Below are 230,136 nucleotides of genomic sequence, written 5' to 3'. Positions count from 1 at the left end.
ACTATTGGGACCCTAAATACTATTTAATTACAAATCTTTTTCTCTCCTCCTTCATTATTTAAACAGTTGAACAGTGTCAGGAACAGATATTTCTGTAATATCACAGTTGCTAGGGTGGGAAAATCAGAATCTGACATGAGTGGGAAGAAGCACTCCTTCCAGATAATTGAACTGTTTTCCTCTGGGATTCATTGTGAAGGCTTTTCTGCTCAAGTGTGTAGTTTATTTTTCAATTAATTCCTAGGGTTGGGGTTGTGGGGATGGTAAGAATGAAATTCATTTACAGTTAGTCCCAGGAAGGAAAAAGTTTGAGACAGTTTTTAAAGGCGTATATGTGCCTAGCATTAGAGTTTGGTAAACTCGAAAAAGGGAAATACTGTAGATCCTCACAGTTCTTTATACAGTTAAGTGAACTTTAGGAAGATGATGCTTTGTTACTAGGGATGGAGAATCTTTCTTGATTGCAAAGACTAGGCATGGCTAGTTAGAGAACTGGGCACCAGTTCTGCAAACTGCTAAAATGAACTTTACTTACAGAGGTGGAAAAAATATATTCCCCTCCACTTGAGTAAACAGCAGTATTGTTAACTAGAATTCTAAATTCCTTTATGATCTGTCAGAAGCATCACCTGTGGATGGAGGAGTCCTGCACACTCCTCAGTTACTGCTTTGGTAAGAACAATACTATTTGAGGCCAGGTGCTGTGGCTCATGCCTGTAATCCCAACAACTACTTGGGAGGGTGAGGCACGAGAATCACTTGAACCTGGGAGGCGAAGGTGCAGTGAGCCAAGGCCACTGCACTCCAGCCTGGGTGACAGACCCTGTCTGTTTAAAAAAAATAGTATTTGAAAACTAAGCAATAAAAATGACAAGTCAATTTTTTTTTTTTTGAGACGCAGCCTTGCTTTCTTGCCCTGCCTAGAGTGCAGTGGCGTGACCTTTGCTCACTGCAACCTCCATCTCCCATGTTCAAGCAATTCTCCTGCCTCAGCCTCCTGAATAGCTGGGATTACAGGTACCTGCCACCACACCTGGCTGATTTTTGTATTTTTAGTAGAAATGGGGTTTCACCATCTTGGCCAGGCTGGTCTTAAACTCCTGACCTCATGGCCTTGGCCTCCCAAAGTGCTGGGATTACAGACGTGAGCCACCACACCCAGCCTGACAAGTCAATTTTTTTAAAGTCCTCTCTTCTTTCCAATAATGTATAATGTACTCAAGCTATCATAATTTGAAAAAATGTTTTTAATTTATAGCTCCCTAATTATCAGAGCCACAAAGAGCCAAAGCACCAAGTTAACTTTCTGAGTGAAAAGGATACATCACTAAAGCAATTTTTTTTTTTTGAGATGAAGTCTCGCTCTGTCACCAGGCTGGAGTGCAGTGGCACGATCTCAGCTCACTGCAACCTCCGCTTCCCGGCTTCAAGCAATTCTCCTGCCTCAGCCTCCCAAGTAGCTGGGACTACAGGCACACGCCACCATGTCCAGCTAATTTTTGTATTTTTAGTAGAGATGGGGTTTCACTGTGTTGGCCAGGATAGTCTCAATCTCTTGACCTCATGATCCACCTACCTCGACCTCCCGAAGTGCTAGGATTATAGGCATGAGCCACTGCGCCCGGCAAGCAATTTCTTTTGGTTCTTTATCCCTATATAAAGTAATCTAATGTCTCTCCTCTACCTCCCCAGGAGTCCAAACCACCATCCCGTTACCCAGATGACGGCATTGGCCTCCCCATGTTTCTCTGAATCTGCTCTTCCTAGTTCTCCATTCTTCACATTAGCAGTGACTGCTAAATCACAAATTGGAGTTCATCAATTCCCTGTTTAAAAACCTTCTGGTAGTTTCCTATTGCTCTTGGATAAAAATCTTGAACGTGGTTTACCCAAGACTGACCCCAGCCTTTACAAACTCTTTGCCTCCTCTCAAGAATTGAGCTCATTCATACCAGCACTGGCTAACAACTAGGCTTGTGGTTGGTAGTCACCCTTCTTGGGTTAGCAGAACACTGGAATTCAAGAATATTTGGCAGTATAGATGGAGGAACTGAATTGCACTCAGTTGCCTGGTGCTGTGGTGCATGCCTATATCCTAGATACTAGGGAGGCTGAAGCAGGAGGATTGCTTGAGGCCAAGAGTTCAGGGCCAGCCTGAGCACATAGCAAGCTCCCATCTCTAAATAATAACAAAATTTTAAAAATGAATTACAGCTCGGCATGGTGGCTCACACCTGTAATCCCTTGGGAGGCCGAGGCAGGCAGATCACCTGCGGTCAGGAGTTCAAGATCAGCCTGGCCAACAGGGAGAGACCCCGTCTATTAAAAATATAAACATTAGCTGGGCATGGTGGTACATTTGTAATCTCAACTACTCAGAAGGCTGAGGCAGGAGAATTGTATGAATCCGGGAGGCAGAGGTTGCAGTGAGCCGAGACTGCAGCTGCACTCTAGTCTGGGCAATGAAGCAAGACTCCATCTCAAAAAAAAAAAAAAAAAGTATTACAAGCTGGGCATGGTGGCTCATGCCTGTAATCTCAGCACTTACTTTGGGAGGCCGTGATAGGCAGATCACTTGAGGTCAGGAGTTTTTGACACCAGCTTGCCCGACATGGTGAAACCCCCATCACTACTAAAAAATATAAAAATTAGCTGGGTGTGGTGGCATGGACCTGTAGTCCCAGGTACTCGGTGGGTGAGGTTGCAGTGAGCCAGGGTTGTGCCACTGAACTCCAGCCTGGACGACAGAGCGAGACCTTGTCTTAAAAAAAAAAAAAAAGAATTACACCTGAAATTATTCTCTTGGTTACCGTACAGTGCCATCCTTTTTTAAGGATGAGCACTCACACATGCACTCATACATACCAAGTTCTTGCCAGTTCTAATAGACTTGTGCTCTTTCTTGCTAAAGCACTACTCGAAGTTCTTAACTTTCACATTCAATGACCAAACCCCACACTCAACACTGAGTTCCTCAGCCCTTTATCTCAGCATTTTTCCTGACATGTAAGTAAATCCTTAATTGTAGAATATATTAAAACGTGTTTTAATTCAAATTTGGAAGGGTATCTGCATAGGGCTTACAGTCACCAGCATGCCAGGGCACCCTCGTTGAGAACCACTAACTGCTGTTTCACCACAAATTATACTGGTAAATCTGTGTCAACTTCTCAGTCAAAATTCCCTATCTGCCCTTGTATTAGACTCCTTAAAACCCCACATCTTGTGTCACAGAAATAGGTGGAAACAAAGTCTTGAGCCGACTGTAGGACAGCTGAAGTTCAGGTTGTTTAAAAGAATCCCACTAATTAACAAGCTGATCCACTACATATAATGGAGTGACCCCAGGAAATACTGGTTTAATTCTGTAATACTAAGAAGACCCAACAATCTTGAGTATGAAGAGGCAATTCCATTTACACAGGTGCTCATGAAAAGCTTCCTACCAAGTGGTATTTTGAATGTAAGCCAACTTGGGGACAATGAAGACAAGATGCTCTTATGTCACTGATGGCAAATGACCATCTTCCAGAGTTAGCAATCCATAGCTACGAATGACCAAACCTTAATGCCAGTGGTTAAAAAGAAATCTTTATTTTACAAAATTAAAAACATAAATAATATTTACAGTCATCTTAAATACCAGCTTATAATACTAGACGTTTTTGAATCATTTCAAATTGAGTTTTCCATAAGCTTTTAAAATGCAAAACCATTCATTCACTTCAGCGAGTTACCAGTTTTTATTTATTTCTACCAATCCAAAAGGGGTTTTGGTTTTTTGAAATTGTCCATACTGTAGTCATTCAAAAAAATACAGTATGCTTTTTAAATGACTAGCTTTAAAAAAAAAAAAAAGTCCTGAGCTTCCTACCCCAGTTGTGGGCTATTATTCCAAAACAACTCAAGAACCCAAATTATCTTACTGCCTGTTTACATGTAACTACTCCAGCATTTTAAAGACATATTCCTGGTACTCACATTAATCCATCTCCCTAACGTTTCAGGTTTGCTGGAAGGAAAAGCAGGGAAAATGGAGAAGTGGGAGAATCCAGATGACCAGCTGAAATCACATTATTGAAAGTACAACAGATATGACCCAAAAATCTGATCTTACTGGTTTCCTTCAGGATCAAATCCAGGAAATTATACAAAAATTTCAAATGATTTCAGATGACACATATGTGACAGCAAACCTCAGTGGCACAAAGGAACACACAGACTTAAAGACGCTTCAGTGGTCAACATTCATTCTGAAGTTCTCATGAATGAAGGGTAGACAGATTCAATAAATTGTTTGCTTTTATGTTTCATTATCTGGTCTTCAAATTTCAGCACTGAGCAATTCATTTCCATATAGTAATAAGTAAAAAAAGACTATGAAAGTGTGAAGAAAGCAAGTATCTTCGAGAAGGGTCAGAAAAGGAAAGGAAGACTCAGTATCTGTAACTCATTACACAAGAACACCATTTTGTTCCATTCTCCCTGGAAGCCCTCAGCTCAGCTGAGAATCAGAGCAACAATCTTCATTATCAGAGTAGCAACAAATTTTTTAAAAAAAGAATGACAACAGGTAAGAGTTATATACATTTTACTAGTTTGTTTCAGACTTGTCCTGGATATTTAAAAAGGTGTCAAATGAGCCATGGATGCTGGTGACAAGAGGCAACCGGAGAGGAGAGACTTGGGGATGAGGAACAGGGAAGACTTGTTTACAAATTCAGAGCAAACTCCTCTCTTCTGGATCTAAAATAAAGACATCTTTTGTCTTCAGTAAAACAAGTCTTTCTGCTCAATGCAGATGGTAGGTACAGTTTGCTCAAAAGAAGCATTTTCTCTTGGGGAAGGTAAGTACACAGTCAGCACAGTAAGCACCAATCTGGGATGAGGCCCGCCCTGCAGAGCCTGGTGCCGTCACTGCTGCATGTTGTTGATGATCGCCAGGATGCTCATCTTCTCCTGAGCAGAGTCCACGTCCTCATTCTGCTTCTGGGCCACTCCTGTGCCTAAGCCATAGAGCCGTCCACAATATTTGGCATCATCAATGCTGTCCTCAAAAAACAACTGCAGAATGGGACAGAGAACCATGGTGAGAATTACGCCAGGAGTCTTGACAAGTATAAACACTATCACATCTGGCCAGGTGCAGTGGCTCACACCTTTAATCCCAGTCCTTTGTGAGGCTAAGTTGGGCAGATCACTTGGGGTTAGGAGGTCAAGACCAGCCTGGAGCGAAACCCCATCTGTACTGAAAATACAAAAATTAACCGGGCATGGTAGGTAGCACACGCCTGTAATCTCAGCTACTTGGGAGGCTGAGGCGGAAGAATCACTTGCACCCGAGAAGCAGAGGTTGCAGTGAGCCAAAATCATGCCACTGCACTCCAGCCTGGGCAACACCACGAGACTCATCTTAAAAAAGAAAAAAAAAACCACTACCACATCAGCACCTCCCAGACTTCCTAAAGCCCTGAAAATATTGCAAACTAAAAAAAAAAAACTAATAGTAAAGAAAGGCTCAGCTGGGCACAGTGTCTCACGCCTGTAATCCAGCACTTTGGGAGGCTGATGCGGATGGATCACGAGATCAGGAGTTCGAGATCAGCCTGGCCAAGATTGTGAAACCCCGTCTCTACTAAAAATATAAAAAATTAGCCAGGTGTGGTGGCGGGCACCTGTAATCCCAGCTACTTGGGAGGCTGAAGCATGAGAATCACTTAAACCCAGGAGGCAGAGGTTGCAATGAGCTGAGATTGCACCACTGCACTCCAGCCTGGGCGACAGAGTGAGACTTCATCTCAAAAAAAAAAAAAAAAAAAAAAAAATCAATGTTCAACAAACCTCAGCCCACACAGACCATCCACCACTAACTAATTTGCCTTCAGCAAATTACTACCAAGAGGTCCGTGATCACATTCAAGGAAGCTTACCTCTTTCATCCTAAAGAAAGCCATTCCTGTCAGCAGTGAGTCTGAGCCTGCCTGGTGCTGCCTTCCAATCCTCTGCAAATCCAACTGATCAGCAACTTCCTGAAGACCTCCCTGGAGATGTAAGGAAAACAAAGATAATATTACAGACCCAACATGCCTCTACTGGAGTCAACTAAGTCCAGTTATGAGTTCACTAAATTCTGGCAAGAAGTGGGGACAGGCCATTTACTTAGCAGGACTTAGTTTCCTCTTTTTAGCTCTTTTCTTCCCTCTTTCCAAATGATATATTGTGCTACATTCTACGTTTTCCTCCTTTCCTTTCTATGTTGTTAATTTTGCCAGATCTCCGCCTTCAAAATCAGAACTGCAAGGTTGAAGAAACAGTAAATCCTACTCTAATTCTAGACAGTAAAGCTCTGTGTCAACAATTTATTAGGGTACCAAGTTCTAAAACTTTCTAGGGTTAAAAACTCCTCTGAGAAGGCCGGGCGCGGTGGCTCAAGCCTGTAATCCCAGCACTTTGGGAGGCCGAGGCGGGTGGATCACGAGGTCAAGAAATCGAGACCATCCTGGTCAACATGGTGAAACCCCGTCTCTACTAATACAAAAAATTAGCTGGGCGTGGTGGCGCATGCCTGTAATCCCAGCTACTCAGGAGGCTGAGGCAGGAGAATTGCCTGAACCCAGGAGGCGGAGGTTGTGGTGAGCCAAGATTGCGCCATTGCACTCCAGCCTGGGTAACGAGCGAAACTCCATCTCAAAAAAAAAAAAAAAGAAAAAACTCCTCTGAGAATCTGTTACACCACAGACCCCATCCCTAACAAACTGCATTTATACCTTTTCACTAGGTTCATGGGGCTCAAGTGAAGAATGCCTGCCTTAGGATGACAGAAGCAGAGGGTTCTTCCCTTCATGGCCAGGTTAAAGATTGTTACCACACAAATATCTGTGAGATTGGCCTTCTATTATACCCTGTCCACTACCACACTGGCATCTAGTACTCAATAATGCATGCTGAACACACAATAAAGCAAAGTCAGTCAGCTTTTTTTCTGTCCTTATTTTTATTTCTGGTATTAAAAAAAATAACATATACCTTAAGATTTTTGCAACTCTTCATTAGGTATTTCACATCATAAATGGATGGGAAGAAAAGATTCAGAATATGAAAGAATTCATGTTCCTCTTCTGGCAAACGAGAATCTGTAAGCAACTTTACCATATAGCCAAAATCATAGCCACTACAAGGAGAGAATAAGCCACAGAGGTTAAAAAAGCAGCAGTTATCAGGCCCCAGCGTTCAAGCATTTTATTTCTCAAAGCTACTTTGTGTAAGAAACTTTCACTTTTCCTGAGTAGTTTATCATACTATAATCTGAACTTTTTTTTTTTTAAACATGGTCTCGCTCTGTTACCCAGGCTGAAGTGCAGTGGCACAATCTCGGCTCATTGCAACCTCTGCCTCCTGGGTTCAAGCAATTCTCCCTGCCTCAGCCTCCCAAGTAGCTGGGACTACAGGCACCCGCCACCATGCCTGGCTAATTTTTTATTTTTAGTAGTGACAGGGTTTCACCATGTTGGTCAGGCTGGTCTTGAACTCCTGACCTCAGGTGATCCACCCACCTCAGCCTCCCAAGGTGCTGAGATTACAGGTATGAGCCACTGTGCCCAGCCTATAATTTGAATTTTCTAATAACAACCTAACAGACTAATATGGGAGATATAAAAAAGTACCCAAGGGTTTGTAGTTGTGGATTCAATCCACCAAAAATCCAAAAGTACTCAGAAGGTAAAATAAGGAGAATCTGGCTTTCAGGTACCTAAGAAACTCCAGGATAGCCACTTAAAAGATAACCAAGTGCTGTGACCCTCTCCACCCTCCATATTCCCACTTGGAATTAAACCCACTGATAGCCGCATGACAGAGCCAAATACTGTGTGAAGTAAACCAGTATGAGCCCCAGTGTTTTCTGAAAAACTGAAACATGGGCAACAAGTATCACTTCAACTTCTGACTGCTGCTGATCAACAGAACAGTCACTAGGACTTCAAAAATAACTTCAAGACTTCAAAAAATAATTCAATTCCCTGCTCCAGTGTAGCCCAAAGTGAGAGAGAAATACACATTCCCTAAGACTGACCTATGAAATGAAAGCCATTTGACATTGTCACAGAGAACCACTCCTGATGTCATAAGCAGCTCTGCAAAGTGCAGTGTGTCAATCCCTTCCTCTTCATGCTTCTGAAACTGCAGTCCTGAGTTAGCAAGAAGATCTATGGAATCCTGGGAGTACATGTCCTCTCTAAAAAACAAGGTGTTTATTTATTAACTGGTAAATAATGAAACAGAAGTAGTGGCCACAATATTACCACCACCTTACAATTATAGTACAAGTATTTTTAAAATGATTTTCCTAAAAATAGATCAATTCACTCTTTCAAGCATTCAAACAAGCATACAAAGTAGACCATCGTATTTCTGTGACAGACAGAAAAATGAGATTTTCCTACATAAACTAAATTTCCTAATTATAAATTTCCCAATTATAAAATGTATATATTTGGTAATTATTAAAAAAAAATTGACCAGGTACAGAGGTGCATTCCTGTAATCCCAGCACTTTGGGGGGCCAAGGCAAAAGGCAGGAAGATCGCTTGAGGCGGAAGATTGCTTGAGGCCAGACCAGCGTGGGCAACATTGCAAGAGCCTGGGCAACATTGCAAGACTCTGTCTTTTACACACACACACACCCCTCTTTTTTTTTTTTTTTTCCCCAAAGACGGGGTTTCACCATATTGGTCAGGCTGGTCTTGAACTCCTGACCTCAGGTGATCCGCCCGCCTTGGCCTCCAAAGTGCCTGGCCTGACACACACCTCTTAAACACACACACATACACACCACCAAGCATGGTGGTATACACCTGTAGTCCCAACTACTCCAGAGACTGAGCTGGGAGGATTGCTTGAGGTCAAGAACTGGAGGATTGCTTGAGGCCAAGAACTGGAGGGTGCTCACACCACTGCACTCTAGTCTGGGTGACATAGCAAGATCGTATCTCAAAAATAAATAGGTCGGGCATGGTGGCTCACACCTGTAATACCAACACTTTGGGAGGCTGAGACAGGCAGATCACTTAGGCCAGGAGTTTGAGTTTGAGACCAGCCTGGCCAACATGGTGAAACTCCATCTCTACTAAAAATACAAAAATTAACTAGACGTGGTGGCATGTATCTGTAATCCCAGCTACTCGAGAGGCATGAGAATTACTTGAACCCAGGAGGTAAAGGTTGCACTGAGCCAAAATCATACCACTGTACTCCAGCCTGGTCAATAAAACGAGACTCTGTCTCAAAAAATAAATAAATTTTTTAAAAAAATCAACCAACAAAAAAATACTGAGGCACAAATTGTGGGCAGCCAGCTAAGCTGACCCAATGTGCCTTTCAGCTGATTCAGGCTGCTTGCCTCAGTCTCAGGGGATCCAGCAGCTGCTACAGGCTGAGAAATGTGCCACTGAGAAGGTATCCAAGAGCCATGAGCAAAAGACCCAGAGGCTGAAGCAGATCAAAGCAGCAGCTGAGGGTGAAACTGAACAGTACCACTTGCAGAGGGAGAAAGAGGTCCAGTCAAGGAAACTATAGCCCTGGAATCTCAAAGTAGCTGCAGCACTCAAGTGGCATAGGAAGCCCAGGAGAAGAGGACCAGCCTGCAGACCTACTTCTGGCAGAACAGGGGTGAAGCTTGGATAGCCTCTTGGCCTATCTGTGACATCGGCCAGAAATCCATGAAAACTATGACATGAATGGAGAGGAGTAGGAGAAAGAAGTGCCTGTTCCATAGACTGGCATTTTAGATGCCTTCGGGGAATATGAAGCTTTAGCAAGGCTCAAGTTATATTCTTATAACTTTTCAGGCAGTAAATGTAATTTCTGTATATTATATAGCAGGTCCCTTCACATCTTGGAGAGTAGCAAATCTAGCTTCTTCATACAGACTTAAAACTTACCTAAAGCTTTTAACTTTTCAAAAGGACATTAAAAAAAGAAAGATTTTCTCTTTTTACTTCGTATATCATAGAAATATAATGGGTATGTGTTGTCTGTTTTCCTATGCCTTTTAGCTCAAGCAACACATGTATCATTGCTGACTTTTTCTTTCTTAACTCTAATGGAAGGAAAAAAGTTCTTTGAAGAAAGGAATAAAATTTTTTTTCCCCTGATGCTTCCATGAAGGTCAGGGGCTTTATCTATTAAAAAGTAGTAAATAGTTATCTAAAGTAACCTATGTGAAGCAGCAGCCAGCCTTAAAGTAGTCTATTCCTGCTAATGGTTCAAACAATGAATACTAGTGTAATTGTTTGAGCTACTTTTAGTTTCTCTTAATCAAAATTACTAGATGACAGAATTAAATAACTTATTACATATTATTACTTGGTATACAGTTAATTATCTAAAAGACTCTTTGTCTTGAAAAAATTAATGTTCTTATAATACTACCCCACAGATATAACTAACACCTCCATTTACATCTTTCCAGACTATTTTCTCTATCTACACATACATATCCCTTACATCTCTGTATCACAGACCAACTTTACAGATCAATACTCCTCCATTGTAACACTGTAAAGATATGTCCATTAGTTCAACCACAGGAATTATTTATAATACCACGTAACACAAAAGGAAATAAGCTAAACAACTCCTGTTCCACTAGACTTTCACTTGCTTTTCATATAAACTTGGGTTAGACAATAAGAAAACTGCTACAATCTCGATTTTTTTTCCCACTAAAACCAGTATTGAATCACAAGTTTCTTTTCCATGTAAATAAACATTATTGTTTTGTTTTATTATAACTAGGCTTCAATCTCAAGTAAACATTTCTTTTTTATAACTAGGCTTCGATCTCAAGTAAACATTATTATTATTTTGAGGCAGAGTCTCACTCTGTCACCTAGGCTGCAGTGCAATGGCACAATCTCAACTCACTGCAGCCTCCACCTCCCAGGTTAAAATGACCCTCCCACCTCAGCCTCTGAGTAGCAGGGATTACAGGCACCCACCAACACGTCAAACTAATTTTTATATTTTAGTAGAGATGGGGTTTCACCATGTTGCCCAGGCTAGTCTTGAACTCCTGGCCTCAAGTGATCCACCCACCTTGGCGTCCCAAGAGTGCTGGAATTACAGGCGTGGGCCACCGCACCCGGCCATAAGTAAACATTATTTTAAACACATACATACTCAAACCCCTCAGTGAAACCATTCATTTTTCTTCCTTGTATTATTTTATTTTTATGTTACAAACTATAGGCTTTGACAATAAACTAAAAAATGCAGTTAAAGGAAAGATCCAGATCATCTCCCCAAATTACTTGAACCTCAAGGAAATTTCCAAAACACATGAACAACAATCAAAAAAATTACTCCTGCCAGGCAGAGTAGCTCACACCTGTAATCTCAGCACTTTGGGAGGCCAAAGTGGGCTGATCACTTTCTACAAAAAATTAGCCAAGTGTGGTGGCATGAACCTGTAGTCCCAGCTACTTGGGGGGCTGATGCTGATGTGGGAGGATTGCTTGAGCCTGGGAGATTGAGGCTGCAGTGAGCCATGTTCACACCACTGCACTCCAGCATGGGTAACAAAGCAAGACCCTGTCTTGACAGAAAAAAAAAATTACCCCTAAGTTATGAAACACTCCTGATTCCCAGTTAAACAAAGCAGGATCTGATAGAAAATACAGTAACACCACTTTATGCAATCAGCAAAATGGAAGTCTCCCCCAAATTTTCTTTTAAAATTCCTGGGTATACATCCCAAAGAACTGAAGGCGAGACCTTGAAGACATATTTGCACACCCATGTTCATAGCAGCAATATCCACAGCGGCCAAGAGGTAGAAGAAACCCAAGTGTCCATCAACAGATGAATAAACAAAATGTGGTATATACATACCATGGAATATTCCACTGCCTAGGAGTGGAACTGCTAGGTCATATGGCAACTCTATGTTTAACCTTTTCGGGAACTGTAAAACTATTTTCCAAAATTTCCCACAAAATTCTATATTCCCAGCAGCAATGTATGAGGGTTCCAATTTTCTCTACACCCTCAACAACACTTATTATGTCTTTTTGACTGTAGCCCTTCTAGTGGGTGTGAAGTGGTATCCCATTGTGGGTTTAATTTGCATTTTCCTCATGACTACTGATGTTGAGCAACTTTTCATGTGCTTATTGGCCAGCTGTACATTATCTTTCAAGAAAAATCTATTCAGATCTTTTGCCCATTTTTAGTTGGGTTGTTTATCTTTTCATTGTTGAGCTGCTGCAGTTCTTTAAGCAGGGCTTCACTTGTTGACATTCCCTATTCCATCCTCTGCTTGACCGTTCTATCCAACACCTACCTGGATTCAGTGAAAACAAAACTTAAAATTTTATTTAGAAGTCACTTACGTAAGGTTAAATTTGAAGTTGAACTGCCAAGTATTGATTCCAGAAGGATATTCTCCCTTCTCATTTGTGAATGTAAGTCCCAGCTGGATAATTTTTAAAAGGTCAACATTACACCGCAGAAGCTGATACTGGTAATCTATGGAACTACGAAATTCACCAATTGGCCGCACCACAACTCCTGGAAATTCTGTGTCCTGGAAAAGGAAAAGTCTGTCATCACAAGGTTTCACAAAACAGTGGATGCTGAATTGGTAATTCATAAATACAATTTTACCTCCATTTATAAAAGTTAAGTGACAAGCCCCAAACTTGGGCACAAAATTCCTTTTTTTTTTTTTAGATAGGGTTGTTCTGTCTCTGTCACCCAAGCTGGCATGCAGTGGCACAATCACAGCTCACTACAGCCTCTACCTCACAGGTACAATCAATCTTCCCACCTCAGCCTCCCTAGTAGCTGGAACTACAAGTGCACACCACCACGCCCAGCTAATTATTGTATTTTTTGTAGAGATGGAGTTTCACCATGTTGCCCAGGCTGGTCTCAAGTAATCCACCTGCCTTGACCTCCCATACTGCACAGATTACAGGCATCAGCCACCATGCCTGGCAAAAATTCTACCTTAAAATACTGATCTTGTTGATATCTAGAAGCATTAGAATCATGAAGCTTTGCACAACAAGTTGATCCTAAATAAGCAGAATGTCAATAGAAATAGTTGAGTAACTACAGGTAGATATGCAGTCAATTAAGAACATTCTAGGTCAAGAACAATATATGAATAAAAATATAAATAGAGGGAAGTGAAACAGCCATTCAGAAAAAAATATAAAGAGACAGGCTTAGCTTGAGTGAAAAGATAAAGGAGCTCTGAATACCAAGCTAAAGACTTAACTCTATAATCTCTAAAGCAGGAGTCACAAACTCCAAGCAGCTAATGTAAAGGAGGAAAGTCAGCTAGGTATGAAAATGGTACAAGTAATAGGGACTGGAATAAAACAGAGAGCACATGCCCCTCTACAAAAGGCCCTTAATATTACCACAATACTCATCTCTCCCTCTCCAGCCAGTGTCAGGCAGGGGTGATACCATATATTGCCAGAACAATCTGGAATTTAAGTAAGATCTATTGACTTTTAAATGCTGGCAACAAATTTTTTTAATTTTGAATAAACACTGACAGCCAAATTCATCATATCTGTGGAACAGATGTGCCCTAGGGGTTGACATAACTTCTGCTTTAAAGACTTTCAAACAGAGTAATGTTACAAAAAATCTAAGACACTAGAAGTTACATCCTTCTCAGAGACTTCTAAGATACTAGAAGTTACATCCTACTCAGAGACTACTACTGACTACCTTGATATTTCACAAAGCAAGATAACCTTCCATCAGGTTTAATTTACAATGGCTTTAGTGGAATATACTCATTCTTTTCAAAATCTCAAATTAAACATTCTCTAAACCCATATAAGAAGGTGAGTGAAGCTGGGGCATGGTGGTATGAGCCTGTAGTCCCAGCAACCTGGGAGGATGAGGTGGGAGAACTGCTTGAGCCCAGGAGTTGAAGGCTGCAGTGAGGTATGACTGCATCTGTGAATAGCCACTGCACTCCAGCCTGGGCCAAAGAGCAAGACTCCATCTTTGAAAGTAAAAAAAGAAGGTGAGTCAAACAGAGTAGAGTGCCTTACCATGGCAATATAACTGTAACTGAGTACGATTTCTCGGATCTTCCTCATCTCTTCTTCTAGATTACTGGCCCACACTTCACAGATAACCTGGCTATTCTCCACAAGTGCTGCAGGCATCCTGAAGAAACCTGAGAAGTCGTCTTCAGCTAACTAGTTTTAGAGTGCAAGTCAGACAATGTTTGATCTGATCTGGATTTTAAAACATTTTAAAATCATGTAAGTTTATATACACATAAGATGTCAACAAAACAAATACATCAAAATATTTTATAATCACTTCATTAGTTTAAAACATTAAAATCATATTTTTTGTATGATGGGGAAACTTTGACACACACAGGCACACACAGTTCTTTCTTGAAGAAATTGGTTACTGAAACTTCTGCCCAAGCAGTCCTCTGCCACAGAAGTGAAACCACTACCCTAAACTGGTTGTTCAGCCCTCTGTAGACTACCCAAAGACTAAAAGAATCCCCAGTTACCAGAAATACGCCCTGATCTGGACTTTCACTTCACTTTATACAGAGACCAAATCACGAAAACAGTCCTAAAGGAATCATCTTAGCTATTTTCAATGTACCTGGGATCTCTGAAAGCCTGAAAGAATATGGATCTAAATTCCCATACTCTAGCCTTTGTATCCATATGATGAATACAGGCAAGGGATTCTTCCCTCATCCCACAAAAGGAAATTCTTCTTCTCCACAATCCAAAAGTCAAATACAACTAGAGGCAATTAACAATAGCAGTGCCTCTTCAGATTTGTGCAAACAGAGCATGAAGTGAGGGATTTAAGTAGTAATAAACAATCCCACTTGCTAATTTGAACCCTAAAAACCACAACGAAAATCAGAATTTGAGTATTTACTTTTTTTTTTTTTTTTTTTTGAGATGGAGTCTAGCTCAGTTGCCCAGGCTGGAGTGCAAAGGTATACTCTCGGCTCACTGCAACCTCTGCCTCCTGGTTTCAAGTGCTTCTCCTGCCTCAGCCTCCCAAGTAGCTGGGACTACAGGTGCACATCACCACACCCAGCTAACTTTTGTATTTTTAGTAGAGACGGGGTTTCACCATATTGGCCAGGCTGGTCTTGTACTCGCGACCTCTTGATCTACCCGCCTCCTCCCAAAGTGCTGAGATTACAGGTGTTAGCGAGCTATCGCGCCCAGCCAGTACTTACTTTTAAACACATAAATTAAAAAGAAACTATGCAGTAATTCAACAGTAGGACTAAAGATGGCAGGTATAAATCATTGAACCAGAAACAGAATGTTTATTTTTGGTGTATTTTCTAGGATAAAAATTAGGGAGGGGAAAGTATTCTGTGAGAAAAAATTCAACATAATTGGGTCTCTGAATAATGCTGTTATTATTAAAGCAAAAAAACATAAGAGGCTTGGTTACAAAAATACAAAAAATAAAAAATAAAAAAGGAGCTTATCATAAAGGCATTTACTTCTAAGGCAAGCCCACCACATGGATCTGCAACATAATAGTGGGATCTAATGTGTACATTTAAAGAAAATGTCCTAGAAACAGTAAAACAAATGTGAGTGGTTCCCAAAGGACAGAGCAAGGAAAATCTATGCTTCCTACTTTCAAGATTGGCAGATGCAACAATGAGAATCTGGAGCAAAACAAAACTGGTATAAAGTGTCATCATTTCTCTAAGAAAATTCTGAGAAATCAAACTGCTGGTTTGCCTTCCCTTTGAAGATTCCATTTATTCAAAGTATCCTATACTTTACAGATTTTTCTCTGTAATTATAGTAATTAAACTTAGGTAGACTATGTGGTATCCAAAAACAGTGGAAACTTCTTAAAGCCAGAATACATTTCTTCTCTTGTTTTTGTTCTATTAAAGGCTTCCAAAAGAACAACAAAGATCAGGAAAAGAGAGAAGTTCAGAATGAATGTGCTGTAAATTCCACTATCTGACCATAATTCAGAAAATGTTGGGACTCAGAATTTTAGATTCCTAATCTTAAGATTTCTCCCCTGCAAAAGGCTGTAAAACCATTTCCTATACCCATATAATGTTAACTCGGTGACACTTCCTTATTTCCCTAACTGAAATAATATCCTTCCTTTTTGGTGTCATTTCAAACACAACCATAAACTACTTTGGAGGAAGTGGGTGTATCACTCCTGGGGTTTTGAGAGATGTTTCCATAAAAGCAAAAGCAACAACAAAAAAACCCCACACAACCAAAAGGCTTCTATTTTATTCTCTCATAAATAGAACTGGATTTTAAAAAGCTAACCACTGTTATACATATGTGGCATATATATAAGGACTGCAAAAGCCAGACAACTAGCAAAAATATGTAACCCATTTTTGCTCCAAAGTTAGCTAGGATCTGTGGGGAAGTACACAATAGCTTGCAAGCCCCTGAATGTGGTGTCACTCAAAAATTAAAGAGGAATCACACTATGTACATTTAATTTAACAAGTCAAATTACTGCATATGGTGGCCAAAGGAAAAGAAAAAAAAAAGGCCAGCGCAGTGGCTCACACCTGTAATCCCAGCACTTTGGGAGGCCAAGGCAGGTGAATCACGAGGTCAGGAGTTCAAGACCAGCCTGGCCAACATGGTGAAGCCCCGTCTCTACTAAAAATACAAAAAATTAGCTGGGCGTAGTGGCGGGCACCTGTAATCCCAGTTACTCAGGAGGCTGAGGCAGGAGAATCGCTTGAACCCGGGAGGCAGAGGTTGCAGTGAGCTTAGATGGCACCACTGCACTCCAGCCGGGGCAACAAAGTGAGACCCCATCTCTACAGAAAGTACAAAAACTTAGCCAGCCATGGTGGTGTGTGCCTGTAGTCCCAGCTACTCAGGAGACTGAGCTGGGAGGATCACTTGAGCTCCAGGAAGTCAAGGCTGCAGCAGTGAGCTGTGATTAGGCCACTGCATTCCAGCATCAGCAACTGAGGAACACCATGTCTCAAAAAAAAATCATCATCATCATACCAGCAATTCTGCCTGCCACTTTCCACTTTGTAAGCACATGCTCCAAAAGGAGCCTAAGATAAGAAATCACAAACACACCGTTCCCTTGGTTTGTCTTCCTCCTTTTTTTTTTTTTTTATTGCATTTTACGTTTTGGCATACATGTGAAGAACATGCAAGATTGTTGCATAGGTGCATACGTGGCAGTGTGATTTGCTTGTCTTCCTCCTTTTAAGCCACCTCAGTGCAAGTATCTCACAGAGCATCACAACTGTATGCCTTTCAAATATGCTTATTTGCACAACACAGCTTCTAAAGGTAACCTAACTACTTTATCTGGGGTACAACCAAAGCAACAGTATTAAGTTTCAAAACTAAGGAAAAACCGTCCAAGATGCAGTCAGAAACACGATGCTAATCTCAAACTTGCACTTTCCTAAGGAATGTTTAAGGATTTTTACCACATATAATGTTTGCCTCACAGGCTGACTTAAAAACCTGACTCCCACATGAGCTACACAGGAAACTGTGCAAGAGGGAAAGGTTTTCACAAATACACACACACCCCTATGAATTACTGAAGTCCCTGCCCTGTGCTGACCTGCAGTGCAATATGTTCAGATCGCTCCCGTTGACCTACAGTGTAAACTTTCTCCAAAACATATAGCTCCTTATTTACACAGGAAAGCTTTGAAGGACAACTAATGATAAAGCCACCGGAAAGTTTTCTCTGCAAGCAATCGAGGCCTTGCTCGGGAAAAGAAATGTTGAGTCTGATTTCGTTTGTTTAAGCCCAAGTGTACAAAGAAACAATAAACATCACTTCCCTATTCTAGAGGTCTGAACAAAGATTTTGCCGTGTGTAGATGAGATAGAAAAGGAAGTGGCACGTTTGAAGAAACAGCAGCGTTTAAGAGGGAGGGTCCTCTCCAAACTAGGCTGCCACCATCCTCTGACTCTCCCCTACCCCAAACACTGTCTCAAGGCACTGCCCTGGACTGAACCGCAGTTCAAACTTCTTAAAACTACCCTAATGGCCCAGCTCTGTGAGTTGGCTCCTCCACTCATAAAGCAATAGAACAGCAAGAAAAAGTTGCGGGGACGCAAGAACTAAGGAGGAGGAGGCGAGTTAGAAGGGGGAGGCCCGCAGGGTTCCAAATTCAGGTCCTCTCCGGGACTCAGTCTCCCATCATCATTCTCTTCCCGTTTATCACCATCCTTCCACTTCAAACCACACTCAGTCCTCCTCCTTCTGACACTCCATTTTTCTTTGTTTTGCTTGGTAAAGCAAAGTTAAAATTACGGGCCTTAGGACTAAAAGAACTAAATTCGAAGCCAGGCCAGGCTACGTAGTAGTTGTGTGTTCTTGCATAAGCCACTTAACCTATTTCGTGCCTCAGTTTTCCTATCTCGTAAAGTGGGTTTGATAATAGTATGCACCTCGGAGGATTGGAATACAAGTTAAAATGAAGCATATGAGGTGCTTTGTAAAGTCCGCGTACATATCACTCGAATATTATCGTGCGGCGGTAGCCATTATTATTACTACTATCTGCTGGGCTTCCTCTCCTCCTCACACACCCTGTCCCTTACACATGCCCCCCACTCCCCTTCCCCCTACAGACCCCGATGGTCTCTCACACTCTTTCATCTCACGCTCCACTTTCCGGTAAGCGTAGGCTCGCTTACCGTGACTGGCAGGGCACGCGAAGCGCTGGCTGGCTGGCTGGCTGGCTGGCGAGCTGGCGGGCCGACTCCCCGGCGGCTGCGACGGCGGCGGTCCCTGACCCAGAGCTCTCCACCCTCTACCCCGGATCCGCTCCTAGAACCGAACGAACTAGTGAGAGGGGCGCCCCGGTGCCCAGAGCGGCCATACGTACCTCCCACCAAACAACGGGACGGCACCACTCTACCCACCCGATCCGCCCGACTCGCCTGCTCTCTAGAGTCACTGCAGACGCGCGCGCGCCTGGTCATGCCCGCTCCTCCCCCTTTGCGCGCCCCTGCGACTCTGTGCGTGTTCGCTCTGCCGGTGAGTTCGCGGGAAGCAGCGCGCAGCCGCAGAACCAACAGGGCGCCGCCGAATAGGTGGGGCGCGGAGGCCTCGAAGCACGCTTGCGGAAGACCGCCCTCCCGCGGCTCTCTTCGCGAGATTCGTTGCGCCCGCTCAATTTAATCAAGATCCCTACTCCTCCATTTTGGTCCTCTCTGCACGAACAGGGAAGGGGCGTGGTCTAGAACTAGGCCCCCGCCGTGGGCGCGGCCTGGAAAAATCCTAAGGCTGAGGAAATGGCAATGCCCTTCCTAACAAACCCCTCGAATTACTACGCCCCCTCCTCCTGGCTTTGAAGGACCGTTAAAATCGTTGGCAGGAAGGGATTTGAGGCGAGGTTGACCGGGAAAGAGGCTGTCCTGGCTTTCGGTTCTAATGGGGCCCCCTAAATTCCTCACTTAAACAAAGCATCTATGTATCTTACGATTCCTTTCTGGCAAACAGTTAGGGGTGGGGCGGCTCCCCAAAGCGGAGCCTGGGTGACGTCTGCCAAGGCCCGCCTCCCTCCCGGCCTCACTGAGCCGGGCTAGGAGCGTTGCCATAGCAACGGGCTAGCCAGGGCCTGCTGAAGTTACAAAGAGGACGGCGCCTCCCATGGACACAGCGCCTAGCCAGCGCAGGCGTATCCCGGCTCCAAAACCTTTGCGGACGTGCCAGGGTTTTGCCGGGTTTTAGTGTGGAGACCCACGGGCGCAGGCCTCGCCCAGGAGCTCCTGAGGCCCCTCTGCCAGCCACTTGGTTCCCCTTTAATCCTGCTTGAAGAGAGGGCTCTTGGCTGGCGCCCGCCCTGTGCAGTGTGTGACCAGCTGGGGCGCGCCGCTGCCTCGTGTTCTCTGCGGTGGAACGGAAGACAAAGCGCCAGCTTCCCGCACACAGCCTCCGCGGCTGGCCGCCCTCAGCCACTCTCGCCAGCGCTCCGCCCTTGTTCCCGAGACGACGTGGGGGCGGCCCTAAGCACGGTTCTAGTCCTTTTCCCAGATGCTTGTGCTTGAGGGGCTGTTGGGAAGCGAACAGCGAACGTACCCCTAGTGACCGAGAGAGAGGCTCCTACTCTTACTCACTTTGCACTTTTTAAACATTTCCCCCTAAAGGGATTCTCCAAAATCCTCCTTCCAATTCCTAGGCTGAAAGCCAACTGGCCGTGAGCGGCAATTTCAAACAGGATTCCCAAAAGCTATTCTCCAAGGAGGTAAACTCCTAGCCACAGCCTCCAGGGTTAAGAGCATCAAATGAGCTTTCTGAACTCTGGTCCTCCTCTTCTCCCCTCCAAATGAGTGTCTAGCTCCTTATCTACTAAATAAGAATACGAATGGGCTTGTGAATATTAAATAGTTAATTGGAAAAACACCCTGCACCAAGGAAGATATAGAAGAGCGTTCAATAAATAGCATGTCTCAGTTTGCTTTCTCTAAAACAGTCGATGTTTATTAGCGCCGCTGCAAGACTAACCAGTAATTAGGTTGAGGAATACACTGATGGAGAACACAAGCTTCCCCCTTCCACCAGTCAGTTCTGTGGGTTTCTAACGTGCTTTCACCCAATTGTAATTAGTCAGGAGAGGCTGGCGCTGACAAGCAGGCGGTAGTCACATGAAAAGCGGCCTCCCCAATCCTTTCTTGGAATTTTGTTTTTTCCTGTGGCACTGGGCCTGGGGTGTGCGCTGAAACAAAGAGGAAACACTGTCCCCAGCCTCACCACCACCCCTCACCCAGAACTGGGTGTTCGTTTCTCAAATTATTGAAGATAAATATAAAGCAAACACAGATGGATTGTATTTTAGGAGGAGTTGGAGTGTTCCGTTTTGAACAATGGTTATGATGCTGTACTCATGGATATTGCAAAATTAGAATAATTTTCCAGAAGTCACTGCTTCCCAGTCAGAAGCAAGCCCCAAATGAATGAGAGGGTAGTTGGAAAAGAATACATTCAGTGATATCATTTCATATTTGAGAAGAAAACTCTATTGCAATTTGAGATGAGGGTCTTGACACGTTGTCCAGGCTGGTCTTGAATCCCTGGGCACCCAGGCTCAAGTAATCCTCCCCATTCAGCCTCCTGAGTACCTGGGATTACAGGTGCATGCCCCTGCTCCTGGCCCCTATTGTTTTTGAGCTGCAAACTATAGAAAGGTGCGAACAAATCTCAGTTAGGAGAGTATAAGTTTAAGAAAATTAAGAAACACTAGTTATAAAATGGGACCCCTTAAGAACCACACAGCTGATGTCTGATAACAGGAAGGCCAGTCAAATCTTCCCATTATTCCTAATTCTAAATAAATGTAATAGGATGCATTTTTTTTAAAAGCATAAAAATACCACCTTTTATTGTCCTGTCTTATTTCTGGGGAAGGAGGGTTCTATTTCACACACTTCATAAGCCAGCAGTGGGCTTGAGTTATAATGTGTAGGTTTCTTTTGGTTATAGCTGCAGAAGAAGCCATCAAATTCTTGAAGATTTGACATCTCTTGAAAAGAAGCAAACTAGTAGACCAATGAGCTGGATTACTTAGATTGATAACATTTACAAGTAGGAGTCCAGTTGACATGCTATTAATGTTGAAATAACTATGCCTGTACTGGTCAATGAGTTCAGTCAGTTGGTCGGAATACCAGTTCTAGTCCTTTAGGTGACACATTTGAATTGAATTCTCATTGTAAAGTCATGGCCTTGGGACATAGACATAGAGTCTTGGCTCAGCTATGGTTATCTTCTTTGGTCTGAATGCCTATCAGTCCTTACTAGCTGTAGCAGCCACTCCTTGGTAAAATTTTGCCACAAAGTCTGGCTCACTGAACTCCAGCTGTCTGACAAATTCATTGCGCTCCTGCTCAGCCCAGCCTCGAAACCACTGATCCCAAAGATGTAGCTGGCACTCAAAGATAGAAGGTGGTCGGTTTGCCCCAGACACACTAAGCTGCTCCAGACTATTCAGCAGTGGCTGTAATTTTCCTGGCACTACCTTATATACCAGGTCCTCTAGGAAATGTTCACGCTGGGGACCAGACCAGTTGGCAAACCAGTGAAGAATACACTTCATCTCCTGGGAGGTGAAGTAAGACATTGGAGGAGGGGAAGGGTTAGTGTTATGTGGTATTGAGGGTAAGAGAGACGGGCAGGATAGTGGCATTGAAGAGGAAGATGACTCCAGTGGCATCCTCCCGTTTTCTCTCGGAAGGCACCCGAAGATTGCCACAAGAGTCCTTACAATCCAACTACCGCCACAACTTCCAAATTTCCTGAAAACCCTAAGCTGGGCCAGCCCGGCAGCCCACGCATTTCTGGCCTCCCTAGGATGCATTTCTTAAAAGTATAATATGTTGGCCGGGCGTGGTGGCTCACGCCTGTAATCCTAGCACTTTGGGAGGCCGAGGCAGGCAGTTAGAGATCAAGACCATCCTGGCTAACACAATGAAATCCCGTCTCTACCAAAAATACAAAAAATTAGCAGGGCATGGTGGCCCAGGCCTATAGTCCCAGCTACTCAAGAGGCTGAGACAGAAGAATCACTTGAACCTGGGAGGTGTATGTTGCAGTGACCCGAGATTGCACCACTGCACTGCTGCCTGGGTGACAAAGTAAGATCTTGATCTCAAAAAAAGGGAAAAAAAATGTATAATATGTCTGTCTAGGAAGATGAAGTCTAAAATATACATTTGGGTTGAAATATTTTTTAATGGGGAGGAAGGTAAATGCCTTCAAGTTAGTTCCACAATAAGTCACCCTCTGTGCCCACATTTCATAAACCTGAAACACCTAGATGCCTGTCAATTGATTCCATTTTTAAAGTTTTTTCTCCCCTGAGGCATAGGCAATGTCTGTCACTTTGTATAATGTGTCTTTTACAGTATTTAAGTTCAACTGAACAATGCAGCCAATTGGCTTTATTTCTTTTTTCTTTTATGAGACAGGGTTTCACCCTGTCACCTGGGCTGGAGTACAGTGATTCGATCTTGGCTCACTGCAAACTCTGCCTCCCAGGTTCAAGCAATTCTTGTGCCTTGGCCTACCACATAGCAGGGACTATAGGCGTAGGCCACCACACCGGCTAATTTTTGTATTTTTTGGTAGAGATAAGATTTCACCATGTTGGCTAGGCTGGTCTCAAACTCCTGACCTCAAGTGATCTGCCCACCTAGGCCTCCCGAAGTGTTGGGATTACAGGCATGAACCACTGCACCTGGCCTATTTCTTTTCTTTTTTTTTCAGTTGAGATTAACTTCTTGCTTTTGAAATTGTGTTGTCCCTGCTTTTCCTATATAATAGAAAAATCTTCTGGCTCTTAGAGATTATCAACTGATCATCAAATTCCCCTAAATATAGATCAAGGCTCATGTTTCATGACTAAGCATTTGAGTATGATTTTGATTACAACCAAAAAATATTTCTGATCTCTGATGATTTCAGGCTTCTGACGTCATCTGCAGAGGTTGCAGTGGCCTGAGATTGTGTCATTGTGGTGGTTCACACCTGTAATCCTAGCACTTTGGGAGTCCAAGGCAGTCAGGAAAAAAAAAAAAAAAAGATTACTTTGACTTCAATGAACATAGAATAAAGGCAGAGACTTTATTTTTTTTTTTTTTGAGTCAGCGTCTAGCTCTGTCACCCAGGCTGGAGTGCATTGGCACTGTCTCGGCTCACTATAAACTCTGCCTCCCAGGTTCAAGCAATTCTCCTGCCTCAGCCTCCCAAGTGGCTCGGATTACAAGTGCCTGCCACCACACCCAGCTAATTTTTGTAGTTTTAGTAGAGACAGGGTTTCACCATGTTGACCAGGCTGGTCTTGAACTCCTGACCTTGTGATCCGTCCATCTCAACTTCCCAAAGTGCTGGGATTACAGGTGTAAGTCACTGCACCTGCCCCTTTAAAAAAAAAAAAATCACACTAAATTTGATAAGATAGCTAGTGTCTCCTAGGCATAGTAAATATGTGGCCTATGGAAATATTAGGTGACAATTTAGATAATTTTCCTAGGTGATTCTGACTGAGAATGAGTTACCACTACATCCTTGGATTACTTTTATTGTGAAAATGTTCAAGGCTCCTAACTGAACACTTAGTACTTTACAAAGAAGAAAGCTGATCTTTGCCTATACATAGCTAAGCAGATGTAAATTTAGGCCAATGGAAAGAGAGCAGGTAAGGACATTAATATAGATAAAAGTAAAACTTATCCTTTGGGGTTCTCTAGGTAGTTCTAAAACACCCTCTTCCGTGCTCTGTGTGCGTGCAACAGACCCATAGTCTCTGATGTTATAGCCAAATCTCAAAAACCTAATTTTTTTTATATGACCAACATAGAGAATCTTCTTATGAACTTCTGTAACATTCCATAATGTCCTAGGAGCAGTGGGACCCCAGAGGCTTCAGAATTTCTCTGAAGTTTCCATCCAGATGTGTGTTTGGGGTGGGGGATAAGAAATTCCAAAGAAATTGATAAATAAGATTCTAAATCTCATTCCCAGATCATCAGATGTTAGAACTTGGAGGAGCCTAAGAGATCTACTAATCCACTTCACTCATTTTACAGATGAGGAAACTGAGGCTCAGAGAGGCAGAGGTCACACAGCTGGTGGGTGGCAGTACTGTTTGAACTTAGACCTGCATTCTCCCAGGCTCTTAAGGTCTCCCCTCTCTCCTTAAGGTATCTCCAGGCTCTTAAGTTCTCTCCTGAAGATCAACCAGGAGGGTGCTGTCTTACATAGCCTTGAAATAAGAAAGTTGAGAATTCCTAAAGGTAGGATGGAGAGGCTGGGCTAGGTGGCTCACACCTATAATCCCAGCACTTTGGGAGGCTGAGAAGGGCAGATCACCTGAAGTCAGGAGTTCAAAACCAGCCTAGCCAACATGGCGGGTGCCTGTAATCCCAGCTACTCAGGAGGCTGACGCGGGAGTATCTCTTGAACCCAGGAGGTGGAGGTTGCAGTGGGCTGAGATTGTGCCATTGCACTCCAGCCTAAGCTACACAGCCAGACTCTGTAGGATGGAGAAAAAAACTCAGGAAGACTGGAGAGCTTCTCTCTAGAGAGAATCGCTTCTCTATAAGGCTTGCCCAGCAATCAAATATTTACTGAAGACCAGTGTTATTAGTGCCAGAGTTATTACTGCCATGGAAATACACAAAGACCCTATATGAAATGATTATAGGAAAAAAATACCTGCTACTCCAGGGAGTGTTGACCACATAAGCTAAAAAAGACTGGGCAAATGGCTCACACCTGTAATCTTAGCATTCTGGTAGGCTAATGCACTTTGGGAGGCTGTGGCAGGAGGATCACTTGAGGCCAGGATTTTGGGACCAAGCTGGACAACATAGCAATGCCCCAACTCTTAAAGAGAGAGAAGGAGAGAGGGAGAAAAGAGAGAGAGAGAGAGAGAGAGAGAGAATAACTGGAGGCAGAGTACTGGACAGGAAATTTCCTTCCTAGGAAATTCTGGGTGAAAGGATTAGCATAAGCAAAGATATGAACATAGAGAAAACAGGAAATAGGAAAAAAAGTCTCTCCACATCATAGTAAGTGAACAATAAATGTTTGCACATGACAGTGATGCTCGGCATTAGAAAGTAGGAAGGAGGCCAGACAGAGTGCATCATACCTGTAATCCAGCACTTTGGGAAACTAAGGTGGGAGGATTGCTTGAGTAAAAAGTTCGAGACCAGCCTGGGCAACATAGCCAGACTCTGTCTCTAAAAAAATATTTTTTTAAAATTAGTGGGGCATGGTGGTGTGTGCCTGTAGTCCAACTGCTTGGGAGGCTGAGGCACGAGGATCACTTGAGCCCAGAAGTTTGAGACTGCAATGAGCCATGACTGAGCTACTCCACTCCAGCCTGGGTAACAGAGTGAGACCCTCTGGCTCAAGTAATTTTTAATTCACTCCTGTAATCCTAGGTCTTTGGGAGGCCGAGGCGGGCAGATCATGAGAGAGATTGAGACCATCCTGGCCAACATAGTGAAACCATGTCTCTACTAAAACACAAAAATTAGCTGGGCGTAGTGGCGTGCGCCTGTAGTCCCAGCTACTCGGGAGGCTGTCAGGAGAATTGCTTAAAGCTGGGAGGCGGAGGTTGCAGTGAGCCAAGATCGCACCACTGCACTCCAGCTTGGCACCTGGCGAAAGAGTGAGACTCTGTCTCAACAAAAAGAAAAAGGAAATTTTAAAAATAGGCCGGGTACAGTGGCTCACACCTGTAATCCGAACACTTTGGGAGGCCAAGGCAGGCAGATCACCTGAGGTCAGGCACTCGAGACCAGCCTGGCCAACATGGTGAAACCCTGTCTCTTCTAAAAATACAAAAAATTAGCTGGGCATGGTGGCGCACGCCTGTAGCCCCAGCTACTCAGGAAGCCGAGGCAGGAGAATTGCCTGAACCCAGGAGGCGGAGATTGCGGTGAGCCGAGATTGCGCCATTGCACTCCAGCCTGGGTAACAAGAGCGAAACTCCGTCTCAAAAAAAAAATAATAAAATAATACAAAAAAAATTTTAGCCAGGTGAGGTAGCGGGCACCTGTAGTCCCAGCCACTCAGAAGGCTGAGGCAGGAGAATAACTTAAACACAGGAGGCAAAGATTGCAGTGAGCCAAGGTTACGCTGCTGTACTCCAACCTGGGAGACAGAATGAGACTCCATCTCAAAAAAATAAAAATAAAAAGTAGGAGGGAATAGGAAATAATATAATCTGAGAAGAGCCAAACTAAAGTGAGTCTTGGAAGTCTGATAACACAGGTTTGATCAGTGCACAAGATAGGCCGGGCCAGCTGGAAAATACAGACATTATATAATACCTGGAATACTGAAAAAAAAAATTAGTAGCCCTGAAAGGAAAGATGAGGAAAACCATGAACAAGTTGTACAAAATGTAATTAATTTGTGAGCAAGCATTGAATGTTTACTGAGCCCTGAATTGTGCAATGAATTAGGCAAGGAAAATGAGGAAGACATGGTCTTTTATTGGCCAAATAAAGTATGACACATCTATACAATGGGACAGGAAGCAGCCATTAAACAGAACATCGCAGCTCTTAAAGGTACTATATGGAGCAGTTGCCATGGTTTATTGTTGATGGTTTTATTTTATTTATTTTAGAGACAGAGCCTCATTATGTTGCCCAGGCTGGTCTCTAACTCTTGGCTTAAGAAATCCTCCTGCCTCAGCCTTCCAAAGATTTCTGGGATTATGGTTGTGAGCCACTGCATCCAGCATTTTTTGTTTTTTTAGAGACAGGGTCCCACTCTGTCACTCAGGTTGGAGTGCAGTGGTACAGTCATAGCTCACTGCAGCCTCCAACCCCTGGGCTTAAAACATCCTCCCACCTCAGCCTCCTGAGAAGCCGGAATAACAGACATGTGCCAGTAGGCTCTGCTATTTTTTTGTGTTTTTAGTAGGATGGGGTTTCGCTATGTTGCTCAGGCTGATCTCGAACTCCTGGCTTCAAGTGATCCTCCCGCCTTGGTTTTCCAAAGTGCTGAGATTTTAAGGTGTGAGCCACCATGCCCAGCCAAGTTTTTGAGTTTTGTTTTGTTTGTTTCATTTTAGAGAGGAGTCTTCCTGTGTTGCCCAGGCTGATCTTAAATGATCCTCCAACCTTGGCCTCCCAAATAGCTGGGACTACAAGTAAGCACCACCACACCCAGCCGATCTCCATGTTTGAGTGTTAAGTAAAAAAAGCAAGGTGCAGAACAAACATACTATGGTGCTGTTGCTAAAGGAGAAGCACAAGACTTACACATGTTTCTATTTACATATGTAAGCTCTGGAAGGATATACAAAAATCTGGTCACAGGGTTTGTCTCTTGGGAGGAAAAAAAGGGGACTGAGGAGGAATAAAAAGACTTTTCATTGTACATTCTTTTGACCCTTTTGTATTTTATATCATTTGCACATTTGCCTATAAAAACAATTTTGAGAAATTTAAAAGCAGCTTTTTCCAAAGTAGTCTCACTTCATGTCATGGGTCCTGTATCCTAAGTTCCCCTATTTCAATCACAGTGCAAATTCACCCTCCACAGGCATGCCTTTCCTGCATCTAAACTCACTAGTAATAGCTGATGCATCTCTCCTCCCTTGTCTGCCCTTCACAGGAAGAGAAGCAATGAAAAAAAAGAAAATGAGGTCTTCTGGTCTCTGTCACCTTTTTATCAACTTGTACTACCTGCCATTATTTGACACCCACATCTTTTCTTGAATCTGCCTCCTATGGGTCAGCAACATTTTTGTAAGTTACACATGATGGAGAAAAAAAAATTTTTTTTTGAATGGGAGTCTCACTGTCACCAAGGCTATAGTGCAGTGGCATGATCTCCCCTCACTGCAACCTCAGCCTCCCAGGTTCAAGCGATTCTCCTGCCTCAGCCTCCTGAGTAGCTGGGATTACAGGCGTGCACCACCATACCCGGCTAATTTTTGTATTTTTTAATAGAAATGGGGTTTCACTGGCCGGGCACAGTGGCTCAGGCTTATAATCTCAGCACTTTGGGAGGCCAAGGTGGGTGGATCACGAGGTCAAGAGATCGAGACCATCCTGGTCAACAAGGTGAAACCCCGTCTCTACTAAAAATACAAAAATTAGCTGGGCATGGTGGCGCGTGCCTGTAGTCCCAGCTACTTGGGAGGCTGAGGCAGGAGAATTGCTTGAACCCAGGAGGTGGAGGTTGCGGTGAGCCGAGATCGCGCCATTGCACTCCATCCTGGGTAACAAGAGCGAATCTCCGTCTCAAAAATAAAAAAAAGAAAAAAAGAAGTGAGGTTTCACCATATTGGACAGGCTGATCTTGAACTGCTGACCTCGTGATCCACCCGCCTGGGGCTCCCAAAGTGCTGGGATTATAAGCGTGACCTACTGTGCCCAGCATAAGGGAAGTTGTGTGTTTTTTTTTTTTTTTTTGAGATGGAGTCTCACTCGAGAAAATATTTTTTTTAAAAAAAAGGGTGGGCAGGGGGAGGGAAGCCCAGAGTTTGGCCAAATGTATTTTTTTCAAGCTCCTGCTTGAGCTTAGATTTCCTTTCCGCTTTAAGGACATGCCCTCTGCAAAGAAGGCTGTTTTGTTTCCAGCCCACACAGACCCAAACATTTTTCATCACGTGCCTGGCCCAAGCCAGTAGGCAGCTCTGTAATGTGATCACCACGGCCAGCCTCCTACTTGAGCAAAAACAAGGTTAGCTGGCAGCACAGCACAGCAGCAGCAGCCACCAAAGCAGCGGCTGAAAGGGAGGAGAACTTAGATTTGACCTGCGGCCAGGACCTCAGAGGAGCCTGGACACAGCCCACTGCAGAGGTGAGTGGGAACTACGGGGGAGGGGTGGTGTTTGCAAAGGTCAGGATATATCCAAGTTCACTTAAAGTAAGGGCTAAACACACTCTTCCCCTCTGCCACCACCCTGTCCTCTCTACTTATGGCACGGGTTAGATTTGTCTCCAAACAGTGTCCTAGGACATTTCTGTAGTTACCTCTTGCTAATGTCTGCATCCTCTGCTTATGTTTGTACCATCTACCTCCTCAGTAGTCTCATTTTTCTAGTAATTGACTGGTGATTGTAATGGACAAGTAACTGTTTGGTTTTAAAACGATGTAAAGGAGGAACTCTTAAGTCAGAACTCAAAGGAGAGACAGATCAAAGTGGAAGAGACTGTTGGGAAGCAGCTGCTGCCTAATTGCTTCTCATCTCTAATCTGCCATCACTTGGAAGGTATGGGGCAAATTACAACCGTTTTAAAGTCTCTGTATAGATATGTGGGCTATGAGTTAGACAAGCAGGTCGAAACTGTTTTGATGCAACATACTTGGATTTACCAAAAGCGGCTCCAGTTTTGAAATTGTTAGTGGCTTCATTGTACCTATGGAAACACTCCACAAAGGTTATTGGGTAAAGGGCATACAATAAGGTGTGTAGATGGAGATGAACAATAGAACAGTGGCTTTTAGGGTGCTCCTTATGGGCCCTTTGGGGCTTAAGGCAAGCAAGACAAGATGCTGATTTGTGGGTCGCATCAGTTTCATTTACAATTCCAATTAAATTTCTTTTGAGTGGGATATACAGATTCAATTCAATTTGCTAAAACACAAGTGCACTGAGCATCAGCTTCTGACTTTAGGAAAGTAATTAGCATAACAGAAAGGCACTAAAATGTTCAATAGCAAATGTTAAGACAATTTTTGAGGGCAAAAAGCAACGCTTCTGATTCCTGTATCTCTTATTTATTCAGCAGATCCCTCTTGAATATCTGCTACATGGCAGGCTTGGGCTTGTGTGGATCTCATGGTAAACAAGATAGGACATGCAGTCAAGCAGAACAGTAAACTCAAAGTCCCACGCAGCAAAAGGAGTGAAGAGAGTATTACTAAAACTAGCCCACGACAATCATTTTTAACCTTTCCTTTCATGTATTTCATCTTCCTTTTTTGTTTTGTTTTGTTTTTTGAGACAGTGTCTCGCTCTGTCACCCAAGCTGGAGTGCAGTGGTGTGATTTCACTGCAACCTCCACCTCCTGGGTTCAAGAGATTCTCCTGCCTCAGCCCCCTGAGTAGCTGGGATTACAGGTGCCCCCACCACATCCAGCTAATTTATATATTTTTAGTAGAGATGGGGTTTCACCATGTTGGCCAGGCTAGCTTCAAACTCCTGACCACAGTTGATCCACCCGTCTTGGCCTCCCAAAGTGATGGGATTATTGGCTTGAGCCAACGTGCCCAGCAGCATTTCATCATCGCTTTCTTTTTTTTGGAGACAGAGCCTCGCTCTGGCACCCAGGCTGGAGTACAGTGGTATGATCTCGGCTTACTGTACCCTCTACCTCCCAGATTCAAGCGATTGTCTTGTCTCAGCCTCCAGAGTAGCTGGGATTACAGGCATGCACCACCACACCCAGCTAATGTTTGTAATTTTAGTAGAGACGGTTTCACCATGTTGGCCAGGCTGGTCTCGAACTTCTGACCTCAGGTGATTGGCCCACCTTGGCCTCCCCAAGTGCTGGGATTACAGACCTGAGCCACTGCACTCAGCTGCATTTCATCTTCTTAAATGCATATTGGCCACTGTATCTTCTATATAAGCCTCAGGTAAGTACAGATGTTGGGTCATAGCAGTTCTGCAAAACCCTCTTCACCAGAGGCTGTAAGCTGTATAATTACATTACAGGTCAGTCTCCCCAGCCCTGGAGGCAGACTGCTCAGCTTTTTCCTAGCATACAGTCTGAGAGCAGAGGCTGAAGTGAGTTCTAATCTTTGGGTCAGTTGCCCTTTCCCTGTGTCATTTCTTATGAAATAGAATTTATGCTATTCCCAAAATACATACAGCACCAGGCAGTGTTAAGAACCCTAGATTTTGCCAGAAACCATGTGGAGTTTGGAGCAAGTCACTTCTGCTATATAGGGCTTTCTCCTTAGCTATAAAATGAAAGGGGTAGACCAGATGAATATGAGGTCTTCCCCCCACCAACAGTAAATTGTCTCAATAATTTTACAAGTTATTTACAAAACAATACACATTCACATAAAGGTGATGTATTTATATCTACAAAATAGGAACATTCATCAACCATGCAGAATATCCAGGAAACAAGAATATGAAAGAAAATCTGGGTCAGGCACGGTGGTTCACACTGTAATCCCAGCACTTTGGGAGGCCAAGGTGGATAGTTCACCTGAGGCCAGGAGTTCAAGACCAGCCTGGCCAACATGGTGAAACCCTGTCTCTACTAAAAATACAAAAAATTAGCCAGGCATGGTGGGGGCAGGCACCTGTAATCCCAGCCACTTGGGAGGCTGAGACAGAAGAACAGCTTGAACCTGGGAGGTGGAGGTTGCAGTGAGCCAAGGTGATGCATTGTACTCCGGCCTGGGCCACAAGAGCAAGACTCAAAAAAGAAAGAAAGAAAAGAGAGAGAGAGAGAGAGAAAGAAAGAGAAAGGAAGGAAAGGAAAGGAAGGAAGGAAGGAGAGAAGAGAGGAAAGAAAGAGAAAGAAAAGAAAGAAACAGGAAGGAAGGAAGAAAGGAGGGAAGGGAGGGAGGGAGGGAAAAGAAAAGAAAGGAAAAGAGGAAAAGAAAGGAAAGAAAAGAAAGAAAATCTGAAAGAATTGGGCTGTAGACAAACAAAACTCAAGATTAAACTGTCTGTATTCCTTCCAGCCTCACCTTATGCTTTCAACAAAACCACATAGGCAGGGCAGAGTGGCTCACGCCTGGAATCCCAGCACTTTGGGAGACCAAGATTGCTTGAGCCCAGGGGTCCAAGACCAGCCTGGGAAAGATAGGGAGATCCCATCTCTACAAAAATTTTTTAAAAAATTGCCGGCATGGTGGTACAGAGCTATAGTCCCAGCTGGTCAGGGGACTGAAGTGGGAGGATCACTGGAATGTAGAAGATTGAGGCTGCAGTGAGCTATGATTGACCCATTGTACAGGTGACAAAGCAAGACCCTGTCTCTAAAAAATAAATAAATAAAATCCTTGGTTCACACTAAAACAAACAAAACAGAACCATACTACTAAAAAGTATCTAATTTGCTACTAGGGAGGCTGAGGCAAGAGGAACAACTGACCCCAGGGAGTCGAGGCTGCAGTGAATCGTCAATTTATGTATTTTTTTTTTTTTTTTTTTGAGACGGAGTTTCGCTCTTGTTACCCAGGCTGGAGTGCAATGGCGCGATCTCGGCTCACCGCAACCTCCGCCTCCTGGGTTCAGGCAATTCTCCTGCCTCAGCCTCCTGAGTAGCTGGGATTACAGGCACGCGCCACCATGCCCAGCTAATTTTTTGTATTAGTAGAGACGGGGTTTCAGCATGTTGACCAGGATGGTCTCGATCTCCTGACCTCGTGATCCACCCGCCTCGGCCTCCCAAAGTGCTGGGATTACAGGCTTGAGCCACCGCGCCTGGCCAATTTATGTATTTTAATAGAGATGGGATTTTACCATGTTGGCCAGGCTGGCCTCCAACTCCTGACCGCAGTTGATCCACCCGTCTTGGCCTCCCAAAGTGATGGGATTATTGGCGTGAGCCAACGTGCTACACTCCAGCCTGGGTGACAGAGTAAAACCCTGTCTCAAAAAATAAAAATGAAAATAAAAATAAAATATATATATATATGTAATTTGGATAAACTCACAATATATGTCAAATTCACTTTAAGGGAGAATCCATTCATTGTTGTAAAATATTACAGTCTTTGGCCAGGCATGGTGGCTCATGCCTGTAATTCCAACACTGGGAGGCTGGGGTGGGCGAATCACTTGAGCCCAGGAGTTCAAGACCAGCCTGGGCAAAACAGCGAGACTCCGTCTCTAAAAATAAATTTTAAAAAAATGTTTTAAAAAATCTTTGCTTTTAGTGTACTTCATTTCTTTCTGTCCTCCAAATGCATTCCATTCTCAAATAAGTATGTCATTCTCTTCCCACTTTCTTTTTTTTTTTTTTTGAAAGAAAGAAAGAGGAAAAGAAAGGGGGAGAGAGAACAGGAGTCTTGCTCTACTGTCCAGGCTGGAATGCAATCTAAAAATAGGTATTAAAAACCTCTTTTATGCTGATAATTGTGCTTAACAGTGGAGACAGGAAGGAATAAAGGAAGAAAATAACAAACAAACAGCCAACCGATATTTCATTTAAGTCTGTGAAATGCTATACAAATGCTGAAGCGTGATTTACTTCCAATTATGTGGTCACTTTCAAAATAGGTATAATGTGATACTGAGAAAAATGTATGTTCTATGGACCTGGGGTGAAGAATTCTATAAATATTCACTGAGTTTACTTGTTCCAGGTCTGAGTTCTAATCATAGATGTCCCTGTTAATTTTCTATCTCATTGATCTGTCGAATATTAACAATGTGGTGTCAAAGTCTCCTCTTATTATTGTGCGGGAGTCCAAGTCTCTTTATAAATCATTAAGAACTTGTCTTATGTATCTGGGTGCTCCTGTATTGGGTGCATATATATTTATGATCATTGACTCCTGTTATTGCATTGATCCTTTTACCATTATGTAATGTCCTTCTTTGTTTCTTTTAGTCTTTGTTACTATTTTTTTTTTTTTTTTTTTTTTTTTTGAGGCGGAGTTTCGCTCTTTGTTACCCAGGCTGGAGTGCAATGGCGCGATCTCGGCTCACCGCAACCTCCGCCTCCTGGGTTCAGGCAATTCTCCTGCCTCAGCCTCCTGAGTAGCTGGGATTACAGGCACGCGCCACCATGCCCAGCTAATTTTTTGTATTAGTAGAGACGGGGTTTCACCATGTTGACCAGGATGGTCTCGATCTCTTGACCTTGTGATCCACCCGCCTCGGCCTCCCAAAGTGCTGGGATTACAGGCTTGAGCCACCGTGCCCGGCCCAGTCTTTGTTACTATTAAAGTCTATTTTGTCAGAGACGAAAGTTACAACTCCTGTTTTTTTTTTTTTTTGCTCTCCATTTGATTGGTGAGTCTTCCTCCAATCCTTTGAGTCTTTGTGTGTCCTTGCTTATGAGATGGATCTGGATACAGCGTACCGATGGGTTTTGACTTTTTATTCAATTTGCCTGTCTGTGTCTTTGATTGGGGCATTTAATCCATTTAAATTTAGGATTAATATTGATATTTGTGAGTTTAATATTGTCATTTAATGCTATCTGGCTATTTTGCCCATTAGTTGATATAGATTCTTCATTATGGAGATACTCTTTACCTTTTGGTAAGTTTTTGGGATGACTGATACTGGTTGTTCCTTTCTCTGTGTAATGCTTCTTTCAGAAGCTCTTGTAAAGCAGGCCTGGTGGTGATGAAATCTCTAAGTGCTTGCTTGTTCGCGAAAAATTTTATTTTTCCTTCATTTATGAAGCTTAGTTTGGCTGGATATGAGATTCTGGGTTGAAAATTCTTTTCTTTGAGGATATTGAATATTGACCCCCACTCTCTTCTAGTTTGTAGGATTTCTGCTGAGAGGTCTGCTGTGAGTCTGATAGGCTTCCCTTTATGGGTAACCTGACCTTTCTCTCTAGCTGCCCTTAGAATTTTCTTATTTCAACCCTAGTGAATCTAGCGATTATGTGTCTTGGAGTTGCTCTACTTGAGGAATATCTTTGTGGTGTTCTCTGGATTAGCTGGAGTTGAGAGTTGAGTATTGTCCTGCCTTACTAGGTTAGGAAAGTTTTCCTGAATAATATCCTGAAGAATATTTTCCAGCTTGGATTCATTCTCTTCATGACATTCAGGTACATCAATCAAACGTAAATTAGGTCTTTTCACATAGTCCCATATTTCTTGGAGACTTTGCTCATTCCTTTTTACTCTTTCTTCTCTAATCTTGTCTTCTCATTTCATTTAATTAAGTTGGTCTTCGACCTCTGATATCCCTTCTTCTGCTTGATGAATTCGACTGTTAAAACCTGTGCATACTTTGCAGAGTTCTCATATTGTGTTCTTCAGTTCTATTAATTCACTTATATTCCTCTCTAAATTGTCTATTCTCGTTAGGATTTCATCAAACCTTTTTTCAAGGTTCTTAGTTTCTTTAAGTTGGGCTAGAACATGTTCTTTTAACTCACAGAAGTTTCTTATTATCCACCTTCTGAAGCCTAATTCTGTTAATGGAATGCACTCGTTCTCCATCAGCCCTTGTTCCCCTGTTGATGAGGAACTGTGATCCCCTGTAGAGGGAGAGGGATTCTGATTTTGGGTATTCTCAGCCTTTTTACGCTGGTTTCTTCCCATCATTGTAAATTTATCCACCTGTCATCTTTGTAATTACTGACTTTCGAATTAGGTCTCTGAGTGGACGTCAAACTTGTTGATTCCCAGCATGGGAATCTGAGCAACCCGCTGCGCCGGCTAAAACAGCAGCATTAAGATTCATGGTGCTTTCTGCCTGGGAATGTCCGGTTTGGCTTCCCTCTTGAGTCCCTTTTTCAATCAGCTGAATGGGCAACTCTGCCTTCCCGGAGCTCCAAACATCAACCAGAAGGGGACCCATTCTGGTTAATCTGCACCGAGACCACCGCACCGGCCACAAGAGTCACGCTGGTGACCCGTGGGGCTCCTCCGCTGGGAATCTCCTGGTCCGTGAGCAACAAAAATTCATCTGAAAGTGTGGCGTCCTCTTGTTCTCTGCGCTTTCACTGGGAGCTACAATCCTGAGCTGCTAGTAATTGGCCACCTTGGATCTCTCTCCTCTACTTTCTCTAGAAAGTATTCTATGCTTTTGCAGTTTCAGTTGGTATAATGAGCACTGAATTCAAGTTCTGCCACTAAATAGGTGTCCAATTTGAAGCCAAATAATAAATATCTCTACATCCCTGTTTCTTCAGATGGAAAATGGGGGCATCTGAACAGATGAGCTCTAATACAACTTCCAGTTCATTTTTTGTTTTGTTTCGTTTTTTGAGACTCTTTGCTCTATGGCCCAGGCTGGATCATGAGCCACCACACCTGGCTAATTTTTTTAATATTAATATTTTGTGGAGATAGGGCCTCATTATGTTTCTCAGGCGGACTCAAGCAATCCTCCCGCTTCAGCCTCTCAAAGTGCTGGGATGACAGTGTGAGCCACCATGCCCAGTCCAACTTCCAGTTCTTAAGATGGCATAATTCAAAAGGTAGAAAGAAAGATGGCCAGGCGTGGTGCTTCACACCTGTAATCCCAGCACTTTGGGAGGCCGAGGCGGGTGGATCACGAGGTCAAGAGATCGAGACCATCCTGGTCAACATGGTGAAACCCCGTCTCTACTAAAAATACAAAAAATTAGCTGGGCACAGTGGTGCATGACTGTAATCCCAGCTACTCAGGAGGCTGAGGCAGGAGAATTGCCTGAACCCAGGAGGCAGAGGTTGTGGTGAGCCAAGATCGCACCATTGCACTCCAGCCTGGATAACAAGAGCGAAACTCCGTCTCAAAAAAAAAAAAGAAAGAAAGAATTAGTCAAGTCAGAGAAAGTAATGACTATGGTACTTTAATGTAATAGTAAATGTTGTTGTTAGCTTTACTTGCCAAAATTTCTAACTTGAACACTATCATTAGCAAACAATGTTAAGGAGCTGCTTTGGGTGAAGACCCATTTGCCTACCATGTTTGAGGTCTCCCCTAGAATCTTTCTGACTGACCATGTTCATGTAAAACTGAAAACCTGTCTACAGGCAGGCAGAGAGGCACAGAAAGCAAGCTGCTTTGGTATAAAATATTCCGCAGAACAATACAGTTGGAGAACTCTGCACCTAGATAAATATCTCTGAAGATGGCATATGGCCATATTGGCGTGGCTAAAAAATAAATGACATGTTAGGAACTGCTTCGTTGGTGCTAATGAAATGAGATATCAACAGATAAATGCTGCTGCTCTTACAGCTAAGAAGCCTTCCTACCACCAGAAAGTAAGCAATCATTTTCCCTTTGGCCAGAAGGCGTACATGGAGCAGAGGAGTCCAATGTCAAACATACTTAGTGCCTAAGTCTTATCAGCCCACTTAGTCTCAGCAATATCCAGTTTCCATAATGTGGACACAGTAGTCATGATCAGCACTCTGCCCTGTAGAGTGAACCAGAGCTGCCTTTTTCCAGAGCCAAGATCTTACTGTACTGACAGTCATCCTAGTTCCTCTTGGGTTTTTTTTGCTTTTTTGTTTTTGAGATGGAGTTTCACTTTTGTTGCCCAGGCTGGAGTGCAGTGGCCCGATCTCAGCTCACTGCAACCTCTGCCTCACAGGTTCAAGTGATTCTCCAGCCTCAGCCTCCCAAGTAGCTGAGATTACAGGCGCCGTCTATCAAGCCCAGCTAATTTTTTGTATTTTTTTAGTAGAGACAGGATTTTATCCATGTTGGCCAGGCTGGTCTTGAACTCCTGACCTCAGGTGATATGCCCACCTCAGCCTCCCAAAGTGCTGGGATTCTAGGTGTAAGCCACCACACCTGGCCTTGATTTTTGTTTTTAATTTCAATATCTGGTTCTCTTTATTTATACTTTATACCCAGCCTACATCTCAAAAGAGTTTGAGAAAGTTTCTAATAAAAGTATATATAGAACGGCTACACATAAATAAATAAAAACTGGTAAGAAACCATCAGACAATAATCTTCTATACCATTTTGGTGGGGAAGGTATGATTTGTAGAGAAAATAAACAGGTGCTTTAAAAAGAGGGGGGGAAATGGATTGTCCAATTTTCTTTGCATTCCATGAGAAAGCATACCACTTCTTCCAGAGAGGAGAGAGGAAGAACTTCTGTGCACTTATTTCCTTTTATTTATTTATTTTTTTGATCTGTATCTGACTCAGTCTCTATATGTACTTGTTTATTTTCTTTTTGTTTTTTTTGGAGGCAGGGTCTTGCGCTGTCATCCAGGCAGGAGCACAGTGGTGCAATCTCAGTTCATTGCAACCTCTACCTCCCCAGCTCAAGCGATCTTCCCACCTAATCTTTTCAATTTTTTGTAGAGACAGTCTCACTATGTTGTTTGACTCACTGCAACCTCCACTTCCCAGGTTCAAGAGATTCTCCTGTCTCAGTCTCCCGAGTAGCTGGGATTACAGGCAGCCACTACCATGCCTGGCTAATTTTTGTATTTTTAGTAGAGGCAGGATTTCGCCATGTTGGCCAGGCTGGTCTCAAACTCCTGACCTCAAAAAATAAACCCACCTCGGCCTTCCAAAGTGCTAGGATTACAGGTATGAGCCACCATGCCCAGCCATACTTATTTCTTTATTGGAATCATCATCTATATCCTCATAAAAAATATACTGGCTTTTCTTAACAACTAAATAATGGAGTAAGGAATATCTTCAATGGCTATTTTGGTATTCATGTGTCAGACTCTGAAATCTTTTTTTTTCCTTATATCTATATTGTTTGTTTGTTTAAGTATGGTCTAACTAAAAACAGCATTCCTTGGATAAGCTAAAATGCAGTCTGGGAAGAAAAAGTTCAGTTTTGAAGTTGGACACCATGTATCCAAGAACATGAAGGAAGTCTGGACACTTGTCTTCCTATAGAGATTTCTTGGTGGACCAGATCTCCTGCCTGTCTAGTAGTTTCTTAGCTCTGGCCCAGACCTCTAGCCCAGTACTATGGATATAAATTTTGGAATAATGAATATGTATCCAGACTGAGAGTTACTCATTTTTGCATCTCCAGCACTTTCCACAGCTCCTTGCACATAGTAAGTTCATAAATGTTTCTGGAAGAAATGGATGAGCTCCTAAAGATCAAAGGCCAGGTCTCATTTGCTTCGTAAGCTCTTAGCAAAGATAATGGAGTTGCTAAGACAGGGAAAAGGCTAGGAGACTTGGACATGTAAGTAAAGTTCCCTGTGGGATGGCATAGCAAAAAGAGTTCTAGAAGCTTGAAAAGCAAACAAACTCCAAATCTTTTCAACTCCCTTTCCAGACAGGATGCTTATCTCAACAGGGTCAACAGAACCTTTTCTACTTCCTAACAAACACTGGAGAGGGAAATCCACACTGATATGAAGGCTCTGCCTGCTTTGCAAATGGTTTGCAGACATTTATATCTCCCAAGTATTTCCCAAGTTGAGGTGTTTCTTTTTTTTTTGAGATGGAGTTTCGCTCGTTACCCAGGCTGGAGTGCAATGGCGCAATCTCGGCTCACCGCAACCTCCGCCTCCTGAGTTCAAGCAATTTTCCTACCTCAGCCTCCTGAGTAGCTGGGACTACAGGCGCGCGCCACCGTGCCCAGCTAATTTTTGTATTTTTAGTAGAGGCGGGGTTTCACCTTGTTGACCAGGATGGTCTCGATCTCTTGACCTCGTGATCCACCCGCCTCGGCCTCCCAAAGTGCTGGGATTATAGCGTGAGCCACCGCGCCCAGCCCTAAGTTGAGGTGTTTCTTTTGATACTTGGTTCCTTGTCATTAAAATATTTGAGCTGGGCCTGGTGGTTCATGCCTGTAATTTCAGCACTTGGGAGGCTGAGGCAGGAGTATCTCTTAAGCCCAGGAATTAGAGACCAGCCTCAGCAACATAGCAAGACCCCATCTCTATTTTTTTTTTAAAGGTGGGGGAAAGGAAACATTTGATAGATTTAGCCCTAAAGGCACCTAACACCACTACCTCCCTTGTGCTTAATGATCCATGCTTTTGGGGACTCCAGATAGCAAAGTAAAGTGCCAGACTGAAAATGACCTAAGTCAGATGTGGTGGCTCACACCTGTAATCCCAGCACTTTGAGAGGCCAAGGTGGGTGGATCACCTGAGGTCAGGAGTTCAAGACGAGCCTGGCCAACATGGTGAAATCCTATCTCTGCTAAAAATACAAAAAATTAGCTGGGCATGGTGGCGCGTGCCTGTAATCCCAGCTACTCAGGAGGCTGAGGCAGGAGAATTGCCTGAACCCAGGAGGCGGAGGTTGCGGTGAGCCGAGATCACGCCATTGCGTGGGTGGGTAACAAGAGCGAAACTCCGTCTCAAAAAAAAAAAAGAAAAAAGAAAATGACCTTGCCTCATCCCAGAATCCTAGCACTGTGTGAAGGGCAGCTTCTCTGAAGGTACCCTTATCCACCTTGGAGATGTGGACCAAACTCAGAATTGAGCCACAGGAAGTGCTTAGGACAATGAGAGTGGAGAAAAATTGTTATTTAAAGAATAATTCTTTGGAATCTTCATAAGCCCAGTTTATTAAATAATGTCTGTTATCCTAGTTGTGGGGCAGGGGTATTCACAATAGGTTTAGGCTGAGACTTACCACCCTGAAATGCTTGCTCAGCTGTCCTCTGGAAGCTCAGGCAGTGCAGAGTATGACAACAGAGCACCTTCTAACCCACTAGTCCACAAAGGAATCCCAGCTGCCATTCAGTATCAGAACCTGGAGTGAATGAATGCCTGCAGCTGCACTCTACTAACTTCTCTTTTTCTGCTTTTCCTGAGAACTTGCATTGAGGCAGAAACTGCACACTTTAAAGCCACAGTAGCTTCCCTTGCTGTTAGTCAAGCAATGTTGGGGAAGGGAGCATGGGTAAAGCAGGCCTAGGAGTGTGGACAGGGCCCTGTATTATCTAGAGTGTCTGAAAGCCATTCCCCTGCCTCCAGGTGGGGCTTACGCCTATGCCACACTAAACATCCTGGTGCCTTCTCTTAAGTCAGACGCTGTCTCTCTAACAGGGTATCAGATGCCTCCGTATTTTTCCCTGAGAGGCTCTTCCTGAGCTGACTGCACCCCTTCTCCTGTAATGGGAGTCGTAGTGGTAATGATAAGCAGCTTGATTATCACCTCCTTTTGGTGTCCTAACTCCTCAAACGCTGAAAGACACTTTATAGGTCACCATTCTCTCTTTCTTCAGCCTAAGTAATCTGTAAGAAATGTGGGCTGGATGTAGTGGCTCATGCCTGTAATCCCAACACTTTGGGAGGCCGAGGCAGGAGGATCACTTGAGCTCATGAATTTGAGATCAGCCTGGGCAATGTGGTGAGACCCTGTCTCTACAAAAAGTATAAAAATTCGCCAGGTATGGTGGTGTGTGCCTGTAGTCTGTATTCCCAGCTACTCAGGAGGCTCAAGTGGGAGAACTGCTTGAGTCTGGGAGGCTTGAGCCTGGGAGGCAGAGGTTGCAGTGAGCCATGATCATGCTACTGCACTCCAGTCTGGGCAACAGAGCAAGACCCTGGCTCAACAAAAAAAAAGAAATGTGAATGAGGCTGGGCATGGTGGTATATACCTGTAGTTCCAGCTACTCAGAAGGCTGAGGCAGGAGGATCCTTTCAGACTAGGAGTTTGAGTCCAGCTTGGGCACCATAAGTGAGACCCCCATCTCTTTAAAAAAAATCAATTAAAAAAAAAGCGTTCATGCCTGTAATTTCAACACTTTGGAAGGCTGAGACAAGAGGATTGCTTGAAGCCAGGAGTTCAAGACCAGCCTGGGCAACAAAGCAAGACCCCCGTCTCCTAATTGTTAAAATAAAAATTTTTTAAAAAGTGGGTCAAAGGGGAGCAGTTATTTCCTAAGGTCATAGCTGGTAAACACGCATTTAGAATAATAAAACCAAGTACAGTCACATACAAAAGAATAAAACATCTGTAGAGATGGAAGTAAGTGGCACAAAGTCCAGTTTGGAACCTGGGTACTAAGCCTGGCTCTGCCACTTATCATCTATAGACTCTGGGAGGTCACCTGCCTCCTCTTGTCTAGGTTCTTTCATCCTTGTAACATGGCAGGACCAGATGATCTGTAATGCTCCTCTCCAGCCAGGTTATGACACTATGCAATAGGGATGGCCAATGGGATAACATGTGCTAGCTTCTCTGGACTAGTGTGCCTGCCTTGAATGCTGCAGTTGGGTCTGTGAGTTTAGTCAGGCTCAGGTGAAAGACGCTGGGAATGACAGGTGATGTCTACCAGGGATGAGAGAGTGATGGAGGAGAATTTGTCATCTAAGTTTCAGTTACTATTAAATTAAAAATTTTTGAACAGCTAGTACATCCATATCATCCAAAATTTTAACCATATAAAAACAGAAAATATTTATTACCAGTATTTTTTTTTTTTGAGATAGAGTCTCACTCTGTCGAACAGGCTGGATCAGTGGCATGATCATGGCTCATTGAAGCCTCTGTCTCCCAAGCTCAACTGATCCTCCCAGTTCAGCCTCTCAGGTAGCTGAAACCACAGGCATGTGCCACCACACACAGCTAAATTTTTATTTTTTGTAGAGACAGGGTGTCTTTATGTTTGCCTAGGCTTGTCTTAAATTCCTGGACTCAAATGATCCTCTTGCCTTGGCCTCCTCAAGTGTTGGGACTACAGGTGTGAACTACTGTACCCAACCTCAGACATATTTCTTTCTTTCTTTTTTTGCTCTGTTGTTGCCCAGGCTGGAGTGCAGAGCACAATCTTGGCTCACTGCGACCTCCGGCTCCAGGGTTCAAGCAATTCTTCTGCCTCAGCCTCCTGAGTAGCTAGGACAACAGGTGTGCACCACCATGCCTGGCTAATTTTCGTGTTTTTGGTAGAGGTGGGGTTTCGCCATGTTGGCAAGGCTGGTCTTGAACTCTGCACCTCAGGTGATCTGCCCAGCTCGGCCTCGCAAAGTGTTGGGATTACAGGCATGAGCCACCTGCACCTGGCCCTCAGATATATTTCTAATGATTGTCCTTCTACCCAATTCTTGTTAGGCTGTATTTTTAAAGAAGGTTAATGCCTGATGTACATATCCTTTTTCTGTTCCATAGAACTGTTGATTGGTTTCAGAAAAGTCTTGGTCCATGTTTTTAAACCAACCAACAAATAATACTAAACGAAAAACCAAACCAACTTGATAGAACTATTCTTTGAGTTCTGGGTAAGTTTGTTTTTTTCTCTTACAGCAACAGCTCTCTAATAAAAGGGAGAAATAAAGAGAGAATAAATAAGTTTTTCAAAAAGCATTATAATACATTTCTGGCGGGGTGTAGTGGCTCATGCCTGTAATCCCAGCACTTGGGGAGGCCAAGGCTCGGATAGTTTGAGTCTAGGAGTTCAAGACCAGCCAGGGCAACATAGTGGGTCCCTGTCTCTTAAAATAAAAAGCATTATCATACATTTTTGTAGTTGGTAGACCTAGTAGTCCCCCTCCCTTCCACCACTTTTTCCTTTCTGGCATTTGTCTAGCTATTCTTGTACATTTATCTCTCCATATAAGTTTTAGAATCAATTTGTCTGGTTTCAGGAAAAACAACAAGCCTAATGGTTTTTTCAAAAATCACTGCCAGCCATTCACCTTGACTTTCTCCACTCCCTACTTCGTTAGATGCTTATGAAAATAACTCCCCGAATCGCCTGTGCTTTCTCATTCCAGATGAAGGGAGAAGCTGAACATATGATACGCAATGAAAAGTCAAAGCAGGTAAATGCCAGCACCTCGTCCCCAAACTGGTAAGAATGTAGTCAGTGCCTCTTGCCATAGCTGCACTTGCTATGCATCCAACATCTCCCCCAAGGTTTAGGGGTGGCTGACACATGGTAAGGTCTTCATTTCAGTAACTGAACAGAGTATACTTGACTCCAAACTGCCTTTTAACCACAACCGCTTTGCCTGAATGCAGAGTGTGAATGTGCATCTGGAATTGAAAAGCCTGATAACTGTCCTCCCTTCGCCTCTTGGCTCTCCTGGCTGTAGCCCTTTGCCCTATGCCTCAGACCTTTGGAAAATCCATTTCTATAACTTTCCTGGGGACAACAGAGACCTTCTGGGGGTAGCTGAGAACTGGCTGCTGATCCCAGCTAACTCCTGCACTGCGTTTTCCTGCACTTCACAGAGGACCTTTGTCCTGTTTATATTTCCTTCATCTGGGCTGCTAGGGAGATTAAAAAAAAAAAAAAAAAAAAAAAAACCAACATCCCTGAACAAATATCTAATCCAGTATGTGAAACTGAGGTTTTAATTTGGTTTAATTTTGTTTGCTCAAACTCAGAAGATTAAAACTTCCAGTGAGTCTAGAAAAGTTCCTGAAAAGAGCCCTCAGAATCCAAACAAAGGAATAATTGGAAAAGCCCAAAGTCACTGGCCTAGCAAACACAGGGTGACCTTTGAATAGCCCATGTAAAAGAACAAGTTCTGGTGGGGTACAGTGGCTCACACCTGTAATCCCAGCGTTTTGGGAGGCTGAGGTGGGTGGATTGCTTAAGGTTGAGAGTTCAAGGCCAGCCTGGCCAACACGGCGAAACCCCAGCTAACTTCTCTACTAAAAATACAAAACTTAGCCAGGTGTGGTGGCAGATGCCTGTAATCTCAGCTACTCAGGAAGCTGAGGTGGGAGAATCATTTGAACTCTGGAGGCAGAGGTTGCAGTGAGCTGAGATGGTGCCACTGCACTCCAGCCTGGATGACAGAGTGAGACTCTGCCTCAAAAAAAAAAAAAGAAAAGTCAGGAAAGGTATACAATTCACTCTATTATGCCAAAGCAAGAGGAGGGTAGGGATGGAAAAAATAGGCCTGACCTATGGTTACAGTGAAGCTCCTATAACTGGGAAAGGATTTTCTCACCATGGTTTTGGCAGATGCTGCTGTGATAACTCTCAATCTTGCCTGCCCATTGGAATTACCTGGGGAGTCAAGGTCCCACCCCCCAGGGACTTTTATGTAATTGGGCTGGAGGGGACCCTATCGGAACTTTAAGCTCCCAGGTGATTCCAATGTACAGATCATGTGTATCTCCGTTTGCCAAGAAGACTGGCAATGAAATCCTATGATTAATAGAGGCTTGCCCGTCCTCTGACTCAGACAGAATTGCCTGCTGGTTTCTCTGGAGTCAGGCTAATTCCCTTCCCTCCCCCAGCGTGAGCTCTAATTTTCGTAAACACACCCATGTACAGCCCGAGAGCTCCTGATAAGGAAGAGGCTCCCACAGACGCTGGGAAGAGGTCAGAAGATGGGCCTTCCTGGCTGGTTGACCTTGATCCTACAGCACTCCTGCTGTGCCTTAGCAGTGAGCTGGGTGTAAACGCAGGGGGCTTGTTGGGGTCTGACAATTCCTTGACCACCTCTAGGAGGGACACATCTGGGGCTCTATGAGGAGGACAGCTTTCATCCTGGGCTCTGGACTTCTCTTGTTTGTGGCCTTCTGGAACTCAATGACATGGTAAGTCAGCTCCACCCAGCTGTAATCCAGGAGCTAGGGGCAGTGTGGTGGTGGTGGTCAGTGGCAGAGCATAGAGGAAGGAGGGGTCCACCCACTAGTCTTCACCCAGAAAGCTGAATGGTTTTTCTTTCAAGGCATCTTCAGAGATTTTGGGGTGCTTCTGGCTACTTTTGGCAAGCCCAGTGGGAGAGGCTGCTGACTACATTTGAAGGGAAGGAGTGGATCCTCTTCTTTATAGGTGAGGTTCCCAGACCACCAGCACCTAGCATGTGTGTGCATTATTATAACTTAGTTATTTTTCTATTATTTTGTTCTCTACTTGGGAACTTTCAGTTTATTATTCCACGGGATGAGGACTTGAAATTCAAAAAAGTGGTAGTCCCCAAGAATACCAAACTTGTGGGCAGTCTGGAAACAGGATGCCTAAAAAAAGCAGCTGAGAAATTGAGACTCTTCCCAACATATAGAAGACTAAGAAATGTTTCATGTAAAAATGAATGCACATTTAGAGCAATAACCCTGTTTCTAAATGTAATTTCACAAGCACAAAGAGCTGCCCTGTCTTGTCAGAGACTATGTACCCTGTACCTGGTACAGTCAGTGCTTGACAGCAAGTGGCCAGTCAATAAATATTTACTGACAGCTTCAATGGCTCCAAACAAACCTGCGTAAATAAATGGAAGGAAAAGCCATTTAAACATAGAATATTTATACCAGCATTATCTATAATAGTGAATCTCCTCAATCGTACATTTATTCACTCAAATACTTATATATATTATAACAAATTTATTTATATTATTACTATGATATATATAATGTTACTATGTGCTAAGCTTATATGGAGGATATAGAAATATTTAAGATGGGGCCGGGCATGGTGGCTCACGCCTGTAATCCCAGCACTTTGGGAGGCTGAGGCAGGCAGATCACTTAGGCCAGGAGTTAGAGACCAGCCTGGCCAACATAGCGAAACCCATCTCTACTAAAAATACAAAAAACTAGCCAGTTGTGGAGGCGCTTACCTATAATCCAGCTACTCAGGAGGCTGAGGCAGGCGAATCACTTGAACTTGGGAGTGGAGGTTGCAGTGAGCTGAGAATGCACCACTGCACTCCAGCCTGGGTGACAGAGCAAGACTCTGTCTCAAAAATATATATATATTTAAATGAAATGTTTCCCTACCCCATTAAAAAATGATGTCACAGTCTAGAAGGGAAGATAACAAGTGTCAGTTGCCAAAAAGCAAAATGCCCCTAAAGATTGTTTTCAGCTAGGAGAACTCTGAAAATGGGCTGAACAAGAAATATGACAGATTTAATGGGATCTTAAGCAGTCACTGAACAATGCAGATTATGTCTTTATATGGGCAAAGTGGTAGAAAAACCTTATTAGCCTGAACCTGCAATCTAAAAAAATCCCCAAACATTTTATGTACTTTAGGCACAATCCTGTGAAAAGTACCTATTACCTTGGTGATAAGCCAATATAAGAGAGAGAAAGTATTTCCAGTTTTAAGTGTTAGAGCTAGAAGAAGCTCAAGATCATCTTACGGTGTACTTTTCATCTGTATTCCTCAGACAACCTTTTGAGTTCCAAGTAGGTAGGCACCTTGGATGGCCCACTGGGTAAACACCAACCTTTTTTTTTCCAAAGTAAAAAATACTTTATTTTTTCTGGGTATAAAAGTAAATATGTGCTCATTGTTAAAAATAAATATCAGGCAATTCAAATAAGCATAGAAAGGATGAAAATCACCCACTCTTTTACCTTCAAGAAATAACCACTGTTTATATGTTAGTGTATATCTTTTATTTATTGGATATATAGTACTTATAAGATACCAACTATTTTTAAACCTTTTTTTAATTGAATAGATTGTAGATATCTTTCCATGCCTATTAATATAGGCTTACTTAATACTCTTAAGTTTCCCATTCTGTTCCACTGTATGTATGGAAATACTCTAATCTATTAAGTCCATTCTCTACTAATGGATATTTAGGCTGCTTTAAAAAAATTTTTTTAATGCTGTGATGGACATTTATGCATAGATGTGTGTCCTTTTCTTCCTTCTCCCTTTCTGTCTTGGCTCTCTGACTCTCTCACTTTATTACTTCAGATATTGCCAAATTGCCCTCCAGAATGTTCTTACCAATTGTACTCCCCCACAGTGCTGGCAAGTATTTTCCAAATCCCAGCTACCACAGATACTGTGGTTGATGGAGCATGAAGGGTGCTGGCGGAGGGGCACAGACATGGAGTTAAGCAAAGCCTAGTCCTAGCTGGGCATTGTGGCAGGTGCCGGTAGTCCCAGCTACTTAGGAGGGTGAAGCAAGAGGATTGCTTGAGTTTCGCAGGTAGAGGCTGCAGTGAGGCATGATCACGCAACTGCACTCCCAGGCTGGGTGACAGAGCGAGGCTTTGTCTCAAAAAAAAAAAAAAGAAAGAAAGAAAGATGAGTTTTCCACTTTGAGAGATACTGACTAGATGACAGCTTCTGCTGTTCAGTTAGTAGGATGACGGGGACTAAGTTTCCTGACTGACTCCTAGCCCAGGGCTCATTGACCCATACCATATCGAGTACCTCCTTTGCAATCCATAAAGGGTTCAGTGGGCACAGACTCCACACCTTGAAGGTTGTTGTCCTATTTTGTGGCTAAGAAAACAGAGACACTTCTTAAGTACCCTGTCCACATTCCCACCCAAAAATAAAGGTAAGCCCTTGTTCCCAAGCCCTAAGACCTCCCTGGCAAGGAAATGTCTAGGATGAAGCCTCAGTCACCTTAAAAAGTGTGTTCTGTGGCCGGGCACGGTGGCTCAAGCCTGTAATCCCAGCACTTTGGGAGACTGAGGTGGGTGGATCACGAGGTCAAGAGATCGAGACCATCCTGGCCAATATGGTGAAACCCCGTCTCTACTAAAAATACAAAAAAATTAGCTGGGCGTGGTGGCGTGTGCCTGTAGTCCTAGCTACTTGGGAGGCTGAGGCAGGAGAATTGCTTGAACCTGGGAGGCAGAGGTTGCAGTGAGCCGAGATTGTGCCACTGCACTCCAGCTTGGCGCCTGGAGACAGAGTGAGACTCTGTCTCAAAAAAAAAAAAAAAAAAAAAAAGTGTGTTCTGTTAGTCTAAGTCGCCCTGATTGTTTCTGCTTCCCAATCTCAGGTGCCATCCAACTGCCTACTCTGTTCTTCTGGAGCTTCAATGGGCTTCTACTGGTGGTTGATACAACAGGAAAACCGAACTTCATCTCTCGCTACCGAATTCAGGTCGGCAAGAATGAACCTGTAAGTATTGTTGTAACTTCTCCTGGCCAAAGCACAGAAAGCAAGAGCTAAAGCCACACTCTCAGAATTCTCACCACTGGCCCAGAAGAGACCTGGTCAGTGTGAGCCAAGTTATTAGTAACAAGGCTCCCCCAGTTTAGAAGGTTAAAGAGAGGAAATAATTTGCCCACAATCTCAGAGTCACTCAGCTAGTGGCCAGTCAAGACCAATGTTCTGGTCTCTTGATTCCTGGCCCAGGGTCTGGACCTTCCTGTGCCACACGACGGCACTGTGGTCAGCCTGGTACTGAGAAGGCAGGCAGCTCCCCTTTATCTAGAGGAATGGAGAAAGCAATGGCTGGATGCTAAAATATGGGTAACAGCTGTTATTGTGAGAGAGGGAGACAGTTTTGAAAACAATGGATAACCCCCCCATAATAGACAGATAGGATGGATTCTAAATGTGTGGGTGGTGGCTGTCTTTTAAACAAGTCCTCCTTCCTAAATACTCAATTCCACCGGTAGTGCAAGGCACTAGGGCCAATCCATAAGTGAGGCCCAGACCCTGCTTATGAGGAACTCCGACCTGCACAGTGCCAGCAAGTGGGTCCCACTGTTCCCTGAGTCTGGATTGCCTTTTCTTACACAACAAAGAAGAAGTTGATCCTGAAACCCAGGTTCTTTCCCCAGCTCCACCCAAACCACATCCTGGCTTCTTTCCCAGACAAAACAATCATCTTTTAGTCATCTGCCCAGGTGTCTGGGTGAACCACCTCAGCTCTCAGGTCCTTCTGCCCCAGCCCAGCACTCCAGAAAGACAAACAGTGCTCTTGACCCACTCCTTTGAAATGGGCCACTTCCTAAACTAGAGCTACTGGGCTGGCTTACAATGCCCCTGACTTGGGACAATAGCTGCCAGCCAGGCTGGGGGGCTTCCTCCAGGCCCAGCTTGGCAGGACATGAATCAGAGCCTACAGTGTTAAACCCTGTGCTTGGTCCTTAAGAACCCTTCATATGTCAACCTTGGCTGTTGCAGCACCATTGACTAAATGTTTACATCTCCAACTGAGGCCAAGAACCTTCACTGTTCAGATGAGGAAACAGAGGTGTTACATGGGTAAACTGTGATTCAAACTCAGGCTTTTTGACTCCAAGGCTCACCCTCCTAATCAGCTTTCCAGAATATTACCTGCTGCCTGTCCAACCTTATAGTCTACACAATGACTAGAGAGCTACGTTGGAAGATCTCATTGCATTCTGCAGAAGCTAAGGTTCAGAAATATATAGTGATTAGCTCAAGATCAGATTGTTACTAGGAAACAGAGACAGGGCTCATCCCATCTGACACCAAGTTCAGTGCTCCTGTACCCCACATGCACCCTCGGGTGGGCAAGCAAGTAGGAAAGAACCTGGTGAGGCCATTTAATCTTGGGATGTTTCCAGGAAGGACTGGCCCCTGAACTGAGACATCAGAAACAGATCCTCAGGTGGGAGTTGAATGTTACCCAGTGTTCCTATGATCTATCCCTGCTCTTTTTACTCTTCCATTGCCTGGATGGCTAGTTCACATCTCTGACACCTCCTCCCCTAACCACTAGCAGAGGGAAGGCCTTGCTTCCCATTTCACCAAGAAAATTTAAGGCTGGCTGTGGCAGTTCATGCCTGTAATTCCAGTACTTTGGGAGGCTGAGGTGGGCAAATCACTTGAGCTCTGGAGTTCAAGAACAGCCTGGGGGACATGGCAAAACCCTGCCTCTACTAAAAATACAAAAATTAGCTGGGTGTGCTGACGCATGCCTGTAATCCCAGCTACTTGGGAGGCTAAGGCAGAAGAATTGCTTGAACCTGGGAGGCAGAGGTTGCAGTGAGCCGAGATTGAACCACTGCACTCCAGTCTGGGCAACAGAGTGAGACTCTGTCTCAAAAAAACAACAAAAAAAGAAAATTTAAGCAGGCTGGGGCACGGTGGCTCATGCTCAAAATTTCAGCACTTTGTGAGGCAGAGACAGGAGGATCGCTTGATGGCAGGAGTTCAAGGCCAGCCTGAGCAACATAGTGAGATCCCTGTCTCTACAAAAAAAATTATTTTAATTAGCTGGGTACAGTGGTGTGTGTCTGTAGTCCTGGCTAGTCAGGAGGCTGAGGCAGGAGGATCACATAAACCCAGGAGTTCAAAGCTGAAGTGAGCTATGATCATGCCACTGCATTCCAGCCTGGGAGACAGAGACACTGTCTCCAGGAAAAAAAAAAGAGAAAGAAAAGAAAAGAGGTTGGGCATGGGTATGGTGGCTCATGCTTGTAATCCCAGCACTTTGGGAGGCCAAGACAGGTGGATCACTTGAGGTCAGGAGTTCAAGACAAGCCTGGCCAACATGGTGAAACCCCATCTCTACTAAAAATACAAAAAAAAAAAAAGAAAGAAAGAAAAGAAAAGAAAAGAACAAAGAAAACTGAAGCAAGCCGAAGAGAGTTTTTTTTTTTTTTTTTTTTTTTTGAGACGGAGTTTCGCTCTTGATACCCAGGCTGGAGTGCAATGGCGCGATCTCGGCTCACCGCAACCTCCGCCTCCTGGGTCCAGGCAATTCTCCTGCCTCAGCCTCCTGAGTAGCTGGGATTACAGGCACGCGCCACCATGCCCAGCTAGTTTTTTGTATTAGTAGAGACGGGGTTTCACCATGTTGACCAGGATGGTCTCGATCTCTTGACCTCGTGATCCACCCGCCTCGGCCTCCCAAAGTGCTGGGATTACAGGCTTGAGCCACCGCGCCCGGCCAAGCCGAAGAGAGTTTTACAGATGCACACCACATTGGCCAATAATCAGCACCTGCACCCACATGCTTTGCCTGCACACCTGACACCACAGGTGAACTCTCCTTGCTCCTGTCTGTGGGTGATTCCTCTCCTATCCATGTACTACATTCAGGAAATGGCTGCAGTAACTCTCTTTGCTTTCTAGTATCTTCTTTTCCCTCTCTTTTGCTCATTATTACTCTCTAGATTATTACAAGCATGCTGTAATTTTTTTCCATCTTAAAAAAAAAAAAAAACAAAAACACCAAGTGTGGTGGCTCACTACTGTAATCCCAGACTTTGGGAGGCTGAGCCAGAAGAATCACTCGAGCCCAGGAGTTTGAGATCAGCCTGGGTTAGACAGTGAGATCCTGACTCAAAAAGTAAAAAAAACAGACCAGTTGTGGTGGCTCACGCCTGTAATCCCAGACTTCAGGAGGCTGAGGCAGGGGGATCACTTGAGCCCAGGAGTTCAAGACCAGCCTGGGTGACAGAACGAGATCCCATCTCTACAAAAAAAATTTTTAACTAGGCAAGCGAGGTGGCATGTGCCTGCAGTCCCAGCTACTTGGGAAGCTGAAGTGGGAGGATTGCTGGAGCCCAGGAGGTCGAGGTTACAGTGAGCTAGGATCATACCACTGCACTCTAGCCTGGATGACAGCGAGAAGTTGACTCAAAAAGAAGAAAAAAAAAAAACAGGCCAGGTGCTGTGGTTCACACTTGTAATCCTACCACTTTGTAAGGCTGAGGCAGGCAGATTGCCTAAGCTCAGGAGTTTGAGACCAGTCTGGGCAACATGACAAAACACCCTACCCCAACACTGTTCCTACAAAAAATACAAAAACTAGCTGGGTGTGATGGTGCACACCTGTAGTCCTAGCTACTTGGGAGGCTGAGGTGGGAGGATTGCTTGAGCCCAGGAGGTTGAAGCTGCAGTGAGCTGTGGTCCCACCACTGCACTCCAGCTTGGGCAACAGTGAGACCCTGTCTCACAAAAAACCAAACACAGACACACACACACCAGCAACAGAAAGAACAACCCCTGACTAGCAGAGTTCTTTGAAAGAATTATCTATATAGTTTACAATTCCTCTCTGTCCACTCTTATTTGGGATATATATATTTTTTGAGACAGAGTCTCCCTCTGTCATCTGGGCTGGAGTGCAGTGACACTGTGATTTCGACTCACTGTAACCTCCACTTACCGGGTTCAAGTGATTCTCCTGCCTCAGCCTCCCAAGTAGAAGGGAATACAGGCCCGTGCCACCACACCCAGCTAATTTTTATATTTTTAGTAGAGATAGGGTTTCACAATGTTGGCCAGGCTGGTCTCAAACTCCTGACCTTAGATGATTCACCCGCCTCAGCCTCCCAAAGTGCTAGGATTACAGGTGTGAGCCACCATGCCCGGCCACCTGTCTGCTCTTTTCCCCAACATTTTTAAATTATGAAAAACATTAAAAATACATACAGAAAAGTTGAAAAATACTGTAATGATTATGCATTTACATATCACTTAGATTCACCAATTTTAAACATTTTATTTCTGCTTTACATATAAATATACAAATATATATGCATCTATACGTTTTTCCTATTTAAAAGTAAGTTTGAGACATCATAAAACTCGACCCCTAAATCTTTCAGCCAGCATCTCTCCTAATCACAAAAGCATTGTCTTACCTTCTCTATAAACCTCCTCCAAATCAGGTGTCACCCTTAAAAAAGGCTCTACCAACATTTCTTTTGCCAAGTTCACCAATGATCTGGTCTCATTAGAGCACCAGAGACATTTCAACAGCCGCTGATCCCCTCAGCCTTGAAATATTTTCTTCACTTGGCTTCCAGGACACCCTACTCTCTAGGTATGCCCCTCACATCTTTTTTTTTTTTTTAAGAGACAGAGTTGACTGGGCATGGTGGCTTACGCCTGTAATCCCAGCACTTTGGGAGGCCGAGGCAGGTGGATTACAAGATCAAGAGATGGAGACCATCCTGGCCAACATGATGAAACTCCATCTCTACTAAAAGTGCAGAAATTAGCTAGGCATGGTGGCACATGCCTATAGTCCTAGCTACTCAGGAGGCTGAGGCAGAATTGCTTGAACCTGGGAGGTGGATGTTGCATTGAGCTGAGATCTTGTCACTGCACTCCAGCCTGGAGACAAGAGAGACTCTGTCTCAAAAAAAAAGAGTCTTGCTCTGTCACCCAGTCTGGAATGCAATGGCACCGTCTTGGCTCACTGCAGCCTCTGTCTCCCAGGTTCAAGTGATTCCCCTGCCTCATCCTCTTGAGTAGTTGGGATTGCAGGTGCCCACCATCATGCCTGGCACATTTTTTTTTTTTTTTTTTTTTTTTGAGACGGAGTTTCGCTCTCGTTACCCAGGCTGGAGTGCAATGGCGCGATCTCGGCTCACCGCAACCTCCGCCTCCTGGGTTCAGGCAATTCTCCTGCCTCAGCTTCCTGAGTAGCTGGGATTACAGGCACGCGCCACCATGCCCAGCTAATTTTTTTGTATTAGTAGAGACGGGGTTTCACAATGTTGACCAGGATGGTCTCGATCTCCTGACCTCGTGATCCACCCGCCTCGGCCTCCCAAAGTGCTGGGATTACAGGCTTGAGCCACCGCGCCCGGCCTTATGCCTGGCACATTTTTTGTATTTTTAGTAGAGATGAGGTTTTACCATGTTGCCCAGGCTGGTCTCAAACTCCTGAACTCAGGTGATCCACCCACCTTGACCTCACAAAGTGCTGGGACTACAGGTGTGAGTCACCATGCCCAGCTCCCCCTCACATCTGATTGTTCACTTCTTCACTGTCTCTTTCCTAGTTCCTTCTCGTCTCCCCAACTTCTTGATGTTGAATATCCCATGGGCTTTGGCCTTGGTCTTTTTCTCTGTACAGTTATCTCTTCAGTGCCATGACTTAAAATACCATCTATGGGCCTACAGCTCACACACTGACCTCTCTAGCCCAGAAGTCTCTCCTGAATTCCAAGCTAAAATATCCAACTCCCTCCTTGACATCTCCACATGGATACTAGTAGACACTGCCAATTCATCAGGTCCAAAAGAGCATTTCTGATCGTCCTGCCAAAGCCATTACTTACTACCCACAGCCTCCCCAGTATGGATGGCAATTCTAATCTTCCAGTTGCTCAGGCCAAAAACCTTGGAGTCATTCTTGACTACTCTCTTTCCTTCGTACCCACATCCAATCTATCGGGGAACCCTATTAACTCTATTTCCAAAACATTCAGAATCCAATCACTTCTTACCACTTCTCACTACCTCCATCACTATTACCCTGGTCCAATTCACCATCCTCTCTTGTCTATATTATTGCCTTTTTTTTTTTTAAGAGATTGGGTGTCACCCACTCATGCAGGCTGGAGTGCCTTAAACTCCTGGACTCACATGAACCTTCCACTCCAGCCTCCTGAATAGCTGGGACTACAGGTGCACACCACTACACCCGGTTAATTTTTTTTTTTTAATTTGATGGGGTCTCATTTATGTTGCCCAGGCTGGTCTCCAATTCCTGGCCTCAAGCAATCCTCTCACCCCCACCTTCCAAAGTGCTGGGATTTACAGGTGTGAGCCACTGTCCCCAGCCTGATTGATATATATATTTATATTTGTTGTATCGAGTCTACCTTTCCCACTGGAATATAAATTCCATAGGGGCAGGAATCTTGGTTTTGCTCATTGCTTTATTTTCAATACCCAGAACACTGAGTGCGACATAGTGGGTGCTCTATAAATATCAGTTAAATAAATAAATGGATAGATGTGATACCACCCCCCACCCCATCTTGGTCAAGGTTTCCAGAAGGTGTAATGGCCTCACCTAATATGTCCTCTCACAACCGGCTGGAAAGACCTGGCCTCACAATGGGATGGAAGTAAACAAAGAGTGAATTCTGAAGTCAGTCAATGCATGTAGTGCCTGCAAAGGCTGGAGGAAGAGGCAGGCCTCAAGTTGGGGACCATTCTGAACCTCTGTCTTGCTTTGGGGCAGAAATCCCTCCAGCTCACAGAGGGAACTTGGAGAAATCCCTTCTAACCAAACAAGCTCATCAGGACCCAGCAAGTAATCTATGGTCACAGGACTGTTCCCTAGAGGCCCAGTGCTCTGACAAAGGGAAGGGTCAAGGGGTTGCTGATTCTGGAGGAAATACTGGCTGTAGTATTGAGGCCAAATGGAGTTTGGACACTTGGGGCCAGCTCTGTACAGTGGACCCTGGTGGAAATGCTTGGGCAGGCCCCCATCTTAACAGTGTCACTGTGAAAACCAGGAAATTGGTAAAGAAACTAGATAAGGAGCTCCCTGGCCGACCTGCTTCTTTGCGCTGGGCCTACTGCAGTAAGGCTGGATCACAGGAGGCAGATGACCTCGTTCTCTACATCCAATCATGAATAAGGTTCGCTGATGAGGAGGGGCTAAAAGGCTGAAATGGGGTGTCAACCAGAGAGTCACAACCTTCTCTAAGCACCCTGGAGGCTTCCCAAGTTACCTTCAAGTACATGGAGCCTGGCCAGAGAAATGAGGAGGGCAGTGGTGATAATGTACAGAACCAGGAAGGTGAAGGCAGGTTCCAGCACAGATTGAAGGCTGTTGAAGTTTCCAGGGACAGTGGCATTACTCACCTGCCTAGCAGCCAGGGCCGTATTCTGCTACGTTTCCAGGCCCAGGGCTAGGTGGCAGTCAGGAGCTACTGGCTGTGCCTCAACATCTCTCCCAGAATCCAACTAGACTGAGGGCCTCCTGTGAGCAGGTCACAGTGGAACCTACTTCTCACACTCTTGTCCGTTTCCCTCCTCCCTTCCCTCGGGCAGGTGGACCCTGTGAAACTGCGCCAGTCTATCCGCACAGTTCTTTTCAACCAGTGTATGATCTCTTTCCCCATGGTGGTCTTCCTCTATCCCTTCCTCAAATGGTGGGGAGACCCCTGCCGCCGTGAGCTACCCACCTTCCACTGGTTCCTCCTGGAGCTGGCCATCTTCACGCTGATCGAGGAAGTCTTGTTCTACTATTCACACCGGTGAGCAGTCTCTGCCTGAGGCACAGCTGGCTCCTCACCCTGTATAGGACTCACTGATCAAGGAAACTGAGGCCAGGTGCAGTGACTCACGCTTGTAATCCCAGCACTTTGGGAGGCCAAGGTGGGCGGATCACTTGAGCCCAAGAGTTTGAGACTAGCCTGGGGAACGTCAGGAGACCCCGTCTCTACAAAAAAATTTTGTTAATTAGCCAGGTGTGGTGGTGTGCACTTGTAGGCCCAGCTACTCAGGAAGATCACATGAGCCTGGGAGGTCAAAGCTGCAGTGAGCTGTGATCACACCACTGCACTCCACCCTGGGCGACAGAGCAGAGCAAGACCTTGTCACAAAGAAAAAAAATAAAACAGGCTTCTGAATTGAGTTTAGGCCAATAAAATACTCCCTAGTCTCAAGTCTCCCATTGAATGGTTAACAGGGAGACCACTAGTTGTCTCATAACTGACAACTTGGGACAACTGAGGAATGAATGTCCAGAAAAGAAAAGGCCTCTCTGATTGTGTGGGAGCCAGGGCACTTTCTTATCCATTTCCTTATTCAATCCTTTCTGGCCAGCATCCCATTTTACAGCAATACAACTGGGATAGAGAGGAAAAGCAACCCACTCTGAAACTATGCAACATAAGGGCTGGGGTTGAAACTTGAAGGCAGGTCTGGGTATTTTTAACTTTGCTCTGTGGCTGTAACCCCTAGTTCCCATTTTTGGATTTTCATGGTCTGGTTGGGGAGGGAGAAAGAGGAATCAGCAGGTTATCGACTATTAACTATTTCCCCAGGCTCCTTCACTACCCAACATTCTACAAGAAAATCCACAAGAAACACCATGAGTGGACGGCTCCCATTGGCGTGATCTCACTCTATGCCCACCCTATCGAGCATGTGGTGAGTAAAGCAAAGGAGAGACAGCCCCAACAACTTTCCTGAAGGTCTCCTGCAGAAACGTAGACCACACTGGCCCTTTTTCTTCTCATTTAAAAATAGCTACCATTTATTGCCAACCTTCCATATGCCAGGCTATGTTAAGTACCTAACACAGTTATCTCATTTAATCATGCCAACAACTTTTTTTTTCTTTTTGAGACAGGGTCTTGCTCTGTCATCCAGGTTGGAGTGCAATGGTGTGATCACAGTTCACTGCAGCCTCCAACTCCTGGACTCATGTGATCCTCTATCTTCAGCCTCCCAAATAGCTGAGACCACAGGTGTTCACCACCATATCTGGCTAATTTTTTATTTTTTTGTAGAGTTGGGGTCCTGCTATTTTGCCCAGGCTGGCTGGAACTCCTGGCTTCAAGCAATCCTCCAGCCTCTGCCTCCCAAATTGCTTGGATTACAGGCATTAACCACCACACCTGGATCCTCCAACAACTTTTTTTTTTTTTTTGGACACCAAGTTTCACTCTTGTTGCCCAGGCTGGAGTGCAATGGCATGATGTCGGCTCACCACAACCTCCACCTCCCAGGTTTAAGCAATTCTCCTGCCTCAGCCTCCTAAGTAGCTGGGATTACAGGCATATGCCACCACACCTGGCTAATTTTGTATTTTTAGTAGAGACGGGTTTTCTCCATGTTGGTCAGGCTAGTCTTGAACTCCCAACCTCAGGTGATCCACCCGCCTCGGCCTCCCAAAGTGCTAAGATTACAGGTGTGAGCCACCATGCCTGTCCCTCCAACAACCTTTTTAATCTTAATTTTGCTAACAAGAAAGATGAGGCTCAAACTCATTAATTTGTCCCAAGTTACAAGGGTGAATGCTTCAACAGATCAAGATCCTGAAACTCAGCTTCTCCAGTTCTGGGTCAAGGAAGTTTGCCTCTAGCCTTGGGGCTAAGTGTACACTCAGCTAGGTCCCTTCATCTCCCTGGGCCCGCCTTCAATGATCCTTCCCCTTGCAGGTCTCCAACATGCTACCAGCGATAGTGGGCCCATTAGTAATGGGCTCCCACTTGTCCTCCATCACCATGTGGTTTTCCTTGGCCCTCATCATCACCACCATCTCCCACTGTGGCTACCACCTACCTTTCCTGCCTTCACCTGAATTTCACGACTACCACCATCACAAGTAAGGATGCTCTTCTCACAGTGGGTCCCTGGGCAATAACCATCACCCTCCCTCCTTCAGTTTCTGATAGCACACTGGTGTCTCAGTTTACATGTGAGTGCTAGTTGGAGAAGGGGTCTGATGGTTGGGAAAATAAGGATCACACTGGGATGACCTTACTTTACTCTCTTCCCTCTGCAATTGGGTCCTCCTCCAACTGGGGGTTTTTAACCTTTATTTGGGTTCTGGGCCCTTTGAATAAGCTCTGGACATTCTCTTTAGAAAAGTACATATATACATAAAACTCCTGCATGCAGTTACAGGGAAGTCATGTACTCTCTGAAAGCCCCAGACTTTTTCAAGTATAGTTTACAAACCTCCTATACCTGAATCACCTGAGATGCTTGTTTAAAATACAGGCTCTTGGATTCCCCTCCAGATATGCTGAACTAAAGTATCCTGGGGAGCAGGGCCTGGAAACCTGCATTTTAGTAAGTGTTCCAGGGGATTCTGCTGCTGGTGATTTCATATCTGAAGAAGCCTAGTTCTGCTAGAAATCCTTAAACTGTGGGCATCAGAATCACACAGCAAGCTTTTCAAAGGAAGATTCCAGATACTGCATATTGCAGGTTTGGAGTGGCCCCCGGAAGGTGCATTGGTAGCAACTACCCAGCTTTTTCTGATGCAGATGATCAGGATAGTGGTGACAGGTGTGGGGTAGGAGGGCTGAGAAATGTGTGAGGCTGGCACAAATGAAATGGGCTATGCACAGGGGCCTCCAGTGCTGGCACTGCAGTGCCCTCCTCTCTCTTTTAGGTTCAACCAGTGTTATGGAGTGCTGGGTGTGCTGGACCACCTCCATGGGACTGACACCATGTTCAAGCAGACCAAGGCCTATGAGAGACATGTCCTCCTGCTGGGCTTCACTCCACTCTCTGAGAGCATCCCAGAGTACCCAAAGAAGATGGAGTGAGAGTGGGCCCAAGCATCATCCTGGCTGTCCCTCAGCCATGGATGCAGACGCAGCTTCCTGATTGCACCTAACAATTTGCCTCTTTCAGCCACACTTCCTGATGGCACCACGAGGGTAGAGGGAAGGTCAGCTTCCCAGAAAAGCAGGGCCAAGGATGAGGCTTCCTCCATACTACTGCCCTTTATGTCCCTCAGTGGGATCAGGACGTAGCTTAAGAAAAAGGAAAGCACAGCTTCCCACACTGTAGGCTGGTCAGAGGGAGGAGACCCCCTGTTCCTCTGCTGTCGAAGAAGAGAGGGGTTCAGCCCCAGATAACTCCTTTGTACCCTGGACAGGATGCAGGGAATGACAAAGCTGAAAGGAGGGGGACTGGAAGCTGCCTGGCTCCAGGGAGAGCTCCTTTTGGCACCAGGGGGTGGGAGGGCCAGGTATCCCTTTGCCCCTTCCTGCCTCAAAAGGCTTTCGCATACAGGCCAGAGCCAAGACACCCTGGCAAATCATTATAGGTCTCAATTCATGACACACCAGACACCAGTCCCCCACATCACCCAACACACAGACAAACATACACACACCAAACACTCTGAGTGAGTGCTAAAGGCCCCATTTTAACTTGGCCCACCACAAACAAAAGGTTTCCTTTTATGGAAAAAAAAAAAAAAAAATCCAGGAGCTCCTCCCTGGATTAAAACTGAGATACCAAAGAGGTGCAGACCAAACCTTAACACCTTTAGCCTTATGTGGAAACCAAAACACAAAGTGCTGAGAAACTGCGAAAAGCCCTTTTCCCCACAAGGGGAAGGGTCAGAGTTGCTACCCTTTGGGGACACCAACTGAAGACCCCAAATTAGCCTATCTGAATGAGGACCAGAGGTTAGAACCCTCTTTTTCCCTGAAGAAAGCATGGAAAAACATGACTGAGCAAAGGGCAAAATCCTTTCTCCCCCAAATGTTTAATCAGTTTCTCAGCAACATTTATTCAAGATGATTTTTACCAGGAACCTTATCAAAAGCAAAACCACAGTTGCTTGGGTTGAAGTCTCCATCCTGACCTCCCCTCAGCAGCCAGACATGGCCAGGAACTCGGTGGTTCCCAAGAACAATTTAAAGATGACTCGTTGATTTGAAAGAACACCACAATCATCTTACTAAATTCTTATATATATCTGCGCCTTTCCTTTTAATTCTCTTAAGAAAAGCATCCACTGTGGCTTTATAAAATACCTTAATATCAGATAAGTCCAAGTCTCCAGGCAGGACTATAAAAATGGACTCCTTCCTATCAGCTCTAAAACCCCAGAGACTTGCCCAATAGGCCAGCTGAGCACTTACCAGGCAGCATCTCCCTGGCCTTCCACAGCCTCCCCTGCCTGCCTCTGGCCTTGGTGGACCTGGCTCCCTCCCTAGGAGGCTTGTGCCCTCAGCTTGACTACAGCTCCAGGTGCATCAAAGCTGTAAGTTCTCAGCTGCTGGCCTGCACTCATCACCTCTTCCTACAAATAAAAAGTCCATCTTCAGTATGCTTAAAAAGAAGGGTAGGAGATAAGGAGAAAGAACAGATACACTTTTCTCTTTAAGGCCTTTAGATTTTGAGGTACTTAAGGGGCCCAGAAGGACAAAAGGCTGTCATTCCCTCTTACTTTTGGCAGGCAGGTGGTCAGTCCTTGGCAGAAGGACCCAGCCCTATCCTTTTCTGTATCAAACAAAATGGTCTTGAGGTTGGTATACAAGGCTGAAAAAAAGACTTGAATTTCCAGTAGAGAACGTGAAAGAAAGCATGTAAAATAAACTGGTCTCATGGTCTCCATGAATCCCAGTGGATAGTTTTTTTTTTTTTGGAGGCGGGTGGAGGGATCTACTACAAGATTTCTAATACTTCAGACATAAAATTTGGAAGCTCAGGCTATGCAATTAAGCTTCTGTGAACATTCCTAACGATGTGTGGATGATGTTCAATTAATTCATCTTTCTCTTCTCAAAGTACCAATCAATTGGCATCAGCCCTGGACACTATCTCCTAATTCTCCTTTGACCTGTGGAGGCCACTACTGGTACTAAAGTACCTGCCCACCTCAAGAACAGTGAAAAAAAGCTCTCTAGAAAAACCATTTTCCCAAGCCAGGTATGGGAGACAGTCGTCAGACAAACAAGTAAATAAGGCCACGCCCCAATTTTCACTTTGTAATTTATACAGGGAATGGGGGCCTCATTGTTCCATCCCTCCCCAGCATCTGGTCTCAGGATTCAGGGACTGATGAGGATTTCTTAAGGCCACACAGTGCTGGATCATTCCTCCTCCACCCCTCTGTGGGAAAGTCTGTTCACAGAGGGCCTGTGGCAACCCTCCCTAAGGAGCTGCTTCAAACTTTCTCTTCTTGGCTGTCTTGTAACACAATGCCAGGCCACAGCCGGGGAATGGAAAACTTGGAAGCTGACAAGTGGGCTGAAACCCTGGCATTCTGATGGACTGCACTCTTTTTGTGACACTGACTATGGATGTCATGTCTCACAGGGTGGACATGAATTCAAGGGTTGTAGAAGTCTGCCTTAGGCAGACTTCCCAAAACCCAGTGGCAGAGTTTCATGTGCACACTGAGTGCAGGGTTCTTCTACATCTGGGGAAACCCTAGAGAAACCCATCCTTCACACCCAATAGCAATACCCTAGATGGAAGACCAGCCAGTATTTTGCCTTTTCAAGTGTTTATTTTTATACATTTTTTTGTATTAAAAAGAAAAGCATAATTACCACAAATTACAAAGGACTAAAGCAGGACTAGAATAATGAATGAATCACTTCAGCCTGGAAAGCAGATACTCTCAATAATATTAATGTTATAATACAAGCTCATTCAAGTATTTTACATTTTTTTTTGTCCTTTTAAATATGATATCCTAGCACATAGTAAAGATAATGTACTACGAGCGTTAAGGTGGAACCTTCTCCGCAAAGCCAGATGACAAGTTTTCCTCTCCAGTGAGAAATGGGCTCCAAGTTCTTATCTTCTCTGCCATCAACATGGCTGAAGGGGGAGACGGTGGGTGTCAGGGAAAATACAGGGACCCTTCCACACGGGAGGTACTCTGGGGTTCCATTCAGGAGGGTGCCAGATAATTCAGATCACTCTACCCAGGCTTTTTTTTTTTTTTTTTTGGCAAAAAACAACCTTCGCCCTCCCTAACTAGTCATCTTCCTTGTCCCTCCTCCTCACTTCCAGGACCTTCTAAGCAGCTTACTTTCTTTTATAAAATCAATCACCAGGAAAGGGAAAAAAAAAGCTAACAATGGAACAAAACAAAAACGTTTAACAACTTTGACATAGGGGCTCAGCACCTCTATCTGAGCCCCAGGGGTCCAGGCTGGGGCAGGGCCAGATGGTCCTTCTCTAATGGTAGTGCCTTTGCTCCCAGGTGCAGGAGAGGACGGAAGAGAAACCTGCCCCTTAACAGGGCTGAGGCACACAGACCTGCTCATGTCTGATGCCCAAAGGTTATGTTGGCAGGGACCAACCTTGGAAGGGACAGGATGAACAGAGGGATCTGGGCAGGCTGTTGCTTTGTGTCTCAGGTCTTGGATCCCCATGGGAGGATGGTGGGTGTGAAGTGGCTAGCCCTGATGGCCCCTGCCACTTCTGGCATGCTTGTCACAGATACATCGGTCCTAAATTCAAGTGTCTTCAGAAAGTGAAGATGTAAACTACTCTTTGCAACATTAACTCCTAACATGTCACAAAAAAAAGGAAAGAAGAGAGAAAAAAAAAAAGCTCCCCACTCCAACCCCAAGCCTATGTTGAGACGGAGTCCTCACCTCCCTGCCCCAAAGGGGCTTCCTTTCAGGGATGTCTGTGAAGAATATGGCAGCCCCCTGGCCTAGGAGTAAACTCTAGGTAAGAACAGCCTTTCCCCACACCCTAGGGCTTCCTTGTACCCCCAAACCAGCAGAGGAAAAACACTGAGGTTTCTGTGGTGCTGGATACAGTACAGGGCTGCGTGACCTGAAGGAAAGAAAAGAAAGGAGAAGGGAGTCCAGGAATCCAGTGTCTGGTACAACATGAGGCAGGCACCAGATGGCAGGGAAAGGCCTCAGATACCACCATCATAGCAGAGACCAGACGCTCATCCTTGGTTTGAGACATGAAGTCACAGGAACTGAGATGGGCTTCCCACATACCAACCACTAGGATGGCAAAGGTGGGGAAGGGCACAAGCTAAAATTTAACAAGGTACCCAAGGTAAAGTGGAAGCCCTTGTCAGCCTGGGATACTGTCTCCTACTCCCAACCTTTGGGCCCAACAGAGGAACCAGCTGAAAAGGAGAGCCAAACACATTGCAGTAAGTGAGCAACAGGACCGTGAACTCCTCCATGTTACCCAGATCCCACTGAGAGTGAATATGCAGTCATGCCCATACCCAACACACATCCCAATCCGTGTGGGTCAGTCCATCATCCTCTCCCTGCCTTCTGACAACAGCAGACTCCAGCCATTCCATTGTCATTTACAGCCCAACCCAAGCAGTCAGTGGCTGAAGAAGAGAATCAGGTATACTCTATGTCCACATATACCTTCCTGCCACAGGGCTTCACCAACTGGCAGGATTCCCCCCAGCCCCCAACTCCTCCTCATCCCTTGTTCCCAGGCGGATCAATTGGAGAGTGAGCATAGATAGATGGCTTGCAGAAGGGTATGCAAGATGGGGAGACTCCACCAGACCTTAGGAAGAGAATGGCATCTTTCTCCACCTTTTAAGAGAGACAGAGCCTCCTTGAGGTCTCAGAGATCTTTCAGAGCAACACAAACGTTTCCAAGCCTCAGCTGCAGGTGTTCACCTTTCCACTCTGGGTGGAGGAAGACGTTCAAGCTGAGGACAAGTGTGTTCCAGATGCAGGCCAACTCTGTTCTCCAACAGTTTGAAGGAAACTTGGCCTTGGGGTTCCCAGGATAGGATGAAGGGTGTCACGGCAGGACAGGGCCTGGCATGAGGCAACAGCAAGCAGAGCAAGGACACAACAGTGGCAGCAGTGTACAGACACAGGACGTCAGCTTCAAATGATGCAATAGCAGGGATATCTTGGGTACAGCTCTGATTCGAGCCACCCCCAACTCTCTTGCCTCCAGGATGGAGACACTGTACATGCAACAGTCCAGAGAAAAATTCTAGCCAGTCCAAGCCCAGGCACATCCAGAGAAGGTGGGAGCTCTTCGGGTTGACTCCACCGAGGAAAACAGGCATTTGGGTATTTCAGATTCCCGCTCCACAATAAGGCAACTTTTAAAAAAATATTATTTCCAAAAACAAAACAAAAATTCCAAGGGAAGGGGAAAGACATCACTTTCTGTGGATTAGGTGGGGGGGTTTCTGATTTTTTTTTTTTTGGTCTTTTATGGTCGGTTTTGTCTTTTTTTTTTTTTTTTTTCCATTTTCTCAAGGATGGAAAGGTCAGAGAAAAATAAAATAAATCATCTTTCAATAGTCTTTCCTGGTATAAGCAGCGTCTCTCTGGGCTGGGGAGTAAAGGGTGTGGGGCAAGGGGAGTGGGGAGAGGCTAAAACCTTCCCGCAAACCCCAGTTTTAGATCCTTTGGTTTCCTTCTCCCAGAAGATGGCAGAAGGGCATGATGGGGATAGCAGGGAGAGTACATGGTGATGACAAACCCCAGATGATTAAGGGGCCGATGCTCCTGGGGCCCAAGGGTACCACCAGAGCCTTCTATGGGACAGTGCTGGGCAATGGGGCTCGCAGGGCCTTCTTGTGGGCTGCATAGTTGGCTCAAGGGGGAGCAGGAGGAGATTAGGGGTGAGGACCAGGGTTTCGGCCTACTAGCCGCGGGCAGGGCTGCAGAGTGATTTTGGTAATCCAGATGAACTATCAATAATTTAAAACTTGATATATATATATTTATATATATATATATATAAAAATCTCCCCCCTTCCCCCCACCCTTAGAAGAAGCTAGGATGTTAAGAGTCATGGAGAGAGGAGGGGGAAGGGGATGTAGAGGCTCCTGCCCAGGGGTACCTGATAGCCCAAATGGTGTACACATTGCTACTCAGCATGGAGGCCTGTCCTAGTAGCTTCAGGCCTGTCCCTTCATTGTCCCCTCTCCTGGGACTGGGCACCCCCGTGGACTCTTACCCACCCCACCCCTTTCCCCTCTTCTCAAGCCCCAGGGCTAAGGAGTTTTTCACTTTCCCAAAGTCTGTGTGTTCGAGTGCTGGCTTGTCCATTTGGCATCTTCCCGGACTGGCTGGCCGGTGGGTGGTGTAGGGGGTTGGCTGATCATGGCGGCAGGCCTGCTGGAAGACTGAGAAGGGCACCGCTTCCTGCCCTCACCACTGCCACCTCCTGCTACCACTGAGTGTCGCTTGTGGTTGCCCTCCTCACCCATGGGGGGCTGCAACAGAGGAAGGAGTCACAGGTGATCGGAGGCACTATCTACACCCTTTTCCTTGCCACGTCTGTCTAGACACTTCCTATTTTCTATCTCCAAACATAGATAATGAATGGGTTTAACCTTAAAAATAAATGATCAGTTATTAAGCATTTCTCCATGCCAAGCCTTGTGCTGTTTTATGCACATTCTCTCATCGGGTCATGGCATCACCCTTTGATGTGGACCCATGGACATCCGATTTTATAGATGAGGAAACTAAAGCAAAAAAAAAACTTCCCCTGCGTCTCATATAATTGGTAAAGACAAAATTTAGGTCTATTGGCCCCAAAAGGCCAGGCTTTTATCCAACCACATTTCTGCTTCCCTTCCAAGAAGGGATCTCTTGCTCAGATGATCCTTCTGGGCATCATCTCATTCTCTTCAAGGCCCAAAGAGGATCCTGAACTAAAATTCAGACCATGCTCCAGCCTGGCCTTACCCTAACAAAGGTCCTATAACCCCAAGGACAGATGTTTCCTTCCCATTTTGGGAACCAAAACTGAGTCCTTGTTCCACCCTAATACGTCTACTCATCACAAGGGTTCTCTGTAATTTGTACCCACCTTCTTTCCCTTCTCCTCCCCAAGGGTGAAAATGCTTCAAAATGAAAGAAAACAGATTTGTCTTTATAGTGAAAGACCTGAGTGGCTCTGCCATATGTCACTGGATGGCCACAAACCTCAGTTTACCTGTCTGTCTAATAAGTCCTGTCTGCACATCCACATAAGGGTTAAATAAGGTCAATGTAAAGTACCTGGCCCATAATAAATACTCAATAAATGGTAGTTTTAAAATAATAAATGTGATATGGTTTGGCTGTGTCCCCACCCAAATTTTTTTTGCCCCCCCCAACCCCTCCTCCAATGTCAATCTTGAATTGCAGTTCCCATAATCCCACATCATAGGAGGGACCAGGTAGAGATAATTGAATCATGGGGGCAGTTTCTCGTATCCCGTTCTTGTGATAGTGAGTGAGCTCTCATGAGATCTGATGGTTTTATAAGGGGCTTTTACTCTCCTTTGCTCTGCACTTCACCTTGCTGCCACCATGTGAAGGAGGACATGTTTGCTTCTGCTTCTGCCAAGGATTTAAGATTCCTGAGGCCTCCCCAGCCATGCAGAACTGTGAGTCAACTAAACCGCTTTCCTTTATAAATTACCCAGTGTCAGGTATGTCTTTATTAGCAGAGTGAGAACAGACTAATACAAAATGTAAGGGCTATTATTGTCATTTACTTGTATTTGTCTTTTTGCTAAAAGGTTTGAAGGGACTAAGATGACTAACAGACATCTCCACTACAATATAAACTCTCAGAAGGAATAATTGAGTCTCTTTCCCTTATCTCTAAAGCACCCAGCACAGAGACATCCAATCAGTATCTGCTGAATCAATTAAATTACTCCAACTTCCCTTGATATATCCGGCAGTAATAACACAGCCCTGCCACTGGATGTCACCATTGAGGCACTGCTCCAAAAACATAGGGACCTGGGCACTAATTTATAAACTGGGGTTGGAATTGGCCTTTTCCAGAAAGAACAAATGTGTGTATCTTGGATACCACCCATCATGACCAACTAGTAGTGGCTAACTTGGGCACAGTAGCAAGGAGCGTGGTGAGATAGGAGAGAAAGAGCACTATGATGGTACCACAGAAGCGGGAAGCAGAGGCAACCATGAAACTATCTCCAATTAGACTTCATTGGCCACTCACTCTCCATTTTAAAGATTAAAAAAAACTAAAGCCCAAATTGTGGGGATCAGGGAGAAGGGTTCCTGGGCTAGGGGCACAACTGGACCAGAATCCAAGCATCCTGACTCCTGGTCCAGTTTTCTTTCCAAGACAAATAGGGTTAGATAAAGACTTTCACTTACATCTACTCGGAAGTCTTCAAGACGTCGGAATTTGCCGAGGTATTCTTGCAGTTTGGGGTCAATGTCCAAGTTTTTGGCTTTGGAATATTTCAAGAAGGCCCAGAACTTCTCCAGCCCATACAGTTGGCCTGTAGGGAAAGAGAGGTACAGAAAAACCGAGCTAGTGAGGATAAACTCAAAGGAGAGAGAGGTGTTGCATAATACACAGAAAGACCCAAGTCAAACTGGGGAAGAGGAGCCCTAGATGACCACGCCCCTCTGAGATCCAACTCTGGCTCTTACCAGCTTCATAGTCCTTCACTGTTTCCTCCTGAAAATCTTTGAATATGTCCAGCCGGAACTTCTTTTCCAGGCCATAACTGTAGTATCGAAAAAGGCACTCCAAACCATATCTGCAGAACACAAGTCAGTGAAATCAGGGCACAGTTTCTTCATCTGTAAAATGAAAAAATGTGCCTGCATAACGCAGGAACTACGAAACAGTTTAAACACGTGTATTTCTGTACTGAAAAAGCAGCATATAAACTTTAAGAATGCTAGTCTAAGTGGGTCCAGCATGAAATGTTCAGCGCTTTCCTGGGGTCAATAACTCTGCCCCCCCTGCCCACACACATTTATTTACTCCTATTCATTTACGAAGTGTCTATGGTTGCTTTCTGCTACAAGAACAGAGTGAATGGAGTTCAGTAGTTACAAATAAGACCTTATGGCCAACAAAGCCTATTTATGGACTGTTTCCAGAAAAAGTTGGCCAATCCCTGGTATAAGAACTCTGCAAAGCCACCTGACCATACCAATTAGTAGATTTGTTCATTTATCTGAGTCAGAAATTTCACTTAAAGGAACACACGCAGCCAGGTGCGGTGGCTCATGCCTGTAATCCCAGCACTTTGGGAGGCCAGGGCACGTGGATCACTTGAAGTCTGGAGTTCGAAACCAGCCTGGTCAATATGTTGAAACCCCATCTTTAGTACAATACAAAAGTTAGCCGGGCGTGGTGGCAGGTGCCTGTAATCTCAGCTACTCAGGAGGCTGAGGCAGAAGAATTGCTTGAACCCGGGAGGCGGAGGTTGCTGAGAGCCAAGATTGTGACACTACATTCCAGGCTGGGTGACAGAGCGAGACTCCCTCTCAAAAAAAGAAAAAAAAGCCAAAGAAATGGCCAAAACTGCAAATTTAGATTTTTTTTTCTTTTTCTTTTTTCTTTTTTTTTTGAGACAGAGTCTCACTAAGTCACCCAGGCTGGAATGCAGTGGCACAATCTCAGATCACTGCAACTTCTGCCTCCCGGGTTCAAGCCATTCTCCAGGCTCAGTCTCCCATGTAGCTGGTATTATAGGCACATATCACCACACTCAGCTAATTTTTGTCATTCTAGTAGAGACAGGGCTTCACCATGTTGGCCAGGCTGGTCTCAAACTCCGACCTCAAGTGATCTACCCACCTCGGCCTCCCAAAGTGCTGGGATTACAAGTGTGAGGCATCGCACCCAGTCCAGATTTTAGATCTTAACAGATGTACAAAACTGTTTATAGCAGCATTATTAAGCAAAATACAAAAGTCTATGAATAGAGATGCAATTAAGAATAATCATGGTGAATTTACACAATAGAGTAATACAAGCTATTAGAAATTAATAGTGGCCAGGTGCGGTGGCTCACGCCTCTAATCCCAGCACTTTGGGAGACCAAGGCGGGTGGATCACAAGGTCAGGAGATTGAGACCATCCTGGCCAACAAGGTGAAACCCCATCTCTACTAAAAATACAAAAATTAGCTGGGCATAGTGGCGAGTGCCTGTAATTCCAGCTACTGAGGAGGCCAAGGCAGGAGAATTGCTTGAATCAGGGAGTTGGAGGTTGCAGTGAGCTGAGATTATGCCACTGCACTCCAGCCTGGCGACAGAGCAAGACTCTGTCTCCAAAAAAACAAAGAAATAGTATAAATGTGTATTTATGGATACTGAAGAATGCTTACAATATATTATCAAATGGAAGACATGTTTAAACACGTTGGACACAGAATGATCCCATGAGCCCATTTTTGTAAACAAATATGTAAATTTTACAACTATACAAGCATACCAAATCCGGAAGAGCACAAACCTCATGGGATGCACTAAATACATTAAATATGCCATGAAGAAAGTAGGAAGCTTGATGGCAGAATAGCACTTGCTGTCTCTAGAATGATGAATGTTTTCATCAGCTTTTCCAAAGTTGTCTTTTTTCATATAATTTACAGAGAGCACATTTTACATTTAAAATCGTGGCAGGGGTGTGGAAGTGTTTTTTTATTTTTTAAATACAAACAGGGTCTTGCTATGGCAAAAGGATCACTTGAGCCCAGGCTGGTCTCAAACTCCAGAACCCAAGTATCTTTCTGCCTTGGCCTCACCAAGTCCTGGGATTATAAACATGAGCCACCATTGCCCAACAAGGATAAAAGGATTCTTAAGGTTTTTTTAAATAGCAAAATACTGGAAACAAGCTAAGTATCTACCAATAGATTAGCTAAATAAATCATGGTACATCCATATAAGACCATATTATAGTCTATACAAAAAAGAACAAGAAAGTTAATTATGTACAGATATAGAATTATCTCCAAAACATAGTATGAAGCAAAAACAAAACAAATGCAAGGCATAAAAAATATTTTAACATAAGCCAGCTTTAGTGTAATCAAAAGGAGTGGTAGTGGCATGGGAGACTACACAGATACCTACTTGCTTACTTAGAGTCCTTTATAAAGGACTCACAAGATTCTAATACTGGTTGCCTGATGGGTGGGGGACAGGGATGAGACAACTCTTCATTATATAATCTTTTTTTTAAACTCAAAAGTCACCCAGGCTGGAGTGCAGTGGTGTGATCTTGGCTCACTGCAACCTCCGCCTCCTGGGTCCAAGCAGTTCTCCTGCCTCAGCCTCCCGAGTAGCTGGGACCACAGGCATGTGCCACCACGCCCGGCTAATTTTTTTGTATTTTTAGTAGAGGCAGGGTTTCACAGTGTTAGCCAGGATGGTCTCAATCTCCTGACTTTGTGATCCACCCGCCTCAGCCTCCTGAAGTGCTGGGATTACAGGAATGAGCCACCATGCCCGGCTATATAACCTTTTAAACAAACTGTTTGAAATTTGAACCATGTGAATATATTGCTCATTTGAAACAAATTTTTCATGAAGTATATGAATAAAAATACACATGCAAGAAATTTCCAACTAGGGACCCCACACCACACCTAAGCAGCGGCCAAAGTCCCCCACCCCAAACCTGCTCACCTGTAGCCTTCTTTGGCATCCTCCAGAGCCAGCTGCTTGAACTCCTCATACATCTTTTTGTTGAAGTGATCTCGGAGGAAGAAGGACCAGAAGCGGAAGAGTGTGTTCATCTCCTGAGACTGGCCAATGCCCAAGCGTTTCCGCTCTGATGGGAAAGAAAGGAGGAAAGACATGTCTCAGGTTCATTCAGGATGCTCTTGCTTCAGGGACAAAAGATCCTGGAACTTAAGACTTGGTTCTTTCTCCCGTACCTTCAAATCCCCTCGCACATCATCTGCCACTTCAGTCATTCAGCAGATATTTATTGAGCACTAACCATTCTGCACCAAGCCCTGAGGCTGGGAGCTGGGCCTGTACTTTCCCAGAAGCAGGTGGCAGCAGCTTCTGAACCAGGCTGGCAATCTAGCTCTTCACCTCAACTGGCACTGCTGTCAAGTGCCACTGAGAAAAGACAAGGCATGAACAAACTGTAAATTCTAACAAACTATATTCTGCTCATTACCAATATTTATCTCAAGAGTCCTGCTGGGTGGATCACAAGGTCAAGAGATCAAGACCAGCCTGGCTAACATGGTGAAATCTCATCTCTACTTAAAATACAAAATTAGCTGGGCATGGTGACAGGTGCCTGTAGTCCCAGCTACTCGGTAGGCTGAGGCAGGAGATTGAACCCGGGAGGCGAAGTTGCAGTGAGCCGAAATTGTGCCATAGCACTCCAGCCTGCCTGGCAACAGAACGAGACACTGTCTCCAAAAAAAAAAAAAAGGTCCTACAATATTCACAAGTACAAAATGGTAATATAAAATACACATCACCAAAAGCACAAGCAACAAAATAGATACAGAGAAAATAAGTATCATTAAAATGTGAATCTGATAAAGGAATTCCTACAACTTAATAATTAGAATAAATAATTCAGTTAAAAAGGGATCTTGGCTGGGCAAGGTTGCTCACGTCTGTAATTCCAGCATTTTTTGAGGCTGAAGAGGGAGGACTGCTTAAGGTCAGGAGTTTGAGACCAGCGGGGTCAACACAGTGAGACCCCTGTCTCTACAAAAACACTTTTAATAATTAGATAGGTAATGGTAGAGCATGCCTGTAGTCCCAGCTACTCAGGAGGCTGAGGCAGGAGGATTGTTTGAGCCCAGGAGTTCAAGACTGTAGTGGGCTCTAATTATGCCACTGCATTCCAACCTGGGTGACAATACAAAACTACGTCTCAAAAATAAACGTTAATTAAATAAAAATAAATAGAAATAGACAAACAGTAACAAGTGTTGGAAGGATGTGAAAAAACAGAAGCCTCGAATATTGCTTTTAGAGATATAAAATGGTACCTCCACTTTGGAAAACAGTCTTGAATTTTGTCAGAGGGTTAAACACTGTTACCACATGTCCCAACAATGCTACTCTTCCACCCAAAATAAAGGAAAAGCTACATCTACAGGAAACCTATTATGTGAATATGCTCAGTAGCATTATTCATAATAGACAAAAAGTAGAAACAAACTCAAACGGCAATGAACTGATGAATGGATACACAAAATGTGATACATCCACACAATGGAATTTGATTTGGCAATAAAAAGAATAAAGTACTGATGCATGCTACAACATAAACCTTGTTGTATATTTGTTAGTATACAAAATATACTAAGGGAAAGAGGCCAGTAACAAAGGACTACATACAATATAATTTCATTTATATGAAACTTCCAAAATAGGCAAATCCTTAGAGGGAGAAAGTAGGTTAGTAGTTTCACAGGGCTGGGAGGATTTGCGGGGTAGGGAGTAGTTTGCATGTATAATGAGTATGACTGGTAAGGGGCTTAGCATTTCTTTTTAGGGTAATGAAAATGTTTTAAAATTGATTCTGGTGATGGGCACACAACTATAAGAATATACTTAGAGCTATTACACTGTATACTTTAAACAGGCATATTGCATCATACATAAATTATATCCCAATAAAGCTGTTATTACACACAGACAGAGTAAGAAAGAGAGAAGTGAAGTGGATGAACCAAGAATTTAGCAGCCATGTTTTGTTGAATGAAAAGGGATGGACGAGTTAATAACTATAGGTGACTAGTTAGATTGGTTTTGTGCATCTTTACAGCCAACCTATCAGAATACTAAAAGAGGGGAAGACAGACGCGAGCATCTAGACAGGCTCTTTCCATACACTATCTTCTATGGGGGGGATTAGCAAACTACTTCTGTAAAGGCCCAGAGAACAAATATTTCATATAGTCTCTGTCACTAATCTTTTTTTTCTTACAACTTCTTAAAAATGTGAAAACTGTCCTTAGCTCCAAAGCCATACAAAAACAGACTACTGGCTGGATTTGACTCACAAGCCACTGTTTGGTAACCTTTGTTCTGGAGAGCATACCTCTTACATACCCTTTTGTGGTTGACAGTGGACTAGACCTGACGATAGCTGGGTCAGTAATCGTGCCAGAGATACAGAAATACTTAATTGACAACTTAAATATCAATAGAGGAAGATCAAGGAACAGGAATGTTGTCGAGTGCCACATTCCCCTAGCTTCCTACATTTTAAAACTACCTGGCCCGAGTCTAACTTCAATCCTTCTCGCTATAATATACATCTTATTTTGCTCTGAAGTCAGATAACAGAGTCACCTATCCTCCCCACCCCCAACTCTTACACTCGGGTCTAAATAAGGGCCCCAGAGGATCATCCTCTGCCCCCGCACTTCTTACCATTAAGGCAGCGCCTACGATACTTATGGTAGACGTGTTGTGTGAAGCCATTTTCCTTGAGCAGTTCATGGGAAGGATGCTGGAACTTGGGCAATGACTGGGGAGTACATCCATAGCTGCCAACTGTAGGTGTCCCTTCTGAGGGGCTGGAGCTACAGAAACCACAAAAGATACTGTCACCAGGTTCCCCACAGCAGCCCCACCATAAGGTTAGGAGGGGTCCCTCTGATCCTTTCTGTAAGCCAAGATCCACCCTCTCACAGGGCATCAAACAAGGAGGCTCAGTTACTGCACTGGGCCTTAACTTATATCCATGGGTCTGATTAACTGCATCAACTCTCAAGAGAGCTTTACAAAGAGGTACTGAGGCTTACAGAGAAACTCATCCAGGGTCATAAGACTATTTAACGGCAGAAACTTATCCAATGATAAAACTCGAGTTTTAATCATTTACTAACTTGAAGCATTTAACCTTCCTTAATGAGCCATCATGGGTCAATCCAACTACAGTGAACCCTTGAACAACATGGGTTTGAAATGCATGGATCCATGCATGGCTCGCCCACCCAACCCACAGGCATGGGTCCACTTATACGCAGATTAATTCCACCTTTGCCACTCTTGAGACAGCAACACCAATCCCTCCTTCTCAGCCTGCTCAATGTGAAGACCACGAGGACGAACACCTTGATGATGATTCCACTTCCACTTATTGAACAGTAAATATTTTCTCTTACAATTTTAACTTTTATTTTACGTTTAGAGGTATTTATGCAGGTCTGGTAGGTAGGTAAATTATACCTCACTCTCCTCCCTCCCCCCACCCTCAAGTAGACCCTAGTGTCTGTTGTTCCCTTCTCTGTGATCAACGTAAGAAGACAGTATGTGACACATATAATATGCAAAATATGTGCTGACTGTATGTTATTGGTAAAGCTTCTGCTCAACAATAGGCTTTTGGAGAGTCAAAAGCTATACATGGATTTTTGACTGCGTGTGGGATGGGCACTCCAGCCCCTTTGTTGTTCAAAGACCAACTGTATATTTTTTTCCAAAAGCATGCCTATTTGCAGTCTGTGCCATCTCTGCAGGAAGCAGAGGGCATAAGTTGGTGGCTCTCAAACATTGCTCTGGGGAACAGGAACACATATTGGGGCCATCTTACTGAAATAAATCAAAAAGAGTGTGAGCCCTACCCCAAGAAGCAGAGTCAATAGTTACAGGTGGAGCCAATAAATACGTAATTTTTAAAATTTTTAAAATTTTCAGGTAGTCTCCCAAGACACAGTAGGCTTAGAGACTCCCAGAAATCTGTATATTCAACTACCTGGCTATCTTTCCTCAGGTAGGAAGTAGATATCCAGGCTTGGAAACCAATTTAGAGAGATTTTCTCTCTGCATATATGAAAATCTGATCTCATGTGACTGCCATACCATTTCTTTAGGAAAAAAGCCTCCCCGTTCCCAGGTCCTGGGCTGAGCTTTTCACACTGGTTTTTAGAAACCCTCTTAGATGAGGGTCTCTTTAACTTTCAGACCAATCTTCTTGGTCCAGTCAACTTCATGGCTTGCCTACCCAACCCACAGGCAGCCTGATCACTCTTCCCCTAGTGTCCCAGGTACCTGATGGAAGCAGTACGGGGCCTGTGCTCACGGGAATCCATCACCCAGCCCACATGGCTCTCCAAGGGTGGGTTTGAACTGTGTCTTGTCTTTCTTTTTCGAGGCATCTGCAAAGGTTAGCCCAGGGTTTGTTACTATTTGTACTCCTACAACTCTGAGAAGCATCAAGCACTTGTAGGACTAAGATACTCTCATGGGTGTGATCTCTCACGTTCTACAACAGCATTCTCATATCTATAATGTTCATGGTAAGCTAGGAACTGGTAGGCCTATTTTACAGGTGAAGAAATCAAGGTTTGGTAATGGAGTGATTTGCCCAAGGACTCAAACCTGGGTCAATCCTCCTTAGGCCTTTCTACATGGGGCCACCACTCCCACACCCAATATATTTTGCAGATGTTTCCATCTAATCCTAGGTGAGCCCACCAGCTTCAGAACATAGAGCAGGTGAAGGATTTGGCACTTCCTTGTCTTAGACAAACAAGGCAAGGGAGAGAAGCAAAGCAATGGAATGCAGTGAAGTTGGCCCAAGACTTTGAGTAGCCCGGCAGGAACACCCCACCTTGGCATCCAGTGTCCGTCCTTCTTTCACCACTGGGTAAAACCGTGATGTCTGGCTTGAGTCTTTGAGCTGTGGTGTCCGGGGAGTGCGGGGGGTCCTGGTATTGCGGTAGTTTGGTGACTCTGGGACAGTGGTTGGTAGAGAGCGGGCGATGGTAGAGGGTTCAGGAGCACCAAACAACTTGTTGGCCAGGGCATCTGTGGGAACTGCAGAGACAGAGAGAGGAGTCAGGAAGCAGGGGAAGGCCCGTGGCATCCACCCTTGGACAGCCCCCAGTCCAAGGGCTCCAGACCCTCTCACCCATGTCAAGATCTCAGATGTATGCCTCTCACCTTGCTGGAACCGAGGTGGCCCAGGAGGAACTTCCTGGTTGGGATCCACAGGGGGCTCAGGGGTCAGTGTGTCAAACTGCTCCCGGCTGATCATATTGACTTTTTTGAAGTTCTCAACCTCTTGCTGCAGAGGATATGATTTGGGTGGGGAAAGATGTAAGTAAGCAGGCTGCTCTAGCCTGTTTAAGGAATCCAGACTGGCAGGAAGTTGAAGAGGGCAGCTCCCACATACGTGGAATTCTGGTCCCTAGGCTCTCAGCTGCCCAGTCACCATTCCTCACCCCAGTTACCTTGGCACAAGTGTGCTAGCCCAGAATAAGACAGTACTTGCCTCACCCTCCCTGTAGTAAGACTGAGATCAAGCTGACAGCAGCTCCTCAGGAACTCACTACAGACTCCCCTGAAAGCTCCAGTGTTTACCCAACTCTCTTTCTGTGCCTGGACAACTCTCCTTCCCCCTTATTTCTGGTAAGTGCACTGTTACTTGTTACACAGGCTCATCCAAGGACAACCTACCATCAAACATATTCTGTAAAATCCTACAACAGAGATGTTTTGACTGTTTCCAGGCAGCAGCAATTTTTTAAAAGACCTATCTTTTCTCCATTTTCCATATAAAGCAAGCTTCTTAAAAGGCTTCTAAATTTGTAGAGGCCTAAATATTTAAGACCAGAAATAGGCCAGGTGCGGTGGCTCATGCCTGTAATCCTAGCACTTTGGGAGGCTGAGGCGGGTGGATCACAGGGTCAAGAGATCGAGACCATCCTGGCCAACATGGTGAAACCCCGTCCTCTACTAAAATACAAAAAATTAGCTGGGCACAGTGGCACACGTCTGTAGTCCCAGCTACTTGGGTGGCTGAGGCAGGAGAATTGCTGGAACCTGGGAGGTGGAGGTTGCAGTGAGCCAAGATCGCACCACTGCACTCCAACCTGGCGCCTGGTGACAGAGTGAGACTCTGTCTCAAAAAAAAAAGACTAGAAATAACAATCTACCCTTATTCTATTCCCCACAAAAGTGTCTAGCCAACTGTTATAATATTAACTATGGATGCACAGGTAGAACAATAATCACCCCCACCTCACCTGAAGAGTTTGCAGTGTTTATACATCACTCCTCACTCCTAGTGTCCAAGCTAGATGTTAATCACCATCCCCTTCCCACATAGAAAAACTGAGACTCTGAATTATAAGGACCTGCCTAAAGCTAATCAATCTTCCTCTTCTCTGTATACTTCAGGCACCCCAGGCACCACAATCACTGCTATGTCCAAACCTCACCTTGATCTGGGAATACTCAGGTTCGAACTTCTCAGCCCACAGGTCCTGCTCATAGTAGAAGAGGCCATCATTAATGACCTTGGCCAACTCAGCGCTCATCTTGGCACGGGAGGTGTGGTTGCCTGTGCGGTCCCCTCCTGGGTGCCGGCGCATGTAATGTGGTGTCTGGGTGACAATGAGGATCTTGTTGACATCCCTGTCATCAATTTCATAGTCAGATTCCTCATCAGACCAGGCAGTAAAGGTGTTCTTCCGCCCATCCATCTGCTCCATCTCCTCATCAAACAGGAAATCCAGTTCCTCTTGCTCATCCTGATCCTTGGACATCAGCTGCTGGGAGGGCAGCTGCTGAGGCAGAGAGGTCGGGTGGGTAAATCTGGGCTCCTCTGACTTCTAAATCAGGACAAACGAAGGAGAAAAGGAATCACCGGGGGTCCTTGGCCCAGATTTCTAGGCTCCAGCCCCTCAGCGTAAGACTGTACAACTATGACCCTGGTAACACCAACAGGTCACAAGTGTTGTCCTGGGAGTCAGCATTATGACTATGAGAAAGGATGTCTCATAGGAGTCCAGGTTCCTCCACTCACAGCTCACATCAGTCACTCACAAACAATTAGATGATCAGTTCTCTATAGGCAGAAACTGTGCTCTCATTTACCTTTATATCCTATATGGCACCTAGCCTAGGAGTGGGCAAACAGAAGTACAGCAGGTTGATTCATCCATTTATCCATCTACTCAACATCTCCCAATAAACTGGAAGCTCCATAAGGAGCAAGGACCATAGTGGCCTTGCTTTCCATTATATACTCAGTATCTAGATGGGGATCTGGTAATAGCAGATGTTCAATTATATGATAAATAAGGAAGTACCATTAGTACCAGGCTCTGTATGAAAAACATAAAAGCAGAATAATGAATAAGACAAGGTCCCTGTTACTTAGGGTGCTCAGTTTAGTGGGAGAAAGTCAACCAAACAGCCAACTGCATTTTGGTATGGTAACGGCTATAAGCAGGTTTGTGGAAGCACAAAGTGAAGGGAGCTTAGCCAACTGGGACTGAGAATGGTTTGGGAAGGCCTCCTTGAAGAAGTGACTATCACAGGATGAACGTAACTAAGCCAGATGAAGATAGGAACAGAGTATCCTAGGCAGAAAGAACAGCATTGTTGCAAAGGCAAGAGAAAACAGGGTGCCTTCAGCAAAGAGAAACTATTTCAGTTTTGACAGAATGATTATATGAGACACTGAGAGAGAAGCATTTGTCTAAACTCACAATATTTATTCAAAAGTAGATCCCCTGCTGTGCCAGGTTGAAGCAGGGGCTCTAATTCTGGAATGGGAGCTAAGTCTGGCTCCTGTTTCAAACAAAACTCTGTAGGCCTGCACTTTGTAAGACCCTTATCCACTTACTACCTTTTCCCTCATGTCTCTGACTGGATTTCCAACACTTTTTAAGGGCTGAAGCCAGAACTGTGGGGAATTCCGGGTATGAACAGGCAGGCAAGAGAAAGGAGATGAGAGGTAGTCGCTGCAGTAATGATAAGGAAGTATAGAATTCCACAGACCCTAAAGTCCAAGTTCAATTCTGAAGCCTCCTCACAAGTTCCAGGCCAGAGTCTCCAAAGAGGGGGTAAGCGTGAGCAGGTATGTGGAGAAAAATCAGCATTTAAAAAGGAAGTAGCAATTTTAGTTAGAGATTGTAATACCTCTCTAACAGTGAGCTTCATCTGTTTATATATATAAACTATTTCTAAAATATTCTAACCTCTCCTTCCTTTCATCTTAAGATGGGGAAACTGAAGCCTTGAGGTATTAAACAGGCTTCCCGAGGTCACCTCGCCATTAGTGCAGCAGACCTGTGTGTTCTAGTGTAGACTAACTCCATATCTCACCCATGCATCTGCTTCCTATCCCTTCCTTCTTCTGAGGGCCTAAGGGGCTTACATACGTGACAGTGGAAACACACTCAGGGAAAAGACACTGAAAATGCAGCCCCAGAAATTTAGATGGAGCAAAAAGAAGAGCCAAGAATCAAGAAAACTGAAACACTGCTGCCAGATGCTGCATAATCTTTTCATATGAAAAATTTCACCAAGGAACTTACACAGTAGGACGCCCTAACGGGTGGTCCCCAGGAAATGGAAACAGGCCAAATCAACCTTTCTGTAGCCACTACTGATAACTTCAACTCACACTATGACCCTGAACTACCCAGATTTCCTGCTGGCCCCTCAGAGCTAGAGTGCTGTGCCCATGTGATATCCCCTTCAAGCACCCTAGGTCAGAGTGCTAGAACCAAGGCAACAGACAGGCCTCACCCACCTTGGGCCGTGCTGGAGATGGCCGAGGCCTCTTCTTCACTTCAATCCAGTTCTCGGAATCCAGGTCAGGCAGGCTGGCAGACAGGCCCTTGGGTAGTGTCTTTAGGTTGCTGACCTCCTCTGTTTTGGTTGGCACTGGGGTGACTGCACGAGGAGAGCCAGGTGCCGACTCTAAAGGGTGGAAAGATGAAGTCCTCATCCCTCCAGTCTTCCTCCTGATGCCAGCCCTGAAGAGGACTGTTGCCTGGATGACAAGGGCAACCCACATGCCAGCAGGTACCTACCTGTCTCCTTTTGGTAGTGCTGACGGGGGACAAACTCAGGGCAGTTGAGAAGCTGGGAGAAATCAGTCTGTGAATAATCCACTATTGGGGGACCAGGAAGAGGCCACTTTTCTGGTTCCTCCCTCCTACGAACTTTCTCATCAACAATCTCCACAACCTTGCTGTCTTTTAGGGCCTGCAAGGGAGGAGGAAGAAGAGGGGATGAAGAAGAAAATCTAGGACAGAAAGACCTTGGAAATGGTGGTCAACTGGGTTCCCTGAGTACAATGCTAGCTTGGGCAACAGAGCGAGATTCTATCTGTATTTAAAAAAAGAAAGTCAGTCACAGTAATACTATAAAATATCTAACTTGCCATCACAAACTAGAAAATATCTAACTTGCCATCACAAAGGTAATTTAAATATTTACAGAATATCCTTTTGATGGAACACTACTCAGACATTAAAAAACAATTTTACATGTGCTGAGATGGAAAAATTCACAAAATAGCAGTCAAAAAAGCAGGCTGGGTACAGTGGCTCACACCTGTAATCCCAACACTTTGGGAGGTCAAGGTGGGTAGATCGCTTGAGTCCTGGAGTTCAAGACCAGCCTGGGCAAAACAGCGAGACTCCATCACTACAAATAATATTTTTTAAAAATCAGCTGAGCATGGTGGCTCACACCTGTGGTCCAAGCTACTTGGGAGCCTGGGTGGTTGAGGCTGCAGTGAGCTTTGACCACACCATTGTACTAACTCCAGCCTGGGCAAAAGAGCAAGACCCAGTCTCAAAAAAACAACCAAAACATCCATCTATAGAATCAGCAGTTAAAAAAACTATGGGGCATTCCACACAGTGGTGAACTATGCAACTGTAAACAGGAATGAGGAATATCTTTCTATTATATACTGCTACTTTGCAGTTAGCTCCCAGATATATTATGTGAAAACAAAAAAGAATTGAAGAAATAGATGTGTTGTATATTTTCATTTACCTAAGAAAGAAGGATACAAATACATATAGAGGCATACGCTTTTCTCTTAAACGGAAACGTTCTAAAAAGTTTGCCTATAAGAGAAGAAAGGGGGTAAGTGACAGAATGTAAGTCAGACTTTTAGGAATACACCATGCTGAGACTCTGGAACCATGTAATGTTTTAGGCAAATGTTAAACAACTTAGAAAATTATAGGGAGAAGAAGAAAGCAATCTCTAAAACTTGGGAGCAAAATAAAACTAATAAAGTTAAATGTGGTGTAACCACAGAAAGATTCTTTCAAATGACTTGAAGATACAGTTATTTGACTGTGTAAGTTGAAAAACTGTTTTCAGTGGTAGTGGAGGTATTTGTTAAGAATAATGTGGAGCTTGGCACAATGGCTCACGCCTATAATCCCAATACTTTGGAAGCCGAGGTGAGACTATGGCTTAAGCCAAGGAATTTGAGACCAGCCTGGGCGACACAGCAAGACCCCATCTCTACAAAAAATTTAAAAATCAGCCACGCATGGTGGTGTGCACCTGTAATCCCAGCTACTCAGGAGGCTGAGGCAAGAGGACTGCCTGAGTTCAGGCAGTTGAGGCTGCAGTAAGCCATAATCACACCACTGCACTCCAGCCTATGAGACAGAGCAAGACTCTGTCTCTTTAAAAAAGAAAAAAAAGACTGTAGACATACTGTGAAATAAAACAAATTAGTAAGTATGTTGATATTATCAGGAATTAAGATTTAGGCATGAGAGAAATGAGTAGGTAAAAGACCCACAAGTTTAAGTAAAGACCCTGTAACTCTGAATTTTAATAGAAAATACCAGAATAGGCCAGGCATGGTGGCTCATGCCTATAATCCCAGCACTTTGGGAGGCCGAGGTGGGTCACCTGAACTCACCTGAGGTCAGAAGTTTAAGACCAGCCTGGCCAACATGGTAAAACTCCATCTCTACTAAAAATACAAAATTAGCTGGGTGTGGTGCCACATGCTGTAATCCAGCTACTTGGAAGGCTGAGGCAAAAGAATCACTTGAACCCAGGAAGTGAAGGTTGCAGTGAGCTGAGATTGTGCCACTGCACTCCAGTCTGGGCACGCTAAGAGCAAAACTCTGTCTCAAAAAAAAAAAAAAAAAAAAAAAAAAAAACAATAAAAAAGAAAAGAAAATACCACAATAAGCCCAAGATGTATTTTATCTCACCAAAAAAATCATCTAGAAAAAATGACCAACCAAGTAGCAATAAGAACCTCTATAACTCAGACTGGTATCTAAATGCAATTTCCCAAAAGAAAGGAACTAGAGTTCCTTTTAAAAGTGGCCAATTCCAGATTTGGAGCAGGAAATGTGTAAGAGAAACTAGGGTCCCACTGACCAAAGATGGGACAATTTAATTCAATGCATTAACTGCAATGGACAGAAATAAATTTGTTTGAACCCATAAGCTTACAACAACAAATAAAACAAACCACCAAATCTCACTGGTCACCTATGAAAGCGATTAGAGATAACTCATAATTCTGCAAACTGGTTAACAAAGGGAGGAAGATCAAACATTAATCTGCCCTTCCTGCACAAGCTATACCTCTTGGTAACTGAATAGTTGATTAGGCAAAGTTACTCCTTGAAGAGGTATTCCACCTAATGAATGAAGATTGATTGATAGAATTAGTATATTGTCATTTTACAATCCTAATGAATATTGCTGGCAGCTTACATCACAAGAGAGTCAATCAAATTAAATGTTATATGCCACCTGAGAAAAAATATATTATGATAAAGTATTCTTGACAAGGAGGGGAAAAAAACTCCAAAACCTGAATCTGATCAGGCCTCTAGATCACCAATTTACAAAAAACTTGGAATACAGATGAAAATGTTAAAATGACACCCCTGTGCCCTATGGAAAATTCTACAGAATATACCACTTAGTCTATCAAATAATAATATGCAAGGAAAAAGAAAACTAGAGGCCAAAATTAGCTGGGTGTGGTGCCACATGCCTGTAACTGCAATGGACAGAAATAAATTTGTTTTATTTCTAACAAGATACTGGTCTTGTTAGTTTTTTGTAGAGATGGGGTCCTGCTGTGTTACCCAGGCTGATCTTGAACTCCTGGGCTCAAGTGACCCACCCCTTAGCTTCTCAAAGTGCTGGGATTATAGGTATGAGCCACTGCACCCAGCCTATAGGTCTTCTTTGGATTCTGATTCTCACTAACTATTTAAAATAAATATATATATATGACAAAATTGGGGTTAATTTGAACTGACTGAATATTTGATATTAAAGAACTTAATATTTTTAGGTATGATAATGATATTGTGGCTATTTTCTTTTAACAAGTCTATCTTTTAGAAATCTATAGTAAAATATTTGTGAACAAAATGTCAGGCTTTCTAGAATTTTCTTCAAAAGCAGTATGTGAAAATAAACAGATGAGGGTACAGATGGAATAAGATTAGCCATAAACTTGCTGAAGCTGGTGATGGGCTCATTATACTACTCTACTTTTGTCAGTGTATGACATTTTCTACAATGAAATAGATATAGAGAGATGGGGGAGAGGGGAGGCAGGGAGGGAAGGGAGGAGGGTAGTCAAGCCTTGAGAATTCAGCAGAAATCATCAGATGATGATTCTTTCAGGGCTTTCTGCCTTGGTCCAAACTCCAGCTCTCTAAGGACCTTTCTGTCCCCTGCATCCCAGCTCCAGGGAGGAAGACATACCGCAAAGATGAGTGAAATGTCAGTGGTAAGGGCTTGCACTCGGTGGAAGGAAGCAATAAGGGTGATGGGTAGGAAACCATCAGCATCCATTTTCCTTCGGAGGAAGAAGTCTCGCTCTAAATTGTCCACGCTGAAGTAGTATTCACTAAGTGGAGGGAAAAAGTAGTTATCACCGAGGGATTGCTGCATCAGTTTTATGAGTATGACTTCCTTGTTCTGCTACACATCCCAGCGATCTTACACAGCCTCTGACCTAGCCCATCCCTATCCTACATACCAACAATGTTGAGGGCTGAAAAGAATTGATGTGATCCCTTCATGGCACCCTACCTTGCTTGGGTCAAATCACTCCCTCTGCTCTAAGCCCCTTGGCATGCCTGACAAACTGCTCATCCTCCTTTAAATTCCAGTCCAAATATTGCTGGTCACTTTCTCTTCTGCTCCTAAAAGACTTATAAACACTCTATTGCAACCATTTATTTTCTTGTATGACTTCCTTACTGGACTGAGAGACAATATATCAGAGTGGTTAAGAGCAAAGGTTTTATAATCGGACAGAAAAGGATTTAAATCTGTGCTTTGTTACTTATTAGCTGTGAGATTCTGTGCAAATTACTGGGCCCATTTGCTTGTCTATAAATTGGGGCTAAAAGACTCAGCTCACAGGAATTCAAACAGATAAGAATTGTAGAACTAAGATAATGTGTCTAAAACACTTAACATTGAGCCTGGCCAATAGTGAGGATTCAATAAATGTTTAGTATTCTGTCGATGTTGTCATTACAAATAGAGGCACAGAAGGGGGTAGATTCTTAACATTTTCCCTCCTGTTATAGTGGTATAGTTTCTACTTTTCTTAAAGTAAATGTTGTACCACTTCTGTAATAAACAATGAGAAAAGCTAAACTGTTAAGCACCAGAAGGGCCCGTCCAGCCCTGCTCTGTCCAGCTATGACACTCTAGCAACCCCTAACCTCTCACTCATTCCTCCGGGGTAAGAAGGTTTCTGTGCACTCACATCTGGCGCTTGATGTAGTCTTTGAGCAGTTCCTGATCCACGCTGTAAAGCTCGGTGCTGCTGACATTGTCAAAGTAGTAGGTGATGTTGTTCATGTACTTGGGGGTACGAGGCCCCTCCACACCATCAAACTTTCGGTAGCCAAACTGGTAGTCAAAATGGGCTATAGGGGAAATGGGTGCCATGAGGGAGAGGAGATTTCTGCCCGCCACCCCCGCTGCACTCCCTTGGACATCCCGGAGCCCAAAGGGGCCTCACGTACTTCGAGTGCCACCCCGGCCTCGTCCCCGGCCGCGACCACGCCCCCGTCCACGGCCACGGAAGGAAGCCCGCGCCCCACCAGCCCCATCACTCTTCACACTCGATGTCTCATCCTGGTCGTGCCAGGCAGGCTCCGGTTTGATCTCTGGTTGCCAGGCTGGGGTGGGGGGGGCCACGGGCACGTAGGTGGCAGGCTCAGACCCTATGGGGAGAGGGGTACTGGGTCAGGCCTGAGGGTGTCTCCCAAGTCCAGGCCCTCCATAGTGGGTAATGCATACCTTTGATCTCTCCGCGGTTGGCAGTTATGTGTCTCGGCTCCGGCGGGCGAGTGGGGCGTGAAGCCAGTTTCTCCCTGGGCACTTCAGGCTTCATGTCTATTTGTAATGGAACCCACTTGTGTTTGTTTCCTGGGAGACAGCATGGGCACATGGGAAAGGCTTAAGGGAGAGGCGACTCCTAGCCAGCTCTACCCAACTCTTCTTCCTCTGCCCTGGACTTGGACCCAAATCACAATCTGGTTACCTTGGGCAGATCCCTTTCCCACACACTAACTCTCTTTTTCAATCTCTAAAATAAGATGGTCAGTGGCCCTCAGTGTGTTGGAGATGCCTCATTAACTCCCAAGATCAATGTCTCCATGGCCACAGAATCCCCTTCTGGACTCAGACACATGGCTGCCCAGAATGAAGACCATGCTTTCCAGACTCCTATAGACAGGTGCCAAAATGCTGCCTACAAGAGCTGAGCTGAAGTAACCAACTCCATGTTAAATCCCTAAAAAGAAGGGGGCCACCCTTCCCACTTCCTTTCCTGCTAGGTAGGGGGAGAAGGAAATAGGAAGTCATCAGGATGATGAAAAGCCAGTGTACCACAGCAAGCTAAAGGGATTCAGGAGTTGCCATACCACGCCTGGCCTATTTACACCAAGCTGTTATGTCAAAGAAAGTAAGTTTTATCTTGTTTAAACTGTGGTTACTTTGGATCAGTATTACGGAAGCCAAAATTTCAGCAGTCTTCCTGAAAGTTCTTGTCTTTGAGAGGAGGGACTGATGAATGACAGATGGTTGAAGACTGCTGTCTCACCAGCCTAATTCCATCAGTTTCCTACTGACTTTTCAGAGGGGGCACCTAAAACTCCTCCAGCAGCCCTGTGGACTCCTGACATTTCAGTTTTACCCTGCCACCTTCTCCCAAGTCCTGCTCCCAGTCACTCACCTTTCTTCTTCTGCCCGCCTCGCTGGCAATCCTCATCTCCATTCTTTTCCTCCCCTGATTCGTCCGATTTGGTTTTCGGACTCTCCTTACTATCACTCCCTTCTCCTTTCTCCTGTTCCTTCATGTCCTTCTTGGGTGGCAGTTTACGGGCAGGCTGAGGCTTGTGGGACTGTGGCTATAGCAGGAAGTAAAGTAACAGGGAGGTAAGTGTGAGTGCTTCATGGTATGGGAGGGAAGGCACTCCCTGTTACTAGAAAGGCAGGCAGGAGCAACAACATGCAATGGCGGGATGGATTCTAAGGTCATTTTCACACCTGAGATGGTTTCACTGGGAAGCATGGTCAAATAGGCCAGAAGGTGGGAGAGGCAACTTCTCTCTCCAGCTTCCAAGTCTAAGTGACAGAGACAACCCTCAGGACAGCGATGCTGAGGCTCACAGGGGCAAAATTACTCCCTGCAACAGGGCCATGTTATCTAGGTAGTCTGTGGGATGGAAGAGATGCCCTCTGGCCTATCAACAACAACACTGTCTGTGAAGTAAAAGCGGCCATAGCCAGTGAGTAGACTCTAAGCCACTGGCCCAGAACAAAAGTGCTGGGAAGAAGACAACTGACTCGGAGTCCTCTCTTTGCCAGGACCCAGGAGAATTTTATAAGCTTCCCCAAGACATGTGGTCGGTACTTGGCCTAATGACCACTCTACTTCACTCAGAAAACCAGTGATTGAGAACACAGGCTGGGGAATAACACAACACACCTGACTTCCAATCCCCACTTGGCCATCAAGGGCTAGTAATTAACCTCTGCAAGTCTCAGCAGCTTCATCTGTAAAATGGGAATTACAAAAGGACCTATCTCAGAGTCACTGTGAGGCTTAGATGAAATGACGAACAGAAGATTCAGTTGACCCTGGAATAAATGGCTTTGAACTTTGTGGGTCCACTTATAGGCATGACTTTTAAAAACCAAATGCAGATCAAAAATACAGTATTAGCAGGATGTGAAACCTGTATACACGGAAGGCCAACTTTTCATATATGTCAGTCCTGCAGGGCCAACTGCAGGACTTGAGTATATGAAGATTTTGGTATACGCAGGGGTCCTAGAACCAACCCCTGCCGCCAGCCCCACCATGTATAATAAAGGATAACTGTACTTGGCAGTCCCTGACACAAAGCAAAGGCTCAAATGATGACAATTCTTAGCTATTTCAATGTTGCTCAGATTGTATTAACGACTCCATTTAGAAAACTGAGAAGCCGGGGGGCCAGGTGCAGTGGCTTACGCCTGTAATCCCAGCACTTTCGGAGGCTGAGGTGGGCGGATCACCTGAGTTCAGAAGTTCAAGACCAGTTTGGCCAACATAGTGAAACTCCATCTCTACAAAAATACAAAAAAATTAGCCGCACATGGTGGCAGGTGCCTGTAATCCCAGCTACTCGGGAAAGGCTGAGGCGGAGGTTGCAGAAAGCCGAAATCACACCATTGCACTTCCAGAGTAAGAATCGCTTGAAACTCGGAGGTAGAGGTTGCAGTGAGCCAAGATCACACCATTGACTCCAGCCTGAGAAAAAGAGGGAGACTCCGTCTCAAAAAAAAAAAAAAAAATCACAAAACACTGAGGCTGGGCGTGATGGCTCACACCTGTTATCCCAGCACTTTGGGAGGCTGAGGCGGGCAGATAACTTGAGGTCAGGAGTTAGAGGACAGTCTGGCCAACATGGCAAAACCCTGTCTCTACTAAAAATACAAAATTAGCCGGTCGTGGTAGCGAGCGCCTGTAATTCCAGCTACTCTGGCAGCTGAGGCAGAAGAATCACTTGAACCCGGGAGGCGTAGGTTGCAGTGAGACGAGATGGCACCACTGCACTCTAGCCTGGGCAAAAAGAACGAAACTCCATCTCAGGAGAAAAAAAAAAGAAAACTGAAAAAGGTTAAGAGCTAAGGTTCTCTGGAAGCTTGAGGAGCTAAATGTGTATATGTAAACAGAGTTCAAACCTGCCTATCCTTCCCTACAGACTCACCTGCACACTCTTGTGGGCTATCTCTCCAGGTGTGGGCCAATTGATTGCATCTCCAAAGTCACCAACCTGCAGGGAACATACACTATGAGGGCCTGAGCGGTGACCCTGCCTTTGCTATTCAGTCCCCCACCCAAGCTTCACCAAGATATCAGAGTCCAAAACAGTCTGTTCACCAGGACCATTCACACTGGATACCCAGAAGGGGCTCCCCTGCAATTCATAGACAATCCAGAACTAGTTGGCAGTCCAGGAGCATTCATTCACTAGAACAAGAGGCCACCAACTCCAGAAAGTCTCCTACTCTTATTCCTTACCTTGCTGCCTTTGCGCTGTTTAGGAACAGCTGCTCTCACCACCTTGGCTGGGGCAGAGTGTTCTGTGGGAACAAGAAGGGAGAGTTAATAACACAGAGCCCATATGAGGGGGCTACTGACAGAGCTTCTCACCCTCATCACCATCCCCACTCCACCAAGCAATCTGCAAGTTCCCAAAGTAGGAAGACACAGTAGAGAGAGGAAAGACATGTGCTCAAACACCAGTAACAATTTTACCAGCCCATTCCTGAAGAAGTCATAGAAAGCAAGATTATATAAAGAGCTGGACGCCGGCAGCTAAAACCCTAGGAGTCCAGACTCAGGTGGGATGCCCTTAGCGAGTATAGTTCTATAATAGAGACAGGCCTGGAGAAAGAAGTCCATGCCACCAGTCAGCCCTATTAACTCAAGGTTCCTGAATCATAGCAGATTTCTAAAGGAAAGATGTGAAAGATCATTTCTGGCCCAATATTCTAGAAGTTTGACGTGAGCACACCAGGACTAGTGATCACTGAGAAGGCAAGGTAAAAACCCTAAGTGAACCATCAAGAAATCTAGGGACCATACCAAGGCCGGCTGCTTAGGAAAGAGTTTTGTCTGCCTTCTGAGTTTCCAAAGAAAAAGTGGACTCCCACTTGACTCAGCAGTCCCACCTCTAAGAACTGATCCTAATGATACAAATTAGACAAGAGTTATGTATAGAGATGTCCAACCAAAGTGTTATTTTTAATTTCAAAAAATGGACAACAACCTATATATCCCAAAGTAGGGGTCTGACTAAAGTTCATCCATTTTTAGAAAAGTAATTAAAAAGATAATGATCTTGGCCGGGTGTGGTGGCTCATGCCTGTAATCCCAGCACTTTGGGAGGCCAAGGTGGGTGGCTCACGAGGTCAACAGATTGAGACCATCCTGGCCAACACAGTGAAACCCCATCTCTACTAAAAATACAAAAATTAGCTGGGTGTGGCAGTGTGCGCCTGTAATCCCAGCTACTGGGGATGCTGAGGCAGGAGAATTGCTGGAACCCGCGAGGTGGAGGTTGCAGTGAGCTGAGATCACACCACTGCACTCCAGCCTGGTGAGAGTGAGACACCGTCTCAAAAAAATAAATAAAAAATAATAATTTCTACAAATATAAAGAAACAAACACAATAAATGAAAAGACTGTGGCCGAATGCAGTGGTTCATGCCTGTAATCCAAGCACTTTGGGAGGCTGAGGCTGGTGGATCCCCTGAGATCAGGAGTTCAAGACCAGCCTGGCCAACATGGCGAAAACCCATCTCTAATAAAAATACAAAAAATTAGCTGGGTATGGTAGTGGGCACCTGAAATCCCAGCTACTTGGGAGTCTGAGAAACAAGACTCACTTGAACCTGGGAGGCAGGGGCTGCAGTGAGCCGAGATCACACCACTGCACTCCAGCCTGGGTGACAGAGTGAGACTCTGTCTTTAAAAAAAAAAAAAAGAAAAGAAAAGTTTGTTCTGAGATATAGTCTTGCTCTGTCACCCATGCTGGAGTACACTGACACCATCTCGGCTTACTTCAACCTCAGCCTCCCAGGTTAGAGAGATACTCCTGCCTCAGTCTCCCAAGTAGCTTGGACTACAAATGTGTGCCACCATGCCCAACTAATTTTTGTATTTTTAGTAGAGATGGGGTTTACCATGTTGGCCAGGCTGGTCTCGAACTCCTGACCTCAAGTCATCTGCCCACCTTGGCCTCCCAAAGTGCTAGGATTACCAGGCATGAGCCACCGTGCCCAGCTGAAGTTTTTTTTTTTTTTTTTTGGAGACAGAGTCTTGCTCTGTCGTCAGGCGCCAGGCTGGAGTGCAGTGGCTCAATCTCGGCTCCCTGCAACCTCTGCCTCCCAGGTTTAAGCAATTCTCCTGCCTCAGCCTCCTGAGTAACTGTGACTACAGGCGCTCGCCACCACGCCCAGCTAATTTTTGTATTTTTTTTAGTAGAGACAGGGTTTCACTATGTTGGCCAGGATGGTCTCAATCTCCTAACCTCGTGATCTGCCCACCTTGGCCTCCCAAAGTGCTGGGATTACAGGCTGAGACAACTCACCCGGCCGCTTAAGTTTCTTAAAATTCTTTTTGTAAAACGAAAGTGTACATGCATACATATACAGTACAAACTCTAGAAGGACATGTAAGATCAGGAATTAAATATAACATTTACAGGGACTTCAGTTTTTCAACAAAGACAAACATAGGCTTTTATCAAAAACAAATGCCTCATTTTTTTTTTTTAAGGAAGTGGCTCTAGAAGGTCCAGTCCCTTCTATACCCACACTTGTTTTCCCAACACTATTCTGAAGACCAAGAATTTCTGTGCCCCTTTTCCCCCTAGAAACCCACAGGAAAAGATACATCCTCTGGCTCTGCTCACCCACTGCTCTATCATCTTGCCTGTATTGTTAGCCACTCATGCCAGGGCAAGAGCTGCCCCAGTCTCCAAGCAGAGAAATTTGTCCAGCTGGCTTGGAAAGGAATGTTCTACTCCTTGATCAGACCCATGTTCCCTTAGTAAGTAGAGTGTCCCTCACTGTGGAATTGGTAGCAGCGAGGTGGCACATTCATCACTGTGAGGCCACTGCATTCCTGGTTTCCACTCCCTACTGGAGCCACTACCCCTTCAAGATATCCCACAGGCCTTTGAGAGCTGGAGCTGTGTAATCCAACCAACAGCATCCCACATCCCAAGTGCAGGGCAATGATGAACCAGAAAATCTCAATCCCAAGAGGATAGAGTCCTTAGGCCCAAGGGTCCACTCTGCACTCACTCCCCTGGGACTCCTGGGTTAGCCTGGACGAGCCTGATACCATCTAGTACCCTAATAAAATCTTCAGTCTGTTTCAAACCAGGACCAGATTCATGTATACCTGCACTATGGCTGGTCATCACTTCTCCCAGTACCCAACAACACTGCGTGCATGCTACCAGGACAGCAGGCCAAAAGGCCCATACCACCAATGCCAACTTCACTAACCGGATGTTAGAAAGAAGAATCAGGTGCAGAGGGGCCAGTATTCCTGAAGACTTTTCCTTAAAAAGATGAGGCAAAGTCAGATCATTGTTTGATTACAAAAGGTAAAGTATCGAAAGCTCAGTCTCCAGTGAGAGCCCTCCTGCCATGAAGACTCCCTACTCTGCCACCAATCCCAAGCTGATGAGAATACAATAATCTGACCATACACATGAATATTCTTAAATTAGTCCCGTGTGAGTTTGGTGAAAAAGGTCCATCCCAAGGTTCCTGTTCTGAAAACCCATGGTGCCCTGCTTCTTTCTCTGTTCCCAGGTAGGGCTTCAGGTTGCTCCTGACAAGGAGAAAAAGGCCCCAGAGAGGCAGAAAAATTCTCTGGGGAGCAAAAGCCACTTCTGCCTTTAAAATCTAAAATTCACAGATTTGTTAAATCCTATTGGGCTTCAAGGAAACCCAGAAGGGCTCAGATGAGCTGCTGTCGGGCCCTACAAGAGGCCAGAAAGACTAGATTATCCGTGTCAGCCACCAACCCTCACCAGATAACCACTAGCACCCATGTGCACACAGGTACACACAGAAGATACAGGTTCAGCTGGGCTGGCATCTGAAATGGTTTCCAACACAAACCAATCCTTTGCACAGGCACCTGTCCCCATGTCCGGTGACATGCCAACCAAATCAAGGGACAATTCTTCTATCCTTGCATTCAGAAACCTGCGTGACTGTCGCCACCGACCCAACACCCAGTCTGGAAACATCATTCACCTGCTGAAGAAAACAGTTATAGAATGTTAGAGTGACAAAGAAGACAAGAGTTCTAATCCACTCAATTTGCAGATAGGGAAGCGAGGACAGAAAAAGGGAACAGGCTTCCTCAAGACTAGCTGCAGAGCCAAAATGAGAGCTAAAAGTCTTGACTCCCTTGCCAAAGCTCCTCAACAGCTCATCAGAAATTCCATGGAGCCCAATGATTTCCATGAGTCTACTGGTGAAGAATGGGTCAAAAACATTCTTAGCGTAATCTTAGAGTACTTCCATGGTTTTTCTGAGAAAACAGTAATGGATGGCTGGGCCCAGCAGCTTATCCATCCATGGGTCTCCGAGGCAGACAGGGTCCTTAGGAGAGTCTTCTTCCTCAACTAAGGCAAACCAGAGCCTAAAGGATATCTGGAAGAGAAGGAAAAGCACCTTCTGTCCCAGAGGACCATAGCCAGGAGCCAGTACTAATTCTAGTAACTCTACTTCCAGGGGGTCCAGAGGCATAATATTCCAGAGCTGAATATCATGAGTGGAACTAGTGGCTCACGCCTGTAATCCCAGCACTTTGGAGGACAAGGCAAGTAAATCACGGGGTCAGGAGTTTGAGACCAGCCTAGTCAACATGGTGAAACCATGTCTCTAATAAAAATCCAAAAAAAAAGACACATGCCTTTGTTAAAACTGAAACATACCAAAATTACTACATGCAAGAAGCAATCAATGTCTGGTGGTGAGAACACCAGAGGACTTTTCTAGCAACTATCTGCATGGCAAACCCACTATTTTTACTTGGATTACTTAAGGTTATTTTGAGTGTTGAGGAGCAGGGAGCTAAGCCACTACTGCTAATGAAGGACGAAGAGAAATGAGGGGTAGAAGGTGGGTGCTGAGAAATGGCAGGGCAGAGAGGAATTACTAACTGGGATGGTTGGAGTAGGGATGAGAGCTCCTCTGTAAAGTCTCAGAGTGGTTAATGACCACACAACCTTGACTGTCCAACCCTGAGATTCTCTCTTTCAGCCTCTATTTTCAAGTGTGTAACACTCCGTCATTCAAATACCACCTGGGAAAGTCAGATAGCCCCACTAAGCACATGGACTTTGCTACGGGATGGACTTAGGGGGTGGAGTCCCTACCTACTCTGCTCCTCACAGGGTCCCTCTGAACTTTACCTTCTTCTGTAAAACTGAAGTCATAGTTACAGGGCTGCTGGAACAGTTAAATGAATTGAGCATAGTAAGAGTACCTGGCACACAATATAATGTTATAATACACAAAGGAAGATAGTACTATTTCCAAACAATCACCACCCTCACTCTGAGATAGAGATGGCGATAGGGGGAGATAAACCAAATCATCTCTCAACATCAAAGAACCAGAATGTATGGAAAAAACTCCTGGGAATCAACTGGTTTGATTCGTCCAATCCAGACTGCAAATGAGCCAATCCCCTTCACCTGGGTCTTCTAAGTGATGACCTGTACCCACTGAGTGGGGACACCACACCTCTATATTGCCCTCCAGAGACTGGAGGCCCCACGGCAAGTTTCCCCAGGAAAAAGGAAGGCTTCAGAACTTTGTAGTTTAAAATGGGGAAAGAAAGGTGGAGGGATTTACCACAGTACCCCCAGGAGTGCTTTGGCATAAAGCCCTGCTTTGTTAGGGAGAAAGGAAGAACATGGGGAAGGCTGAGAGAGTTCCCTTTCAGTTGAAATTTAGTCATTCCTCTTTTCACTCAGCACAGACAAGAAAGACAGTTAGGCAGTCTCTCTCAGCCTACTAAACCCATAACCCTGGCCAGTACATGGAAAGGTAAAAAGATTTATAAGTATTTTCACTATTGTCTTGTTCTGAAAAGATCCTAAGGCTGCTGACCTTTTGAAACAAAAGCTACCCAGAGGTGCCACATGTGAAGGTCTGAGAGGGAAGAACTTGGTTCAACCAACAGGTAGAAAGCACATGGGTGATTCAAACTCATCAGGTCACAGTAAAAAGATCTGGTAAGAGGCCGGGGAAGCTACAATTAGAACTGAGGGACCAGTGCGAGAAAGGTGAGAAAAGGCTGAACAATTCAAAGAAAGCCTTCAGGACCCAGAGTGGGTGGCTAGAAGGACTACCAGATTTCAGGCCTGAGCACTGCCAGGAAAATTAGGAAGACTAAATGCTTATTTGAGGACTGTTATCTCGTGGAGATTGGCATCTGAAAAGGCTGAGTTTACCAGAGAGCTAAATACTACTACCCTGAGGAACAAGATAATCTGTTGGGTTTAGGGGCTGTATTATATTCACTCTCACCCATCTGCTACCATACACCTGGCCATTAGGTCAACCTCCTTGGGGGAAGACCACCCAGACCTCAAGTATGGTGAAATACCCCTCCTATGTGCACCCACGGTATTGTAAATGTTAACTGGCTGGTTACTTATCTGCCCCTCCCCCGAGGGCAGGGAGGACAGGGCTGCTTTCACAGCAATAACCCCAGTATCTAGCTCAGGGCCTGGCAACACAGCAGACACTTGTTTAATAATGGTGACTTCACACCAGAAGAGGCTTTGCTTGTCAATTGCTAATTCCTGAGGCTATAGCCTCAACCCTTAGCCTTCAGCTGGGGCCCTCCCAAGTACAGAGAAACTGCTAGTGTCCCAGAAACTGCTGGCTCCCAGAGGAACACAGACCCTAGCCCCACTTTGACTCACAGGCAACCCAACTGCCTGATATCAATGCTGAGCCCCAATCCATAATGCAACACTCACCAGTTGTATAACCCTTGGGAGCATTACCTACCATTCGACCCCAGCCTCACCCGCCTAATATTGGGGTCTACAGGTGTGGGGACAGAAAGAAAGATTTCAACCACTGAGATTTCTCATCAAAACATAAGAAATGCTAGCAGCAAATTGCAGATGCACGACTAATGACAAGTGTAAATAGTATGTAGTGAGCATTTACTAGACGCCACACAGTTTTAAAACTCTCAGCATGGAATCTCTTAATCTTGATGATCACGTTGAATTAGTTTTTTTTTTTTTTGAGACAGAGTTTCGCTCTTGTTACCCAGGCTGGAGTGCAATGGCACGATCTCGGCTCACCGCAACCTCTGCCTCCTGGGTTCAGGCAATTCCCCTGCCTCAGCCTCCTGAGTAGCTGGGACTACAGGCACGTGCCACCGTGCCCAGCTAATTTTTTGTATTTTTAGTAGAGACGGGGTTTCACCATGTTGACCAGGATGGTCTCGATCTCTTGACCTCGTGATCCACCTGCCTCGGCCTCCCAAAGTGCTGGGATTACAGGCGTGAGCCACTGCGCCTGGCCAGAATTAGTTTCTTTCATTTGTCCCATTTTAAAATGAGGAACCCAAGACACATGGTGGAAAGGTTATTTGCCAAGATCACAGCCAGTAAACAGTGGAACAGGATTTGGAGACAAGCAGTCTAACTCTAAAACCTGTGCTCTTAACCACTAAAAGGAAGTGGAAGAGAAGCTAAGTGGTGTAAGTTATCACTTTATTGTAGCCAACAGGACAGTTTCTCAAGAGCAGGGATGCCCGGAAATCATTCTACATACTGGGGAAAACGAAAGCCTCTTGCAGTAAGCCTAAGCTAACAGCTGGGCAGGAGGCACTTCGGTGACATTTCCCCTCTCCCCTACCCAGAAAGGCAAGGGAAACTACCACCAAGCACACCCACCTTGAGTTTAACTTCAGCACTCTAGCACTGGCAGCCCTATGAGGAAAGAGACATTCCTTCCAGACCCACCTCCCACCTCCCAGTTCCTCCCAGTTATCCCAGAGGTTGCTCAGGGGGATCCAGCTAACATGGATTCTGCCCCACCCTCAGCCCCAGAGATGACAAAGGTCACCACTATCTTCCTGAGCCTGCGTCCAGGGACACTGACTGTGGAAGGTGCAACACCATCTGAAAGGAGGGTGAAGCAGGCAGGAAAGAGTGCCTGGGTTATACTACCCATCTGTGCCTGTCCCTCCCAGGCCAGCCTGGGGGCAGATTATGTGAAAAGCCTGGCTACTTTCAGCTGTCACTCATCCTGGGAATGGGGTGTAGGCATACAGGGAAGCCTGGGGACCCAATGGCTTTTCCTCGCATACTCACTGACCCCACCACTCCCTAAGCAGAAACATTCTTCTATGGAGTAAAAAGAATGCCATATTAGCCCTCGTCACCTTGCTCACCAGCTGCTGCTGTCGGTGCCACCTCTCAGAGGCCTCTCTGCCCAGTCCTCCCACCCAAATTCACCCTAGACCTACAGATGAAATGCAGAAGGGGCCTGAAGGGCATTCTTAGGGAGAGTAGAGGGTAGAGAGAGGGGAAAGAGAAATGTTCAGAAGGTTAGACCCTCTTGAGCTCCCGCTGAAAGGAAGCTGCAGGCCGCCAGCAGCTTAGGAGTGCAGAGTTTGTGTACCCTTGGCCAGGGAGGAGGGGCAATGGTGGGCCAGGCTCCAGTCATGATGCTGGCCAGCCTGGCCCAGCCCAGGCCCAGCCCCAGCTGACTCTCTTTAGCCTGTGGTAACCCAGGTGGCCCAGTACTCCCACTCTCCCTGCCCAGACATGGACCCAGCCGCCCTCGGGCAGCTGTGGCCACTCCCACTGCTGGTACCAGTCCCTGAAATCCTGCTCCAAAGCTAATCAATAATCAACACAGCTGAAATACATCAGTGGCCACTAAAGCCCCTGGCCTTCAAGTGCCAGCTCCCTAACCCAGCCTTTTCTAAAGAGCACATTTAGTTCTAATTAGAATAGTAATAATAATCACCTTTTAATGCATATTGATGAGGTACCAAAAACTGATTAAGTTGCTGTCTATGTATGATTTCACTTAATCATCTCAAAAAGACAACTATTCCAGTTGTCCAGAAAATGAAACTGAAGGAAGGGACTTACCCAAAGTCACACAATGTAATGCTGAAGAGCAAGATGACTGATTCCTCAGATCTAGTCAGAGATCTCAATATAAATTCTCCTCAGGAGGCTTCTTGACTGACCAATGTAAAGTGCTACCCAACCAGCAACTCTGGATCAAGTTCTAATTCAGTCTACAATTTAAGGTCTTCAAGGCACTCAGTACCACCTGACATGGTTGCATCTGTATGTATCTCAGCTCCACTAGACTGTAATCAATTACGAGTGCTTACTATAGAGGTGTCCAATCTTTTGGCTTCCCTGGGCCACATTAGAATTATTGTCTTGGGCCACATGTAAAACACACTAACACTAATGATAGCTGATGAGCCTTTAAAAAAAAAAAAAAAAAGCCAGGCACGGTAGCTGACACCTGTAATCCCAGCACTTTGGGAGGCCGAGGTGGGTAGGGTCAGGAGTTCGAGACCAGGCTGGCCAACATAGTGAAACCCCATCTCTACTAAAAATACAAAAAATTAGCTGGGTGTCATGGTGGGTGCCTGTAATCCCAGGTACTCAGGAGGCTGAGGCAGGAGAATCGCTTGAACCTAGGAGGCAGAAGTTGCCGTGAGCTGAGATCATGTCATTTGCACTCCAGCCTGGGAAACAAAAGCAAGACTCCATCTCAAAAAAAAAAAAGAAAAAGAAAATTGCAAGAAAATCTCATAATGTTTTAAGAAAGTTCAAATTTGTGTCAGGATACATACAACGCCATCCTTTGGACAAGCTTGCCTTACTATGTCTTTACATGGTGCCAAAGTTTTTTTACATGTAGTAGCTCATTTATTTTTCACAACCACTCTAGAAGGTAAGTATGATGATGATTCCCAGTTAAATGAATGAGCTATGCGTAATCAGCTTGTGGGCACCCATGGGCTTTCCTAGGTCCTGGACTTCAGAAGCCGATCCTCTCAGGTAGGTTGCTAGGCATACACGACTCCATGTACACCTGACTCCATTACCCTGAAGTTAGAGGCTACTAACCTCAAGAGGTTTTCTTTCTGTCCTTGGTGGTGAGCCAAAGTCATTTTTTGATTTTTTGAGACAGAGTCTCACTCTGTTGCCCAGACTGGAGTGCGGTGGTGCAATGTAGGCTCACTGCAACCTCCACCTCCCAGGTTCAAGCAACTCTCCTGCCTCAGCCTCCTGAGTAGCTGGGACTATAGGCGCGAGCCACCACACCTGTCTGATTTTTTTTGTATTTTTAGTACAGACAGGGTTTCACCATGTTGGCCAGACTGGTCTCAAACTCCTGACCTCAAGTGATCCACCCACCTCAGCCTTTGGCATCCTTTATTGGAAGAGGCTTCTGAATTCCCCAAGAAATTTCTTTGGATTATTCCCATTATTGGAGTGGAGAGGCTGATCCCTGACCCAGTCAGGTTTGGAAAGACTTGAGAATCTCATTATACATACAGAAAAACTGAGGACCAGGAGAGGCCGAAGTCACCAGTGATTTGCTGTAGAGTTGGCACTGGAACATCAAGTTCTTATCTCCCAATTTAGAGCTCTTTGGCAAACCAGGAAGCCAGTATCTCCTTCTCAACAAAATATACTCTACACAACTATACTAACTCACAGGGTGGAGGCAGGGCTTTAGGGACCCAAAGTGTCACAGGAATTGTTCCCCAAAACTACCGATGTTACTGTCAAGAAAATCTAGTCACGTGGAACTAAAATACATGACCACAGGGGAGGGTGCTTTGGTTGAAGTGGCTCTGGGAGGGGTCCCATTTCCAATCCCCTTTTTCCTCTTCAAGCCCTGCCAGAAATTCATTCAGGAATGAATTTCTCAGCTCCCTCTGGAAGACTTGGTGGGCCCTGGAGATCTTTTTCTCACTGTCCGTCTGTCCTGGGCACATTTGGTAGCCTGAAACTTCCACAGCAAGGGGAGGGACTTTCCAGGAAGGGTGATCCCAAAAGCAGATAGGAAGCTGGAGTTCTCAAGTAGTGACTAGTTCCCTGAATCCAGGCCAGCCTGGCCAGGCAGCCTTGCTTTCCAGGAGCTGCTAATTTGCCTCTTGCTGAGTTCAGGCCAGCCTACAGGCTCCTTCAGTGTTACATGCTACACCCCAACTGGGAAAGAGTTGAGCCCTGGGATGCCATGAATATGGAGACAAGACAGGCTCAGCAGCCAGGGTACTGGCCCATCTGCAGACTCCCCATCCCTGCACACAGATGCTCTCAAGGCACCAGCACACACACCCCTTTAGAGAATGTAGAGGAGGCATGCTCGCTTTGGCAGCACATATACTAGAGAATGTAGAGGGGGTCTGACCCCTATCCCAAAGCCACCCTACCAACAATTTACTATGTTGCTGGGTTAAGAGTTAGGTTAGCACAGCAGTTAACAGCATGGACTTTGGAGTCCATTCTTGGATGTACTAACCAACAGCTGCCATCAATTAAGAAACTCATAAGGCCAAGGGCAGATGAGTCAAAACTGAGCATCTCTCACGCAGCTTATAACTTGATAGGCATTAACTGGGCCACACATCAATGAGAGCCAAGCAACTAGGTTCATGAGGAGGCAAAAAGACAGCTTACAGAGATGATCCCAGGAGTCAGACTTAACCTCTCATTTTCCTGAACCATGAAGGGAGTCCATGGCAGCTAGCTCACAGGATTGTTTAACAGATTAAATCAAATAATAGTACCATAAATACATAATTATTTTTCATTTCTTTGGGGCAATTCTTGAACCTGCCAGGTGCCAAAAAAAGGGGGGTAAGGTGGGGAGAGAATATGGTTGCCAGATTTAGCGAACAGCAATTCAGGACACTCCGCTAAATCTAAATTTTGGATAAACCATAATATTATGGACTAAGTATGTCCCCTGCAATATTTGGGGCATATTTATGCTAAATAATTATTTGATTTCTCTAAAATTCAAATTTAACTAGGTGTACCCTATATTTTTACTTTCTAAGATCTGGACACCATAGTTAGGAAGGACTGTTGCCCCATGTTCCAAACTGAAAGTGCAAGAGTGACCAGAGCCCTGGCCTATACAAGTCAAGAGACTGGATGAGTCCTGGCTCAGACACCAGAGCTCTTACCATGGATGCTTGACAAGAATTGCCCTCCAGTGTCTTCAGTCTCTTCGATCAGAAGCCTGTGGTAGGGGTGGGCAGAATCTTATCATGTGCAGTCCTTGCAGTTCTAACATCTTGTGATTTTGTCCTTACACCCATTGATTTCCATAAATGCAGCCAGCTTTCCAAGACAAACTATTAAATTTTGGCATATATTTGAATTACCATGTGAGGGAGCTTGTCAAAATGTAGATTCCTGGTCCCATCCTTCAGAGATTTTTGCTCAGCAATGGTGGAGTCAGGAATCTGCTAGGTAATTCTAAGGTAGGTTTTCTCTGTATATACTTAACAGTTATTTTGATTTAACCTAGTGAATTTCACTGTTAAACTGACAAGGGTTACCCAAAACCACACCACCATATTTAATATTTTTAAATCGGAGCTTCGCTTCTTAAACCAGCAGTAAGTATAGTCATGAGCCAAATAATGACATCTCCAACCACAAATGACAGCTGCTCCCATAAGATTTTAATGGAGCCGCCCCATACCAGTGTGCCATTTCATCATATATGTATTTTTTTAATTTTTAATTTGTGTAGGTACATAGGTTTACATATTTATGGGGTAGATACCTTGATACAGGTGTAACAATCACATCAGGGTAAATGAGTTGTCCATCACCTCCAGCATTTATCCTTTGAGTTACAAACAATGCAGTTAGACTTTGTTATTTTTAAATGTACAATAAATTTTGGTGACTGTAGTCAGTGTGCCATTTTAAAAAATCTTTAAAAATGTTTTAAGGATGGCTGGGTACAGTAGCTCCCACCTATAATCCCAGCACTTTGGGAGGCCAAGGCAGGCGGATCACGAGGTCAGGAGTTTGAGACTAGCCTGGCCAACATAGTGAAACCCCGTCTCTACTAAAAATACAAAAAATTATCTGGACATGGTGCCTGTAATCCTAGCTACTTGGGAGGTTGAGGCAAGAATTGCTTGAACCCAGGAGACAGAGGTTACAGTAAGCCAAGATCATGCCACTGCACTCCAGAAACTGGGCGACAGTACAAGACTCTGTCTCAAAAAAGAAAAAAAGAAAAAAAATTTAAGGCTGGTCAAGTGAAGCAGTGGATATGAAGAAGGAACACTTTTTATTCTATATTTCATACCACTTTTCGGGGGACGGAGTCCTTACTCTGTCACCCAAGCTGGAGCGCAGTGGCATGATCTTGGTTCACTACAACCTCAGCCTCCTGGATTTAAGTGATTCTCCTGTCGCAGCCTCCCAAGTAGCTGGGATTACAGGCATGCACCACCACGATCAGCTAATTTTTGTATTTTTAGTAGAGACGGGATTTCTCCAAGTTGGTCAGGCTGGTCTCCAACTCTTGACCTCAGGTGATCCGCCTGCCTTGGCCTCCCAAAGTGTTGGGATTACAGGCGTGAGCCACCATGCCCGGCCATTTTATACCATATTTTTACAGCACTTTCTCTTTTTTTTTTTGAAATGAGGTCTCGCTCTGTCACCCAGGCTGGAGTCCAGTTGCATGATCTCAGCTCACTACAACCTCCGCTTCCTGGATTTAAGTGATTCTCCCACCTCAGCCTTACCAGTAGCTAGGATTTCAGTAGCCCACCACCATGCCCAGCTAACTTTTGCATTTTTTTTTAGTAGAGATGGGAGTTTCACCACATTGGCCAGGCTGGTCTTGAACTCCTCTGACCTCAGGCAATCTGCCCACCTCAGCCTCCCAAAGTCCTGGGATTACAGGCATGAGCCATCGTGCCCAGCCTACAGTAAGTTTTCTATGTTTAGATACACAAATACTTACCATTATATTATAACTCCTACAGTATTCAGTACAGGAACATGCTGCACAGGTTTGTAGCCCAGGAACAACAGGTTGTACCACACACCCTAAGTCCATAGTAGGCTGTACCATTTGTTTAAGTACACTCTAGGTTGACAGGATGACAAAATCAACTAATGACGCATTTCTCAATGTATCCCTGGTTAAGGGACGCATAACTGTATTTGGGTTCTTGTTTTGATACTTACATTTATATGTATGTATTTATTTATTTATTTATTGAGACAGAATCTCGCTCTGTTGCCCAAGTAGAGTGCAATAGCGCAGTCCCGGCTCACTGCAACCTCCACCTCCTGGATTCAAGTAATTCTCCTGCCTCAGCCTCCCAAGTAGCTCTAACTACTGGCATGTGCCACCACGCCCAGCTAAGTTTTGTATTTTTGGTGGAGTCAGGGTTTCACCATGTTGGCCAGGCTGATCTCAAACTCCTGACCTCGTGATCTGCCCTCCTCGGCCTTCCAAAGTGCTGGGATTACAGACACGAGCCACCATACCTGCCTCATTTATATTCTTTAGTATTAGACACTTAAATTTCTTGAAAAGAAAAATAAAATAGCAGAGCTGTTCCGAAAGAAATGTTACTAAACTGAGCGACTCCCATTCAGCAGGAGTTCCTGAGCAGAAGGCAGTCTGAGAAATACTCACTTCAGTTGTAGAAACTATATACCAGTGAGCTAGCAGACTTGCAATACCACTTCTGTGGTCTACAGATCACCTGGGAAGAGGGGCTGGCTTGGCTGAAATGCAGATTCTTGACTCCCTCTATAAACTCTAGAAATCAATTTTGGAAGGTGGGCAGGAATTGAACACCTGCAGTTGTATGCTTCCTGTGCAATGCTCATGGCCAATTAATGTTTGAGAACTGAGCTGCCAATGAGAGAAACTGGCAGGAAGGAATCCTGGTCTTCAAACCCCAGTGCAGGGTCTCACTTGTACAGACAGGACTTAATTGATTCACAAAAGCAGGTAGTTTCAACTATACATACAAACAGCTGCCAGAAAAGAGGTGCTCCTTGAGCTCATACTCTTTTACCCACCAGTCCAATCTCCAGCACCAAGAACCAACAATGATCCAAGAAGCCATATGATGAGTGTCCTGACAGACATGAGGTCACAACAGATCAGTCTGGGCTGGGGTTTACATTTTATAACAAGCTCCAAAACCTGGCTGTGCCAGATGAATGAAGGTTCAGAAAGGAATTGTCCACCTACTTTTGCCTCATAGCCAAATAGCTTCTCTTACCCTAAAAACCTTACTGTTTGCTCACCCAATGCCCTGTCTCTATACAAAATAAAATAAAAAGATACTAGGTCTTGCTATGCTGCCCAGGCTGGTGCTGAACTCCTGGGCTCAAGGAATACTCTCACCTTGGCCTCCCAAAATGCTGGGATTAAAGGTGTAAGCCACCAAGCCCTGCCATATTTATTTTAAATACTGATAATAGTAATAATGGCCACCACTTACTAGGCATTTACCTCAGGAAGCCAGGCCTCCTGCCATGAGCCTTTTGTGTATTAAGTTTTTTAGTCCTCACAATGGCGGGACTATTATTCCAGTTTTAAAAGATTCAAAGCAGCTAAGTGGTTAGCCAAAGGTCACCCAGTGAAAAGGTATCTGACCCCAAGGATCTGAAATCCCACCTACTCCTCTCTCTCAACACTGCAGGAGACAGTCCTGCAGTCCTACTGCTGGCCTCCTCTACCCCTTTGGAGGAGGGCTGAGGATAAGTAACTGACTTGGGTTAGCCCTCAGATGAAAGGAACCACAGTACTGATGACTGGGGGTTTAAAGACTGGACGGATCCAGGGAAGCCAACCCTCCTCCGCATCAGTGCATCCCTGCCCCACCTGCCCCATGCTCGTTTGCACTGCAGGGAATGGCAGCTACCCACAAGTTCTCGTCCCCACAGGGCTCCAGATCAAGCCTGTAGGCCCTATAGAAGACTGAGGCCACCAGAATCCACTTCTCTTGAGCCTGTTAGTTCACCTGCCAGGTGGGGATAATGCAACTAAGCAAAGGGAATCAAGAGAATGAAGGGAACTAAGCAAAGGGAATGAAGTGAGTAAAAACACAGTCAAGAATCAAAAGCACTGTTTATTGCAAAGGCAATGCTCTAGAGCCACCGAAGGCCTGGGCTCGGGCAAGCACCAAAGCCCCAGGGGAGTCACTTTTTTTTTTTTGAGGGAGGGTCTCACTTTGTTACCCAGGCTGCAGTGCAGTGGCATGATCACAGTCACTGTAGCCTCAACCTCAGATCAGGTGATTCTCCCACCTTAGAACCCTGAGTAGCTGGGACTGCAGGGGCTTGCCACCACACCCAACTAACTTTTGTACTTCAAGTTCTGGTTTTTATTCATTAATGTTTTTTAGATATGAGGTCTCACTCTGTCATCCAGGCTGGAGTGCAGTGGCACAATCTGAACTCACTGTAGCCTCAAGCTCCTGAACTCATGATCTTCCTTGCCTCAGCCACCTAAGTAGCTGTGACTAAATGAGCTGTGACACCCAGCTAATTTTAATTTTTGCAGAGATAAAGTCTCATCATCTTGTCCAAGATAGACTCAAATTCCTGGGCTCAAGTGATTCTCTCGCCCTGGCCTCCCAAAGTGCTGGGATTATAGGTGTGAGCCACCATATTGAGCCCTAGTCCTCTTATCTCCACTCCTGCAGCACCGACCATTCAAAGGGCCTCCTGATTTTCTTTTTTCCCTGAAATTACTGAGTTTAAACTGTTTCTCTTTCCTCAAAGCAACAAAGCCAAACAAAGAGAGTGCCTACAAATCCTAATGCAATCACTATAATGCCCCTGGTGCCACCTGGGAGACTTTGGCCAAGATACAGACTTGGTTTTCTATAAAATGAAAAATGACCAATGCCCTTTTAGATTCCAACCTTCTTCAAGTCTAGGATCTCCAAAGAGCTGCCATCTCAGAGAGATAGTGATGATATGTGGGCAGAGAAGGCCTGGGGTAGGGATGGCAGAGAACATCCCAGAGCAACTACAAGGTGCAACAGCCACTGGGGATCTTTATTGCCTGTCCAATCCCGGCCAGCAGTCAGGTATTCCCAGTCTGTCACTGCCCTCACAACCCGTTCAACTTGGCAAGAGGGCCTCCCTCTTCTGTGGACAGACTGCTGTCCCATAGCTCCTGTATAGAAATGTCAAATACTTTTTAAAAAAATGTTGATATATCTATTGCTGAGCCCTTAGTATAACTGTGCTAAATGCCTCCCTTGCTGTATCTTAATACAAACACCGATGCTTATCTTTTCTATTCTCCTGATTCCCCCTCTCCTTTATAGTTGTGCTTTAAAGAGGGAAAAACCAAAAAACAGGCTCTACCTGTTTTTAACGCAGACCTTGAGCAGTCCCTTAATCTCAGTAAGCCTAAAATTCCTTCTAATAAAAGAGGGCCAACTACCACCCACCTCAGAGGAACTGCAAGAGATTAAGTCTTCCCAAAGGTAGTAACTAAACCCTTTCAATCCAAGGGTTTCAGCAGTAAGACTAGACCCCAAGAGAAATCAAAAGATGGAGCTTAGACTCCTCAGCTCTGGCAAATGCCATCTTGAGCAATATCCCACCTTGAGGTAATTTGGCTCCCAGAGGAGGGGTGCAAACCAAAGCACCCCCTCACTCCTTGGAGGAGGCCACCCCCAGCCTGGAGATTTGGCACAGCGGGGCTGGGTTCTATAGCTGCCATTCCCTACACTGCAAACAAGCATGGGGTAGGGGGGGCAGGGATGCAGTGATGCAGAGGTGGGCTGGCTTCCCTGGATCCATCCAGTTTTTAAACCTCCAATCATCAGTACTATGGTCCCTTTCATCTGAGGGTTAACCCAAGTCAGCTGCTCATCCTCAGCCCTCCTCCAAAGGGGTAGAGGAGGCCAGCAGGGAGTCAGTGGTACACCTAAGAGGCAGCCCAATTTTACAGGCTGAAAAACAGGCACAGGTTTGGGTGTGGACAAACAACAAACAAAAATGAAACCAGGGTCCTACAAATCTCAAACCTGCATGACGTTCTTGTCACAAAGTGGCCTAGTGTGAGGCATCTGTGCCTCACACTAGGGGTGCAGGATTGTTGGACAAACCAATTAGTTAGAGATTTCTAAGTCCCAACCTGGCTCAGGCCAACCAATGTCCCTTTCTGCAACCACTCCAGCCCAGCTGGTCTCTTTCCCACTGCCTATCCACATTCGTTCTCCCCACGAGGCAGGCCAGGAGCAGTCCCAGACAAACCAAGTAGGAGGCCTTTGCCTACTCTCCACTGGTTTCCTCTTTGTACTTCAGGTAGTTCCAAAACCAGGCAAGAAGCTCTTAGAATGTGGCAAATGAGTGGAAGAACACTGGACTGAAAGTTCAGGGTGCTTGTATTTTAAACATCTTATCCCTGTGTGGCAGCTCGGTAAGTATCTTCCGCTATCTGTGCCTGCTTCCCCCAGCACAGTGCTGTGTGGGAACATACACTTGTGCATGTGAATTGTGGCCCAGGCTCAGAAGTCTCGACCCCGCCCCCCATGCCTGCAGACGGCAGGGAAAGAGTCCAGGGTACACAGGCAGCAGCTGCGTATGTGCCTTCAGAGCCACAGTTCCTTAACCTTTTTCTCAACAGGAAACTGCTACCTTCCTTACCAAGGTGGCTTTGAAGGTTACAAAAAGATTAAGTGCCCTTGAAAGCCTATGTTTCTAAATGGAAAAAATATGTAGCTTACAATACAGAGGTTCCCCCAGCCATAGTTTGTAACCCATGGTCAACTGACGCCCAAAAATAGGTGAGTACAGTACAGTAAGATATTTTGAGGTGACAGAAGCCCCCATCGCCATGTTTTCTTCATGAAATCAGTGATAAGTCCTTCCAGTACAAAACCTAAGCAGACTAAACTTCCAGTCATGGAGCCTTCTTCATTCTTCATCCCACACCAACTCTTCCCTCTTCCCAGTTGTCCCAATAGTAACTCAAAAAATAGCAAGGTCTTAAAAAAAAAGGTATCTTGAGAAAGAGACCACATTCACATAACTTTTATTACAATATGTTGTTATAATTGTTCTATTTTGTTAATTTCTTACTGCACATAATTTACAAATTAACCTTTATCATAGCTATGTATGTACAGGAAAAAATAAAGAGGGTTTAGTACTAGCTGAAATTTCAAGCATCACTGGAGGGTCTTGAAATGTTTCCCCCATGGATAAGGGGAAGGCTATTGTATTATGATCCCATTTTGTCTCTTATTAAAAAGGTGTATATATGTGTATACTCATACACACTGGAAATATGCTATCCAATACCATAGTGGCTAGCCACAATATGTGGATGCTGAGCACTTGAAATATGCTAGTCCAAATCGAGAAGCTGAAGTGTGAAAGACATCAAATTTCAAAAACTTAATAAGAATGTACATTATTTTTACATGTTAAAACAGTATTTTGAAAATATTAGATTATTAAAACTGATTTCCCCTGTTTTTACTTTAAAAAAAATTACTAGAAAATTTTAAATTATTTATGAGGCTAGCACTGACCTAGAAAGATATACAACTTATATTTGTGTGTCTCTATGCTTATATTTATGTTCATGTGGGTTGTATATTTGGTGGTTAATGGGATAGATTACCAAGGAGGTTTTTTTTTTGCTAAAATATATTTGGACATTTTTCTACAATGAATTGGTGTTGCTTGAGCAACCTGAAGATTCCCATTCAAAAGAAGTTAAAAGTTAAATACCCAACACATAGGGTATTTTCCATCCTCTTTGGTAACACAGAGCCAGAGAGCCTCCCAAAGCCTGTAGAGAGCCTCACCCCCAACCTTTCCTACTGACCCTAAGGCCATGCCTGAAAAACCACAAGGTCAGCACAGCTCTTTCCAGCAGGCCTGCACGTGGCCTGGCAGAGCAGAAGAGGAATATCTCTAGGGGAAGAAGGGCCAGGGCTCCCCAGCAGGATCACTGCCTGGCTTATACCCACTTGGCTTATGCCCCCAGAGCCCACCGTGCCAGCAGGGGCAGAGCTAAAACGTTTAGGCTGGGCCGTAAAAGCCCTATACAGATATGAGCATCTCGAGATCTGTGTGAGTCCTCTCTCTCCCCAATAGTTTTCCTGGCAGGATATGTATAATTCTGTAGTCTGAGAGAATGCAAAGCCCATGATGTGTACGGAATGAACTCTGGAGTCAGTCTGCCATGGGCTTGAATCCCAGTCACTTACTACCATGGAGCCTTGAGCAAATTAGTGAACCTCTGTGAGTACTTGTCTTCTCAAGTATAAAATGAGGATTGTTGCTATAGCTAGATCCCATAGGGTTACTGTGAAAATGAATGGTGACAAGTAAATAGGAGTGTGTGATAGCTTGGAAGTTAGATAATCATGAGATTAGCAGAGGGTCTCCAGGAACTCTGGCCTGGCTTTCTGGGACATCTGTCCTCACAAGGCAAGCTACCCATGAGGCAGATTCTAGGACACCTGGCTAAGTAAGCCCAGGGACATGACAAAGGCTATTTCTCACTGAGGAGCACTGCACTTGACAGCACAGGATCCAATCCTTCCACCTTTTTTTTTTGAGATGGAGTCTCGCTCTGTCACCCAGGCTGGAGGGCAGTGGCACAATCTTGGCTCACAGCAACCCCCGCCTCCTGCATTCAAGCAATTCTCCCGCCTCAGCCTCCCAAGTAGCTGGATTACCAAGCCAGGCTAATTTTTGTATTGACGGAGTTTCACCATGGTGCCCAGGCTGGTCTCGAACTCCTGACCTCAGGTGATCTGCCCACCTCGGCCTCCCAAAGTGCTGGGATTACAGCTGTGAGCCACTGTGCCCAGCCAGTATCCAATCCCTTTACAAAAGCTGTGAGAAATGAAGTTCTAGCCAGGAGAAACCAGAGAGCAGTGGGACTGAAATCAGAACTCAAGTCTGGATTTCCAGACTGTGCTCCAACAGCTTGCTCTGACTCTGCACTAAGGATCTTACCTGAAATCAAAAACTCACAGCAGTTTCTGACAAGTCAGGAAGAAAAAACCATGATACAGAGACTCAGGATCAAGATCAGTCCCTACCTCCAGGACTGCCCTCCCAACCACGTCCTTGCCAGTGTCCCAGGCTATTCTCTTATACCCTCATTCCGCCTCTACCCTGGGGCAGGGAGGGAGCCAGGGACAGGCCAGGAGAGGTAGCCTAGGGAGGGAAGTACCTGTCTTTAGCCTGGCTTTGGGGCCAAGAGATTCAGAACCAGGGAGAAAATGCCTGCCTAATTTACTCTTCTAATCAGGGGACAGTGCAACTAATTGAGCTTCTAGATAGTCTGAGAAGTGAGGAGGAAATAAGAAATAGCAATCAGAAAGCTTCCTCTTTAAGTGGTATAGTCTCAGGAGAAAACAGCAAGTTAGTAAAGAAAAAAGTCAGGCCCAAGTCACTATACCATCATCCCTTCCCTCTCCATCTTTTTCCTGGATGACTACAGAAGTCTCCTAAGGAGTCTCCCTGCTTCCACCTTCCCTCCTCCCCCTACCTCCTCAGTCCATTTTCCACAGAACTGACTAATCCTGAAGTAGAAATCAGGAGATATCACCTCTTCTGATGCTTTCAGAACAGGATCCAGACTCCCTAAGCTGGGCTCCAAAGGCCTCCTGTTTCTCATTCTTTATGTCTCTCTCCCCACATCCATATAGGCCTTGGAGAGCTCCTTGAAGAAGTCTAAACACATTATCACCTGGAACTTGCTATTCCTCCAGGTTAGAAGGTTCACCACCAGTCTCCTTATCAATCCCATCTTGGCTCACCCTTAGAGGCACTTCCCAACACTTTGACTGAAGCTGCCCCCAGCTATTGCCCCAAGGCCTCTAGCCACATTTCTCCTTTATACTCTGAAACTGATCACATTTACTGGGTGTTTGTGCTTAACAGAGCCTTAGAGACTGAAATCAAAGATGCTATACCCATTCCACAGATGGAGGGAGGGAAGTGAAGTCTCACTGGGGCCTAATATAACTCAGTTCCCTGGCAAGCCCATCCCTTAACAAAATATGGCCAAGGGGGCAATGGCTCACATCTTTAACTCCTGCACTTTGAGAGGCCGAGGTGAGTCACCTGAGGTCAGGAGTTCAAGACCAGCCTGGTCAATATGGCAAAACCCAGTCTCCATTAAAAATACAAAAAATTAGCTAGGTGTGGTGGGTACCTGTAATCCCGCTACTTTGGAGGCTGAGGCAGGAGAATCATTTGAACTTGGGAGACAGAGATTGCAGTGAGCTGAGATCATGCAAAAAAATAAATAAATAAAGGGCCAGGCGCTGTGGCTTACACCTGTAATCTCAGCACTTTGGGAGGCCAAGGTTGCGGGGCGGGGAGGCGGGGGGAGGTGGTCTTAAGGTCAGGAGTTCGAAACCAGCCTGGCCAGCATGGTGAAATCCCATCTCCACTAAAAACAAAACTTAGCTGGGTATAGTGGCAGGCACCTGTAATCCCAGCTACTCTGGAGGCTGAGGCAGGAGAATCGCTTGAACCTGAGAGGCGGGAGAGGTTCCAGTGAGCTGACATCATGCCACTGTACTCTAGCCTGGGCGACAAAGGTAGACTCCATCTCAAAAACAACAACAAAAAAAATAAATAAAATAAAATAAAATATGCCTGAGCAAGGTGGCTCACACCTGTAATCATAGCACTTTGGCAGACCAAGGCGGGTGGATCACGAGGTCAGACAAGCCTGGCCAAGATGGTGAAAGCCCATCTCTACTAAAAATACAAAAAATTAGCCGGATATGGTGGCTCGTACCTATAATCCCAGCTACTCAGGAGGCTGAGGCAGGAGAATCACTTGAACCTAGAAGGCAGAGGTTGCAGTGAACCGAGATCACGCCACTGCACTCCAGCCTGGGCAGCAGAGTGAGACTCTATCTCAAATAAATAAATAAATAAAAATTTAAAAATAAAAAATAAAGTACACAATTCAGTGGGGTTTTTTGTTTTTTTTTTAAGCTACAATTCCCAGCCAGGCGCAGTGGCTCACACCTATAATCCCAGCACTTTGGTAAGCTGAGGTAAGCAGATCACCTGAGGTCGGGAGTTTGAGACCAGCCTGACCAACGTGGAGAAACCCCTTCTCTACTAAAATTACAAAATTAGCCAGATGTGGTGGTGTATACCTGTAATTCCAGCTACTCAGGAGGCTGAGGCAGGAGAATTGCTTGAACCTGGGAGGCAGACGTTGCAGTGAGCTGAGATTGTGCCACTGCACTCCAGCCTGCACAACAAGAGTGAAACTCTGTCTCAAAAAAAAAAAGGAGCTAGAATTCCCTAGGTCTAGGTTTCCAGATAATGTTCCTGATTTTTAAATACCGATGAGTAAAGTGTTTTTAAGTGCAAGTCAATCAAAACTTGTCAGTAGTCTGGACTGACAGGTGACTTCTGCCTTTCAGAATATAAGCCCCACCATGGCTGCAATGTGTCTTGTTTATAACTCTGAATCCTAGGGCCTGACACCTAACAGATATCTCAGTATTCACAACTTTCTGAATTAACAAATCTGAAAAGTATTTTGTCAACTTGTGGCTCCAGAACCCTACAACAAATCATGCTCTAAACTGTCCCAAATCGTACCATGTCAAGGAACTCAGTATCTCCTGTGACAGCGGAATCCATTTAGGGGCACTGTTGAAAGTTACTACTTGACTATAGGCAAAACCTACTAATCCTTCATCCCTCACCTACCATCAGAGCTTTAGGCCAAATGGAACAGGTCTATCAAAATTCTGTATTTCAAGACAAGCAGCATTTCGCACCCCACACCGCAAGCTTTGATTCCCTGGGCAAAATAACCCTACTTCTTCAACCATTCCTTCTTCATAGAAGGATGCATGCAGCCCAGTGAGCCAACTCCTCTAGGTGTTCCTGATTTCCTTTATCCCACATTTCCTAGAAGCAGCATCCAGCCTCCCATACCCAAACTTGCACTCTGTTTCCAAACCCCACCCCTACACTGGGCTCCAAAACCAGGATATTCCATTCATATAATTGGTGTCTCTTCCTCCTAACACTGTTAATATACACAAAGAATGGAAATAATATACAGAACAGAAAAAGCAGAGACAGCTCTACTTCTTCAAACAAACTCAAAGCTGCAGAAAGCCACGAATGAGAGAAGAGAGTTTTACTGCAAAACACCTGAGCTCATCTCTGACATTCTAACACTAGGGCATTCTCAAGCACCACAATTTGAGCTTCTCACTGCCAAGATTATGGTCCCCAGTGAGTCCTTAAATTCCACTTCTATGCAGAGTTGCATGAGCCAGCCAGGACAAGGTCAGAAAAACTGGCTCTGAGAGTTCATGTGGGCTACCTTCCTGTGTATACTTAGGACCAAACTGCAGTGATCAAGGGGCAGAGGACAAAGAACAACAGAGGAACGCCAGCTATAGAACCTGAGAACTCTGCTTAACAGAACTGTTAAGCAAATTGAAGACCAATATAGAAAAATATAGGAGCTCTCCAAGGCCTATATGGATGTGGGGAGAGAGTTTTGGGCCAAACTCAGGGCCTCAAAAGAAGAATATTCAACACTCTTACCATTACCACTTATTACTATGTGCCAGACTCCAGCTGAGTATTTATATTCACCTAGCTCACATTCAACAATGATCCTAGTATGTGGGCACTCCAGCTATAGCCCATTTACTGAGGCCCAGAAGTTACCAACCTATCCAAGGGCACTCAATTGGTAAATGGCTGGGCTAACTGTGACTGACTGTCCCAAGTTCATGCTCAACTACCCCATTTTACTTCTTCCTCCAGAGGTAGAATAAAAACAGAGCTGCAGTGGGAGAATGTTCAAGTCTCAGCCTTGCTTTGAATTGACTGGAATCCTGAACAACTCCTATTTCCTTTCTGGACTTAAAGTACCTAACTTGTGAATGAGGGGTTTAGATTCAATGACCTCTGAGGCCCTTCCAGTTCCAAATATTCCCTCTTCTCTGAAAGGAGGAAGGGAAAACCAAGTCCTTGAGAGCAGAGCAATGGAGACAGAGCTGACAACTAGGAAACTGGGCTGGGTAAGTCTAACTACAGCCCAATGTTCTTAAAAACCCAGGGTAGCAGCCGATCTGGGGGCAAATGCAAACCCACTGTTCTCAGCATAGGTGTAAAACCAGCTAATGGTGGCCGGGCGCAGTAGCTCACGCCTGTAATCCTAGCACTTTGGGAGACCAAGGTGGGTGGATCACCTGAGGTCAGGAGTTCAAGACCAGCCTGGCCTTCATGGTGAAACCCCATCTTAAAAAACAACAACAACAACAAAACCAGCTAATGGTGAAAGCCTATCCATGTAGATATCCCCAGAAGGGGGCGATAGTCACCTGGAAGCCTGTTTCACTGCCCTTTCTACAACTTTCAGGCCTCTTCCCCCCGGCCAGTTGCAGCAGGGGCAAGCAGGCAAGCATGAGCTCAATCAGTTCATCAGTAATTGTGCTTCTTCCAGCAACTGAAATGCATTCCGGATAATGCAGCCTTCTGAAAGGTCTGAGATATCCCATAAACCCCGGCCACTCTCTACCCCTAAATGATAAGTTATTAATTGCCCAAGATCCACATTTCAGGAATGACTTGGAAATTTGCTCCATTTTGTAATCTGCGAACCTTGCCCTAAAGGATCAGATGGGAAATCCCAAATCATCTACTCTTAACCTAAGAGGTTCTGCCACGTGGCCAGAGTCATCTTTCAAAAGGAAAATCTGACTATGGTACTCCCTCACATAAAATCTTCAATAGCTCTCCACTCCTTCCAGCTAAAATCAGAATTCAGCACTCATTACAAGGCAGGACTGCTTACCTTACTTTCTAGTCATCCACACTACAACCACAAGGAATTCAAGTTCCCTGAACACCAGGGCCTTCCCTCAACCAAAAATGAGTTCTCTTTCCAGGCCTTTTCTCAGGTGAATGCTACTCATCCTTCCCATTTCAGCTTAGCCATCCCTTCCTCTAGGAAGACTTCTCTACCTATACTGAATTGGGTGCCCCTGCTACACTGCCAAAGAATTCCATGCTTTGGGATTTCCTACACAGCATATTCCATACTGAATTTTGAGAGCATGTGTTTCTTGCAGAGACTTATTATGTACTGCAGTATCCCCTATGCCTGACACATGGTAAGCACTCAAAATGTAATGAATGAATGCGATTAAAAATAGGCAATTCACTCATTCTTTCACTAAATGTTCACCAAGCTGCCTACTACAGTGTGCCAGGCACTGCTGCAGGTGCTGGGAATACAAAAGTAATCAAGTATCAAAGTCCCTGACCCAGTGGTGATAAGAGCTAAGAAGAAAAATGGCCAGGTGCTGTGGCTCATGTTTGTAATCCTGGCACTTCGGGAAACCGAGATGGAAGAACTCCTTGATCCTAGGAGTTTAAGATCAGCTTTGGCAACAGAGACCCTATTTCTATAAAAAATTTAAAACTTGACCAGGTGTGCTGGTATATATGCCTGTAGTCTTAGCTACTAATCTGGAGGCTGAGGTAGGAGGATTGCTTGAGCCTGGAGGCTCAGTCTGCAGTGAGCTGTGATTGCACCACTGCACTCTAGGCTGGGTAACAGACTCAGACCCTGCCACGGCGGGAGTGGGGGAAGCTAGAAAGAAAAATGAAGCATGGTAAGAGGGATGGAGATAGGGAATCTGAGGGCAGGGCTTGCTGGTCTATATAGGGTGGTCTGAGAAGGCATTTCCACCACAGTGATCTGCAGTAAGAGCATTACAGAACAAAAAAACCAGAAGCAGAGTACATGACATGTTTCAGGAAAAGTGAGGACTGATGTTGGAAGGAAATGAGTGAAGAAGGGGCAAGTGGTGAAAGATGAGGTCAGAGGTTAGATGAAGGGGGATCAGATCAAGTACAGTCTCAGAGAACACTCTAAGAACTCTGGATTTTACTCTGCTGAGAAGCTACCAGAGGACTTTAAGCAGGAGTGATAGGAGACCAGTTAAGTGGCTGCTGCAAAAATTTACATGAGAAATGATGATGTGTGGTCCAGGCCAGCAAGAGATGAGGTGGTAAAAGCATTTAGTTTTGGACACAGCTTTCTTTTTTTTTCCCTTTGTTTTGGGATAGAGTCTTGCTCTGTTGCCCAGGCTGGAGGGCAGTGGTGTGATCTCAGCTCACTGCAACCTCTGCCTCCCAGGTTCAAGCAATTCTTTGTAGTAGAGACTGGGTTTCACCATGTTGGCCAGGCTGGTCTCAAACTCCCGACTTCAAGTGATCCACCAGCCCCAGCCTCCCAAAGTGCTGGGATTATAGGTGTGAGGCACCACACCTGGCCAGTTTTTTTTTTTTTTGAGACAGGGTCTCACTGTGGTGCCTAGGCTGGAGTGCAGTGGTACAATCAAGCTCAATATAGCCTTGACCTCCTGGACGCAAGCAATCCTCCCACCTCAGCCTCTGGAGTAGCTGAGACTATATAAGAGTGCAGCACCACACCCAGCTTATTTTATTTTTGTAGAGGATCATGTGAGCTACCACACCCAACCTGGACACAGCTTTTCCTTTTTGAGCCAGTCTTGCTCTGTTCCCCAGGCTGGAATGCAGTGACACACTCATCTTTCACTGCAGCCTTGACCTCCCAAGGCTCAAGTGATCCTCCCACCTCGGCCTCCCCAGTACCTGGGATTACAGGCATGCACCATGACACCCGGCTAATTTTTGTATTTTTTTTAAGAGATGGGGTTTCCTTATGTTACCCAGGCTGGTCTCAAACTTTTGGCTCAAGCGATCCGCCTGCCTCGTGCTCCCACCCAAAGTGCTGAGGTTACGGGGCATGAGGCACTGTGTCCTGCCAGAACATAGTTTTTAAGAGTCAAAGGATGTACTAGTACATTATATGTAGGGTCACCAAAAGATATTTGTTTTTTAGAGACAGGGTCTCACCGTCACCCAGGCTGAAGTGCGGTGGCACAATCACAGCTCACTGAAGCCTTGAACTCCTGGGCTCCCATGACCCTACCATCTCGGCCTCCCAGTGCTAGGATTACAGGTGTGAGCTACTGCCACCAGCCAGAAAAAAATAGAGGTGGCAAGGATGATCTTAAGGTCTTTAGTCTGAGCAATTAGAAAGAAAGAGTTGCTTAATGTCTCCTGAGTCTCACTTTCCTCATCTGTGAAGTGGGGATAAAAAGAGCATCTGCTGGGCCAGGCATGGTGGGTCATGCCTATAATCCCAGCACTTGGGAGGTAGGTGGATTGCCTGACGTCGGGAGTTTGAGACCAGCTTGACCAACATGGAGAAACCTTGTCTCTACTAAAAATGTTATAATTAGCCAGTTTGTGATGGCGCATACCTATCAATCCCAGCTATTTGGGAGGCTGAGGCAGAAGAACTGCTTGAACCCAGGAGGTGGAGGCCGCAGTGAGCTGAGATCACACCACTGCACTCCAGCCTGGGCAACAAGAGCGAAACTCCATCTCAAAAAAAAAAAGTATCTGCTCAGCAGATCACTTGGTGAGAAGAGGTGAGACACTCAGTAAATGGTGACTTACACCACTATTAGTTACTCTGAATTATCAGGAGTCTAAATAAATTAGTGTAAGTGAAAAGCAGAGCAAAAACCATACAGAGCCCTCTCTCTATCAGACCATTTAATCTAGATGGTTTCTGGCTATTGTGGCACTTAAACGAGAAGCTTGCAACTCCATTCTAAGACCAAGAGAAAGGGCTACTTTGAGTGGCTGGAATGTATGTCTTGAGAGTAAGGTGGTTACCACTAGTTTGGAGGGTAATTATAAAGTGGCTTGTAAACAAGGCCTCTCATGGAAGAATCATCTAGGTTTACTAACAGTACATCAAACTGAAATGGAGAAGTCCTGTGCCGTATATGACAGATTTACCTGGCTGGCTTTAGAAAATTCCTCAGTGAAGACCCACACTCCTCCCCTGCCCACACCTAGGGCTTTGCCAGTCTAATAAAGGTTCAGCCAAGGAAAAAAGATGCCACACTAGGACTGCCCTTGATTCTGGGGAAAATCCTTCAGGGAGACATCCCAGGCTATTAGCCATGGGAAGTTGGCCACTTGCCTCTAGTAACTATCACAAACAGCCCTTCTTGAAAATTCAGCCAACTTCTGATTATCCACTCAGTTGAGGAAAGGCACAGATAAACCCACAGAGTAATTACCAGACTGTATATATTTGGCTTTAGAATGCAATCTTCTGAAATAAAAAACTTACATCTGTGTAGGACTTTTTTTTTTCTTTTTGAGACCGAGTCTCACTCTGTCACCTAGGCTGGAGTGCAGTGTCACAATCTCGGCTCACTGCAACCTCCGCCTCCGGGGTTCAAGCAATTCTCCTGCCTCAGCCTCCTGAGTAGCTGGGATTACAGGCATGCATCACCATGTCCAGCTAATTTTGTATTTTTAGTAGAGACAGGTTTCACCATGCTGGCCAGACTGGTCTTGAACTCCTGACCTCATGATCCTCCTGCCTCAGGCTCCCAAAGTGCTAAGATTACAGACTTGAGCCATGGCGCCCAGCAGGACTTTTTAAATTCATGAACTGGGCTACCCCATATTCAACAGCAATTTGATCCTCTAATCAACCTCAGTACCAAGATTAGCCCCATTCTGTGAATAAGGAAAACAGAGGTTAGACAAGCTCTCTAAGGTCACAAAGTGACAGCAGAGAGAAGTATCCTGCCCATGTTCTAATTTAAATTCCATCACCTTCCCCCTTCACACTGATGTACTGTTTCCTATGTTTTCACTAGCGAGGTATCAAAACTTACTTCATTCTTGAACTTCAGGCAAGGTAAGGCCATCCTCTCTCCTGGTCATTCCCTTAGATCACTCTGAACCAGTTAGGGAGGCTTATAAGTCTGGACTGAGGCACTTGTGAACCTCCAGTGGCCCCAACACCCTAATTACTCCCTTTGAGCTGTCTGGGGTTTTGCAAACAGGGGCACTCCCATCTGCCAAGCTCTCCATTTTAAAATTAAAGCTCTTGTGGTTTCAGGCTGGCTCCTCCTCCTCCTCCTCCTCCCACCCTGCCCACCTCCCAGAAAAGGGAATGGGTGGGGGCACAGTGGCTCACGTCTGTTATCCCAACACTTTGGGAGGCCAAGGTGGGCAGATCACGAGGTCAGGCAATCGAGACCATCCTGGCCAACATGGTGAAACCCCGTTTCTACTTTAAAAATACAAAAAATTAGTTGGGTGTGGTGGCGCGTGCCTGTAATCCCACCTACTCGGGAGGCTGAGGTACAAGAATTGCTTGAACCCAGGAGGCAGAGGTTGCAGTGAGCTGAGATTGCACCACTGCAATCCAGCCTGATGACAGAGTGAGACTCCGTCTCAAAAAAACAAAAAAAAAAAGAAAGAAAAAAGAAAAGAAAAGAAAAGAAAAGAAAAGAGAAGGGAATGGGTGCTCAGTAACAGCCATTAGGTTGCTTACTCCAGGTCTCACTCCAGGCAGTGGGTTGGTCAGCAGAAAGACCCCACCCCTCATGAGGTTCAGAATTCAAGAAGGCTTGTGACTACCCTCTACCTTCCCAGAGGGCCAAAAACCACCTCCTAAAAACCTTCCCCTACCTGGCAGGCACTCATTTCCCAGTTAGTATGAAATGCAAACTCCATGTCCACAAGGAAAGGGGCCAGGCCAGCTGAAGGCTCCTGATGAAAGCTGTCTCCCACTCTCCCCTTCAAAGGGTGTCCTAACTGTGACCTTTCCTTAGAAGAGGAGAAAGTGATTCGCACTATATTGTTTCTTGGCCTTTTGGCTAAGATCAAGTGCATGATTAAAACAAAAAGCCTTAAGTCTTACTTAATAGACTAACCTAGCAGTTCTTAGCTGGGGGTGCACAATATATCCAGTTACACAGTTAAAAACAATCATAATACCATTATCATTATCAGGATTGACAAAATAATTTCTTAATTTAAAATAATCAAATTTCCTCAGTTGTTATCACAATGTCTTTGGATACTTGGGGCCAAGAATCAAGATCCAAATAAGATCTGCAACAATGCATGACCAATGTCTCAACTCTTTTCATCTGTAACAGTTCTTCCCTTTTAAAAATGCCATTTATTTAATGGAAATAGTGTGTCTTGTAGAATTTCTCACATTTAGAAACTGTGTAACTGCCTACCTCATGTCTAATTAGTCTCTTCCTCTATCTATGGTTCTGTTAGATTTAGATTCAGTTTTTATTTGGTGAGGGGCAATTTTCAGGTGGTGCTGTGTGCTTTCAGACACTGTAAGGCACATAACGTCTGGTTGCTCCATCATACACCCCTAAGGCATCAACTTAGGTTCCTGAGGCCAGAAGAGTTCTTCAGCCTCCAGAGAGCTTGGATTCCTAATCATGATGCAAATATAAAGCTCTTCTTTGGTTTCTTTCTTTTGTGGGGAGGGAGTTTTAGAAAAAAATTTCAATACCAGAAAACTTTTAAAACACTTGGACCTAGTCTAATACCCTGATTTTACAGATGAAGAAACAGAGGCACAGAGAAAGTAAGAGGTGTGCTGGTGTCCACAATGCTGGTCATAAGCATGATCAGAAGTAGCTCCTAATAATGGTGATCATTTATTACACAAATATTTAAATAGCAATTACTAAATAGGCAGTACTTACTAGGTACTTACTCTTTGCCTGGCACTATGCTAAAGGCTTTGTATTTTCTTTAATTCTCACAATCCTCTGAAAGTTACTATCAGTATTCTCATTTTGAGGATGAGGTAATGGTGGCTCAGAGAGGTTGAGTAATTCACCTAAGATTGTACAGCAAGTCAGAAGTGGGACTAGGACTCAAGAGTACAGACCATATGATTCCAGGGCCAGACTTCTTATTCCCATCCAGTCTCCATTCTGTGTAGGCAAGAAGGGGGCCAGATCTGAAGTAGCTCTGACACTGCAAGGTCGTGGTGATGCCCTAGATCCACACAGACACCCAGCTAGTACAACCAGGGCAATCTGGGGAAGGGCCGACACCCAGGAAATAGAGGAAAGCAGAGAGGTTTACATGGGCCCAGTTCAGTGCAACAGAGGATCTCTGGGACACCATGGGATTGCTGAATTATAATCCTTTTTAATTTTGTGTCAGTTTGTTGTATTTCAAAGGGACATAGTTTTGAAAAAAATGATGTTCAGAACATAAACATTTAAGTCTCAGACCCTGTTTCAAACTTTAGCACTAGTTTTCTTACTACACATCAATTTAGAGGTGTATACAAAACAAACCTACTGATTACTCCTGCTAGGGTGGATGGGAACTTGCAGAAATGATATACAGACGCTTAACGACTTAAGATGGGGTTACATCCTGAAAATACCGTAAGGCCGGGCATGGTGGCTCACATCTGTAATCCCAGCACTTCAGGAGGCCAAGGCCAGCAGATCACTTGAGCCCAGGAGTTTGCAACCACCTGGGCAACATAGCAGAACCCATTTCTACAAAAAATTCAGAAAAAAATTAGCCAGTGTGGTGGTGTGCACCTGTAGTTCCAGCTACTAGGGAAGCTAAGTAAGGTGGGAGGATCCTTTGAGTCTAGGGGTTTGAGGCTGCAGTGAGCCATGACTGTTTCACTACATTACAGCCTGTGTGACAGAGTGAGACACTGTCTAAAAAATAAATAACTATGGCCAGGTGTGGTGGCTCATTCCTGTAATCCCAGCACTTTGGGAGGCTGAGGCGGGTGGGTCACCAGATCAGGAGTTCGAGACCAGCCTGGCCAATATGGTGAAACCCCATCTCTACTAAAAATACAAAAATCAGCCGGATGTGGTGGCATGCACCTATAACCCCAGCTACTCAGGAGGCTGAGGCAGAAGAGTGGCTTGAAACCAGAAGACAAAGGTTGCAGGGAGCCAAGATCACACCACTGCATTCCAGCCTGGACGAAAGAGTGAAATGAAACTCTGTCTCAAAAAAAAAAGAAAGAAAAAGTAATAAAAAATAAAAATCTAAATATAATTAAATTGAAAATGCATTTAATACAGCTAACCTACTGAACATCAATGCTTAGCCTAGCACAGGGCATGGTGGCTCACACCTGTAATCCCAGCACTTTGGGAGGCCAAAGCAGGCGGCTTGCCTGAGGTCAGGAGTTAGAGACCAGCCTGGCTAACATGGTGCAACTCCATCTCTACTAAAAATACAAAAATTAGCCAGGCATGGTAGCACACACCTGTAGTCCCAGCTACTCAAGAGGCTGAGGCAGAAGAAGAATCGCTTGAACCCAGAAGGCATAGGTTGCAATGGGCTGAGATCACACCACTGCATTCCAGCCTGGGCAACAGAGCAAGACTCCGTCTCCCAAAAAAAAAAAAAAAGCTTAGCCTAGCCTATCTTAAATGCACTCATAACACTTTAGCCTACAGATTGCCAAAGCGTCTAACATAAAGCCAATTTTAACTGTTGAATGTCTCATGTAATTTATTAAATATTGTACTGAAAGTGAAAAACCGTGGTTGTATGGGTACCTGAAATACAGTTTCCATTAAATGTGTATCACTTTCCCATCAACATAAAGTCAAAAATCATAAATTGAGGATCATCTGTACTCAAGTCTCAAGGCACTACATGTGCATCAGCCACCAGTTAGGCTGGCTTTTCCTCATATTCCTGAGAGTACATGTGCAACTCCCCCAAAAGAGAATCTTTACAAAAGACAAATTAAAAAGTTAAAACTTATTTTTTAAAAATTCATCTCACCACATTCCAAAGCAAAAAATAGCTAATTCTTTTTTTTTTTTTTTGAGATGGAGTTTCACTCGTTACCCAGGCTGGAGTGCAATGGCGCGATCTCGGCTCACCGCAACCTCCGCCTCCTGGGTTCAAGCAATTCTCCTGCCTCAGCCTCCCGAGTAGCTGGGACTACAGGCGCGCACCACCATGCCCAGCTAATTTTTGTACTTTTAGTAGAGACGGGTTTCACCTTGTTGACCAGGATGGTCTCGATCTCTTGACCTCGTGATCCACCCGCCTCGGCCTCCCAAAGTGCTGGGATTACAGGCATGAGCCACCGCGCCTGGCCCCAAAATAGCCAATTCTTAAGAGTCACTAACCTTTAAATTATCCATCCCATGTGTTGTAGATAAGCAAAAGTCAAGTTTTAAGAAGACAGATCCCATACAGTTCATGGAGTACTGATACAACACAAAAAAAGGAAAGGTCTGCATTCACCAACCCCATCACGTTACAGGTAGAGAAAAACAGAGACCCAGAGAGAAGTCCCACCAAGACCCACAGTAAGTAACAACTTCCACCTGCCAGGCACTGGGCTAAATATACATATCGTAACAATGAATGCTCGTAATACCTCCATGAGGCAGGTAAATCATAAATACATATTGCACAAATTAAGGTGAGGCATAGAATGGTTAAACAATTTGCCCAAGGAGGCGTATCTAACAAGTGGTAGAGCTACCCACACAGTTTGACCCCAGAACCTTCGCCATATATCATCTCTTAACTTAGACATTTTGGATCTTATACTTAGAAGGAGTATAACTAGAATAAGGAAAAAATTTAAAAATTTAAAAATACTCTAGGGAGGGACGGAGATCCAAAAAGCCAAAATGCAAATCCCAAGATTTAAAACTACAAATCTAAGACTTGGATGTTTAAACCAGAATACAGAACTCCACAAGAAAGGAGAGGTATCACAAAACATATTTTATTACTACTTACTGCAATTGTCCCTTAAAGAACTAAAACACCAACATCTGAGCCAAAAGGAGGGCTAAAAATAGGCATTTGCAACAAGCTTTGGAAAGCTTTTAGTTTGCTTATGAGGTACTTATTTCTGTAGACTCCCAAAAACATATGCATCACAGAACACAAAAATTCCCAAGACCACACAGCCACTCCACTAGTGTCACATTTAAATATGTCGAAGCTGTAAACAATATCAGGGCTAGAAAAGCACTTCAGAGATCTATGTACGCTCCAGAGAAAGGGCCACCATCTAGCCTTAGCAGACTGACAACCCAATCATAGAATTTCATCTCAAAATGCACACAAGTCCTAACAACAGGCTTAGAGAGAGAAGCTACTGGATTAACTGAGTTAGGCTGTCAAAATCTATTCCAAAGGTTCTAAACCAAGTAGACGCTCTCTTGCCTTAAGATTCCAAAAAACATGAACAGAGCAAATCTACTCCCACTCAAGAATTTTGCTTTGGGCACTTAAAGCCAATCAGCTTCTCCAGTCAGAGGAAAGGCAAGATGCCAGCCAAGCTGTCTTCTTCCCACGATCAATAACCCCAGTGACGCACACTATCAAGGGCTCCTGGACTTACACAAAATGCCAGCTCAGGCACCCAATACCATCTGATGTCATGGCTGATTGAAAACCCACAAGGCAGGTTCACCATTAGCCAAGCAGCAGCCAGAATGAGTAGCCCCATTTAAACTTCTGAGGAGTGCTCTCTCCCGGGGATGATTATACCCTTTTGAGTTTAAAGAAGGAAGAAGGATCAAGGAGTGTTTTAAAGTTGTTTTCCCTCACTCTGTGGGTGGATAGGAGGGACGTGAAAGACAACGGAGGTTTCAGCACTGTCCTTTGCATAAGAGGGTTCTGGAAGGGAAAGCGGGGAAGGGGAGGAGGCGAGAAGGAAGAGAACAGTTTGACGGACTGTTAGTAAACCCCAAATGTCCCCTCCTCCAAATGAAGCAACCTGAAAAGAAATAAAAATTGCAACATGTTTTCAGGACTGGCTATTCTGGCTTCCCTAGGACTAGGAGTGATTCTACTTTGGCTGTGCAAGAAAGCATAAGCTTCCCCTTTATTTTTGAATGGTTTAAACTAGTTAGCCTCAACCAGCGACAGCAGAAGAGCTTTTTAACAGCACCAAGGCTACGACCAGAGGCCATCATTCTAACTACAAGACAGTTTTAAAACCGACCCACCTCAAACTGACCCAAAACCAAAGAATGGAGACCCGCCCTATCCGCCGGCTGAGAGGAGAGTGGGCGCGCCCCCCACCCAAGCGGACGAGCTATTTTCGGCAAAGGCAGGCCAAGAGCAGACTCCATATTCTGCACCGCCTCTCTTCCCCAGGCTGACACGGCTCTGCTGGGATTTCCTGAACCCTCACCTCCCCCCGGAAAGGGGCACGGTCCAAAAGGACCAAAACCCAGAGGAGGGAGTGGGAGGACCCGGTGAGCGCCGGTCGGCAGTCACATGCCGCTCCCCGCGCGGGGAGGCACCACGTTGTCCCGGCTGCAGAGGAATGCTGGGAAGGGGGAACGCGCACACACCCGCGCACACGCACACTCGGGCCGCGCCGCGGGCCCGCACCCGCCTGCCACCCCGAGCGACGCGGCTCGCGCCGAACGCCGAGGCCGAGCGGCCTGTGGGCCGACGGCGCAGCGCATGGCGCCCAACTGTCACCCGCCCGCCCAGCCCGGACACTCCTTCCCCCGCCGCCACACGCCCCTCCTGTCGCTGCAGGCCCCTTCACCCGCCTCATTTTCCGCCAAACCTTCTAACTGACTCCCCCAGCACACTCGCCGTCGGGTTCCTTCTCAAGACGGAAGGTGCCCGGGATCGGGGAGGGAAACCACCGAATTCGGTAACACGATGGGTTTCTCCTCATTCTCCCGGTAACTGACGCCTCAATCCGTCTCCAAATGGAGATTCTACCACCCAGTATCATCTCCCCGAGAACAAACCTTGTTAACTTTTAATCCCCGAATCCGTGCGGCCGGCATGTACTCCACGCCGGGCACTGGGCTGCCCGTGACATATGCTCATTAAACATTTACAACATGGGGACGCTCGCAACGCTACCAAAACGGGGAGAGCCGGGCGGGGTGGGAAGAAGGGCTTCCCGAGGAAGGTTCAAACCAGAAGCCGTCTCCTCCGCCAACACGCAGTGGGGCCCTTTTCACTGAAACCAGAGCCCACACTCCGCCGACGAGGTAGGCCCGGACCACGCCGCTGCCCACTAACCGCTGCGGCCCAGGCGGTGGCCGTAGCCTCCCGGAGGCCGGGCCCTCGGGCAGGGGCAGGTCCCCGAGCGTGCGGTGGGGAGAGGGCGCGGCGACCAGAATCAACCAGGAGGCAATTTTCAAAAGTCCCGAGTCACCATGACCGCTAGCGGACCCCGGGGCCCTGGAGGCGCTGGGGGAGGGGACTCCCATGTCCCCGGAAGAGGCCCCCGGACCCAGGAGGGAAAGGAAGGAGACCCACCTGGGGGGGACTGTCCGTTCACGGTGGTCAGGACCGGCGGCAGTGCGTTCTTAGTCCACGGGTTCACCTTGGGAGGGGGGGCTTCCACGAAGTCCCGGCGCCCCGCGCCCGCGGCTCCGGTAGCTCCTCCGCCAACGCCTGGCTCGCCGCCGCCCTCCTCCCCGTCGCTGACGGCTGGGCCCTCGGCGCCCGGCGGCTGCAGCGGCCGCAGGTTCTCGCGCTCCTGCTGCCCAGTGCCCTCCTTGTGTGGCTTGGCGCAAGGCGGCCGGGGTCTCCGAGCGCCGCCGTCCGGCTCCCCCCCGCGGACGTCGTTCGTCCCGGGCTCGCCCTTGCCCTCAGGCGCCGGCGGCGGCTTCTTCCTCACCAGCCCCCCGTGCTCTTCGGCCTGCAAGAGCGGGGCGCCCCCAGGCAGCAGCGGCTCCACCTGAGTGGCCATCTGCGCGCCCGCCCCCCCCGCGAGAAGCCGGGCGCGCCCGAGGTTGCCTCCCCCGCCTCGAACTTGGCTCGTAGGGCGCCCGCGACGCCTTCCTCGGGGGCGCTGGGCCCCAGTCCCTGCGGAGAAGGGTCGGGGTTCACGCGAGGCGCAGCCCCCTCCCAGTTAGGTGCAGCCGCTGTAAATCCGAGGCCCACTAGAGGGGCGGGGGGGGAGGAAGGCTCCCCACTCTGCGGTCCAGGCCTCCTCGAGCGTGCGTCCCCCCCCGCCCGCTCCTCGCAAGACGCCCCCACCCCGAGCCGGGCAGGCTTCTCGTCCCGTCCCTCCCTCCCCCCCGCCCCCGGGGCGGCCCGGGCTTCCCGGCTCGGGGGCTGCAGCAATATGGACGGACGGGGGAGAGGCGCGGCGAGCAGAGCAGACCACGCGATCCGCGGCAGGCGGCGGGCGGGCGCGCGCCTCACGACGCGGCGGGCGAGGGGAGGGGACGGAGCAGCGGGGGCGCGCCCGCCGGCCCGGCCCTGGGCGACGGGCGGGCAGAAGGCGGCGGGAGCGCGCGCGCACGGCCCTGCGGTCCCGCCCCTCGCCCCGCCCCTCGCCGCCGACTCCTCAGAGCACCTCCCCGGCTGCGGGTAGGAACGCTCAGACCCGACGGGGGCGAGCACGTGCCTGATGCAATTCGGGAGTTGTCGGTGGGGGCGCTGAGGGGGGATAGGAGAGAAGACTGGGTGAGGAGGGGAGGTGTCTTAAAGGGCCAGCGCGTGAGGGCGGCCTCAGGTGGAGCACATGGGACCGGGCCACGCGGCCGGTCGGGCCTGCTCGCGCTTTTTAGGCTGAGTGCCAGATTCAGTGGGGAAGGAGCCATTAGTGTCACTCCTGACTTCCAGGAAGCCGAAGGGAGGACCCTCATCCGCCCCGAGGACGCGCCAACGCCGCCCCCTCCCCTGTACCCAGCGGGCCTGGCCCCTTCAGTCTCCGCCTGGGTGACCTTGGTTGGGTGAACTGTCCGCACCTCAGTGAGCTGTGCTCCGCGCCTCGCCGCCGCCGGGCCTGGCCTCGACAGTACCTGGAGATGGGTTCGACTCCGGGCCTGGAAGGCGAGTCTTAGCCTTTGTGGGCAGCGGGCGCCTGAGAAGTGGGAACGGAATTACCAAAGCCCTCACCCAGGCCAGGCCCTCCTCCCCGCTGCGAAACCTAGTATTTATGGGCAGGAAATGTCTTTTCTTTCAAGTGGATGTCGTTTTTTCTAAAGAATTGCTTTGGGCGGAGTTGAACGGTCCCTGGATTGGGACTTGTGAGATCTGAGATTTTATCCTGGCCCTGCCCCTTACCATTCCTGCAACAGTGACTTCCATCTTCTTGGGCCTCAATTTCCCTATTGTGAAATGAAGGAGCAGTATTTGACAGCGGTTTCAAACTTCAGTGTACATTCGATTCAGTAAATACTACCTCGTACTGTGGGGGCTGCAGGGTTCTAGGAAACAGGTTTGGTTTAAACCAGGCTAACAAAGTCCCTATCCTCATGGAATTTATTCTAAGGTGGAGAAAGAGACAATAAACAAATGATAAATTCTTGTCTAGTATCTATGAAAACAGAAGTTACTGTGGTAATCAGACTAGATGGGTTACTTTTGTTTGGGTGATAAGGGAAGATTTCTTTGAACGCCAATGCCAAAGGATTAGGAATCAGGCTTGGTCTGGGACTGGACCCAGAAATCTGCATGTCTAGCAAGATCCCTTTGGTGCTTCTGACTTCACATGGAGAAGTCCTGGCTTTTGACTGCTGTGATCCCACGTGCTCACATAACATAACAGCCTGGAATGTTGGCCATCTCCAAAACAAGAATTACAGCACACAACCTTCTGGATCTAGAAGACTGAATGAAAAGCCTCTTGGAACTGCCCCAGCCAGCAAGTCTGAGCTGTAGGATTGTAACCAATATCGGGGAGAAGTACTGGTCGGGATAGCCAGGTAATTCCAACTCTTGAGTTATTCGGCCTCTAAGCCTTGGCCAGCTAGCCACACTTCCCTGGACCCCTCTCCTGTTGGAAAAATGGGGGTAAATAATGCCTGACTTGCTTCTACCCTCTGAGCTCCTGTGAAGGGTCAAGTAAGACAGTGTTAGTCAAGGTGCTGTGTAAATTCTATAGACGAGCCAGTACTTCGAAAGAGCTACCAAGGAAGGTAATGTTAAAGGGGTCTCGATGAATTAAAGCAGGAATCTACTAAGTGCATTACATGTACTCTTAATCAGAAGGTAAATTATTGCACATTGTCACTGGAATGCACTGTTTGTTTATTTGAAGAGATGAGGTCTGTCACCCAGGCTGGAGTGCAGTGGTGTGATCACAGCTCACTGCAGCCTTGAACTCTCAGGCTAAAGCTATCCTCCCAACTCAGCCTCCAAAGTAGCTAGGACCATAAGCACATGCCACCATGCACAGCTTTATTTTATTTTATTTTTTTTTTTTGAGATGGAGTCTTGCTCTGTCACCCAGGCTGGAGTGCAATTGCACAATCTCAGCTCACTGCAGCCTCTGCCTCCCGGGTTCAACCAATTCTTCTGCCTCAGCCTCCAGAGTAGCTAGGACTACAGGCGCATGCCACCACACCCGGCTAAATTTTGTAGTAGAGATGGGGTTTCACCATATTGGTCAGGCTGGTCTTGAACTCCTGACCTCGTGATCCACCCAGCTCGGCCTCCCAAAGTGCTGGGATTACAGGCGTGAGCCCACACACCCAGCCATTAAAAATTTATTGATAAATATTTCCTGAAGAGATTATTCACTCTAGACCCTCTGTAAACTTTGTTAATAGGAGACATAATTGCTATTGTTGGTCATTCTTTTTGTAATTGGCATTAGAGAAGTACCATCCCCCTACCCCCGAGAACTTGTGAGGGTATGAGAGTACTGTGTGGACAAGAAACTCTGGGCACCGTGGCTCTCCCCTATAATCCCAGCACTTTGGAAGGCCGAGACAGGTGGATCACCTGAGGTCAGGAGTTTGAGACCAGCCTGGCCAACATGGCAAAACACTGTCTCTACTAAAAATGCAATATCAGCCGGGTGTGGTGGTGTACACCTATAATCCCAGCTACTCAGGAGGCTGAGGCAGGAAAATCGCTTGAACCCAAGAGGTGGAGGTTGCAGTGACCTGAGATCACCCCACTGCATTCCAGCCTGGGTGACAGAGCAAGACTCCGTCTCAAAAAAAAAAAAAGAAAAGTTCCTTATCCAAAGTCACACAGCAGAGCCAGACAGAGCCAGGTCTCATACCTGAATCTCTTTAACCTAAATCCAGCAGCTTTTTTTTACGTTAAAATAATGAAACTGGGGCTGGGCATGGTGATTCACACCTGTAATCCCAACACTTTGAAAGGCCAAAGCAGGAGGATCACTTGAACCCAGGAGTTAGATACCAGCCTGGACAACACAGTGAGACCCTATCTCTACTTTTAAAAAAGTTTTAGGGAGCCACGGTGGCTCAGACCACTTGTCCTGGCACATGAGGAGGCGAGGTCAGGCCTTCCAGGCCAGCCTGGGCAACACATAAACCTCTCATCCATTTAAAAAATAAAATTAATTTTAAAATGATGAAATTGGGATTTGAATTTAGGTTTTTTGATTCCTAACCAACTATGGTATTCTATATGCATATGTTTCTAAATAAAAATCACAAATACAGTCATCCTTTCTTATCCCCGGGGGATACATTACAAGACCCCCCAGTGCATGCCTGAAACCCCAAATAGTACCAAACTCTATCTATACTATGTTTTTCCTATACATACATGCCTATAATAAAGTTTAATTTATAAATTAGGCACAGCAAGAGATAAACAACAATAAATAATAGAAAAATTATAACAATAGGCTCTAATAAAATTTATGTGACTATGTTCTTTCTCTCTCAAAACATCTTATTGTATGTGATATTTTCTGACCACAGTTGACCACAGGTAACTGAAACGTCAGGTAGCAAAACCACAGATAAGAGGGGACTACTATACTAGTAATGACCAAATAGTCAGGAGTAGCTACTTTTACTGAGTAACTAGTATACACTAGGTTCTATGGGAAGTACTTGACATTTATTATCTCATTTAATCCTCATAACAGTCCAGTGGGATATGTACTAATTATTTCTCTAAATGTCTACTGAGCCCCTACTGTGTGCCAGGAACTACAGGCTAGGTCCTGAAATGGTTATTGTCTTCAAATTACAAAGGAAGGCAATTGAAAATCAGAAAAGAAAGTAAGGTGGGGTACTCAGCATCATAGGTAGCAGCTAACTATCAGAGTGGGATTTTTCAGAGTGTTCTATGTCTCCAGGCCTTATTCTTACCCACTGTACCACTCTGTACAGCCTACCTCTCTTCTCTCCATTGTCATATCCATAAGTACTTATGGAGAATCCCTCAAATACTTAGGCCTCAGTAAGATACAAAACAGGTTGAATCCTATCTCTCTAAAGGGTAAACTCTAATTAGAGGAACCAAATAATTGAGCAATATTTAACCTGCGGCCAAAAAAAAAGAGGTAAGACAAAATATGCTTTAGGCAGAGTGACAAGGATCAGACTAACTTGTGCCTAGAGTTTAAATACACTATGTGCTTAAACACTAGGCCAGGTGTTGTGGCTCACACCTGTAATCCCAGCACTTTGGGAGGCCAAGGTGGGAGAATTGCTTGAGCCCAGGAATTTGAGACCCACCTGGGCAACATAGTGAGACCCTGTCTTTAAACAATAAATAAATAAATAAATAAATTAGCCAGACGTGGTGGCACATACCTGTAGTCCCAGCTATTCAGGAGGCTAAGGTGGGAGGATTGCTTGAGCCTGGGAGGTAGCAGGTGCAGTGAGCTGTGACTGCATCACTGCACCTTAACCTGGGCAAGAAAGTGAGACCAGACCTTGTCTCAAAAAAATAAAGCCCACCAAATTAATAAAGTGGGTCTAAATACCTATTTAGGCTGGGTATGGTTGTTCATGCTTGTAATCCCAACACTCTGGGAGGCCCAGGCAGGTGGATCTGTTGAGCCCAGGAGTTAAAGATAAGTCTGGGCAACATGATGAGACACCATCTCTACAAAAAAATACAAAACATTATCTGGGCATGGGGGCACACACCTGTAGTCCCAGCTACTGGGGAGGTTGAGGTGGGAAGATCACCTGAGCCTGGGAAGTTGAGACTGCAGTGATCCATGATTGTGCCACTGTACCCCAGCCTGGGCAACAGAGTGAGACCCTGTCTCAAAAACAAAACAAAACATTGGCTGGGCATTGTGGCTTACACCTGTAATCCCAGCACTTTGGGAGGCCGAGGCAGGTGGATTATGAGGCCAGGAGTTCGAGACCCACCTGACCAACATGGTGAAACCCTGTCTCTACCAAAAATACAAAAATTAGCCAGGTGTGGTGACTTGCACCTATAATCCCAGCTACTCAGGAGGCTGAGGCAGGAGAATCACTTGAACCTGGGAGGCAGAGGTTGCATTGAGCCCATATCGCACCACTGCACTGCAGCCTGAGCAACAGAGCGACACTCCATCTCAAAAAACAAAAACAAACATAAACAAATACCTATTTGTAATTAATTATATGCTTGTTTGCTCCTTGTGCTGACAACTTCCTAAAGTGAGACAGAGCAGGGTGCATGAGGGACTAGAGAGCTGGGAGAATTGGTTTATAACCTGGGTCCCATCTCTGAGTTTGCTGAATGACTGGGCAGCCTCCTGAGCTTTCCATCCATGAAACAGGAAGCATGCCTGCCCATCTAGCTTATGGGCAGGAAGAAAATACAAAGTTTACAAGAAATTTTAGTCTATTGGAGGGGGAGCGATGAATAGGTAAAGGAAGGAGGAGTGGTTCCTTGAGTTATCTGTGCTTATTATGAACGAAAATTTAACATGCTTGGATATGTACTAGTTTTATTCCTCTTTGAGTTTGGTTTTCCAAAAAGCCTTGTGTTTCTGGAAGAGCTTATGCGAATCACTTACTTTTCTGCTATGGGGCCCCTTGGGTGTGAAACCTCTTACACTGACACAAAGTGAGTGGGGTTAGCAAAGGGAGGGGCCTTTACCAAAACAGTGCCAGCTGGGGAGTGTTTTTCAAGACTCTTGGGCCTTCTGGCACATGTGACATAATTATTTCAGTTCTTGGAAAGAGGCTCAGCCAGGATCTCCTCTTGTGAAGTAGATGTAAGTAGTAATAGCTAACATACAAGGAAGTGGGGTAGGGACTGACTGTTTCCATACTACCTCATTTAAACCCCAGGGCAATCGTTTTCCAGGACTATCCCCACTTTACAGATGAGAAAGGAGGCTCAGAGGAAGGGAGGTAGTCAGGGCGGGGTATGGTTTGCAATGAAGAAGGTCTGATAAGATAATTAACTTTTAACACACTCACAAGCACCATCCCAGCCTCTTCTCTCATCCCCACTATGCTCCCTGGAGTTCTGTACTTCCTACGTTGTCCATCATGGGCTTCCTCAGTAACTGTACTCCCACTGTAAGCCAGTCTACCACACGTGCCTGGGTCAGCTCTCTGGCTCTATGATGGACTTAGGCCCTGCCTCTGCTTTGAATCTCCACATTCACAACCAGCACAGCCTGACCCTAACTAACCTTCCTGTACCATTGCCTTCCAGCACACACACTGTTTCTTTCACCTTTCACCTGTTTCTTTCACCCTGTTTCATCAATACAAATATGTATTGATCATTTACTATGCACCAGATACTGCTAGGCCCTGCACATAGAAAAGTGAGCAAGACAGACATGTTCCCTACTTTCCAGAAGTTTCCTATCTTATCCCCTGTGGGCCTCATGTTTTCCTCCCTCCATTCAAATAACATAGCTATTAATAGTGAGGTCATAACTGTGAATCCTGGCTCAACAACCTTGTGACTTTGGGCAAATATTTAACCTCTTTCTAAGCCTCAGTTTCCCCGTCTGTAAATTGGAGATGATAAATCTACTTATCTCATAGAGCTTCAGTGAGCCTTAAGTGAGATAATACATATAATTTAATAGGACAATGACATTTATAGCATAGTATATGCTAAGTAAATCTTCCCTTTCATTACTTTTATTATTGACAGTAAGCCTTTCCATTTCTACTTGTCCTGAATTCTACTTGTCCTTCAAGATTCAGCACCAGATGTCAACTTTTTCACAAAATCTTATTTAATCTTCATAGTTAAGGTAGATTTCTCTGAACTCTTACCTCCTAGTGGCAGTTTTCCTAAAACATATATTTTTCATTTTATCTACTCAGTTATGGTTACCTAAGAGAACACCCTATTCATAAGTAACCATAAGGCAGGGATTATACCTTATTCATCTTAGCATTCCTTGTAGTACTTAGCAATGGTGACTTAAACAGAACAAGCCCTCAGTCTTTTCTGAACAAAGGAATGAATGAATGAATACAGGATCGCTCCTGATTACATCAATGTTTTGGTAACCAGAGCAACACAGTCAAGGGCCAAGTGCTAAATTATATTTATATATATGTCTTTTGTAAGTGATAAAATATAATATAAGAATAAAATAGGCTAGCTTTAGCAAACTGGAAAATTTTTTTAGGCTGAACACGGTGGCTTACAACTATAATCACAGCACTTTGAGAGGCAAAGGAAGGAGAATCCCTTGAGGCCAGGAGTTCAAGACAGGCTTAGACAATATAATAAGACCTCGTCTTTAAGAAAAATTATAAAGAAATTAGCTGGATGTTGTGGCACCTATCTGTAATCTGAGACTGAGACAGAAGGATGTCTTGAACCCAGGAGTTTGAGGCTGCAGTGAGCTACTGATTATGCCATTGCATAACAACCTGGGTGACAGAGGGAGACCCGGTGTCTTTTTTTTTTTTTTTTCTTTTGAGACAGAGTCTTGCTCTGTTGCCCAGGCTGGAGTGCAGTGGTGCAATCTCAGCTCACTGCAGTCTCTGCATCCCGGGTTCCAGTGATTCTCCTGCCTTAGCCTCCTGAGTAGCTGGGATTACGGGCACTCACCACCATGCCCAGCTAATTTTTTCTATCTTTCGTAGAGATGGAGTTTCACCATATAGGCCAGGCTGGCCTCTACTCCTGACCTCAGGTGATCTGCCCACCTTGGCATCCCAAAGTGCTAGGATTACAGGCATGAGCTACTGCATCCAGCTGAGATCCTGTGTCTTAAAAAATAAACAATTTATCTCACAAAGCAAAATACACATATAAGTTCACAACCCACAGGCAATCATGTGTGTATATTTTCCTCTAGTCTATTTTCTATGGATATTTTACATAATTGAGATCATATTGCACACAAAGCAGTTTTATTTATTGCTCTTTTCCTCCTGAACTCTATTACAAGTGGTGTTCCCACATCATTGTACATTTTCTCCATGCAGTCAGTTGTACCATCTAGGAGCACCTATGGTATGCCTTACATTACAGTGACCCCTTCTAGAAAAAAAGGTTTATTATTTTTATTTTATTTTTTTGAGACAGAGTCTCGCTCTGTCACCCAGGCTGGAGTGCAGTGGTGCAATCTCAGCTCACTGCAACCTCTGTCTCCCAGGCTCAAGCGATTCTCCTACTTAGCCTCCCCGAAGTAGCTGGGATTACAGGCACATGCCACCACACCCGGTTAATTTTTCGTATTTTTAGTTGAGATGGTGTTTCGCCATGTTGGCAAAGCTAGTCTCAAACTCCTGACCTCAGGTGATCCACCCACCTCAGCCTCCCAAAGTGCTAGGATTATAGGCGTGAGCCACTGTGCCCAGTAATTTTTTTTTTTTTTTTTTTGTGACAGAGTCTTGCTCTGTCACCCAGGCTAGAGTGCAATAGCACGATCGCAGCTCACTGCAACCTCCACCTCCCTGCAACCTCCACCACCCGGGTTCAAACAATTCTTTTGCCTCAGCCTCTCAAGTAGCTGGGATTACAGGCGCCCACAACCTCACTTGGCTAATTTTATTTTATTTTTGAGACAGAGCTTCGCTCTTGTTGCCCAGGCTGGAGTGCAATGGCACGATCTCAGCTTACCACAACCTCCGCCTCCCGAGTTCAAGAGATTCTCCTGCCTCAGCCTCCCAAATAGCTGGGATTATAGGCATGTACCACCAGACCTGACTAATTTTGTATTTTTAATAGAGATGGGGTTCACCATGTTGGCCAGGCGGGTCTGGAACTCTTGACCTCAAGTGATCCACCTGCCATGGCCTCCCAAAGTGCTAGGATTACAGGCTTGAGCCAATGCACCTGGCCCATTTTTTTATTTCAATTTTTTTTTTTTGAGACGGAGTCTCACTCTATCACCAGTCTGGAGTGCAGTGGCACCATCTTGGCTCACTGCAACCTCCAAATCCCTGGTTCAAGCAATTCTCCTGCCTAAGCCTCCCAAGTAGCTGGGATTACAGGCACACACCACCATGCCCAGCTAATTTTTGTATTTTTAGTAGAGACAGAGTTCCACCATGTTGGCCAGGATGGTCTTGATCTCCTGACCTTGTGATCTGCCTGCTTCAGCCTCCCAAAGTGCTGGAATTACAGGCGTGGCCACCGCACCTAGTCTTATTTCAATTTTTTAGTAGAGATACTCTCACTATTTTGCCCAGACTGGTCTTGAACTCCTGACCTTGAGTGATCCTCATGCCTTGGCTTCCCAAAGTGCTGGGATTACAGGCATGAGCCACAGTGCCCAGCCAGTGACCCACCTTCTATTTGCATCTGTATTTTCCAAAGGGCTTTCACGGAGACAGGACAGACATGATTGTCCTTGGTTGGCAGCTGAAGAACTGAGGCCTATAGAAGTTAAAAGACTTGCTCCAGGATCCCTTGGCACAGGAATCAAGATCAGAACCCAGGTCTCACCCCTGCCATTCCAGATCGTGACACCACATCAGAAGAGACACAGATAGTACAGACATGCAAAAACCACACAGTTGGTTAACCATGTTTAAACATTCCATGGTCAAGAAACATCCAAGTTCATGGAGAGAAGTGGAAATCAGAAGCCAAAATGAGGGCATAAGGCAATTTCTTGGCAACATGACCATAACTAGTCACAGGGTGAGACTGGTCAAAAGAACCGTCACTCAGTCAAACATGGGAGCCAAGCTCCAAGACAGAAGGGCCCAGCCCTAGAGACTAGTGTGGAAACAATAAAGGACAAGACATGGTCCCTGTACCTGGGAACAAAACTCCCTACACCAGCACACTGTTCTCTTCACAGACCATTTGCCTGTCCTTCACATGTGGCACGGAAAAAAGGGAAAGGGTTTGAGGTCAAGTTGGGTTTAGGCCCAGCTTTGCCTGCTTCCTAGCTGTGTAACCTCAGGCAAGTTGCTTTCTTTCTCTGAGTTTCAGTGTCTCCATCTGTAAAATGGCAGAAAGGGAATTGCTGGATAAAATTCATTATGCCTTTGAAAGGATTAAATGAACCAATATTTGAGAAAGTGTTCAATAGTCCCAGCTCTGCCACCTACCAGCTCTGTAACCTTGGGCAAATTCCTTTGTGTCTCTCTGCCTCAGTTTTTGGTGTGCAAAATGAAGATGATAATAGCACCTACCCCTAAGGATTATTGTAGGGATTGAATTAATATACCCAAAGTACGTAAACAGTGCTTGACATATAGTGAGTACTGAATAATGTTTGCTATTATCATAAAGGGGTAGTGGTTGCTGGCATAGAGTCAGGAGAATAATTCTTCAAATCCCACAAAGAAGGTGGAACAAGTGTCACCCAATTTTAAAGATGAGGACACTGAAACTCAGAAAGATGAGGTGTTTTATCTGATGTCATACTGCTAGTTGGTGGAAACTCTAGGGCTTCTAAAGATTGCAAATCCAATGCTCTTCCCCCTGCAGATAATATTCCAGCTATTGCAAGCTGTCAGTCCTCTGGCCAATTTCAGCCCACAAGCACATTTTGTTTGGTCCACACAGTATTTTTTAAGTTGAATTTAAATGTGATTAGATGAGCCCAGCAAACACAAGTGAGCCTCAGGCGCCATCCCTCCTCTGGTGTTACTCCCAACATGCTACTCTTTTTTTTTTTTTTTTTTGGAGACCGAGTCTCGGTCTGTCAACCAGGCTGGAGTGCAGTGGCTCAATCTCGGCTCACTGCAACCTCTGCCTCCAGGGTTCAAGTGATACCCTGGCTTCAGCCTCCTGAGTAGTGAGTAGCTGGGACTATAGGCTCATGCCACCACGCCCAGTATTTTGTATTTTAGTAGAAATGGGGTTTCACCATGTTGGCCAGCATGGTCTTGATCTCCAGACCTCATGATCCGCCCGCCTCGGCCTCCCAAAGTGCTGGGATGACAGACATGAGCCACCGCACCCGGCGGAAACCCCATCTATTTAAAAAATACAAATATGGCTGGGCAAGGTGGCTCATGCCTGTCATCCCAGCACTTTGGGAGGCTGAGGTGTGTGGATCACATGAGGTCAGGAGTTCAAGATCAGCCTGACCAACATGGAGAAACTCTGTCTCTACTAAAAATACAAAAATTAGCCAGGTGTGGTGGTGGGCACCTGTAATCCCAGCTACTTGGGAGGCTGAGGCAGGAGAATCGCTTGAACCCAGGAGGCAGAGGTTGCAGTGAGCTGAGACCATGTCATTGCACTCCAGCCTGGGCAACAGAGCAAGACTCCATCTCAAAAAACAAAACAAAACACACACACACACACACACACACACACACACACAAACAGGCAAGCAAACAATCAAAGAAACAACTCTCCATAACTTCCTATTACAAGAATAAACTTTAGACCTCTCGCTTTGGCCCACATACCCTCTATGCTCCAGACCCCATTTACCTTCAGATTTCTCCTCCATTTCTTACCCCTGGCCTTGCTCTGTGCCAGCCCCACAAACACATGGAAACTCATCCCAGCCTGTGGGGCCCTAGGGCAGAGTGTTCCCACTGCATCCCCACTGCTCCCACCCACACAGTAACACCCCATTCTTCTCATCCTTCAAGCCTCAGTTTAAATGGCCCCTTCTCAGAGGGACCACCATTGATCAGCCTGGTTGAAGTACTCCATGTTCTCCATGGCACAGATCACAACCTCTGATTTCGTGTGTTTATCTGCTTTTTGCCCATTGCCTCTGCTAACATGTAAGCTCCATGACATTGGAGCATGTGGCTATTTTGTTCACCTTTAATATCACTCAGTAGGCATTCAATGTGTTGAAAGAATGCTGTGTGGCCTCTGACAAGCTGCTTCCCCTCTCTGGGCCACTGTAGGCCTATGTGTGAAATGAAGCGGTTAAAAGAGGTGTTCCTGAGAGCCCTTGGCGCTCTGACTGAGGCTCTGTGACTAACATCTGGGCCTCAAGCCCAGGAGTGAGCCTGGCATGTTGCATCTTCACAGCACTGCACAAAGTGCACTGATTTAATCAAGCAGCAAACACCCTGTAATTTAGTGTTCTGCTGTTCCTCCTCCCCAGTCCCTGGGCTGGGGACTGTGCTGTCAGATTTCCAGGATGATCCATGCACAGCCACCTGTTCTCCCAGCTCACTTGATCCCAGTGCCCCTGAGGAGAGGATGGTGGGCAGGCTGTGAAAACATGTTCGATCTGGAAGCCCAGGAGCAAGGAGGACTTGTCACTGTCCTGTCCTGAAAGGCTAGAATCTTCAAGATATTTCCTCAAATCCCCTTATTTCTGGATTAGCAGGGATGCTTGGCCCAGCCCTTTGCCTTAAATCTAAAGATGCCTCCACCATGATTCCACTTGAAGTGCTCAGAATAGGGGCCTCACTGACTTTCAGGGCCACTCATCTGGCCAATGAACAGCTTTGTTCAGAAAGTTCTTTAATCAGCAGCAAGGTGTAACTAGAGGCAGTGTAGCATAGGGGTGAAGGGCCTGGGCTTCTAGCCAGGTGGCCTGGGTGATGTTCCAACTCTGGAGCTAACTTGCTGTGTGAGCTTGAGCAAGCCATAAAACCTCTCTGTGTCTCTGCTTCCTCTAGTGTACAACAGGGAGAATCCTCATTGGGCTGTTGGGAGAATTACAAAGTGTTCATTGATAGTGGGAGGTCAATAAATGTCGATTATTGTTAACTGCCACCTACTGTCATTGGTAGTTTAATTTTTTGTTTTATGTTTGAAACGGAGTTTCACTCTTGTTGCCCAGGCTGGAGTGCAATGGGGTCGTGATCTCAGCTCACCGAAACCTCCACCTCCCCAGTTTAAGCCATTCTCCTGCCTCAGGCTCCCGAGTAGCTGGGATTACAGGCATGTGCCACCACACCTGGATAATTTCGTATTTTTAGTAGAGACAGGGTTTCTCCATGTTGGTCAGGCTGGTCTTGAACTCCCAACCTCAAGTGATCCACCCAACTCAGCCTCCCAAAGTGCTGGGATTACAGGTGTGAGCCACGGCTCCTGGATGGTAATTTAATTTTTTTAATGTTTGTGTGTGTTGTGTTTTTTCTTAGGGGCAGGGCAGGGTTGGCTTTTTTTAGAGACAAGGTCGCACTGTGTTGCCTCGTCTGGTCTCCAACTTCTGGCCTCATCCCTGTCTCAGCCTCCCAAAGCACTGGGATTACAGCCATGAGCCACCATACCTTGCTTGTTGTTGGTTTTAAAACCTCTTAGACTCAGGTTCTCTGGATTGGTTGGTTGGTTTGTTTGTGAATGAGAAAGTGGATCCCGGCCCAAGAACACAGGGCTGGAAATTCAGAGGGGTGGCTCACTGCTGATTGTGAGAACATTCACTTTGTCTTTCTGAACCTTAGGATCCTCACCTGAATAAAGAGAAAGAATATTCCCTGTCCTGTTTCCTGTCATTGAGCCAAAGTAGCTGGGTATGGTGGCTCACACCTGAAATTCCAGCACTTTGGGAGGCTGAGGTAGGAGGATTACTTGAGACTAGGAGTTTGAGATCAGCCTGGTCAACATAGCAAGACCCTGTGTCCAAAAAAAAATTTTTTAAATATCTTCATAGAACCAAATGTGTAGATCAAATGAGAAATGGACAAGAAAGCTTTGAAAAGTGAAAAATACTACATAAATTTGAGGAATTCATCTCATTTTGTTGGAGAAGCCCTTACCGCTTTTAGCAAGGCAAGTCAGCTTCCATACAACAAAAATAGCTAAACTCAACCTACTTGGCAGACCATGTGCTTTTGGTACTTGCTGTGAAATTGAAGCAAATCCCTTTAGAATCTTTTTTTATTTCTGTACTGGAGTAAAAAAAAAAAATTGAGAAGGGCTTGATTACAAACATTTAGGTACATTCCTAAAGGACACAAGGCTTGGTTTGGCTTCCTGCCATCCTCATTTATTGTCAAAATATTCATTATTATTTCTCCAGTTTCTCTTCTTCAAGAATTTGATTGGAAGTATCCAGGTGAGCTGTATTCACTTTGCAAAGGTCAGGAGGATACAGTAGCTCTTCATAATTTCAGGACGTCTTACATGACCTTTGCGGAATACCTGCTCTGTCACGTGGACCTACAGCTGGGGCGGAAGGCTACGGGAGGGGAGTCAGCCTTTTCATTGTACAAATCAGAAGCCAAGGCCCAGAGAGGGGAAGGGACTTGCCTAAAGTCACACTGCTGTTTAGTGCAGAGGCTTGAATGGGTAACCAGATCCCTTGACTCCAAATTTCGTGCTTTTTACAACACTTCTATGGCATCTTGCAATTTCTCTAAATAAGCTACCTGTGTGTTCAAATCCCATAATTCATATGGGTTTACATTTCTCAAAATTCATTGAAATGTACACTTAAAATCTGTCCGGTGCTGGGCAAAGTAGCTCATGCCTGTAATCCTAGCACTTTGGGAGGCAGAGGTGGGCAGATCACAAGGTCAGGAGTTCGAGACCAGTCTGGCTAGCATGGTGAAACCTCGACTCTACTAAAAATACAAAAATTAGCCAGGCATGGTGGTACATGTCTGTAGTCCCAGCTCCTCAAGAGGCTGAGGCAGAAGAATCACTTGAACCCGAGAGGCAGAGGTTGCAGTGAGCTGAGGTCACGCCACTGGACTCCAGCCTGGGTGACAGAGCGAGACACCATCTCAAAAAAAAAAAAAAAAAAAAAAAAAAAAATCTGTCCACTATGTTGTTGTAAATTTAGCTCAATTTTTACTTTAAAATTTTTATTTTTGTTTTTTATGTTTGTTTTATAAGACAGTCTTGCTTTTTTATTTTTTAATTTTTATATATTTTTTATTTTTATTTATTTATTTATTTTATTATTTTTTTTTAAAGACGGGGTTTCACCATGTTGGTCAGGCTGGTCTTGAACTCCCGACCTCAGGTGATCCACCCGCCTTGGCCTCCAAAGTTCTTGGATTACAGGTGTGAGCCACCATGCCCAGCCAGAGTCTTGCTCTCTTGCCCAGCCTGGAGTACAGTGACAGCTTACTGGCCTTGACCTCCTGGGCTCAAGAAATCCTTCCGCCTCAGCCTCCCACAGTGCTGGGATTCCAGGCGTGAGCCACTATGCCCGGCTAACTCCATTTTGTTGTTGTTGTTGCTGTTAATTATTCATTTATCAAGAGAAACTATTTCTTAGCCCACATATTCATGTGTCATAGTTCAGGAACACGAATCAGTGACAAACTTCTAGGTAATTCAACCTAAAGAAATTCTTTATATTCCAAGATCACTTTGTACTCTGAAAGATACCAGCCTACCTCATCGCCTCCAAATCTTTCATGAGATCATAATTTCTGTAGATATCTGCGTATGCCTTCTTTCTTGGTTCAGCCACAGCAAACTTATAGAGAGCTATAACCCCCAGGGTTACCATGAATGCTCCAACCATATGAAATCGCAGATGCGTGGCCAAAAGTCCACGCATCTGAGGTTTTGGCAAAACTTTGGAAGCCATGGTAGTTACTGTCCTTAATATGTATCCCAATCTTAACACCAACGTACTTCCAGACTGATGGAAAAATGGACGGCCCTAACTCCATTTTTTTAAATGGTAAAATGGCACATCTGTGTCCTATCTCATAAGGCGGTCAGCATTTTGGATAAAATATAAAGTATGGTCTAAGGGCTCAAGAAAAGCCCTCAGGAAGACATCATATTAGAGCCAGCAGTCTATGGGCATGGCTGTAACAGCCTGCTGGAGTGCAGTGGCACGATCTCGGCTCACTGCAACTTCTGCCTCCCAGGTTCATGCAATTCTCCTGCCCCAGCCTTGCAAGTAGCTGGGATTACAGGAATGTGCTGCCACATCTGGCTAATTTTTGTGTTTCTAGTAGAGACAAGGTTTGCCATGTTGGCCAAGCTGGTCTCGAACTCCTGTGACCCCAGGCAATCCACCCGCCTCAGCTTCCCAAAGTGATGGGATTATAGGCATGAGCCACCTTACTCGGCTTCAATGTTCCTTCTGAGGGTCCAGATTAGGATGCTAGCTGGCATGTAGGGCTCAGGTTGTGAGAAAAGGAATGTACAGCCAGCTCTACCATAGGGTGATATTCAGTGTGGTGAGATGCACCTGTGGGATCCAAGACTGCTAAGCGAATGGCAGCATCCAGCATCCCACCCATGCACGGTTTACCATACTGTGTCTCAGATCTGCGGAGCCCAGGGTGCGTGACTTAGATGTGCCTGTGGTGTGCTTCTGACCCATTCTATTTGTCTTAGGGAGTCCCACAGAACCTAAGGAGCTTCCTATTGCCCCTTAGTCCCAGCTACTAGAGAGGCTGAGGCAGAAGAATCATGGCATCTTGCAATTTCTCACGTGATCTTAGCCAAAAGGCCGAGAAGCGATGCATCTTGCAATTTCTCTAAATAAGCTACCTGTGTGTCCAAATCCTATAATTCATAGGGGTTTATGAGTCCTATAATTCATAGGCCCTTTAACTGAGGGCCTGGAGATGAAGACGAGGATCTGAGAAGTCTCCAGACCCAGCAGTGTGAGTGAATCTAGGGGAATGTTCAGGGACTATGAAGGGGAGGGCTGAGGAGGGCCAGTTAGAGCAGAGCTGGAAAGCTGGAACAATTAGGACAGCTCATTCACAAGGAAGGGCAAGAGCAGGAAACCGGGAATGCCAGAGGAGATCAAAGCAAGAGAGAGACTCGGCAGCAGCTTGGGGAAGAGGGTTTTGAGGAGAGATCAAGTACCAATGGTTGACCTGCTCCAGCATTACAGAACGAATCACTGTCCGTCAAATAGGAGTGGTGGAGGTGGAAGAGGCTAATCCACATATCAGAAGATGTTTAATGAGATGAAATTTGATAAGTTGCAGAACAATTTGTTAGTCATTTATATATAAAAAGAAAAATTCCATGCTTCTATATTATCATAAAGGAAGGGTTTCTTTTGAGTACTTTAAACATCCCCCCTAGAATTGCATTAAAACAACATATTGGCTAGGCACGGTGGCTCACACCTGTAATCCCACCACTTTGGGAGGCCAAAGCCAGCAGGTCATCTGAGGTCAGGAGTTTGAGACCACCCTGGCCAACATGGTGAAAGCCCACTCTATTAAAAACACAAAAATTTGGACCAGGCATGGTGGCTCACACCTGCAATCCTGGCACTTTGAGAGGCCAAGGTAGGCGGATCGCAAGGTCAAGAGTTCGAGACCAGCCTGGCCAATATGGTGAAACCCTGTCTCTACTAATAATACAAAAATTAGCCAGATGTGGTGGCACGCATCTGTAGTCCCAGCTACTTGGGAGGCTGAGGCAGGACAGTCAGTTGACCCGGGAGGTAGAGGTTGCAATGAGCCAAAATTGTGCCACTGTACTCCAGCCTGGGTGACAGAGCAAGATTCCATCTCAAAAAAAAAATAAAAAATAAATTTAAAATTAGCCAGGTAGGCCAAGTGTGGTGGCTCATTCCTGTAATCCCAACACTTTGGGAGGCTGAGGCAGGGGGATAAGCTGATATCAGGAGTTTAAGACCAGCCCAGCCAACATGGTGAAACCCTGTCTCCACTAAAAATACAAAAATTAGCCAAGTGTGGTGGCACATGCCTGTAATCCCAGCTACTTGGGAGGCTGAGGCAGGAAAATTGCTTGAACCAGGAGGTAGAAGTTACAGTGAGCCAAGATCTCACCATTCACTCCAGCCTGGGAGACAGAGCAAGACTCCATCTCAAAAAAAAAAAAGGAAAAAGAAAAAAGAAAATAAAAAATTTAGCTGGGTATGGTGGTGCACACCTGTAGTCCCAGCTACTTGAGACGCTGAGGCAGAAGGATCACTTAAACCCAAGAATTTAAGGCTGCAGTGAGCTAAGATGGTGCCACTACACTCTTGCTTGCATAGACAGTGAAGAGTCCATCTCTAAAAATAAAGTGAAAAATTGTAAAAATTTTAAAAATAATTAAAAATGGAACTACCTTGGCTGGGCATGATGGCTCATGCCTATAATCCCAGCACTTTGGGAGGCCAAGGCAGATGGATCACCTGAGGTCGGGAGTTAGAGACCAGCCTGGCCAACATGGCAAAACCCTGTCTCTACTAAAAATACAAAAGAAAAATTAGTTGGGCATGGTGGCATGAGCCTGTAATCCCAGCTACTCTGGAGGCTGAAGCAGGAGAATCACTTGAACCCAGGAGGCAGAGGTTGCAGTAAGCCAAGATCTTGCCATTGCACTCCAGCCTGAGCAACAAGAGTGAAACTCTGTCTCAGAAAAAAATATAAACATACAAATAAAAATAAAAATGGAACTACCATATGATCCAGCAATCCCACTTCTGTGAGTATACCCAAAAGATTTGAAAGCAGGGTCTGTTTTTTTTTTTTGTTTTTTTTTTGAGATGGAGTCTCAGTCTTTCGTCCAGGCTGGAGGGCAGTGGTGCAATCTTGGCTAACTGTAACCTACACCTCTCAGGCAAAAGTGATTCTCCTGCCTCAGTCTCCCAAGTAGCTGGGATTATAGGTATGCGCCACCATGCCCAGCTAATTTTTGTATTTTTGGTAGAGATGGGGTTTCACCATGTTGACCAGGCTGGTCTTGAACTCCTGACCTCAGGTGATCTGCCCACCCTGGCCTCCCAAAGTGCTGGGATTACAGGCATGAGCCACTGCATCTAGCCTGAAAGCAGGGTCTTAAAGAGACACTTTGTACATCTATGTTCATAGCAGCACTATTCACAATAGCTATGAGATGGAAACAACCCAAATGTCTATGGATGGATACATGGACAAGCAAAATGTGGTGTATACTATATACACAATGAAATATTATTCAACCATAAAAAGGAAGGAAATCTTGTTATATGTTGCAACATGGATAAAACTTGAAGACATTATGCTAAATGAAATAAGCCAGTCACAAAAAGACAAATACTATATGATGCCACCTATATGAGATATCCGAAGTCAGCAAATTCATAGAAACAGAAAGTGGAATGGTGGTTACCAGGCCGTGGAGGGAGTGGGAAAGGGGGAGGTTTTTGTTTTTTTTTCCGAGATGGAGCTCTGTCGCCCAGGCTGGAGTGCAGTGGCACAATCTCAGCTCACTGCAACCTCCGCCTCTCGGGTTCAAGCAATTCTCCTGCCTCAGCCTCCCAAGTAGCTGGAATTACAGGCATGTGCCACCACACTTGGCTAATTTTTTTGTATTTTTAGTAGAGATGTGGTTTCACCATATTGGCCAGGCTGATCTTGAACTCCTGACCTTGTGATCCATCTGCCTTGGCCTCTCAAAGTGCTGAGATTACAGGCGTGAGCCACCACGCCCAATGGGGAGTTGTGTTTTAATGGGTGCAGAGTTTCAGTTTAGCAAGATAAAAAAGTTTTGGAAATCTGTTTCCAAAAATGTGAATATACTTAATGCTACTGAACGTACACTTAAAGATGGTTAACATGGTAAATTTTATATGTATCTTACCATAAAAGGAATTTTTAAAATTTAAAAAAAAAAAAATACATTTGCCTGTAGACTCCCCCTTTACTCACTGAAAAACAGCTGGTTTCAAAACAGCCTGTTCAGTGTGATACTATTTTTGTCAAATGTCCTTTTCTATTCTAATTTATGTAAATTATTATCATTAGGACGTAAACCAAAAGATTACCAGTGGTTATTTCTGAGTGCTGATATTGTCCCTTTTGCTAATCTGTATTCTGTAACTTTTTTAGGGAACATTTTGTTACTTATTAAAACAACAATTAAACTTAATCCTATTTCAGCCTCTGTCTTGATGTCTGCAAAACTGACATAAGTTGAATTCATATATTTGAAGTTTTATTTTGTATGTAATTTGAAATCACTAATAATCTCAAAATAATAATTTGAAATCACTAATAATCTCAATATAATAATAGTAATTTTCCTATATCATGTAATATACTTTTCATGAATTATCTCATATATTAACCTATTGAGTTAGGTACTTTTTTTTTTTTTTGAGACAGAGTCTTGCTCGCCAGGCACCAGGCTGGAGTGTGGTGGCACGATCTTGGCTCACTGCAACCTCCGCCTCCCGGGTTCTAGCAATTCTCCTGCCTCAGCATCCTGAGTAACTGGGACTACAGGCGCACACCACCACACCCAGCTAATTTTTGTCTTTTTTTTAGTAGCGACAGGGTTTCACCAAGTTGGCCAGGATGGTCTCGATCTCTTGACCTCGTGATCCACCCGCCTCGGCCTCCCAAAGTGCTGGGATTACAGGCGTCAGCCACTGCGCCCAGCCAAGTTAAGTACTATTTTTTTATTTTTATTTTTTTTTTGAAACAGAGTCTCGCTCTGTCACCCAGGATGGAGCGCAGTGGCGTGATCTCAGCTCACTGCAACCTCTGCCTCCCGGTATCAAGGATTCTCCTGCCTCAGCTTCCTGAGTAGCTGGGATTACAGGCACGCACCATCATATCCAGCTAATTTTTTTATATTTTTAATAGAGATGGGGTTTCACCATATTGGCCAGACTGGTCTTGAATGTCTGACCTCGTGATCTGCCCACCTCGGTCTCCCAAAGTGCTGGGATTACAGGCATGAGCCACTGCGACCAGCTGAGTTAGGTACTATTATTAAAACTCATTCTACAGATGAAAAAATAGAGGTTATAGCCGGGTGAGGTGGCTCACGCCTGTAATGCCAGCACTTTAAGAGGCTGAGGTGGGCAGATAACTGACCAGCAGCCTGGCCAACATGGTGAAACCCTGTCTCTACTAAAAACACAAAAATTAGCCGGGTGTTGTGATTGGTACCTGTACTCCCAGCCACTCGGGAGGCTGAGGCAGGAGAATTGCTCGAACCTGGAAGGTGGAAGTTGCAGTGAGCCAAGATGGTGCCACTGCACTCCAGCCTGGGTGACAGAGTAAGACTCTGTCTCCAAAAAAAAAAAAAGAAAAAGACAGAGGTTATGTAGCTTGTGCAAACTCATTTAGAAATGTCAAAGCTGGCCAGACACAGTGGCTCACACCTGTAATCCCAGCACTTTGGGAGGCTGAGGCAAAAGACCCCCATTTCTATAAATAAATAAATAAATAAAAGATAGACATGTCAGAGCTATGTCCAGTTTCACAGCAATCTAATGCCAAAACCTATGTTATTGGCAGCCTGGCTAAGCTGCTAGACCAACATGATGTTGTAACTTGTCAACCTGTTCACGGCTTCCTTCAATAGCCATGAATTTATAATGTATATATTACTTAAATTGGTCAAACAACACCCCTACCACTCTCCTTGTGGCTATATATTTGTTTCAAAGGTAAGACAGGGGTCAACCTCAGTCCAGAAATCCCAAGCCACATAACCTTCCAGGTGGGTCCAGACAGAGCCAATGAATGAGACAATCCTGGAGAACCTGAGACTGGGACTATATGCAGACATTCACCTTTTTTGCCTTACTAACTTCACCACCGGTTACAGCCAACCAGGACATATACCCTCCTCCCAGGATCAACTTCAGTCTGAGGGTAGGGCAATGTGCAGACAGGGAAGGATGTCAAACATGGTAATTGTAATAATATAATTTATCTCAGAAGAATGATTATGGTGGTATAATTAACACTTCATATGCAGACATATTCTATCTCTAAGGAGCTCTGAGAGTCTTAAGGATGATTATTTAAGTATATATCACATCCATTGCTGGAGACAAGTTCTATTGTTTTAAAAGATAATTAAAATTCCTTCCCTTTGGAATTAAAAAATTTCCTATAGGATGAATATTTTGCCTACATGAATAGATCTAAATCTGGGAATTCCAAACATAGGGCTGGAAAAGATCTTAAAGAGCAATTTGTCCAGGAAAGACCAATATCTAACAAACAAAACATTAATTTCAGATTTCCTGCTCATGGCAGAAATTATTTATTTATTTATTTATTTATTTATTTATTTTTGAGACAAAGTCTTGCTCTGTTACCCAGGCTGGAGAGCAGTGGCGCAATCTTGGCTCACTGCAACCTCCGCCTCCTGGGTTCAAACAATTCTCCTACCTCAGCCTCCCAAGCAGCTGGGATTAGAGGTGCACACCACCATGCCCAGCTAATTTTTTGTATTTTTAGTAGAGACGGGGTTTCACCATATTGGCCAGGTTGGTCTCAAACTCCTGACCTCATGGTCCACCTGCCTTGGTCTTCCAAAGTGCTAGGATTACAGGCGTGAGACACTGCGCCCAGCCCAGAAATTATTAATCACAGCACTTTTTCCCACAAAGGCTGCATGTGTCTTCAGAATCATTCCCCCTGTTGTATTCTAGGTAGCCACCACTAGTTCATCAGAGTTGGATCCTATTCACTTTTCTGGATATTAGTTCGCTGTTATCCCTCCAGTGAGACAGATGGAAGACTGAAGTGTGGAAAGGCAAATAAGCTCATTCAAAATTACACAGCTGTTAATGCAAAGACCACGTTACCAAATTTGTGTTTTCTCCTTAATCTCCATCCCTGCTTCTTTGCTCTGTTCAGACTATACTTGGTAAATTATATGGTTTGCACCAGATTCACTTTTTTTTTTTGAGCTAGAGTCTTGCTATGTCCTCCAGACTGGAGTGCAGTGGCACCATCTCGGCTCACAGCAACCTCCACCTCCTGGGTTCAAGTGATTCTCCTGCCTCAGCTTCCTGATCTCAGCTACAGGCACGTACCACCACACCCGGCTAATTTTTGTATTTTTAGTAGAGACAGGATTCACCATATTAGGCCAGGATGGTCTCAATCTCTTGAGCTTATGATTCACCTGCCTCGGCCTCCCAAAGTGCTGGAATTACAGGCGTAAGCCACCATGCTGGCTCATCTTTCTTGAATGAGCCATTTTAAATGCCTCTACCAATGATTTACTGAATGACAGTGGGCCTGTTGCTTAACCTCTTTCAGCATCAGGTGTTTTCAAGTAGAAAATAGAGACAGCAATCTAGTTTCAGATTCCTGCCTGTCTTAGTGGCAGGTTGGAGTGCTCTTTTGAGAAATATGAGCTCCTAATGAAATGCCTATGGTTGCAGGGAAAGAATCAGGGATTTTGAAAGTACCTTCTCTAAGCAAGGTACTGTGCTCCTGCTGGAATATGTTTTTGCTCTAGGGGGTGTACAAATAGAGGAAGGCATTGCTAGCTACAGCAATATGGTTATGCTAAGGCTACTTGGAGAAAGTGACATTTGAACAGAACTTTAAAAATCAATAGGATTAAATGTTTCTTTTGATTATAAAAGTTACACATGGTCATTACATAACTATTGAGAGACAAGACTGTCAAGAAGAAAAATCTCATTCTCATTTCCTTTGCTCATCAACTGTATCAACTTTGTTCTCTTCTAATACCCTTTTACTCTATGCAAGGGTGTATGTTTTTTCTTCTCCTTTCACATGGTTATGATTGATAGGCATATCATTTTATATTTTGATGTTTAAAAACTTTTAATAGGCCAGGCACAGTGGCTCACGCCTGTAATCCCAGCACTTTGGGAGGCCTAGGCAGGTGGATCACCTGATCAGGAGTTTGAGACCAGAAAGGCCAATGTGGTGAAACTCCATCTCTACTAAAAATACAAAAAATGAGCCAGGCATGGTGGTGGGTACCTGTAATCCCAGCTACTCCAGAGGCTGGAGAATCACTTGAACCCAGGGGGCGGAGGCTGCAGTGAGCCAGGATAATGCCACTGCCCTCCAGCCTGGGCGATAGAGCAAGACTCTGTCTCAAAAAAAAAAAAAAAAAAAACCCTTTTATTATACTATAAGGATAACACATAACCTAGTAATTCTATTCCTAGAATAACCAACAGAAATGCATGCATATGTTTACCAAAAGACATGTGTAAGCAGCACTTTTCATAAAAACCCCAAACTGGAAACAACCTGAATATACATCAATAGAATGAACAAATGAATTATAATATATTAACAAAATAGAAAACTATGCAGCAATAAAAATAAACCATAGCTACATGGAGGAACACAGATGAATCTCACAATGTTGAGCAAAAGAAGCCAGACACAGGCCGGGCACGGTGGCTCACGCCTATAATCCCAGCACTTTGGGAGGCTGAGGTGGGTGGATCACGAAGTCAAGAGATCGAGACCATCCTGGCCAACAAGGTGAAACCATGTCTGTACTAAAAATACAAAAATTAGCTGGGCATGGTGGCGTGTGCCTGTAGTCCCAGCTACTAGGGAGGCTGAGGCAGGAGAATTGCTTGAACCCGGGAGGCAGAGATTGCAGTGAGCCAAGATTGCGCCACTGCACTCCAGCCTGGTGCCTAGCAACAGATCGAGACTCCATCTCAAAAAAAAACGAGACACAAAAGAGAACATGTTGTGTGTGAAGTGCAAAACCAGACAAAACAAACGTAGGGTATAAGAAGTCAGAATGGGGCCGGGCGCGGTGGCTCAAGCCTGTAATCCCAGCACTTTGGGAGGCCGAGGCGGGTGGATCCCGAGGTCAAGAGATCGAGACCATCCTGGTCAACATGGTGAAACCCCGTCTCTACTAATACAAAAAATTAGCTGGGCACGGTGGCGCGTGCCTGTAATCCCAGCTACTCAGGAGACTGAGGCAGGAGAATTGCCTGAACCCAGGAGGCGGAGGTTGCGGTGAGCCGAGATCGCGCCATTGCACTCCAGCCTGGGTAACAAGAGCGAAACTCCGTCTCAAAAAAAAAAAAAAAAAAAAAGAAGTCAGAATGGGCGGGGCATGGTGGCTCATGCTTGTAATCCCAGCACTTTGGGAGGCTGAGGCAGGCAGATCACTTGAGGTCAAGGTTTCTAGACAAGCGTGGCCAACATGGTAAAACCCATCTCCACTAAAAATACAAAAATTAGCTGGGTGTGGTGGTGCACTTGAACCTGGGGTGGCGGAGGGCAGAGGTTGCAATAAGCTGAGATCATGCCACTGCACTCCAGCTTGGGCTATTAAGTGCAACTCTGTCTCAAAAAAAAAAAAAAAAAAAAAGGAAGTCAGAATGGTGCTTACCCTTAAGGGCATGGTTAGTGACTAGATGGGAGTATGAGAGGCACTCAGCTATAGACTATAAGAATATAAGCACTTGGCTTACACAGTGGCTCATGCCTGTAATCTCAGCACTTTGGGAGGCCGAGGCAGGCAGATCACGAGGTCAGGAGTTCGAGACCAGCCTGGCCAACATGGTGAAACTGTGTCTCTACTAAAGGTACAAAAATTTAGCCAGGTGTGGTGGTGCACGTCTGTAATCCCAACTACTCGGGAGGCTGAGGCAGGAGAATCATTTGAACCCAGGAAGTGGAGGTTGCAGTGATCCGAGATCACGCCATTGTACCCCAGCCTGGGCAACCAGGGCAAGACTCCATCTCAAAAAAAAAAAAAAGAGAGAATATAAGCGCATTTATGATTTGTGCACTTTTCTACATGTGTGCTATAAGTCCAAGAAAGTTAATAAATCAGTTGCAGGAAAATACATCCATCTGGTAGAGATAATCAAGAATGTTTCTTTGGACAGAAGGAATAGAACAAAGAAAGTCATAAAAGTCAGAAGCAGACAACAGTCCAGGTTGCTTGCAATATTGGTGTTATAATATTTTGCATAAGCAAACTAACCCAAAATTTAGGGCTTAAAATTTATGAGCAATTTAATGGCTCATAATTCTGAGCTGTGGCAATTTCAGCTGCGTGAATCTACACAGTTCTTTCTGCCAGTCTCCTCTAAAGTCACTCATGCAGTTGTAGTCATGCAGATTGACTTAGGCTAGAGGTCCAAGATGGCCTGTGCTGGTTATTGATTTACTGCTTTAGCTGCAAATTTACTTTTTTGCCTGCTCTATTAAAATGGATCTGGGCCCCTGAAATGCCTTTTTCCTTTGCCAGGTGGCTGGATGCCCAGCTTTGTCAGGATAGTGTGCTGGGGAGATATTTAAGTATTTGTCTGTTTGCTTTGTTTTTTTTTTTGAGATGGAGTCTTGCTCTGTTGCCAGGCTGCAGTGCAGTGGTGCCATCTCGGCTCACTGCAACCTGCGCCTCCCGGGTTCAAGCAATTCTCCTGCCTCAGCCTTCTGAGTAGCTGGGACTATAGGCACGCGACACCAGGCCCAGCTAATTTTTGTATTTTTAGTAGAGATGGGGTTTCACCATGTTGGCCAGGATGGTCTTGATCTCTTGACCTTGTGATTCACCCGCCTTGGCTTCCCAAAGTGCTGGGATTACAGGCGTGAGCCACTGCACCTGGCCTGTCTGTTTGCTTTTTACAGTCTAGAAGTTTTTTTTGTTTTTTGTTTTTTTAAAATGCCTATTATGCCATGAATTCATAGGGAATAGATTCCAGCAGTTCAGGCTCCTTTCCATTGGTTCTCACAAAGTGTGTTTCTCTGGGTGGAGTGGCTGGTGCTTCAGGTGAACCCAGGTACCTTTCTTTTTGGCTTTCTTCTTTTTCTGATCATTTTCCTTCACACTTCAGGAAGCCATCTCAGCTCTTAGGAGGCTTAATGTGCTCGATACACAGATTAATTCTCTTGGCAAGAATCTTGCTCTTGTTCATTTACAACAAGGCCAATAGCATGCTAGGTAACACTGTAGACTCTCCCAGTTTTGCCATGGTAACATTTGTGGGGTATTCCTTTTTAAACAGCATCCATTCTCTTGACGTCTACAATATCATCTTACAGATTTGCCTGTATGTGGCCAAAGGAACAACTCCAGGTTTCCTTAAAGACCTAGAGAACATACATCGGGTGCTTCTCTTTGCCTTTGTGTTAGTCATTTTGGTGAATTATTGGAAGGTGGCAGTTTCACCTGAAAGGAAGAAAAGAGTTTTGCTTCCTGGTTACTGTGTGCTGGTTCACCAGGCTCCTGCAATGCTGTGCTTCCCCCACGCCCAACTCTTGCAGCATGAATGACTTCTTTAGCTTCAGGCTCCTGCAAGGCACCATGGCCAGCAGCATCTGGTAGCCAGCAGCTTCCCCAAGAATCCCTCTCAAGTGCCTGTGTAGCAAGCGTCCATAATGAGACATTTCCCTAGGAACAACTTTCCTTGACACCTGAGAAGGCCCATTTCCAGCAAGTTTCAACAGATGATTTCTACCAGTTCCACTGACCTAGCAGAGCACCACAGTGACTTCTTTACCATGTAGTGGGCCCTTTCAAAAAAGACCTGGATCTTAGCCCTGAGGGAGCTCTTCCTTGGGTGCTCCATGTCAGCCCTAAAGATTGTGGCTGTTCCTCATTTCTACTGTTCCTCATTTCTACTGTTCAGCCTTTTCAGTCTTTTCTTCTTATTAGTCAATCCCTTGTTACTCTCATTCTCTATTATGATTAATAATTCTTCATATTCAACTTTCCATATTCAAAGTACTATGTGCTTTCTCTCTCCTGGTTAGACCCAAACAGATCCATGTCTCACTCATATACTGTGTCTGGTGGTTGGTGCTGGCTGTTAGCTCTGCCTCTCTCACCATTTCTCCAGAAGGATAGGCTCAACTTAATTACATGGCAACTGAGTTCCAAAAGGGTGAATACTGAAAACACAAGGCCTCTTGAAAGCCAAGGCTCAGATGCCCTATAATATCATGTCAACTGATCTCTATTGGTCAAAGTAAGCCAAAGGATAAGCCAAAATTCAAAAGGAGGAAAAATGGACTCTATGTCTTGATTGAAAGAGTGGCAAAGTCGCATTGCAAAGGGGTGTGGGTACAGGAATGGGAGGAATTGTTGCAGCCATCATGGCAAACAATCTGCTGTAGACTCACTGCATCAGAATCCTCAGGCTGCTTGTTGAAAGAAGGTTCCTTGGCCCTACACCAAAGGGGCTAAATCTAAATATACGGAGTTGGATCTGGGAATCCAAAATTTTTACACCCCCTGCCAAGTAATTCATACTTATGTTACATCTTGAGAGCCATTAGCCTAAGCTCACACAAGAATTCTTTTCTTTTCTTTTCTTTCAAGATACAGTTTCACTCTGCTGCCTAGGCAGTGGCACGATCTCGGCTCACTGCAACCTCCACCTACGGGGTTTGAGCAATTCTCCTGCTGCGGCCTCCTGAGTAGCTGAGATTACACGCACACACGACTATGCCTGGCTAATTTTTCTATTATTAGTAGAGACAGGGTTTTGCCACGTTGGTAAGACTGGTCTCAAACTCCTGACCTCAAGTGATCTGCCCACCTTAGCCTCCTAAAGTGCTGAGATTACAGGCACGATTTCTTTTATTTATTATCTTATTTATTTATTTTAGGATCTGGCTCTGTCGCCCAGACTGAAGTGCTGTGGCATGATCTTGGCTCACTGCAAGCTCCGCCTCCTGGGCTCCAGTGATCCTCAGCCAGCCACCCGAGTAGTTGGGATTACAGGCATGCCCTGCTAATTTTTGTTTTCTTCTGAGATGGAGTTTCATTCAGTTGCCCCGGCTGGAGTGCAGTGGTGCAATCTCTGCTCACTGCAACATCTGTCCTGGGTTCAAGCAATTCTCCTGCCTCAGCCTCCCCAGTAGCTAGGATTACAGGTGCCTGCCACCACACCCAACTAATTTTTAAAATTTGTAGTAAAGATGGGGTTTCACCATGTTTGCCACGCTGGTCTCAAACTCCTGACCTCGAGTGATCTGCCCACCTCGGCCTCCCAAAGTGCTGAGATTACAGGCATGAGCCACTGTGCCCGGCTTATTATCATTTTTTAAATTTTACAGATAAAGTTGTATATATTTATCATGTACAGCATGATGTTTTAAAATATATATACATTGTGGAATAACTAAATCTAGCTAATTAACATTACCTCACATAGTCATCATTATTTTTGTGAGAACACAGCATTCACTCTCAGCATTTTTCAAGAATACAATCTATTGTTGTTAACTTTAGTCACCATGTTCTATGATAGAGTCCTTGAACTTATTCCTCCCATCTAACTGAAATTTATATCCTTTGACCAGTATCACCCCAATTCTCCCTTCCCCTACAACTACCCTAGACCTAGGTAACCACCATTCTACTCTCTAGTTCTAATGGGATATGATTTATTTTCATTTATTACTTCAAACATATTCCATTGTCTTCTGGCTTTCATTATTTCTATGGAGAAGCTATATCAGTTTTATTATTGCTCCCTTCAAAAATTTCCCTTTATCTTTTACTATCAGCAGTTATATCATAATAGGCCCTAGTTCTGTTTTATTTTGATTTATTCCGTTTAGGGTTTTAAGTGATTCTTAATTATTGACCATCATCAAATATTGCTTCTGGCTTCATTTCTCTTTGCATTGCTTCTCTTCTCTCATCTCGTCTCCCTTCCTCTCCCTCTTTTCCTATGGGGCTTCAATTATACATATGTGGACATTTTTACCACATTCCATATACAATCTGTATTCTATGTGCTGCAGTCTGAATGCTTTTGATATGGTTTGGCTCTGTGTCCCCACCCAGATCTCACCTTGAATTGTAATAATCCCCACATGTCAAGGGCAGACCAGGTGGAGGGAACTGAATCATGGAAGCGGTTTCCCCCATGCTGTTCTTGTGATAATGAGTGGATCTCACAAGATCTGATGGTTTTAAAAGCATCTGGCATTTCTCCTGTTACCTCTCATTCTCTCCTGCCACCCTGTGCAGAGGTGCCTTCTGCCATGATTGCAAGTTTCCTGAGGCCTTCCCAGCTATGTCAAACTGTGAGTCAGTTAAATCTCTTTTCTTTATAAATTACCCAGTCTCAGTTATTTCTTCATAGTAGCTTAAGAACAGACTAATACAACTTTCTACTGACTTTTTGGTTCACTAATTTTTATTTTCAGCTGTGTTAATGTGCTGTTATATCCATCTATTGAGTTAATTTTTGATACTGTATTTGAGGCTTAAATTTTCATTTGATTATCCTTGACAGATTGTATTTCTTTGCAGAAATTCTCCATCTTGTCATATAATTTCTTGACTATATTAATCACATATCTTTTAAAGTCCATGCCTCAAAATGCAAAAATCTGGATCTCCTATGGGCCTATTGCTATTGTCTACTTTTTTTTTTTTTTTTTTGAGACAGAGTCTCACCCTGTCACCCAGCCTGGAGTGCAATGGTGCGATCTCAGCTCACTACAACCTCTGCTTCCTGAGTTCAAGAGATTCTCCTGCGTCAGCCTCCCAAGTAGCTGGGATTACAAGTGAGTGTCACCATGCCTGCCTAATTTTCTCTTTCTTTAGTAGAGATGGGGTTTCACCATGTTGGCCAGGCTGGTCTCAAACTTCTGACCTCATGATCTTCCCACCTTGGCCTCCCAAAGTACTGGGATTATAGGCATGAACCACTGCACCCAGCCTGTCTACTTTTTTATCTTGGTTTTCAGCCATTTGGTTTTGTCTACTGAAATGTCAGGTAAATTTTGATTGAATACCAAGTATTGTGTATGAAAAAATTATAGGAAAATCTGAGGCCCTGGATGGTATTACCTTCCTTCAGAAATATTTTTACTTTTGCTTCTACTAGGCATTTACACCTAAGTCCTATAAGGAATTGAACTGATTGGGTGCTGGACTTCAGTTTTGTCAGGACTGATCTAATTCTAATTCATCTCTACTCCTAGATGGCTCCAGCTGAAGACTTGAAATGTTGGCTGGGTACTATGGCCCACACATGTAATCCCAGCACTGTGGACGGCTAAGGTGGGTGGATGATTTGAGGTCAGGAGTTTGAGACCAGCCTGGCAGACATGGTGATACCCTTGTCTCTACTAAAAATACAAAAATTAGCCAGGCATGGTGATGGGTGCCTGTAATCCCAGCCACTCAGGAGGCTGAGGCAGGAGAATCGCTTGAACATGGAAGGTGGAGGTTACAATGAGCTGAGACTGTACCATTGCACTCCAGGCTGGGTGAAACAGCAAGACTCTAACTCAAACAAACAAAGAAGACCCGAAACGTTTATTAGGGACACTCCTTCTTGGTAGACTCTGAAATTCAATTTTTATTCTATTCCCCATCCTCATAACACTACCAGACTCCCTGTTCAGTTTCTTAGCCTTTTCTTGAGAAAGTGCACATGCCTTGTGCAGGAAAGTAGCAAGCAAATATGGGGCTGATTATCCCTCTGAAATCTTGACCCCTCAGGTCCTTGTTGCTTTGGTAGTTCTCTAGTGACTTCAAATACACAAACACACACACACACACACACACACACACACACACATTTATTTTGTTTAGCTTTTTTTTTTTCTTTTGAGATAGAGTCTCACTCTGTCACCCAGGCTAGAGTACAGTGGCATGATCATGGCTCACTGCAGCCTCAGCCTTCTGGGCTCAAGCAACCCTTTCATTTCAGCCTCCCAAGTAGCTGGGACTATAGATGCATGCCATCACACCTATTTTTTTTTTTTTTTTTTTTTTGAGACAGAGTCTCGCTATGTCACCCAGGCTGGAGTGCAGTGGCACCTTGGCTCACTGCAACCTCCACCTCCCGAGTTCAAGCAATTCTCTGCCTCGGCCTCCCGAATAGCTGGGATTATAGGTGCCCACCACCACACCCAGCTAATTTTTGTATTTTTAGTAGAGACGGGGTTTTACCATGTTGGTCAGGCTGGTATTGAACTCTTGACCCCATGATCCACCCACCTTGGCCTCCCAAAGCGCTGGGATTACAGGCGTGAGCCACCATGCCCAGCCCACACCTGGCAAATTTTAAAATTTTTTTGTAGAGACAAAGTCTCACTATATTGCCCAGACTGGCTTCAGCCTCCCAAAGTATTGGGATTACAGGCATAAGCCACCAGGCATGGCTGTTTTAGCTCTTTTAATAATTCCCAGTGGTGGCCAGGCACAGTGGCTCATGCCTATAATCCCAGCCTTTGGGAGGCTAAGGTGGGCGGACCACTTGAGCTCAGGAGTTTGAAATCAGCTTGAGCAATATGATGAAACCCCATCTATACACAAAATGCAAAAATTATCCGGGTATGGTGGCACACACCTGTAGTCCCAGCTACTTGCGAGGCTGAGGTGGAAGCATCACCTGAGCCTGGGGAGCTCAAGGCTGCGGTGAGCTATGATTGTGCCACTGCACTCCAGCCTGGGTGAAAGAGTGAGATGTTGTCTTTAAAAAAAAAAACAAAAAAAAACCCAGTGAAGTGGGGGAGCAGTCTTCAACAAGCTAGCCCATAATTACTGGAAATGGAAAGCCCTTGTTTACCTAACATTGATGTTACATTTTTCCGTGGGCAGGAATGATGCTTTATTCTTCTCTGTAGTGCCAGAGCCTCCTTGCTTTAAGTTCTCAATAGACAGCATTTAAACAAATGGATAACAGCTTGTAAATTGTTTTCATTTTATAATCCAATGCTCTAGGCAGGGAAGGAATTACTTCTGTAGTCCTAGATATTGGACCCAGAGAAGGCTTGCCCGAAAGTCCTCTGACTAAGGTCCACTGAAAAGTCAGCAGTCTAGCTGGGTCAGAGCTTTAGATTCCTCCTCTAGTAAAGAACAGATGATAATAACAGGAGCTACTCAAGATAGGGCTGCTGTAAAAATTCCATGAGGCAATGTGTATAAAGTGCTTGGCAGAGTAACTGGATCTGTAAATAAGAGTTACAGCTTAAGGAAGGATTAGTATAGTAAACAAGGTGCCTTATTCCAGCTTTCTTACTATGAGTTTCAGAGTATCACAACAACCAGTGAAATCTCACCACCTTTCCCGTTCTGAGGGCTGAGGACTCCCCTCCTGGAAGATCATGGTTACCTCTGGCAGGGTTCAAAATACTCACTACAGTCCTGTAGATGATTTTACACCCAAGAAGGCAGGATTGGGAGATAGCCCTCTCTGTTTAGGGGTCCTCTGGACCCTAGTGCCTCCTGCTGAAGGCCTCCCTAAAGCCCGGCAGTCCAGAGTAGAGAGAGAATCAGTAGATCAGTAGCCCTCATGTCAAGGGAGTGGAGCTGAAGGGCCCCATCTTTCTTACCACTTGTCCCCAAACAAGTCCATATGGCAGAGTAATTAAGAACACAGAATCCAAATAAAGACAGACTTGGGTTTCAATTCTAACACACTACTTCCTGGTTGTGGGATCTTGGCTAAGTCTCTTAATTTCCCTGACTCAGTTTCCTCATCTGTATAATGGAGTTGATAACAGCACCTACCTTTAAAAATTAAAAAAAAAGATTTTTGAGAGGGAGTCTTGCTAGAGTGCAGTAGCGCAATCTCGGCTCACTGCAACCTCTGCCTCCCTGGTTCAAGCAATTCTTTTGCCTCAGCCTCCCGAGGAGCTGCTATTACAGGCGTACACCACCATGCCCGGCTAATTTTTGTATTTTTTTAGTAGAAACAAGGTTTCACCATGTTGGCCAGGCTGATCGTGAACTCCTGACCTTATGATCCATCCACCTGGGCCTCCCAGAATGCTAGAATTACAGGTGTGAGCCACTGCGCCCGGCCCAACAGTACCTACTTTTATAGAACTGTTGGAAAGATTAAATGAGACATAATAAATGGTACCTCTTATTTTTTCTCATTATTTTTCCCTAGAATATATTACAGCCAGAACTAGAACCTGTATCTTCAAACTCTCCCTTTCCCCACCTTTGCCTGTACCACCCCTAAAATAACCCATGCTTTAGGATTAACACAGTGCTTCTCAACTTTCCCATCCCAGTCCACTGGGTAATACTTGGATACCTCTGGGGCTAAACTTATGAGGCTGTTTGAGGCCTGAAGGTGACTATCCCAGCAGGACTGTGAGCTCTGGCTGCCCAGTCTCTGCCTGGCCACTTATGGCCCAAGGGCTCTCTATCTCAGCACACTTGTAACCTGTCACTGTTCCCAAGCTGAAAACCTTAGGGGTGAGGCATTGACAACCCCTGATAGAGCTGGCACTTGCAATGCCCGGCAATGACACATTAACCCATTGTTAGTAAATCAGTCCTGGGCCAGTGACTGAGTCTCCTGGCAAGAGTCCAGAGCCCAGAACATGAAGATTGGGAAGAAAATCAGATGTTGGCTTTAGTTCAGGCTCTACCTCAACTCACTGTATGACCTTGACCAAGTCATTTCCCTTCTCTGGACTTTACCTTTGTGTCTGAAACAGAGAAGAGTTAAAACCTATGAAAGAGGCTGGGCATGGTGTCTCATGTCCATAATCCCAGCACTCTGGGAGGCTGGGGTGGGTGGCTCACCTGAGGTCAGGAGTTTGAGACCAGCCTGGCCAACATAGTGAAACCCCGTTCCTACTAAAAATACAAAAATTAGCTGAGCATGGTGGTGCGCACCTGTAGTCCCAGCTACTCAGGAGGCTGAGGCAGGAGAATCGCTTGAACCCGGGAGGGAAAGGTTGCAGTGGGCTAAGCTCACGCCACTGCACTCCAGCCTGGACGACAGACTGAGACTCTCTCAAAAAGAAAAACAAAAACCTAGGAAAGATCCATTAGGTCTCTTTCACCTCTAACATGCTAAGAATCAAGGATTCTCTGCTGCCTGGCTGTATCCTGTTCCTGGTGATCTGGTTCCTGTAAGTGTAAAAATGGTAGACTCTTCCTGACTATGCAGGTGACCTCTCCATGTTCTACTGGCTGGTCTCTGAAAATAATCCCTATCTTGCCCAGAATGAGAGCAGGGTCACACCTGTCTTCTAACCTATCAACAGAACTCCTGAGTCCTCTGTGCATTCAGCATCCCCCTGCCCACCACACCAGCCTGGGGAGAGCCATATTCCATCTCCTGAATTGCCTCTTCTCATAGCTCCTGGCATTGCACTATTGTCTGGGTAATTAAGAAGGCAGGGAGGGAAGACAGCAAAAGGAGTCTAGCAGCCTCCCTGCAGGAGGAGGTCAGGATGCTGGAAAAAGGGAGAGGGTGGGGAGGCTGAAGGCAGATCATATGAGTCTGGATTGCCATACTCTGCAGGGGCTAGACTTGGCCTTGCATGCAGTGAAGAGTCACCAAGGGCTTTACAGCAGAAGAAAGACATGGTCAGAACTTGTGGTCAGAACATGTTTTGGCTTCATAAAAGGCAGCCTGAAGCCCAGAGAAAAATTGGGGGCTGTTAGAGAAATGCAGGCCAAAGATAATGGCATAGCAGTGGAGACAGTAAAGAGGAGATATTTAGGAGGTAAGGTGGTAGACTGAATGAGTGGGTGTTCAACCATAAATCTGACTGTGTCACTGTGCTGGGTGCCTGGGATGATACTGTCATAGGATACACGGAAGATCTCATTTGTCAGTATGGAGAGAAAGGGCTCAGGGAGCAGGGAGAAAAGGGTGCTAGGCCATGGAGACAAATACATTACAATCCCTTTAACCGCAGCTTTATGTTCCTTACAGCTTTCTCTGGATTGGTTCTCTCAACACTTGTGCATTATTATCTCTGTTATGCAGATGAGAAACTCTGCAAAGGAGAAACTTTGTCAGCAGAACTAGGATGCTGAATTCCAGTTTCCTAACTCTTGGCTCAGTACTCAGCCACACAAGGTGCTTCCCTGCAGTGACTGGCAGGAAGAGGTACAGGGAAGTTCACCTGTACCCAGCTGCTTCCCAGCTCCTCTCCCTGGCCTCCCCTACACCCCCACACCTGCCACCAAATGGTAACGTGGGACCTCTTCACTTCTTTCAGCTTCGGCTTTGCTTTATGTCATATGAAGCTATGGGTGGGGCCAAATGGAGGTTTTAAACATTCAGAAACAGAGGAACCACACGTACACGTTTTTTTTTTTTTTTTTTTTTTTTTTTTTGAGAGACGGACTTGCTCTGTCACCCAGGCTGGAGTGTAATGGAGCCATCATAGCTCACTGCAGCCTCGACCTCCTGGGCTCAAGGGATCCTCCCAACTCAGCCTCCGGAGTTGCTGGGACACACACCACCACACCAGGCTAATTAAAATATGTATATTTTTAGAGACGAGGCCTCACTATGTTGCCCAGGCTAGTCTCCAACCGCTGGGCTCAAGTGATCCTCCCGCCTCAGCTTCCCAAATAGCTAGGATTACAAGTGTGAACCACCGTGCCCAGCACCCCACCCCCGCCCCACTTTTTTTAAGACAGTAGAATCATATGAATCACTGAAATGAACTCAAATAGAAAAGAACCTTCTCAAGCTGAAACAGAGATTATGGATGCACTCAGAGGCTATCTGATTGGACAGTTTACCTGCTTCCTACCCCAACTCATTCACTGTTTGACAGCCTCCATGACACTTCCAGAATCTCCAGGGTTCCATAGTTCACAGGCCCACAGTTTGCAAACCACTGGCCTAGTAGAATCCTGCATGAACCTCCTAGAACAGAGGTTCTCAGCCTGGGTCCACAAATAGAATTCAGGGTGTCTCTGAACTTGGAAGGAAAAAAATTCTTTTTTTTTTCCCTCTCATTCCTTTTCTTTTTTTTTTATTCCAAGACATAGTCTCTCTCTGTTGCCCAGGCTGGAGTTCAGTGGTGAGATCTCAGCTCACTGCAGCCTCAACCTCCTGGGCTCAAGCAATCCTCCCACCTTAGCTTGCTGAGCAGCTAGGACTGCAGACATGTGCCGCCGCACCTGGCTAATTTAAAAATTTTTAGAGATAAGAGTTTCCCTATGTTGCTCAGGCTTGTCTCAAATCCCAGGCTCAAGTGATCCTCCTACCTTGGCCTCCCAAAGTGTTGGAATTGCAGGCGTGAGCCACCACACCTAGCCTCTGTTTTTTAGTTATGGACCATTACAAACCACTATCTTTATTTTCCCCAGTCTACTCTAGTCAGAGTTTTGTTTCACTATAAATGTAGGCAATGACCCACAGTAGTATTGGCAGTTCCTGTGACACCAAAAAAAATCATAGATATTTTAATATCACATTATAGTTGTTGAAAGTTAGTTATATCTTTCAAAAATACCATTTATGTTATTACTTTAACATTATATATATATATATATTTTTTTTTTTTTTTGAGACAGAGTCTCACTTTGTCACCCAGACTGGAGTGCAGTGGCACGATCTTGGCTCACTGTAACCTCTGCCTCCTGGGCTCAAGTGATTGTCATGCCTCAGCCTCCCATGTAGCTGGGATTACAGGCATGTGCCGCCACACTTGGCTAATTTTTGTATTTTTAGTAGAGATGAAGTTTCACCATGTTGGCCAGGCTGCTCTCGAACTCCTGGCCTCATGTGATCCACCAGCCTCGGCCTCCCAAAGTGTTGGGATTACAGGTGTGAGCCACCACACCTGGCTACAATAGTTATGTCTGCCACTAGACCTCATTTTTAATGTACTAATAAAGAAGCACATATTACTATAGCAATTTCTTTTATTTTGATAGTTATATTTCAGGATGATAGGTTTCCTTTGTCATCCTATGTATTTCATGTATTTAAAAATACCCTGAGAAGGAGACCATAGGTTTCACAGTTTGTCAAGGGATCTATGACATCAATAAGGTTAAAAATGCTTGTCCTAGGACTTCTCTTCCAGAAGAGAGGGAGCTGGGAGCTTGCTGAAGGCTGCCAAAAGAGGGTATGTAGGGCCTAGGATCCCCAGAGGCCCCTCTGCTTCAATGTGCACTCTCTGAGCCTGAGGAAAATGAGACAGGAAACTGGGACAGGAGCAAAGGGACTCTGAGAAGTGGAGCAGATGCCAATAGGCCAGGCTGGCAGGGCTCAGGCTAGGGGCACAGAACTGAATTTCTCAGCCCCCACCCCAGGCAGGCTTCTCTAGACTCCTAGGTCCTAGTCTTGCTTCAGTCATTTCCCTTCCCAGCCTCAGTTTCCTTCTCTGAGCTAATACAGTGTGAACGATCATAGTTTCAAGGTCAAGAGAGACCCTGCCTCTGTATCTACCTCTTCCTTGCCTTGCCACATGACTTTGGGCAAGTCATCACCCCTTCCCAGACCATCTTTCATATCTGTGTAATGAGGAGATTGGCTGACTCAAGGATAGCAAATTTCTAATATAGATACTGCCATTCCCCCATGTCATGCCCACAACAGACATTGTTGAGAGATCTCAGAGTCTGATCATTCCATGCCCATAGGTGGCTTCCGAGCCTTTTCAACACTCTACTTGTTGGCTGGAATTGGCAAATGAAGTGGAGCCTATTTGCTATTACTGCACTAGATGACCTAGCTGGGCACAGTGGCCTGTGCCTCTAGCCCCAGCTACTTAGGAGGCTGAGGCAGGAAGATCACTTGGGTCCAAGAGTTCTGGGCTATAGTGCACTATGCTAATCAGGGGTCTGTACTAAGTTCAGCATCAATGTGGTGACCTCTCTGGAGTGGGGGACCACCAGGTTGCTTAAGGAGGGGTGAACTGGCCCGGGTTGGAAATGGAGCAGGTCAAAACTCCATGCTGATCAGTAGTGGGATCATGTCTATGAATAGTCACTGCACTCCAGCCTGGGCAAAATAACAAGACCCCATCTCAAACAAATGAATGAACAAAAAAGAAAAGAAAAGAAAGACAAAAGAAAAGATATGGTACCACCCACATTTCCATCTCTGATATTCTTTGGCTTTAAAGATCTTCAGAAACCCAAGTAAGACACTAGCTAGATGCAGAGACCTGTAAAGGCGACTATTTCTGCTGTTGAAGTGGCTCATGCCTATAATCCCAGCAACTCAGGAGGGTGCGACAAGAAGTTTATTTGACAAGAGGAGTTTGAGATCAACCTGGTCAGCAAAGTGAAACGCCATTTCTACAAAAAAAAATTTAAGTTAGCTGGGCATGGTGGCCTACACCTGTAGTCCCAGCTACTAGGGAGGCTGAGATGGGAGGAATCCTTGAGCCCAGGATTTTGAGACTGCAGTGAGTTAGGAAGACGCCACTGCACTCAGCCTGGGTGACACAGTGAAACCTTGACTCTTAAAAAGAAAAAGAAAACAAAAGGCTATTTCTAACCCACAGGGGTGTGTGTGTAGCAGAGAAAGAGAGAACATTCTCAGCTGGGCAACATATTTTCTCTTATGTAGCAAAAATGGGGTCAGAATAGGACACCCAGATGCTGAAATCTCAGAAGAGCTCCTTATGGTTCAATCAGGCCCCCTGGAACAGATGAGTGGAACTCTAACTCAGATACTCGAGGCACTCAGAAAATACTCACACACACCCTGCATTCACTCTTGGAAGGATTTTGAGATGCCAAGGCTGGTTACCAAAGAAAATGTTTAGGAGCCTTCCCTCGTGCTCAGCTGCAAAGTTTCAGTGTTGGTTAAAAAAAAACAAAAACAAAAACAAAAGAGAGGCTTGCCCCAGAGCAGGGGTCTGGCTAATATGACCCTTCAAGGGCCTAAAAATCTTCAATTTTAATTTAATTAGCTTCTGTGCACATGCACACATGCATATAGCACAACGCTCACCCACATTGTTGCTCAAACACCTGCCTAAGTTCCCGATTCCTAGAAACTGTTTTGGCTTTCACTTTCACTCCACTCCTTCTACCATAGGCTCCACTTGGAGGGAGAGTGCTGCCACATCCCTTGAAACCAACATCCTCTGAGATTTATTTCCTCAGCAGGAAGCTGCAGGAAAGGGGAGAACAGGGTGGCTGAAGCTCAAATGACTGCATAGAGCTTTGAAAAGAAAAGTGACTTACACCCAGGGTCATCAGTAGGTCTTACAGCATATATTTGAACCCCAAATCCTCTGATTCCAAAATGCCTATTCTAACTACTGCTCCCAACAGGGCCACTTTCCAGGACTGGGTTTCCACCCCAGGAGTCATTAGAAAATACCGTGACTCAGTGAGCTGTTTCCCCTTTCTTTTTGTTTACATGATTCTACATTTCAAAAAGTCCCAGTGAATGGTATTTTTGTCAAGTAAAGTAAAAGGATTTAAACAAGCAGCCACGATTCCATCATAATTAGTAATTCTTTTATCACACTAGTTGCTATCACACAATGATCAGAGAAAATAATTACCAAAGAGACCACATTTTACAAAACATTCATTACTTTACCTCATCAATTCCAAAATGTATTTTTAAATCTTTGAATTTGTCTTAAAATCTGTGGAATCTAAGCTTCCATGGAATAGACTATTAGACTATTTTATTTGGTTCTAAGAATAATCCTGGCAGGCAAGCATTGCCCAGATGACAATCCCCGTTTTGCAGCTGAGAAAACTGAGTTCAAAGAGGTAAACGATTTGCCCGAGGTCAAGGAGCTACTCCACGCAGAACTAAAACTGCAGGCCTATCTCCCAATTTTCAGCACAAGCAGCATCTACCATATATTCCTGGCCTCCAGGCCCTGTGTTCATACCTACCTGTTCCCATCACCCTCCTGGCCACACCCTAACAGAGGGCTGAGGAAGATCTCAGCTCCCCCAACCAGGCTTTCCTAGCCTCAGAGGCTAGTCACTGTGGGGACTCCTGGGAGCAGTCTCCTCACACAGGAAGTTTTCAAGTCCAAACCTTTCACTTTCAAGAATGAACCCTGTGTGTGAGGCAGCATTGCAGAGACCAAAGCTTGGCTTGGATGTGAAGGCAGGATTTTGCTGGAGTTCTTATAAACCCCATGCAAAGTAGATTTAGCAGCTCCCCACCTGGGGACCCCATTCCCTGGAAATTACTTACAAATGTTCTGTTTCTTATATTTTAAAAGGTCAAATGAAAATCAAATATTGACTCTAGATAAGATATCCCAGACAGAATAAAACCTCACATTGCTTTTGGCTAAACTTGCATCAGCTTGGTGGTTTGTTTCTGCTGACCAGAAAACACTGATTGGCTACTACAGGGCCGCAATTAACATAGAGGGAGAAAACCAATTAACGAATTATTATGTAACAGGTGCAGCTTGGCAGACTTAAATCTTTCAGAACAAGGGGTGTCACAAGGGAAAACAATAAAAGAGGAAAGCTGAGAGTGGAATTCGAGCTCCCCATTTTCCCAGATGGAGAATGTGAGGTTCAGAGAGCTGGAGTGACTCACTCAGGATCACACAGCAGGGTTGTAACCAGCACCCAAGCCTTCTGCCCCTAGGGAGAAGGATCTTCCCACCACACCCTACTGTTCTGAGGTTCAAGAAATGCAGAGTGTCAGCACTCACCAGGGTTGCTGAAGGGGGCCAGGACAGGGAATGGCAGTGGCTTCTCCCTGTCACCTGTGGGCTCCTTCCTTGGGGCAGCTGCCAAGGCCATGCTGTTTTTCCTCCCTGGGAGTCTGCCAGGGCAGCTAGGCGTGGGAGCCTCTTGGAAAGCCAGTTCTGGGTAAGGGAAAGGAGGCCTCTCTGACAAAAACACCCTCCAAAGCATGGAGTGACCAGGGCCTGGGGTCACGATGTGGCCATGGAAGGTTTAAGTACATCCAGATCGCACAGCTGCCTCCTGGCTCTGGCCCGGGAGCTCTCCAGGTTGCCAGGCTAGTTGTCCTGCCAGACGCTGGGTGCCTTTAAGAGCAGGACGGCAGCTTATTGGCTGAGCAAGACTTCCCCTACCTCTTGACCCGAGCAGGGAGCACAGCTAGGCTAGGGGCAGAGAGACAGGTGAGTAAACAAACGGTGGCAACCTGCTGAGTCTCCCTCGTCCACAGCCCCAGTCCTGGGCTTCCTTCCTCACCTCCACTCTCCACCCTGGAAACAAGCTGGGGCTAAAGGAAGAGCAAAACACTCTGCAAAGTGCTTAGTGCAGTTCAGACTACACAATCCCACAGTGACTCTGGGGCAGAGTTATTAGCATGTCTTTTCTTTCTGGTGGAACAACTGAGTCCTTGGAGGGGCAAAGTGGCCGTGGCCATCCAGTTCCCATAGCCCTTGGAAGGAAGATCGACAGAGAGGGATGGTGTGAGGATCCAAACCCGAGTCTCCTGCTTTTGACTTCCCATGCAGTGCTACTGGACCACACCACTTCCCTGTTTGTGAAGCCTTTGGCCAGTCACTCATTGCCTCAGTTTCCACATTTATAGCATGGTACAGTCATGCCAGTGATCCTCTACTCACTATAATGAGTGTATAACCTTCGGCCTAAAGCTGAAAGGGATTTTGGAGATTATTTAGCTCATCTAGTCATTTATCAGGCATTCATTATTCAACAGGCATTGTTATTCAGCAACTATTAGGTGTCAGGCCCTGTTTTAGTTCCTAGGGACACATCAATGAACAAGAAAGTCAAGAACCCTACTTTTATTGAATTTATATTCTGGAGAGAGGGGATCTAGATATAAAGAAGCCAATTAGATAGGTAATAGTTCCACAGCAGGGCGCAGTGGCTCATGCCTGTAATCCCAGCACTTTGAGAGGCCAAGATGGGCAGATCACCCGAGGTTGGGAGTTCGAGACCAGCCCGACCAACATGGAGAAACCCTGTCTCTAATAAAAATACAAAAATTAGCCAAGTGTGGTGGTGCATGCCTATAATCCCAGCTACTCTAGAGGCTGAGTCAGGAGAATCTCTTGAACCCGGGAGGCGGAGGTTGCGGTGAGCCAAGATTGCGCTATTGCATAATCCTGTGTTTGTACTGGAGGTTTCAGTAAGAATTTTTTTTTTTTAAGAGATAGGGTCTCGCTATATTGATCAGGCTGGTTTTGAACTCCTGGCCTCAAGCAATCCTCCCACCTTGGCCTTCCAAAGTACTGGGATTACCCGCATGAGCCACTGTGCCTGGCCTCTCCGTATGAATTTTTGATTTAGCTGATCTGAAAACAAATAAACTAAGTGAATTCCCTAGCTCTGTCTACTGTTTTCAGGTCTAAAAACAATGACCAATCCTTTAGTGCAGAAGTCCCCAGCTCCCAGGCCATGGACTGGCACCAGTCTGTGGAGTGTTAGGAACTGGGCTGCACAGCAGGAGGTGAGTGGCGGGCAGCAGGCGAAGCTTCATCTGTATTTACAGTGGCTCCCCGTTATTTGCATTACCGCCTGAGCTCCACCTCCTGTCAGATCAACGGTGGCATTAGACTCTCACAGGAGCATGAACTCTATTGCGGACTGCATATGGCAGGGATCTAGGTTGTGTGCTCCTTATGAGAACGTAATGCCTGATGATCTGTGGTGGACCTGAGGTGATGATGTCAGCACTGGGGAGCAGCTGCAAAAACAGATTAACATTAGCAGAGAGGTTTGACTGCACAGAGACCATAAAAAATCAGTTGCTTGCAGACTCATATCAAAACCCTATCAATGACTGGCAAGTGATAAGCTGCATCTAGTGGCAGGCTTTAGGTCAGCATCTGGCACTTATTTTAGTCCATGCATGGCCTGCCCACTATTTTATTTATTTATTTATTTTGAGACAGAATCCCACTCTGTCGCCCAGGCTGGAGTGCAATGGCGTGATCTCGGCTCACTGCAACCTCCACCTCCTGGGTTCAAGCGATTTTCCTGCCTCAGCCTCTCAAGTAGCTGGGATTACAGGCATGGGTCACCATACCTGGCTAAATTTTTTTTGTGTTTTTAGTAGAGATGGGGTTTCACCATTTTGTCCAGGTTGGTCTCGAACTCCTGACCTCAGGTGATCGACCCGCCTCAGCCTTCCAAAGTGCTGGGATTACAGGCATGAGCCACAGCACTCAGCACTGCCCATTATTTTATTTACTGCTTCCATCTGTGTCTCTTTCCCACACTGCACTCTTGTCTTGGTCACAATTTTGGTGAGCCCAAAAGCTAACTCTAGTCAAAATGAGCAATAAAACCAAATGTCACTGGAGAGCTTCATTGAAAAGGAGGGAAGACCCAATGATGAGAGAGCAGAAGACTCAGACTGCCACAAAAAGAAAGCTGCAATTAAAAGAAAATACCAAGAGTCCTACTTAAATTATGGGTTCATGCAACACGTGATTTACATTCTCCAAGCCTGCTTTGTGGTGACTGGCTATCCAATAAAGCCATGAAGCCCTCGAAACTGCTTCACCACTTGGAGACCAACCACTCTGCATTGAAAGACAAGCCTTTGGAGTTTTTAAAAGAAAAAAATGTGAACATGAAGGACAGAAGCAATTATTGAAGGCCACCAGTTCATCAAATGTGTCTGCACTGAGCATTATTCTTAGTGGCTAACCGCATTGCTAAAGCTAAGAAGCCCTTTACTATTGGTAAAGAGTTGATCCTTCCTGCAGCTAAGGACATTTGTCGTGAAGTTTTGGGAAAGGCTGCAGTTCAAAAGGTGGCATGTGTTCCTCTTTTGGCTAGCACCATTACTGGACAAATTGATGAAATAGCAGAGGATATTGAGGCACAATTGTTAGGATTAATGAGTCACTGTGGTATGCAATCCAGGTTGACGAGTCTACCGAAGTTGACAACAAGGCAACAATGCTTTTTTATCCATAGAGAAATGCTGGCTAGCCAAAAAAATGTCACCTGAACTTAACAACATTTTGCAAGATGTGATTAAAATTATCAGCCACATTAAAGTACATACCCTTAACTCACGTCTGTTTGTGCAGCTCTGTGAGAAAATGGACACAGAGCACACAGGATATGTCTTCTCTTATACACAGATGTGAGATGGCTTTCTAAAGGTAGATCACTGGCTACAGTTTTTGAGTTACAAGAGATTTCTTTTTTCTTTTTTTTTTGAGACGGAGTTTCACTCTTTGTTGCCCAGGCTGGAGTAAAGTGGCACAATCTGGGCTCACTGGAACCTCCGCCTCCCAGGTTCAAGTGATTCTCCTGTCTCAGCCTCCTGGTAGCAGCTGGGATTACAAGCGCCTGCCACCACACCCGGCTAATTTTAGTAGAGATGGGGTTTCACCTTGTTGGCCAGGCTGGTCTTGAACTCCTGAACTTAGGTGATCCACCTGCCTTGGCCTCCCAAAGTGCTGGGATTACAGACGTGTTCCACTGCTCCTGGCCATGAGAGGTTTCTTTTAGAAAAACAGTCACCACTGGCAGCATACTTCAGTGACACAGAATGGGCTGCAAAACTTACTTGTGTGATATATCCAACCTGTTCAACAAACTCAATCTGTCACTTCAGGGGAGAACAGCCACTGTGTTCAAGTTGGCAGATAAAGTGGCTGCATTCAAAGCCAAACTGGAATTATGGAGGCGATGAGTGAGCATTGGGATTTTTGACATGTTTCAAGCATTAGCAGAGATTTTGAAAGAAAGAGACTGAGCCAGGGCCTTCTTTCTCCCAGATGGTGCATGATCACCTATCTCAGCGTTCAAAAGAGTTTGAGCATTACTTCCCAACCACAAAAGACCCCTGAACGGGGAAGGAATGGATCCGTGAGTAAGCCAGGTGACTTGACATTGTCCATGCTAGAAGAGGATCAACTGCTTGAGATGACAAATGATGGAGGCCGGGCGTGGTGGCTCATTCCTGTAATCCCAGCACTTTGGGAGGCCAAGGCAGGCGGATCACGAGGTCAGGAGATAGAAACCATCCTGGCTAACATGGTGAAACCCCATCTCTACTGAAAATACAAATTAGCCAGGCGTGGTGGCATGTGCCTGTAGTCCCGGCTACTTGGGAGGCTGAGGCAGAGAACTGCTTGAACCTGGGAGGCAGAGGTTGCCAGGATCACACCATTGCACTGCAGCCTGGTGACAGAAGCGAGACTGTCTCAAAAAAAGAAAAAAAAGTATGTTTGGGACTTCAAATCTCCATGTGTTCTGGATTAAAGTCAAGGTGGAATATCCTGAGATTGCCACAAAAGCACTGAAAAGCCTGCTTCCTTCCATTTCCACCATCCTACCCTTGTGAAGCAGAGTTTTCTGCAGTGACAGCAACCAGAACAAGATTATGGAGTAGACTGGACATAAGCAACACACTTTGGGTGTCACTATCTCCCATCATCCCCAGATGGGACTGTCTATTTGCAGAAAAACAAGCTCAGGGCTCCTACTGATTCGACATTATAGTGAGTTGTATAATAATTTCATTATATATTACAATGCAAAAATAATAGAAATAAAGTGCACAATCAATGTAATGTGCTTGAATCATCCTGAAACCATCCCCTTCACCCCGTTTGCAGAAAAACTGTCTTCCACAAAAACCAGTCCATGGTGCCAAAAAGGCTAGGGGCTGCTACCTTAGCAAACAGTGAGCACCTACAGTGCCCAGACTGTGGTCTCTAAGTACGACTTTCCACTAAAAGGAACCAAGGTGTCTCTGAAAAAATAAATAGCTAATTCCAGCTTTGGGGCAGAAAATGTACAATATGTACTTAGACTATTTTCTTTTTCTTTTCTTTTTTTTTTTTTTTGAGACAGAGCCTTGTTCTGTCGCCAGGCACCAGGCTGGAGTGCAGTGGCACGATCTCAGCTCACTGCAACCTCTGCCTCCCAGGTTCAAGCAATTCTTCTGCCTCAGCCTCCCTAGTAGCTGGGACTACAGGCGCACGCCACCACACCCAGCTAATTTTTGTATTTTTAGTAGAGATGGGGTTTCACCATGTTGGCCAGGATGGTCTGGATCTCTTGACCTCGTGATCCGCCCGCCTTGGCCTCCCAAAGTGCTGGGATTACAGGCGTGAGCCACAGAGTCCAGCCAGCATATTTTTAAGTTGGAAAAACTGAAAACAAGCAAAATGAATAAATTATGGTACTTTTGATTTTTGAACCATAAATGTGGGAGGATGGTATGAAATAGAGATATTTATTTTATTTTATTTTTTCAATGACGAAGTGTCAGAGGCAAGTATTTATTGAGAAAATGCAGAAGCAAAATTTAAAAATTATTTGGGGCCAGGCACAGTGGCTCACACCTGTAATTTCAGCACTTTGGGAGACTGAGGCAGGTGGATCACTTGAGGCCAAGAGTTCGAGACCAGCCTGGCAAACATGATGAAACCCTGTCTCCACTAAAAATATAAAAATTAGCCAGGCATAGTGGTGGGTGCCTATAATCCCAACTACTCAGGAGGCTGAGGCAGAATTGCTTGAACCTGGGAGGCAGAGGTTGCAGTGAGCCAAGATCGCACCACTGCACTCCAGCCTGGGCAACACAGCGAGACTCCTTCTCAAAAAAAAAAAAAAAATTGGTTTGTTGCAGTTATAAAATTGCCTCCTTTTTTTGTTTGTTTATTTACCTTAGAGACAAGTCCCTACTTACACAACTATAAGTTTATTGGCTACTTCTGCTTCTGACTACTTTAGCTTAAGGTTTTTTTTTCTTTCCAACTTTTAGGTTCAGGAGATGCATGTATGGGTTTGTGTGTCACAGGAGTTTGGTGTATACATTATTTAATCACCCATGTAATAAGCATAGTACCAGACAGATAGTGTTTTTATCCTTACCCTCCTCCCACCCTCCACTCTCAAGTAGGCCTCATTGTCTACTGTTTCCTTCTTTGAGTCCACATGTACTCAAAGTTTAGCTTCCACTTACAAGTGAGAAAATGTGGTATTTGGTTTTCTGTGTCTGCATTAATTTAATTAGGATAATGACCTCCAGCTCCATCCATGTTGCTGCAAAGGACATAATTTCATTTGTTTTGTATAGCTGCATAGTATTCCATGGCATATGGGTACCTACCAGTTTTTTTTTTTTTTTTTTTTTTTTGGAGACAGTCTCACTCTCTCCCAGGCTGGAGTGCAATAATGCCATCTCAGCTCACTGCAACCTCCACCTCCCTGGTTCAAGTGATTCTTTTGCCTCAGACTCCTGAGTAGCTGGGATTACAGGTGCATGCCACCACGCCCAGCTAATTTTTGTATTTTTAGTAAAAATGGGGTTTCACCATGTTTGCCAGGCTGGTCTTGAACTCCTGATCTCAGGTGATCTGCTCACCTTGGCCTCCCAAAGTGCTGGGATTACAGGTGTGAGCCACCACGCCCGGCCATATGTACCACATTTTCTTTAACTAGTCCACCATTGGTGAGCATTTAGGTTGATTCCATGTCTTTGCTACTGTGAATAGTGCTGTGATGAACATATGAGTGTATTTATCTTTTTGGTTTTATTTATTTATTTATTTATTTGAGACAGAGTTTTGCTCTTCTTGCCCAGGCTAGAGTGCAATGGTGCAATCTTGGCTCACCACAACCTCCACCTTCTGGGTTCAAGTGATTTTCCTGCCTCAGCCTCCTGAGTAGCTGCGATTACAGGCATCTGCCACCAGGCCAGGCTAATTTTGCATTTGTTTTAGTAGAGATGGGGTTTCTGCATGTTGATCAGGCTGGTCTTGAACTCCCAACCTCAGGTGATCCGCCCACCTTGGCTTCCCAAAGTGCTGGGATTACATAGTTCTGTTTTAAGTTCTTTAAGCAATCCCCAAACTGCTTTCCACAGTGACTGAATTAATTTACATTCCTACCAACAGTGTATAAGCGTTCCCTTTTTTCTGCAACCTCACTAGCATCTGTTATTTTTTTGCCTTATTTTTTTTTTTTTTTTTGAGACGGAGTTTCGCTTGTTACCCAGGCTGGAGTGCAATGGCGCGATCTTGGCTCACCGCAACCTCCGCCTCCTGGGTTCAAGCGATTCTCCTTCCTCAGCCTCCTGAGTAGCTGGGACTACAGGTGTGCGCCACCATGCCCAGCTAAATTTTTTTGTATTTTTAGTAGAGGCGGGGTTTCACTTTGTTGACCAGGATGGTCTCGATTTCTTGACCTTGTGATCCACCCGCCTCGGCCTCCCAAAGTGCTGGGATTCTAGGCGTGAGCCACTGTGCCCGGCCTTGCCTTTTTTTTTTAAGACTAGTTAAGTGCAGTAGTGAAAAGGAGGAAAGAGTAGAACAAGGAGTTCGGCCGGGCACGGTGGCTCACCTCTGTAATCCCAGCACTTTGGGAGGCCGAGGTAGGCAGATCACCTGAGGTCAAGAGTTCGAGACCAGTCTGACCAAAATGGTGAAACCCCATCTCCACTAAAAAAAAAAAAAAAAAAAAAAAAAAAAAAAAAAAAATTAACCAGGTGTGGTGGCATGTGCCTGTAATCCCAACCACTCAGGAGGCTGAGGCAGGTGGAGGTTGCAGTGAGCTAAGACTGCACCACTGCACTCCAGCCTGGGTGACAGAGTGAGACTCCATCTCAAAAAACAAAAAATAGGGCCGGGCGCGGTGGCTCACGCCTGTAATCCCAGCACTTTGGGAGGCCGAGGCGGGTGAATCACGAGGTCAAAAGATCGAGACCGTCCCGGTCAACATGGTGAAACCCCGTCTCTACTAAAAATACAAAAAATTAGCTGGGCATGGTGGCGCGTGCCTGTAGTCCCAGCTACTCGAGAGGCTGAGGCAGGAGAACTGCTTGAACCCAGGAGGCGGAGGTTGCGGTGAGCTGAGATCACGCCATTGCACTCCAGCCTGGGTAACAAGAGCGAAACTCCGTCTCAAAAAAAATAAATAAAAATAAATTAAAAATAAAAAATAAAAAAAAGAAGGATTTCAATCTGTAACTGACTATGAACAATTAATTGAGATAACTCACTATATCTTCAGACTAGCCTGTTTGTTGCCTTTTTAATAACAGCCATTCTGACTAGTGTGAGATGGTATCTCATTGTGGTTTTGATTTGCATTTCTCTGATTAGTGATGTTGAGCATTTTTTCATATGCTAGTTGGCTGTGTGTATGTTTTCTTTTGAGAAGTGTCTTTTCATGTCCTTTGCCTCTTTTTTTTTTTTTTACTTTTTTGAGACGGAGTCTTGCTCTGTTGCCCAGGCTGAAGTGCAGTGGTGCAATCTCAGCTCACTGCAACGGCCACCTCCCAGGTTTACGCAATTAGCCTGCCTCAGCCTTCCCAAATAGTTGGTATTATAGGGACACATCACCATGCCCAGCTAATTTTTTTTTTTTTTAAAGATGGGGTTTCACCATGATGACCAGGCTGGTCTTGAACTCTTGACCGCAGGTGATCCACCCACCTGGGTCTCCCAAAGTGCTAGGATCACAGGCGTGAGCCACCGCGCCCGACCTAATTTTTCTATTTTTAGTAGAGATGGAGTTTCGCCATGTTGGCCAGGCTGGTCTCAAACTCCTGACTTCAGGTGATTCACCCGCCTCGGCCTCCCAAAGTGCTGGGATTACAGGCATGAGCCACCATGCCCGGCCCTATCCTTTGCCCATTTTTTAATGGAGTTGTTTGCTTTTTGCTTGTTAATTTATTAAGTCCCTTATAGATTCTGGATATTAGCCCTTTTTTTGGATACATAGTTTACAAACATTTTCTCCCATTCTGTAGGTTGTCTGTTTACTCTGTTATAGTTTTTTTTTTTTTCTTTTTGAGACAGGGTTTCATTCCCATCACCCAAGCTGGAGTGCAGTGGCATGATCTCAGCTCACTGCAGCCTCCATCTCCCAGGATTCTCATGCCTCAGCCTCTCAAGTAGCTGGAATTACAGGTGTGAGCCACCATACCCAGCTAATTTTTGTATTTTTAGTAGAGGTGGGTTTTCACTATGTTGCCAGGCTGGTCTTGAACTCCTGACCTTCAGTGATCCACCTTGGCCTCCCAAAGTGCTGGGATTACAAGCATGAACTACCGTGCCTGGCTTGTTCCTCATTCTTTGACCAGCACTCACCACCTAACACTGTCCCTAGCACTGAGTGGTAAATCAAAAATATCTGCCAAATGAATAAAATTGCTTAGTCTCACAGTCAGTCAATGGACTTAGACACCCATTTGCACACTCCCAATAACAGCATGAACTTTTCCTTCTCTGTACTTACCGTACTTGTAATTAACCCATTTCCCATTTAGAAAAAAAAGTGCAGCTCGCTGCCAGTGCTCACTTCTGGGGGCAAATGGGAAATGGGTTAAGTAATTGCACATGCAATCATTTGCTTAATGTGTACCTCTCTGACAAGTCGGCCAACTCCCTGGGGGCATACACTGTCCCCTACAGTTGTTCAGTGTAGTATCCTCAGTGCTTGAAATGGTACCTGGAATGTAGATGGCACTCTAAATGCTTGTTGAATGATTTATTTATTTATTTAAAAAAAATTTTGGCCAGGCTTGGTGGCTCATGCACTTTGGAAGGCTGAGGCGGGCGGATCACCTGAGGTTGGGAGTTCAAGACCAGCCCAGCCAACATGGTGAAACCCCTGTCTCTACTAAAAATATAAAAATTAGATGGGCATGGTGGCACGTGCCTGTAATCCCAGCTACTCAGGAGGTTGAGGCAGGAGAATCACTTGAGCCTGGGAGGCGGAGGTTGGAATGAGCAGAGATGGCGCCATTGTAGTCCAGCGTGGGAGACAGAGTGAGACTCCATCTCAAAACAAACAAACTAACAAACAACAACAAAAAAATTGTTTTGAGACAAATTCTCACTTTGTCTCCCAGGTTGGAGTGCAGTGGTACAATAATAGCTCACTGAAGCCTCGAACTCCTGGGCTCAAGTGTTCTCCTGCCTCATCCTCCTAAAATGCTGGGATTAGAGGCCCCCATGCCTAGCCTGTTGAATGAATAAATGAACCCAGATTGCAAAAGTGGCCACAGTCAAAATGAGCACAGACAGCAAAGGAGGCCCAGTCAGTTGGTCAGTCCACCTGCCAATCGTGAAGGTCTGACCTACCCTAGCTGCTGACCAATTCCCAGGACAAAGCCAACTGGCATAAGATTCTTTATTTCAAGATGCCAAAAGTGTGTAGATAGGATTTTGCTAATGCCTGGCACAGCTGTTCTGAGAAAGAGTCTGCCTCCTAGAAAAAAATCTATCTGTTTACAGGAGACAAAATGGGGAGAAGCAAGCTCATCTGCTGGTTAACCAGTGTGCTCTCTTTGCCTCTGGTTGGTAATTTGGGACACTTAGCTTGGGGGTAGATAAACTGGATTTCAGCCTACAGTTAATAGTGTAACCTACTTCACAGAGTTGTTAGAGGACAAATAAGTAGACGTGTAAATATTTATTACAGAACCTGACAATGGCACCAATCCTCAGTCATGCTTTCTAGAGTTGTTGCTATCAATGCCTTTTGCCTTGTAAGGCTGCCCTTGAATGAAGGGTACTTTGAATGCCACCACCTGAAGATATTTAGGGCAGAACTCTAGTGATAGAAGTTGGGCTTCATTAAACATCTCCTGGAGCCAACCTGGGCAGAATGCAGGCTAGAGGGAGTGAACCATCTAAGTGACAGAGACACAACTCAAACCATTTAGGCAATAGTTGGTCCACACACCCATTATGTCCGGAGGGTAGACTTGCTTTGCACACAGTGGACCTAGTAGCTCAAGCAGTAACATCAGGATTTCTCCTGTCTCTATCACTCAATCCTGCTGTCTTCTACGTGAGCTCCTGACATGAAAAGGCTCAAATCCACAATGGTGGCTTACATCCAAACTTCTCAGCTACTACAGATAAAAGAGAAATTTTCCCTTCCCAAAGTTCAGACCATACCCCCAGAATTGAGTCTCATCGGCTGTAACTGAGTCACATGTCTATTCCTGGCTCATCACTGTGAGGAGTTGGCGGGGGCGGGGTGGGGGTGGGGATGCACAGCTCTGATTGGCACAGCTTAGTCATGGGCCCACCTTTCCCTTTGGGCTGGAGTCAGTTCCCACATAGGGAGGGGACGTTTCCCAAGCCACATATGGTTGCAGTGACCAGAAGGGAGAACTAGTGCTGGGTCAGCAAAACAAATATCCACTGCAGAATGCAAACCTCTCTACAGGTCAGGTGACAAGAGCAATGTCATATTGAGACAAAGTAAACATCGATTCTGTCAGACAAATGAAGTGATAGGATCTGGAGGGATTCCCAGAGGGCAATGGGGCGTTACTTAGCTGTCTGCCAAAAGAACGGTTTTATAGGGCCCAGGTTAGGGTAAGGCAAGTGAGGTACTTGTCACTGGCACTAAAGTAAGACAGACAAAAAAAAAAAAAACAAAAACTCAGGGCAGGTACAGTGGCTCACATCTGTAATCCCAGCACTTTGAGAGATTGAGGAGGAAGGATCACTTGAGCCCAGAAGTTCAAGACCAACCTAGGCAACATAGCGAGACACTATCTCTACAATTTTTTTTTTTTTTTTTTTGAGACGGAGTTTCACTCTTGTTACCCAGGCTGGAGTGCAATGGCGCGATCTCGGCTCACCGCAACCTCCGTCTCCTGGGTTCAGGCAATTCTCCTGCCTCAGCCTCCTGAGTAGCTGGGACTACAGGCACGCGCCACCATGCCCAGCTAATTTTTTTTGTATTAGTGGAGACGGGGTTTCACCGTATTGACCAGGATGGTCTCAATCTCTTGACCTTGTGATCCACCCGCCTCGACCTCCCAAAGTGCAGGGATTACAGGCTTGAGCCACCGCACCCGGCCTAATTTTTTTTTTTTTTTTAAAAACATAGTCTCTCTCTGTCACCCAAGCTGGAGTGTGGAGTACAGTGGCGTGATCTCGGCTCACACTGCAGCCTTTGCCTCCTGGGTTCAAGCGATTCTCCTGCCTCAGCCTCCTGAGTAGCTGGGTTACAGGCATGTGCCACCATGCCTGGCTAAACAAAAAATTTTTAAAATTAGCCAGGCATGGTGGTATGTACCTGTAATCCTGGCTACTTAGGAGGCCGAGGTGGGAAGATCGCTTGAGCCTGGGAGGTCAAGGCTGAAGTGAGCCAAGATTGTACCACTGCACTCCAGCCTGGGTAAGAGAGTGAGACCCTGTCTCAACAACAACAACACCAACACCTTGGCAATCTAGATAATTAATACTTTAATGCAATATTTTATTTTATTTGTGACAGGGTCTCACTCTGTTGCCCAGGGTGGAGTGCAGTAGCATGATCATGGCTCACTGCGGCCTCGATCTTCTGGACTCAAGTGATCCTCCTGCCTCAGCCTCCCAAAGTACCAGGATTACAGGTGTGAGCCATTGCGACTGGCTATAATATTTTATAAGATGAAAATTAATGTGAAAAAATACACAATGACCAAAATATCCAAATTTTAAATAAAGGCAGGGTGAATAATAGTGCAGAATACAGTCATCTTGGAGCTCAAGGAAAAAGGAAAAATCAGAACTACTGTTCCTGTTTTTACTCAAAATTTGGATATTTTGTTCATCATACTTTTTGCATTAATTTTGATTTTTAAAATATTGTATTAAAATATATTTGATTACTGAATTTGTTTGCACCTCTCAAAATTTTGTGCCTAAGGCAGTTACCTCATTCCCCTTACCCTAGTCCAGGCCCTACGGTGTTATGTGAGATTTGCTGGAGGCAGAGAGGAAAAGCCACCCCAAAATGAATGGATGTATCAATAACTGGAATTCCCTAATGGGAAGGGCTCTGGATGGGAACAAGAGTCCTAGAATCAGTTCTGGTTCTGTCATCACCCTGGGAAAATCTGTTTTCCTCTCCAGCCTCAGTTTCTCCACTTGCATAGGAGGGACAGGGCAGGGTTAGTGGTTTTTAAGCAACAGAATTCAATCTCCACTGTAGAAAATTGATTAAAATGGAGCTGTTGAAGGGACATCTGTTGGGGTAGACCCATTGGCACCTCTGTCCCTCCACCATTCAACAGTCCCCTACAGGTGTTCCATGGAGCCCTAAGGAGTTCCTGCGGACACAGTATGAAAACCACAGAACTAAATGGTCTCTAAGATCCCTAAGCAAACCTATTTTTATGCCTGAGATAATGTACATGTTTCAATTTCTCCTATTTTTCAGCTAGGTCAGTGTTTCTCATATGGCCAGTAGTCCCTTGTTTCAGAAACACTTTAGATGCTTTTTAAAAAAAAATTTTTTTTTTTTTTTTGAGATGGAGTCTTGCTCTGTTGCCCAGGCTGGAGTGCAGTGGTGTGATCTTGGCTCACTGCAACCTCCACCTCTGGGGTTCAAGCAATTCTCCTGCCTCAGCCTCCCGAGCAGCTGAGACTGCAGGCATTCACCACCATGCCTGGCTGATTTTTTTGGTATTATTTTTAGTAGAGATGGGATTTCACCACGTTAGCCGAGATGGTCTTGATCTCCTGACCTCGGGATCTGCTTGCCTCAGGCTCCCAAAGTGTTGGGATTACAGGCATAAGCCACCGTGCCCAGATAAAAATTATTTTTAAATCAAAAAAAAAAATTGTTTTTTGAGATATAGTCTCGCTCTGTCACCGGGCTGGAGTGCAGTGGCACGATCTTGGCTCACTGCAACCTCTGCCTGGGTTCAAGTGATTCTCCTGCCTCAGCCTCCCGAGTAGCTGGGACTACAGGCACATGCCATTGCACCCAGCTAATTTTCGTATTTTTAGTAGAGATGGGGTTTCACCATGTTGGCCAGGATGGTCTCGATCTGTTGACCTCGTGATCCACCTGCCTCAGCCTCCTAAAGTGCTAGGATTACAGGTGTGAGCCACCACACCCAGCCTATTTTAAAATTTTTTTATAGAGAGAGGCGTCTTGCTATGTTGCTCAGGCTGGTCTCGAACTCCTGGCCTCAAGCCATCCTCTCAAAGTGCTGGAATTACAGGCATGAGCCACCACCTGGCCTAATGCTTTATTTAAAATGCAGAATCCATGTCCTTATCCTAATCCTACAGAATTTGAATCTCCAGGAATGGGGCCCAGTAATCTATATTTTAAACAAGCACTCCTCCCCTGCCAGGTGACTGACATCCATTCAAGTGTTTGTATCCTTCCCAGTGAAGTTATTTCCACAGAACTTCAGAAGTCACTTTATTCGAGAGCTTTCACTACAATAGTCCTTCCGAATGTCCAGGGTGAGGGGAAAAACACAGGAACAGTCAAATAAGCCCACATAAATGAGTCAAGATTAGCCAAATGGGAACAGACCACAGTGAGATCTCTGGGGGCCCTTTTCCAGGCAGAATGTCCTGGCAGCCCCTGGTTCTGCAGTCCCACAGCTTGTATCTGGAAGAAACTGTCTATGCCTTTCTCTCTTCTTCCAGAGTGGCACTGACAACCTCAGGAATTATTGATTGAATTATCAGCTTTCTTATCAATACATTAATGGGTTCCTGAGAGCTAGGCGTGAGCATACCCCAGAGACAGTCAAGGGAATTCATTTTAGACTTTGGAACTAGGGGAGATTATTGTCAACTGCAAGGGAAACAGCCATTCATTCACTCCTTCTATTCATTAAACAAGCTTGGTAGATTCATTGGTGAATTAGAAATTTCCTTTGCCTTTTTTCAGCTTTACTGAGATATATCACACACAATATAATTTGCCCATCTAAAATGTAATTCGTTTTTAGCATATATATATAGATAGATGTATCTATCTATCTTCTATCTATCTAGATACATATATCTATCTACAGATAGATAGATATAGATTTTTTTTTTTGAGATGGAGTCTTGTTATCTATCTATCTATAGATAGATAGAAATTTTTTTGAGATAGATAGATATAGATAGATAGATTTTTTTTTTTTTGAGACAGAGTCTCGCTCTGTCACCCAGGCTGGAGTATAGTGGTGCAATCTCAGCTCACTGCAACCTCCACCTCCCCGGTTCAAGCGATTCTCCTGTCTCAGCTTCCCAAGTAGTTGGGACTACAGGCGTGTGCCACCATACCCAGCTAATTTTTTATGTTTTTAGTAGAGACAGGGTTTCATGTGTTAGCCAGGATGGTCCTGATTTCCTGACCTCTTGATCTGCCCGCATCAGCCTCTCAAAGTGCTGGGATTACAGGCGTGAGCCACCATGTCTGGCTGTTGTGCAACTGTCACCACTATAATCTTTGTTTTTTTTTTTTGAGGCAGAGTCTTGCTCTTTTCATCCAGGCTAGAGCGCAGTGGCACAATCTTGGCTCACTGCAATCTCTACCTCCTGGTTTCAAGCATTCTCCTGCCTCAGCCTCCCAAGTAGCTGGGATTACAGGCACTCACCACTGTAGCTAATTTTTGTATTTTTCGTAGAGATGAGCTTTCACCATGTTGGCCAGGCTGATGTGGAACTGCTGACCTCACATGATCTGCCTGCCTCGGCCTCCCAAAGTGCTGGGATTACAGGCGTGAGCCACAGTGCCCAGCCATACAATCAATTTTAGAACATTTCATCACCTTAAAAAGAATCCCTGTCCCAACACAAAGAAATGAAGAATATCTGAAGTGAGAGATATGCTAATTACCCAGATTTGATCCTTACATATTGTGTATATCTATTAAAATATCACGCTGTACTCCATAAAAATGTGTAATTATTATGTGTCAGTGAAAAAGTATAATAAAAGCAAAAATACAAAGTATACCACTTGCTAACAGCTCAGGTGATCGTTAGCATTTTTGGCAATAAAGTATTTTGTAATTAAAAAAAAAAGGAACCCCCCAACCTCATCTCTACTGAAAATAAAAAAATTAGCCTGGCATAGTGGTGCATGCCTGCAGTCTCAGCTACTTGGGAGACTGAGGTGTGAGGATCACTTGAGCCCAGGAGTCTGAGGCTGCAGTAAGCCATGATGGCGCCACTGCACTCCAGCCTGGAGAACACAGTGAGACCCTGTCTTTAAAAAAATAAACAAAAGCCAGGTGCAGTGGCTTGGGAGGCCGAGGCAGGTGGATCACGAGGTTAGGTGTTTGAGACCAGCCTGGTCAACATAGTGAAACCCCGTCTCTACTAAAAATACCACACACACACACACAAATTAGCCAGGGTGATGGCAGGAGCCTATAATCCCAGCTACTTGGGAGGCAGGAGAATCGCTTGAACCTGGGAGGCGGAGGTTGCAGTGAGCCAAGATTGCACCACTGCACTCCACCCCGGGCAACAGTACGAGACTCCATCTCAAACAAACAAACAAACAAACAAAAAAACACATGAATCCTCATGCCCTTTAGCTATTATCCCTTAGTCTTTCTATCCCCCTTCCACCCTCTCCAAGTCCTAAGCAAACACAAATCTAATTTCTGTCTCTATGAATTTGCCTATTCTGGACATCCATATAAATGGAATCATACAATACGTGGTCATTTGAGACTGGCTTCCTTCACATAGCATAATGTTTTCAAGGTTCATCAATGTTATAGCACGTATCAATACTTCATTCCCTGTTATGGCTGAATAACATTCCATTGTGTGAATCTACCACATTTTGTCTATCCAGTCACCAAGTATGGATGTTTGGGCTGTTGACACATTTTCACTATTATGAACAATGCTGCTACAAACATTTGTGCACAAGCTTTTGTGTGGCACGTTTTTTTTTCTTTCACTTTTGAAGGGCTCCTAATTTAGTAGACACTGTTGCTAAGACAGGTACATGTGCATAATTCCCTATGCCGACAGGATGTGTGAAAGGAAAATAAATCTTGGAATCCCAAACTCTCCAAGTCAAAGGGAAAAGTCAAGCTGGGAACTGAGTCATGCAAATCTGCCCCCTCCCCCACCCTATTTGGTTCCTAAATAAGATGGCTACAAAGAGAAGAAAGAAAAAGATAAAAAGCTACAAACCTCCCTCACATTTTGTCCACAGGAAAATTCCTGGCGGGCCCCAAGATCTTTACTCTTAAATAATTCTGTTGAATTTCATCTTGGCAAGGTAAATTGATAGTTTATCATCACAGGTGCATGACACAGGACAGAACTCAGTCATCTCTGCTCACCTGACACAAATGTGAATCAGATTGCTTCCATTGCCCTGTTGTTTACATTATCTAATGTAAAAATGCAGATTCACTGAGCCAGTCAAGGAATGAATGACGATTTCCTCTACACTCCCCTCATATGAAAATTGTACATTCCCTCAAGATCCACTCTTTCTCTTTTAAATATTGAAGCCCTCAAAATCATCTTTGGAGAAAGGCATAGACCTGTCTCCCAGGCATGCATCCTTAACTTTGGCAAATAAACCTCCTCCTAAAATGATTGATACCTGCCTTGGTCATTTTCTTTGATTTACAGATGATATAAGAGAGGCACAAGGCAATGGAGTGTAACGGTGAGAACCAACTGCTTCTCCTGCCATTACTAACTGAATAATGTAGAAGCAAGCTCCTTCGCCTTTCTGTGTGTCTGATTTCTCAGGGGTAAAATGGGACGAGTATTTTCCCTTTCTTTCTTTCTTTTTTTTTTTTTTGAGACCAACTTTCACTCTTGTTGCCCAGGCTGGAGTGCAATGGCACAATTGCGGCTCACTGCAACCTCTGCCTCCTGGGTTCAAGCGATTCTCTTGCCTCAGCCTCTCAAATAGCTGGGATTATAGGCATGTGCCACCACACCTGGCTAATTTTGTATTTTTAGTAGAGAAGGGTTTCTCCATGTTGGCTAGGCTGGTCTCAAACTCCCGACCTCAGGTGATCTGCCTGCCTCCACCTCCCAAAGTGCTGGAATTGCAGGCATGAGCCACTGCACGCGGCTGGACTAGTATTTTCTTTACCCTATAGGACCACTGTGAGGATTACATGAGACATACCAAGGGCTCTGCACAAAGCTTGGCACACAGTAAGGGCTCGAAAAGCATTTCCCATTATCATTTTTCATTCATAGATTCCTAAGAGTAAGTTTACTAATGAACCATGTACTCTAGCAATAGTAGAGTCTTCATTCTTTCAATGAGCATTTGTTTCGGTTTTGTTGTTATTGAAGTTGTTGTTTTTGAGACAGAGTCTCTCTCTGTCACCCTGGCTGGAATGTAGTGGCAAAATTTCAGCTCACTGCAGCCTTAGCCTCCCAGGCTCAAGCAATTCTCCCACCTCAGCCTCCCGAGTAGCTGGGACTACAGGCACATGCCACCATGCCCGGCTAATTTTTTACTTTGCTGTAGAGAAGGTGTTTCTCCATGTTACCCAGGCTGGTCTCAAACTCCTGGTCTCAAGCAATCTGCCTGCCTTGGCCTCCCAAAGTGCTAGGATTATAGGTGTAAGTTACCGTGCCCAGCCTCAATGAGCTTTTATTGAATATTTATTATGTACTAGACACTCTGAGAGAAATATAGTTGATCTAAACCTAGCTCCTATCCCTAGGAACCCATAATCTGTCATCTGAATGGCAAGACCCACTTGCAGACATCACCTCCATATATTATGAATCTGTGTATGGAAGTGATGTATGCCAGCAATATTTGTAATTTTTTTCTTTTTTTGAGATAGAGTTTTATTCTGTGGCCCAGGCCAGAGTACAGTGACATGATCTTGGCTCACTACAACCTCCGCCTCCCGGGTTCAAGAGATTCTCCTGTGTCAGCCTCCTGAGTAGCTGGGATTACAGGCATGTGCCCCAACGCCCAGCTAATTTTTGTAATTTTAGTAGAGATGGGGTTTCACCATGATGGTCAAGCTACTCTTGAACTCCTTACCTCAGGTGATCCACCCGCCTCGGCCTCCCAAAGTGCTAGGATTACAGGCATGAGCTACCACATGTGGCCATATTGTGATATTAATGAAGGCCCTAAAATTGCTGAGAGCACTGGAGAAGAAGTGTTTTAAAAAAACTTTTTATTTTGGGCCGGATGCAGTGGCTACTAGTGAAATTACCCCACTGTCTAAAGCCTGGTAGGCTAGGTGTAGTCAGTCATTCATGCCTGTAATCTCAGTGCTTTGGAAGTCAAAATGGGAGGGTGGCTTGAAGCTAGGAGTTCAAGGCCAGCCTGGGCAATGTAGTGAGCTGTCATCTCTACTAAAAATTAAAAAACAAATTGCCAGGTATGATGTCTTACACTTATAATCCCAGCTGTAGGGAGGCTGAGGAGGAAAGATGGCTTGAGTCTCGGAGTTTGAGCTTGCAGTGAGCTAGGTTCACACTACTGCACTTCAGCCTGGGCAACAGAGTGAAACCCTGTCTCAAAATAAATAAATAAATACAATACAATACAATATAAATAAAAATGTGGGTCAGGCACAGTGGCTCATGCCTGTAATCCCAGCGCTTTGAGAGGCAGAGGTGGGTGGATCAGCTGAGGTCAGGACTTAGAGACCAGCCTGACCAATATGGAGAAACCCCATTTCTACTAAAAATACAGAATTATCTGTGTGTGGTGGCAAATGCCTGCAATCCCAGCTACTCGGGAGGCTGAGGCACGAGAACTGCTTAAACCTGGGAGGCAGAGGTCGTGCCATTGCACTCCAGCCTGGGCAACAATAATGAAACTCTGTCTCAAAAGAAAAAACAAATACATAAAATAAAAAATAAAAACATGGTCCTTATATATTTTTATAGTAATAAATCAAGATACATTTGAGAATCACATCTTATATTTGGCTGTTAGACTATTACGTCTCTTTAAATCTACAACCTCCTCCCCATTACTTTTGATTTTACAACATTGGCTTTTAAGAGATTACGGCAGTTGTTTTATAAACTGTTTCACATTCTGGCTTTGTCTGATTGCTTCTTTGTGTGTTGTTTAACGTGTTCCTCTCTCCCCTGAAGTTCTTGTAACTGAAGCTAGTTCTTACAGGCCTCATTAGATTCAGGCTCAGTATTTTTTGCAGGAGCCAAAATAGGTGGAACTACGTAGTCTACTCCATCCTATTAGGGGTGAGAAAAGAACTTTCATCTAAGCACTTCAAGTCCTTTTAAATTAATAAATGAGACAGCAATCAAGTCCTACTTCCACTTTAAGCTATGTATTCATCTCTTTTTTTCTTTTCTTGCTCTGTTGCCCAGGCTGGAGTGCAGTGGTACAATATCCACTCACCACAACCTCTGCCTCCTGTGTTCAAGCAATTCACCTGCCTCAGTCTCCCAAATAGCTGGGACTATAGGCGTGCCTCATCATGTCCAGCAGATTTTTGTTATTTTTAGTAGAGAAGGGGTTTCACTATGTTGGCCAGGCTGGTCTCAAACTCCTGACCTCACACCCACCTCGGCCTCCCAAAGTGCTGGAATTACAGGCATGAGCCACTGTGCCTGGACTAGTAAGTTGTTTTAAGAGAGCCGGTAGATCACCTGAGGTCGGGAGTTTGAGACCAGCCTGATTAATATAGAGAAACCCAGTCTCTACTAAAAATACAAAATTAGCTGGTCATGGTGGTGCATGCCTGTAATCCCAGCTACTCGGGAGGCTGAGGCAGGAGAATCACTTGAACCCAGGAGGCGGAGGTTGCAGCGAGCCGAGATCATGCCACTGCACTCCAGCCTGGGCAATAAGAGTGAAATTTCATCTCAAAAAAAGAAAAAAAATTAGCTGGTCATGGTGGTGCATGCCTGTAATCCCAGCTACTTGGGAGGCTGAGGCAGAAGAATAGCTTGAACCCAGGAGGCGGAGGTTGCAGTGAGAGCCAAGATCGCACCACTGCACTCCAGCCTGGCGACAGAGTAAGACTCCCTCTCAAAAAACAAAAACAAAAACAAAAACAACTTGTTATTGCCACTGCTTGCAGTAGTTATAAATATTCTGAATAATGCTATACCAGACACTATAATCCACACCCTATAGCTTAACAATTTATGGCCAATCATGAATCAATGTTATTCCTTTAAACCAATGAGAATTCCTGACATACAACTCTGTAACAGCCCTCTCCCTATTCTTTTTTGACTTTAGAAACTTGCTTGTGAGCTTGGGCAACATGGTGAAACCCGTCTCTACAATGAAATAAAAAATTAGCAGGGTGTGGTGGCTCGTGCCTGTGGTCCCAGCTACTTAGGAGACTAAGGTGGGAGGGTTGCTTGAGCCCAACAGTTCAAGGCTGCAGTGAACCAAGATCGTGCCACTGCACTCCAGCCTCGGCAACAGAGTGAGATTCTGTCTCAAAACAAAATGAAACAAAGAAACCTGCTTGTGACTGGTCACAGTGGCTCACACCTGTAATCCCAGCACTTTGGAAGGCTGAGGCAGGAGGATCCCTTGAGCCCAGGAGTTCAAGAACAGCCTGGGCAACATAGTGAGACTTTGTCTCTATAAAATAATTTAAAAATAAAATTAGCTGGTTATGGTGGTGTGTGCCTGTAGTCCCTAGCTACTAGGGAGGCTGAGGTGGGAGGAAATATATATATATATGTTTTAAAACCTGCTTGTATGTAACAAAGGCCAAATGGCGCTCATATCTAAGGTTACTTGGGTCTGAGTCTTCTCAGCAGCTGTCCTCACTTTGACTCAAGTAAACTCTTTAAATTATATTTCGTGCCCCCAACTTCCTTTGAAGTTGGCAGGAGGCACTGGATGCTAGCTGTCCCACCGTGTGTGATGCTAAGTGTGGTCCCCGGGTGATGATAGAGGAGGAAGAACTCTTTACCCTGTTGGCAGGAAGGATAGAAGTCTTCACAGGCAATGGCCTTTGAATTGGGCTTTAAAGGGTGTGTAAGAATCTACTGGGTGGGGAAGGGAAGAGGAAGGGCTTTCCAGGTATGCGTGGACACACAATGTAGGGAAAGACAATGACAAGCTTGAGGAAGTAGGAGGTGGTAGCCAAATGTGGGTTGAGAATTGTAATAACAAGCAGTTAGGGTGAGCTGACTGTTCCAGGAACTATGCTAAGTGACTCAATCTTCAGCCTGTCCTGGGGAATGGGTGCTGCCACCCCCATTTTAAGGATGTGGAAATCAAGGTTTAGCGATAAGCAGTAACTGGTCTAAAGTCACATAGCTAGGAACCGGCAGACTCCTGAACCTCTGATTTTAAAATCTCTAAACACCGTCACGCCTGTAATCCCAGCACTTTGGGAGGCGGAGGTGGAGGCAGGCAGATCACCAGGTCAAGTGATCAAGACCATCCTGGCCAACATGGTGAAACCTCATCTCTACTAAAAATACAAAAATTTTGGGCCTGGAGGCGCATGCCTGTAGTCCCAGCTGCTTGGGAGGCTGAGGCAGGAGAATCGCTTGAACCTGGGAGGCGGAGGTTGCAGTGAGCCATAGTACCACTGCACTCCAGCCTGGCAACAGAGCAAGACTCAGTCTCAAAAAAAAAAATGAATAAAAATAAAAAAATAAAATAAAAAGCTCTAAACACTTCCTTAAGTTGAGGAAGGAACATGGAGCTGGGGAATGGTGTTGGGAGCAGATGGAAACAGGCCTTCTCCACCATTCTCAGGGATCTCAGTGTTATTCCAGGGTGCAAGGGAGCCAGCGAAGGTGTCCTTCGAAAGGGGCGAGCGGGGCTGGGCGTGGTGACTCACGCCTGTATTCCCAGCACTTTGGGAGGCCGAGGTGGGCGGACTGCTTGAGGTCCGAGATGTTCAAGACCAGCCTGGCCTACGAATAGTGAAAACCCGACTTTGCTAAAAATACAAAAATTAGCCGGGCGTGGTGGGCATGCCTGTAGTCTCAGCTACTAAGGAGGCTAAGGCACGAGAATCGCTTGGGCCCGGGAGGAGGAGGTTGCAGTGAGCCAAGATCGCGCCACTGCACTCCAGCCTGGGCGGTAGAGACTGCCTCAAAAAAAAAAAAAAAAAAAAAAGAACGACAAGGGCAAGCAGGACTGTGCGTGACAACACTCACCTGGGGGCGACAACACTCACCCGGGGGCGGTGGAGGAACCGAGGGCTGCCGGGGGGTGCTATCAGATTGGAGGATGGCCATTCACGTGAGCTGCCCCAGGGAACAGGGAAGAGGGTGGAAAGCCAGAGCCTCCCGGACATTCTGAGGACCTTCACGCCCAAGGGCAGTGGGGCGGGGCTCGTCTCCGCGGGATCCCGAGCCTTTTCAACGCTGAGCGCGCCGGGCGGGGACAGAGCGGCCCGGCACCCCGCGGCTTCCAGCCTCCCAGCACCCCGAAAGCCCGGCGGCCAGGCGGCCAGATCGCAGGGGGATGTGAGCTGCAGAGACGGAGGAAAGGGCCAGCTTTAATCTCTGCGGCCCAGAGAGGGGAAGAGACTAGCCCAAGGTCACACAGTCGGATTGTGGCGGGGGCAGGACTAGAACTCGGGCCGTATCTCTTGATTGCAAGTCTGCTTCTTTTCTTGATGGAATTTATTTGAGAATCAAAGAGGAATCAAGATACTGTGGCTAAGGACTGGCGGCTGGGATGCTGGATACTCCGGGGAATCCGTTTTTTTAATATCTTATTTTCCCGCTTTGGGAATCCTAAAGGATGGGACGGCGGTGGAAACAGGCTCCAGGCACCCTGCCCCGCCAGGCTGTTGTCACACAGCACCCCCGCCCGCGTCATTCCAGCGAGGCCTGCGAGTCCTCCCCACGCCACCATCGTGCCTGGGAGTCCCTGCTCTCCGTGGCTGCAGGAACAAAGCCTCCGCCTGCTATTCAGTCTTCACCCAAGCAGGGAGAGTGTGTGGAGGCAGTGGCGGGTCCCGCTCTGGGGCCAGGCGGCCCAAGTTCAAGTCTCTGACCTGATACTCACTAGCTGTGCGATACTGAGCCGTCACTTTCCCTCTCTGTACTTCTGTTTCTTCATTTTAAATTGGTGAAAAGAACAGTGCTTCATACAGTTGGGTGGGAGGATTAACAAACACAAGGAGTATCAAAGCCTTAGTAAGGGGCTTGCCCCACGACAAAGGCCAGTTGGGTGCTTAATTACCCATAAATTTGACAAACCTTTTCCGGATCCTACATGAAGCCTGCTGCTTCCATGAAGTCCACCCAGATTAACTTCATTCAGTTTAAATCCTTCTTGATTCTCAGTACTTAAAGCATAAAGGCATTGTCTAACTGCAATGGGGTGGGGGGAGCAGGCTTGTGTGTGTGCCCTTCCCTACACCACTAACCTAGATTCAGAAGGCCTGAGGTTTGTAGTCCTCCCCTCCAAGGGCTGCTAGCTACTTGATTTTGAGTAAATCACTTCATTTTTTTTTTTTTTAATTGTTTTGAGACAGTCTCGATCTGTTGCCAGGCTGGAGTGCAATGGCGTGATCTCGGTTCACTGCAACCTCTGCCTCCCGGGTTCAAGCAATTTTCCTGCCTTGGCCTCCCCCAGTAGCTGGGATTACAGGCGCTCGCCACCATACTTAGCTAATTTTTTTGTATTTTTAGTAGAGACGGGGTTTCACCATGTTGGCCAGGATGGTCTAGATCTGCTGACCTCATGATCTGCCCGCCTCGACCTCCCAAAGTCCTGGGATTACAGGTGTGAGCCACCATACCCAGCCAATTTTTATTTTTATTTTTTCGGAAACAGAGTCTGGCTCTGTAGTCCAGCCTGGAGTGCAATAGCGAGATCTAGGCTCACTGCAACATCCGCCTCCCGGGTTCAAGGGCTTCTCCTGCCTCAGCCTCCTCCCAAGTGGCCAGGATTACAGACTCACACCATCATGCCCAGCTAATTGTTTTGTGTTTTTAGTAGAGCCGAGGTTTCACCATGTTGGCCAGGCTGGTCTCAAACTCTTGACCTCAGGTGATCCACCCAACTTGGCCTCCCAAAGTGCTAGGATTACGGGTGTGAGCCACCGCGCCCAGTACAAAATGTTTTTTCAAAGCGGAGTTAATAACTTGGAAAAATGATATCAATATATGGTATTTATTTTTCTTCTCTGAATTTAATTTTTATGTAAAAATTTTATTTTACGTATTTATATATTTTTTGAGATGGAGTCTCCTCCTGCCGCCCAGGCTGGAGTGCAGGGGCTTGGTCTTGGCTCACTGCAACCTCCACCTCATGTGTTCAAGTGATTCTCCTCCTCAGCCTCCCGAGTAGCTAGGATTACTGGCATCCACCACCACACCTGGCTAATTTTTGTATTTTTAGTAGAGACAGTCTTTTGCTATGTTGGCCAGGCTGGTTTTGAACTCTTGGCCTCAGATGATCTGCCCATCTTGGCCTCTCAAAGTGCTAGGATTACAGGCTTGACCCACCTCTCACAGCCCATCCAGCTAATTTTTCTTTTTTTTCTTTTTAGATGACATGAAAATTTTTACTTTCAAAAAGAATGTGTTTTTTATTTTTATTTATATATTTTTTTATCCCCAGAACCTGAAGTGCAAAAAAAGAATGTATTTTTACATAAATCTGCAACAGAACTCAAATGTAGAAAAAATAAGCTATATTCAGGGATACAGTGCTCAGCACACCACACCCCCTCCCCAGAGTGGGCCGACACCCTGGTTTTACCATATTGGCAAGTCTGGTCTCTACCTTCTGACCTCATGAGCCACCCACCTCGGCCTCCCAAAGTGTTGGGACTACAGGTGTGAGCCACGACGCCTGGCCCTAGCCTTTCAAAGCTCTGGAATTACAGGCATAAGTGCCCAGCCTCCCAACTTTGTTTTAAAAAAGTATAAATACACTTAAAAAAAGTAAACATAAGGAAATCCACCAACATGTTAACAGTGTTACACCTGGGTGGGAGGATTACTATTGATTATGTTCATCTTAATTTTTCTATATTCTCCAATTTTTTTCAAATGATGTGTTATTTTTATACATAGAAGAAAACTACAATTATTGTAACGGAAATATTGAAGAATATATCTGAAAATATTTAAGGCGAAACAAAGGCAAGTTAGCTATTACCTATGTTTCAGTAATCAGAAACCTTTGAGATTAAAATTTAGCTTTTTGGGAGTTACACTTATTATTATTATTGTCTTTTTGTTTTTTTTTTCCTTTTTGTGGAGAACGGGGTCTTGCTATATTGCCCAGGCAGGTCTCGAACTCCTGGGCTCAAGCTATCCTCCCGCCTCTGCCTCCCTAAAAGCCAGGATTACAGGCATGAGCCACTGTGCCCGGCCTAAAATTTAGCCTTTTGGAAGCACCGTCCATCTTCCCCCAAACCTACCCCTGCCTCTTAGCAAGACCACAGCACCAAGCCTAGACTGATGAGTCGGTCCATTGTTTCTCTCTATGAAAGCCTCATGCAGAGCTCTCTGCTTCCTTGGTTTCACCGGCCTTCTTGGCATGACTTCTTTTGAAGTCAGGGATGGTTCTCCCAAGGGTACCTTGGACAGTGCTCCACGGGACTGGAGAAGACCCCTGAAATCCCTGCAGAGTTACCAGGCTACTTAATTAACTGGCATTTAAGGGTCTGTAGGCTCTGAATCAATCTTCCTTACAACTCCCATGTGTGTCAATCGAACGGTCTGTCTGCCATCTCCAAAGCCAGAAAGGGGCAGTAATGAATGAAGAGAGCTGCGTGTGATGTAATTGGGAAAGGTGAGGACTGTGGCAAACTGGAGTAAGCCCACACCTTCAAAACGAACGGCCACTTCTCAGTGCCAGTCTATTGCAATCTGGTGGGTTCTTTCAATTTTTCAAGAGAATTGGAAAATCTGATCTTTATATGTAATCTGATTTTTAAATAAATATTGGCAGGTAATTCACAAAACACATTTGTCCACTCTGCTGATCACAATTTGTGACTTGTCTTAGGAACACATGGAACTTTTTTCCCTCTGCACCTTCGCTTTTGCTATTCCCCAATGCCAAGAACACTCCCCCACTCATCTGAGACTAATGAACTCCATCTGTTCTGTCAGACCCAGCCAAAACACCACCTCTTCCTGAGCATCCCCGCAGCCAGAAGTGACATCGCCCTCCTTGGGGCTGCACCACACATTTAGCTCTGTGCCTGTCTCACTCTATGCTACAGTTGTTTCAGGAAGAGTCCCAGCTCTCCTGGTAGAGAATAAGCTCCCGAAATAATTCAGAAAACATTTGTGGAGCACCTGCTATGGTGCAGAAACCATGCTAAGCACTAGTGATACAGCCTAGAATAAGATGGACATGGTCTTTGCCTTGATGGAATACAGTCTAGTGTAGGGGGCAAGTTTTAAATAAATAATTCCCAAGATACCTAATTCCAATTGTGATGAGGTGTATGGGGTTAAGAAAGTTTATAAAAGAGACTTAATACAGGCACAGGAGGATTAAGCAAATCACGAGGTAGCTTGGGGAAGCATTAACAGTAGGGCTGCCACATAAGGTTGTACAGTTTATATGCACAAAGCCTGGCAACATAGCAAGACCCTGTCTCTAAAATTAAAAAAAAAAAAAAAAGATGTAGAGTTGAGGTCTCGCTATGTTGCCCAGCCTGATCTCAAACTCCTAGCCTCCAGTGTTTCTCCCACCTTGGCCTCCCAAAGTGTTGGGATTACAGGCGTGAGCCACTGTGCCCAACTCCTTTTTCTAATCTGCACAAAGGCACTGTATAGACTAGCAGAGGCAGCGTTTAGTTCACCCCTACCCAAAGCTGTTCTAAATAACCTTAGAATCTAAGTAGAAACGGTGACTTCCCCATGTACATGCAGTCCAAAGAGATGTTCCTTGCTCCCCACTTTCTATGCTAACCCTTAGACCTCTGGGATCAGGGAAGGTACCCACAAGGAAGTGACACAGGAGCTGAGACTGAAGGATAAGAAGGGGCCAGTCAGCTTGGAGTAGGAGGAACAGCATGTGCAAGGCCTCTGAGGGGAGAAGGTACCATGGCCAAAGGTGGCCATTGTAGTAGAAGCATGGACAGTGATGGGAGAGCATTAAGGGGTAGGCTGGGCAGTGACCACCCTGCACGGCCCAGAAGACCACATTACGGAGTGCAATTCTTATCCTGAAATTATCCCTTCCATATCCCACTCCGTAACCACATCACTTCTGGGTCTTACTGCCCATGAGAGAGTGCACAGTGGTAGAAACTACATTTACAGAGGGCCTGCCACGAGGCACAGACTGTGCTGGGGCCACACATTCATTCTGCCTTTTTTATTCTCCTGAAGTAACTATTCTTTGATTTCCACGGAACAGATGAAAAAATGGAGGCACAGAAAAGATAAGCAGCCTGCCTGAGGTTAGCTGACTGTTAAGGGGTAGGCTGGGATCCACTCGCAGGTCTGTGGGACTTCAAGCCCCTTCTCTTGACTGTCATGTAGCAATGATATCTATGAATAGACCAGAAGCGCAAGGAGTCTACAGCCTTGCCACTCAGAGGCAGCAGGGGTCTAAAGGCCTGCAATACTGCTATCACCTGGAAGTTTGTCAGAAATGCAGGATCTTGGGTTCCATCCAGCCCTGCTGAATCAGAATCCACACTTTAATTTTTTTTTTTTTTTTTTGAGACAGAGTCTCACTCTGTCACCAGGCTGGAGTAAAGTGGTGCGATCTTGGTTCACTGCAACCTCTGCCTCCCAGGTTCAAGTGATTCTCCTGCCTCAGCCTCCAGAGTAGCTGGCACTACAGGCACGTACCACCATTCCCAGCTAATTTTTGTATTTTTAGTAAAGTCAGGGTTTCACCATGTTGGCCAGGATGGTCTCGATCTCTTGACCTTGTGATTCACCCACCTTGGTCTCCCAAAGTGTTAGAATTACCGGCGTGAGCCACTGTGCCTGGCTAAAATTTTTTTAAATCTTTTTTTGTGTGTGTATGACAGGTCTCACTGCGTTGCCCAGGCTAATGCATAGTAGCGCGAACACAGCTCCCTATAGTCCCCACCTCCTGGGCTCAAGGGATCTTCCTGCCTCAGCCTCCCAAGTAGCTGACACACGCCTCCTTGCCCAACTAATTTTTAAATTTTTCGTAGAGACGGGGATCTCACCACGTTGCCCAGGCTGGTCTCAAATTCCTGAGCTCAAGCAATCCTGCTGCCTCAGCCTCCCAAAATGCTGGGATTACAGGTGTGAGCCACCATGCCCAGCCAGAATCTAAACTTTACAGGAATCATGTACACATTAGGAGCTGAGAAGCACCTAACTAGAGAATAAGCCAAGTGGCATACTGCCTTTGCAGCCCTTATGCAACAGCGTCTCATATGCCAGGTTTCCAATGACCCGAAAACAACTTATTATAACCAAATATACCAGATTGGCCAACTGTTCCATCCATTTATCCACCCTAGTTTTGTCATGTATTGCCACTCCAAGGGAAAAACTGTGAGAAGCTACCATCAACTCCAACGAGGAGCTGCTGTACACTCCAAATCATCTTCCATTTGGGGGTCTACTCTGATCCCCAGATCATTTTCTGGAACCCACTTTTTACAAAATAATTCCCTATCTTAGCCTGCATACCAAAGGAGGCAGAATGGTTTGGCAGAAAAGATTAGTGGGTGAGGAAATGCAGGGTTCCCCTTCAGCTTTAAGGCCACATGTGACTTTGGGAAAATGGCCTACCCTCACTTCCCCATCCCCATGTAAAATATGAATGGGATGGACTAGACTAGGAATCACTGTATATGAGGCCTGGCAGGAAACATAAAGGAAGTTCAATGGCCTAGGTGAAACAGTAGGGAGTGGTGGAGACTGTGGCAAACTAGAAGGTGCAATGCCCAGACTACGAAAAGGTATCCCCACTCAGAAATACGCTAGTGTCATGGGTAATGCGTTGCCATATATTCTAATTTTTTAAGTTGGGAATCTGATTTTCCCCCAAGAAATGAGTGATGTTTAAGTATTGGCAACTACGAATAGTTGAAACTTCAGAACAGACAAACACAACACCGTGTGAGCCAAATAAAGATCGGGCGCAGGCCAGATCTGTCCGTGGGCCGCCAGTTTGCGATGCCTAGCCCGGATGCCACCCTAATTAATGTTATGTATTAGTTTGCCTGTGCGGCTCTTTCCGAATGCTGCAAAGCGGCAGCTGTAGGATGGGGGTTGAGGGGTAAGATCTGTGCCTTTCCAGGGCCCGTCGCCCGTCCCCACCGCGGCCCTGACCCCCTTCGGTGACCCCTCCCCAGGCCTCTCCGGGAAAGGGCCCTGACGGTGGTGCCAGGTCGCACGGCGTCGCTAGCTTCACACCCTCCCTACCTGCTCGCCCGCTCTCCCTGCACGGCCGGCAGCGCCGCAGCGATGACTCAGCCTCTGGCGGCGAAGCTGGAGGGAGGCGGAGAGGGCGAGGGGGAGGACGAGGACGGGCAGGGCGGGGTAAAAGGAGGCGGGTGGAGTGCAGGGAGGAGGGGAGAAAGAAAGAGGAAAGGGAGCGAGAAGTGGGATTGGGGAGAAGAAAGAGGAAAGGGGGTGGGAAGAGGAGAGGCGGATGGGGGAGGGGGCAGTTCAAGCCCCAGCTCCCGCCTTCTCCCGCTGCCCGCTGAGGTTGGGCTGGGCTGTGGGAGGCCAGTGGGGGAACAGCGGAGAGGGTACGGCTGGGGCGGAGAAAGGAGGGTGGCGTGCTGCCCCCTCCCTCCTCCCCTCCCCCACCTCGAGAGTCCCGTGGGTACACGTGGTTCATTGCCACACCCACGGACCCACCCCTGCCTCTGTGGGATGGGAGGGGCGGGGGAGGGCGCCCCGGAATGCGGCTTCGGACTCTGAACCTTTAGTGAGCGCCTTCCAGCGGAGGCCTGGGGGACTAGGTAGTCAAAAACGGACAGAGGGGCGGGCCCGGTGGCTCAGGCCTGTAATCCCAGCACTTTGGGAGTCCGAGGCTGGCGGATCACCTGTGGTCAAGAGTTCAAGACCAGTCCGGCCAACGTGAGAAAACCTGGTCTCTACTAAAAATACAAAAATTATCCAGGCGTAGTGGCGCGCGCCTGTAGTCCCAGCTACTCGGGAGGCTGAAGCGTGAGAATCACTTGAACCTGGGAGGTGGAGGCTACAGTGAATCGAGATCGCGCCACTGCATTCCAGCCTGGGCAACAGAGTGAGACTCTGTCTCAAAATAAATAAATAAATAAATTAATAAAAAGAGCCGGGTGCGGTGGTGCGTACCTGTAGTCCCAACTACTCAGGAGGCTGAGGTAAGAGGATTGCTTGAGCCTAGGAGTTCTGGACTGCAGTGCGCTATGCCGATCGGGTGTCCGCACTAAGTTGGGTATCAATATGGTGACCTCCTGGGAGCGGGGGACCACCAGGTTGCCTAAGGAGGGGTGAACCAGCCCAGGTCGGAAACGGAGCAAGTTGAAACTCGCGTGCTGATCGGTAGTGGGATCGCGCCTGTGAATAGCCACTGCACTCCAGCCTGGGCAACATGGCGAGACCCCAGTCTCTAAAAAATAAAAAAATAAAAAATAAAAAGAGGTAGAGGTGGGGGCTTGCAGGGGAGAGGCCAAATCCTCACAGCATATCCACAAGTGGAAATTTAAAGGGAGAAATGAGCCTACTTGACGCATTTTTGCTAGTCTACACCGATAGCTATAACAGAAAGTTTAATTTGGAAGGCACTCCAAGGAAGTTTCCGTAGCAATGTTTTGTAATACAAATGATGAATGAATAAAATATACTATGGGAGTATGTCTATGTGTATATAAGGGGAGGAATGGAGTTTTCAAAAATACCTTTTTGTGGGCCAGGTGCGGTGGCTCATGCCTGTAATCCCAGCACTTTGGGAAGCTGAGGCGTGTCAATCACCTGAGGTCAGGAGTTCAAGACCAGCCTGGTCAACATGATGAAATCCCCGTCTCTACTAAAAAAATACAAAAATTAGCCGGGTATGGTGGTGGGTGCCTGTAATCCCAGCTACTTGGGAGGCTGAGACAGGAGAATCACCTGAACACAGGAGGTGGAGGTTGCAGTGAGCTGAGATTGCATCATTGCACTCCAGCCTGGGCGACAAGAATGAAACTGTATCTCAAAAAAAAAAAAAAAAAAAAAAAAAAAAATCCAAAAAACAAAAATGTCTTTTTGTATATCTGTTACATATATGTGTTTGGGTGAATATATAGGAGTGTATGTGTGTGTCATTGAATAATGTATGTATATGTATGCCTTATGTATGTAAGCACATTAATATGAGGTTGTGTGCCAAGAATACATTTCTGTGTGTACAGACAGGTGTGTATCTTTATATGCCTAGGTGTTAAGTGTGTGTATGAGACCTATGCGCTTTCCTGAGTTTGTATTTAAATATACGCATTTATGTGAATTTGTGGGTTTGTGAATGTGACAGCATACCCTTGCATGTGTGTGGGATTTTTGTGTGTGCCAGTATTGTATAAATGTGTATGTGTATCTGGAACTCCTGTCTGAGATCATGTTAGGCTTGCTTATTTGTGTGTGTGCATGTGTATGGTAATACATTTGTGATCAGTCTGTGACCAGGGCTACAGAGCATCTTGGGGTTGCATGTGTGAGTCTGTGTGTATAAATGAGAACGTATGTCTGTTTTTCAGTCTTTGTGGATGTGACTGAGTCTTGTATCTCTGTAGCCACCCTACTAATCCATTTGTGATAAGGGCCATGTGATTCTTAAGGGTTGGGCTCGTCAAGGCGGCTCCTTGGAGGAGTAGGTTCTTGTGGGGTGGGGACGGTGGACATAGGAAGAAGCCGAATGTGTGCTGGCCCACTGAACAGACCACCCAGAGCCTCAGGAGGCCAGGCAAGCAAAGTAGGCTGAAGCGAGACCAGGGAAGGCGCCGAATGCCAGAACTGGTAATCACAGCCTCCTCTGGCATCTTCCCCACTCTCAAGCGTTGGATCAGTTTCTCTCATGGCCCTCCTCAGGGTCTACCTGGTCAGTGCTCTTCTGTAGAGTGCATGTCCTTGTTAACGAACATAGCAACAATGATGGAGCATTACTATGAGCCAGCCTGCAGAAAGCACTTAACAGGCAATAGGTCAGCTCTGTGAGGCAGAAACTTGGTATCCCAGTTTTACAGAGGGGGAGAAGGAGGTTAAGCACCTGGTGATGCAGCTGGTAAGGGGGTCCTTGGATTCCGAGGCTCCATGCCCTCTCAACCTCTTTTGACATTTTGGGCCAGATAATTCAGCGTTGTGGTGGCTGTCCTGCGCACTGTAGCACGATTAGCAGCATCCCTGTGTCTACCCAGTAGATGCCAATAGCACTTCCCGCTCCAGCTATGACAACCAAAATGTCTCTAAACATTTCCAGAAGTTTACTGGGCACAAAATCAGCCTAGATTGAGAGTCACGGCACTACACTGTCCTGCCTCCCTGCATACGCATTTTCTGAGGGGCTGCACCAATTCCACCTTGTCCAGTGGCTTCAGCTGTCCCTCTTCTTCCTTTTATTTATTTATTTATTTAATTTTTATGCTTTGAGGCAGAGTCTCACTCTGTCACCCAGGCGGGAGTGCAATGGTGTAACCTTGGCTCACTGCAACCTCTGCCTCCTGGATTCAAGCCATTTTCCTGCTTCAGCCTCCCAAGTACCTGGGATTACAGGCACGCACCACCATGCCAAGCTAATTTTTTGTATCTTTAGTAGAAAAAGGGTTTCACCATGTTGGCCAGGCTGGTCTCGAACTTCTGACCTTGTGATTCGCCTGCCTTGGCCTCCCAAAGTGCTGGGATTACAGGCGTGAGCCACTGTGCCTGGCCTGTCCCTCTTCTTTCACAGTAATCTTCACATCCATGCAGTAGCTCCTTGTCTTTGCCATAGTCAACAGAAGGCTTACCAGCCAGGCCACCTTTCCCAGGAACTCAGCCTCTCTGACTTTCAGGCACAGAAAGCACAGAAGTTGGGGCCCAGCAGACACCTCTATAGCTCTTATTATTTGAATCACAGGAGTTCCCTGGAGTCAGCACCTGGAGGAGGAGTGCCCCAAACCTGCTGACCCTCTTTGGTCCAGAGCTGTGGACACTGCTGGTTTTATGAGTTTGTTTTCCTGGTGAGTAAGAATATTAGACTATGATGTTGTGCCAAAACAGGTCCCATTTTATGCTACTATATCTTACTCCATTGCCCAGGCTGGAGTGCAGTGGCATGATCACGGCTCACTGCAGACTTGACTTTCCAGGCTCAAGGGATCCTCCCACCTCAGCCTCCTGAATAGCTGGGACTAGGCACAGTCCACCATTTTCAGCTAACTTTTGTATTTTTGGTAGAGATGGGGTTTCACCATGTTGCCCAGGCTGGTCTTGAACTCCTGGGCTCAATCTATCCACCCTCCTCCACCTTCCAAAGTGCAAAGGGATTACAGATGTGAGCCACTGTGTGCAGCCATCTTATACTGTTGCATCTTTGCAAATGGCCTGGCTTTCCCCTCTGGCAGACCCTGATTTTTTTTTCTTTCTTTTTTTTTTTTTGAGATGGAGTCTTGCACTATCGCCCAGGCTGGAGTGCAATGGTGCAATCTCCGCTCACTGCAACCTCCGCCTCCTGGGTTCACGTGATTCTCCTGCCTCAGCCTCCCGAGTAACTGGGATTACAGGTGCACACCACCACACCCAGCTAATTTTTTGTATTTTTAGTTGAGACGGGGTTTCATTATGTTGGTCAGACTGGTCTCGAAATCCTGACCTCGTGATCCGCCCACCTCAGCCTCCCAAAGTGGTGGGATTAAAGGCGTGAGCCACCGTGCCCAGCTCAGACCCTGATTTTAATGAGCCAGTGCTGTGTTGCGGCCACAGTGTGTATTCAGAAAAGGCAAGGCAGAGCTGTCAGCAGGGCTTTTGGCATGTCCAAACCCAGGCCTCACCTCGTCCATGCTGCTGTGGGACCCTGCCACTGTAGCAGCTCAGAGTCCTGGGGAACTGGTGCTACAGAGTGTGGTGGCTCAGTCACGCACACAAGAGGCCCCACTATCCCACTACAGGCAAGACAGACAGGTGGTACTCACAGAGGACTCCATGCCACTGCTGTGTCTGCCACTTGGGAAAGTCTCTTCTCCTCTGGACTGTTCCTTTACTTTATGACCTCGCCTCTGCCCCTTCTCCTTAATCTCCTCAATCCCTGCAGTATTCCTAGTGTTTGCAGGGCCCTTCGTTCCATCCCTCTTGGGATGCTGCAGCAAAGTGGTTAAGGGTGAGGGTTCCTATACCTGATTACCTGAGTCTGTGTAATCTTGGGCAAAGCACTTCACCTCTCTGTGCCTTGACTCCCTCATTTCTAAAATGAGGAAAATTAAGAGGCCCTATCTCACAAGATTAAATGAGATAGTACATGTAAAGGATGCTAGCCATGTGGGAAGCCCTTACTAAATAGTAGCTATCATTATCATCATCATTATTATTATTATTTGAGACAGAGTCTCACTCTGTTGCCCAGGCTGGAATGCAGTGGCGTGATCTCAGCTCACTGCAACCTCCACCTCCTGGGTTCAAGTGAGTGTCCTGCCTCAGCCTCCCAAGTAGCTGAGATTATAAGCACGTGCCAACATACCTGGCTAATTTTTGTTTGCTTGTTTGTTTAGTACAGACAGGGTTTCACCATGTTGGCCAGGCTGGTCTTGAACTCCTGACCTCAGGTGATCTGTTCGCCTGGACCTCCCAAAGTGCTGAGGTTACAGGTATGAACCATCACACCCAGCCTGGTAGCTATCATTATTGCTCTTCTTCTTCTTCTTCTTTTTTTTTTTTTTTTTTTTTTTAGACAGGGTCTTGCTCTGTCACTCAGGCTGGAGTGCAGTGATGCAATCAGTAATCACTGCAGCCTCAACTTCTTGGGCTCAAGGGATCCTCCCACCTCAGCCTCCCAAGTAGCTGGGACTACTGGCAAGTGCCACCAAGCCCAGCTAATTTTTTTTTTTTTGAGATGGAGTTTTGCTCTTGTTGTCCAGGCTGGAGTGTAGTGACACTATCTCGGCTCACCACAGCCCCAACTTCCCAGGTTCAAGCGATTCTCCAGCCTCAGCCTCCCAAGTAGCTGGAATTAAAGGCATGTGCCACCATGCCTGGCTAATTTTCTGTATTTTTAGTAGAGATGGGGTTTCTCCATGTTGGTCAGGCTGGTCTCAAACTCCTGACCTCAGGTGATATACCGGCTTCAGCCTCCCAAAGTGCTGGAATTACAGGCGTGAGCCAACGTGCCTGGCCAATTTTTTTTTTTTTTTTTTTTTTTTTTGGTAGAGATGAGGTCTTGCTATATTGCTCTGGCTGATCTTGAACTCCTGGGCTCAAGTGATCCTCCTGCCTTGACTTCCCAAAGTGCTGGGATTACAGGCATGTGCCACCACACCAGGCTATTGCTATTATTTCTGATTAACAATAAAAGGAAAATGAGCTCTTACTAATTACCAGGCAATGCGCTAAACTCTGGACGATTGATCCTTTTTTCATTTGATCCCTTCAACAACTCCATGAGGAAAGTGCTATTAGCCCCATAGCTGGGAAGAGGAAGCTCAGGTACAATGGTGTTAAGTAACTTACCCAGGGTGACAGAGCCAAGAAGCAGCAGCTCTGAATCTGAACCGAAGTACTGCCCCTGCGAAGACTCACTACCTGCTCCTCTCCACTGAAAGCAGATTTCACCATAGGAAGAAGGAGCTTCTCTCCAGTTGGTCGTCCTGGATAGATTTGAGAGACCTATAAGAAGATGGTGTTGAGGGGACAGAACCCCCACACCCCCAACTAGGGCAGAGGGAGGGGTTTGGGCTCAAAGACAGTGAAGTGTTTTGCTTTTTCAGCTATTGATGAAACCACTTAGCACGGCAGACTGTGTGTAGTCTCATGGATGGCCTCCAAAAGGTATCATCAAGTTTTTGGTTTTTTTTTTGAGACAGAGTCTCACTCTGTCACTCAGGCTGGAGTGCAGTGGCTTGATCTCAGCCCACTGCAACCTCCGCTTCCCAGGTTCAAGTGATTCTCCTGCCTCAGCCTACCTAGTAGCTGAGATTACAGGTGCGTGCCACCACGCCTAGCTAACTTTTTTTATTTTTAGTAGAGACAAGGTTTTGCCATGTTGACCAGGCTGGTCTTGAACTCCTGACTTCAAGTGATCCACCCACCTCAGCCTCCCAAAGTGCTGGGACTACAGGGATGAGCTGCCATGCCTGGTCCTTTTTTTTTTTTTTTTTTGAGACAGGATCTCACTCCGTTACCCAGGCTGGAGTACAGTGACACAATCTCAGCTCACTGCAGCCTTGACCTCCTGGGCTCAAGCCATCTCCCACCTCAGCCTCCCGAGTAGCCGGGACTACAGGGCATGTGCCACCACGCCCAGCTAATTTTTGTATTTATGTAGAGATGAAGTTTCACCATGTTGCCCAGGCTGGTCTTGAACTCCTAGGCTCAGGCAATCTGCCTGCCTCAGCCTCTGAAAGTGCTGGGATTACTGGTGTGCACTATCACCTCTGGCCTTGCCAAGTTTTCACTAGTGCATAAAATTTATTTTTGCCACAATCCAGGGTATATATTGTTCTAGTGCTTTTTGTTTGAATAGGACTGTCAGAACGGTATAAAAAGGCATTCACTTGCTACAAGTCGAAGGTTAGATGGGAGGTCTGTTGTGGAACTGATGCAGGAGAAATTCGGTGTATTTATCAGGACCTATGAGAACTTGTCCAGGTGAGTACATGTGGGAGAATGGTTTGTGCAGAAGGGTTAGTTCTTCCAACCCATGTGCCAAAGGGGACAAAGGAGACCATGTGATAATTCATTTCTTTTTAAAAGATACTCAAGGCGGTATTTTTCCTTATACTGTGATAATGTGGTTGTGTTAGTTATCTATTGCTGTGTAGCAAATTACCCTGAAGCTTAGTGGCTTAAAACAATACATATGTATTACCTCACAGTTTCAGTGAATCTGGATTTCAGGAGTGATTTAGCTGGGTGTAACTGGCACAGGGTCACTCATGAAGTTGTAACCAAGATGTCAGCCAGGTCTGCAGTCATCTGAAGACTCGACTGGGGCTGGAGGATCTGCTTCCAAGGTGGTGCACCAATAGGACTATTTGTAGCAGGCCTCAATTCTTTACCATCTGGACTTTTCTGTTGGGCTTCTTGAATGTCCTTACATCATGGGGGTGAGCTTCCTCCAGAGCAAGGGAGGACAAGGTGGAGGCCATATTGTCTTTTATGCCTAGCTTCAGAAGTTATATACCATTGTTCCTGAATATCCTGTTGGTTACATAGGTCAGCCCGGCTCATTGTGGGAGAGGACCACACAAGTATGTGAACACCAGGAGGTGAAGATCATGAGGCCATCTTGGAGGCTGGCTATCACAGGGCTCATCATTGCTGCTTTGTTTACTATCATAAAAGTAAGTGGGCTGCAAGCACCCAAAGTTGAGAGCTGCTCACCAAACAATTTTATTTACCCGGACCTGTCTTGGTGTTCCCTTGGAGGCATGACTTTACATGTCATATAACCCAGGATGGTCTGGGTGTGGTGGTTCATACCTGTAATCCTAACACTTTGGGAGGTGAAGGCAGGTAGATCACCTGAGCTCAGGAGTTCGAGACCAGCCTTGGCAACATGGTGAAACCCCATCTCTACAAAAAAATGCAAAAATTAGTAGTCCCAGCTACTCAGGAGGCTGAGGCAGGAGAATTGCTTGAACCTGGGAGGCAGAGGTTGCAGTAAGCCCAGATGTTACCACTACACTTTAGTCTAGGCAACGGGCGTGAAATGCTGTCTCCAAAAAAAAATAGGGCCAGATGCGTTGGCTCATGACTGTAATTCCAGCACTTTGGGAGGCCGAGGCAGGCAGATCATGAGGTCAGGAGTTCGAGACCAGCGTGACCAACATGGTGAAACCCCACTCTACTAAAAACACAAAAAAATTAGCTGGGTGTGGTGGCGGGCGCCTGTAATCCCAACTACTTGGGAAGCTGAGGCAGGAAAATCACTTGAACCTGGGAGGCAGAGGTTGCAGGGAGCTTAGATCATGCCACTGCACTCCAGTCTGGGTGACAGAGCAAGACCCTGTCTCAAAAAAAATAAAAGAAAACAAACAAAAATTAGCTGGGCATGGTGGTGCATGCCTGTAATACCAGCTACTCAGGAGGCTGAGGCAGGAGAATTGCTTGAACACAGGAGGTGGAGGTTGCAGTGCGCTGAGATTGCGCCACTGCACTCCAGCCTGGGAGACAGAGTGAGACTCTGTCTCAAAACAAAACAAAACAAAAAAAGACAAATGACCCAGGATGACTCCATCAGAAACAAAGCCCTACAATCCTATGACAATGAAAGTTTACCTGTGCCAGGTACCAACAGGGCACAATGGTTAAGAGAGTGAATTTTGCAATCAGACAAAACTGGATCCAAACTTAAGTCTTCTCTTGGTGACCTGGGGACTTTGGGCATCTGGCTTAACCATTCTGAGCCTCAGTATTTATTCTTGTGTGTACAATGCATTAATATCAACTTCACAAGGTGATGGGGGAGATGGATTACAGGATGGTAGAGCTATGATAATGGAAGTCAGGTGCTCAGCCAACGTTGACCCATAGATTTATTATTAATAATGACAACAATAAAGTAATAGCTCACATTTATTGAGCTTCTGTTTTTGCCAGTCTGAAGTTTGGAGCAGTTAAGAGCCTTGCCCAAGACACACAGCTAGGAGAGCTGGGACTCAATTCCGGGTCTGTTTCCAAAGCTAACCTGTTTGATAACTTGCTGTTTTCACTTAACAATGATCTATCATGACCTACATATTACATTGCTCTACCTTCTTCCTTTCTGCCCTCCTCTTTTAGCTATGTGACAGTACATGGACGTACCAAAATTAGTTAACTGTTCCTCTATTGTTGGATTCTTGGTTTCTAATTGATGACAAGGTTTCAGTAAGCCTCTTTGCATCTAGAGCTCACAGTGTGCAGGAGGTTATGCTAGGCACTTGATGTATGTACTTCATTAAATCCTCCACCAGCCCAAGGACATTCAGCTGGGAAATGACTTACTCAGCCTCTAACTTGTCTAACATAGAATGCCTTTTAAGGACTAAGAATCCACTGCCTTCTCAATCCTGAAGTTTTTCAATCCTGTAGTAGCTGGGACTACAGGTACAAGTCATAGGATAATCGGGCCACCAAGGAATATATTTCTTTCTTCTGCAGCAGGTTTACCTGAGAGAGCAGGGAAGTGGGCTTGGGGTCTCCAAACTCAGGCTTAACAAAATGATGGGCATTGGTAGGTTTTCACCAGGTTCATGGCAGCTTTGACTCACCAGATGTGACCCTGTATCAGTCAGAATGGGTTGGGTTGTGCTGCAGTAACAACCCCCAAGAGAGTGGCTTAAAACATGGCCAGGTGTGGTGGCTCATGCCGGTAATCCCAACATTTTGGGAGGCAGAGGTGGGTGGATCATCTGAGGTGAAGAGTTCGAGACCAGCCTGATCAACGTGGTGAAACCCGGTCTCTTCTAAAAATACAAAAGTAGTTGGGCGTGGTGGCCCACACTTATAATCCCAGCTACTCAGGAGGCTAAGGCAGGAGAATCCCTTGAACCTAGGAGGTGGAGGTTGCAGTAAGGCAAGATGGTGCCATTGCACGGCAGCCTGGGCAACAAGAGCAAAACTCTGTCTCAAAAAAGACAAAACAACACAAAAAAACCATGCATTGTGGGACTGTCGTGGGCTCTGTTTTGTGCTGTCTTTACTCCAGGTCCCAAGTTGATAGAGCAGCCACCAAGTTGAACATTGCCAATTGTCATTCCTGGAGCCAAGAGAGAATGTAGTAAATTGCATGTTGCTCTTAGAGCATCCACCTGGAAGTCACATGTGTTATTTCCTCTGATTTTTTTTTTCATTTATTTATTTATTTTAGAGACCTGGTCTTGCTATGTTGCCCAGGCTGGAGTGCAGTGGCTATTCACAGGCGCAATCCCACTACTGATCAGCATGGAAGTTTTGACCTGCTCCGTTTCTGACCTGGGCGGGTTCACCCCTCCTTAGGCAACCTGGTGGTCCCCCACTCCCGGGAGGTCACCATATTGATGCCGAACTTAGTGCAGACACCTGATCGGCATAACGCACTACAGTCCAGAACTCCTGGGCTCAAGCGATCCTCCCACGTCAGCTTCCTGAGTAGCTGGGACTACAGGTACAAGCCACTGCACCCAGCTGATTTTTTTTTTGACAAAGCATATCACAGAGCCACACTTAACTCTGAAGAGACAGGAAAGTTCATCCTACCATGTACCCAGAGTGGGGAGAACTGGAATATTTGACGAACAATACTAATGACCACCAAAAGCGTTGTCCTTTGCTAATGATTTAGAAAAAAAGAGTCCACCTTTTTTTTTTTTTTTTGAGACAGAGTCTAGTTTTCTTGCCAGGTCGCCAGGCTGGAGTACAGTGGCATGATCTTAGCTCACTGCAACCTCCGCCTCCTGGGTTCAAGCGATTCTCCTGCCTCAGCCTCCCAAGTAGCTGGGACTACAGGCATGCACCACCATGCCCAGATAATTTTTGTATTTTTAATAGAGACAGGGTTTCACCATGTTGGTCAGGATGGTCTCGATCTCCTGACCTCATGATTGCGTACCTTGGCCTCCCAAAGTGCTGGGATTATAGGCATGAACCACCATGCCCAGACAAGAGTCCACCACTTCTAACCACATCTTGGAACAATTAAGTCCAGGCCAGATGTGGCTTAACATTCTGTCCTGGAGGAAAGACTCTTGCATCTAAAACCCCTCTTGCCCACATCCTGAAGCCCAGCTGGCCCTGAATCATGGGACCCTAGGAGATGAGAAGAACAGAGGAGAGTGGGGCCAGGGAGATGGCTGGTGGATTCCACCAGTGGCCGTGGGCAGAGCTCTGAATTCTGAATTGTCTTAGCCCACAAAGTAACGATGCATCTGTGCCGTGGGGTACTGGAAAGACAATCTGACTCCTGTGTGACCTTGGACAAGTCATCTGGAAAGATCCTAAATACATCTCAAAGGTGAATGGATATACCAGACAGAATATGAACTACTAAAGAGAAATGATCCAGAATTTTTCTTTATAAAGATACACCTCAAAAACATGTTGAAAGAAAAAGAAACAAGTGGCAAATGATATGAGCAGTTTGATACCACGTGTGCAATTTTACATGCACTGAATAATAGTACTCATATTGTTCTTTGATTGCATACGCTACGTATGATAGTCAGTGTGGGGCCTTTAGGGGGAGAATCAAGGAGGAGCTGGGACAGAGAATGGGGGACAAAGTGGGCTTCAACTCTGTTTGTAACTAAAAAATATAACGTAAGTTTCGGCAGATACAATAAGCTTTTCTTTTTTTTTTTTTGAGACAAGATCTTACTCTGTTACCCAGGCTGGAGTGCAGTGGTACAATCTCAGCTCACTGCAACCTCCATTTCCTAGGTTCAAGCAATTCTCCTGTCTTAGCTTCTCAAGTAGCTGGAATTACAGGCCTGCACCACTATGCCCGACTAATTTTTGTATTTTTAGTAGAGATAGGGTTTCACCGTGTTGGCCAGGCTGGTCTCGAACTCCTGACCTTAGGTGATTCACCCAACTCGGCCTCCCATATATAATAAACTTTTAATAGTTGTCAATTCTGAGTAGTGTGATTTGGATGTATGTGGTATTATTTTGTATTTTTTATATTTTTGGAATGAAAACGGAAATCTCACTTGAAGTCCCTAGGTCTCAGTTTCCCCATCTCTGCAGTAGGTGGTTGGCTCTAACAGGCAGAATCCTATGGATAAAAATAATAAATAGGCTAGGCATAGTGGCTGATGCCTGTAATCTCAGCATTTTAGGAGGCCAAGGTGGGCAGATCACCTGAGGGCCGGAGTTCAAGACCAACCTGGCCAACATGGTGAAACCCCATCTCTACTAAAAATACAAAATTAGCCAGGCGTGGGGGCACATGCCTGTAATCCCAGCTACTCAAAAGGCTGAGGCAGGATAGTCACTTGAACCCAGGAGGCAGAGGTTGCAGTGAGACGAGGCAGTGCCACTGCACTCCAGCCTCAGCAACAGAGTGAGACTCTGTCTCAAAAATAATAATAATTAAATAAATAGACCAGGCATGGTGGCTCATGCCTGTAATTTTGACACTTTGGGAGGCTGAGGTGGGCAGATCACTTGAGGTCAAGAGTTTGAGACCAGCCTGGCCAACATGGTGAAACTTCATCTCTACTGAAAATACAAAAAAAAAAAAAAGCCAGACATGGTGGTGTATGCCTGTAATCCCAGCTACTCGGGAGGCTGAGGCACAAGAATCACTTGAACCCAGGAAGCAGAGGTTGTGGTGAGCCAACATGGTGGCACTACACTATAGATTGGGTGACGAAGCACGACCATGCCTCAAAAATATATATATATATAATATAATAAATAAAATGAGGTGGTTGGACAAGTATGGTAGGTTGTTATTGGACAACAAGACTTCAGAGACCAGTGAAATTTCAGGGAAAAAAGAAATTGGGAACTGATATAGCAAAGTCTATCTCATCTTATCTTATCTTATTTTGTTGTTTATTTATGTATTTATTTTTGAGATGGAGTCATGCTCTTGTTGACCAGGCTGGAGTGCAATGGTGCGATCTTGGCTCGCTGCAACCTCCGCCTCCCGGGTTCAAGTGATTCTTCTGCCTCAGCCTCCTGAGTAGCTGGGATTACAGGCATGCACTACCATGCCTGGCCAATTTTTATATTTTAAGTAGAGACAGGGTTTCTCCATGTTGGTCAGGTTGGTCTTGAACTCTCACCTCTCTGCCTGCCTCAGCCTCCCAAAGTGCTGGGATTATGGGTATGAGCCACCACGCCTGGCCATTTTATCTTATTTTATTCTATTTTATTTTTTGAGATGGAGTCTCACTCTGTTGCCCAGGCTGGAATGCAGTGGCACAATCTCGGCTCACTGCAACCTCTGCCTTATGGGTTTAAGTGATTCTCCCACCTCAGCCTCCCCAGTAGCTGGGACTACAGGTGTGCATCACCATGCCCAGCTCTTTTTTTTTTTTTTAGATAGACTGTCACCCAGGATGGAGTGCGATGGTGCAATCTCGGCTCACTGCAACTTCTGCCTCCCGGGTTCAAGGAATTCTCCTGCCTCAGCCTCCCAAGTAACTGAGATTATAGGCACGCACCACCACGCCTAGCTTATTTTTTTGTTTTGTTTTTTAGTAGAGACAAGGTTTCACTGTGTTGCCCAGGCTGGTCTTGAACTCCTGACTTCAGGTGATCTGCTTGCCTCACCCTCTCAAAATGCTGGGATTACAGGCATGAACCACCAAACCAGGCCAACTGGGCCTGGTTTTATTTATTTTTACTTTGTTTTGAGACAGAGTCTCGCTTCATCACTCAGTTGGAGGGCAGTGGCACAATCTCAGCTCACTGCTACCTCCACCTCCCAGGTTCAGGCAATTCTCCTGCCTCAGCCTCTGGGATTATAGGCATGAGTCACCACACTGGGCCAATTTTTTGTATTTTTTAGTAGAGACAGGATTTCACCACATTGGTCAGGCTGGTCTCGAACTCCTGACCTTGTGATCTGCCTGCCTCGGCCTCCCAAAGTGCTGGGATTACAGGCATGAGCCACCGCACTTGGCCCTGTGCCTGGTTTTAATAAAAAATACTTATCAGGCACTTACTATGTGCTAAGCCTTGTGCTAAATGCGTTACAGGTCTCTTTCCACTTAATTCTCACTACAGCCTTGTGAAGTAGAAACTGTTATTGTTCCATTTCACAGATGTGGAAGCCGAGGTTCAGAAAGGTGAAGCAACTTTCCTGAAGTCACACATATCCTGGAATCTGACACCCAGAGAGGTTGCATAAACTGTGTCTCTTCCCACTTCACTTGCTGAGCGTTTTTTCTCTCTTCTAGGCTCCGGTCTGCCCTGTACCCTGGAAATAGGAGGTACTGAAAATAAAGATTTGTTAAGTGAATAGTGTAGAGTCTGGTCCTCTGACAAGGGACAAGGAGGTATGGGGATGGCATTTCAGCCTAGCACATGAGGCCCTGAGAATCCAATAAACACTGACTCCCAGACCAGCCATCAGATTTTAAGAGCATGCAGAAGCCAGCTCTGAGTTCAACCAGGCTGTGCGTGTTTCAAATTCCTGGGAGCCAAGGCTCAGAGAGAAAGAGGGACTTGCTTGAGATCCCCCAGGATGTTGGCAGAGCCAGGATGAGGCTGCACACCTCCCAATTCAGTCCTTTCCGCTGTTGAGTGTTCTCCCCAGCACCCTTTGCTGCCTTCCAGGTAAGAAGAGAAAGGAAAAGGAGGCCTGGATGCCTAGAGATTTTCCACTTCTAGCAAGAACATTGTCAAGCAAGAGTTCAACCTACCCATTTCACAGATGCAGTAACTGAGGTGTTGTGAGGCTGCAGGCCTCGCCTTACAGAGAGTTTGTAAGGACTAGAAGCCCAGCCCAGGTGACCCCAGTGTGAAGCTTTTCCTATACTTATGTACTATTTCTTGACCAGCCTAGAGTGAATCTCACCTCCTCAAATTATATGGTATGAATGTTTGTCCCTGCCAAATCTCATATCGAAATATGATTTCCATTGTTGGAGGTGGGGCCTGGCAGAAAGTGATTGGATCATGGAGGCAGACTCCTCATGAATGGATTAGCACCATCCTCTTAGTTCATGTAAGATCTGGTTGTTTCACAGAGTCTGGGACTTCCCCCTTCTCTGGCATGCTCCCACTCTTGCCCTGTGATGCACCTGCCCCCCTTTGCCTTTCACCATGATTGTAAGCTTTCTGAGGCCTCACCAGATGGAGTTGCTGGCATTATACTTCTTGTACAGTCTGCAGAATTGTGAGCCAATTAAAACTCTTTTTTAAATAAATTACCCAGCCTCAGGTATTTCTTTATAGCAATATGAAAAAGACTTAACACGGAAAATTGGTAGCCTGGCCAATGTGGTGAAACCCTGTCTCTACTAAAAATGCAAAAAACAGGCATAGTGGGCATAGTGGCGTCCCTATAATCTCAGCTACTCGAGAGGCTGTGCTGGGAGAATTGCTTGGACCTGGAAGGCGGAGACTGCATGAGCCAAGATTGTGCCACTGTACTCCAGCCTGGGTGACAGAGCGAGACCCTGTCTCAAAAAAGAAAAAAAGGAAAAAAAAAAAAACACAGAAAATTGCTACCAGAGGCTGGGCGTGGTGGCTCATGCCTATAATCCCAGCTACTTGTGAGGCCAAGACAGGAGAATCACTTGAACCCAGGAGGTGTAGGTTTTAGAGAGCCAAGATCATGCCATTGCACTACAGCCTGGGTGACAAGAGTGAAACTTCATGTCAAAAGAAAATATATGTATATATATAGAGAAAGTTGGTACCAGGAGTGGTTTGTTATATAAAGATACCTGAACATGTGGAAGTGACTTTGGAACCAGGCAACAGGCTGAAGTTGAAAGAATTTGAAGGGCTCAGAAGAAGGCAATAAGATGAGAAGACAAATGATTGTGACCAAAATTCTGATAGCAATATGGACAGTGAAGGCCTGGCTGACAAGGTCTAAGATAGAAATGATGAAGTTATTAGGAACCGGAGTAAAGGTCACCCATTTTATGACCTAGCAAAGAACTTGGCTTCATTGTGTCCATGTTTGAGGGCTCTTTGAAAGTTTGAACTTAAGAGTGATGACCTCTAGTATCTGGTAGAAGAAATTGCTAAGCAGAAAAGCATTCAAGATGTGGTCTGGCTGCTTCTAATAACCTAAATGAGACATGGGAGTAAATAAATAACTGAAGTTGGAATTTATATTTAAAAGAGAAGCAGAGCATAAAAGTTTGGAAAATTTGCAGCCTGGCCCAATGGTGGAGAAAGAATCCAAGTAGGCTGTGGAATAACCACTTGCCACAGTGATTAACATGACTAAAAGGCGGCCAGGTGTTACTATCCAGGACAGTGGGAAAGAGGCCTCAAAATCATTTCAGAACCCTTTTGGAAAGCCCCTCCCATCACAAGTCCTTAGGCCTTGGAGGAAAGAATGATTTTGTGGGCCAGGCTCAGGGCACCAATGCCCTGCACCATCTCCAGAGGCTACTCCCCTCATCCTCACTGCTCCAGTTATAGCCATGGTTTAAAGGGCCCTAGGTACAGCTTGGGCTGCCACTTCAGAAGGCACAAGGCATAAGTCTTGGTGGCTTCTACATGCTGTTAAGCCTGCAGGTGCACAGAATACAAGAGTGAAGGAGGCTTGGCAGCTTCCTCCTAGATTTCAGAAGATGTATAGAAAAGCCAGGGTACCCAGGCAGAAGCCTGCTGCAGGGGTGGAGCCCCACAGAGAAACTCTACTTGGGCAATGCTGAGGGGAAACGTGGGGTTGGAGCCCCCACACAGAGTCCCCAACAGGGCACTGCCTAGTGGAGCTGCAGGGAGGGGGCCACCACCTCCAGACCCCAGAATTGTAGACCCACTGGCAGCTTGCAACCTCAGCATGGAAAACCCACAGGCATTCAACTTCAACACAAGAACAACCACATGGGCTATGCCCAGGAAAGCCACAGGGTGGGGCTGCCCAAGGCTTTAGAAACCAATCCCTTGCACTACTGTCTGGGACATGGAGTCAAGGATTACTTTGGAGCTTTAAGATTTAATGCCCACCCTGCTGGGTTTCAGACTTGCGTGGGGCCTATTTCCTCTTTCTTTTAGCCAATTTCTCCCTCTTGGAACAAGAATGTTTACCCAATGCCTGTGCCATCTCATAGGTGGAAGGAACTTGACCTTGAGTCTCAGATGAGACTTTGGACTTTAGAGTCTGGGACTTTTGGGTTAAGGCTGAAACAAGTTAAGACTTTGGGGTACTATTACAAAGGCATGCTCATATTTTGAAATGTGAGAAGGACATGAGATATGGGGGGTCAGAAGTGGAATGATATGAATATTTGTCCCTTCCAAATCTCATGTTGAAATGTGATTCCCAATGTTGGAGGTGGGGCCTGGTGGGAAGTAGTTAGATCATGAGGGCAGATTCCTCATGAATGGCTTAGTATCATCCCTTTGGTAAGGAGTGAATTCTCAGTTAGTTCATGCAAGATTGTTTAAAACAGTCTGGGGCCAGGGGTGGTGGCTCACACCTGTAATCCCAGAACTTTGGGAGGCCAAGGCGGGCAGATCATTTGAGGTCAGGAGTTTGGGACCAGCCTGCCCAACATGGTGAAACCCTGTCTCTACTAAAAAAAACACAAAAAATTAGCCAGGCATGGTGGTGTGCACCTGTAGTTCCAGCTACTCAGGAGGCTGAGGCATGAGAATCGCTTAAACTAAGGAGGTGGAGGTTGCAGTGAGCTGAGATTGCACCACTGCACTCCAGCCTGGGTGACAGATTGAGACTCTGTCTCAAAAATAAATAAAGAGTCTGGGACCTCCCCCTTTTCACTCTCCTACTCTCACCATGGGAGGCACCTGCTTCCCCTTCCCCTTTCACCATGATTGTAAGCTTCCTGAGGCCTTACCAGAAGCAGATGCCAGCACTATGCTTCTTGTATAGCCCGCAGAACTGTGAGCCAATTAAATCTGCTTTTTGTTTTTTTGAGACAGTCTTGCTCTGTCGCCCAGACTGGAGTGCAGTAGTGTGATCATGGCTTACTGCAACCTGTGCCTTCCGTGCTCAAGCATTTCTCTTGCTTCAGCCTCCTGAGTAGCGGGGACTACAGGTGCCTGCCACCACCTGGCTTATTTTAATATTTTTAGTAGAGATGGAGTTTCACCATGTTGGCCAGGCTGGTCTCAAACTCCTGGCCTCAAGTGATCTGCCCGCCTCTGCCTCCTAAAGTCCTGGGTTACAGGCCTGAGCCACCATGCCCAGCCTATTTTTTAAATAAATTAGCCAGCCTCAGGTATTTCTTTATAGCAATGCAAAAATAGCTTAACACACCAGATTTAGGATTTATTGTTCACACTTTCTTCACATGTGGGCGGTTCAAGGTGGCTGAGAAATCTGCTTGGCTGATCATACTGGTCCTTCAGATAAAGAAACAGGAAGTAGGGCCCGGCCCAGTGACTCACGCCTGTAATCCCAGCACTTTGGAAGGCTGAGGCGGGTGGATCACGAGGTCAAGAGATCGAGACCATCCCGGTCAACATGGTGAAACCCCGTCTCTACTAAAAATACAAAAAAAAATTAGCTGGACATGGCGGCGCGTGCCTGTAATCCTAGCTACTCAGGAGGCTGAGGCAGGAGAATTGCCTGAACCCGGGAGGCGGAGGTTGTGGTGAGCCGAGATCGCGCCATTGCACTCCAGCCTGGGTAACAAGAGTGAAACTCCGTCTCAAAAAAAAAAAAAAAGGAAAAAGAAACAGGAAGCTCAGAGCATCCCAGAGACTAGTCCAGGGTCACTGAGCAACCGCCATCCTGGCCATTGTACAGCTACCTGCAGTTTAGTTAAGGCTTCCCGCAGGGCAGGCAGAGGAGGGGAGACACAGCCCAGGAACAAGGGATTGACGCAGTTTAGGGAGCCCAAGGTCAGGGACGCTTTCTTCCACATTGTGTAGCCAGAACCTTGGACTCACTTAGCAGTTCTCAAACTTTTTAGCCTTGGAACGTCTTTATACTCTCAAAATTATTGAGGACCCCAAAGAGTTTTTGTTCATATGGATTATATCTATCAACATTGACTGTATTAGAAATTAAAGCTGAGGGCCAGGAGTGGTGGCTCATGCCTGTAATCCCAGCACTTTGAAAGGCCGAGACGGGTGGACCACTTGAGGTCAGGAGTTTAAGACCACATGGCCAACATTGTGAAATCCTGTCTTTACTAAAAATACAAAAGTTAGGCTGGGTGCAGTGGCTCACGTCTGTAATCCCAGCACTTTGGGAGACTGAGGTGGGCGGATCACAAGGTCAGGAGTTTGAGACCAGCCTGACCAACATAGTGAAACTCTACTGAGTTTCACCTGACTAACACGGTGAGTCTCTACTAAAAATACAAAAATTAGCCGGGCGTGGTGTCACACACCTGTAATCCCAGCTACTTGGGAGGCTGAGGCAGGAGAATCACTTGAACCTGGGAGGCAGAGGTTGCAGTGAGCTGAGATCATGCTATTGTGCTCCAGCCTGGGTGACAGAAAGAGACTCTGTCTCAAAAAACCAAAACCAAAACCAAAACAGAAAAACTGCATTGCCAAAGGCTCCTGGGAGCCTCTTGCTAAACTGCCTCTTTTTCCTTTTGGTGAGTAAAGGGAGTCCCAGGGTGGGAACTGCCCACATTATCCAGCAAGCTGAGGACAGATGCCCTGGTAGCCTGGCATCTGATTCAGGTTGCATCCACCATGCCATGTCACCTTCCTTATTCAGCAGGGACTCTCAATCATCTGCTTTTGAGGGCAGCACCACTGGAGCCTGACCACCTAGTGCGAATCTCAGCTCTGCTTCTTCTTGGCTGTGTGATTTTCGGTGAGATGCTTAAACTCTCTGTGCCTCAGTTTCTTTTTCTTTTTTTTTTTTTTTGAGTCGGAGTTTCGTTCTTATTGCCCAGGCTGGAGTGCAATAGCGCGATCTTGGCTCACTGCAACCTCTGCCTCCCAGGTTCAAGCGATTCTCCTGCCTCAGCCTCCAGAGTAGCTGGGATTACAGGCATGCGTCATCACACCAGGCTAATTTTGTATTTTTAATAGAGAAGGGGTTTCTTCATGTTGACCAGGCTGGTCTCGAACTCCCGACCTCAGATAATCTGCCCACCTCGGCCTCCCAGAGTGCTGGGATAACAGACGTGAGCCACCGTGCCCGGCCTTCAGTTTCTTTATCTATAGAATGGGAATAGTAATTTAACCTTCTTCACTGGGATATGTGTGGATTAAAGTGGGTGGATCCATGAAAAGAACTTAGAACACTGCCTAGCATAGGGTAAGCACTTAATACCAGTAGTGAACACGGTCACCATCATCATCATCAAGGTTTCGAACACCATTTGGGGATATTATTTGTGGAGAACCCACCCTGCTTTGCGCGAGGGCTTGGGGAGGGATGGGTAAAGGCAGTGCTGAATTCTAGCCTCTGCGTGGAAACTAACTCATTGCTTGATCTTGGACATATTGCTTGCCTTCTCTGGGCCTTTGAGTCTCCAGCTGGAACAACAAGGTTTTTTTTGTTTTGTTTTGTTTTGTTTTTGAGACGGAATTTCACTCTTGTTGCCCAGGCTGGAGTGCAATGGTGCGATCTCGGCTCACCGCAACCTCCGCCTCCTGGGTTCAGGCAATTCTCCTGCCTCAGCCTCCTGAGTAGCTGGGATTACAGGCACGCGCCACTATGCTCAGCTAATTTTTTGTATTTTTAGTAGAGACGGGGTTTCACTGTGTTGACCAGGGTGGTCTCGATCTCTTGACCTCGTGATCCACCCGCCTTGGCCTCCCAAAGTGCTGGGATTACAGGCGCGAGCCACCGCGCCCGACCAAGGATTTTTTTTTTTAATTTTTTTATTTTGATACAGGGTCTCGCTCTGTCACCCAGGCTGGAGTGCAGTGGTGTGATCTCTGCTCTCTGCAACTTCTACCTCCTGGGCTCAAGCATTCCTCCCACTTCAGCCTCCTGAGCAGCTAGGACTACAGGTGGGAGCCATCACACCCAGCTAATATTTTTTTATTTTATTTTTTGTAGAAATTGATTTAAACACAATTTTTTTTTGAGATGGAGTTTTGCTCTTGTCGCCCAGGCTGGAGTGCAATGCACGATCTCGGCTCACCACAACCTCTACCTCCCAGGTTTGAGTGATTCTCCTGCAAAAATTAGCCTCCCAAGTAGATGGGATTACAGGTGCCCACCACCATGCCCATCTAAATTTGTATTTTTAGTAGAGACGAGGTTTCTCCATGTTGGTCAGGCTGGTCTCGAACTCCCAACCTCAGGCGATCCTCCTGACTCAGCCTCCCAAAGTGTTGGAATTACAGGCATGAGCCACCGTGCCTAGCCAGAAATGGATTTTTGCAATGGGGAGCTCTTTAGCATAGCAAAGCCATGAGCTACTGGTGATCTGACAGTGACAGCATGGAGAAATCTTAAAAGCATTATGCCGAGTGGAAGAAGCCTTCCCCCAGAGGGCACGCGCTGTGTGATGTGATTTCATTTATGGTATTCTAGAAAAGGGAAATCTACACTACGGGGACAGGAAACAGTTCAGTGGTTGCCTGGGGCTGGGTGTGGAGGCAGGCGATTAATCGCAAAGGGGCATGAAGGAACCTTCCGGACAACAGAAGTGTTCCAGACTTCACTGTAGCAGTGGTTACATGGTGGAATAATTTTTCAAAACTCATTGAACTGTGCTCTTTTCTGGGTGCATTTTATTGTATGTAAATTATACTGCAATACAGTTGATTTAAAAAAATGATGATTCACCCATACAAGGAAAGCTCTGAATTTGTCAAAAGGAGTGGACTACATCTCTAGGCACTAATATGAAAAGATGTCCCTTTTTTTTTTTTGTAATTAAAAGAAAAATACACATTACGTTGCTAAATGAAAAGTAAAGGCAGGCTGTGTAAAGACACGGGTGGCACTGCTGTTTATCAAGAGCTCACTAAGCTGGGTGTAGGCTCACAAAGTGCCTGGCATGTGTAATTTTGTTTACTCTTGACAATATCCGTGTGAGGTTTCACAGAGGAGAAAACTGTGGTTCAGAGAGATTAAGAAATGTGTCTGGGTTTGAAGCTAAGAAGCCACATGACAGGGACCTGGGACACACTTGGAGCCACCACCCTGTGCTCTATATGATTCCAATTCATTAATTAATTGACCATGTTAATCTATGCATAGAAAGAAATCCAGAGAGATGACCCCAAACCAGGCTGGGGGATTATGTCTGGAAGGCAGGTTAATAGGCACTTTCACTTTCCATACTATCTATTTTTGTTACGTTCTAATTAATTGGAACATGCCTAAATTGCTTTTGTAATCAGAGAAAGCAAGACAGATTAAAAAAAAAAAAAAGTACTGAAAAAAGTCCCTGTCCTGTATCTCTTTTGCCCAGGGGCTGGGCACCCTCTTTTTACAGCTTCCTCTCCCAAACAGTGATACGTGCCTGTCTGAAGCCCCAAGTCCCACTGATAAAGGCCTGAGCCAAGTCCCTTATCAGGCCTGAGCAGCCCCTGCAGTCCCATCCATCTGGTCCCCAAAGGGAGGGTGGGCCCTCTCCCAGGAATCAGCAGGCTCCAGGGCCCCAGAGATAAGAGGAGCTGCAGGTGGTGGGTGGGAGGCAGTGAGGACCAGGGGGTCAGGGTCTGCGGCAGAGAGATTTATGGACCTGGCTCTGTCTGCTGCATGGCCCTAGGCACATGTCAGCCCCTCTCTGTTCCTCAGGTTCTTCTGGAATTTCTTGGTTCCAGCCCTGTCCTCTTTCAGGAGGTAACCTGGGGATTTCCCAGGGTTTGGGGAGGCAGCAGGATGAATGAGGCGTCCTCAGCCCCCAGGTCCAACCCCGAAGTGGATGTGTGGAGACCTAAACACATCCTCATGGCCCTGAACATATTCACACATGCCTGCCTGGGCATGCACAGGTCTGCAGGCCTCAAGGCCAAGCTGGGCCACCCCTGGTCAGGCCAAGGCTGTTTACATGTCCAAAGGTTGGATGCCACCTGCCAGGAGGGCCTCAGCTGGCGAGAGTCTGCAGCTGTGTCCCCAGAACGCAGATGACATATGCCTGGGGGCGGGACTGGCAGCCCCAGGAGAGGGTGGGGCAAGAACACCCAGGTTGCCCTCTTTGGGAAAACCCTTGCCAGCCTTGTTGCTGTGGGCTCTACCTGGCGCCTCTGGGCCCTGCCTGGGTGCTTCTACCTCCCTTGTGGGTGTAGGAGTGCCTTCCCACCCCCCATGCCAGTTAGCTTCATTTTCCTGACCTTATCCTGGCTCTGTGCTGCCCACTATGCCATGCTTTTTATGTCAATGGGTGCTTTCACCTCCCTGAGCCTCAGCTTTCTCATCTATAAAATGGGGAAAATCATAGCTTCTACCTGATAGGGACAGTGAGGAATGAATGAACTGAGGTGTGGCATGGTGTCACTCTCCCCACTCTCTGGCAGTGGACCAGCCCTTCCCCATCCACACTGCCCCACAGGATGAATCATGAACAATTCTCATGTCAATGAAAGCAAAGAAGTAACTTAGGGGGCTCCTAGTCTGATTGTGATGATGGGGCTTGCACAGTAAAACCTTTAAAAGTGGCACAGTTGGCCAGGCGCGGTGGCTCATGCCTGTAATCCCAGCACTTTGGGAGTCCCAGGCGGATCACAAGGTCAGGAGTTCAAGACCAGCCTGGCCAACATGGTGAAACCCTCTCTACTAAAAATACAAAAATTAACTGGGTGTGGTGGTGCATTCCTGTAATTCCAGCTACTCCACAGGCTGAGGCAGGAGAATTGCTTGAACCGGGACCCAGGAGGCGGAGGTTGCAGTGAGCCAAAATCATGACACTGCACTCCAGCCTGGGCTACAGAGGATGCCTCTGTCCGCCCCCCACCCCAAAAAAAGTGGCACAGTAAAACCTTAAAAAGTGGCAATGTGCATGTGCCCCAGGCACAGACAGAGGGGATACGCTCAGCTGGGACCCCTGCCAGGAAAGAACTGAGACATTTTCTTCACTCACATCCCCCCATTAGGGACTCTCTTGGCTATGCAAACTCTTTTTCCTTTTTTTCTCTTGAGTTGGAGTCTCACACTGTCACCTGAGCTGGAGTGCAGTGGCATCTCAACTCACTGCAACTTCTGCCTCCCGGGTTCAAGAGATTCTCCTGCCTCAGCCTCCTGAGTAGCTGGGATTGCAGGTGTGTGCCACCACATCCAGCTAATTTTTGTATTTTAATAGACAGGGAATTTCAGCATGTTAGCCAGGCTGGTCTCAAACTCTGACTTCAGGTGATCTGCCTGCCTCGGCTTCCCAGAGTGCTGGGATTACAGGCATGAGCCACTGTGCCCAGCCTGGCCATATAAACTCTTTCTTTCTTTTTTTTTTTTTGGACACAGAGTCTCACTCTGTCACCCAGGCTGGAGTATAATGGCATGATCTTGGCTCACTGCAACCTCCACCTGACGGGTTCAAGCAATTTTCCTGCCTCAACCTACCGAGTAGCTGAGACTGTAGGTGTGTGCCACCATGCCTGGCTAATTTTTTATATTTTTAGTAGAGACGGGGTTTCACTGTGCTGGCCAGGCTGGTCTCAAACTCCTGACCTCATGATCCACTTGCCTTGGCCTCCTAAAGTGTGGGACTACAGGCATGAGCCACTGCACCGGCCCCATGCAAACTTTTGACTGCTCACCTGCAAGGAAGAGGGGAGCTCATTTTGTTTTAAGGTAGCTCAGTCTGTTACTAGATTGTTTACTGAAAACTTTCTTCATATTAATAATAAATTAGCAAAAAAAGTGAACATTGATAACCTACAGGGTTGGCTAAGCGATAAAGAAACAGGCTCCCTCCCTCACAGCAAGTGGGATGAAAATAAGCATAACCCACCTGCAGGTGACCAGCATCTTTACCAACCACAGCTACACACACCCCGCAACCCAGGGATCACACACCTGGGAGTCTACCTGGGACATAATAATATATTAGTATTATACCCATTTTTCTGTGTGAGAAATTTGAGGCTCAGAGAAATCAAAATAACCTGCCTAAGGCTACTCAGCTAACCAGAGGAGGTCTGAGGCATCTGGTTGTGAATCTTTCTGGGAGCATTTTTCTTTTAGTAAAAGCAAAAAATTAGAAGTAATTCAGATGACTAGACATACAGGGTTGATTACCTAGATATTTTGTGATCCGCCCCCACTATAGAATGTTGTACAGATGCCAAAAAGAATGGATTCCTTGGAAATGTTTCTAAGATTCACTGTCAGGTGAAAGAAGCAAGTTAAAGAATATGGGCTGGGCGCGGTGGCTCACACCTGTAATCCCAGCACTTTGGGAAGCCGAGGTGGGCAGATCGCTTGAGGTTAGGAGTTTTGAGACCAGCCTGGCCAACATGGTGAAATCCTGTCTCTACTAAAAATTACAAAAATTAGCTGGGCATGGTGGTGTGTGCCTGTAATCCCAGCTACTCAGGAGGCTGAGGTGCAAGAATCGTTTGAACCCGGGGGAATGGAGCTTGCAGTGAGCAGAGATCACGCCACTGCACTCCAGCCTGGGCAACAGAGTGAGACTCTGTCTCAAAAATAAATAAATAAATAAATAAATAAATAAATAAATAAATAAATAAATAAATAAATGTATAATCAGAATTCTAAAAACATACACAAACAAAATTACTCCCCTTTTCTCTAAAAGTATACAGCAACTCAGGTACATTGGTATAGAAAAGTTTTAGAGGTATTCATACCACATGTTTAACTTAATTCATGTCATTTTCTAGCTGTGTGGACCTTAGGGAGTCTACACCTCTCAGCCTCAGTCTCCTCCTTTGTAAATTGATAATAACAAATCTCACATAGGGTTGTGATGAGAATATAACTAGTTCTTGTAAATCATTTGGCACATAAATACTTAGGGAAATAATTCAGGAATACAATTTTATCTAAACAAATTTATTTTCAGGAATAAATTTTCAGCCAAGCTTAAAGGCTGGCTCTTCTGCCCGTCTTTGCTGCCACCTAGTGGTAACAAGTAGGAAAGGCTTTCTTTCTTTTCTTCATTTATGACACAATTTATTGAAGGACTACGATGTATTCCGCACCCGCAAGACCTGTGCCTTCTCAGTTTTCTTATCTGAAGAATGGGGATAATAACTGAACTTGCCCCATAAGTTTGTGAGGATAAAATACAATAATGCGGCCAGGTGCGGTTGCTCACGCCTGTAATCCCAGCACTTTGGGAGGTTGAGGTCTGTGGATCACCTGAGAGGTCAACAGTTCAAGACCAGCCTGGCCAACAAGGTGAAACCCCATCTCTACTAAAAATACAAAAAATTAGCTAGGTGTGGTGGCGGGCGCCTTTAATCCTAGCTACTCGGGAGGCTGAGACAGGAGAATCTCTTGAACCCAGGAGGCGGAGGTTGAGAGATCACATCACTGCACTCCAGCCTAGGCAACAAGAGTGAAACTCTGTCTCAAAAAAAAAAAAAAAAAAAAAAAAAAAAAAAGGCAATTATGCATGTAAAGCATTTGACATTGGTTCTAACACAAAAAGTATGCACTAAAAACGGTAATTATTAGTATTTACACATATATAATCTATTTTAGGAAATCAGTATTATACTCATTTTTCTGTGTGAGAAATTTGAGGCTCAGAGAAATCAAAGTAACTTGCCTAAGGCTACTCAGCTAATTAGAGGAGGGTCTGAGATTAGAATCTAGGTCTGGGCAACATAACCAGACCCTGCCTTTACAGAAAAAAAAAAAAAAAAAAAAAAAAAAACATAGCTGTATGTGCTGGTGCACATCTGCAGTCCCAGCTACTTGGGAGGCTGAGGCGGGAGGACTGCTCGAGCTCAGGAGGTCGAGGCTGCTGTAAGCCAAGATTTTGTCACTGCACCTCAACCTGGGCATAGAGCAAGATCTTATAGCAAAACAAACAAACAAAAAAGAATCTAGGTTTGTCCTGGGGCTGCCTTGCCACCCTTAGTATACCATCTGACATGATCTTCTGAAAAGGAGGTAGTTTTTAGATTCCACAGACAAGAACATTTCAAAATACCCAGATGTGTTGGTTATCTAGTGCTGCATAATGAATTACCCCAAAAGCTAGCTAGCACAGTGGTTCCTCCACTGCAGGATATCTCACAAGTGCTATTCAGGGTGTTGGCTGCACAGGGTGGGGTCAGGACACACTTGTTACGAGTAAGTGCCTCCTGAAATTGTACATGCTGGGCTGTAGTAGCCTTAAGGTTCAACTGGGGAACCACCTGCTTCCAGGCTTACCTGGCTGTTGGCAGGACTCAGTTCCTTCAGGGCTGTTGGACTGAGGCCCTCCATACCCTGAGCTGTTAGTCAGAGTCCACCAGCTCTTTACTACATCATTGGCTGCCTTTTCTTTCTTTCTTTCTTTTTTTTAGACGGAGTTTCGCTTTTGTTGCCCAGGCTGGAGTGCAGTGGTGAGATTTCAGGTCACTGCAACCTCCGCTTCCCACGTTCAAGTGATTCTCCTGCCTCAGCTTCCTGAGTAGCTGGGATTACAGGCATGTGCCACTATGCCAGGCTAATTTTGTATTTTTAGTAGAGATGGGGTTTTGCCATATTGTCCAGGCTGGTCTCAAACTCCTGGCCTCGTGATCCACTTGCCTCGGCCTCCCAAAGTGATAGGATTTCAAGCGTGAGCCACCATGCCCCAGCAAGAGTCAGCTGGCAAGATGGAAATCATAGTGATTGCTAATCTGATCGCATAAGTGATTATTGTGACATTCTGTTTCTCAGAAGCAAGTCACCAGATCCAGCCACTCTTGAGGGGAGGGGATCACACAAAGGATTGAGTATCAGGAGGAGGGGACCACGGGGGAGGCCATTCTAGAGCCTTCCTGTCACACTGGAGTTGCCTGTCAACTTTTTTTTTTTAACCTTGAAAAGTTCCATGGTTCCTGAAGCCTGTCAACTTTATTTTTGCCAAATATTTATTTATTTATTTATTGAGACAGAGTCAAACTCCATAACCCAGGCTGGAGTGCAGTGGTACGATCTCATCTCGGCTCACTGCAACCTCTGCCTCCCAGGTTCAAGTGATTCTCCTGCTTCAGCCTCTCAGGTAGCTGGGATTACAGGCGCCTGCCACCATGCCTGACTAATTTTTGTATATTTAGTAGAGATGGGGTTTCATCATGTTGGCCAGGCTGGTCTCCTAACTTCAGGTGATCCGCCGGCCTCTGCCTCCCAAAGTGCTAGGATTATGGCATTGTAATCGAGCGAGTTGTAAGGAAAGTGCCACACTCTGAGATTGAATCAGGAGTCCTTTATTGCTGCTGGCAACCAAGAGACGAGAGACAGCTAATACTCAAAATTCTCTCGGTCCCAAGAAAGGGCTTGATTCCTTTTTATACCTTCTTAGAGAAGGGGAGGGGGAGCCTAACTGAAGCAGAATTTACAGAAGCAGAACAAAGCAAGTTAGATAAGGAGGCTGGTAACCAGGAGGCAGGAGGGTCCCATGATTGTTGATTACTAAGGAGGGTATACACAAGCAGTTCCCATGATTGCTGGTTACCAAGGGGTGGCGGGTATTCGGTACTCGTCATACAATCAATCAAGGGGGGATTCACAATAGCAAGTGGGCTTGCTAATATGGTTACAATGGTTATATGTTTCTACAGCTCTAAGTACAACATGACCCAGCACAGGAACATGACCTGGATATGCACTCAAGGGAGAAATGGTGGGAGGGATGAGGCGGAGGTTAAGATGGAGTCTGTCTGACTCTCAGCAAGATGGAGTCTGTTTGACTCTCAGCAAGATGAAGTCTGTCTGGCTAATACAGAGTAGGTCAGCACCATGAGCATGAGCCACTGCACCCGGCAACCAAAGAACATTTAGAAAATCAACTCCTGGCCAGGCGCAGTGGGCCACGCCTATAATCCCAGCACTTTGAGAGGCTGAGGCCAGAGGATTGCTTGAGCCCAGGAGTTTGAGACCAGTCTGGGCAACACAGGGAGACCTCATCTCAATTCAAAAAAACAAATAAATAAGAAAAAAAATTAACTCCCAGCCCTGGTTACCGTCATTTCATAAAAGAAATGGACATTTTAACAACTAGATTCAAAGAGAAAAATTTCAGAATAAAGGCTAGTCCCTTGTGGTTGAGTAAATGTAGCTCCCTGAGAAGCTTCCACATTGGTCTGAGATTTCTCACCCTGCAGCATTCTGGTGCCTGGACTAGCCCTGGGAACCTCAGGGGCCTGCACACCCACCAGGGAAAAGAGAATGAAGGACATGCGTAGGGCCTGCCTGAGACCACGCAGTGCCCAGCACCCCCCAAAAACTGCTGGCTGAATGAATACTAAATGAACAACCTCATGTGGAAGTGTCTCATTTATCTTCAGCTTCTAGAGGAAGAAACCTTGCCCTGTAAGGCTAAGTGGTGGGTCTCAAAGTTTTAGGGATGGAAACGAGATTAATATTTGCAGGGTGCTTTGCAGTCACAACAGCCCCAGTGCCATTTTAGCCCTCAGCAAACAAGTCCTGAGAGGGCAAGCAATCTGCCGAGGCGGACTCGTGTCCTGTGGGAAAAGGGACTTGCGGTGGCTCAGGAAAGCAATCTGGAGTGGCCTAGCCTGGACGAGCCTGGCACAGTGTGGGAAGAGTGCCATTCAATCCTCCGCAGGAAGCGCTTCCCTAAGCACAGGGGAGGGGAGCTGAGCACAGCTTAAGGAGCTTGCAAGGTCACCGGGCTGGGATGAGGTCCATCTAAGGTTTGAGAGCCGGGTCATCTGAGTCTAAAGACAAGCTCTTGGTGTCTGTTGGGGGGAAATGGGGGGGGACAGCGGGGGGTGGGGAGTTGCGGAGAGATAGCATGGGGAGAAATGCCACATATAGGTGAAGGGGAGGAAGGCAGCAAATCACACTGCCACGTATGCACCTATGCAACAATCTTGCATGTTCTTCACATGTACCCCAAAACCTAAAATGCAATAAAAAAAAAAAAAGAAAATGGTATGAATATTCACACATATATTAAAGTATATTTGTGAATAAATTCCTCAAAATAAAAATAAATAAATAAATAAAGACCAGCTCTTTATCTCTGCCGCCGGGTATCCTGGGGCGCAGTTTAAAGGAGGGCTGACCAGGGTCACGTGGCTAATCTCCCCATGAGAAGTCAACCCCAGGGGGGAAGTTACCACGCTGATGCTCCTTAGTGATCTTCACTTTCGACATGAGGGACCGGAGGTGACCGTGCAGCAGGCAGGAGCCAAGGTAAACTTCACCCAGGTGGCCCCCGTGCGAAGGAAGGCAGCGAGGCCCTACAGCAAATGGCCAAGGCCGTCTTAGACGCAAAACTGCTCCTCCTTCCTCTGCTGCAGGTCAAAGCTGCCCCATTCTCCCAGTTCCTCCTTAGCCCGGGCCTCCAGGAGCCCTCTGATGGAAGAGATGTGCTTTCTTTCTCTGTCTTTTCTTTTCCCTTTCTCTCTCTCTCTCTCCTTTTTTTTTTTGAGTCGGAGTCTTGCTCTGTCACCCAGGCTGGAGTGCAGTGGCACAATCTCGGCTCACTGCAACCTCCGCCTCCTGGGTTCAAGCGACTCTCCTGCCTCAGCCTCCGGAGCAGTTGGCACTACAGGTGTGCACCACCACGCCTGGCTAACTTTTGTATTTTTAATACAGACAGGGTTTCGCCTTATTGGCCGGGCCGGTCTCGAACTCATGATCTCGTGATCCGCCCGCCTCGGCCTCCTAAAGTGCTGGGATTACAGGCTTGAGCCACCGTGCCTGGCCACTATTAACTCTTTAGAGGAGGCTTAGCGAGATTGAGAGGCCTGCCTAGGCTTGTTAGCTGGAGTGTAGATGGACACACAGCCAATACCCCTCAGCAAAGCACTCCACTACTTGCAAAACTCTGGACAGATGTCTGCAATTCTGAGATCGATTGGGAGTTGGGGTCCGGCTTTTCTTTCCTTCTTATTTTTTTATTTTTTTTATTTTTTATTTTTTAAGATGGAGTTTCACCATGATGGCCAGGCTGGTCTTGAACTCCTGGCCTCAGGTGATCCACCCTCCTCAGCCTCCCAAAGTGCAGTGATTACAGGTGTGAGCCACCACGCCCAGGCTGGGGTCCGGCTTTTCAAATCTCAGTAGGTGGGTTGGGATTTTTTGGTCCCTTTGGTATGCTATGGGTTGAGGATACGGGCACTCAACTCAGCCTGATTTGGGATCCTGGCAGTGCCACATTCTGCCTTTGGGGCAATGGGCAGGTCATTCAGCCTTTTCCAGGCTCAGTTTCCTCATCTGCAAAATGAGAGTGGTACTGGTACCTGCCTTATAGGGCCCTGTGAGAGACATGCGTGGAGGCACTTAGCACTGAGCCTGGCTCCTAGCAAAAGCTATGCAATTACAAATACGTAATTGCTGCTCTTAATTATTCCTACAGCCTATAAAACAGCTTTGTGTGCATTATTTGATTTGATTCTCACAATAGCATTGAGAGGATGTGCAAGGGCGAACTAATCTCTGTTCTTCTACAGGAAGTGGCCAAAGTTCAGAGAGGATGAGAGGCCTGGTCTAAGTCATAGGGCCATGACCTCAAGTTCAGGGAGGCTGGTTCCTCTCACCACTGCATTCTTGAGAATGCTGTCCAAGGGAAATAGAAAGACAATCACAAATGTAATTTTAAATATTCGAATAACCACATTAGGAAACATAAAAGCAAATAGGTGAAAGTAATCTTAATAAGATATTTAATCTACTATATAAAAATATTACATTTTAACATGTAATCAACATAAAATTGTTACTGATTACTTTGCAATCTGGTTTGTATTTTGCACTTACAACACATCTCAATTGGATGATAAGTTTTCACTAGAAACACTTGATCAGTATTTATTTATTTATTTATTTTTTGAGATGGAGTTTTGCTCTTGTTGCCCAGGCTGGAGTGTAGTGGCATGATCTTGGCTCACGGCAACCTCCGCTCCCTGGGTTCAAGTGATTCTCCTGCCTCAGCCTCCCAAGTAGCTGGGACTACAGGCATGTGCCACCATGCCTGGCTAATTTTGTATTTTTAGTAGAGATGGGGTTTCTCCATGTTAGTCAGGATGGTCTCGA

The 230,136-nt window shown here is 45.6% G+C and overlaps 5 protein-coding genes and 1 long non-coding RNA gene across 16 annotated transcripts; 2 read left to right on the top strand and 4 right to left on the bottom strand.

The window, feature by feature from the left end:
• Positions 1-3,569: 3,569 nt before the first annotated feature.
• On the bottom strand, positions 3,570-18,923 carry CNOT8 (CCR4-NOT transcription complex subunit 8). 2 transcript variants are annotated; one of them, XM_064366551.1, is made up of 7 exons: positions 18,717-18,923; positions 14,079-14,267; positions 12,390-12,583; positions 8,072-8,233; positions 7,027-7,171; positions 5,931-6,041; positions 3,570-5,064 (listed from the first exon to the last, which is right to left on the bottom strand). In XM_064366551.1, the coding sequence occupies exons 2-7, from the start codon at positions 14,193-14,195 to the stop codon at positions 4,915-4,917; spliced, it is 879 nt and encodes a 292-aa protein (XP_064222621.1). In that variant the 5' UTR covers positions 14,196-14,267; positions 18,717-18,923; the 3' UTR covers positions 3,570-4,914. The 2 variants fall into 2 exon arrangements, with proteins under 2 accessions (XP_064222621.1, XP_064222622.1); XM_064366552.1 differs by lacking the exon at positions 18,717-18,923 and having other exon boundaries at positions 14,079-14,516.
• A 2,880-nt stretch (positions 18,924-21,803) lies between these two features.
• Positions 21,804-22,438, bottom strand: LOC105715937 (uncharacterized protein C14orf119-like). The gene has a single exon (XM_012450447.3). The coding sequence runs from the start codon at positions 22,376-22,378 to the stop codon at positions 21,809-21,811; it is 570 nt and encodes a 189-aa protein (XP_012305870.3). The 5' UTR covers positions 22,379-22,438; the 3' UTR covers positions 21,804-21,808.
• A 6,782-nt stretch (positions 22,439-29,220) lies between these two features.
• On the top strand, positions 29,221-61,546 carry FAXDC2 (fatty acid hydroxylase domain containing 2). Of its 5 annotated transcripts, XM_012453739.3 has the most exons (12): positions 29,221-29,355; positions 29,656-29,767; positions 30,288-30,340; positions 43,820-43,867; positions 45,511-45,602; positions 45,737-45,840; positions 48,770-48,891; positions 56,500-56,705; positions 57,498-57,603; positions 58,617-58,783; positions 59,182-59,253; positions 59,579-59,668. In XM_012453739.3, the coding sequence occupies exons 3-11, from the start codon at positions 30,338-30,340 to the stop codon at positions 59,213-59,215; spliced, it is 882 nt and encodes a 293-aa protein (XP_012309162.2). In that variant the 5' UTR covers positions 29,221-29,355; positions 29,656-29,767; positions 30,288-30,337; the 3' UTR covers positions 59,216-59,253; positions 59,579-59,668. The 5 variants fall into 5 exon arrangements, with proteins under 5 accessions (XP_012309162.2, XP_012306320.2, XP_012308455.2 ...); XM_012450897.3 differs by lacking the exon at positions 59,182-59,253 and having other exon boundaries at positions 59,579-59,863; XM_012453032.3 differs by lacking the exons at positions 30,288-30,340; positions 59,182-59,253 and having other exon boundaries at positions 59,579-59,863.
• Positions 61,547-62,370: 824 nt separating this feature from the next.
• LARP1 (La ribonucleoprotein 1, translational regulator) lies at positions 62,371-197,769 on the bottom strand. Of its 6 annotated transcripts, none has more exons than XM_012449938.3 (19): positions 197,748-197,769; positions 88,985-89,046; positions 88,671-88,736; positions 86,648-86,822; positions 85,711-85,839; positions 85,434-85,634; positions 85,172-85,334; positions 84,154-84,298; positions 80,460-80,634; positions 80,177-80,346; positions 77,853-78,245; positions 76,573-76,696; positions 76,241-76,446; positions 75,679-75,785; positions 74,056-74,207; positions 71,326-71,470; positions 68,326-68,435; positions 68,044-68,171; positions 62,371-66,128 (listed from the first exon to the last, which is right to left on the bottom strand). In XM_012449938.3, exons 4-19 carry the CDS (start codon positions 86,769-86,771, stop codon positions 65,919-65,921), a joined length of 2,682 nt encoding a protein of 893 aa, XP_012305361.2. In that variant the 5' UTR covers positions 86,772-86,822; positions 88,671-88,736; positions 88,985-89,046; positions 197,748-197,769; the 3' UTR covers positions 62,371-65,918. The 6 variants fall into 6 exon arrangements, with proteins under 6 accessions (XP_012305361.2, XP_012303264.2, XP_012296436.2 ...); XM_012447841.3 differs by lacking the exon at positions 197,748-197,769 and adding an exon at positions 167,460-167,679; XM_012441013.3 differs by lacking the exon at positions 197,748-197,769 and adding an exon at positions 125,731-126,166.
• LOC135270652 (uncharacterized) lies at positions 126,914-180,977 on the top strand. The gene is made up of 4 exons (XR_010338795.1): positions 126,914-128,132; positions 156,518-156,635; positions 157,056-157,134; positions 179,971-180,977. It is a non-coding gene; the product is annotated as an uncharacterized LOC135270652 (long non-coding RNA).
• LOC110567054 (cytochrome c oxidase subunit 6C-like) lies at positions 141,201-144,116 on the bottom strand. The gene has a single exon (XM_064366547.1). The coding sequence runs from the start codon at positions 142,004-142,006 to the stop codon at positions 141,806-141,808; it is 201 nt and encodes a 66-aa protein (XP_064222617.1). The 5' UTR covers positions 142,007-144,116; the 3' UTR covers positions 141,201-141,805.
• Positions 197,770-230,136: the final 32,367 nt, after the last annotated feature.

The sequence above is a fragment of the Aotus nancymaae genome, unplaced genomic scaffold, assembly GCF_030222135.1.
Source record: "Aotus nancymaae isolate 86718 unplaced genomic scaffold, 86718_ANA_hifiasm-v0.15.2.pri h1tg000064l_1, whole genome shotgun sequence".
Lineage (NCBI taxonomy): Eukaryota > Metazoa > Chordata > Mammalia > Primates > Aotidae > Aotus > Aotus nancymaae.
This window is presented reverse-complemented; position numbering and strand designations above follow the sequence as displayed.

Excerpts from the sequence above, each read along its gene's own strand:
- LOC105715937 (XM_012450447.3), bottom strand. The coding sequence starts at position 22,378 with ATGCATCCTAGGGAGGCCAGAAATGCGTGGGCTGCCGGGCTGGCCCAG.
- FAXDC2 (XM_012450897.3), top strand. Across the intron at positions 43,868-45,510 it reads GCAATGAAAAGTCAAAGCAG|GAGGGACACATCTGGGGCTC; the intron begins GTAAATGCCAGC and ends GACCACCTCTAG. Across the intron at positions 45,603-45,736 it reads TTCTGGAACTCAATGACATG|GCATCTTCAGAGATTTTGGG; the intron begins GTAAGTCAGCTC and ends TTTTCTTTCAAG.
- LOC110567054 (XM_064366547.1), bottom strand. The coding sequence starts at position 142,006 with ATGGCTTCCAAAGTTTTGCCAAAACCTCAGATGCGTGGACTTTTGGCC.
- CNOT8 (XM_064366551.1), bottom strand. The coding sequence starts at position 14,195 with ATGCCTGCAGCACTTGTGGAGAATAGCCAGGTTATCTGTGAAGTGTGG. Across the intron at positions 12,584-14,078 it reads GTTACAGTTATATTGCCATG|GACACAGAATTTCCAGGAGT; the intron begins GTAAGGCACTCT and ends TTCCTTTTCCAG. Across the intron at positions 5,065-5,930 it reads CTTTCTTTAGGATGAAAGAG|TTGTTTTTTGAGGACAGCAT; the intron begins GTAAGCTTCCTT and ends CCCATTCTGCAG.
- LARP1 (XM_012441013.3), bottom strand. The coding sequence starts at position 126,166 with ATGGCCACTCAGGTGGAGCCGCTGCTGCCTGGGGGCGCCCCGCTCTTG. Across the intron at positions 76,447-76,572 it reads GCCACCTCGGTTCCAGCAAG|TTCCCACAGATGCCCTGGCC; the intron begins GTGAGAGGCATA and ends CTGTCTCTGCAG. Across the intron at positions 68,172-68,325 it reads AGTGAAGGACTATGAAGCTG|GCCAACTGTATGGGCTGGAG; the intron begins GTAAGAGCCAGA and ends CTTTCCCTACAG.